The sequence below is a fragment of the Siphateles boraxobius genome, unplaced genomic scaffold (genome assembly GCF_051911475.1).
Source record: "Siphateles boraxobius isolate OS27281-9 unplaced genomic scaffold, OSU_SipBor_1 30, whole genome shotgun sequence".
NCBI lineage: Eukaryota > Metazoa > Chordata > Actinopteri > Cypriniformes > Leuciscidae > Siphateles > Siphateles boraxobius.
In genome coordinates this window covers 11956289-12199342 of record NW_027508920.1, presented here as the reverse complement: position 1 = coordinate 12199342, position 243054 = coordinate 11956289, and the positions used below count along the sequence as shown (strand labels likewise).

At 39.5% G+C, this 243054-nt stretch overlaps 5 protein-coding genes across 8 annotated transcripts; 2 read left to right on the top strand and 3 right to left on the bottom strand.

The window, feature by feature from the left end:
* Window positions 1–6976: 6976 nt before the first annotated feature.
* acadl (acyl-CoA dehydrogenase long chain) lies at window positions 6977–65019 on the bottom strand. 2 transcript variants are annotated; one of them, XM_077248232.1, is made up of 11 exons: window positions 64862–65019; window positions 24671–24847; window positions 24425–24562; window positions 19597–19761; window positions 19369–19435; window positions 18147–18311; window positions 16955–17056; window positions 16418–16531; window positions 12417–12544; window positions 9736–9822; window positions 6977–7457 (listed from the first exon to the last, which is right to left on the bottom strand). In XM_077248232.1, exons 1-11 carry the CDS (start codon window positions 64951–64953, stop codon window positions 7364–7366), a joined length of 1329 nt encoding a protein of 442 aa, XP_077104347.1. In that variant the 5' UTR covers window positions 64954–65019; the 3' UTR covers window positions 6977–7363. The 2 variants fall into 2 exon arrangements, with proteins under 2 accessions (XP_077104347.1, XP_077104345.1); XM_077248230.1 differs by lacking the exon at window positions 64862–65019 and adding an exon at window positions 25619–25833.
* scg3 (secretogranin III) lies at window positions 59619–109969 on the top strand. 2 transcript variants are annotated; one of them, XM_077248228.1, is made up of 13 exons: window positions 59619–59744; window positions 89931–90454; window positions 91810–91862; window positions 92080–92110; window positions 92188–92412; window positions 94475–94617; window positions 94833–94979; window positions 95465–95720; window positions 96874–96990; window positions 101891–101974; window positions 102112–102222; window positions 103057–103146; window positions 109154–109969. In XM_077248228.1, exons 2-13 carry the CDS (start codon window positions 90370–90372, stop codon window positions 109270–109272), a joined length of 1461 nt encoding a protein of 486 aa, XP_077104343.1. In that variant the 5' UTR covers window positions 59619–59744; window positions 89931–90369; the 3' UTR covers window positions 109273–109969. The 2 variants fall into 2 exon arrangements, with proteins under 2 accessions (XP_077104343.1, XP_077104344.1); XM_077248229.1 differs by having other exon boundaries at window positions 59634–59744; window positions 89965–90454.
* Window positions 109970–121175: 11206 nt separating this feature from the next.
* lysmd2 (LysM, putative peptidoglycan-binding, domain containing 2) lies at window positions 121176–130309 on the bottom strand. Its single transcript, XM_077248169.1, has 3 exons — window positions 129803–130309; window positions 127717–128051; window positions 121176–121774 (listed from the first exon to the last, which is right to left on the bottom strand). The coding sequence occupies exons 1-3, from the start codon at window positions 130055–130057 to the stop codon at window positions 121726–121728; spliced, it is 639 nt and encodes a 212-aa protein (XP_077104284.1). The 5' UTR covers window positions 130058–130309; the 3' UTR covers window positions 121176–121725.
* Window positions 130310–147502: 17193 nt separating this feature from the next.
* Window positions 147503–192663, bottom strand: tmod2 (tropomodulin 2). 2 transcript variants are annotated; one of them, XM_077248241.1, is made up of 11 exons: window positions 192510–192646; window positions 177670–177845; window positions 173753–173909; window positions 157235–157357; window positions 156586–156657; window positions 155220–155350; window positions 153735–153842; window positions 153091–153234; window positions 151752–151896; window positions 151079–151186; window positions 147503–150013 (listed from the first exon to the last, which is right to left on the bottom strand). In XM_077248241.1, the coding sequence occupies exons 2-10, from the start codon at window positions 177793–177795 to the stop codon at window positions 151113–151115; spliced, it is 1080 nt and encodes a 359-aa protein (XP_077104356.1). In that variant the 5' UTR covers window positions 177796–177845; window positions 192510–192646; the 3' UTR covers window positions 147503–150013; window positions 151079–151112. The 2 variants fall into 2 exon arrangements, with proteins under 2 accessions (XP_077104356.1, XP_077104357.1); XM_077248242.1 differs by lacking the exon at window positions 151079–151186 and having other exon boundaries at window positions 192510–192663.
* A 7444-nt stretch (window positions 192664–200107) lies between these two features.
* leo1 (LEO1 homolog, Paf1/RNA polymerase II complex component) lies at window positions 200108–216893 on the top strand. Its single transcript, XM_077248224.1, has 11 exons — window positions 200108–200225; window positions 201055–201660; window positions 202590–202691; window positions 202775–202869; window positions 206386–206534; window positions 206638–206817; window positions 206946–207080; window positions 208398–208533; window positions 213272–213461; window positions 215479–215576; window positions 216607–216893. Exons 1-11 carry the CDS (start codon window positions 200168–200170, stop codon window positions 216754–216756), a joined length of 1899 nt encoding a protein of 632 aa, XP_077104339.1. The 5' UTR covers window positions 200108–200167; the 3' UTR covers window positions 216757–216893.
* The last annotated feature ends 26161 nt before the right edge of the window (window positions 216894–243054 follow it).

Sequence of the window (243054 nt, the reverse complement as noted above, 5' to 3'; positions counted from 1 at the left end):
TTTGAAAATACCTGCGTGTAATTACACTATTGACCCTTCCCTTACACCTTAACCCACCCTTAAACCTACTCATACCACCACACCAGCACAAGTATTTTGCAATACAACATCAACACAATAAGTACTTTGTACTTATTTTTTGATGTAAGTTCATAGTACTTAAAGCCACTTAACATAAAGTGGGACCTAAATCAGTCCTACCACAACTAAAGACACATTTCATACAATACAAAGAAGTTCTTGAAAATATGGAGCAGATCCTTTAAAATTAGAGAAGAGCATCCTTTACTAACCATGTATGTCCGAGCTTTAAAACTTCCTTTTTTGTTAACACAAAGTTGTAATTCCTCTTTTCTGAACACATGAAGAGAACAGACAGGCATTTCTACATGCTTGCAAGACCAGGTTTGAAAAGCATTAAGACAGAAATTAATGCAAGACAAAGAAGCTTTAAAGACAAACGTTATTCCCTTTTAAAAAGTGACTAAATCCATTTCATTCCCGTTTGGTAACTACACAATTATGTGGGGCAGAAAGGTTATTTCTTCATTAACAGCCATTTAAAAGGAGAGAGATATATTAAAGGGATAGTTCACCCAAAAATAAAAATTCTGTAATTAATTACTCACCCAAATGTCATTCAAAACAAACCCATATAAGTTTCGTTCATGTTCGAACACAAATGAAGATCTTTTTGGTTAAATCTGAGGGATTTCTGTCCCTTTATTGACAGCTAAGCAACTGACACTTTGACGATTCAAAAAGTCCATAAAGAGATTGTAAAACTAATCCATATGAATTGAGCGGCTTAGTCCACAATTTTCTGAAGAGACAAGATTGCTTTATATGATGAACAGATTGAATTTAGGCATTTATTCACATATTCATTAATGGACACGTCAGTTATTATAAACGGAAGCTCAAGCATGTTCGCTTGACCAGCAAGAACCAATAAGGTTCATTCTTGTGTGTAACGCAGCATTTTGAGCTTCTGCAAGAACCAATGAGCTGTGTTCTTGCACGTCAAGCAGGTCCGGTTGAGTTTCTGTCTGATCAACTTTTATATGCGAATAAAAGCCTAAATTAAATCTGTTCATCATATAAAGCGATCGAGTTTCTTCAGAAAATTTGGACTAAAACTAAAAGTTTTGCGATCTCTTTATGAACTTTTTGAAGCGTCAAAGTTTCAGTTGCGAAGAGATGACAACGGAGGGACAGAAAGCTCCCAGATTAAAGATGAAAGTCTTACAGGTTTAGAACGACATGAGGGAGTAATTAATGACAGAATTTTCATTTTTGGGTGAACTGAGTATTGAGTATTTTGACAGCATAATAAAACTTATTTGATTACGCCATTTGTGGTGCTTCATGCAAAAGGGTGTTTCCTGCACGCTCTTTTTGGCAAGATTATCTCTCTGCAACTATCTGATTGGTGGCAATTTCTGTACAGCATCATGGGTAATAGTAACTGTAGTTCCCTTTCGTAGTCACTACGAGTTCCATCGTGATGACGAATGAGGTTTCGCTTAAAAAGCCTATCAACTTCGAGTATTACAAAACGAGCCAATGGCAAAGAAATGCCATGGGTCTGCGGAATTTGCATTGCCTAACTCCGCCCCACCTCGTGGGTATAAAAGGAGGGCGCCAACAACATGCAGATATGTTTTCGCTTCAGAGCCAAGAGTATTCTTCACTCCACAAGCCATTCTGAGATCATCTCTCTTCACTCTTCGAGACGAGCTTCTCTCCAGGTGTTGGTGTGACGGCAATTCCCAGCGAGTTTCACATTGCCTGCTGATCTGTGCAGTGGTTTGCCAGTCGTGTGTTTCTCCCTGGTCGCTTCAGCATCTGCAGAGTTTTTCCTTTCACAAAAAGAGCTTGCACGTGGCACGTCTTTTTAAAGATGCATTGAAAATGCGCGTGCACTTCTGGGTGTGGTGGTCTGGTTGATTCTGCTGTTGGGCGTGACCATGACCATCGCAATGTCTCGGTCGAGGCTCAATGACCTCATTAGAGTGAGAGTCTCCTCATCCACACCCCTCCACACCCCGATCTATTTTCACTACACGATGAAATACTTTGGCTAGTGGCCAGGGTGACCAGAGGCAGTTGATGTGGAAAAAAAACAACGATTTCTCCTTGGTCCACACACACCTCTCTCACATTGCTACCCGTGCCGTTTCCGGATGAGATCGCTGTGCAGTCGCGTTCAGAGGACTTCGGCTGGCCCAGCATCTCATTCGGCACCCCGGCACATGGAATCATGTCTATTGCCGCATCACAAGGCGGGCTGGAGTCCTCTGGAGATGAGGATTCAGCTCTGCTGCCGCCTTCGGGTGTGCCAGCATTGCTGAGTCTGATCCAATGTTGGCAGCCATGCTTTCCGGCACGATTGGTTTTGGAGGCGGCGCGTGCTGACACCAGCACCCGCCCTCAATTCCTTTCTTCCCGGACGTGCATGAAGAGGTCATGAGATCGTGGGAGTCTCCTTTGACTTTTCGCGCCTGCTCAGCGGCCTCTTCCGTCTTCTCTACCCTCGCAGAGGCCGCGGCCAAGGGTTCACTGGGGTTCCCCCCGTGGAGTGTTCTGTGGGTACACATCTGTGTCCCCACAGCGCCTCCACCTGGTGTAGCGACCCTAAGCATCCCTCCAATGCCTGTAGGTTTTTTGTCTACTCCGGTGGCAAAGACCTATAGAGCTGACGGGCAGGCTGCCGCCTCACTGCATGCTATTGCCATCCTTTAGGGTGCTCAATGATATGCACAAGGGTAGAGCTGATTCAGGACTCATCCAAGAGCTGCATGCCGCTACCGACCTTGCTCTATGAGCGACAAAGGTGACCGCACGCTCCCTGGGTCAGGTGATGTCCACATGTCTGGTCGGACATGTCTGGCTTAACCTTGTTGATATGCGCGAGGCTGAGTGAACCCGCTTCCTTAACTTCTCCATATCCCAGACTGGCCTCTTCGGCGGTGCGGTCGAGGACTCTGCCCAACGGTTCTCGGCCGCCCAGAAGCAGCCTGAGGCTATAAAACATATTCTGCCCCAAGGGCCTACTGCTGTCTCCACAGCCGTTGGCTCAGAATCCTCAGCCTGCTCGCCGCCGAGGGCACCCTTCTGCGACCTCGTCTCTCCCGCCCGGCCCCAGCAGCAGAGGTGGAAGGTGTCCCAGCCTGCTCCGGCCCCGCGCCCCGCTAATGCCAGGCTAGCGGCGCCGCTGAGCAGGCTGCTCAGAAATGGTGTTCAGTTTTTCCAGAAGTGGTAATAGGTCCACTCCTTCCCCCGGTGGAGGGCCGGGGGAGAACCTCTTCTTCTAAGAACTGACTTCCATCTTTGAGCACACAGAGTTCTCGGATGACAGTACCACTCTCGTCCCCCTCTTTTGCCGGACACCTGGCAAAGCAGGCCCCCGTGTAACGCTGGTCCTTCCCTGGCCTCCTCTGTCAGCTTGCGGCTAATGATCGTGCCCCCACACCGGGCCGCTATGCCACCCACGTCCGGGCTGGTCATTCCGATTCGCTGCACCACTGAGGGGACGTCTATGGTTTGCTTGACCCCGCTGGCACAGTTCTTGGGAGCCTGGCTACAGCTCTGAGCCATGTGTAAACAAACAGGAGAAAACATACAATGCTTGCATATTGTTTTCTTTCAATATATTTGATAATTTATACTCATTAAGTAGACCTAAAATGACATGCATTAGAAGATTATTAGTTAAATGTTAAAACATTTCAAAATGCACCTGCAGACAATTTTTCCAGTCATGAATTTTGTCTTTGAGGATTTCTGAAAAAAATCTTGTCTCGTCTCGTTCTCGTGAACCCAATCTCGTGTCTCGTCTCGTGAGATAAGTATTTCGTCACACCCCTAGTAAGTAGGAGTCCTTCCCAGCAAACACAGAATGTTCCCCTAACGTTCCCGAATGGTCCCATGAGGTTATTTTTTTGGGAACCAAACAAGAACGTTATAGGAACGTTCCATGTAGGTTATTTTTAGGTTCCATTTTTATAACGTAAGGAAAAAGTTCCGGGAACGTTCCCCTAACGTTAAGGGAAAGTTCTAGGAACGTTCTGGGAACCAAAAACTAACGTTCCCAGAACGTTCCCAGAACCTAAATTTGTTTGCTGGGTTCGTCCGTGCCAGTCTCACGACAGGGACCTCAGACTTACGCAGGGCACTGGAAGACAGCCCAGAAGATGGCGTGATTAGACTGGAACCACATTCGTCGTCACGATGGAACTCGTAGTGACTACGAAAGGGAACATCTCGGTTATGTATGTAACCCTCGTTCCCTGAGTAGGGAATGGAGACGTTCCGTCTTCCTGCCACTTCCGCTGTACCGCTAGTAACGTCTGAGTTCAGTCTCGGCTCCTCAGCAAAGAAACATATCTGCATATTGCTGGTGTCCTCCTTTTCACCTCCTTTGGTGTCCTCCGCAGACCCAAGGCATTTCTTTGCCATTGGCTCGTTTTGTAATTCTCGAAGTTGATAGGCTTCCTAAGCGAAACCCCATTCGTCAACCCCACAACGGAATGTCTCCATTCCCATTTTTTTCCCATTAGCAACCTGTCTTTATAGGTTTATAAGTTATCGGGGGGAAAATTCCTTATAGAAAAATGAAAGTTTTAACTTCCGAAACTCTGCACTCTGCACTAAAGCAGATGTTTTGCCAGTAACTAGTTTCTTGAGGATTCTTAAACTAATTGCTTAAAGGGATAGTTCACCCAAAAATGAAAATCCTGTCCATCATTTCACTCACATATCCTTCCATACCTGTCTGACTTTCTTTCTTCTGTGAAACACACACAAACAAAAAATGCTGTTTTATGTTCCTATAATGAAAGTCAGTGGGGTCCAGTGTTGTTTTGAACCCCATTGACTTTTAGGGAAGGAGAAAAAAAAATTTTCAGGGGCATATTTCGCCCCAAAACATCACAGAAAAAGTGAGATAGATACATAAGCAGATTCTGACACTAATGAAGAATGACACTAATTTTGTGAACAGCTCATGATCTTCCAGTGGCTTCACAGATCGAGAATGTGTGACTGAGAGTCCAAATTTAGCTGCAGCAGCAGACAGCATGAGTTGGGTTGCTCAGAGATGAAATAATTGGGTTATTAAAGAAAAGAAAGACATGACAGGCTGTTAGGCGTCAACAGGCTGCAAATCAACACACGCACTCAAAAAAAACCCACACAGTGTGCACTAACTGGGGAACCTTAGTAAGATGAATGACTGATAAAAGCAGTGGTTTTGCTGCCTTCAGGGGAGGCGAAGTGTTTTTTTAAACAGCACTCGAACAGTTCAAATCGATTAAAATGATGGTTTGATTCGTCACTCAAATACTTTCTCGCTGCAAGATTAAGTGTCTTAAACCTGTACATTTGAGAAATAAATTATTGCTTAATGATATCATCACAATATTTTCTAAATTGTGGTCATAAAAAATTAGGGTGTTTTTGTTGTAGGGACTGTTTATATTTTCTTGCACAAATGTGTTAGTTTGTGTTATTCTGTCACTTTATATTTTCTAAGAAGATTTTACAGCATGCTTGAACAAAAGATTGTCTTAAATTTCGCTTTGGTTGTAGTTTGAGTACCAACCTTTTAATTTTTATTTTTTGAATCTTTCTTTTAATAAGAAAGATCTCCCTTATCCAACTCGTCATGAAACGGAAGTTGCAATGGTTTTTTTCTTCCCTACATTGTGATGTAGGCCTATGGCTATAGAAGCTTGTTTCTGCCACTGAATAAAAAATTGAGGTGTGACTTTTTAAGTAGTTGGTAATTACTAATTAGTCATTTTTAAGTAACTGGTAGGTAATTGTGATATATAAACGTGCAATTACGAGTTATAAAGTTTCAAATTGCGAAATGTAAACTTGCAATTCTGATAAAGTCAATTTTCGCAAATATGACTGTTTTTTTTTTCTTCTCAGAATTGCAAGATATAAACTCGCAATTGCACGTTATACAGTTAGAACTGCGAGATTCAAACTCACAATTGTGAGAAAATGTCAAAATTGTGAGGTGACTTCTTTCTCTAATAAAACATGCAATTGCGAGTGTATATCTTGCAATTGTGTTTATTTTTTTACTTCCAATTCTCAGAATTGCGGCATGTAAACTGGTAATTGTGAAAAAATCTGAATTGTGAGATTAAAAGACACAATTACCTTTTGTATTTTTTATTCCGTGGCGGAAAAAAAGCTTACCCATATAGCTGAGATTTCTCGAACAAGAAAAAATATAGCCTAATGCGGGACTTGATTTTGTCAATGCTGCTTGATATTGCAAACTGGTAGGCCTATTTGATATCATATTATTTTAATTTATTATCATAAAATCATAATCACACTAGTTTGTAGAGCAAATAGTTTCACTGTTTACTGCACTTTTTTATTCTTCAAGTCATTTACTGATATCAGCTAATGAATCGGAAGTCTTGCACATTCACAGAAAATAGGGTAGATAGATAATCCAGAGATTTACAAATGCTATGCCAAGGAGTTCAATCGAATCACTAAATATGATCGCTTCAATGGAACGATTTGTTAGAGAATCATGACTTTGAAAGTCGATTTTCTCTCCTCTGTCTAATCTATAGTTGCTCTGAACTTCCATAGCATGTATCTATATTTGAATATCTTTGAATAAAAGGAAAACTGCTCTATAATTATACCCATGACAGAAAGAGGGTGGGATGGAGAAAGAGTTGAACACTCTGGTTTTAATCTCTTTATAACACCCACCAACTTACTCTCGCAGACCACCCACCTCTGCTCCATGACTCACTATGAACATGCCAGCCAGCCAGAGACTCATAAAACACACACACACTTACACAGACTCTCTTTGTTTACACGAATCATAACAGTGCATGATTAAAAGTAATTGTTTTTAGTTTCCTGAAGGTGTCTTTTAAAAAAAAAAAAAAAGAATCACATTGTGGGATAAAGAAACAGAAGATCCATCTTTAGAAATGTCTTTATTAAGATTAAGTAGTACAAAAGAGATGGTATTCACATAACGACAATCAAATCTCTTCAAAATATCGGAACTTTACAACTAAAAAACAACTTTATTGTTCTTAAGTGGTGCAAATTGTTCACCTGGAAGGCAAATGTGTCTCAAATTATCTATACATAAAGCATAGAGTCACAAACAGAAGAGACATTCTCTCCGGGGACATCATATGATATCAACAGTCTGTTATATAACATTAACATAACACTATGTGTTGAATCACTCATCTGAGTGATAATCTTTTTTATAATCAACAATCCATGAAGCTCCTGCTACAGACATAGGAGACATTAGAGGCATCAAATCAAACTCTCACCTTGTTCATTTTTCATATATTTATTTTTTGCTAACAATGTTGCGTGAGATGAGTTCTTTCATGATCTCGTTGGTTCCTCCATAGATGGGTTGAACTCTGGAGTCCGCAAAAGCCCTGAAAGAGAGAACATGAGACAGTCATTAAAACTTTTGTGCTGCCTTTTATGTATGGGTCAAGAGAAAAAGTCTGGCTGGGTGAATCTCAAGAATTTCCAGGCATATTTCACCTCAAGAACAAAGGAAAAAATAAATACATTATTTTAATTGAAGCTTATTTTTAAGACCATTAAGATATTTCACATTGTGACATTTTCCTGGCAAGCACACCTCAAACTTTCATTATTATAATTGGGGAATTCTCATTACCGTAATTTATCAAGACATTTTTTTTATTTTGCAATTATTAATAATGATTCTTATGTATGGTGAATACAGGTTGATTGGGACCCCTGAATACACATGTATTACAATAAAAAGCTATAATACAATGCTTTCTAAAATGTAAATCAACATAAGGAAAACTGCAAATTTCAACAAATACTTCACAATATAAATAATATACATTTACTCTAAACATTTACATTAAACTAACAAACACCAGAAACTTACTCTAACAAAAAATAAGAAAATGTGCCTAATTGTCAAAAACTCTTAATGATCCAATGATTTTTTTTTTTCCATTTCATCTTAGGGAGAGATATGTAATTTAAATATCTAAAAACTATTTATATTAAATATTCAAAATTGTATTCAAAATTGAGCCTTTATTAAACGCTAGCAGCAGGTTTTTAAATATATATGAATATCCCGGGAGGTTCTGAAAGAAGCATTTCACACCTACACAGGGTACAACTGCTGCCAGCAAAATATACAAATATCCACTAATCTGATTTCTGATTAGTCACTCTTGATAACTACATAGTCAAACTGTAGTTTCCATGGAAAGGCTATTTAAAAGTGTGTTCACAAAGCACAAAAGCATTTTTATATTAATGACAGTTCAAATGAACCCATTTAAAGAGTGTGAGATGGTGTGACAGAGCAGAGCTGAGAGAAACACGCCCTCTGCTGGACATTAGAAAAACAACTGAACATGCTATTTCAAGCTATCAGAGAATTGTCTCGGCCCACATCCAAGTGTGACGTCAGAAGCCACGCCCGTATCCAAATCCTCGTATCCCTCACCTAGTTCTTTCTCATTTACTTCTTATATTTCTCTTTTTTATGAAAGACCGCAGACCTACCCTTACACCTAAAAACCCCTTCAATCAGAAACTTACATACAGGGGGGTTTCCCAAAGTGGCGTATTTGGATATGGGCGTGGCTTCTGACATCACACCTGTTTGTGGGCGGGGTTGGATGTACACCGCAGGATGCAGCGAGCCCTACTTTGGCTGTCAAGCTACGGAGCCCCTGAAAAGACATGGTGATGGGTCAAATATAGGATTGGAGGAAAAATAAGAAGTCAATACTTTTGTGTTCTCTCGCACAATGTTTTTCGTTCCCCAAGAAACTTTGCGTTTGTTCGCACAATGTTTGCATTCCCCCCAGAAACACGGTGGTAACACAAACTTTTGCTAGAGAACGCAAAACCATCTCATATTTTGTTTCCTCCCATCACCATGTCCCTTTACGGGTTCTGTAATCAAGCTGTTAAAAAAATTTTGTCCACTGAATAACTACTTAAATTTGAAACTTTTTTTTATACAAAGCTATCATATGACCGCTGAAAAGTTAGAATACAGTGCACATGTTATATATAAGAATAAACCACTTTTATTATTCTTTTTTTGTCACTGACAGCACCGGTCCCTATTCATTTTCATTGAATGGACGAGCAGTTTTAGGCATATGATCAGCTAATGACAAAAAATGAAAGAAAGGAAAACCTATTTTTCCCCATTTAATATGACTACAACAATTATTTTTATTAGTAGTAGTAGTGCTAGGAGTTGTAGTCCTCAAAATAATTTTATTTTTTAAATTATAAAATTAAACAAATCAATAAATAAATATATTACAATTACAATAGTATTACTGTACTGTAAAATAAATAAAAATATTTTATTTTGTCGAACAGTTAAATTACAATAACTTCTCTTGTTTTTATCATGAGCTGCTCACATGTAATGTATTGGAAAATGCAGCATTTACATTATTCATCCTTCAGGTTGGAAAATACGAAAATCTGTAAAAAATAAGTAAGACTCACGTCCCTACAGCTTGGACATTCAAATTTTATTCCTTTGTGTTTAATAGAAGGAATTCATTTTGGGTATGGTAAACTATCCCTTCAACCACTGTTTGCAATCACTGTCATTGAACAAACATTGCATTCTGGTTACAAGGGCAAAGTAGAAGCTGCTGATGTTACTCAGTGACTGTTACTCACTTGGCTATTGGATACTCCCACATGTAGCCCCATCCTCCGTGAAGCTGCAGGCATTGAGTGGCAACTTTATTCTGCAAATCTGAAGCCCTGAGGAGGGAAAAGACACATTCACAATTAGTATTTAACATGAAACAAATCTTAACATGCAACAAATCCAAATTAGGGCTGCACAATATATATCGTTTCAGCCTTGGCATCGCGATTGCACATCCTGCAATGTGACTATCGTGGATGTGCAATGTCAAGTAAGTCGGGATTGTGGTTGATCAGTTATCAATACGGACCAGGTCCCACGGTTCAGAATACATGTGATTTGCATATTAATTGCAATGTAATAGGGGTCCTATTATGCCCTTTTTACGAAGTCCTGATTTAGTTTTTGTGCTGTACTAGAATTTCTTTTCATGCTTTATTATTCAAAAAACACATTATTTTTCACATATTTTACATTATTACAGCTCCTCTCTCCCCAGTCTGTCTCGAACACGTCATTTTCGATGAAACCCCTTCTTCCGAAATACGAAATGTGCAGTGATTGGTTAGCTGGCCCAGTGTGTTGTGATTGGCACTGTTTGGGAAATATCCGACCTTTTCATAATTGCAAGTTCTTCTCTAATGTAAATATAAAGGATGGTTTCTATTTTTAAAACAATTCCAGCCTGATTCAGACCCTGAAAATGTTAGCAAACAAGTTTGGTGTGTTTTTTGTAATTTTCGTATAGATGCATTGTTATCCACCATTTAATCATATTTGTCGGAAAACTATGTCAATACAAACCGTAATTGATTACAAAATCATGGATAATTTTCCAACGAGGCGGTGAACAGTCTTACAAAAGCAAGAGCTTACAAAAGCTATAGTAAACACTACATCAATACTGTCATTTTAGTTATTAGGCTAGCGGAGGCAAAGCTTTGCCCTTCATTTAGATCATAGCTATCAAAGCAGTTACATAAAGCTTATAATTGGAACTGTTAATAGAAAACACAACTACAAATAATAAGACATACTTACAAGTTGTGATCCATAAACAACAATTGTCCTGACAAAATGGGAACTTTCTGAATAAGTTTTTGAGGGTAGCCTGCACTCTACTCTGTCTGTCTGCTGTTCTCCGAAAAATGTGCAGCGCACAGACAAACAATGGGGTTATAATGTTCAGGAACAGTTTTAAAAATAAATTAACCTCTATAAGTTCATCAGCCATTTTCCAGGGTTTGAAAAACAGCCACAACACTCTTTATCTTCCCTAGCGCAGCTCAAACAGGCCTCGTCTGGGTATTCCTTGGGCGGGGATTATTTAAATAAGTAACATTGTGACTTCATAAAACCTGGAAAGAACGCATTGTAGTCCAAACGAGCCGTTTTGTTGTAGTTCTTAAAAAGTGGATTCTGTTAAATAAAATATCTCCCTTTGGCGTGGACTTTGAGCTTTGTAACCTTGCAGATCTGTTTTATGCTCAAACAGCAACATTACAGACTAACTAAAGTTGAAAAGGTGAAAAAGCATAATAGGAACCCTTTAAGAAAAAGCGAGAGTTGAAGTTTATAATTTTCACATTTCAAAATCCAGTTAGTTTAAACATTCAAGCGAGTCCAGTGTAAGAACACACGAAAGAGAAATCACACACCGTTTACTGTAGGCACACACCAAATTCAGTTCTTTTTCCTGTCTTTTTGTGTTTGAAAGGACACACACAGGAAAAATTGTCAAAATGGCCATCTCAGTGAGTATGCTCGTTATCACATTCTAGAATGATTAATTCTTTCCAAATAGAGCTATTCAAGGCATCTGTTGAAATTGTTTTCATAATCGCAATATATTACAGATAAACAAAATATTGCAATGTCATTTTTCCCCAATATCGTGCAGCCCATCATAAGACATCAGCTTTTGATAGTACTATAGTGTTCAGTAGTCATGGGAGAACTGAACATTTTTACTGTTCGGTTCAAAACTGGCACGGTTCAAAAAACTATTGCAAATGTTGTCATGAAAGTATCATCTATTTAAAGGCCCTGTTATACATCAAGCGAAATCGAAGAAAGAACTGGTGTGAAGTCATTTCAAACAAAATCAGGTTTGATTGGAGTTAATTTCTGGAGATCCAAAACAAACTTTCTGAAATAGTTCGCTCTATTCATATGTGGCAATTCCGTGATAAATGGGTGTGGTTAAGAGGCTCCGCCTTCTTAGCTTACTTCTGATCAGACCGTCGTGGTCAGATGCAAATAAAAATATGAAACACACTGGAGAGCTGCTTAACAGTAGAAATTAAAGTTGTAATTCTAATGGAAAGAGACACTGTGTGTTAAATTGCAGAGCTGGTGCAAACATATCAACATTGTCAAGATCAGATGCTTTCTTAACTACTATTTTCTCACTGCTGTGTTTTTGTTGTGTGTTTATTTTGTGACACAGAAGTCACTTTCAAACCAGGCAGCTTTCTAAAGATCAATGCTGCGATTTACCATCAGTAACTTGAAGCCGTTGCGAAGTTTTGCCCTTTCGCCCTCATGCAAAACATTTGAAACATTATGAAACATTATGACGTGACGAAGCCTACTTTGCTGAAATAAGGTAACTTGGGGAGTACAAAAGTTTTCGAAGCTTCGTTAAGCAGTGTTTCAAAAGTGCCAAACACAAGTGTTCAGTAGGTTTACTCAACAAGAGACTCACCAGTATTTGGCCATGGATGCTGTGCTAGAGTCCAGCTTCTTCTCACTGTGGAGCTGAAGGCAGCTGTCAACGAAAGCTCGACCAACACAGATGTCCGTCTTCAACTCAGCCAGTTTGTGCTGCACAACCTGAAAAACAGATAGACAATCACATATAGTTTTGATGATGATGATGAGCTGTTATTAGTGCAAATCTGATTTAGACCTCACTGATTCTACTCATCCATATGCACAAATGAACAACATAATGGAGCTTATTTAATTTCTCTGAGCATCTGTCTCAAACTGCTGGCAGGATGGAGGGATACAGTTACAAGGTGAGAGTGTGGCCGTGACCTTACGTGAGGTTAAAAGCAGAGTAAACAAATGAGGAAACTAATTATGAAGATCTGGCACAGAAACTCAATACAACTGGAAGAGTTTTTTAATGGGGTCATATCATGAAGAATCAAATTTTCTTTTGTTGAGATAAGAAAGCTGATAATACTATGAAAATAGTCCGATCATACTATACAAATAATTCCTAGAGTCTAACAAAAACATTAATTGAAACTAACTAAACTAAAAAGTCTCTCATTCTGAAATGACTGGATTTCTGTCATCAAACCCCATAACCATACACATTTACATGCGAATAAAGTCTATAAAGCGTTTTAGTGTTTTTAATCTTGGCCTGCCCAAAGACGATGTGATGATAAATTGGAAGTAGGGCAGACACTAATCACCAGAAGAATTAATTATAAGAGTAATGTGTATTAAAGTCAGGGGTGATAGTAGAAAAAAATTCTGAGTCTGAACTTTTTTCCCTGGGACAGATGCGTAAGGGCGAGTTTATCCTCCCCTAATTTCTGACACAAAGTGATGAGCGATTGTTCTTCTAGTCTTCTTATATTGTTGTCATATATTTTTGTCATTATTTTTTGAGAATGCAAGACACACACAAACACATGCCTATCTTCATAATTCTTGACTTCTAAAGTTTTTTGAATTCGACCCAAATCCTAGGGGATTCTAGGGGTTTCTTAATTTTAGACTAGTTGACCAGCACACATTATTTTGCAATGCAATATTAATCATGAAAAAAATACATTGCAGTGCAGGTCAACTAGTCTAAAATTAAGAAACTCCTAGAAAACAGTAAAAAAAAAAAAAAACATTTGTACATTTAAGATAGTTCTACTTAATTTTTTATTCCAATATCCAAATATGATAGCCTACTTGATAAAAAGAAAAGAAAAAAGGGCTTTTATTTGTGCCTTGCTGTCTTTGCATTTGAACATTGCACATTTAAACAGGACAAGCATTAGCTGAATAAACGTTAGCCAATACAAACATACTTATAGAAAATAGTTGACAATGAATAGACAGGAGTCCTGTCACAGGACAAATAATAGCAAAACGAATCACTTATTCCAAAAAGAATATCAAGTAGCCTATTAGGGATGGGCATTCGATTAAATTTTCTTAGTCGATCGTCGGGAGAATTAACGATCGACTATCGATTAATCATTAATATTTTTATATTCAAATTCATTATTTATTTTTATATTATATACTTTTTATAAATTAAAAATGCAATGAAAATACAAAAATACAGCGCGTTTTTCCTCGATTAGATCTTTATTACAAGATGATCAACTTGTGGCAGTAAAACTGGACGTTCGGTTAGGCTAAACTTGAAGATATATGCGCTGCGGTGCTCGAAAGCAACGGAACCTGCAGCTGCGAGTTTGCGTTCTTAAACAGAGACCCTCGTTTGTTCCAAAATAATAAATAATAAAAAAATCATGTTAAACAATAACTTAACCAAAAACATAATAATACTTAGATCTGACAGGTTTTGTCAAAATGTAACTCAGAACTATCCAAGAACGGAGTCGAGAAAGAGGGTGAGAGAGATTAGCCTACCTACTGTAACAATCAATTCGGCTAGGCTACTTAACAAAGCCTCATAAAAAATAACTAGTCACTCACATACAACTTCTACACCAGTCTACTGATTTTTGTTGAGAAAGATAAGCATGTTGATGACATGATCTGAGGTCAGACGCGACCGCAACCTGACCGTCAAGCCTCGTTTACACTTTCGCCTGGCTCTGCAGCGCGAGTCTCCACAGACTGCGCGCGCACCTCCCCAAACAGACGTTTATACTCGACGCGCTCGCCTGTGAAACACCGAATACCGCAATGACGTCATTTTTGCCGCGCTCACCTTCGCGCTCGTGCGGACGCGTCGAGTGTAAACAAGGCTTCAGTCCAGCCGCTGAAAACACCCGCTCTGAGGGGACTGACGTTGCCGGGATGCACAGGTACCTCCGCGCTAACTTGACCAATCAGCCCGGGGAACACGTTCACTTTCCACTCACACTACGCAACGCAGCAGCATTAGTTTAATGATAATCGATAAGAAATTAACGTGATCGACGAAATTCTTAATGATCAATAATCGATCGTCGATTAATCATGCCCATCCCTATAGCCTATATGTTAGAAGAATCTGACATAGGGCTGTGTTAATAGTAAAACGTCCGTTATTTAACGAATTTTAAAAACACGGGATGGATAATAAAAAAATGCTTTCTGGCATTTTGACAGGAAATAAAAATCACAACCAAGAACAAAACAGTTCGTCAATTTTCATTTTACAATTATCATCTCTCTCTGTGCGCGCGGTCTGTGTTTGTGAGAGAGAGAGAGAGAGAGAGAGAGATCGAGAGAGAGAGAGCGCAGCACTGATACAACGGTTTCTTATCCACAAGTAACGCGCTAGTTTTCATACAAAATTATTATGTAACATAATTAGGTACTTTAGTTATTATAACACAATAACGTAACACATGCAGGCTACGTTTCTCAACACTGAGAATGAATAAATAAACACCTGTTTGCAGACTCGCGCTTATCAGTAAATTAATCCACAAATCACAGCACTTTCATAATCAGTAAGCCATAGCGATTTTCATTTTATTTAGATTTATTGTTCATCAATACTTAAGCTTTTTATAATTTGCATGGCTGTATGATGTCTTCATCTTATCTGAGTGACATGAATGACGGAGTATTTTAAGATAACCCATGCGATTGCGATCACTCCGTGTGATAATAGAATCCAGATTAAGTTAACTCAATACAATACTTCAACTTTCCACATCCACCCCAGCCCGTTTACCGAGAAGTACCCGTTTACCGAGAAGTACCCGTTTCAGGAGTCAGAAGTACCATGACTACTGTAGCCTAATGTCCTCGCTCATGAACTCAGTCAGAGGCGGCCGCGGGAGTGAAGCGGGATCGAGCGGACTTCTTTATTGCTGTCGATTTTCAGTCTCTTTTTAATGATAGGCCTTATGCATCTTTTAATCATACCCGCTTGCTATTTGGGGAATGAACCCGGCGCTATGATTGGTCGAACTCCGCTTTTTTTGCTGTTGCTTTTTTTTTCTTTTTTTTTTCTCGCAGACACGTCTGTACGCCGGAAATCCGTTTTGATTGATCAGATTACAAGTAGACGAGGGAGACACATTCCCGTTAACATCTGGTGTTTTAATCTGTCTCTTTTGTCCACTTTCACCACTTCTGTCCTGATTTCTTCAAAGGGAAGGGTCTATGGGCGGTTAAATTGATGGGGTTTTTTTAACGAAACGACGTAAAAACATACAGAGAGCATCAGATTTGGTTTCTGCTCTGACATAATATAACCATGTGAATTAATAAGAAAAATCTGGATAAACCATTTGATTAAATCTATTATTTTTATCACTTATTTATAGTTGCCAGAAAGATTTTCAGCATGTGATGAAAGGCTGACACAAAATTGGTTGATAAATTAGATAAAGATAAAATGGATAAAACAGTATTATAATGATTATTTAAATACAAATAGCATGGACATTTCCTGTCTGTTCCCCTTCCCTCAAATACAGTAATTGAAAAAAATAAAATAAAAAAATAAAAAACAACTGTATGACCGCTTAAAAAAAAAAAGAAGACCCCTTTAATATTTACCTGCAGATCAGCGATGGTCCTGCCAAATGCCTTCCGCTGCATTACATAGTTCCTTGTCTCTTCAAACATGAATTCACAGCTGGCAAGGCCCATGGCTGCTATAAGAAGGCGTTCCTGCAAAATGACAGAGAAGGAAAAAATTACTGAAATCTCTCCCTATTCCTATTACATATTGGGCGTGTCAGCCTAGTTTGTAGAAGTTTTCAAATTTTTAGTATCTTATTCTTTTCATATTTTGATATATTCTACTGACAATGCAATCCATTTACAAAAGATCATCACAGATGGATGCAATATGTGAGGGGGAATTGGTTGGGTACTGAAGTTAAAAGAAGGGGGAGATCAACTCTAATAATACAAATAATACTCAATACTATTTATATTCTTCTACAAAAGCACACAGAGCTTATAAACACTACTTACAGTACAAGGCATTATACAGAGGTCAGAAGAAACAAAAATATAATTTAAACTTCTGAAGGCAGTCAGTTTCCTTCAGAGCTAGAAAGTAGAAGATTTGTGCTCTCACTGTTATACCTGTGGCAGCTCATTCATCAGATAATAAAATCCTTTATTGACCTGACCCAGCAAAGCTTCAGCGGGCAAACGCACATCCTCAAAAAACAGCTCGGCTGTATCCTGCATAAAAACAAAGACCCAATAAATGTATAACCAGACCTCTATAATGTTACAATAAATTATATTCACACTTAAACAAGATAGCAAATCACATGCATTTAAAACAGTTGTTATTTACCTACCTCACCTAAAGGATTATTAGGAACACCATACTAATACTGTGTTTGACCCCCTTTCGCCTTAATTCTACAAGGCATTGATTCAGCAAGGTGAAAGCATTCTTTAGAAATGTTGGCCCATATTGATAGGATAGCATCTTGCAGTTGATGGAGATTTGTGGGATGCACATCCAGGGCACGAAGCTCCCGTTACACCACATCCCAAATATGCTCTATTGGGTTGAGATCTGGTGACTGTGGGGGCCATTTTAGTACAGTGAACTCATTGTCATGTTCAAGAAACCAATTTGAAATTATTCGAGCTTTGTGACATGGTGCATTATCCTGCTGGAAGTAGCCATCAGAGGGTGGGTACATGGTGGCCATAAAGGGATGGACATGTTCAGAAACAATGTTCAGGTAGGGCGTGGCATTTAAACGATGCCAAATTGGCACTAAGGGGCCTAAAATGTGCCAAGAAAACATCCCCCACACCATTACACCAACACCACCAGCCTGCACAGTGGTAACAAGGCATGATGGATCCATGTTCTCATTCTGTTTACGCCAAATTCTGACTCTACCATCTGAATGTCTCAACAGAAATCAAGACTCATCAGACCAGGCAACATTTTTCCAGTCTTCAACTGTCCAGAGCTCTTGCAAATTGTAGCCTCTTTTTCCTATTTGTAGTGGAGATGAGTGGTACCCGGTGGGGTCTTCTGCTGTTGTAGCCCATCCGCCTCAAGGTTGTGCGTGTTGTGGCTTCACAAATGCTTTGCTGCATACCTCAGTTGTTGCTTGGTTGCTTTTCTATCAGCTCGAATCAGTCAGCCCATTCTCCTCTGACCTCTAGCATCAACAAGGCATTTTCGCTCACAGGACTGCCGCATACTGGATGTTTTTCCCTTTTCACACCTTTCTTTGTAAATTGAACAGGTGTTCCTAATAATCCTTTAGGTGAGTGTATATAAAAAAGATTCAGGAGGCACCTGAGCTTTGAGCCCAAGCTTCTCTAGCTTGCGTCCCTTTTGGAAGCCCTTAGTGCCACCATCAACCAGGAACAGACTGATTCCATGAGCTGCTGTCTTCGCTTCACGGTTAGTCACGGCAACTACAATCACTACATCACTCATCCAGCCATTTGTGATGAACACCTGAAACAAAGTGACAGAAAAAGAAAACAAAACCTGATGGAAAATTCAAGAATATTCATAACAGCCTACCAACTCTCTGCAATAGAGATCAATGCCTATTTCATTATCACCCCTTTTGGCCACCCACTGGCGCATGTTTGTGTAGGAAGAGATACCACTTCGTATAAAAATAGATTGAGATGCCATCTAATTTCCAAATGTTTTGATTAATGTTCAAACTGCACGTATTAGAGTGGCCTTTTATTGTGGCCAGCCTAAGGCACACCTGTGCAATAATCATGCTGTCTAATCAGCATCTTGATATGCCACACCTGTGAGGATTATCTCAGCAAAGGAGAACTACAGTTTTAGACAGATTTGTGAACAATATTTGAGAGAAATAGGCCTTTTGTGTACATAGAGTTCAGCTTATGAAAAAAGGGGGCAAAAACAAGTGTTGCATTTATAATTTTGTTCAGTGTATGTTCAACTTTCTATTGTTCAAAGAATCCTGAAAAAAGTATCACCATTTCAACAAAAAATGTTAAGCAGCACAACAGTTTCAACATTGATAATTATAATAAGTGTTACCTGAGCTCCAACTCAGCATATTAGAATGATTTCTGAAGGATCATGTGACACTGTAGACTGTAGTAATGATGCTGAAAATTTAGCTTTGCATCACATTTAAAAATATATTCAAATAGAAACAGTTCTTTTAATTTGTAATCATATTTGCAATATTACTGTTTTTACTGTATTTTTGATCAAATAAGATACTTCTTTTTTAAAACATAAAAAAAAAATGTTTTCAAACATTTGACAGGTACTGTATTTCTATTCTAGTTTGCTTTTAAAACATTGAATTGCTGATAATTCTTTTTTAATTCAATGCTAACATTTAAATGTTTTATTATAAACTATTTTTGTATTATTTTAATTGTATTTTGTGTCAATCCTTTGATTACACTTGTCAATCACTTGCATTGGATTAGTTTTAAATATGCTATATAAATTATGATTTATTGATTGATTTATTGATTGATACAATCTTTGCATCACTTGCCATTGTTCATACCTTGCTTCCATTAAGAATCCAGTCGGTTCCATCTTTTTTTGCATACGTCTTCACTCCTTGAAGGTCACTTCATAGAGAAAATAGAAGACGTGAACTCGGACGACTCAGTGAACAAAAGAGTACATCACAATATGTCTTTGTATCTTTAAAAGTCAAGTTCATTTGTTCACCATCCTAGAAACTAAAGTGCCATTTATTCTTTAATGTCATGCCTGCACTGAATCCCACCTGCCGGCTCCAGGTTCTGTCATAGCGATGGCCCCGATGCATTTCCCAGCAGTCATCTGTGGAATATAGCACTCGATCTGAGCTTTAGAGCCATAGTGACTGATATAAGGCATTACAATCTCAGAGTGGAGAGAGAACCCAGGACCACTGCAGTTACAGTACATTCTACAACACAAACAGAGCCAGAGCACCTGCTACATTACAACACACACAGACACACAAAGCCAAGGGGAAAACTGAACTCAATACAATCAGGGTGGTGCACCATTCAGATGAGAATTGCATTTTCAAATTCCAGTCCTGAATTTGAATTGAGCCAGCATAAAGGACACAGAATTGCAATTCAATTTTTACTTTAAAGGAAGAATTACAATGGAATCATTAAAAACATAGCATATGACTGCTGTAAGTATAAATCATATAATTTCTTTAAGTGTATTTTTAAATAATTACCCAAAAACATATCCTGCAAATTACATGATATTCATATCAATAATCAATGCTTGGAAATGTCACCTGTACAAATATAGTTTAATATATATTTAAAGGAATGACATTTATTAATTAACTTTCATTTATGTCAGCATCTATTATTCAAAATTCCTATTCCTATTCCTATATGTCCACATTCCTATCTATTACATTTTCTTTAATTATTATTTTAAGTTTCCGGAACATATGACATTTTGTGGCGTTTATTTTGTTTTGTGGTGGCAAAATTAAAACTTGTATTGATGACTGTGGTAATTATTTTTACTTTTCTTTGTTTAAAAAAAGAACGTCTCGGTTAAATATGGTAAACCTCGTTCCCTGAAAGAGGAAACGGAAACGTACGTTGTGACCGACTAATAGGAATCTCACTAGAGAGGTCAATCTACTTGCACATTGGTGTGCAATCATTTGCATCAGCTGCGCAGCATCGCAGCGTGGGAATATAATGAGCAGCAGGTTCAATTGCACTTCAGTTTTTTGCTGAGGAGCCAAGCCTGATAAGCTGGCCGCCCCGCCAGGCGGCACCAGATGTGGCGACAGGACGTACGTCTCCATTCCCTACTTCAAGGAATGAGGGTTACCATTTGTAACCGAGATTTTCCCTATCAGTCGGTCTCTCGGCGTACGCCGTGACCGACTAATAGGAATCCCTACCAAAGCGCCACAACTGCTGCACCCCATCCAGCGCCCTGTGCAAGCCTCTACCCCTTCATGCCTGGAAGGACAATAGGAGGAACCTTACACAGAGTGAACTGTCACTGTTATTCCGTGAAAACCCATACAGTGAGATATTGGATAATACTGGGAAAGCGTGCCCCTTCTGTTAGGAAGCACAACTCTGCGGAAGTCACTTTCTTCAAGGTGTTATGTGGAAAATACATATGGACTAGCCCAAAGGTTGTACTGCATACAAATACTTGGTGACTAAGCCCAAGGGAAAGGCATGAGCTTCCGTTAGGAGCAGCCATGGAGAAAATATACACATATGGGATCCCCGTAGGGTCACACATATGGGACCCAGCCAAGACACGGTTCTGAGGGTTTCAGCGGATAAAGGCCTGGTTTCGGACGCTCCGCCATGTCCGGGCCGAGGGTGTTGGAGGACTCAACAGGTTTTTCACTCTGGAGTAATAAAGGTGCACAGTAGGGTGCAGCAAGCCGACAGAGCCGGACCTCTCGGTGCTTCTACCGATTTAGGGTGAGAACACGGGAGGAAACTGGCTCTACACATAGGTTATAATATCTAGCAAACGTGTTAGGTGTCGCCCAGCCCGCAGCTCTACAGATATCTGTTAGCGAGGAGCCACGTGCCAGCTCCCAGGAGGATGCAACGACTCTTGTGGAGTGAGAATGCAACTTGAGCTGGCAGGGCACGCCTTGTGCTTGGTAAGCCAAGGCAATGGCATCCACTATCCAGTGGGCTATCCTCTGCTTGGAGACAGCCTTTCCCTTCTGCTGGCCTCCGTAACAGACAAAGAGCTGATCTGAGGTCCTGAGACTTTGAGTTCTGTCCACATATAAACGCAGAGCGCGAACGGGAGAGTGCAAAGTCAGGGCTAGGTCTTCCTCCTCCAAGAGCAGCGCTTGCAGGTTCAACGGTCGCAGTGTTGTCCGTACGGACCAGCACGTCCCTGCCTTGTAGCGGCCTTTTCAAGCGGCTCAGAGCGAGACGTACTGCTAGAAACTCAAGGGAGTTGATGTGCCAATGCAGTTGGGGAATACCACAGCATGCGTGGACACCTATTCCAAGGGAACTCCTGCCTGCAGGAATGAGGGGTCTGACCACGGGCTGAAGGTCAAACATGGCATTGCCACCCAGTGAGTGCCATGATGCCACGCCCATCTCGGGACTCGGCCGTGAAGCCAGTGCTGAAGCGGTGCTAGATCCTCTGCACGGGGGAGAGTTTGCTCTTTTCCCAGTTGACCTGAAGACCCAACTAGCTGAGGTGCCTGAGCACGAGGTCCCTGTGTTCGCATAACTGATCTAGAGAGTGTGCTAGTATGAGCCAGTCGTCGAGATAGTTGAGGATGCTTAACACCCTGTTCTCTCATGGGAACAAGGGCCCCCTCCGTGACTTTCTAGAAGACACGGGGAGACAGGGACAGCCCGAAGGGCAGGACTTTGTACTGATATACCTGACCCTCGAACGCAAAGCGTAGAAACGGCCTGTGTCGAGGAAGAATCGAGACATGAAAGTACGCGTCTTTCAGGTCGATCGTTGTAAACCAATCTCTGGGACGGATGCATTCTAAAAAGAGTTCCTGCATGAGCATTTTGAACGCTAGTTTGTGAAGACTCCGGTTCAAAACTCGCAGGTCCAAGATCGGTAGTAACCCACCGCCTTTCTTGGGTACAATGAAGTAGGGACTGGAGTGCCCGCTGTCCGCTGGTGATAGAAGAGCCAGATGAGAGTGATGAGGATTCTCTCTTCCCACTGCTCTCCGGGCCTTCTTCAGACCCAGAGATGAAAGAAACTGCTCTTTTATTGAAAATGTGGGTATCGGTGGTTGAGGCCAGCGGCGGAACACAAACAAAAGGAAACAGAAGATTTTCCACCCGGCCCTCTTCCGGGGGATGGAGCGTGCGGTCACAGTCTCCTGGAGAGCAGTCCCATCCATCTGTGGGTCGCCCGTCCTAGGGCCGCTTACCCCTGGCTTTGCCACCCTTCTTGGCGGGGGCTTGGACGGGCGGGGCGGCCTGCCTGAGACTGGCTCCACGGCGCCATTTAGGTGGAGGCTGCTAGGGCGCGGGATGTGGGGTGGAGGCAGCAGCTGACCACCGCGACAGGATGTGTTTGATGGCCTCTGTCTGCTTTTGTACAGTTTTGTACAGGCGAAATTCTCGACCGCGTTGCTGAAGAGGCCGTTCTGGGACACGAGGGAGTTAAGGAACTTGAGCTTTTCGGTCTCCCTCATGTCGGCCAGACACAGCCAGAGATGGCGTTCCTGGACCACCAAGGTGGCCGTCGCACGACCCACTGACCGCACGGTGACCTTCGTCGCACAAAGCGCGAGGAATGAGAGGAATGAGGGTTCCTAGGGGGTTGTAAGAAAGGAAGGAAGCGCGCTCACCGTAATCCTCAGGTCTCCCTCTGGGGAGGGTTGGATGGAGGCAGAGGCACGAGGACTCCGCCCCTTTGCAGGAACGAGAGTCTCGACTGCAGCTCCGAGATGGTCATCTTCCACAATGGGTACATGACTCATCCACGAACTCTGCCTCAGTGTGTCCGAGGCCCAGACACACAAGGCAGCGATCGTGACCATCCCGTGACCCCAGGTAACGACCACATCCAGAAACGCACAGATAGAAAGTCATCTTCAAAAGACGCAATCTATCTGTGTAAGCTCTTTTAGGGATTGCTCTCACTGGTGCTGAAGCACTCATGGAAACATGGACTGTGCGCAGTCTCTCTCTCACTGGCGCACCTTATCAGCTGTTAAAACAGCCTTTTTGTTTGCTAAAAAAAAAAAAAAAGGAAACAGAAAGAAGAGAGAGAAAAGACCGCTCGCGCAGCGGTGCTGTCACGCCCGCACCGGGACTGAGTGCAATCACACCTGCTGCTCGTTATATACCCACGCTGCGAGGCTGAGCAGCTGATGCAAATGATTGCATGCCAATGTGCATTGGCTGGTAAGTTCCACTCGAAGTAGATTGGCCTCTCTAGCGAGATTCCAATTAGTCGGTCACGACGTACATCAAGAGACTGACTGATAGGGAAACAGACCTAATATTGATTTATTTTGTGTGCTAATTTGAACACAAAGAGACATGAATCTTATATGTATTATCAAGCAGTAAAAATGCCCCTTTTCGCACACAAAACAAGGCATCTGTGGATGAGAGAACGTTGACCTGCACCACTTCAAAGATGATAATTGGAAGGAAGGAGAATTTTAGAAAGACATTTATGACACTATATTCAAAAGTTTATAGAACTTTAGCCAAGTCTATTTTAAGGTATTCCTTCGATTCCCAGAATGCAGCATGCGGAGCTCCAGCATATGTCCTTGCACATGTGCAGAACTTTCCAGTTTAGGTTTTAAATCCAATCAAGTGTTTACATATTCTATTGAAAAGGTTTAAACACACCCCTTACAACCCAAATGAAATTCAAATCGTTTTTGGACAGTTCATTTCGATTGACGTAGTTATATGTGACTTGTTTTATTTTATGTGACTTGACTGGGCTACTAGTCTGATTTACAAATCAATTATTAGGGGCCTTATAACGACTGTTTACACATTTTAAAATTAAGAATTTTTCCCAATCTACTGTAGGGTAGACAGGTAGGGGAGGAGTTACTGTGACAGACAGGTGAGGGCAGGGTGACTCACTGCTCCTCCCACACGATATTAGCCGACAGGAGGTCTCCTCCGATTCCTCCATGCTCCTCAGGTGTATATATTCCCAGCAATCCGTGTTCTCCAGCCTTTTCCCAAACCTCTCTGCTGACCTCACCAGCCTTCTCCCACCTATAAGCAAGCACATGCGCATACATTTAGGACGGTACCACATTTTCATCCTGTATCTATTACATCTCACAATCAGGATTGTGAGAAAAAGACAAACTGGTGACTTACTGAGTGTGATATGGAACAACTTCCTCTTGAAAAAAGCGCCGCACATTCTGACGGAACAAGTCGTGTTCCTCAGAGAAGATACGTCTAGTGCCGATGTCCATCAGGGTCTTGGCCATGGATGTTTCAGGTCGAAAAGGTGCTGCCGTTTCCCCATGCTGGAGCTCCGCATGCTGCATTCTGGGAATCAAATTAACACCTTAAAATAGGCTTGGCTACCGGTATAATAGTTGTTTAAATATTAGAAATATATTACATATTATAAATATATTTTTACCTGATTTAATACTATATTCAACCACATTCACATACCATTGCATTTATGTGGCACTCCAAGGTACTTTAACAAAAACAACGGTACATATTCAGAAAAGCATGATAATATTACTTTTGGTACTTTTTTGTAAGTGTAATATTTCTAAACGTTCTATTAATTTGTATTCTAATTTTACTGTGAAAAAGGCATAGGAAACACCAGCGCCATATGAAAGTGCACTCTATTTAAAGCTATCCACTTTATATTTCATTTTGATAACATAAATTCAACATGTCTGATGAAAGTGGTGCCCCAAGTAATACTGAAAAGTATCTGCTACTGCAAATACATAATTTAGAGGAAAATGGGTCAGTAAAGATTATTTTCTGAACTGTAGAAGATTAGTAATTTGAACAGGGGAGAAAAAAAATTGCTAGAGTTAAAACCTGTTATTTGGTCAAATATGTTGACTAACCATATAAAATAAAGATAGCCTAACGTTATAGTACATTTTACAAGACAATATATGTATTGTTTTAGAGGTACTTTACTGATTTATCCTTAATATTTTTTTTTAAAGTAAAGTTATAGTAACAACACCTACCTATCTTAATAATAGAATTTAAGATAACACATTAACGTTAAAGAAAATGAAATTTATTTTGTTGATGAAAACAACAAAGAAAATGACTCACCTAGACAAAGTCACGGCAAAAGCCTGTTTACTCTGCAAATAAACATTTTTGGTCACAGGAGAAAAACTCCTTAGTGTCTTAAGTGCAAACATCCTGAAGTGGATGTGATCGACTCAAAGGCTGCAGCTAAATTTTTGACAGGTCAAATACTGTCCGTGAACTTTACTCTAGTTACTGAAAACACTTCCGTCTAAAAGAATAAACAAAGACAACATGTCAAAATAAGAGTCTCATTACATTAATGGTGTTGGTAACATTAAATTTAAAGCTGCACTAATGTCATGACTGTAATTCACTATATGGGTAATGGAAAAACACGTGTATTAAATTTTCTAAAAAGTTATATTAAATTAAATTCACATTTATTTGTATAGCACTTTTCACAATGCATCGTTTTAAAACAGCCTTAGAGAAAATGCATCTGTCTACATTACATTTTAGAGTAATTTGTTATCAGAGGTGACTGTGTCCAAGTAGGCTAATGTCAATATGTCAGAAATGTACAGTTCTAAGATTATAAAAAAAAGTCTGTTAACTAACTTAATGTATTCATTTAGCAGAAACAATGATCTCATTAAGGCAGTTATTACAAGTTGTTTGGTATAAGTACAGTATTTTTACAGATGCATTTAGAATGTTTTGTCATTGGAATAACTGACACCAAATTATTTGGCAATACAAATCTGACATTTGACGTAAATGTCCCCCTTTTTCCATCAACTTGAAGCACTAACACTTGCAGGTTTGATAGATTTAAAAATGACTTGTAAATGAAAGCATTTCTTTTTAATTCAGTATGATGTGTTCTGTAGAACGAACATCAATTTTTCACAAATCTCTGTCCACCCTTCTAGAGAAAAGACATCAGTGACCTCTACAGGACACTAAAAATAAACACAACCAAAAATCTCTTTATAGTTCTTTCATTTGAATAGCTTTTTTCTAATGTGTGTGTGTGTGTGTGTGTGTGTGTGTGTGTGTGTGTGTGTGTGTGTGTGTGTGTGTGTGTGTGTGTGTGTGTGTGTGTGTGTGTGTGTGTGTGTGTGTGTGTGTGCAATATTTTCTTACAATTATTTATATAATATATTTATTTCTAAAAATAATTGTGTACACAGTCCTCTTTGTGAATCTTTGTGTCATATTTTGTCCTAAAATACTGAATGAAGAAAGAAAATACTTTGTTTTGTTTTATCAACGCTGCATCATTGAGCTCTCAGCTTGAATGTAATGATAATAATTATAACCTGCATTACTTCGACAAGAAAAGCCTTATCTTCCTAATGAAGCTGAAGCATGAGTGTCACAGGCTGAGAGACTGATGCAGTGCAGAACATGTGGAGCAGCGCTAATGAAGAATCAGAACAAAGAGCCTGTTGTTTTCCGACTCTCAGAGAAGAGTCGACTGAACTCTGTCCCACTTTCACAAATAGGCACAGTGCCATATCAAGACATACAAAGTGAAATCAATCTGAGGTCATGCCTTGATCAGTAAATAAATGTGCCAAGGACAAATGAAAGCATCTTAAAGACACATAAACACAACATTACTCCTCTGAGAACTGTGAAAATCTGCTTTACTGTGTGAAAATAAGATATTGACATGATTATGGTGGGTGAAAACAGAACCACACTTGTGAATTAGACACAGTACCCACAAAGGTGGTGTAATACACACACTGTTTCACAGAGGTGAAATAAAAAAATATCCTATATGGTAGAAAGACATTAAGAATACACTGACAAACATAAAACTACTGTACCATTCATTTAAAGTGCATTTTTATATTGATCTAATAAAAAAAACTGGTTTTTAAACTGTTCATTTTTCTTACAGTAAATGACCCTCCCCAGAAAAAAAACAAAAAAAAACATTTTGGTAAAATAGTAGTATTTTCGCTTGACACCAGTGTTGATGTGCGGCAGCAGGACATATTGCCAAGCTTTACTGACTGCAGATTATTATTGTGGGTTTTATCCATTTTTCCTGCTGTCTTAGTTCATAATAGAAAATACAATGCATATATGTAGTATGCATATAGTATTTGAAAAAGACATAACCAGTGTTGAGGGTAACGTATTAACATGAGTTATTGTAGTTCTAGACTATTAGAATATTACGCAAGCCTACAATAATTAAATGGGTAACACTTTATTTTGATGGTCCTATTTGAACATTCTGTTGACTATGTGATGTTGCACCTATGTGTCAACTCACTCTCATTAGATTATTAGTAGAGTGTCTGCTTAATATCCGCTAATTCTTTATTTTTAAAATATTATAGTCAATTGGCAATCACCATCGCACACCTACAGGTGATATGTGCGTAGGAAAAAAGACCAAATGGGTAGGTCAAAAAACAAAAAAAAACATGGAACTCCCGCACACTATCAATACTTGATACTCATTTGCAAGTATAGTGTGTGGGAGTTCCTTGTTTTTTTTAGAAAATATTATAGTCAACGTGTAAAAGCGACAATCAAAAAAAGTGTAACCATTAAATAATGTTAAATAATATAAATGTAGGCTACTTAATGTATTTAATCTCACTTTATTAAATATTATATTTGCTGATAAGCTTTGACGATCCAATTCAACCAGCTAAAATGACTTTAGACAAACATCACATTTGTGTCTCTTTCTTTGCTAAATTAAGTGGGTTTTTTTTTTCCTGTGTCTTATTCTTCTGTAATCCAGAATGTCAGCTAAAAGATTTGTTTGAGCTGAGCCCTCTACTGAACAGAATTTACATTTCCTTCAGCATGAGGCTTATTCATTTTACTTTTGCCCTTTACATTTTCCAAAAATAGAACTTGTTTTGTTATTTAAAAACAAGCAGGAAAGCTCAGGTGAGAAAAAAGTAGCTCAAACGCATTACTTTCGATAAAAGTAACTATGTAACGCATTTAGTTACTTTCTTAGGGAATTGCGCAATATTGTAACGCAACTTTTAAAAGTAACACTGGACATAGGACCATTAAGCTATTTTGTAGTTGTCTTTATATGTAAACCAAATGAAACATTGACAACCAAAAATGTTTTCGTTTTTTAAGTGAAAATTCTACTTTCAGATTATAGCTAATGTAATTTTTGTTTATGTTGGAATTAAGTTGTAAAAAGCCATATTATATTAACCTACAAATGAGAGGATGTGAAATACACAAGACAAAACTGGTTAAAGTGTAAATTGCAGGTTAAATTTTTCACAAAGATAATGCAATGTGCTTATTAAACATAAAGATAAGAACCGCCCACAATTGTTTTGTATGTTTTTTATACCAAAATGCTGAATATAATATGCAAAGTTGGTACTTTTTACAATATTATGAAGCTAGAGTTACAGTCCCCCACCCAGAGTCCCGCATTGTCAGACCCTTCGTTTTTCGAGACAGCGCCTCCTGATGTTCGGAAGATTGTATAACACCCTTATCCAAATGCCGTTGAAAACAATAGGATGCAATATTACGGTCTCGTTATTAAGTCTTAAGTTAACCAAATAAATATTTGCGTTCCCTGCTTAATGCATTTGCCAAAAAAAAAAAAAAACTCATTGTGTTCTCTGACTAACAAATTACCCAGTAGTTATTTTTTGAGCGTGGGTGTAATTGAAAGAAAATTGGTGGAAGGGATACAATTACAATTATTATGTGATATTATATTGCTACAATGTTTTTTAAAATTCAAATTCCATTTTTTATTTCAGTTCAACCTATAATGGTCTAATCAACATTATACCATGCTAACATTACAGAACCTGTTTTTTGATATTTTGAATGCGAAGCAAAACTCAAATAAGAATAGACAACACAAATAATAAACAATTCTGTACTTTATTTAACGATCACCTAAACATCATCTTGCTGTAAACAGGACAAAGCAAAGAAAAAAGGAAGAAAGAATTGTGTTAGTATCTTTACTTTTCGTCTTCAATTGCATTAAAAAAATCCTCATTTATAAGTCGCTTTGGATAAGTCGCTTTGGATAAAAGCGTCTGCTAAATTAATATATGTAAAATGTAATGTAAATGCATATGGTAAAATAATTACTTTCTGGTAGGCGAATGTTCCTTCTTTTTTCATTCTTTTTGCAATCGCTCTGTCAAATTCCTCGACTTCACTGAATGCCATTGTCAAAAATATTGTGTAATAATAAATAATATTTATGCAAATTACAAGCATACCTATGACACATTCTCTCACATGTTAATGTCACCGGGGTGACAAAGGCAGGCGGAACCTTTTAATCACGGCCGGGTTTCCGAGGGGAGGGATTTCCGGTGTGGGACCCGGAAGACTCCAGTTCCGGAAAACTCCGAGCAGAGACGGAGGATGATTAGTTGATACAAAACAGGTGCGGGAGAGGATGATTGCGATCGCGATTGGGACGCGTTGTCAGTTGGGAAGGATAAAAGGACATTTCATCTTCAATGAAGAAGGAAGGAGAGAGGGATAGCGGCGGGAGATATTCGGGTGAATCTGGAGATGTGGAGAGGAGAACTGTGGCGGATAAGAGATAAGTGCTGTTGATGTTTGGAGTGAGAAATGAGAAATCTGGTGGAGGACGTGATGAGAAGATAAGTGCTGTTGATGTTAGGACTGTGATATGAGAAATCTGTTTGGAGGATGTGATGAGGCTGCATGAAGTGTAATTTTGTCTTTTTGGAGGAAGTTGAATGCCCCACGCTCCATTGGAAAAAGTCCAAGAGATTGTGAGAGGTGCAGTGGACCAGACCCCCTGTCTCCGCCCTAGTTTGTGAGTGACGAGACTTTGCAGTGTTGTTCATTAATGTAAACACGTGTGCAGATTTGTGCGAGTTGCAGTTGAGCACGAGTGGAGGTGTAATGCAGTGACATTGGGGAAACGGTCCTGGCTGTGGAGACATCGTCCGCGACTCGTTGGATGGAGACCGTTGGAAGAAGTCATCTAGTGGTGAAATTCTCCTTTTCTCCTCTTTAATCGTTACGGGGCATTGTGAAGTGTTAGCTTTGCTGTGGAAACCTCATCTTCTCTCTGTCTGAGCCCTGTGAATGGAACTAGCTTTGCTGTGGAGTCCTCATCTTCTCTCTGTCTGAGCCCTGTGAATGGAACTAGCTTTGCTGTGGAATCCTCATCTTCTCTCTGTCTGAGCCCTGTGAATGGAGCTAGCTTTGCTGTGGAATCCTCATCTTCTCTCTCTGTCTGCCGGAGCCTTGTGAGTAGAACCAGCTTCACTGTGAAATCCTCATCTTCTCTCTGTCTGAGCCCTGTGAATGAAGATAGCTTTGCTGTGGAATCCTCATCTTCTCTATCTCTGTCTGCCGGAGCCTTGTGAGTAGAACCAGCTTCACTGGGGAATCCTCATCTTCTCTCTGTCTGAGCCCTGTGAATGGAACTAGCTTTGCTGTGGAAACCTCATCTTCTCTCTGTCTGAGCCCTGTGAATGGAACTAGCTTTGCTGTGGAGTCCTCATCTTCTCTCTGTCTGAGCCCTGTGAATGGAACCAGCTTCACTGTGGAATCCTCATCATCTTTCTGTCTGAGCCCTGTGAATGGAACTAGCTTTGCTGTGGAATCCTCATCTTCTCTGTCTGAGCCCTGTGAATGGAACTAGCTTTGCTGTGGAATCCTCATCTTCTCTCTGTCTGAGCCCTGTGAATGGAGCTAGCTTTGCTGTGGAATCCTCATCTTCTCTCTGTCTGAGCCCTGTGAATGGAACTAGCTTTGCTGTGGAATCCTCATCTTCTCTCTGTCTGAGCCCTGTGAATGGAGCTAGCTTTGCTGTGGAATCCTCATCTTCTCTCTCTCTGTCTGCCGGAGCCTTGTGAGTAGAACCAGCTTCACTGTGGAATCCTCATCTTCCCTCTGTCTGAGCCCTGTGAATGGAACTAGCTTTGCTGTGGAATCCTCATCTTCTCTGTCTGAGCCCTGTGAATGGAACTAGCTTTGCTGTGGAATCCTCATCTTCTCTCTGTCTGAGCCCTGTGAATGGAGCTAGCTTTGCTGTGGAATCCTCATCTTCTCTCTCTGTCTGCCGGAGCCTTGTGAGTAGAACCAGCTTCACTGTGGAATCCTCATCATCTTTCTGTCTGAGCCCTGTGAATGGAACTAGCTTTGCTGTGGAATCCTCATCTTCTCTCTGTCTGAGCCCTGTGAATGGAGCTAGCTTTGCTGTGGAATCCTCATCTTCTCTCTCTGTCTGCCGGAGCCTTGTGAGTAGAACCAGCTTCACTGTGGAGTCCTCATCTTCTCTCTGTCTGAGCCCTGTGAATGGAACTAGCTTTGCTGTGGAATCCTCATCTTCTCTCTGTCTGAGCCCTGTGAAGAGAAAGACAGTTCTGCTGTGAATCCGAGAGAAACAGTTCTGCGGGTAATTCTTACCTGTCCTCTACCTGTCTGAGCCCTGAGAGGAGAGCCAGTCCTGTGGCTGATTCCGTATTCCTCTCCGTCCACCCGAATCCTGTGAAGAGAGACAGTTCTGCTGTGAATCCGAGAGAAACAGTTTCGCTGATAACTCTTACCGGTTCTCTGCCTGCCTGTGCCCCGAGAAAAGAGCCAACTCTGTGCTGATTCCGTACTCCTCTCCGTCCACCCGAATCCTGTGAAGAGAAAGACAGTTCTGCTGTGAATCCGAGAGAAGCAGTTCCGCTGATAATTCTTACCTGTTCCTTGCCTGCCAGAGTCCTGAGAAGGACCAGTTATACGGCTGAAACCTCACCTTCCTCCAGTTGGCTTGAGGTTGTTTTTACTTAATTTATTCAATAAAGATTCTGTGTTTTTCTACATTACTTTGCCTCTGTGTCCTCTGGTGTTGGCTCCTCGCGGTGGTACGTGAGTCGGGGGCTGGGACGGCCGGTCATCTGGCGTCCACTCCTCCCCCGACCCGGTGACATTAATACCATAGACTGGTTAATACATAGTGAAGGCATAGTAAATTTGATTATTAGGTAATTGTATGAGTTGTAAATGGCTGGCAACAACTTCATATCACAGTTAAATTAATATTGATTTATTTTAATACTTATGTTTTATAAGTACTAATTTAAGTAGTCTACATAAATTATATGAAGTAAAATAATTACTCCAGCATTAATTCAATTTATAGTTTTAGGAGAAAAGGTCCGGTAATTAAAAGAAGCTCAAACGGTCAAAATGTCGAATAATGATGACATTCTTTGATATTAACACACTAAAGGTGCAATGTGTAAATATTTTGAGTATCTATTAACAGAAATGCAATATGACATCCATAACTATGTGTCAGTGGTGTATAAAGAACTTACTTAATAAACCGTAGGGATGGGCATTCGATTAAATTTTCTTAGTCGATCGTCGGGAGAATTAACGATCGACTATCGATTAATCATTAATATTTTTATATTCAAATTCATTATTTATTTTTATAAATTAAAAATGCAATGAAAATACAAAAATACAGCGCGTTTTTCCTCGATTAGGTCTTTATTACAAGATGATCAACTTGTGGCAGTAAAACTGGACGTTCGGTTAGGCTAAACTTGAAGATATATGCGTTGCGGTGCTCGGAAGCAACGGAACCTGCAGCTGCGAGTTGGCGTTCTTAAACAGAGACCCTCGTTTGTTCCAAAATAATAAATAATAAAAAAAATCATGTTAAACAATAACTTAACCAAAAACATAATAATACTTAGATCTGACAGGTTTTGTCAAAATGTAACTCGAAACTATCCAAGAACGGAGTCGAGAAAGAGGGTGAGAGAGATTAGCCTACATACTGTAACCATCAATTCGGCTAGGCTACTTAACAAAGCCTCATAAAAAATAACTAGTAACTCACATACAACTTCTATACCAGTCTACTGATTTTTGTTGAGAAAGATAAGCATGTTGATGACATGATCTGAGGTCAGACGCGACCGCAACCTGACCGTCAAGCCTCGTTTACACTTTCGCCTGGCTCTGCAGCGCGAGTCTCCACAGACTGCGCGCGCACCTCCCCAAACAGACGAGGCGTTTATACTCGACGCGCTCGCCTGTGAAACACCGAATACCGCAATGACGTCATTTTTGCCGCGCTCACCTTCGCGCTCGTGCGGACGCGTCGAGTGTTAACAAGGCTTCAGTCCAGCCGCTGAAAACACCCGCTCTGAGGGGACTGACGTTGCCGGGATGCACAGGTACCTCCGCGCTAACTTGACCAGCCCGGGGAACACGTTCACTTTCCACTCACACTACGCAACGCAGCAGCATACGTTTAATGATAATCGATAACAAATTAACGTGATCGACGAAATTCTTAATGATCAATAATCGATCGTCGATTAATCATGCCCATCCCTACCTTAGAATGAGACATTTATATCTACATAACCGCGGGCACCCCCTTCTATGAAGGTCGACATATTGTGACGTCATGTTTCTAACGTAGCCGACAGCGAACAAACAGCGCTACAGAGTGCGTTTCGTCACTACCTTAAAAGAGAAGCAGCAGAAAGCTAGCCATAAACACAGTGAGTAGTGACTTTTCCCTTGTCAGTGGTGTAAAATATGTAGTTGGATTGTTTCATGTAACTTAGTTCTTCTCCCTCGCTGTGTTATGGCTTTGCTATGTGGGGATAAATGTGCTGGTTACGTTCGTGAGAGCTGATTAGTACTCTTGTCATTGACCGCAAAACAGTAACGTTACAGGAATCACCAACCCGTCGATCGCGGTCGACGATCTTGGAAGCATTTTAAGGTGAAGAGTTTTCAAAATCAGAGAAAAAAAGCCTATTGTGTGTAGTAAATGGTGACTAGGGGATGCGGAGGAGCGCGCGCTGTTACAATCATGCCATTTTTGCCGCACGCAGCTTTGGGCTCATGCGGACAAGTCGAGTTTAAACAAGGCTTTACGATTTAACCAGCTCAGCCACAGTAACAGCTCATATTTAGCCAGCTAAACTTTTACTACCCTGTTAGAAAATATATATAGTTGCATAGTTTCATGTCGTTCTTCTCCCTCGCTGTATTATGGGTTTCCTATGTGGAGAGAAATGTGCTGCTGGTTACGTTTGTAAGACAATCAGCTGATTACTATTATTATATTATATATTAAGAAGACCCTTGATCCTCACCTGACCATGGCTTTGTAGAATTTATCCATGATGTGCTTTATAATGGACTGTGGTACAGAAACAGTGACAATGTTACACACTCTTGGCTTACTCTGGCTATTCTCTGCTGTCTCAGACGACGATATGTTTGTTTGTCCGCTTTTAGCCACCGTAGCTTCTTCGAAAGGGAGGGGTGAGCAGTGGGTTGAGCCCTTAGTAAAACTCACAGCCGAACCGCTAGATTTGCTAAAAAATACACACTGCACCTTTAATGTATTTAATTGGTCTACTTTAATGTCAACTTATTTTAATCAATTTTTTACAATGGCTTGTGTAAACCTGTTGAAATATATTCATTCGGTAATATATACAGTTTTGAATAAATAATTTCATAGTTTAATAAATAGAATTTAAGGTTTAAAAGTTAATGTGATGAGGTGAAGGCTGTAACCACTATAGTATTTACGGTAGTCCTTTGTGGTAGGGTGAATACGGTAATTTCCGATCCGATGTCCCCTTTATGAATGGAGTAGTTAGTTCAGTAGTAATGGCGGCGTGCACGCTTAATGCCAGATGTTATGAACAGTGTGACAACTTACCCATGTGACAACTTACCCCGCTCTCCCCTACTTATTTTGAATTTGAGTAATTGCTTCAGGGCTGCTAAAAAAGTATTTTCTATATAGAATCATATGCACACCATAACTCGCTGGTAATAATAGGTCATCCAGGTACTTTTTTGCCTACTCTTTTATCAGTACTGTGATTTTGGAAGTATGGCTTTTGTCACATACTGTTTTTCGTCTACTATATAGTAGGGAAGTATGCGATTTCGGACACAGCTAACATGTTCTTGTGGACTTGTGAAACGTCATCAGTCGCTGCCCAAGTACTGTTCCAATTCAAAGTTCACATCTAGCCAAGTCCAGTTCAAGACCACTGATGTGTTCCTGATCCGCCCCTTTTACCCAGGATGCATCGAGAGGTGACTTTAACTTTGTAGCCTATTAGTTCAGTTTAGTTTAGTTTAGTTCCTTTATTGTCCACAAATGGAAATTTGTCTTTGGCTTCACTATACACCACACACAAGGACATCATAAACACAAAAAATATACATAAAATAAAAACAGTAACATTCCCATGCAGCTATACATAGCTTACATATCCACCCCTACTCATATTCATATCTTCTCAGCATTTAAAATTCGAATAGCAGTTGGCACAAATGACATCTGGTACACATTTTTACTCGCCCTAGGTTGTCTAAACCTTCTCCTCGATGGAAGCAACTGAAAGCTAGAGTGTAAGGGATGAGAGGAATCCTTTATAATAACCCATGCTTTTTCTTTAACTTTCAATAAATATATCTCATTCAATTGTCTTTGTGTCTTACCTACGATTGCGCTAGCTACGTTAACCACCCTAGACTAGAGAGCTGACTTATGTTTGACTGAACTGTTTGCTTTAATTCTAATTGTACAGCTTCTTATACCTTTTAGGCTATACTTATACTTTTATACTGGATATTATTAGAACATTAAAACTGACATTTAACAAAAAGAGACAGGGTTGTGTAATTTTATTTTATATATTTTTAAATATATAGAATATTTTTTATATTTATTTTACTATACATTCTCTTCACTGTATGTACATGTATAATAAAATAAAATGACAAGTCTGTCTCTGTTAAATGTCAGTTTTAATGATCAATAATGTTTCATATTTTCATACAATGAAAACAAAAAGAAGCAGGGTTGTGTTTTATATATCGTGTTGTTAAAAATATATGCAGTGAAGATAATCAATGTGCGCACATTTGTGAGGCCATTAGCCTAATATGTTTACGATTTTTTTTAAATGAAAAGCAGAGTTGTTTTTTATAACATATTTTGTTTTATTGTTGACGAAAAGAGGCAGAGTTGTACTTTATACCATATTTCGTTTAATTTTTGCCTGAAATATAGCTACATAAAGAGATAACCGGAGTAGCCAGAGCGTGCTGAGTGACGCGATCAAGAACGCCGCGGTTCCGTTTGCAGAATAACCGGACTCGCGTCCCCTCGTCCTCGGGAGTTCGTTACCCTGAGTCGAACTTGGCAAGTCTGAACTACCAAGGACGCAAGTCCGAAGTTTGCGTAGGCTACTATTGAGAAACGGCCAGACTGTGCTCCAAACCGTGTAGCGCTTCGTGTGTGTGTGTGTGTGTGTGTGTGCATCATGAAGCGCGTTCTATGGTAATTCATTAAAGCGCATGCTGACGCAGCCGGCCAAACGTGATTAGAAAGGCATTTTACTAAATATTTTTTTCTTAACAATACATTTGTAACGCAAGTAGCTTAATTTTATTGACATCAGTAACTGTAATCAAATTACATACATTTAAAATGTAATGAGTTACATTACTGTGTTACCACGAAAAGTAGGCTAATTAGAATACAGTAGCGCGTTACTTTGTAACGCGTTATACCCAACTCTGGTAGTCACAAATGTTTAAAATGCCATTCACAAAGATACACGGACAGACACAAACTTGTAATACAAATGTGCACTTCTTCTAACATTCAAATTCGCAGTACAGCCTCAAATTGGCACTTGCAAATTCTCAAATCTGACACTGCAAGTTCAAATTTCGCGCCTTGACTTTTGCTACTCGTTGTGCACTTGCAACTCAGTGGCGGCGAAAGAGGGGGGAGGGGGGGGGGTAGCGGGGGTGTTCAAATGCTCATCTGGCCACTGAAGCAGAACAGCGAGGATGGAGAGTCCAGGTTTATCCAGTGGAAGTGGGTTGTCGAGGTTTTGTGGCACACTCTACAACCCGGTTCCTCAGAGACGTCGGATTCAGTGGTCAAGAGTTGCGTCGCACAGTATCTGAAGCAGCAGAAAGGAGCAGTAACTGGGTGTGGTTGAGACGGAAAGATTCTAGCTGGCTGTGTACAGGCCGCCATGCTACGGTTTCGTAGAATTCACGTACATTCAAGTACACAGTTCAAGTACACTGAAGTCGTTAACGCCGGACAGAAGGGGAGTCACACCCCCATATGGAAAGAAGCGTAAATGGGTGAAGCATAGTTTACTGTAAAGCTACGTCTTAGTGTTGCTTATCTTGGCGAAAGCCGAGTACAAATCAGCATGAAGTAATAACATCTACTCTCGTGTAATGGAAATCGGAAATCATATAAAGCTAATGTGAAAATATTTAACACAAAATAGATTCTTGTCAGCCACTATATGAAAAAAAGGTAACACTTTATTTTGAATGGTCCACTTTAGACATTCTACTGACTATAGGTAACTATATACTCTAGGTATTAATACTCTGAGTTAGTTGACATGTAGTTACTTACAGTTAGTAGAATGTCTATAGTGGACCATCGAAATAAAGTGTTACCTTTTTTCATATAGTGGCTGACAAAAATCTATTTAGTGTTAAATATTTTTTAATATATTAATAAAATATAATTTAATACCCCCCCCCCCCCAGACAACAGTGTCACCAAATGTAATTTTACATTTATTTTTTCTTCCTGAATACACCCTCTGTCATCGGTGAAACTTTACTTAAGTTATTGTGAAAGTCATTGTCTTTGTGGTCCACTGAAACATAATCTATAATGGTTTACTTGTAGTTGTCTTAGCATTTTAAGCTGTTATAAGAAATTTTTACAACCGTACACAAATCAACTTTATATTTATGGACAGACTTTTAATGAGACCGACAAGATAAAAATACTTTTTTAATGTTTGTTTTACAGTGTGACAATGGAGAAATCCTGCAGCACATAATGAAAATTGCCATCTGAAAGAAGGATTATCAGGAGGATTTTCAACATCATCTTGGAGGGGATGCAAGTCATGGCATGGCTTGGAAAATCTGGCAAGAGCCTGTTCTGTTCTTCTTGGACTCACGTATGCACTAAACCTCACCTACCCGAAAGAACTGAGGCACGCTTTTGAGGGCTTTCAGAAGCTCTTCTTGGAACAGGATGTTTGCAAGTTTTCCCCGAAATTATAACACTTAAAAACAAACTCATGACTTAGATTGAGACAATGCATTAAGACCAAGGTCTGCTGAAAAAAAACTGCATTGATTGATGAACGTTTAACATTGTTCTACGTACAAGCTTTCACCAAGTACAAATTATTTTATGTTTTGCTACAAGTTATTCACAAGTTTTAGTCAAGAATGTGACTTTTCCAACAGAAATTTGTATGAACATGTTTTTGTGTAACAAAATGATCTTTCTCAATGACATGGAACATTTTAGCATTTTTTTGCTTTTATTTTTCATATCTTAAAACTGCTGTCTTACATTTTATATAGATTTGTTTTATTTGTGCAAAAAATACAGAATAAAAGCATGTTTGATAACAAAAAGTGCATTATGTATTCATTATTATCTTAACCTGGAAAAGGCAGTAAATGTAATAAGTAAATTTCATTAATACAAATGAGCAAATTCTGCTTGATTTATTTGTGAGACAACTTAAATTAAAAAAAAAAAACATTCCACTAATAATATTAAATTGATCATGTGCCATAGATTAAATAATTTAGGAAATTTTACTTAATTTATTCTGGTAGATTTCGCTAAAAAAACAAACCTTAAAATCTACTTAAATATAATACCTGTAATATTGTTACCATATATTTTTTAAGCCTGTAGTAGCATGTAATATTTTTTACAGTGTACATGTAGTTCAGTTACTGCTCGTTTATGCAAATTGACAATTCGCAATTAAATGTCTTATTTTGAAAAGTGTTATATGTTTTCTTGATAATCTTATAATGTTTACTGTGCCTAGATAGCAACTTCAGGTATATCATACATTTCAAACTGGTTTATTTTGTACTTCAAGTGGTAATTCGGCATTTTTGGGTTTATATGATAAACAGGTTTGAAAGTGAAAACTGCAAGGTTGTGTGCAGAGAACTTTTTCCTAAGGAATCTATATATTTCTGATGTTAAATATAAAAAAAAAATTGGTAGTGCCCCACTTGGTCGAACGAAACCCTATTTCTAGGCCTCTTTTAGGCTACCGACAGCGGCCTATTTGTGATGGACTGATATTAAAAGTAATAAATGATATTATCAAACTCAGTTAACAACACCATACTAATTAACCATAGCCTTGTAGGCTACAGAAAAGCCAATGAGCAGGGAACTACACTGCGACCTTTTGAAATGCCATTGCGACCCTAATTTTTAATGGGTCGCAAATGTATCACCGTTTGATTATTTTTGTACCTACCTAATGTTTTAGGCAATATGCTATGATTTACTATGAGCATTTATTAAAACAGAAATGTGTATTTTAAGAATACGTTTTATAACGCGCTCTGAGCATTCAACACATCAAGTTGGCTTCGCGGATTCGCGCTTGTTTAACTGAGAGAACGAGCAGAGAGAGTGAAAGCCCCAGTCGCGCGCGCGCTCTCTCTCCCTCCCTCGCTCATAATAATGAATTGAGTTGACTGAATATCTTTGAGAATACACAATGGTAAAAGGTCGGAAGACCGAAGTTTTTTTTTTTCTGAACTACCACTGGTTGTGAATTGTGCTAAAATAACGTTGCCTCATCTTCTCTGAAAAGCTTTCCACACATTCAGATGGCATAAACCACTCTTTCAATAAACAAAACAAAACATCTATCTGGTGATGAAATGTTTTCTGTGTTGAGACAAATCTTGTGCGATGTCCTAAACTGCCTGGATAATCACACAACGTGTGCCGTGGTCCGTTAATGACACGTCCGATTCGCGAACTGACTCCTTTGAACCGATTCACTTTAATGAATGGTTAAAATAACAACTGATCTGTCCAACACTGAACTCAAGAGTCATTCTAGAATGATTCATTCTTTCCAAGTAGAGCTATTCAAGTCATCTGGTGAAATTGTTTTTATATCGCAATATATATCGCAGAAAAATCAAATATCGCAATGTCATTTTTTTACCAATATCGAGCAGCCCTACTGTAAATTCTGTGGGCCTTCAATTGCAGGACTGTCCAAATTTGTAACTGCGTCAAAACAATTCAAACACGAATCATTGAAGCTTCACAATGACATATTATATTTATTTTACTTTTCCTTAAGAGTTCAGAAGTCTGCCCTTCTGTGCCAACCATAGCATGGTGAAATCCAAAAGAAATTAATTTAGCACTTTATTGTGTAGGCTACTGTATTTTCTATTGCAGTAAATCTATCCCAACCATTTTTAAAGAAAACAAGAAGGCATGTGTTTTAAAAGATGGAGAGTAAAATAAAAAGCACATCTGTATGCAATACAGTTTCACTATTGGTCATTATTATCCATAGCGGCTTACTATATAAATAATTTGTGCGACCAAATCATGTTTTGCGCTAGTAACTGAAAAAGTTAGTAGCGCAAGTGCCACCAGTGGAAAATGTTAGTGTAGTTCCCTGATGAGCCCAGAATATGACGAAAGAAAGCAAACATGTGTTTAGTGCAAATAAACCTGCTGCCTGCAGTTTTATGAATAATAACAAATTGTATGTTTTTTTATTTTTATAACTGTTGGTCCATTAAGCCTCATTAAGCATTTTCCTGGTTTTCTATGGGAGGGAAATGCTTAACGTACAATAAACGTCTTGCGTTCATATTATGTGCAAATTACTTTTCTATGCTTTATTAGTAGGCATGGTGTTTCCTGAGTTTGGCCTTTTCATACAACTGTCTTAAATGCGCATATTCTGTGTTGATCTGCTTTTCTGTACATAGTAGCCTGTGCATTATTAGTATGGTGTTGTTTACTGAGTTTGATAATATCATTTATTTCTTTTAATATCAATCTAATGCATAGCCATGTTAGCATTTCAGATATTTTTTTTTTTAATGCAACAATAAATATACAAAGATTTGTACATGCACCTCACAACAACACCTTTAGCATTTCAGATCATATTCAGATCGTCCTCGGGAAGCGGGTTTCGTGACATAATCACACAGGGCCGGCGCTAGCCATTTGGGTGCCCTAAGCACAAATGCTTGGTGGTAACAGTATAAGTATGAATTTTAAAGTGCACATTATAAACTGTAAATAACCATACATAACTGCACAATAGAATTTACTCAACAGAGGGACAGTGTATTTCTCTATAAAGAGATCATTCTGCTATTCTATAGGGCTGGGAAAAGATTAATCGCGATTAATCGCATCCAAAATAAAAGTTTGTGTCTACATGAATGATATATGTGTGTGTACTGTGTATAATTATTTTGTATATATATAAATACACATTTGCATGTATGTATTTAAGAAATATTTGTTATTTATATATAAAATATTTAAATTTATATATATAATATAAATTATACTGTATTATACTGTATTAATTATACAGTACATACATGCAAATATTTCTTAAATATATACGTGCATATGTGTGTGTATTTATATATAAAAAATAATTATACACAGTACACACACATACATCATGTAGACACAAACTTTTATTTTGGATGCGATTAATCTTTTCCCAGCCCTAATAATTTGACGACTCTGTGAATATGAAAATATACAAACACTGAGATTGTGGGGGGTTTTTTTCTAATTGCAGTTTCACCAACAGATGTCGCCCTTGGGCCTTAGACTATGAACCTCTTGAAAATGACCGGATTAACCGCATAGAACAACAACGAAGAAACGTATCTAAGCAGTCTTCCTTTTCTTCTGAAACAAACTAACTGCATCTTAAACAGCCCAAGTTTCAAAATTTCCCGGAGGAGAAACCCCCGGACCACCGTTAAAATAAAAGATTCAACATGCAGGGCTAGAAAAGCCTGCCCCGGATCATTTTCACCAGTAGCGACGCCCCCCTGGACATGCATACACGACGCAAGGGCGCCCGCGCTACAAAACTAACATTTTTATTTAAAACATTGTCTTACCTGCAAGCGATGCACAAGTATCATCCCGCTGTCTCTTCTTTTTCCTTTTTTCCGCCCCCGACTCTTGGTGCCTTTTCGAGGACATGTCTGAGGTTGGTGTCTGCCAAATGTGACATTGATTGAGGCATAATCGGACAGACCCCTGGGAGGTGGGGAAGGGGGGGCACCAGAGGGAGACTGGCACAGGAGATTCACCTTTTTCTCTCCCCCCCCCCCCCCTACGTGCAGTGCGTGATATGCGTTTGCGGAGCGCCGGCCCTGTCATCACATATAAGAGAAGTCCCATTTCATTGGCTAGGCGCCAACCAATAAAACGGCTCCTTTGAACACCCACGCTCCCGCCCCCCTTCCTCTCTCGCCACCACTGAGTTGCAAGTGCACAAGTTAGTTTTGCATCTAATAAATAGCGCAAAGAGTAGCAAAAGTCAAGGCGTGAAATTTGAAATTGCAGTGACAGATTTGAGAAGTTGCAAGTGCCTACTTGAGGTTGTACTGCGAGTGTGAATGTAAGAATACCTGCAAATGTTACAAGTTAGTGTCTGTCATTGTATTTTTGTGAATGGCATTTTACAAATTTTTGACTGCTTGTCTGCAGCTTCAAATTTAGAATACAGGTTTGTGACTATTGTCTGCGAGTGCAAATCTTAGCATTCAAGTTCAGATTTTTATTTTACAAGTTTTCACATTGAAGCTGTGAGTGTACATTTTAGCGTACAAGTAGGAATATTTATTGTACAAGTTCTCAAATTCACATCTACGTGTTCTCGAGTTTTGCTACCAATTTACCTTCATAGTGACCAGCGACCTCGATTAGTTAAGCCTGTGTGGAGCTGAGATCGACGATGATCGACGATGATCAAAGACCCTGACGGAGCCGGATAGCGTTACCGAGTGGTGGACTTTGCCCAGTATGGCGTTTGGAATGTTCCATTCGGCGACGAGACTGACAAGCACGACAGATAACACACGTGTATACGTGCGTGTACGTCTCCATTTGTTTTATATGGAGACGTACACGCAAATATCACGTCACGTAGACACGTCAATAACATGTAGCTGTTGATCTATGCAGACGTCACGTTGGCATCACGTTAGAATTTTATGAAACGCAATCGGTATGGTGCTCGCTTTGTGTCATTTCTTTCCTAACGAAGCTTAAAGACGTGTTAACGTGCGTGTGACATTCGTGTGGAGTATGGAACGCGATCGGGGCCAATAGTCTTTAAACGAAACGCGTGAAATTTGACCGCGTCAACACGCACTGTTTGTCCGCGTTAACGCGGCAATTTTTTACGTGTTTCTTTTGAACGCGTAGACACGCTCATTTTGGTTGTGTTAAGGCGTCAGTTGTCGTCGCATTACTTTAGTATGGAACGCAATCGGGGTCAATAGTCTTTAAACGAAACACGTGAAATTTGATCGCATCAACACGCACTGTTTGTCCGAGTTAACGCGTACATTTTTTATGCGTTTCCTTTGAACGCGTAGACACGCTCATTTTGTTCGTGTTAAGGTTGTCGTCGGGTTACTTTAGTGCGTGTAAAGACGCACAGTTTTACCATGTTAAGACGTCCAATTTGAACATATTTCTTAACGCGCACATTCTGTACGTATTGAAGTGTAATATTTTTAAAAAGCAGACTTATCCTTTATATGTAACTTACCTAATATTAGGTACGTATGAAGGCAGCACAGCGGGAGGTGAAACAATGTGTGAGGGAAGCTAAGGACAACTACAGGAGGAAAGTGGAGGAGAAGCTGAGGGAGAACAACATGAGGGAGGTCTGGGATGGCGTGAGGACCATCACTGGTCATAACACAAAGACAAGAGCTACAGGGGGGACAATGGAGATGGCCAATGAGCTGAATGATTTTTCAATAGGTTTAATCAGCCCTTGTCACCCCCATCCTCACCCTCACCCACAACCCCACCGCAGCAATGTCTCCTTTCCCCCACACACCTCCCCTCTGACACCACCATACCCCAGTCTACCCACCAACCCTCCGACTTTGCAATGCCCCCCTCTATACACTTTTCCCCTAATAACACTTTACCCCCCTCCTCCTCAATACAGACCAGGTCAGAGAACAGCTGAGAAGGCTCCGGCCGGGGAAGGCAGCGGGCCCGGATAAAGTGTGTCTGAGAGTGCTGAAGACCTGCGCTGTAGAGCTGGGGGAGCCGCTCCAACGGATCTTCAACCTTAGCTTGCAGCTAGGGAGAGTGCCCACCCTCTGGAAGACATCCTGCATCGTTCCAGTTCCCAAGAAGAACAGGCGCAGCGAGCTGAATGACTTTCGACCAGTGGCACTCACTTCACACCTGATGAAGACGTTGGAGCGGCTCCTCCTCAGCCTCCTCAGACCCCAGGTGCAGCACGCCGAGGACCGCCTGCAGTTTGCGTACCAGCCAGATGTTGGTGTGGAGGATGCTATCCTCTTCATGCAGCACCGGGTCCACTCCAATCTGGATAAGGGGAACGGCACAGTGAGGATACTCTTTTTGGACTTCTCCAGCGCCTTCAATACCATCCGCCCCCCCATACTCCAGGACAAACTGATCAGGATGGGAGTGGACCCCTCTCTGGTAGACTGGATCCGAGATTACCTCACGGACAGGCCACAGCATGTCAGGATGAAGGACATCATGTCTGACACTATGGTCAGCAGCACTGGAGCCCCTCAGGGCACAGTGCTGGCCCCTCTTCTCTTCAACCTGTACACCTCGGACTTCTGTTATAACTCGGAGCTGTGTCATGTACAGAAGTACGCGGATGACACAGCCATCGTTGGGTATATTGGGGGTGATAGGGAGGAGGAGTATCGGAGTCTGGTGGGGGACTTTGCCATCTGGTGTCGCACTAACGGCCTACAGCTCAACACCTCTAAGACAAAGGAGCAGGTCGTTAACTTTGGGAGGACCAGATCAAGTCCGCGACCGGTCCTGTTGGAGGGAATTGAGGTGGAGGCAGTCAAATCATACAAATACCTCGGACTATGGCTGGATAACAAACTGGACTGGACAACACACACAAGCCATCTGTACAAGAAGACACAGAGCAGGCTGTACTTCCTGAGGAGACTGCTTTCTTTTAACATCTGCAGCAAATTGCTGTGGATGTTTTACCAGTCTGTGGTCACCAGTGTCCTCTTCTACACTGGGGTGTGCTGGGGGGGCAGCATATCCAAGAAGGACATCAACAGGCTGGATAAACTGATCAGGCGGGCCGGCTCTGTGATCGGTATAAAGCTGGACTCACTGGTGATGGTGGCAGAGAGGAGGACACTGGACAAACTACTGGACATTATTGATAATGCCAGCCACCCTCTGCACACCATCATCAGCACTCAGAGGAGCCGGTTCAGTGGAAGGCTGTTCCTTCCCAGGTGCCGGACTAATAGACTCAAGGACTCCTTTGTCCCTCATGCCATAAGACTCTACAACTCCTCACTTGGGGGGAGGAGAAAATAGGGCAGAGAGGACAATACATATACAAACATACATACATATACATACACACATACATACACACCTGGACTTACATTATACCTGGTCACTATATCACTATAACAGTGGACTTAACATTGACAATTTTTAAAATAATTTATGGTTGTTGATATTCTGATTAATGTTATTATTATTATTGCACTGTTGTATTATATTCTCTCCTTTCTCTGCTACTCTCTTTTTCCTTTGCTAAAACTGCTGCTGGAATTTTCAATTTACTTGCAGGAGTCTTCCTAAAAGGATTAATAAAGATAAGTCTAAGATGATGAGTGCTATAATAAAATTACTGCATTATATTTAACTTAATCTGTGTTCGAAAAGGATAATGTTTAGGCTGTTTGGGGTCTAATAGACCCCAAACTTTTAAAGAGTGATTGCATAAGGAAATATAATTTTTATATATGGAAAATTATAAATCATTTTCTTTAATTACTTCTCAACTATACATTTATGCTGTGTTTTTGTGGAAATTTGGAAGTTGTTTACCTATTTACTGCACAATTACTTAACTAGGCCATAAATTGGCTCATAAAATGTTTTTTTATAAAGAAAAAAATCACTTAAATTACAGTCTTAATTAAATCTAAATTGTTTTTGGACATTGCTCAATGTGTTAGGGATAGAATACTGACATCTGCTGGTTTGTGGAAAACCTTTAGAAATTATAATTAAAGTGAGAAAGTGCAATGACCACATATTTCCAATAGAGGTCGTTGTCTGATATATTTTGATTTATCTGCTTTAGCAAATTATTATACATACATTTGCAGAAACATTACAAGTCACATTTTCCCTCTCTTTCTCTCTCTCTCTCTCTCTCTGTGTGTGTGTGTGTGTGTGTGTGTGTGTGTGTGTGTGTGTGTGTGTGTGTGTGTGTGTGTGTGTGTGTGTGTGTGTGTGTGATGGAAAGTTCGTTCCACTTTTTATTTATGCTCTAGGACCAGTCCTTGGTTTATATGTAGAAATTGTCAGATTTATAATGAATTTACTTTTATTTTTTTGACAAACAAAATGAAAAAAAGCATTTTTTTTATTTTCCCATTCATTTTCAATGTGGGGTCATTTTGACATTTACACACCCTTAGAACAACCAAATCAAGCCCAGTTTTTTTGTGTGTGTGCATGTTTAGATAGATTGTTTAGGAAAAGTCACAGAGTTTCATGCCCCTGAGATGAAGGTAACACTATTAAAAAATGAAGGAAAAGTCCTGTGGGGTCCCCTGGTACCCCAAACACCGATTAAGGTTAACATGTGTTTTGATATTCATTATACTTTTATTATTAATATGTTATTCACCCATAAACTTGTCTTTAGGAATCCAGAAGTTATAGTGGCATGAACCTTTAAGGGCGGTTTATATTAAGACAGGAGTAGGCCTTAATCTACTTAATCATGTTTTAAAAACACAGATTAAGTACAGATTACTAAAAAAACAGATTTTTCTTTTATTCCAAAGCTGATGTGTGCAGTTTTTTTTGCTAGCATTAAAATAATTGTCTCTTTTTTTGTTTTTTTATTGCAGTCTTTTTTGTTGCTTCCATTCATGCTTCTCAGTTCCATGCAATTTTAAGATTTTCTTGGTTCATTCCATATGTGACCTCTGTCAGTTTGTTTTACAGTTTTTTCAAATTGCTAAGACACTAAAAGTGGAATTTGAGGTTCACTCGGTGAAACCATTCACTCATGTACCCAATCTTTAGACCAAGTCTGCAAAAATACAAGGACATATGCTTTGCACTCAGTTTGCATTTGAAAAACAAACTTTTTGCAAAACTCTAAACAAATTTCTCTACATTTCACACATCATTCAAAACTAACAGCTCTTGTGTTTCATTTGGGAAACACTGCCATTTAAATGCCACATTAATTTACTGATGACCTATAGCCAATAATCATGTGGGAAAAAACTTGTACATAAATTGATCACTTAGAAATCAAAACTCAGTTTTGAGAAAGAAATTATTTTTACTATTATTATTTATTATTAAATTATTTTTTATTATTTTCAAGAAATTTTGGACAATTTCATGCTCCCAACTTTGTGGGAACAGTTTGTAGATGGCCGTTTCTGTTGTAACATGACTGCGCACCTGTCCTGACTCAACCTGATATAACAGCTGTGGGATGAATTAGAGCAGAGACTGCGAGCCATCAGTAAGCTGGTGTGTGGTGGGTGTTTTGGCACAATATGGCTGCCATTGCATCATCCAGGTAGATGCTGCACATTGGAGTCACTTTGGTGACTTCCCTTCTTGTAACACATTATTTCCCATTGTGAGGTATTGTGTCCAATACATCCTTGAAAAGTACCCCTTATCGCACAACGTTTCCCTGGGGCAACAAAAAGAAAAACTAATTTTGTGAACATGTAAAATAAATAAAAATTTCATAAAACCTACCAAAGGCTTCTCTACACCTTCATACACAAACAAATATTTTTTATATACAGTTCGTGTCAATTTAAATAAGATTACTACAGCATCTTGCTTTCTTCTCACACTATATGCTCCTGTGACCATGTGTCAGAAAAGGATGTCCCACCTTCAAATGGTGCTTGATAGTGACTCCCAACCCTTATTGTACTTTTTCAAACATTCTAATTGGTTGCAATCATTTAAAGAAAAATGTAGTGAACATACTGTAGGGCTAAAGAAAACTTTCGGTTGCCTGAGGGCGATGCTGTGCTGTAGAGGGTTAATATTTAACCTTTGTTTTCCCCCCAGAACTCTTATATCAATGAATTATGTTTAAAAATATAGATGTCATTATATTAATACAGTTTATTTACCTAATTTGCAGGATTTAATCAATCATTTTAATAGTACATAAACACATTTTTCACATTATTTCAATTAAATACAAAAAACCTTCCAGTAGCTATGTAGCATGCAATGAACAATTAAAACATATAATACCGGTATATCATGCATTAAGTGTCTCTGCTGTCCTTTTGTGGGAAAAATGACATAAAATGGCATTTAATGATTATTAGCGCTAGATGACCTTAACTTTTGTACGTGATCGCGTTTCATACTGAGAAAGAACGTAGGACAACTTAAAAGGGCATGACAAATCATGACATAAGGCTGACATCACACAACGTACCAATGCATATCCTTCATGAACAATTATAACGTCTGATGTTTGCATATGAGTACCATTACGACATCCTTCATGAATAAACATGACTTCTGATGTTTGTATACGTATATACCAATCAGAGACATACGTACCATCGCGTCACATATGCAAATATAGTCTCCAATACAGCAATTTCATTGGCTACTGTGCTTTTTGACATGTTAACGCGAACAAACAGTGCATGTTGACGCGGTCAAATTTCACGCGTTTCGTTTAAAGACTATTGGCCCCGATCGTGTTCCATAGTTTATCCACTCGTACGTTATCCAAGCGTTTATCCACGCGTACGTTATCACACGTCATTGGACACGGCAAGGTACGTGACGATCGACACGGTGATTGCTTAGTTTGCAAAGTAAATGCATAAATCACACCTGATATTAACACGTCTTTAAGCTTCGTTACGAAAGATCGTCAACCATGTGACTCTTCATCGCGAATCCTCTCGTCCTGTCTTCTGCTGCTGACGCCTTGTTTCTGTGCGTGTGAGGTTACATTCACATTGAGTAAAGGTACCATTTTTTTTGTGTGGCCTGTGTGGTGAAGCAGCCAGCCATTTGATTTAAGGCTACAACGTACCCGAGCTACATTCAGGCCTGCGTCAGTTGAACATTTGAAGGGTATTACTTTTATTTTCTTGGGCCCTTGTTTTGAATGTGAATTTGAATGCATTAGTGATATGAGGTGATTTTGACAAGAGATATTCAATTACTCGTTCTAACTCTTTCTACTTTAAAACCTGTTATACTTTTTTCTATATAACAGTTGTGGTCACTGACTCTTTTGATATTTTAAGTTAATTAAGGAAAAGAGTATTTGTTGGTTTAAATGTGTAAGTGTTTACAGGATAATAATTCCAATACATTTATCTTTTGCTTTAAACAGAAAATCATTTGTTAATCAAACGTTTAGCTGTCGCCCTTTATTATAGAACTATTGTGCATTGTTTTTCACGGTTCTAACGGTGTATGGGTTGACTACATTTATCTACTTTTTTTTTGTAGCAGTGGAAAAAAAAAACTACCAACATTAGCTAGAAACAGAATTAAAGTAGTAGTAAAGAGTAGAGAAGAGAGCCGTGGAACTGCTCAGTTAGCTTCAGAGTCAGTAACGTTACTGGTAAATGCATTTACCTAACACACTGTAGCCCAATGTCAAAAAGTGTTTATGTAATTATATTATTAGTATAATAATATATTAAAAATATATATAACCCACGTCAATGGATCTATTATTAGGGGTGGCCCACCCCTAATAATATATCCATTGCCACTGAGTAGCTGACGGATGTATTCCGTCAAAATGGCTGACACGCGGCAAGGGGTCACGTGACTGGGAGATCCCTATACGGTAATGTCTCTATTGTGCGACAAAGTCGCGGGGTTATGACACAATAGTTAGCCTATTTTTAACAAAAACGGCTTCTACGGGGCCATAACGTAAGGTACAAAGTAATGAAGCCTTTTATACATTGTCGTGTTTCTTTAGAAATAAATAATGGACAAATTAAGTCTTTGGACGTCACAGATGTAAAGTTATTCGCTGTCAAAGTGACGCCAAAATGAATGGGAGTCAATGGAATGCTAACAGCAGGTGAAGTTCTGCTGCAATGGCAGCTCCCGCGAGGCTTCAGTTTCCGCCTGATGGATTACCCCCTTGACTTATCCCATGACTTATGCTGCGTTCCAGGCAGGTTTTTGAGCACGTAAATCACGACTTCAAACCACGACTCACGACTTTGTAGCATTCCAGGCCAGTCACGCCAAACTACCTGAGCGCAATATATACTTATTGTTTCAGAGACACATAAAATTGTAATACATAATTGTGTGTGTATTATTATCATTGTTATATTATTATTAATTTGACTGAAACGTTATATTGTCCTAAAGTGTATTCTCACTGTGTAGGGGGGAGGGCTGCCATTGTTGTTTTGTATGGGAGTACATCGATCTAGTACGAGTTCACGGGTGGGAAGTCACGGGTTTGACTGCCGTTCCAGTGTACTTTCACGGGTATAAGGTTGGAAAAACACAGGTTACAGGTTACCTGGAACGCGGCATTATCATAGACAGTAAAAGAAATGGACACAGCGACCCCATTGATTTCAACGGAGAAGCCTGCAGCCCGATTATTGCACTTCCTGTCTGATGGCTGAGCGACTGCGCAGGCTCAAACTGAGCGTGACGACAGTCTGAACGTTGTAAATCTTCTAGTAGCTGTGCCAAGACAAATCTGAATCACTTAATTCCTCAAAAACGTTGTTGAAATATTTTGTCCCGTTGTTTTTATGGACTCTCTATCTATGGGCTTCTCCCTTGACTTTATGCCTCTATGTCTCCCCGATTGCCTCATAGACAGTAAAAGATTGCCTGCGAGCTTCTCCTCCTGTCTATACAGTAATGTCTCTATTGTGCGACATAAAGTTGCGTGGTTATGACGCAGTCGTTAGCCTGTTTTTAACAAAAACGGCTTCTACGGGGCCATAACGTAAGATACAAAGTAATGGAGCCTTTTATACATTGTCGTGTTTCTTTAGAAATAAATAATGGACAAATTAAGTCTTTGGACGCCACAGATGTAAAGTTATTCGCTGTCAAAGTGACGCCAAAATGAATGGGAGTCAATGGAATGCTAACTGCAGGTGAAGTTCTGCTACAATGGCGGCTCCCGCGAGGCTTCAGTTTCCGGCTGATGGATTACCCCCTTGACTTATCCCATGACTTATGCTGCGTTCCAGGCAGGTTTTTGAGCACGTAAATCACGACTTCAAACCACGACTCACGACTTTGTAGCATTCTCGCTGCTTCCTGCTCCCTCGGAGACGAGGCAATTAAGCTGTGTTACCGGCTGGGGGCTAAGGAGGTCAACCCGAGGGAGCTTCCCAATATCTCCGGTCTGGACTGGAGAGAGGCACTCTCCCGATGTCTGGAGAGCTTCCTCCCACGGTACACCAGGCCTTCAACACTGGTCCCAGTTCCGGTGGTCCCGAGTCCGGTGGTCCCAAGTCCGGTGATCCCGAGTCCGGTGGCCCGGAGGAGGAGGAGAAAGGCCTCCTCAAAGACTTGTCCGCTGGCGCCACTCCAGCGACCCATCACTTCTGCCGCGCCAGAGACCGCCCCGCCAGAGACCGCCCCGCCAGAGACCGCCCCGCCAGAGACCGCCCCGCCAGAGACCGCCCCGCCAGAGACCGCCCCGCCAGAGACCGCCCCGCCAGAGACCGCCCCGCCAGAGACCGCCCCGCCAGAGACCGCCCGCCAGAGACCGTCCCGCCAGAGACCGTCCCGCCAGAGACCGTCCCGCCAGAGACCGTCCCGCCAGAGACCGTCCCGCCAGAGACCGTCCAGCCAGAGCTTCACGTCAGCCACGTCCAGCCAGAGCTTCACGTCAGCCACGTCCAGCCAGAGCTTCACGTCAGCCACGTCCAGCCAGAGCTTCACGTCAGCCACGTCGAGCCAGAGCTTCTCAAGCCACGTCTGCCGATCCAGAGACTGTTCAAGCCACGTCTGCCGATCCAGAGACTGTTCAAGCCACGTCTGCCGATCCAGAGACTGTTCAAGCCACGTCTGCCGATCCAGAGACTGTTCAAGTCACGTCTGCCGATCCAGAGACTGTTCAAGTCACGTCTGCCGATCCAGAGACTGTTCAAGTCACGTCTGCCGATCCAGAGACTGTTCAAGTCACGTCTGCCGATCCAGAGACTGTTCAAGTCACGTCTGCCGATCCAGAGACTGTTCAAGTCACGTCTGCCGATCCAGAGACTGTTCAAGTCACGTCTGCCGATCCAGAGACTGTTCAAGTCACGTCTGCCGATCCAGAGACTGTTCAAGTCACGTCTGCCGATCCAGAGACTGTTCAAGTCACGTCTGCCGATCCAGAGACTGTTCAAGTCACGTCTGCCGATCCAGACACTGTTCAAGTCACGTCTGCCGATCCAGACACTGTTCAAGTCACGTCTGCCGATCCAGAGACTGTTCAAGTCACGTCTGCCGATCCAGAGACTGTTCAAGTCACGTCTGCCGATCCAGAGACTGTTCAAGTCACGTCTGCCGATCCAGAGACTGTTCAAGTCACGTCTGCCGATCCAGAGACTGTTCAAGTCACGTCTGCCGATCCAGAGACTGTTCAAGTCACGTCTGCCGATGCAGAGACTGATCAAGTCACGTCTACCGATCCAGAGACTGATCAAGTCACGTCTACCGATCCAGAGACTGATCAAGTCACGTCTACCGATCCAGAGACTGATCAAGTCACGTCTACCGATCCAGAGACTGATCAAGTCACGTCTACCGATCCAGAGACTGATCAAGTCACGTCTACCGATCCAGAGACTGTTCATGTCACTTCCTCCGAGCCAGTGTCTACGGACAAGATGGCCGCCTCCGAGCCAGTGTCTACGGACAAGATGGCCGCCTCCGAGTCAGAGTCAGTTCCTGTTCCCGAGCCAGAGTCTGTGTTGTCTGTTCCCGAGCCAGTGAGTGTGTTGTCTGTTCCCGAGCCAGTGAGTGTGTTGTCTGTTCCCGAGCCAGTGTGTGTGTTGTCTGTTCCCCAACCAGTGTGTTTGTTGTCTGTTCCCGAGCCAGTGTGTGTGTTGTCTGTTCCCGAGCCAGTGTGTGTGTTGTCTGTTCCCGAGCCAGTGTGTGTGTTGTCTGTTCCCGAGCCAGTGTGTGTGTTGTCTGTTCCCGAGCCAGAGCCAGTGTGTGTGTTGTCCGTTCCCGAGCCAGTGTGTGTGTTGTCCGTTCCCGAGCCAGTGTGTGTGTTGTCCGTTCCCGAGCCAGTGTGTGTGTTGTCCGTTCCCGAGCCAGTGTGTGTGTTGTCCGTTCCCGAGCCAGTGTGTGTGTTGTCCGTTCCCGAGCCAGTGTGTGTGTTGTCCGTTCCCTAGCCAGTGTGTGTGTTGTCCGTTCCCGAGCCAGTGTGTGTGTTGTCCGTTCCCGAGCCAGTGTATGTGTTGTCTATTCCTGAGCCCGAGCCAGTTTGTGTGTTGTCTGTTCCCGAGCCAGTGAGTGTGTTATCTGTTCCCGAGCCAGTGTGTGTGTTGTCTGTTCCCGAGCCAGTGTGTGTGTTGTCTGTTCCCGAACCAGTGAGTGTGTTGTCTGTTCCCGAGCCAGTGTATGGGTTGTCTGTTCCCGAGCCAGAGTCTGTGTTGTCTGTTCCTGAGCCAGAGTCAGTGTGTGTGTTGTCTGCTGTTCCTGAGCCGGTGTCTGCTGTTCCTGAGCCGGTGTCTGCGCCGCCCTGGCGGCCCGAGGGGTCTTCGCCGCCCTGGCGGCCCGAGGGGTCTTCGCCGCCCTGGCCGCCCGAAGGGTCTTCGCCGCCCTGGCCGCCCGAAGGGTCTTCGCCGCCCTGGCCGCCCGAAGGGTCTTCTCCGCCCTGGCCGCCCGATGGACTGTCTTCTCTGCCCTGGCCGCCCGATGGACTGTCTTCTCCACCCTGGCTGCCCGATGGACTGTCTTCTTCGCCCTGGCCGCCGATGGACTGTCTTCTTCGCCCTGGCCGCCCGATGGACTGTCTTCTCCGCCCTGGCCGCCCGATGGACTGTCTTCTTCGCCCTGGCCGCCGATGGACTGTCTTCTCCGCCCTGGCCGCCCGATGGACTGTCTTCTTCGCCCTGGCCGCCGATGGACTGTCTTCTTCGCCCTGGCCGCCCGATGGACTGTCCTCTTCGCCCTGGCCGCCGATGGACTGTCTTCTTCGCCCTGGCCGCCGATGGACTGTCTTCTTCGCCCTGGCCGCCCGATGGACTGTCTTCTCCGCCGTGGCCATCCGAGGGCTCATCTCTGCCCTGGTCCCCTGCGCAACCTTCTCTGCCCTGGTCCCGTTCCCCTGCTAGGACTTGGCCCTCCTACCCTCCCCCAAGACCACCTCCGCTTCACCACCCTCCTGAACTTTAGTGTTTTTGTTTCAAGGGGCGTCGGGAGCCGCCCATAGGGGGGGGGGGGGGGGGGGGGGGCTATGTTACGTGTGGGTTTTGCTGTGTCTTGTATATCACGTGATTCCTTGTTTGTCATGTGACCCTGCCATGTGTCTTGTCTTTTGTTGTTGTTGCTCAGTGTCCACAGGTGTTCCTCGTCCATGTTTATTAGTCTCCCCAGGTGTTTCTTATTAACCACGCCCCCTTGTTATCTTGTTTAGCTTGTTTGTCTGTGTATTTAAACCCCTGTGTTTCAGTTGTTGGCTGTCGGTTGTTGTTTAATGTTACTTCTGTCCTGTTTTGAGTTCCCTGGATTACCTGTGTGTATTTGTTCATTAAATGTGCTTGCAATTGGATTCGCTCTCCGTCTCGTTCCTGACTGGCTGTAACAGGAACAATCATTCATATAAAACAAAAACCTTTTTCCAAATTTTAATAGTAACCGTTTGATTTCATCAGAAACGATCTTAAAACAGGGCTTTACTTGTAAAACGCCGATCTTACCCTTTAAGTCAAACTGACGGATCAGCTTTATTTGTAGGGCAACCTTATGATTTGAAATGATTCGTTTCAGTCTTTTTGAATGGAAGTTCCCCAAACCGGAAGTGCCGCCCATAATTTGAAACGCAGTAAGCTTGTCAGAAATAAGGTGGAAACTACGACCTAAAAGTATGTACTCTTTTTGTGAAGAAAAAGTACATACTTTTGAGTGTGTAGCAAAAGAGTAGGCAAGCTTTGGGACATACTATCACGTCAACGGACAGCTCCGTCGCGTGTTCCTATCACCGTAAACTGCCCTGTCAATCATATTGTCGCAGTTAAAATCCTCCATTCAATCTAATTTTATTTCCTACCGTTTCAGAGAGCACGTTCATCTGCCAGTCGTGGGTCTTTCATGCGGAGACTCTCCTCATGTGTTTGCTTTTTGAATATAATGACGCATTTAAAAGGTAATGGCTAAAGGTATCTTTACAAAAGTTCACAATGCTTCTGCAGATGCAACATAATATAGACAACGTTGAATAAATACCTTTTCGTCAGGTTAGATACTGATAATTAATCACTCAAACCCCTTTATCCAAATCTCTCTACATAACCGGTTGGACTCCCGCGTCTCCCATGTCTGTAGTTTTTTAACACTTTTCAGTCGTGTTTGTAGTTCTAACCGAATCCTCGTCCAACGCGCGATGGGTTGTGGGCAATATTAGCCGTTAGAGTGTGCATCGATCTGCACTTCGGATTCTGACCGGAAATAGTAGACCATCCGGGTATCTTTGGAACACTCATTTCAACATACTACGATTTGGGACGTACTAATTCTATTTTCGAATACTATTTAGGACGTATAGTAGGCTATGCGAATTGGGACTGGGTGGGGGACTGTTACTGCAGGCTCCGAGTCTGCAGCTTCAGTTCATACTACTCACTTTTTACAGTGGTTTTAAGCACTCCCTCTCCCTTCCACTAGGTTGGGCGTGACGTCATAAAAGGGACTCCAATCCTAGAGTTACCGTTAGACTGTCTGGACTTTATTTTGAACTGTAACTACAAGGTGGACAAACTCACTGTAAAACTGTCCACTATTCACAAGCAGGTCTTTTTAGCTTGGTCTCTCATTTATATAAGAACAAGTCACTCTTTTTTGAAAAATTGGGTGGTCAATCAGATTCTGCTGGTGGACCAGCTATTTAATGGAGAGGGGCAACTTTTCTCCTATAGTGAGGTTTTATCAACATATAACATCCCAGTTACACCAAAAGAATTTGCAATTGTATTTGACGCCATTCCATTAGGCACAATCATGCTTTTTAGGTGTACTAGCAGACTTCCTCTTACTTCTGTCTCCCTTCCTGATGTGGCTGAATCACCTGTTGGAAAAGTCTGTTTTTCCCAACTTCCTCGAAATAATAAAATTGTTCGAGCACTATTTCAGAAAGAAATTGTTTCTATTCCAAATGTTACCTTTTATTGGAACCGATTTGTAAATGGCATTGACTGGAAAAAGGTTTGGATGATTCCTCACATATACTTGATAGTAAACAAGGTGAAAGAAGTGTCTTTCAGAATAATTCACAATTATTACCCTGCTAATCATTACATGGTTAAATTTAAAAGAGACATCAATACAAAATGTTCTTTTTGTGAAGACCACCCAGAAACTGTTTTGTATCTCTTTTGGTATTGCTCACACACCAGAACATTTAGGCAAAATTTCAGCAGATTCATAATTGACCATATTTATAAAGACTTTTCCTTATTATGGAAGAATGTTGTGTTTTGTTTTTATGAAAGTCAAACTAAAGATAAGATGTACTTAATTATAAATGTATAAATACTTTTGCCAAAATTTCACATTCATAAGTCCAAATTTAGCGCTAAAACCCCTAATTTTGTACTGTTTCTCCAAGAAGTTGTACATTATATTAATCTGATTTCTGGTTCCAACAACAAAAAGGCAATTAAAACTGTCAACATGGTCTTCTTTCTCTTTGTAATGGTCTATAAGCTTCCCCTGCCGAAATTGTATTGCATTCTTTTTACATGTTATATTTTTGTATATTGTTATATTTTGATTAGTCATTTGTGATTTGTACCCTTTTCTGTAATAAAAAATAAAAATAAAAGTTAGTAGCTAGCAAAAATGGTTAATTATTGTGTTTGCGCGGTATGTACGTATAATAGATGGGTTTCCGTTTCTCTAATTACCCATTATCCTCTGCGGCGCGCCGCCATGTTGTGTGTCAAAGCTGTCATGCTCATGTTTACCGCCTTTTCATTTACCCAAGTATTTTTGACTCTTTTGTGTTGAGATAACGATGACAAATTCCTCCAAACCTGGCGACAAGGTGAAGATTATTTACAGGGACACATTAGACGATGTTTGCAAGGCAAGATATGATGAGAAATTGAGTTATATCGATGGAAAGGATCCTTACACAATGTCGAAAGACGACTGGTCATGTAATCCTGCGGCCTACCCCGATATTCAGGAAATGGACATTGCCAAAGTCTTATTTGATCGGTGAGTAATGTAGATGAACTGCTGCGCTTGTGACAGGACGCATGTTTAACTGAAAGAACGAGCAGAAAGAGAGAGAGAGAGCCGGTCCCTCTCTCTTCGGAGCCAGGCGAAAGTGTAAACAATACTGTAATAAAATATAGAACTATAAAGTCGTTTTAAATCGACAACATGTACGTACGGCTCGCATGCATTTAATGTATTTGTGTGTACTCTTCTCTGGGCGTACTGTAGTCGCTAGTGTGTTTTTGCACTGACAAGGAGCCATGTGATCAATGGCTAGGCTCACACAATCATCGCAATGTGCATGATAATCATGAAAATAAAACAAAGTAAAATTAAAGGAACTCAGCTGTTTATCAATTTACCTGAGATAAAATGATTGGAGCAGACTTATAGTGTCTTTTGTTTGGGTCAGGATCGAAGCCCTCTCTGTTGATTCTCGCCAGCCATACGTTACGTCTCTTGTACGAAAGCCTTTCCGTCTCTGTTCCTTGGAGATAACTCACTTTTGGAATATCGAAATATTGTCTCTTCGTCGTGTCGGGATCAGCACGATTCATAAAGCCCCATACAACACAGGTGTGACCCATTGCTTCAGGATATTATCATGCTCCGTAACACAAACGCTTGACACACAAGATGGCGCCGTAAGGAGTTGCGGGAGAAATGTGACGTCATCGTAAATCTATCTATAGGCTACATCAAAAACGGGGGAGAGGATCCACAAGTTCCCCACGGACAAACGGCTGATTCGTGCCTGGGTGAGGTTTGTGGCTACGAAGCGGGCAGATTTTACTGCTGCCTCTGTGACAAAGTCAGCCGTCATATGCGGCGAACACTTCATTGAAGACGACTATGACCCTGGAGATATGCGTCGATTCAAAATCGGTTTTAAACGCCGGGTACGACTAGGCCCGTGACACACCGGCTGCGTGGCATAAGCGTGTCAGCTGCGTGGCGTGTTCGTTTTTATTTCGGCTCCCATGAGCAGGCGCGGCTTGAACGGCGCGGAAAACGCGTGCATGCTAGAAATAGAACCGACGCCTATTTTTCACGCCACACGCAGGCGTGTTGGAAGCATTTCCAGGCAAAATAGAATAGGAAAAGATGTTTATATGTTATTTTGTACACGAATACATATAAATAAATTACATTTTGATGGTTGAAAGTCTAGGTTTTGACAAATTCAGATATAAATATAGGCCTAATATAAAAATAAATAAATAAATAGGCCTTATCAATTTTCAAATATTGCACCTGTCAATACAGAACGTCTATTTTGCTGTCAATACTGCTGACAGTGTCTTTATAGGCTTTATATTTATGCTTAACACGAAGTCTTCCACAACTCTCTCCCATATGTCGAACAAGGGTGATCCGTGTCAGTAGCGCCGCGTCACACACGTTTCTGGTGTGCAAAGACACAGAAAACGCGACGCAGCCGCCACGCAGCTGACACGCAACAGAAACGTCACGCTCACGCCACGCAGCCAGTGTGTCATGGGCCTCGATGCAATTCCTTCACGTCATTCCAAGCCAGTCAAGTTTGGGGGTGCTTGCCGAAAGCGAGAGCTGGCTGAGCTGGCTACGGTAAGTCTCAACAATTTTACTATGTAGATAACGTTAGTGGCTAGCAACGTTAGCTCAGTCAGTGAACATTTCTAAAACTAAGGCTAAAACTAATTATTATTATAATTTTTTTTTCTGTCTACATGAGGCTCTTTTAGTGACCACTGTGTTAGACAATTATTAATGTGCTACATGTTTTCTTAGTTTCTTAACTGTTACTCACTATGCTTGTGATTCTGCCCTGTTTTCACTGGTTTTCATACAAGATTTTAAGACAGAAATGTGTAAATATATACATAGTGAGCCCTTAATTTACACATTAATTGATTGTGGTGGTTAACCTGCAATTTATACTTTAAGATATGGATTTTCTTACAGGTGATTTTCATTTCGTGAAATCTGTAAATGGATAAATAAATCTGTTCCTGACCAGAACTAGAAAGCTTACCTTCTTTCATCAGGTTGAGCTTGAGAAACTCCAAATCCAATTTTGCCTTTTCTAATTCTATTTTACCTTGTTCAGAACGCAGTTATAACCTCTCATGGTCCATCTTTAAAAGTAGCAGAGCTTTGCTGCTCAAAAGACAAATTACTTTTTTTAATTCAGATGCAACTTTTACACATTCCTCCATCTCTGTGTCTAAGAAACCCTTTTCAGTCAACTAAATTTTCAAAGCTACTTTAACATTTTCTTTGAGCCTTTTATCTTTAATCACAATTTCATAACGTTCAGCAATACTTAATAATTGCTTCATAATCATCTTTAGAAATGTCTTTATTAAGATTAAGTAGTACAAAAGAGATGGTATTCACATAACGACAATCAAATCTCTTCAAAATATCGGAACTTTACAACTAAAAAACAACTTTATTGTTCTTAAGTGGTGCAAATTTTTCACCTGGAAGGCAAATGGGTCTTAAATTATCTATCAGCATAGAGTCACAAACAGAAGAGACATTCTCTCTGGGGACATCATATGAAATCAACAGTCTGTTACATGACATTAACATTAACATAAGACTATGTGTTTAATCACTCATCTGAGATCTTTTTTTTTAAACTCAACAATCCATGAAGCTCCTGCTACAGACATAGGAGACATTAGAGGCATCAAATCAAACTCTCACCTTCTTAATTTTTTGCTAACAATGTTGCGTGAGATGAGTTCTTTCATGATCTCGTTGGTTCCTCCATAGATGGGTTGAACTCTGGAGTCCGCAAAAGCCCTGAAAGAGAGAACATGAGACAGTCATTAAAACTTTTGTGCTGCCTTTTATGTATGGGTCAAGAGACAAAGTCTGGCTGGGTGAATCTCAAGAATTTCCAGGTCATATTTCACCTCAAGAACAAAGGAAAAAATAAATACATTATTTTAATTGAAGCTTATTTTTAAGACCATTAAGATATTTCACATTGTGACATTTTCATGGCAAGCACACCTCAAACTTTCATGATTATAATTGGGGAATTCTCATTACCGTAATTCATCAAGACATTTTTTAATTTTGCAATTATTAATAATGATTCTCATGTATGGTGAATACAGGTTGATTTGGACACTTTTTCCAAGTCATCTCAATAGCAAAAAGTGTCCCAATATAACCCTGAATACACATGTATTACAATAAAAGGCTAATACAATGCTTTCTAAAATGTAAATTAACATAAGGAATACTGCAAATTTCTACAAATACAAATTAAATGATACATTTACTCTTACATTAAACTAACATACTGTAACAAAAATAAGAAAATGTGCCTAATTGTCAAAAACTCTTAATGATCCAATGAAATAGTTTTTTTTAATTTCATCTTAGGGAGAGATAATAAGATAGATAATGATATTTAAATATCTAAAAACTATTTATATTAAATATTCAAAACTGAGCCTTTTTTAAACACTAGCAGTAGGTTTTTAATATATATGAATATCCCGGGAGGTTCTGAAAGAGGCATTTCACAGGCTATTTAAAGTGTTTTCACAATGCATAAAATAATTTTTGTATTAAAGGTGCAATGTGTAATAATTTTGAGGATCTATTAACAGAAATGCAATATGACATCCATAACTATGTTTTCAGTGGTGTATAAAGAACTTACTTAATAAACCGTAATGTTTTTATTACCTTAGAATGAGACATTTATATCTACATAACCGCGGGCACCCCCTTCTATGAAGGTCGACATATTGTGACGTCATGTTTCTAACGTAGCCGACAGCGAACAAACAGCGCTACAGAGCGCGTTTCGTCACTACCTTGAAAGAGAAGCAGCAGAAAGCTAGAAGCTAGCCATAAACACCGTGAGTGACTTTTCCCTTGTCAGTGGTGTAAAATATGTAGTTGGATTGTTTCATGTAACTTAGTTCTTCTCCCTCTCTGTGTTATGGCTTTGCTATGTGGGGATAAATGTGCTGGTTACGTTCGTGAGACAGCTGATTAGTACTCTTGTCATTGACCGTAAAACAGTAACGTTACAGGAATCACCAACCCATCGATCGCGGTCGACAAGTCGATCTTGGAAGCATTTTAAGTCGATCGCGAAGAGTTTTCAAAATCAGAGAAAAAAAGCCTATTGTGTGTAGTAAATGGTGACTAGGGGATGCGGAGGCACGCACGCTCTTACAATCATGCCATTTTTGCCGCGCGCACCTTTGGGCTCATGCGGACACGTCGAGTTTAAACAAGGCTTTACGCTTTAACTAGCTCAGCCACAGTAACAGCTCATATTTAGCCAACTAAACTTTTACTACCATGTTAGAAAAAATATATAGTTGCATAGTTTCATGTGGTTTGGACCAGGGGCTGCCAAGGGCGTGGTGAGCTCGCACCAAGGGCGTGACAGAGTGATGTCAGAGAGTATTCTACGTCAGAGAGTACCCCTACTGCAGGAGCTTTCCGTTTAACCTGAAGAGGGCAGCACTCAGACGTGTTTACACCATATATTTGAAAATTAAAACACTTTATTCCCAAATGTCAAAAAATGTACTCGAATCAATGAACAGCATTTATGAAGCTCCATTCTTACAGATAGGCTTATTAACTAATAAAAGTTGTTTTAGTGTTTAGTTACCCTTTAAAGAGTGTGAGATGGTGTGACAGAGCAGAGCTGAGAGAAACACGCCCTCTGCTGGACATTAGAAAAACAACTGAACATGCTATTTCAAGCTGTCAGAGAATTGTCTCAGCCCACTTCAGAGTGTGACGTCAGAAGCCACGCCCGTATCCAAATAAGTCACCTTCTCATTAGCGTGATTTCTCCCCCTCCTAAAATCACATTACTGATTGCCTTCACCAAACACTGATCCCTAAACCTACCCGTCACTGTAACCTTAAACACTGAAATCAGCAGCAGGGCAGGATTTATGATTTGGGGGAGAAAAAAAATGTACTCATTAACTTTGAAACAGGAAGAATCATCGAGAAGACGTAACCCTCCCACCTAGTTCATTTTCATTTACTTCTTATATTCATCTTTTTTATGACAAACCACAGACCTACCCGTACACCTAAAAACCCTTTCAATCAGAAACCTGATTGACGTGCTCGCACGCACACCGCGGTCAAAGTTCAAAATAGTTCAACTTTTGCCGCTCCGCTCTGTTACGATTACCAGCGCAGCCAATAGAAAAGGGAACATCCAAACAAACACGGAAATCAAAATGGATGAACGGCTAGTACTGTGTGTGTCGGAATTTCCTGAGCTGTACGTTACAAGTTTGAGGTCGTATAGGGACATCGTCAGAAAAGCTGTGTCGACATAGAGACATATCTCCATTCAAGTTGGCATGTCAGGTGTTTTTTAATATATATATATAATTTGTTCCTTTGTGTCAGCTTTAATGTTATAATAAATGTTTTATTCTAAAAAAGAACTGAGCTCATTTCGTGATTCGTGTGTTGATTTCGATGTTATATATATATATATATATATATATATATATATATATATATATATAAAATGAATATATCATATGGCATAGCACAGCCCAAATCACGTTGTATTTGAAGGGCAACGCTGCGGCCAGCGCAGTGCATTCTGCGTCCTGTGTGAAAGCCCCTTAAAGCTACGGAGCCCCTGAAAAGACATGGTGATGGGACACATATAGGATGGGAGGAAAAATAAGAAGTCAATGCTTTTGTGTTCTCTCGCACAACGTTCCCCAAGAAACTTTGCGTTCATTCACACAATGTTTGTGTTCCCCCCAGAAACTCGGTGGCAGGGGCGTCACTAGGATTTTCATTTTAGGGGGGCTAACCCCCCAATGAGGGTATGTTTTTTTTATTATTATTATAAAGAAAGGTAACACTTTAGTTTAGGATCTAATGCTTTAGGTAGGGTTTTATAATCACTGTGGTCCCAAATGTGAGGTAGGGCAGATAAGGGGGTTCTGTGTTTCCCCGAGAAAATTTTGATTACTCTGATCTACATATTTTAAGATGTTTTGAAGACCAAAAAAATTGGATAACAGACAGCTGATTATTTTTATTTATCGTTGCATTATTATTACGTTAGTTACCGTTATATTAACGTTATCTTACTAGCTATTTATAACTTATAGAAAGAGTGCAACGTTATAAAGTTGTATGTATTGCAAAATACATAATGATTTGAGGACCAAGTTTGTAGTCAAAGTATGGGCAGGCCATAGTCAATGTAAACCATATTGTTGATGTTTCGTCCCTATTAGTGAATGTGCCATAACTGTTTATAATCCGCCGTCATCGGTGGCCCTGCTTACTAGCCTGCGCGTTCACGGCAGGCTCCGCTGTGGGGAAGGAGCTGTGAAGGGAGGGCTGTAGCGCAGCAGAGAGCAAGGGGGTGGGACATGTAATTTGTGCTTGTTCAAATTGTCAGGCTAAGTCAACGTTTTCTCAAAACTCCCTACTGCAGCTTTAAAACCTGTTATTTGGTCAACTATGTTGACTTACCATATGAAATACTGATTATACTATATTTTACAAGACAATAATTATGTATTGTTTTAGAGGTACTGATTTAACCTTAATATTTTTACAGTAAAGTTATAGTAACAACACCTACTTATTTTAATAATAGAATTTAAGATAAAACATTAAAGAAAATTAAATTTATATGGGAGAAAGTGTTGATGAAAACAATAAAGAAAATGACTCACCTAGACATAATCACGGCAAAAGCCTGTTTACTCTGCAAATAAACATTTTTAGTCGTAGGAGAAAAACTCCTTAGTGTCTTAATTGCAAACATGCTGAAGTGGATGTGATCGACTCAAACACTGCAGCTAAATGTTTGACAGGTCGATTACTGTCTGTGAACTTTACTCTAGTTACTGAAAAACACTTCTTCTTATTTTTTCCCTTTTTGGCAGATTACTATTTTTGTATTATACAGCCACCAATTGTAAAGGAGTGTGTAATAACATAAACTTCTAGAGTCTAGGCTTGAATTAGTTTATTTAAAAAAAAATTATGATAATAATTATATATGTATGTATATATATATATATATATATATATATATATATATATATATATATATATATATATATATATTGTAGCAACTGAGACCAATCAGACACAATTATTTGTTATGGTTAACAGATAATCTTTAAAACTCACTCTGGGCCCTGTGGCCCCATCCCCCTAGTGGGTGCAAGAGGGGCCTTTGGGTTACCATGGATACGATCAGATAAGTTGCTTTTATTGCTGTCAAAGAATGTGGCCACATGCGCAAGAGAGAGACAATGGGAAGACAGAAACAATCTTTAATACAGACTTTGCTGCATTAATCATAGACTTACTGATCTATAAATGAACATGCATACCAGCAACTGTGTGAATGATTCACTGTCTTATGTACTATTCTGTATATACTATGGTGTGTATTTTATTATACAACCAACCAACGGTCAATGTAACCTCACCTGTATCATGTCTCCTACCTAATTAATCTTCATTTAATGACTCACACTTTGATGTACATCACCGTCTCTTAGAATACAGTGTGGATTTGTCATATCTATCTGAGCATTAATGAACAGAAAAAGGGTAAGGCAGAGGTCAGAGGTAGATGGCATGTAAGTGTACATATAGAAATAAATACTTCATTTTAATATATCACACGAAAATAGATTTAATTAGTTATCTCTAATTAGTTTTCTTGCTCCATGCTGAGGCCTAGGTGAAGGCTGCTGCTGAGGCTTAGCAGGAGCGGAGGATGCTGCAGGAGGTCGGCCTCGGTGTCGAGCGGACGGAGGGCCCACATACCCCTTAGCCGCTCCGCCATCGATGGTGGAGCCACTAGGACGGCATCTGGCCCTATATGGTGCCGTCCACGTCCTAGTGAGCTCCTCAGGCACTTCCGGAAAGAATGGTACCGGGTAGGCGTGGTGAGAACCAGCACGTCCCGCCCCGAGAAACCAACCGTCCAACCGTCCAATCGGGACGTGGTGGAGGGTTCCACGCAAGCCCGACCTTCTCGGCCATTCTTAATCGGATTCGTGCAATGTACAACTCCCCGAAGGGGATAACGCAGCCGAATCCTCGTCTCAAGAGCATGAGGCTCCCAATGCTGCAAACGACATCAGGTAGTCAGGAGGCGCTCCAAAAGACACGACTGGTCGTCCATGTAAAGGACCAGCAAGCTCTTTTGGAGGCTCCCTCGGCAGCAGTGTTAGTGAGGCGTGAGGGGCACACGGAGACTGCCTCTGCAGGGAAGCCCTCACGGTAACCCTCAGATCACCCTGGCTAAGCACCAAAGTAGGCCTGAGGTCCAGAATAAGCACTAGATCAGGGCATAGGCGAGGGGACTGCACCTCCCTTGAGGTAAGTGAGTCTCGATCTCAACGCTGCCATAGTCATATTCCCACAATGGGAACATGAGCAGGCTTGGGAGGGTTACTTTAAAAATGTATTCTGTTACAGTTACAAATTAATTCTTGTGTTACGTAGCAAGTTTAAGCTTTAGCAAGAACCAATGAGGTTCATTCTCATGTTAGGCAGCATTTTTGAGCTTCCGCAAGAACCAATGAGGTTACATTGAACACTTAAAAAGAGTTCCAAATAGTAGGTTAGATTATATTACAATTTTTATTTAATTTACATGTTTAATTTAACTAGTGATATTTGACTAAATTGGCCCCTAACAGAAAGGCTTGTAATAGCAGTCAATAGGTGTAACCGGTTACACCATTTGACATTTCAGTTTAAAATCAAATTTGACAGGCATTGTCATGGACACCCATGTAATCATGTAGCCTTGGTGGTAATATTTAAAATGTAATTTTTAAAGTTAATAATCATTTTTATAATAATGATCAATTATCAATGTATTCCTGGGGTCATACCATTTGACATATACTTAAGAATACCTGACCATACCCTAAAATTGTCAAATTATCTCACATTTTGAAGAAAGTATAATAACATTTGAATGCAGCAGTTAGTTTCTACGGGGGTCCGTCCCTGTGATATAAATTCATGTCACATGGTCTTCTTACATAATATTTACAAAATTACTCCTTGAATGGTGGTTACACCACCTTGACACTTTAGGAATTTGACTTGACTCACATGATTCCCCGAATTAATTATAATATTCAGAACAATGGTGTTCCATTTACTTTTATTTACTGTTAAATAGATCTAATGTAAGATTATGCCAAACTAGCTGATATGGTGTTTTATTGAGAATTTCACCTTTTTTAAACAAGATCAATTGTTTGGTACAAAGTTTTGATGGTTAAACCACATAGGCATTTTTGCAATCACCCCCCAAAATATTCTCTCAAAATTATTTAAAACCAGAAATTTTAGACTTGGTACTCAAAAAAGAGAATTTTGCAAGTAATTTGCCATTTTATTTTGAAAATTTAACCCTATTAAATTTAATTAAACCATATGGGCACAAAAAAATTAGTGTCACGTCATTGACCCACAAATCACAGCTCTCAATGGTTTAACCTCTTCAATCCACCTAAGAGCTGTTATTATCCCAGTCATCTCAATAGAGTATATAGATAGAACATTATTTAACCTATAGCCATCTCTTTTATTAAATTCTGGGATATATATCCCAAGCCCGCAATGCCCATTTTGTGGATCTTTTGCTCCATCTGTATATATTTTAACATATCCATAGAATGATGTTTTAATATATCCCTGGCAATACGCTGCAAAACTTTGTTCATTGGGATGCTCTTTCTTTACTTCCAATAATTCACTGTTAACCTCTGGTGATGGAAAATCCCATGGGGGAATAACACTTAAAGCGGCACTATGCAGGATTTCTGTTTTTGTTGCGTTAAATCTTACCCAGATACAATAGTGCTATTTTCTGATTGGCTATTGTGTAGCTCGACGGACAACACCAGAGTAGATGCGCTTAAATCCTGCCGGTTCCACAGTGAGAGCGGCGCAACCAGAGTTTTGGCATATTAAATATATTACAAATAGTTTTTCAGCGTGAGAAATACAATGTGTGGCGGGAGAGCGTGACAAAAGACCGAAATGAGTGACTTTCACATTCAATGCGTGACACTTGAGAGCCCTGATTTCGTAACATTTCCGTTATGATGTTGTTAGACATGATTATTGCAATTTATCATAATAGTTTGCAAATTGCGCTCATTTACACTATTTACAACATGTAGGCTTATTTATGTCCTGATAATTATGTGAGATATTGACAACTGTTCTGCTTTCTTAGTTTTTTTTTCGCCATTCTGAAAACGCAGGTCCGATGTTTACTCGTGTCTGACTCCTCGCTCGGTCAGTCTGCCATTTCCTCTTTCTCTGTTCCTCCGATAATGCTTTTCTAGCTTTCTGCTTCTTATATGCCAGCTTTGCCATGGGACGATTGTTGTTCTTATAGCTAGCCGTATCCTGGACGAGGCTATCAGTCATCATTAAGCGATGTGACATCGACCTATCCGCTGCCAGTAATGTTTCCGCTGGCATATAAAACGATGCTGGAAAAGAGTGAATGTAGTTGCTTTTGTTTTCCGGTTTTGCGATCATTGTTACTTGTTCCTTTAAGTTTTTTTTTTGACTCGCTTGATTTGTTATTTGCTAGTGATGGCGAGATGAAGCTTCATAAAGCATTGAAGCGTTCAATCCAATTGATTTACTCATGTGCCGAAGCTTCATGGTGTTTCATTTGCTCTATTGTGCCATCAAGTGGACAATAAATGTAAAACGTGCAGTGTGATTATAATGACATCGCATGGTTTCATCGTAAAAAAAAAGAAGCTTGAATAGATCGCTAACAAACTCGCAAAGTCCCAAGTCCACAAAATGTGAGTGGGAATCCATTGCTTTTTGCTGGCCCTTATATTTCAAATAGACCTCCAAACCGCGAACCACTTCCTGAAGCAGTCACGTGGTACAGGCGACTCGCGAGGCTTCAAACGTCACCACATACGTCACCGATACAAGCCTCGATACTCGCTTCACAGAAATCATCCCGGATTACTCGACACACGCTTCGAAGCCTCGATACGGGAGGACACATCACTATTATTTCCTTATGCCAGCCTCTGGTGTTTTATTATAACTTTTGATTTACTAGTTTGTTTGACTATCTTCTTTTACTTGGATGGCGTTGTCCTTTGGTCTTTGCTGAGCTGACGCTCTCTGATGTTTACTCTTTACTAACAGGAAGGGGGATAGGGAAGATGTCGTGCGACTTCCATTGTGCAACATTTAGGTAACTCTGTGTATAGAAACCCCAGGTAAGAGGTGAACGCCACCCATTGTATGTTTTGTTTCTGTTAGTTGAGAGTAGGGAAGAGTAGCCTATGCCGTTCGGCGCTGAAGATTTAATTATTTCTTATCCCTTACGCGATACCTGATGCGTAGTAGATACTTCCAGCCTGACATTTGACAAGCAGATTTTCTCTCACTTTTCTCTGTTTCACTTTATACATAACCAACTTTGTTTATGTAAACCTTGTTTGTATTTGACAGTATTAGCGCAATAAGACTAGAGAGATAACTTGGTTCAGTAACCAGGCGCATGTTGTTAGACAGGCTTAGTGCATGTGAGCTTCGGGTGTATGCGCTCAGAAAAGCACACGTTAGAGCCGGGCATCAACACGTGAATGACTTGTTTAACTGGCAAGGCTGTAGAGCACATGCAAATAATGAACTTTTGTGAACTGCAGTGTCCCTTCCTCTGCGTTAACATTTGATGTGAATATACGTCACGTTGTTGCCTATGCTGAGACGGAGGCACCAGAAATGCAACTGATATAATGCACGATACTAACGTTACAACATTTCTTCAAAAGCAGATGGTGGAGATATTTTAATCATCCACGATCATAAATCGTGATATCGCACACTCCCAAGCTAGCGTTAGCTCATTAACAACAATATATTTACATCCACTCACCACAGACAAAATGAACACTGCACAGAGAGTTTGCACACACAAACCACTGTTATAACATAAAAGCAAGCAGGCTACTGCGTGCATGGTCTGGCATGCTATGACTGAATGCGCGCAAAGTGCGCTCCCTTAATTCCTAAAAAGCTGACATCAGTTCATTGCGATCTCACACATCTCTGTTATTATCAATGAAGCTGACTCCACAATAAATCTTTCATAATACACTTGTTTGTTATAATTAGAGGATTTGCCAGCATACAGAATTCAGCTCTGAACAAAAAGTCCGTTTTGAGCGATGAGTGGAGTCTATCTTAAATGCTTGTGATTGGCCTTTGCGTTCAAGAAATCAACACACGTCTGTGATTGGCTAAATCGCTCAACGCTGCAAACATGTTATAAAAAGAAACTCTGGCCTGTAAATCGTTTCTATTTTGTAAATCGTTTCTATTTTGTATTTTGTTATTCATAGATAACGTTATTTCTAGTTTGCGGGAGTCCCGCGAATCGTTTTATTCTCCCGGAACCCGCACACACAGAGTGAGTGCAATACCGCCTGCGCCCGCGCTCGCACTCGGCTATCAAATCTAGTCCCGCGCCGCACTCTTTTGCGTTGGGAGTGCACCTCTCTAGATCAAGGAACCGGCCCGAGGATAGTGACGGGAAATATCGGGTCGGGCCGGGTCAAGTTCGGGCTCGGGCAGATAATGTAAGCTCTAGTTCCTTTGCGACTGACCTATCGATCTTGCCGAATCAGGTACTCAAAATGGCGGAAGACAAGTTTTAGAAGTGAGTGATGTCAGTGAGGAGACGTTGGTGACATCATCTGATATTCATGTATAGACCGCTTTTCAGTTGGTAAACATGGTGACGTTTTTTGTGGGCGGAGCTTAGGTGGAGGCAGAACGATCCCTCTGGCCGCTTCACTAACTTTAGTTTGAAAGTTTTGTTAGCTCGTTTTTTAACAATCACTGGAGAAAGTCCGATTTTATCTTAATGTGCAAGGTCACTCACTGTCCAGGGCCGCGATTGTTATTTGCAAAAGTTAATTTTAACGGACGGAACCAGATTGGCTGACCCATAGACGCTCAGTCAATGGATGGACGATCTGACAGGATTAACGTTAAAGGGTTAGTTCACCCAAAAATGAAAATTATGTCATTAATGACTCACCCTCATTTCGTTCCAAGCCCGTAAGACCTCCGTTCATCTTCGGAACACAGTTTAAGATATTTTAGATTCAGTCCGAGAGCTTTTTGTCCCTCCATGGAAAATCTATGTACTGTATACTGTCCTTGTCCAGAAAGGCAATAAAGACATCATCAAAGTAGTCCATGTAACCTCAGTGGGTTAGTTAGAATTTTTTGAAGCATCGAAAATACATTTTGTTCCAAAATTAACAAAAACGATGACTTTATTCAGCATTGTGTTCTCTTCCGGTTCTGTTGTCAATCCGCGTTCATGAGTCCGCTGACGTAAGACGAGGTGACGTGTGTCTGGTGCGCCTGAGCTTCGTTTACAGTCTGAGGAAGATGGACGCTGTAAACAAAACAATCTTTGCAAACATGTCTAAGGATTTGGACACAGGGGAAGACTTGCATTTTTTTTTAACCAGACATATTTATTTGAATCCGAATACACGGACGCACCAGATAACACGTCAGCAGCATCACTGGCCTCGTGAACGCGGATTGACAACAGAACCGGAAGAGAATACAATGCTGAATAAAGTCATCGTTTTGTTATTTTTGGAACAAAATGTATTTTCGATGCTTCAAAAAATTCTAACTAACCCCCTGAGGTCACGTGGACTTCTTTGATGATGTGTTTAATGCCTTTCTGGACAAGGACAGTATACCGTACATAGATTTTCAACAGAAAACTCTCGGACTAAATCTAAAATATCTTAAACTGTGTTTCGAAGATGAACGGAGGTCTTACGGGCTTGGAACGACATGAGGGTGAGTCATTAATGACATAATTTTCATTTTTGGGTGAACTAACACTTTAACGCTAGGCTACCTCTGGTTGAGTGGCCTTACTACACCGATCCGATAGAGAAAAGAGAGTAAAGAGAAACTGAGGGCATATAAATCTTTAGATGCCTATAACTATGTGCTGAATGGTCATGTACGACTAGTGTGGTACGATCCGCAGTTCTGCCAGCGCCAAGAAGACAACAATGTAAAGAGTGACATCATGGTGCAATTAAAATTGAAATGTACAGTTCTAAGATAAAAAAAAATGCAATTAGCTTACTTCATGTAGAAACAATGATCTCATTAAGGCAGTTATTACAAGTTGTGTGGTATAAGTGCAGTATTTTTACAGATGTATTTTGAATGTTTTGGCATTGGAATAACTGACACCAAGATATTTGATACAAATACACCATTTGACGTAAATTTCCCCCTTTTTCCATCAACTTGAAGCTTGCTCACTAACACTTGCAGGTTTGATAGTTTTAAAAATGACTTGTAAATGAAAGCATTTCTTTTTAATTCAGTATGATGTGTTTTGTAGAAAGAACATCCATTTTTCTCAAATCTCTGTCCACCCTTCTAGAGAAAAGACATCAGTGACCTCTACAGGACACTAAAAATAAACACAACCAAAAATATTTATTTAAACACAGCCAAAATTCTCTTTATAGTTCTTTCATTTGAATTGTTTATTTCTAATATATAATATAATATAATATAAATATATATATATATATATATATATATATATATATATATATATATATATATATTTATTTATATAGTGTGTGTGTGTGCAATCTTACAATTATTTATTTAATATATTTATCTCTAAAAATAATTGTGTACACAGTCCACTTTGTGCATCTTTGTGTCATCTTTTATCCTAAAATACTGAATGAAGAAAGAAAATACTTTGTTTTGTTTTATCAACGCTGCATCATTGAGCTCTCAGCTTGAATGTAATGATAATGATTATAACCTGCATTACTTCAACAAGAAAAGCCTTATCTTCCTAATGAAGCTGAAGCATGAGTGTCACAGGCTGAGAGACTGATGCAGTGCAGAACATGTGGAGCAGCGCTAATGAAGAATCAGAACAAAGAGCCTGTTGTTTTCCGACTCTCAGAGAAGAGTCGACTGAACTCTGTCCCACTTTCACAAATAGGCACAGTGCCATATCAAGACATACAAAGTGAAATCAACCTGAGCTCATGCCTTGATCAGTAAATAAATGTGCCAATGACAACTGAAAGCATCTCTAAAGACACATAAACACAGCATTACTCCTCTGAGAACTGTGAAAATCTGCTTTACTGTGTGAAAATAAGATATTGACATGATTATGGTGGGTGAAAACAGAACCACACTTGTGAATTAGACACAGTACCCACAAAGGTGGTGTAATACACACACTGTTTCACAGAGGTGAAATAAAAAAATATCCTATATGTTAGAAAGAAATTAAGAATACACTGACAAACATGAAACAACTGTACCATTAATTTAAAGTGCATTTTTATATTGATCTAATAAAAAAGCATGTTTTTTTTAAACTGTTCAACTGGCATATTTGTAATGTTAAGGTCCATATGATAAAGATGAAGTTTCAGAAGTTACAAAACAAAGCTATTTAAAGAGATAGTTTACCCAAAAATAAAAATTCTGTCATCATTTACTCAAAAATAAAAATTCTGTCATCATTTACTCACCATCAAGTTGTTCCAAACCTGTATGAATTTCTTTCTTTTGCTGAACACAAAAAAAAAATATTTTGAAAAATAGGGGTAACCAAACAGTTGATGGGCCCCATTGACTTCCATAGAAGGAATAATGAGGTAATGAGGCAGAGTGTAAGACACAACAATTCCGGACACTGAAGTGAGCACAACAAGGAACTTGAATACATGATGAGACAATGACAAACAGCTGTGATGAGTAAATGAGAGTTCATGGAAACATTGAGTTATGCATATAACTATTGTCCCCAGAAGGAGGGAAACAAGGTACAACACATGACTATGGGATATTGTGCTCTTGCGCCATCAGCTGAAGGCACCTTTTTTCACGTCTGAAAGGCCATTGACGCCAGTGATGTGTCGTTCAGGAACGATCCGTTCATTGCGTGTGTTACATGACAAATGAACCAAAGACTCGGAAGGTAAATTAAATATTTATGTTCCCTGTAAATTATCTTTGGCTGCATAATAATGATTTCTTAATTCAAAATAGGATCGAGATTGCGTAGGTGGATATTTTTGGGGAGTTTGGCTGTTAAAAGTATAACATTTAAAGCCACTTAAATTAACAAAATGACTCGAATAACGATTTGTTTATTTTGATGAACGAGATCGAACGAGAGAGTCAGTAAAATGATCCGAACTTCCCAACACTAATTGACGCATGACGACATGGGCGGGGTCACCTGCCCACAGCATATAGCTGCAGTCGTATGCTTCATTCCCTTTGTTCAGTACAGGTCTTCACCGAGCCTCCGACTGCATGGGGCCCAGATGTGTTGTACCATGTTTCCCTCCTTCTGGGCGCAGTAGTTATATGCATAACACAACTTTCCCATTCAGTCGGTCAACTCGGTACAGCACGTGACTATGGGACATATATTCACAGCCTGGAAGTCGCTTAACTAGACGTAAGGGACCAGCAACACCACATAACCCTTTTTTCTTTTCAAGGGAGCAACGGCCCCTGGCTTAAAGCCCCTGCAGTAAGCACAGACAGAGCCACTGTCAAAACAGTGACATCTAGTCTGTAAAACCGAACGAATGTCCTCCACAGACACCCCGTTGCCATGCCTCTTGTGGAATGCGCCCCTACCCCTGCCGGCAGAGCTAACCCTTTATTTTTGTATGCAATTGAAATCGCCTCCACAATCCAATGCGAAAGACGCTGTTTAGACAGCGGTTTCCCACGAACCGGGTTAGGGTAACCACACAAAAAGTTGCCTGCATCTGCTCAATGTATCTGCGTAAAATTCCCACAGGGCACAGTGCATGGAGTCTCCTGTCTTCCTCTGAGTCAATCGTGAGGTTTGACAGAGCAGGCAGTTTGAACGAGAGAGAACTTTATGCCCCTGACATGATTTTTGTTATACACACCACGTTCAGACGCAACAGCACTCTTGACCCATCCAGCGCAAACTGGATGCATGATGGATGCATTGACAGCACATGGAGATAACCAACGCGCTACAGGGCTGTTTTGTTAGGGCTCACCGACTTTAGATCCAAGGATTCCAAGGGCCCAAATGGAGGGTCCCATGATGCACCATCAATTTTGTAATATGTCGCGCCCCTTTAAGGAACCGAATGGTCAGCGGGTCCGGGCTTGGCGCAGCATCATTAATGGCCTTTTTTAACTTTTAGTGTGGAATAGGAGCAAACTGCAAAAAATCTGAAAAATCTGTATTCCAGCAGTTGGGCATTGATATGGCGACAGTGATCTTCGCCCGCACCACTGTTCAAATATGCGCCACTTCATAAACCCCCTTCGTCGACAGCGCCCTAGTGCTCTGTATTGTGGCCATGACATTGATTTGGAGTCCTGCAGCCCTTAGATTCTCCCCCTCAGCAGGTAGGCCAAAAGAGACCATAGGTCCGGACAAGGGTGTAGAATCTGTTCTCCTGCCTGGGACAGCAGGTCGCTGCATTGGGGAAAACACCACGGTACCCTGACAGCAACGGCATGATACTTGTGTACTATGTTTTTGCTGGCCAGCGAGGGGCCACTAAAATCAGAAACAGACCCTCCTGACGCACTCTGTCTAGAGTGGGCTGTATCAGTTTTACCGTGTGCAATAGAGTTTTGGGCCAGACAGTGCATCCACCCCAAGCAGAGCGCTGCTGTCTGTTATCGAAAAAAACAGTGGGCAGTGCAGCAGATAGATCTACCTTGGCCCTGCCGAACCGGTCCCAGATCTGTGACACTATTCTCGGGTGCAAGCGTCACTCCCTGGCCTGTCGTCCTCCTCTGGACAGCAGGTCTGCTCCGCCATTCAAGCGGCCCAGGAAATGCACCGCCCTGAGCTACGCTAAATGTTCGCTGGCCCATATCAGGAGCGTCTGTATCTGTTGCAGCAGCGGAAGAGAGCGGGTACCCCCTTGTCTGTTTATGTACAACATTACTGTTGTGTTGTCCGTTCTTATATGATGCTCTTTCAGTGCTGGCCACCATTGACTCCTTACAGAGCTCCCCTGGAACAGAGTCTCTGTAGTGACACATCTGTCGTCACCACTATACATGACGTAACTCTGCTCAGGGGAATTCCCTCTGTCAACAGACCCGAGATCCCCAGGGAACCAGAGCTTGAACACACACTGGCATTATCATCACTTGTCTGTATAAATGCCGTGTGGCATTCAGACCAGTGCTCAGCGCCCATCTCTGGAATGCACGCATAAAGAGGAGACCCAGCCGAAAGACTGCTATTATTGAGGCCATAAACTCCAGCAGTCTCAACACTATACGAAAACACACTCGCCTTCCCAGCCAATAAAGACTCAGGCAGCTGCGAAAATTCTCAGCACTTTGAAGTGAGAGCATAGCTGTGTTCTGTACCCAATCTATCTCTAAACCATGGAGTACTTTTTGAGATTTATTAAAAATACCAGAGCTCGTAGATCAGAGATAAGTGCTTGTGTTTGCAACTGTTTGTTCCCTGCTATCTGCGGCCAGGAGTAGATCGTCCAAATAGGCGAATACTCTCATGCCTTGATGATGCTGTGGAGTCAGTGCCCCCTCTGCACACTTCATGAATATGCGCAACGCTAGGCACAGTCCGAACGGCAGGACTTAAAAATTCGTATGCAGTCTCCTCGAAATAAAGCCTTTGACTTTTTCTGTGATCCAGGTGAATTGTGACATGAAAGTGCGCATTGGTCGAATCTACCGATGTGTACCATTCCCGGGGATGCTGTAAAGCCCTTCCTCCATTTTCCCTTGTGGAACCACCTGCCCCTTTGCTGAGAAGAAAATGAATTTCAGGTAATCGAATTTAACGGAGGCGAAATGAACTATAGCCGATAGCAGCAATGAATTGTGCGAAGAACCCACAGTGTTGGTATGCATGCGCTCCACCGCTCGAGGCTGACAGTGAGGATTCCCGGCATCACCGAAGAAAGCGGCTGCATCTGGACAGATGTTCCTCCCTAGTCTGCAAGCTAGGAATTTGACCGCCCCTTCTTTCATGTGGAGAAAATTTTTCCCTTTGCCGGGGGCGGGCCCATCTTTCCCGACCCTGCCTACTGAATAGGCTGTGTGTGCGCTCGCCCAGCCTCCCAAGCGCTGGGTTTTGGCGCTGTTGCTGCAGCCAGCTTTTAGCTGGTGGCGGTCAAGAAGACAACCTAAACCCTGGTTGTGCAGCCGACTGTGCTGGACTGCAAAATCTTCTACGCATTGAAACCCTCAAAAATTCGGGGAGATCGGTGCGGCGAGGATCGCCTTCAACCATAGAGTCAACCATAGATGGCTCTGAGCCAATACTGCACTGGCCATAGCATGACCTAAAGATACCAGCGCACAACGTGTTGCACACATTATGTAGTCAGCCATAGATCGTACTTCCCCATGAGCTCGTCACACGATCTTTCCCCTGACACGGCCTCGCTCAGCTTGCCCAAACAAATGGCCTGATAAGTTTGCAGCCAGGACATATTGCTCAAAGCTCTAGCTGTGCAGGCCAAATAGAGGAGAGAAATAGAACCCGCCGAGGCACAAGCTTTTCTGAATCGGGGAAGCGCAGGCCACTCCTCCGACAGCTTTGCTGCCACTCTTCGATATAGCTCAATGAAGGGATCCTCCATCATCTCGCTTCCACCCGTCGCCTCGGAGGGTGAGGGGGAAGCCGTGATGTGCTCCGCCTGAAAATTGTCATCGGAGAATTCCTCGCCCTCCTCTAGCGAGTCTTTCTCCCAACACTCAAAATCCTGATTCACCCACAACCTCCTCAGCTTCCATACGATTGCCCATAATCCCTAGAGCTAGAGCTGCATCTGGAACAGCACCCGAAGACAGAAGCGTACCGTGGGAAACACCTCTGCATGGGCCCCATGCAGTCGGAGGCTCAGTAAAGAGTTGGACTGAACAAAGGGAATGACGCATACGAATGCAGCTATATGCTGTGGGCAGGTGACCCCTCCCTCGTCATTATGCGCCATTGGCATTTCAGGCCTGAATAAAGGTGTCTTCAGTTGATGGCGCAATAGCAGGATATCCCATAGTCATGTGTTGTACCGAGTTGACCGACTGAATGAGAACTGATGACTGGCGGGAAACAGGAAACTAACTATAACAAAGTAAAAGTCCAGGAGAGTAGGCTAAAACTAAACGCATAGTTTGTCGAAAATACTACTAAAAAGCGATGAAATAAACATATATTTAAATGTATGTTCAAGGATGTTTTACATAATTTGGGAACAATAATGAATCTCACATTAATCTGACAAAATGACAATGATTTATTAATTATAGGATGTTCATTGCTCTCAGCATGACACTTAAAGGGTTAAGTGTGCATTTGATGAAGCTGTTTGAGGTCATATGTCACCTGACAGTCTGTGTTGACACATGCAGCTCACACATGTGTCCTGCAGAGGGAATCATGAGCTATTTAACACACTCCTGCTGCCTCAAGCATCTCACAACCTCTCAAATCTACAGCAACTGATGTCAAATAATAACACTTTATGTAACAAAGATTATCATATAGAATGCTTAACAGAGCATTATGTTTGATATATGATTATATAGACCCAATGTTTGTAAGCATAAGTATCATCTGTTTAATAAAATACATATTAGTTGAAATGAAATGGAAAATTAAATTACTTGTTTAATCTTTTTTCTTTGCATTATTTTAATCCTACAACAATATCATTGTAATGGAAATTGTCACAACGTCTATATTTCAATAAGGTTTTCAATCAAAGATCTAATCAAACAAATGTTTGATTTGTTTAGCATTGGTATAATGTTTAACATCTTAATTTAGAATAATTTAAGTGAATTATGTCCTTTAAACTAAAATCTCTAAACTCCCATTTTTATAATACCGTAGCTTATGGGTGAACAACTGGGGAACAACACTGTTCATCCAACTCCCATTTATATAATAACGTAGCTTAAGGGTGAACAACTGAGTTTAATGACCTGTGTTCTCAGGACAAGGTTGCTTTTTCCTCCATAAATGTGAGGTTAGGGGATACTGTCACGTTTTTTGTTTTTTGTTTTTTATCAAATACTATAATGTATTTAAATACTGTTATGTTATCAAATAAAAAAAATCATTACAAATTCTTTCTAAAACTCCAAACTTATTAAATTTATTAAGTTTAATATTTTTGTACACTATATTTCATGAATGATTTTGTGTTTCTTAATTGTTTAATGTTTGCTGAAAAGCCAAACATAGGCTATTTTTAGCCGGTTCCCATGGTGACATCTTAGAACATTTGGCATTTAGTGTCATGAAAGGTCAGTGTGTGCAATGAAATGTATCTTTTTTTTCAGAACTGTAACTCTAAAGCTTGTATCTATACAGAAATCAACTTTCAAAATATACGAGATATTCAGTGAAGTAGATCAAAGTGAACATCCATTTACTGTAAAACACATACAATAACACTTAATCCCTAAATTTACTCTCCTAATGCAGTCCCTTGCAAAGCATGCTGGGAACTACAGATCCACTGCCCAGGACTGGTTTTACCAAAAGCACCAGGAGCTTAGTTGTTTAGAGAGACCATTGGTGGTAAAGGCTCTACAAACGTCAACTTAGCTCTCAATGATTTTGGGAAACGCAGCCCTGGGAAGTGGATCTGTAGTTCCCAGCATGCTTTTCAAGGGTAAATGCAAGTAAATTTAGCGAAAGATGTTGGTAGTTTATGTTAATGTTTATTGTTAAGTTATGTTGGACATACAGAGGAGTTTCTGGATTCTGGATTGTGCTGAAGAGTAGAGCTTGTGCTCAGGCTGCTGGTACTCCATGTTCAATGCTCAGTACTGACACCTGTCTTAACTTAATGGTTCATTATATACATTGTGCATAATGGGGAACAACACTGTTCATCCAACTCCCATTTTTATAATACTGTAGCTTATGGGTGAACAACTGAGTTTAATGATCTGTGTTCTCAGGACAAGCTTGCTTTTTCCTCCATAAATGTGAAGTTAGGGGATACTGTCACGTTTTTGGTTTTTTATCAAATACTATAATGTATTTAAATACTGTTATTTTATCAAATAAAAAAAATCATTACAAATTCTTTCTAAAACTCCAAACTTATTAAATTTATTAAGTTTAATATTTTTGTACACTATATTTCATGAATGATTTTGTGTTTCTTAATTGTTTAATGTTTGCTGAAAAGCCAAACATAGGCTATTTTTAGCCGGTTCCCATGGTGACATCTTAGAACATTTGGCATTTAGTGTCATGAAAGGTCAGTGTGTGCAATCAAGTGTATCTTTTTTTTCAGAACTGTAACTCTAAAGCTTGTATCTATACAGAAATCAACTTTCAAAATATACGAGATATTCCGTGAAGTAGATCAAAGTGAACATCCATTTACTGTAAAACACATAAAATAACACTTAATCCCTAAATTTACTCTCCTAATGCAGTCCCTTGCAAAGCATGCTGGGAACTACAGATCCACTGCCCAGGACTGGTTTTACCAAAAGCACCAGGAGCTTAGTTGTTTAGAGAGACCATTGGCGGCAAAGGCTCTACAAACGTCAACTTAGCTCTCAATGATTTTGGGAAACGCAGCCCTGGGCCGTGGATCTGTAGTTCCCAGCATGCTTTTCAAGGGTAAATGCAAGTAAATTTAGCGAAATATGTTGGTAGTTTATGTTAATGTTTATTGTTAAGTTATGTTGGACATACAGAGGAGTTTCTGTTTTTTAATTTTGTGGTTACCATTGTGCTGAAGCCCCCCAAGTCCTATTCGTCCGCCTCACCGTGGCGGGGGGGTGAAACAGGTGTCTGTCGCCGATGTACAGCGGGAAGCAATTCCTGGTAGGTTTAACCATGCTGAGAAGATGACAGACACCTGGCTAAGGACGAGGGCACAGACCTAGTGGCCTTGCAAGCCGAGGTCTGGACCTAACTGCAACGACAACGACAAACAAGGGCCTCAGTACCCTGCACGCCCCTGCGCCCGCTCTACGGCGGCAGAACGATCCGGCCAGGGACGAGAGGCTGCTAAGAATCATCTTGGAGCGCTAGGGAAGAGACGCGCCCTGTCGGCGGTGTTGGCTTCATTGTATCCAAACGATGGTCACCAATGATTGACCTGGTCGACGTGACCAACCCCCGAGTCGGCGTACTCACCCTGCGCCTACACAACAAAGCCACCATCCGGATCGTGCAGATATATGCACCAACAGCAGCAGCTGCGGCCGAGCAAGATGACAATGTGCTTGAGCAGTTCTACGAGGCCGTCGAGGCAGCCACTACCCCCCGTGCCACCTACCTTGTCCTGATGGGCGACTTCAACGCCAAGGTGGGCAAGGGGTTGGATGGCGAGCGCTTTGTCGGCCCGTTCGGCAGCGGCAACAGGAACGGACCAGGTGAGCGATTGGTTACAATGGCCGAGACCAACCGGCTGTTTATTGGCAACAGTCTGTTCAAGAAACGCCCCGGCCGCCGATGGACATGGATGTCCCCCAATGGAGAGACAACCAACGAGATCGACTACGTCCTTTGCAGCCACCGCCGCATCCTGCAGGACGTCACTGTCATCGGCAGCAAGTTCTTTGACACGGGCAGCGACCATCGGCCGGTAAGGGCCAAGCTGGTCATCGATGGCAGGATCGAAAAGCGTGCACTGGCAGCTAGCAACCGGGCAAAGCAACCAGTCACCACTGACCTGGCCGCCTTCTACACTCTGATCGACCACACCAACTGGACACAGCTTGAAACCGACATCGACCAGGACTACGACCACTTTATTGGCCTGCTCAAGTCAAGCCGCGTTGCAGCTGCAGTGCCGACCAACAGCCGGGCCAGCCGAATTTCGGACGCCAGCAAGGCCCTGATGCAGAGGCGGAGGCAGATACGCGCTGACGGACCCACACATGTCGAGTACGGCCTGCTGTGCAAGCAGATCCGGCAGCAGCTCAAGACCGACCTCGATCAATACAGACAGAGGCACCTGCTGGCGACAGCCGAGGACCGCAAGAGCCTGAAAAAGTGCAGGCGAGCGATCCAACAGTAGCGTGGCCAAATACCAGCACTGAAGACGGCAGACGGGCGGACGACCAGGACTCGGTCCGGCATTGAGGCCGAGTGCAGGCGTTTCTATAGTGATCTATTCGCCAGCAAGGTGCCCGTCCCCCCACCTAACCTTCAGCTCGACCAGCTGCCGCCCATCCTACCAATGCTGGTAAGCGAGGTCCGACATGCAGTCGAGCAGGCACAGGCAGACCGGGCGCCTGTCTTGGACGGCATGGAGATCGATCTGCTCAAAGCAGGCGGCCACTCCCTTTGGACGGCCATGGCGACCCGATTCAGCCGCTACATGGCACAATGTCAAATCCCCAAACAGTGGAAGACGGCCAAGACGGTACTGCTGTTCAAGAAGGGTGAGCGTGAGCCAAGGGCGTAGGTTTGGTTTTGAGATTGGTGGGGACATTCCCAGAAGCTGGGGAATCAGGAAATTAATAGGATAATATTAAGGTGTTTAGTCTATATTGACCTTAACAATACGTTAATGAATTCTGTAATGTTAGGACAAATATTAAAGACAAGAAGGGAGTTTAACAGAGACTGAACTTTCCTCCGTTCATAGTGCAGTGCAATAGTGCAATGCGGTCTTGTTCCTTGCTTTTTGAAGAAGCCAAACATGTCTGCATCTGTCATTAAAGGGATAGTTAAGGGGAATAGTTCACCCACATGAAAATTCGGTCTCTCCCACAAGTTGTTTTAAACCCTTATAAATGTCCTTCTTCTACTGAACAATAAGGAAGATATTTTGAAGAATGTTGGTAACTAGACAGTTGATGGACCCCATTGACAACCATAGTAAGAAAAAAAAATACTATGGAAGTCAATGGGGTTCATGAACTGTCTAGTTACCAACATTGTTCAAAATAATTTATTTTGTGGTCAGCAGAAGAAAGAAACTGGTCTGAAACAACTTAATGATGACAGAATTTTCACTTTTTAAGGAAACTATCCCGTTAACAGAAACTAACTTTTAGCATATTTGTTTTCACATCCTTACTGTCCAGTTTGTCCTGTTGGACATAACACACAACAACTTGTACCATTGTTCTGAACCATGTTTTCAGTCTTCTAAGAGCAATGAAACTTATTTCAGCCTCAGCTGAGACTGGGATGACAAGGGTTTCAACTTGATCAAACAGACTTCTCATTTCAACAGACCAAACAATTTTGTGTTTTTATGTTTAATGTGGACTTTCCATAGTCGTAATGATTTGTACTGTACATAGTGTATTCTATCCCCCTACACTAACCCTAGCACAGATAACTTTCTGCATTTTCAACAAAAAAAAAACTTAGTATGATTTATAAGCTGTTTTCAAAAAAAAAAAAAAAATCCCCACAAGGATTTCGGAAATTGCCATCTTTGTGTGGACATTATGTCTTTGTCCCTACAAAAATGGCAATATACGAAAATCCTGTCCTTCTGGGTATTTTCTTTCTTTTCTTCCTTTTTTGGAAAACTGATCATTATTTTGATATTTAAGTGATGTTTACTCCGTGATGTTTTCAGTGCTCTTTGCGCGCGCGCGCGCACACAAACACACACACGCGCACACACACACTAACACTAACGACATGTTTGCCACTTATCCTGCGATTGTCACACATTATATTGTAAAAACGGAGCTGTCCCCGAATCATTTGACGCGATTTGCCCCGTATGTTTGTGCACAGAACTGTAGATTACTCCCTAGTTTACCGGATCGAGGAGGTTTCCTTCGAGGTGCATTGCCGCTTCGCACAATCAAATGTAGCTACAGCCTCTCACAAGTTAGAAAGAAAACACAAAGCCAATCAGTTTAGCGATGTGTGTTCAGGAGGCGGGATTCAGATCTATTAACCGTTTGTGTTCCAGGATTTGCTCATTTTTCTCAGAACGCTCTTATAAGAGATTTTTATCTAAATTAGATGTTTCCTGGTTAAATAAAATAAGAACTACGCAAAACACACTGGCAACAGTGGTTATATATAAAAATATTTGCATTTTTGATCGAAATTATTGCTAGGGACAAATCAGTGTCACTGGATATTGGTAGGGACACGTCCCTAGCATCCCTACTAAATTCTACGCCCCTGGCGTGAGCTGCTCAGCAACTGCCGGCCGATCAAACTGCTTTCGGCCGTATATAAGATCTTCACCAAGGTGCTGCTCAACCGGTTGGCCAAGCAGCTAGACGAACAGCAGCCTTTCGAGCAGGCCGGATTTAGATCTGGCTTTAGCACCATGGATCATGTGCAGGTACTGAACCAGCTGCTCGAGTGGGCCAGGGAGTATAAGATGCCGCTAGTCCTGGCCTTCGTCGACTACGAGAAGGCCTTTGACACGGTCGAGATCAACGCTGTGCTGCTCGCCCTCCAACAACAAGGCATCGGTGACGAGCATGTGGCCCTGCTTCAGGAGCTGAACAGCAACTGCGCCACCACCATCACCCTGTTTGACCGGCCGCTTAACATCGAGGTCGGCCGCGGGGTCAAGCAGGGCGACACCATCTCGTCTTAGCTTTTCACCGCCTGCCTCCAGCAAATTTTCCGGCAGCTCAACTGGAACGAGGTCGGCATCAAGATCAACGGCCGCTGGCTCAATCATCTGCGCTTTGCCGATGACATCGTGCTAATAGGCTGTTCGGTGGTCGATGTACAGTAGCGGTTCGACCAGCTCAACCAGGCTGGCGCTCGGATCGGCCTCAAAATCAATCTGGCCAAAACCAAGTGGATGCGCAACGACCAGGTGGCAGACACCACCCTTCATGTCGGCCAGCACCAGCTCCAGCAAGTCGATAGCTATATCTACATGGGCCAGGAGCTAACCACCGACCACAGGATTGGTCGAGAACTGGCGCGATGACGCCGAGCCGACTGGGTCATTTTTGGCTCAATTGCAGAGACGGCCACCAACAGAGCCATTGACCCGGACATCAGGGCCGCCCTATTCAACAGTACCGTCCTGCCAGCCATGCTTTACGGGTCTGTGACCTGGACAACAACGGCGGCCGACCGGCAAAAGCTGGCCGCGACTGAACGCGCAATCGAGCGCCGCATGATCGGGGTTAAACAGATCGACCACGTCCGCAACGAGCAGCTGCGGGCCATGACCAGGGTGTCCGACGCGGTGGACTTGGCCAACAAGGCCAAGAAGCGCTGGGCCGGGCACCTGATGCGGCGGACGGACGAAAGATGGACGCACGTAGTCACCGTCTGGTTGCCGATCGACATCAAGCGGCCACGCGGACGCCCTGCAACACGATGGCGCGACTCGCTACGACAAGATCTGGGACACAATTGGATGGGGCTCGCCCAGGACCGACAGACCTGAGCAGATTGTTGTGGTCTGCGCTGACCATCTTTGGCCGGCGAAGACAGACCGATTCTGGATTCTGGATTCTGGATTGTGCTGAAGAGTAGAGCTTGTGCTCAGGCTGCTGGTACTCCATGTTCAATGCTCAGTACTGACACCTGTCTTAACTTAATGGTTCATTATATACATTGTGCATAATGGGGAACAACACTGTTCATCCAACTAAACCAAATTAATTTGAATAAACTAAATTAAGATGTGTGTAAAAATGTCTTCATTTAGTTTAAGGGTAATGAATTAGTTTTGAGTATATTTATATCTGTCATGTTTCAATGTGTTTAAGTTCTGTTTTGAGATCTTGTTTCCCCCCGTCTTTGTGATTTTGGTTCAGTCCTGTTAGTTTTCCCGCTCCTCGTTTGTGTTCAGTTTCTTCACCTGTGTTCTGTTAATTATCCCATTAGTCCCTGTTCATTTAAGACCTGTGTTTTCCCTCAGTGTTTGATGGTCGTCGTCCGTGTATGGTTGTGTCTCTGAATTCCTGGAGTTTGTTATTTTGTTCCTGTGTGTTCCTGAAGTTTATTTTGTAAATAAATCAACTACTTTGAAGTTCCTGCATCCTCGTCGTCAGCTACCTGCACACAACCTGACAGAACGACCAACCATTAAAAAGGCAAAAAATGAGCAGAAGGAAAAGGAACAACAAGGTGAGCCCCATGGAAACACCTATCCTCTGCCAGAATGAGCTCTCTCTGGAGGAATATGCAGGGCTGTGCATAGGCCTCTATGATGATGTGACTCAGAATGAAGAGGCACTTACAAGGAGTTTCTGGGGTGGACTGAAGGACCCACTAGCCCAAATAAACTGCTAAAGTACCTAAAAATGTCCTTCTTGGAGTCTGTGAATCACACGCTGTGGGCGTGTGGATCCAACTACCTCGTAGAAGATCTCCCTCTTCAATCAGTTCCAAGCCCGCCAGCGCCTGAGCCCATCGCCTGCCCGTCAGCGCCTGAGCACATCGCCTGCCCGCAAGCGCCAGAGCCAGTCTTCGAGCAAGAGACAGAGCCAGTCTTCGAGCAAGAGCCAGAGCCAGTCTTCGAGCAAGAGCCAGAGCCAGTCTTCGAGCAAGAGCCAGAGCCAGTCTTCGAGCAAGAGCCAGAGCCAGCTGTTCCTGAGCCGGAGCCAGTGTCTGCTGTTCCTGAGCCGGAGCCAGTGACTGATGTTCCTGAGCCAATGTTTGTTACTGTTTTTGTGTCTGTCCTTGTGGCCGCTACTGTTCTAGTGGCTACTGAGCCTGAGCCGGTGTCTGTTCCCGTTTCTGGCCCGGTGTCTGTTCCCGTTCCTGAGCCGGTGTCTGTTCCCGTTTCTGGGCCGGTGTCTGTTCCCGTTTCTGGGCCGGTGTCTGTTCCCGTTTCTGGGCCGGTGTCTGTTCCCGTTCCTGAGCCAGTGTCTGTTCCCGTTCCTGAGCCGGTGTCTGTTCCCTTTCCTGAGCCGGTGTCTGTTCCCGTTCCTGAGCCGGTGTCTGTTCCCGTTCCTGAGCCGGTGTCTGTTCCCGTTCCAATGTTTGTTTCTGTTTTTGTGTCCGTCTTTGTGGCTGCTACTGTTCTAGTAGCCGCTGATCCTGCGCCAGAGCCCGTTGATCCTGCGCCAGAGCCCGTTGATCCTGCGCCAGAGCCCGTTGATCCTGCGCCAGAGCCCGTAGATCCTGCGCCAGAGCCCGTAGATCCTGCGCCAGAGCCCACTGATCCTGCCCCAGAGCCCACTGATCCCTGCGCAACTGCGCCCTCGCCAGCCTCCAGGGCGCCCACCCTACCAACCCTTTGGATGTTATACGGCGCAAGGACGCGCCTTTGGGGAGGGGGGAGGTACTGTCATGTTTCAATGTGTTTAAGTTCTGTTTTGAGATCTTGTTTCCCCCCGTCTTTGTGATTTTGGTTCAGTCCTGTTAGTTTTCCCGCTCCTCGTTTGTGTTCAGTTTCTTCAACTGTGTTCTTTTAATTATCCCATTAGTCCCTGTTCATTTAAGACCTTTTTTCCCTCAGTGTTTGTTGATCGTCGTCCGTGTATGGTTGTGTCTCTGAATTCCTGGAGTTTGTTATTTTGTTCCTGTATGTTCCTGAAGATTATTTTGTAAATAAATCAACTTTGAAGTTCCTGCATCCTCGTCTTCTCCTACCTGCACACAACTTGACAATATCAAGGTGGAAAAGGACTTGATATTGAAAAGGACTTTATAAAACAGAAAAGATTATATGGTAACACTTTACAATAAGATTCATCAGTTAACAAGATTAGTTAATGAACTGGATTTACAGCATTTGTTAATCTGTGTTCATGTTAATTTAAACATACTAATATTAAAATCTTGTTAACAGTAGTTAATGCACTGAACAGCTGTATTTTTATTAAATAACATTAACAAAGATGAACAAATACAGACACAAATGTATGTCTCATTGTTAGTTCATGTTATTTAATACATCAAATAATGTTAACTAATTAACCTTACTGTAAAGTGTTACAGATTATACCAAACCTATTAAAGGTGCAATGTGTAATAATTTTGAGTATCTATTAACCCTCTGGGGACGGATTGGGCGGTACCGGCCAAAATGACATACTTTTACAAATATGTAATTATCTTAAAATCTATTTATGATAGAGAGGTGCGGTCTTTTTTGCCATCTTCCTCAGATTCCGCTGAAAACAGTGATAACAAACTTACCCGGCTTGTATACACACTTCCTTGTTGCGCAATACCACTTCGTCAAAGGCCAATGAAATCGATGTTGTTTGGCAGATTCACAAGCAACAACCAATGGAAAAATTGCCGATGGAGGAATATTTTTCTTACCCAATCAGAGGTAGGTTACCATGACGTATTCTAGCAAATCGGAGGACTCTGTAGCCTTGCAAGGGGTGGTACTATATACTATTACGCAAACAGCGTTGAGTGGCAGAGACGACAGAAAGCGAACGGACGCGTTGAGTATAAAGAAGGCTTTACGGAGCGAGAGCGCACAGAGATATGAGAGAGAGACAGAACAATTATAATATATATATATACACACATACAATTATAGCATTATTTATTGTTTTAGCACTTTTATGATGGCAAGCAGTAAACGATTTATGGTGGAACAAGCTCTGGAACAATTACTGGAGAGTGACGAGGAGAAAGCATTGCTTAGAATATTCTAAGCATTCCTAAGAAAAACGCCTGGGACTATTTGTAAATAAAGTTAAATTTTTCATTGTTCTTTACACATTTTATTGAACAATTACACATGACTGTCAAGCAAAGGCCTTGACAAATATATTTTTTGTTCAAAAACTGTTCACTATTGTTGTTTGATGTGTGATTTACAGAAAAATAAATGCCAAAAATCATGATAATGAGTTGAGATAAATAAGTTTTCAAAATCAGAGTAAAAAAGCCTATTGTGTGTAGTAAATGGTGACTAGGGGATGCGGAGGCGCGCGCTGTTACAATCATTCCATTTTTGCAGAGTGCACCTTTGGGCTCATGCGGACGTAAACAAGGCTTTACTCTTTAACCAGCTCAGCCACAGTAACAGCTCATATGCCAGCTAAACTTTTACTACCCTGTTAGAAAAAATATATAGTTGCATAGTTTCATGTGGTTCTTCTCCCTCGCTGTATTATGGGTTTGCTATGTGGGAGAAAATGTGCTGGTTACGTTTGTGAGACAATCAGCTGTTTATTATTATTATATTATATATTAAGACCCTTGATCCTCACCTGACTATGGCTTTGTAAACTTTATCCATGGTGTGCTTTATAATGGACTGTGGTACAGAAACAGTGACAATGTTACACACTCTTGGCTTACTCTGGCAATTCTCTGCTGTCTCCAGACGACGATATGTTTGTCCCGGTTTAGCCACCGTAGCTTCTTCGAAAGGGAGGGTTGAGCAGTGGGCTGAGCCATTAGTGCAACTCGCAGCCGAACCGCTAGATGTCGCTAAAAAATACACACTGCACCTTTAAGTAATTTTAGCTGGAGAAATCAGGTTATATCTACAGACAGTTGTGCTTCAGCAAAACCTTGTTTTTTAGGTTGGTTGAATTCAGTTATACTCGGTGATCTTAAATCATTTATTTAATTTCAACAAAACCAGTTATCCTAGATGTTACCACATGAGGTACATGTTCTAAGATAAACTGACTAAACATTTTTTTCAGTGTAGGCTACATCTCAAGCAGAGATATAATGGTGGATTAAACCAAGCAGGTCAAATCTCTAATTTGCATTTGAATCTGCATCGTCGTAAATCTCTCTTTTTTTTCCATCAGACTGCTGTGTTATCTCTTATCTGCTCTTGTATAGTGCTCATCGGTCGTTTACTGCCCCGCAGCATGAATGGCTGTGAGATGCGCGTGTGACGCAGGTGCTTCAGACTGACGCACATGGGCGGATGTGACCGTGCCGTTCTCCTCCTCCTCCTCCATCCATGAGCTGCTGGAATCAGGGCCCGTTATACACGAGGAGCTCCCATCAGCTTATCCGCTGTTAATTATAGCCAGCGACCTGATTTCAGCACTGCAGGGACTCAACAGCTCCCGCAGAACTCAAGTCTTTGCGCTTATAGAGGAGAGGCGCTGAGAGCGCGCGGCATCCAGCCAACACCAGCGCGCGCCACAAAACCAAACCAACGGTGCGTTCATCTTCACAGAGGACAACACAGAAGAAAACATATCAAAACTATACGACAATTCGGAAACCAGCTAAAGTATGGCGTCAACACGCGTAGGGTTTGTGGTTGTCCTTGTTGTGATATCGCAGATCAGCGCGTTTCCCACACCTGCCGGACCCGACGGTGAGTTATTGAATTTCCAAAAACACATAGTCCAAAACATCAGTCCAATATATTATACAATATGGAATATTTGATTTAGACGATTATTCAGATTAAATGCAACATAACATAATGGCGTGCAGCCTAATAAAATGATATCATGGTAATATTTTGCCAATTGATAGTATTAAGGACAGTTATCTGGACTAGCAGATGCTCTGTTTTCAAATGGAATTGAGTAAATATTGAGTAAAAGAAATTAATTCAAGTTCAACAGTCACATTTCGTATTAAATTGTATTTTAAATACAGGTAGCCAACAATTATAGGATTTATACTCTAGATATTAGACAGTGAAAAACTCATATTAGTTGGCTAGCCTAACTTCATATAACTGTGGAAAGAAGGTGAATTAATTAGATTGTTTATTTTGTTGTTGATGTTTTCACCATTTATTGTATATAAGGCTCTGGTGTTTTCAAAGGCGTTTAATCTTTTGTCCTGTAATCCGATTATTTGGTGGCAGCTTCTCTCCAACCGTTTGGACTTTAAATGAGTGCATCATAGATCTCAACAACCACAGAAAGTAAAAAACAAAACAAAAAATCATATTAATAATATGTTTATTTTAGGGTAAAAACAATCTTCTCTAATGTAGAGTGTCTTGATTCCACCAAAATCAACCTCAATTCACGTGAGAGGTCCACAGATTCTTTAAAATTACGTTGTTACAATTTTTTTACATTGTAGTTACAATATAATAACCAATCAACAGTAATCTGAGATTGATAATGTAGTAGTGATACTGCAGATCTTCTCTTCTCATCGTTCATCCTGGTCAGTGTAGAAAGGATAGTTCACCAAAAAGAAAAAAAAAATCAGGCTAACACTTTATTCATAATGCATTATAAAGGTATTCAAAATGTATATTATGATGCATTACATTTTTTCATAAATAATTGTAACCATAGTTAAAATGGATTATAGCATTCACAGACTGTTACATTTGAAATTGGATGTTTGGCGTGTTTTAATGCAATATATTTTCTAAAGGTGTAACCCTTTACAGATAAGTATAACATATTATAACTGTGGTTACAATTATTTATGAGATCATATAATGCATTATAAGGTGCATTACAAGGCATAATTAATGGATTAAAATACTTTTATAATGCATTTTATGGCTATAAGTAAGGTGCTACCAAAATTTGTAATACTCACTCTCATATCATTCCAAACCTGTATGACTTACTTTCTTCTGCGGAACACAAAAATACATTTTCAGGTATTAATTTTATCTTTAAGGTGAGAAAAGACTGATCTGCGATCGTTGATCTTTGCCTTTTTTTAATGCGTGTTTCTTTCCGGATCCAGATAAGAGCATGTACAACCGAGAGCTGACTGAGGAGAAGCCATTAGAACAGCAGGTCTGATTTCAGAAATACCTTAAATAAATAACTTATTGTTAATTACCATGTTATGTGAAAGATATACTTTGCACCTACATTAAGCATCAGGCTAAACTACTGTTTGCTAGAAAACATGACAATAGAAGACATACTATGCATGTTCAAAATAAAAAAAATACATTCAAAAAATAAAAATGAGCACGAGTCGAGATTTTATTTTTATTTTTTTCAACAGATTGCAGAAGCTGACAGCATGAGGAAGACAGGTGAGTTATAATCTTATGAGGCCAAAGTGCTTCATAGTGATCAATAGTTCACAATTGCTTGCTGTTCATCCATGCAGAACCCAAGCCAACACCACCAGCTGAGGCAGAATCAAACTCAGAGGACGATGACATCACTTTCCTCAAGTCTCTGGCCGAGAAGTCCAAAGAGTCAGACAACGAGACTCCCATCTCAGATTCTGAGGATGAGCGATACGGTTCTGATGAGGCCGACTCTACTAAGAACAGACGACTAGCTGATGACTATGACTCTACTAAAAATGTAATGGACTACAAATACCAAGGTAAGAACTACAATTACCATACTAACAAAGTTTATTCAGCATAGCATACTATGCGATATGTGTACAGTGCACAATATGTTGATTGCACACACATGCATGGGTTAGACGCATTGCTTTTGTCTTCTAGTCGTAGATTTTATGTGAGAGGAAATTTTTAATTCTAAATTGCCAACCTCAAGAAAAAGTAAAATATATATGAACATTTTTGTTGCTGTTGTTGTTGTTGTTTTGACCTGTCAAAAGCCAAAGTATCTCCCAATTTGAAAATGCTAATCAACCTTAATAAACCCTGTGACTGTATGTGATCCTAAATACAGGTGCAGGTGGCAGACACTATAGGTCAATCAGTTGGTATATTAGAGAGAGAGAGAGAGAGAGAGAGAGAGAGAGAGAGAGAGAGAGAGAGAGAGAGAGAGAGAGAGAGAGGCAGAGGATTATCCGTTCACAGTCTGCTGTACTGGATGTTTTATTGCATTAAACCTCACAGTCTCCTACAACAGGGCAGTCAGACTAAACCTACACACACATTAAAAGCCGTCTAACCTAGTAATAGCATAATAGCTCAAAGAGGTCATGTCATACATTTTAACATTTTCCCCTACCCTACAACGTTACTCAAAGTTTCTTGTACCAAAATCGATTTTTACTTTATGATTTTCACTTTACACTCATCCTTCAATAGCAATCTCTTTGCAAAGCCGCATTTATATTGCGACTCACTGTGATTGTTACATTGTGATTTGTGATTAATAAAAAAATCCAAACTAAATTGTACTGTTCAAACTGTTAAGATCACACTGAAATGATGAGGATATTGTTAAAAATAAACTTCAACTGCTCGTTTCCATTATTCCTATCCTTCGGAAGCGTCTGCAGAGTTGTAGGTGCTACACACAGCAGAAGATTTGACAAACTGTGCTATGCTTTACTTGTTACTTATTCTGGTGTTTAGGAATAACAGTATATGTTCTATGTGGTTCTTATTACCTCACCGATCATTTTTCTGAACTCTGAATATGTGTTGTACATGTGAACAGTCATCTGTTCATATATTACATTTTTACCGTATGACAGTCGTTTAATATACAGTAAGTACTCAGACCACCTTGGACCTCTGACTCTCTTTTAGAATTAGCATCAGACTTTTGATCAGTTTCACGTTTCAGGCAGATGGTGAGTTTACTGGAAGCGAATATGGCAGTGTAAGTCGATCTCTGTGGTCGATAATGGCAGTTAACAGAGTGGGAGGTATTTTTGTGTGATTTCAATGGGTTACAGGAATTACAACAGACTTTACAATAGGAATTGCTGGCAGATTGCTGGACTCCAACATTAAGATCTCTGTTTCACACATTCTCCTTCTACTTAGTCTTGCTTTTTAAGTGCTTTGAGCTTCTAGGCTTTTGATAAAATCATTTTAGTTTCATTAATCTCTATTAATAGATATTAGCTATTTATCATCTAAAAGACACACACTCTCACTTCTTGACATACAGGTTGAATGTGAAAGTGTTATATAATATTATATAGCATATGGATGCACTCCTTTTAGCTCATTCAAACTTTCAAAAATATCTGCTTATGAAAGGTTATTAGTTAGCAAGGTATAGTCCGGTGTTATTATTGTGAAAAAACTTACACTTTTATGCTATTTCAAAACTGAAATATTTTATCATGTGAGAAAATGAGACTACACTACAGTAATGTACTTGTTCAGACCAAGAATGATAGTAACATTCTGTTTATTATAAGCATGAGCTGCCGTTATGTTGTCTCATTCTTCAAATGCTTGAGTTATTTAAAGTCGGGTGGATTCTGATAGGCATAAACTTCATAAACTGGGGGAAAAAATCGTTGGGAAATTCCAACAATATCGTTCCTCTGTGTTGACATAATTATTGTCTCTAATTTCATACAATTAGAACTGTTATTAAAACTTTATTAAACGTTATTGTTATAGTAATCCTTAGTTTTCATCTTTAGTGTGAACAGATTTTAATATTCAGTTTTGATAATTTTGTTTAAATGTAGAGATATGAAATATTCATGTATTTGGTTTCAGATGATCCTGAAAGCTTTCGGCAGCTGGACGGGACTCCGCTAACAGCTCAGGACATCGTCCAGAAAATCGCCAACAAAATCTACGAAGAGGATGACAGAGGAGTGTTTGACAGAATTGTGTCTAAACTTCTCAAGCTGGGCCTGGTAAGAAATTCAAAGCGTGGCATGAGCAGTGATTCTGATAACTACCATGTTGATGAACCATGCAATAAACATTATATATTATGTATTAATTGCTCAAGGGGAACAAATTCCAGTTTAACCAGCTTGAATTGCATGGAAAAATAGATTGTCATACAATAATCCCTCTGTGAATTGATTGTTCTAGCAGATGTTGTGATCTTTTGTTTGTCCTTCAGATCACAGACAGTCAGGCAGAGACGCTGGAGTATGAAGTTGCTGAAGCCCTGCAGGATCTGATCACTAAAAACGCCAAAGAGAACATGATTGGAGACCTCAGTATGGACTACCCCGTAAACGCAGCTAAAGACACACAGAACAATATGGTACGATTGTGTGACTGTAGTGTTTCTACCAACCATGTGTTAATCGAGGATTACATATAAATACAAAAAAAATGCTGTTTGCTTTGATTCTTCTGTTAAAGTCCCCCCTGTAGTCAATAATTGTATCCCTTAAAATGAATCTTTGATTACCGAAATGACATATTTAAGCGAAATATTGAATGTGACTCTACACCCTTTGCCTCATTTAGTATATGCGGTCTATGAATATGCAAATTAGCCCCGCCTTCACTCACTCACACCAGCTCAGAGATCTACTCGTTGATGATCACACGTTGACGTGATTGGTTGCAAGGTAGTTTGTGACGACAGAAACACGTTGTAGCCTGTCTTTAGTTCACGAGCAGTTTTAATACTCAGCAATGGTGTTCTGTTGACTTATGAATTTGCTCATGGTGTGTCTTAAGCCATATTAAAAACAGCACATAGGCATATAAACAACATTATAAACTTGATTTTCACCACAGGGGGACTTTAAGGACGAGGAAGACAGGCCCAGCCGACGATACGAGGAAGAGGATGAAGGTGATAATGATGGTGGCGATGATGATAATGGTGATGAAGAACCGGAGGAGGAGAGTAGAGATGATACAGTGAGGGCAGATGATTCATGGGACGCCGAGAGCGACGGGAATGACAGAAATGAACTGAACCCTGAAGACGGACTGCAGGACCTTCAGTTCTTCCCCAACTTCTACAGACTCCTAAAGAGCCTTGACTCAGGTAGACAACACAACAAACAATACAATACAAATATAACACAGGTATACCACAACAAAATACAACATACAATATAAAATGATAAAAGAGAGTTCAACACACCACAGTAGAGGGTCACTGGGATTTTGCCAAGTAAGACATGTTCCTGAATCAACATATTTTCTTGATCCTGGAACAAAATTCCTGTCCGAAAACCCCTAAACCTAACTATACCCATAATGTATCCCTACAACTTATCCCTACAAAGGGAATGATAGGTGAATAACACTGATGTAGAAGCACCTAATCCTGTTTTTAAGCCTAAACTTGATATAAACTGTAAACCTGTCCCTCAAATCTGATTGGATGATTAGAATGTTGATCCAGGAACATGTTGCACTTGGTGTAATCAGGGTCACCCGCAGGAGAGCTGGGCAGTATGAACATATATTGTGAACAACTTAATATGAACAAATAAAATACATAACAAATAATACAACACAATACACAAAAAAAACAAAACAAACCAAAACACTCAACATTATAGAATATAGCATGACACAACACACACAGAAAGCTACTTTACAAAACAAACCACCCCTTGTGAAAAATAAGTGTGCTTAATTGTATAAAAAGTATATTTTCACAAAAAATTGTAGTTGCAGATCATATAATATGATTGAATCGACTATATTCTAAACACACACTAAATGTAATTTAAAGTAATAAATGTCAAATTTAAAGTTACATTTTAAATCATTTAATAGTTTTAATCTATTAATTGAATAAGTTTTATAAATGTTTACTAACATATTTACTTATTACATATTAACTGTTTACTACTAACATATAAAACACATGTAAAGTACTTGATTATCATTTCAATGGTAGTGTTATTGGATTTTAAATGTACTAAATTTCAACTTCACCAATACAACACACCAGCGTATAGCACAACACAGCACACACAAAAGACACACGCAACACAACACAACACAACACAATACAGGTCATTGAGTAAATCAACAGCTATAAGGTCTATAGAAACATCACCATCTGGCCAAACACATTCTCTGTGGTCTTAGCTGTCCCCTTCTTCAGCAAACACCACATTAATCCAGATTAAAGTCTAATGTCATCGCTTAATCTATCATATCCTTCTCCTCTCACTTTACAGAGCAAGATAAAGAGGAGAGAGAAACACTGATCACCATCATGAAGACCTTGATCGACTTTGTGAAGATGATGGTCAAATATGGAACCATCACACCCGAAGAAGGAGTGTCTTATCTGGGTAAGACCAAAATGCTCTCTCCACCTTCTTATGACGTATTTTTGATGCAGCAAACTGGTATTTGCTATCATATTATTTTAATTTATTATCGCAATCATAAACACACTGGTTTGTAGCGCAGATAGTTTTACCATTTATTGCACTTTGTTATTATTCTAGTCATTTACCTATAGCAGCTAATGAATCCGAAGTCTAGCAAATTCACAGGAAATAGCTTTCTTTCACGTTGAAAAATAAGGAAAATAAAGTAGTCCAATTGGCAGCCATTTTGGTAGTCCCTCTGAAAAAAGCTTCATGTTATTACATGTTTCAATAACATGTTTAGTCACCGTTTTGACCTTTGATAGGTCAAATCAGGCTAAAACATTTCATGTTGATCTAATGTCTGTGCGCTAGAATAAGGCTTTTTAAAGCCTCCTTACTGAGAGTTGCGATTTCTCTTGTTCATTGTTTGTAAGTGAGATACCCTCATGTCCTAAAGTCAGATAAGCTGTCTCTTCAATAGGAACCATAGAATATTTTATCTGCTTCACTTTAGCTGTGTTAAACAACAAATATGTTCTGACAGTGTTTTCACTTTCAGTGAGGATAGCGGTAAATACTTCTTTGTCATGCCTAGTTAGGGCATATTGTATGTGTGTGTGGGCTGTGAGGAATCCCTGAGATGAGCTTAATGTGACTGCATTTGCATCTTAAAACAAAGCTTTGTCCAGCCTGAAAGAGAGACAGAGAGAGAGAACAGCTGTATTTTGACTTGATTCTAATGTGGAAGGTTTATCCTCAATCAAATCAAGTATAAAATAGATAGTTGAAACAGATTTTTACAGATGCAGTATCAGTGTATCCTGTGTGTACAATCATAGAACAGCACAGATATCACTTTCTTTTAAAAAATGGTGGGGACAGTTTTGGCGGAAGTGTGTTTGGCGAAGGGGGCCATTTATGGCTTCATGAAAAGATGAAAGCTTAGCTCATGAATATTGCTACTTTTGCTTCCTCCATGATGACAACCACAATAACCACTCAACAAACATTGACTATACAAGTACAATTTAGCACCAGATCGCTTCATTGTAATACTTACCGGTACTAACCAAACATCTTAACCATTGGTAAAAGTGATTCCTATTCGAAAATGATGTCAACCCTTGTGAAAAATAAATACACTTAAGCATACTTGTAAAAAGTGTGTTGATGACGTACTGTAAATAATACATTTTAAAAGAATATACTGAATGAATTGAATGTAATGTTTTGGACACTTAACTGCTTGTTGATAGGAATTAAATAAAAATGTATTATAGTTTAAATTTATAGTTCTAAATGCAGTTAGTTGAAAGTAAAAGCTCTTTTTGAGCTGCTTAAGTAATTTGTTATTTCATACTTCTATTGTCTTTGAAATATTGTTAAAGTATACTACCGAATGTACTAACAAGCATTTATGGTAAACCAAAACATTATTTATATTTCTATTGAAATTTTTAATCACACTTTTGTAATGATGAAGTTGCAATTTAGCACATTTAAATATATTACCATAAAATGTAATATTGAATAACACATTTTTATAATATAATCAAGTACTTTACATGCTTTAGTATGTAAGTCAGCACATCAAAATAAGTGCTACTTTAAAATAGGACAAAAGATTATTAAAACATAATGCGCTTAAAATTTAAAATGCACCTTAAAATAAAACTTGAAAAGTTGATATTATGGCAACGTATACTTTCTAAAAGTATACCTAAGTGTGTTGACAAACATAAGGGCTTTTCATAGTTAACCCAGGGTCATTCTAAACCCCAGGTAATATGAATCCTGGGTTAACTTGCTTCACTCTTCACATTGTTCATAATTTACCCGGGGTTAACAATTAATCCTGGGTATTTATAAACTGATGTTTCACACTGTGCATTCCTAAACCCCGGGTTAACGTTGTTATTTTCATATTTGCGGTGTCGGTGTCACAGATTTGTAAAAACTAATTGTATGGGAAAAATAAAATGTTCCCTGTCATTAATATGACTCATATGGGTTTGTTTGACTAGCACTGGATTCTTTGCTAATGTACACGTCCCTTTTGCTAAGGATGCAGACCCGTCGCTATGTGCGGGCCATAGGGGGCCGGGCCCGCCCCAAAAAATGCTTGTGCCCCCCACACTTGAGGCACAGATAATTTAATTTTAATTTAATTTTAATGTTATCATAGTTGCTAATTTTGTGTTGCATTAATGTTGCATTCTTTATCATTAAAATATTAAAAATATTAAAAATATAAGGAAACAATGGTGTGATTTAGTTTGATTGATGGGAATCTACACTGCAACAGCCTATCACGGCCTTACAAAAGAACGTTAGACTACGTACGTGACGTACAACTAAGCCGCTCAACAGTTACCGCGCATTTTTTAATGCTGTTTCAAAACGAGTTTTCGCTGGCTTACTCGCTTCAGTTGCTTCCGAGTGGAAGGATACTTTGATGATGAGGTTCTGCTCGGAGTAACGCTTCCTCTCGCTGTACTGGGACTGGAGAGAGGACAGCGCTGCCTCCACTCAAAGTATCTGTGCGAGTGTATTTGCGTGTGTGTGTGTGTGTGTGTGTGTGTGTGTGTGTGTGTGTGTGTGTGTGTGTGTGTGTGTGTCATGGCAATGCATATCCCTCTGTTGACTGCTTTAAAATGCAATGTTTGAGAGATGCTTCTAGTGTTACATCTACTATGTTGTGTAGTCAAGTGTTTTATGGATATTCATAACATTGCTTCTGTGTAATGTGGTGTAGGCTACCTGGTCATATTGCTGTTGGTTATATGTTTAACGTGATGATTACGTGCTGCGCGACTAGAGTTATATATTAGCCTATATAATAATATATATTATTATAAATATACATACTGTAGGCTAATAATAATTGTGCCCCCGCCCCCATACATTTCATAGGCCCCCCTTAAGACTGAGGTCTGGCGACGGGTCTGTAAGCATGGATTGATTCGGTTGTGTTGCCTGTGGGTCATGTGAAACGCATATCAATAATGACTGCAGATGAATTACATTTCACACGCTGATGTTAATAGTTTGACGTCAGTATGTGTCTGTATGCATATCTGTGACTAAAGACAGAAGGTCACAGAATATACTGCTAACTTCAACATTATTTTCTGAGATTTGTAAATAAGTCCTATTCGAACAGAAAAAAAATATATAGCAAGCTTTATTCTATAAAGATAAATGAGACCACATCATTTTTTTAAATAATTATTTTTGCATTTTATATTAACAGCGTACGGTTCTGTTGTTATACGTCACACGCATCACCCACATGACCAGTGTCGGCCAATAGTGAGAAAAAAACAGCAGAACAGAAAAAAAGCAAAAGTAAAAAAATAAAAAAAATTCATTCAGATTAGTTTCTGGTTGAACTGGATTCAGGATTACAGAATGTAATTTTAATGAATTTGTATTTGCCTTTCATTATCTTTGCAATGATTCCAAAATGTTTTAACTTTGGCACTAATCATCACTGATCAGTGTTTTGAGGAGACATAAGCAATGTGCAAAACATCTCATGCCCTTATATGTTCAAGCAAACAGCTTCCTGTTTCTCTCTTTTGTTCTCTCTCTCTTTCATTCCGTGTAATTAATTCGGTGTGTTTTTCTAACGAGATGGTCACGGTCGTTCTGATAGAACACAGATAACCATTTGGAATTCTCCATTGCGTAATAATGGGGTTACTTTGGCAACCTGCGCCACAGGATGACAGTGCTGTTAAGATCAAATGGAATGGCAGGGCGAGTTGCCAGGATACGGCTGGTTATTGATCTGCTGTGGTTTAAACATGAGATGATCATTGTGCCCTAATGTGTGTGTGTTTGTCTACGGCAAACAGCTCCAAGACACAAAAGTGTGTACTCAACACATAATGAGCAGGGTACATCTGCATATGGGCTGTTGGAAGCAGCTCTCTGTTGTTAAATATAATTCTGATTAAAAAACATACGCTCTTTTACCTCTGAGAAAGAACAAATAGACATTAACTGAAGCTGTTTTCCCCATTCACACAGATCAACAAAAACAATTAAAAATGCTGTATTTGTATTTATATATGTATTTGTATTTACAAATTCACGTTTTTGTAGTTTACAAAAACTTGAACTTTGAATCCCGTTTTCAAAGGTTTGCGTTTTCAGGCCCCCAAAACGCAGTTGCCGTGTAAATGAACGGCCAAAATGCATAATTTTTTAGTTAACTGTGTAGTGTAAATGGCCCCTACATGTCAACTTATTCTACTAACCCTAAACTAATAGTCTCCTAAAACTCTAATGAAAAAAGTTGCAAAGTTACTTATAGTTAATAGAATGTCTAAAGTGGAACATCATAATAAAGTGATACCATTAATATTATACAGTTTTAAAAATCGGAAACTCTTTACAAAAAGGTTTAATTTGTTAACATTACTTAACTACATTACTTAAAGGGATAGTTCACCCAAAAATGAAAATTCTGTCAGTATTTACTCACCCTTATGTTGTTCCAACCCCGTAAAACCTTCGTTCATCTTCGGAACACAAAATAAACACTTTAAATAACAAAAAAAATATTGCGCCATTGACTTTAGACCAGGTTTCAGTTGGCGCAGTGTATTTCAGTTGCCTCAAAATAGCAACAGCGCCAACAATGCGCCTGAACACACCGTTTTCAGACCAGCAGTCCATGGGCGAACAGATTGGCGCAAAAATGCATTTGCTATTTAAACAACGTGGCGCATGACGTGAAAATGATAACTGTGTCAGGCTGAAACTAGCAAAAAACACTTGTAATGCGCCTGGCGCTGCATGATATGGCCCACAGTCTCCAAATTGCTTAAATAATGCTGTATTTATTAATATTATGTTTTTCCCACAGAAAATCTGGATGCAATGATTGCCCTGCAGACCAAGAACAAGCTGGGCAAATCTCTGGTTCCTCTCAGCATTACACCACCTACAGGTAAATCATGGCCCAAATCCGACCCACTACCACACCTCAAACCAGCCCAGGTCACACTACAAACTGCAAGTCATTCACTGCAGATTCTGCTCGGGAACTCTTTGGCATCACTATACTGTTTCCCCACCTCGTTCCAGGAAAAGCAGTGGATGATGATGACAACACCAAAACCGAAGCTGCCAAGATGCAGAAGGAGTATGAGTCCTTGAAAGACTCAACCAAAGACATCCAGGCTGCTGCAGAGATCAGTGAGTATGAGTATACAAGGATCCTGTATCATTTTCACCAGCATTTTTATGGTTTTGGGTCATATTAAAAGCCTCTCAGGTTCTGCTGAGGCAGATACAATGATATGCCTGCATTAAATACGAAACTAGCCTGCAATTCCACTGCAAACATACAGCCAGAATTCGGAATGAGTGTTATTGAGATACAGAGAGAGAGTCAGTCGCATAGGGAGACTCTGCAGCAGCCCAACAGATTGAGGGCATCGCTGTAACTCTCGGAGTGAACTGACAGTAATGAATGAAATTATGAGACCCTTTTAAGGGAGACTTTTATTGATTCTTTGAAATGTACTGTACATTATTGTTAAAAGCTGTGATAATCACTATGGTTTATTACCTAAGAACCCTTTAGAGCACACTCATTATACATTAATGCTGCTTATATGTAAAAATTACCACAATTATGAGATGACGGGTTTGATCAGAATTTATCCACTTACGGAAATGATTTGTTGCTATGGAAACACTCATAACGCCAAAGAGATCTGTGTAAAATTGTGTATTTGATGATTGTAAAAAATACATCTATTCTAAAAGCACCATTTATTCATCTCTGTATTATCTTGCAAAATATTGAATGAGTTATATTAATTTAAACAAACAAGAATATTTTCTTCTGTCACTGGCCAAAATTCCAACCTGGAAAACAGGATTAGTCATAAAATAATGTCATACATGTGATCCTCTGATAATTGAACAAATAGCTCTAAACTGGCTCAGAGGAAGATAGTAATCTGCTCTTTGTGGTAGTTTTTCTGATGATTCAGGGGTATAATAATAATTTATGTCTGTCAGGTCATCCTGGGAAGTCTGAGAGTTATCTGGATGCAATCAGGAAGAACATTGAATGGCTGAAAAAGCACAACAAGGAAGGCAACAAAGAAGGTAAATGTTCATCAAATACGACATATTTTACAACTGCTGAAATGGAACAGAGAATGTGCTGTATTTGCTGTATTAATCATGATTCAAGCCAGCAGGATATGTGCACTGCATTTTGTTTGCAAGTTTGTTTCCTTTTTATTAGTAATATTATTCAGATTAAACTGAATTAGGGGATAAATCAATGTCTACATTCTAATTAGACAGTGGTCAGATTAGTGTAATATAGGACAGCAGCCTATGCACAATGCATTTTAAAGATGTCAGGTTGTTGCTAGATTTTGGCAGAGGCGGAGCCAGAAGGGTGTTCAGGGTGGTATCTGATTGGCTACCCCAAAATTTAATTGGCTACTTCTGTTTCACCTCCACTTGAAAGTAGCATTTATTTTGAAGAGCGGTAGCGCTGCACATTGTTAATGTATTAACGTTGAATATTAAGAGAATATTAATGTTATTTTTCTAAAACACTGACGATTAAGAATAAAGGGTGACCCCCTTTAATTCTTAAAGTTTTGTGTTTTGCTACTAACAAGCACAGAGCTGTTCAAAATCCTGCCGTGTCACAGAGCGCCAATCACATAGTTTTCCTTTAAATGACAGGCATAATTTGTCTGAAAGCATTGTTAATGTATCTACATAATGACTTCACCCTAGGCTGGAAGAGTGTGTATAAACATTTTTCAATATATTCTTTCTGTGTACCTATTTAATGAAGTCTGTGCTTATGAAGAGATATAGGCTACTATGGATTGTCCTTTCTGTTTCCGTACAGTGCACAGTTTTTACAGCAAAGCACATCGAAAACAATTTTTTTCATTCTTGAAGTGAACTTTTTGTCTGTATGGTGATTAGATTCACTGTTTTGCGCCGCCGCCTTGAACTTGAAACGCGACGCGTCTGGTGTGAAGCACATGGCGATCATCCACAGCGCGCACAGAGGGCATGTCTTGCACTTGAACAGACGAATACACATAAAACTAAGGCAAAATAGCCATCTTGGCAAGTATCATAGTAAACACAGTCGGTTATGTCTTAACTGAATGTAAAAAATGAAGAAAGAAAGCCATTGTGTGTTAATATAGCCTGTTGGATGCAATACGCCTATATTGCATTCGGTCTTAAAGGGTAACTAAAGACTAAAACAACTTTTTTTAGTTAATGATCTGTAAGAATGGAGCTTCATAAATGCTGTTCATTGATTTGAGTACATTGTCTGACATTTGGGTTTAAAGTGTTTTAATTCTACAATATATGGTGTAAAAGTGCTGCCCTCTTCAGTTTGAGCGGTGGCTACTGCAGTTGAATTTTCCTATTGGAAGTTGTGGTACCCTCTGTTGTCAGAGGATACCAGCTAACAGCACCCTTAACTACAGAGAGATGGTGCATATATATATATATATATATATATATATATATATATATATATATATATATATATATATATATATGCAATGCAATGATATGCAATGTTATTTTATGTTTGATTATTAAATTTTCTTAGAGCTGTATGACCCCTAACCCAAGGATACATAGAAACATGGAGAAGAACAGTTAAATTAAAGACTCTTTTTTCCCCTTAATTTGCAATTAAAATAAGCGTGGGTGAGAGCACTCATGAATATGCGTCGGTTTGATGAGCTTGGCTCTATTACGGCACTGTAAGTCTGCTGTGTTTTAGACAAAAGATCTGTGTATTCCTCTCTTTGTACCAGCCAGCATGACTATCCGTGTTCTTCAGGCATCATCTGCTCAGCTCAGAAAATGAGAGTGTGTTTTGAGATGAGAACTGTTGTTCTATTGTTCATATTCCAAACAGATTCATTAGAAGCAGCCTGTTACCGTCTAGACTGGTGAATCATGTCCAGGTCATATTCATCACACACAAAAAGAAGAATATTATTTTGCATAAAGTAAACAAAGCCAAATTGTATCTCTTATTCTCATTGCTGAATTTCTTCTATGTTTTTATTTAGTTCAGAATAAATTAAAGAATGTAAAACCAATAATTCCATGATGTATAAACAATTTACCTTTATTTAAATGCATTAATGACAACCTATTCTAGTAGACTACAAAAACAAAACCAAGACTTTGTAAAAGAGCCTATTTAATTGTTATGAAATTAATGTTACAATGCAAAAACATTTAATAATCCTAAAATTGACTTCTTATTTCAATTTCCTAAGCACAATATTTCATTTTTATTTCTTTCATTTGATTTTGGGAGTGAAATATGGATATCATAACAGAAATGAATGACCAAAAACAGGAAAAACAGTTTCAAAATAATTTGAATGGATTTTTACTCAATTTTTGTTTTTTGTTAATAAATACAGCATCGCAAAATATTTTGACACTTAAGTCACACATGTATGACAGTAAACATCAATTTTCTAAATAACAAAATACTAAACCAAGTGTGATTTGCTTAGACACAGAAATAGAATAGAAAAAGCAAAACATGTTTTCATAAAGAAAGGCTTGAAAAAGTGAAGCTAGTTCTATGAAAAGCTTTTGCATCAGTTTTTTTCCCTCTGTTGGAGATGAGACTTAGTTTGGTCACTGAAATATAGCAACCTAAATGATAACATCTAAATTACCTAGAATCAATTCAAAAAAATTTTTAAATGGAACATCACCGAATCAACTTAAGTAATTAAATTTATACAAACACATTTATTCTTATGGGTTAAATAAGGTTAGGTTACTGATTTCTCAGGTGCACACCTTCACTCCCCTCTCTCTCTTAAACAGACAGTCTGAAAGCCTTTGCTAATGTGTGTGCAAGTCTTTGTCCATTGATTCTAAGGGAAATTAAATTAACAGTGACATGCATTGCATGGGAATCTGGAGCATGATTGTAAGAGGCATGTGTGACAAAGACAGAGGGGGAAAAAATAGAGAGGAAGATTGTTATGCATGAGTTATTTGAGTTGTAAATTTGTTTAATGGATCCCTTTTAAATCCAGAACACAAACAGATCTTACATTAAACATTACAACTTAAATAAAAAAACGTCTCATCCTTATTTAGGGTATGTTTACATAACAATAATGTACTAAAAACCCAAAAAGTTTTTCCTTTGTTTCCTTTGCTTTTTTCGTGTACAGATGACAACGTTGTCAAAGCGATCCCCGTTCACACGGATCCGCGGAAACTACTAAAAACTCTCTATTGTGCTGGCAGGCCAGTAGTCAGCGATGTCACTTTGCCAAGAAACATTAAGTGCCAATAGACTGAACATGTAATATGTCTGCGCATTACGTCACCGTTTTCACAAATTCACGTTTTTTTGTTGTTTACATGGAGACGATAACGGGCTTTGAAACCCAATTTCAAAAGCTTGCATTTTCAGGCCTAACACTAACCCAAAGCACTGTTGAAGTTTAAATGAACGACCAAAGCGCATAAAAAGTTTTCTTTTTTTTAGTTTAGAGAACAGTGTCATGTAAATGGACCGTTAAACATATACATTTTTGGAGCTTGTTCTGATTGTTTTGCTCTACTGTTCAATTGTTTGGGGTTTGTAAGGAGTCTCTTATGCTCACCAAGTAATGGTTGCTGAAAATATAAAAACTCACAATTGCCAGAAATTATGTTTTATATATACAAAAAATCCTTGCAATTCTAAAAAAAATTCTTGCAATTGTGAGAAAAAAATTCAGAATTGTTAGATAAAAAGTCACAATTATCTTTTAATTTTTTTAATTACGGGATAGAAACAAGCTTCCATTCTTCTTTATTCCATACATAATTGCAAGATATAAACTCGAGATATGTGAGATAAAAAAGTCAGAATTTCTAGGGAAAAAATTTCAGAATTTCTAGGAAATAACGTCAGATTTGCGAGATATAAACTTGCAATTGCGATTTGTAAAGTCCAATTTTGAGGGAAAAAGACTTGAAAAAATGGGTCGAGAAAAAAGTCAGAATTGCAAAATTTTAAATTCTGAGATGTAAATTCTCACAATTGCGAGGAAAAAAATCAGAATTGTGAGATAAAAAGTCACAATTACCTTTTTAATTTTTATTTTTATTCATTGGCAGAAACAAGCTTCCATATAAACCTTTGGCTACTACAGCTATTCAACTAAAAGCTACTGAGCAAGTAGAGATAGCAGAGCACTGAATAATATTACATAAAACAAAAAGGAAAATTGCCTTGGCTAACATATTCAAAAATTCAACTCATCGATATCCATGAAATAAACATGTTTTAGACCACCAGATATAAATACCTCTTAGATACACAATTTCAGCATTTTTACTATGAATACAGAGAAGTACCACCACCATAAAAGTAATTCATTGTGTCATTCATTGTATAAAACACAATGGCTTGGCCATTATGGTCACCGATACTGACATACATGTCAAGCATGTGAGATCTGGAGGAAACTCCCCTGCTCTGTACGGTGTCTGTGAGGACTGTCCAGTCTTACTCAGTTGTAATGGTCAGTGTAGGAAGAATCCACTGGTCTATAAATTTTGCCAGAGCCCACGCACACAAACGTGCAAAAACATGCTCTGCTGATAGCCAGCATTTTCAGCCCACACAATGTCCTCAAACACACTCGCACACACATGCTTTGCCAAAAACTGTGAATTTAGAATATGATTATGCATGGTTACTCTCAGGCATTACTGTGACCTTTGACATCCAGAGTTAATAACAACATTTCTACAGAAAACATACAATCACACATTTTAAGTATTTGTCTTTTTCAAGACTTAGCCTTCCAAAGTACCTATCGCATGGAACACTGCGTTATTTCAACCTACTCAGAGATTTATGTAACCCATAATAATTCTCTTCTGAAACATGTTGCCACCCTCAATAGTTCAAAAATGTTAACAAAACACTGAAAAGTTCATTGTAAAAATGTGGCCTTAACTAAAACATTACAACAAAAACAAATAAAAACAATTGTAAGCGATTTTCAAATTTCAATTTTATAGAAAAATTCCATCAAATTGAATTGAATAATCATTACATATTATTCTCAAGAACAATATAACTTAAGAATTTTAAATGAGTAAAAAAAACTAGAGCTTAATAAAACATTTTGTATTAATCTTAATGGAACAATGAAATGGACCATTTAGTTTGTGCTTTATATTTATGAATTTAAACATATTTTCATTTTTTTTTTCAATCAAGTTCATAATATGAATATTTTTGTAGTGTACATAACTAAAGCACACCACATTATTCACAGTAAAAAAAAAATTGATCACCATGATTTTTTAAGTCCAACGGATTAGAATGTTTGAGCTCAACGAGGCACAATACATTTAAATGTAATGAAATACCAATACAAACTGTAAAAATAAATAAATAAATAAAAAAGAAGATATTTTTTATAATGCCTCTCTGGTTAGCATGATGTCTAAAAGATCAAACCTTTATTTTTAAGGGAAAAAATATCACATTTATTTATTTGTTTAGTATTAAATAATCATTAAAAAGATTTAATATATATATATATATATATATATAATTTAAAGTTACTTTGCAGTAAAGTTGTTGCATTTTTAAATATGTAACATTAATGAAAATGTACTCAGATATTGCTAGTAAATTTCACTATAGAAATGGCATGTAACACATTGACTTTACTTATACATCAAATTTTGAAGAAGAAAAACTAAAATAGTATTTTCTTATAAAAAGTACTCCAATAATCATTGTCTTATTTACACGAAAATCATTTGAACAGTGATGTGTTGTGAAATGAAGATGATTGAAGACTTATATTGAATTGCTTATATTTTGATGATAAACGGAAATGTACAAATGCATTACACATTAAACCTATTTCTATGTATTGGTTAATGTGACCGAAGTATGCTAAACTTTTTTTTATGAGTTTTAAGTTGAATATGAGTATTAATATTAATATTAAGTTATTGGGGCACACAAACTGCACCATTTCCAGAGTCCCTATTGTGAAGTGCTTTAGTCCGTCTGATGAGTTTCTGTGTTCTTCTCTCCGTTTACGTTTCTAAGATTACGACCTCTCTAAGCTGAGGGACTTCATGGACCAGCAGGTGGACGCGTACATCGATAAAGGCATCCTCGAGAAGGAGGAAGGTGATGTCATCAAGAGAATCTACGGAAGCCTGTAGGAGCCAGTCCAGCTTCACATGTTATAGTGTAACAGCGAGTCTACTAAATACTTCGACCGGGCATACTAACACAGATCCTATAACTCCTAATAAATAAGATTTAGTCTGCAACTCAGACAGTATTTCCTCCTCAAGGCAATATCCTCTCTCAGTGCAGACAGCAATAGGAAGAAATCTAGTTCTAGACAAGACACAAATCACATTTGAGTTGTAAGTGTTTTACACATTAGGACAGAATAACAGCATTGGCTACCTAGAAGAATGAAATTTAGTGGACTTTTTTGTATGACTTGCATAGAAGCTTTTGCACCTCTTTTGCAATATACTTTTACAGTATCATAAACATATAACATTCATAAATGTATGGTGTATAGCATTCTTTCCTCTTTTGATCTGATTTAATGAAGGAAATCAACCTGTATTGTTGTTTCTAAATCAACCAAAAAATCAGCTTTGACTGTCAGTGAATTGCTTTTCCTCTTTTGTTGTTTTCCCCTCCCAGTCAATAGGGGGCAGTCTTTATATCTTTATATCTCCCTTCTTTATCTTAAGTTTGGTTTTCTTGGTTTTGTTTCCCCACTATTCGACTCTGTATATTCCACATGCTATAGATTCACAAAAATTGAGTATTTTTAAATGTACATATTGTGATTTTTTCCAAAACTCTATTAAACATTGCCTTTCTTTAAATACGTAACTTATGTGGTTGTCATTTTTTTAGGTTTCGATCCTTTTGGACTATAAATCTAATGACTGTAAAAATGAGATCATTTAAACAGTTCTGATGGGTGTAATCAGGGCCGTAACTAAGATATCTGGCGTAACAAAACCGGCCCAATTGCTTTTGAAAACTTCCCCAAAACTAGCCCAATCGCGTTCTTGGTGTTTCCCTTGTAAAAAATAAATAAAATGTTTTTTAAAAAACCCCGCTGCAACAGTGTAAAAGTACCCCAATTCCATGGGAAAACCACAGACTTAGCAACACTAGTTTTGGGGGGGGTTGGAATCACTGTGGCCCCCCAAAATCCAATGGCCCCTAGAATCGTAACCACCTTTCACAACTCCAACGACTGCCCTGGATGTAATTTCCACAGATATTAAAAATTCTGCTTTTAGCTGATCAGAATACATCGAGAGCACCACCACAGCATCCTGGAGAGGGCAACATGTTAGTTTTATGGTTAATGTAATATTCCATGTGCAGTTAACAGAGGTTATATAGTCTACTGTGCAGGACCGTCTTTAGGTCGGTGCGACTGCACCAGGCCCCGTACTTGAGGCTACTCCGTTTCCGCTACCTCGACTGGGCTCCACCCTGTACTTGATACAGGATGTCCCTGTGGTTGTGATTACGATGAAAGTGACCAATCATAAGAGGGTCAGTGCCCTCCTTGGTTCCGCCCCCAAATTGTCAAAAGTCATGTAGACGCGAGGGAGCAGAAATCCACTGCGCGAGCAAAACAGCACTCCGCGAGCAGTTTTCCACTGTACAAGCAGAGTTAACCTGTGAGAGTATGCCAGGCGCTCGCTCACAGCTACCCGTACACCTCTCGGTTGTTGAATTTGTGCGCGAGTACTTTTATCATGCCAGCTGAAGGTTCATTTTTGCGCGTGTGAAATAACATAATGTTCTCGTGAGCATGTCCTACACGCTCATAACTTTTGACTTAAAAATAACGCCATACCCTTTCGACGGCATGGCTACTGCTCTCCACTATAACTCTTCCTCTTCGACAAAGCAGCAGAAATATGGCCACGCCCCCTTTTTTAATATTCCAGAGGGAGGGTTCGTTATGGGTTAGTTACGTATAAAACCCGGGAGTATCTCCTTGTAGTCCCATTCGAGTCGTTTTTGTAGGCATTAAACTTCCTGATTTTTAAAAGACGATATCTCTGCTTACATTGAGCTTTCAGTGAAGCAACTTTGCAGATACTGTTCATGCACCAACAGCAACTTAACACACTATTTAAAATGAAAAAAGTGAAATCGCAATCAACCACCACTTTAAGAGAGCAGCCAGAAAAATGGAGTGCAACTGGAAGAAAACAAAACTAGAGTTTTTTTTGCATTTCATGGAAAGAGAGCACGAGTGTGTACAGAGAGGCCGTAAAAACAGCTAGATCTGCTTATTTTTCAACCCTATTAGAAGAAAATAAACAAAACCCTAGGTATTTATTTTTAAACAGTGGTTAAATTAAAGAAAAATAAACCTTCAACCCCAGACGTTTCCACGCAGCACAGCAGTAATGACTTTATGCACTTCTTTACAATATTGATAATATCAGGGAGAAAATTATAACTATGCAACCATCTACTACAGTATTGCATCAAATAGTGCAGTGTAGTCTCCTTGAAAAATTAGATTCATTCATTGCTATAGTAGAGGAAGAATTTTCTAAACTCGTTAAATCATCTAAATCGACAACATGTATGTTAGACCCTATACCGACAAAACTACTGAAAGAGATGTTTCCAGATATCATCATAGATCTTCTTAATATCATTAATTCATCTTTGTCATTACCTAAAACTTTAATATGGAAGTAAAATAATGACAAATGTTTTTGAAACAAAAAGCATGTTGAATTGCACTACTTGAAAAAAAATATGCAGTGCATTAACCCTTTTTGTATTTTAATGCATTGTATTTTTAGGGCTTGCATTTTTATGGGCTGAAATTTAGCATGGTTGTATGTTTAAGCTGTGAATATTTAAATTCAAAGCATTTCAAACACATTTTCATTAGTAAAATTTCAATAATCCATATTCACCTTTCATATTTCCCTTCCAAAATATTCAAACTGATTAAAAATACAACCTATAATATTCAACAGGCGGTTTTCGGTCCATTTTATTTCGCTTTGCAAATTCGCTTTCACAAATTCAGTGGTTCAAATTCGACAGTAAATTCAACGTTGACATCCAGGAACTGAAGGAAAAGCAGTAGATTACCGAGCATAATCTCCATCTGCTGTTAGTCGACCTCACCAGCAGGGGGTGCAAGCGCGAGTTGTTGACGAATACCAGAGCAACAGTTAGAGCAAGCCATTCATTCATAAAAACTCATTTATAACAATGTAAGTGTATCTGCGATTATTATGACGTCTGTTTTATGTGAAATTCCGTGTCTTCACGATTACTTTTCCTGTGTAGCCTACATGCATCTTTCTCTACCGTGAACGAGATTGTGCATGCAGTACTAGGGTTTCCCTCAACACTTCAGGATTCCCCTGCTGGACATATAAAATGCTTAACGTAGCTTAAAGGTGCAATGTGTAAATATTTTGAGTATCTATTAACAGAAATGCAATATGACATCCATAACTATGTGTCAGTGGTGTATAAAGAACTTACTTAATAAACCGTAATGTTTTTATTACCTTAGAATGAGGCATTTATATCTACATAGGCGCGGGAATCCCCTTCTATGAAGGTCGACATATTGTGTTGTCATGTTTCTACCGTAGCGGACAGGAAACAAACAGCGTTACAGAGCACGTTTCGTCAATACTTTGAAAGACAAGCCGCAGAAAGCTAGAAGCTAGCCATAAACACCGTGAGTAGTGACTTTTCCCTTGTCAGTGGTGTAAAATATGTAGTGGGATTGTTTCATGTAACTTAATTCTTCTCCCTAGCTGTGTTATAAATGTGCTGGTTACGTTCGTGAGACAGCTGATTAGTACTCTTGTCATTGACCGTAAAACAGTTACAGGAACCACCAACCCGTCGATCTTAGAAGCATTTTAAGTCGATCAAGTTTTGAAAATCAGAGAAAAAAGCCTATTGTGTATAGTAAATGGTGTCTAGGGGATGCGGAGGCGCGCGCGATGTTACAATCATTCCATTTTTGCAGCGTGCACCTTTGGGCTCATGCGGACACGTCCAGCATAAACAAGGCTTAACGCTTTAACCAGCTCAGCCACAGAAACAGCTCATATTAGCCAGCTAAACTTTTACTACCCTGTTAGAAAAAATATATAGTTGCATAGTTTCATGTGGTTCTTCTCCCTCGCTGTATTATGGGTTTGCTATGTGGAGAGAAATGTGCTGGTTACGTTCGTGAGACAATCAGCTGATTACTATTATTATATTATATATTAAGACCCTTGATCCTCACCTGACCATGGCTTTGTAAACTTTATCCATGATGTGGTTTATAATGGACTGTGGTACAGAAACTTGCTTTACTCTGGCTATTCTCTGCCGTCTCAGACGACGATGTTTGTCCCGTTTTAGCCACCGTAGCTTCTTCGAAAGGGAGGGGTGAGCGGTGGGCTGAGCCCTTAGTGTAAACTCGCAACCGAACCGCTAGATGTTGCTAAAAGTCACACACTGCACCTTTAATGGACTAATACAGTGATATAAAAGACCAAACTCGCAGGCAAGCAGAAGGGCTCAGAATATGAATTTAACGTCTAAAGTTTAATGCTCAGCGTTTCTCTGTGATACTGGCATAAAGTTGGCTATTTAGGGACCGTCTCTAAAGTTACATACGACATTGGTATACACGTTTCTAACTTCAATAGCATTTGAAGAGAACGACTTACAGTCGTTCTCTTAAAACCAGCTGTAAAGTGTTCATGTAGGTAAAAACCAACTGTAAAGTGTTCATGTAGGTGTCAGGCATAATGCGCAATTTATTCAAATAAATTGAAGTTTGCTATTTAAGTTAGAAACGTTTAGGCCTATAGGGCTACCAATGTTACTTTAGAGACGGTCCCTAAATGTGCGAATGTCAGCCAATTTTACATTTAGTCATTTAGCAGACGCCTTTATCCAAAGCGACTTACAGTTAAACTAACAATATAGGACAACAATATGAAAGTGCTATGACCCTTCCCAGTTTAATCTAATGCAGTACATGTATGTAGGCATACTTCCCCAATAAGGTGCGAGTTAAGCGTTTTGTCCTGATGGAAGGGGAATCCTTCAGTATCATGAGGTCTTGAGGGAAACCGATTATAATCCCGTTCATGGTAGAAAAAGCTGATAATATGTAAGGCTATACAGGGAAAGTAACAATGAAGTTAATGAATGAAACATAAACAGCTTTTGTGCCTTTATCATCTTTTTCGCATATTAAGGCTACTGACCCAGATAATCATCACAAAAAACAATGCATGCTCAATTGTTGTAAATGAGTTTTTATGAATGAATGGCTTGCTCTAACTGTTGCTCTGGTCTTCGTCAACAACACGCGCTTGCACCCCCTGCTGATGAGGTCGACTAACAGCAGATGGAGATTATGCTCGGTAATGTACTGCTTTTCCTTCAGTTCCTGGATGTCAACGTTGAATTTACTGTCGAATTTGAACCACTGAATTTGTGGAAGCGAATTTGCAAAGTGAAATAAAATGGACCGAAAACCATCTGTTGAATATTATAGGTTGTATTTTTAATCAGTTTGAATATTTTGGAAGGGAAATATGAAAGGTGAATATGGATTATTGAAATTTTACTAATGAAAATGTGTTTGAAATATTTTGAATGTAAATATTCACAGCTTAAATATTCAACCATGCTAAATTTCAGCCCATAAAAATGCAAGCCCTAAAAATACAATGCATTAAAATACAAGCAGAGTTAATGCAATGTATTTTTTTTCAAGTAGTACAATTCAACATGCTTTTTGTTTTAAAAAACATTTGGCATTATTTTACTTGCATACTTTTAAGCTGGCTATGATTAAACCGCTTGTTAAAAAAACACAACATGATCCTACAGAATTAGTCAATTGCAGGCCAATCTCGAATTTACCTTTTCTGTCAAAGATACTAGAAAAGGCAGTATCCTCACAACTATGTTCCTTTTTAGAAAGAAATGGTATCTGCGAGGATTTCCAGTCGGGATTTAGATCGTACCATAGAACTGAGTGTCACAGTCCTCGTCTGCACCAGTCTGTCTTCGTCTTCACTACACTTCCCAGTATCCTCCTTGTCTCCACTCCTGAACTACCTCCCTCATTATCCACCTGTTCCTCGTCATCATCATCTGTGTCACCTGTCCTCACCTCGTTAGTGTTCATTTGTACTTGGATTTAGTTGCTTTCTGTTCAGTTAGTCCTTGTCGGTTGTTAGTCTTGTTTGGTGGTCTTCCTGCCTGTCTTCCTGCCTGTCTATACCTGTGAGTGTTTCTTGGAGTAAACTGTTCAAAGTGGAGCTTTTGCCTTTGAGTCCTTCAACCCGCACTGCACCGTGACACTGAGACAGCTCTCATTAGAGTCACAAATAATTTGCTCTTATCATCCGATTATGGTTGTATCTCTCTATTAGTGTTACTGCATTTGATACCATTGACCACAACATTCTTTTAAATACTCGAAAATTATGTTGGCATTAGTGGAATTGCATTAGCATGGTTTAAATCATACTTATCTGACCGTTATCAGTTTGTAGCAGTAAATTAAGAGATGTCTTATTGATCACAAGTTCAGTATGGTGTATAACAAGGGTCAGTACTAGGACCGTTGCTGGTCACTCTGTACATGCTACCCTTAGGAGATATCATTAGGAAGCATGGCATTAGTTTTCATTGTTATGCTGATGATACTCAGCTCTATTTCTTCATGCCCTGATGAAACATACCAATTCACAAAATTAATGGAATGCATAGCTGATATAAAAAACTAGATGACTAGTAATTTCCTACTAACTTCCCTAAAACTTCCTCATGTAATAACCAAGAATACTGTCTAACTCTCTATGGCTGCTCTGTCAAGTCTTCGTCGTCAGTTAGGACCTAGGTGTGCTCTTTGATACCAATCTTTCATCTGAAAGTCATGTGTCTAGTATCTGTAAAACCAAATTTTTCCATCTTAAAAATACAACTAAATTATATCATATTGTAATGCTATTATGGTTGGTTGTCCTGCAAACTACAGCTGGTTCAAAACGCAGCAGCTTCTTACCAAAACCAGGAAGCATGATCATATCAGCCCGGTTCTGTCAACCCTTTGGCTTTGGCTCCCTAGTTAACAAATTTTTAAATATTGCTGATTACTTACAAAGTACTAAATGGTTTAGCTCCCCAGTACTTGAGTGAGCTCTTAATGCATTATAGTCCTTCATGTAATCACATAATACCTAGAATATAAAAATCGACTGCTGGTGGTAGATCCTTTTCCTATTCAGGACCAAAACTTTGGAACAGTCTTCCTAGCATTGTCCGAGAAGCAGACACACTCTGTCAGTTCAAATCTAGACTAAAAACACATCTCTTTGACCTAGCATACACATAACACATTATAGACTTCTATAATTCAATGTTAGGCTACATAGATTAGGTCAGCCAGAAGCGGAACACTTCCGATAAATCTTGAAGTACTTGTTTCATCATAATAAGGATGGTGTCTATGCTAATATTAGTCTCTCTGTTTATCCTGAGGTTTACCGCAGCCTGACGGATCCAGGCCTTATCAAGATCTGATGAAGGACCTACGCCTGGACCTGATGACAACGCTATCCTGAAGTGTCGACTAGTATCTCCCCTGTGAAGGCCTCCTTCCCTTCCCTTTACCTCTGTACAGATAAAATGTTGTCAGGATAATTCCAGTTCACGTGGCTACGCGGAAGTGATAAATAATTCTTTATTATAAATTTTAAAGGCCAGACAAGTAGTTTGTTGAGGGTTGGTTTGTAAAGAAGGACTACACGTCTGTGCACATATATATTCAAACGCGGATACCTATAGACTAAAAACATGATGCGCATGTGCACGCCTTCTGCGTTTTCACGGGTTTGCGTTTTTGAGGTTTGCGCCTCAATCAATCAATCAAAACTAACTTTAGCTGGACAATAACTTTATTCTAGAGCTGCTGTAAAGCCAAAACAATCTCTGTTACTGTAATTTCCTATCATCAATGTAAAGCTGCTTTGAAACAATCTATATTGTTAACAGCGCTATATAAATTAAGGTGACTTGACTTGACTAGACTTGAGGTCATGAACGCATGAACTAACTTTTCTGCATTTGTCATTGAGAGCATAAGTCATAATTTAGATATATTTTTAAAATGGAAAGGCAGCTTTACAGATGCTAGATATGTGGCTTTCACATGAAAGATTGGTATCAAAAAGCACACCCAGGTTCCTAACTGACAGATCTTCAGCAAAGACCACAACAACTAGACAGGTCCTCCCCATGACCACATGGCCAGCTTCGTCTCCATACTGGCGTGATGAATCCGATCTTCAAGCAAAAGGAACTCGATAAATATTTGAATGCTACCGATCCCGATCTGAATTCTGACTTGTGATGCAGCCTGAATCATAATCACAACCGTGTTTTTTCGTTGGCCAGAGGAGAACTGCCCCCAGACTGAACCTGGTTTCTCCCAAGGTTTTTTTCTTCATTCTGTCCCCTGATGAATTCTGTGTTCATTGCCACTGTCGCCTCTGGCTTGCTTAGTTGGGGACACTTTTTTTTACAGTCGCTAGAACACATTTCTCAATACTTAGGTCACTTTTTCAAAATTCTTCACACAGTGAGCACAACAACAGAAGTATATGTGGGCTAAACTGTGGAACATTTATCATTGCTTTGGCACAAAATGCATTCAATGACATCTTTCAAATTACATTAATTCTTTTCTCACTTCGACACAACAACCGCCAAAACTGTGTACTTACAGGCCAATTTGCACATGCTTACATACTGTTTTCCAAACTGTTAAACTTATTTTCAAAACAATAACATAATATAAAACTGAATAAGACAGCAATTTGCTACAATTCTACAGTAATATTTTAAAAGTTTAAATATATTATAGTTTAAATATATTTTGAATCTTAAAATGAATTGCTATAAATACAATTGGACAGTTGGACCAACCACAGCTGATTCTCATTGTAGATGAACATCTACACAGGTGTTACTCTTTCAATTTCATTACAAAAGGAGACAACTGCTGAATAGTTTTGCATTGTGATGTAAACATGAACCCAGCCAGAAATAGAGAAGTGGCTGAAAGAGGAAGAAGAGTGGCTGGGAGGGGGCGAGGAATATGTATCCGTGGTGGAAGAAGAATAAGAGGAAGATCAAGAGCTGTAGTCTCAGATTAGATCAGAGCTACTGTAATTGATCAAGTAGTAAATCATGGACTCTCAATGAGAGAGGCTGTTCAGAGAGTGCAGCCAAATCTCCAACGCTCAACAGTGGCATCTATTGTTAGAGTTTTCCGGCAAACCAACAGGTAACTTGTATTCTGCAAAGGCATTTGACTGAGTTGCACATTACAGAAGTAAATAGACTTGTGTGTAATTGCTTTTGCATTTCTGCTAAGGACTCAATGGTTACCTCACACAGGTGGGAGAGGAAGGATGCTCACTGATGTGCAGGACACTGCCATTGTTGATATGGTCATCAGAAACAATGGCATAAAACTCACTGAGATTCGAGACCGAGTCTTGGCAAATATTCACAGTGTAAGCATAACTATTTCTAGTCCTGAAACAACATCAGGTTAGGAAACCGTTGTACACAGTGCCTTTTGAGAGGAACTCTGAACATGTCAAGCAACTCAGGAACTAATATGTCCAGGTAAGATCACAATAAAATACAGAACTGTTTTTGAACAAAACCAAACACACACAAAGACCACTTTTTACTACTGTAACAGCTTATGTTGCCTTGTGGATTTATTTTAGAGGGTCATGGAGATTGAAGGCAGGCAAACACCCCACATTTTCATCTTCGTGGATGAGGCGGGTTTCAACTTGGCCAAAACACGGGCGACGAGGAAGGAATGTGATTGGGAAGAGAGCCTCCCACCTTACTCTCCATTCCTCAACCCCATAGAGGAATTATTTTCCTCATGGAGGTGGAAAGTTTATGACCACCATCCACATGATCAGAATGTTCAAATGTCCCTCCTGGATGCAATGAATGCTGGATGCCTAGACATATCAGCAGAAGATTGTCAGGGATGGATCAGGCATGCCAGAAGATTCTTTCCTAGGTAGTATTGCCCTAAATCAGTGGTTCTCAACTCCAGTCCTCTGGACCCACTGCTCTGCACATTTTATGTCTCCTTATTTAAAACCCCTGATTCAGGTCACTAGCTCGTTAGGAGAGACTCCTTGATCTGAACTGAGTGTGTCAGATAAGAGAGACATACAAAATGTGCAGAGCAGTGGGTCCCGAGGACTGGAGTTGAGAACCAATGCCCTAGAGGACATAAGATGTGATGTGGATAACCTGTGGCCAAATGGAGAAGACCGAGTAGATTAACATTACTTTTGTATCTGTATCAGTGGATGGTGTGTATACAAATTCTTATATTTTGGAATTTCTCAGTGCAAAAAAAAAATTAATAAAAGATATATTGAAGCATTCTGCATCATGTCTGATTAATTCCAGTAACATGTATTGCAGTGATTTATAAACCGAGATGTGTCCTTGTTTTACACATGAAAACATTGTATAATGCTACATGTTAGAGTTTTTTAGGTTTTGTGGGTGACAAAGTGTGTTTATTGGCTGTCAACCTTTGCTAGTGTTCTGGAAGAATTGATTTGAGACATGAATGAAGTGTTTTGGGAGTTTTGGTGCATTTTGAATGCGAAATGAACTACTGTGGCGAGCTGAATGTTGGTTAGGAGAACTGTGTGAAGAGTTTTGAAAAATTGACCTAAGTATTGAGAAATGTGTCCTACGACTGAAAAAAACTGTATTCAACAATCTTATTGATCACCTGATTTTTCCATTTTGTTTTTGGTTTAGTTTGATAGTCATATAATCATCAAAAACCTGTTGCCAAGTCAAATTAGCTCTAAATGTAGTGCATTCAGACAAATAACGCTAATTTTGTTTTTTTAAGTTCATGGAGTAAGACATCAAGAACATCAGCAAACAATTCCTATCATGGCCACAGTGTAAGCTTTGCATCTGGCAGGCTGACATGAGTGATCTCTCAAACTTCAAAGTAAACACAATTAATGAACACATCCAAGATATTTAAAAACTATACATTAGACAGTTAATGTATTCACCTTAAGATCAGCAACCTGATCTTAAACTTAAACCTAAAAATTAACTTAAGTGCCCTTGCTGCGTGCAATCATAAGTTCAGTCAAATATGTTATAGGCTTGTGTATAGACAAAATTTTACTAAATTTTACTTTTCGTTCAGTAGAAAAAATGCCACAAATTTATTTATAAGGGGACTGTTAAAATCTCGACTGCCTGTGTGTTTGTTAGAGGCAGGGCTCCTACACATTTTCCATTTCAAAATTACATATTTTTTCAGACTCAAGTCTCCAAACCTCTCTGTAGATTTTTCAGACCATATTTAACATAAATGGTTCATACAGCATAATTTTCAGCATTGCATTTCATAGAACAGTCAACTGTAAATATTGTTTTAGTGATTTTCTCGAAGTGATAACATGCACTTACATGATGAGAAGAAACCTAAAACTCTTTATAATCTGCATATATCATATATAACTGTAATCGTGGTTTGATATTGAATGTTTAACAAACAGCAATGTACAGCATGATTTAGTTGATCGTTTGCTTCTTGTTTAAGTGGCACACACACATTCGATTAGTGATGTTCAAGAGACTTGCATATGGTAAAAGACAGAGCTTTACGTAATAAAAATGTGCACCTTAAATTTATTCAATTGTGTTTGACAATCACTAAAGGATGAGGATGATTAAACTTTTGCCATGAAAACACTCTGCTTGAATACATTTATTATTTATTTATTTTTTAGAAAACGGAATAGGGCAAATATTTTTTTATACTTATCCAGACCTGGAAATGACTCAAATAAAACATACTTTTCCAAACTACATAGGAAACTCATAGAATCTTATATGGCAATGGTGAAGGGTGAGAATCCATCCTATAATAACCCAACACTTTGTTGAAGATCTATGAAACAAGAAGCTCTTATGATCCGCTTACAGAAGCATTTATTCGGCATAACCAAAATCAAACAGCACAGTAAAACATTTTTCTTAAACCCCAAACACACATAAACAACATTCATACTAAAACAGCATTACATATCCCTTTCAACCCCACACATAAAGCTTTTATAGGCAAACAAAATAAAACAATAAATTAAAATCAGCAGGCAGCCACACAGAGTCCGGATACTTTTATCTGTTATACGTTATAAGGAATAGACTGCAGATACAGTTTCATATGAGCAGAGACTCTGGTTATAAGTTTGTGATCTGCATGTGGATGGCTATTGCTCTTCCTAAAGAAGACAAACTCGGCTGTAGAATCTTTACTGTTATGCGAGATGGAACAGTAATGATAAAAATCAGAAATAAAATAACTATAATACTGCTGAAGAAGGCAATGATGGACCTGTGGTCATGTGTTGCAGTTTGGGTAAAGAGAGAGTTAAAAAAAAGTAAGCGAAAGAGGGATGGAAAGATGAAGATGATGATGGGTCATTGTCAGCGCTGCAGGTAAACAGATGAAGAAGAATCCATCAGATCTCCTGATATGATGATGTTGAGTTGGTTGGGTCATCTTCCTCTCTGAAATTAAACAGACAAACGATATTTAAAAAATCAGCTGTAACACTAATAGAATAAAAAAATATATATATTATATATATATACACACATATATGTGTGTGTGTGTTGGGTGTAAATACCAAGTAGTTAATTACTGTAGTTTAATTAAGGGATTACTCTAATTTTCTACAATTTAATTACAGTTACTTCTGATGTAATTGCATTAAATATGTACTATAGAACAATTCTATATAAAATCAAAATTGAATGTCTAATGTTAAAATGTATATTTTTGTAATTCTCCCTCCCTTTAAATACTTTGGTCAGTTCAAGAATAATTTATACAATTTTACATTATTTATCTGAAATCATTAAAAGAGCAGTTTCAGGTCTATCCTTAACTGTTCAAATGGTCGAGGTTGATATGGGTAATTTGTAATAAGTAATGCAATATTTTTTATAAAGTAAATATTACTTATAAAGTAATCTAATTACACTGCTGAAGATGTAATTAGCAGCTAGTAATTAATTACTTTTTTAGAGTAACTTAAAACTGATTGTTTAGACTTCCTTCAATTGTATGAGCAACTGTCATTCTCTTTTTTCCTCATACAATTGAAATCAACAGGAACCAAAATTGTTTAGTTACCAACATGCTTCAAAATATCGTCTTTTGGCGCTTTTCCACTGCCAGGTACGGCTCAGTACGGTACGGCTCAGCGGCACGGTTCGGCTCGCTTCGCTTTTCCACTGTGTGGTACGACTCGGCGCGGCGCGGCTCGTTTCGCTTTAGCTCAGTTGCTTTTCCACTGCATTAGTACCGCTTCAAAGTGGGTGGGATTATGACTGATCGTTATAGTTTATCCGCTCCTCGGCAACCAACAAGAGGAACGTCTGCACTTCTCGTCCACTGACCACGATTCAGCCAATTCTTTTTTTGCAAGTATTTTTTTTCTTCAAGCAAGTAGTTTTAAAACAGGTGCTATTAAAATCCAGCGGGTTTGATGTCTCGCAAATACAATGACCATGGTGGTGACGATTCTGTCTGTCTGACCAATCAGTGATCTGCAGTGTTTTCACGTCACATTTTAGTATCGGTACGGTACGCTTGGAACCTCAACAGAGGTGGTACCATTTAAAGCGAGCCGAAGCGAGCCGTACCGTACCATGCATTGGAAAAGCGTCACAAGTGAGCCGCACCGAGCCAAGCCGTACCGTACCATGCAGTGGAAAAGCACCAAAGCGTGCCGTACCGTACCATGCAGTGGAAAGCGCCATTTGTTCCACTAAAGAAAGTAGGTCATACAGGTTTGCAACTACATGAGGGCGAGGAAATAATGGCAGAATTTTCATTTTGGGTGGACTATTCCTTTAAGGCCCCCTCACAGAGTCAGTCATTTCCTCCTCCAGATGTTCAATGAGATATCTTTGGAAACGACCGTCTCAGGCTCTGATCTGGCCCTGTTTGACTTCCTATATTCCCCACACAGACTGTTTAAACACCGGAAATTTGGTTGAATTGAAACGAGGATGTTTGCCAGTCAATAAATAAGACCAGATAAGAGGTTTTGGATTGGCAGTTCCTCTATGTGGAGAAAACGTCTGATGATCAGCGCTGGCCATTGATCATTTCCATGACTCAGTCACAACATTGATCAGATCAAAATGTCACTTCTGTTTGATTGTTGCATGTAGAGGACATGGTTTAGCGCATGTGTACTGAGGGTTTGTTACTTCCTTTCCAGAGCTTCATGATTAATTGAGCAGTTTTCTGCCACTGTACTCATATCTCTTACACAGGCAGAGAGAACATGTTCATGAATCGCATTTCAATTGAGTATTTTTTTTACACACCAGTTATCAAATGATTGAGCGAGAATGTATTACACACAGGAAAGTAATTACAGGAATAGTTCACCCAATAAACAAAATTCTGTCATAATTTGCCACCCCTAGTGGATTCTGACATCAATGCCGACAAACACAATTGCTGCCTGTGTGTCTCATGGCAGATTGAGAAGCACTGAACACTAACTCAACTGCCCAGAATGTTCAAGCTGCCCAAGGAAACTCAGAGGAATCAAATGTTCACTGATACTGAAATTTCAGACAGTCCTCTTGAAAAGCTATTGTATGGTTTCAGAAGACTTGGAATACAGCTCATGACTCATAAGGACAACTTGCATGGTGCTTTTGTATCATTTTTGGACCTTGACAGACTATAGTCACCAAGCTGTAAGGTCACATTAAAACATCTTTTCTTTTCTACAGAAGTATATAGTAATACAGATTTGCAATGACATGAAGGTGAGTAAATTATGAGAATTATTATGGCATGAAGTTCACCATTTTCAGCCTTCCTGTTAAAGCGCTGATATCAGAGTTTAACACTCGAACAGGTTACAACCTGCAATTTAAAAAAAAAAAAGAACGTGCCAAATTGCAGCCCTTCTTGAGTGAATAAACATGCTCAAGCTCACACCAGTAGACATGTCAGTGATATGTCTTTTCAGGACTGACTTGACTGGTTCCACTCTGAGAAATATGTCAGGTGTATGTTTGTGTAAGAATATGAGACAAACAACTTCCATTGCCTTAAAATGGAGGGAAGACAACAACTGCTGCCTCATCCACTAAAAGATGCAGACACAAGTCTGGCGGACTGATTCAGCTCAAATAAACCAGCACCGTTGAAGGAACTGATGGACAGATTTCAATTTCTTACAAGAGCTCAGCAAATGTTCTGAGTCATCCTCTGCTCCAGTGAGCAGACAACTGCTGCTGCTGACAAAAAAAGTGCTCTGATCAGCAACATAAATAAAAAATAAAAAAAGGTGTGCCTCTTTCAAAATGTACACACTATGCTTCCTTATTTTGGCCAATTTCTGATTGTAACCTTTACAAAAAAAGGTAATGACACAATGAATTGCAACAAGGTAGGTATAAAAAATAAGATGCGGGGCAAAGTTGAAAGTAACGTTGACTACAAATATAATTCATTTAATACTTTATATCATCAATTATGCAAAATTAGCATAGTCATGTTGCATGCATCATATCAAGATTATGGCATATTTTGCTTAGCCATACGCCAACGTCAAACTTTTGAAATCTTCTCAGTTACATTGAAAGTTTGGGGTGGGTAAGTCTCATGCTCATCAATGCTGCATTTATTTGATCAAAAATACAGTAAAATAAGTAATATTGTAAATTATTATTACTTAAATAGCTTTTCTATTTTAAAATGGTACTCAAGAATTGTCTCAGGACCCCTGCTTTCTGTTACATTCAGTTGTGGTCTATCTAGGCCTAGCTTTTACAAGAAGAACATGTCCTGTGTGTCCATGGCTGTCTAGTGCATATTTACAAAGAACAACAAGTAATAAATTAATTGATGGACATAATGGCACAAAGGTCCTGTTTAAACCTGGTATTAAGACATGTTTTGTTTGATCAGATCACAAGTAGACGACGCTAAATACAGGTGTAAATGGGGTCTAAAACGTTCTGAGCTTGTCCACTTACAACCACTTCCAGAGGTAGTCGAAAACGCATTCGAAAGGATTGCTTTCGTAATGTAGGTGCTCATGTGATCAAATGCATTGACCACAAAAGACCGACAATTCTCCGCCTACTGACCTAAAACAAAAACATTTACCCGCCCATAGTCTCACCTCAAAGAAATCAGGACAGAAGTGCTTGAAAGTAGATAAAAGAGACAAATTAAAACACCAGGGGCCAGTTGCACCAACAGGGCTTACGCCTGGTCTTAAGGTAAGTAGGTCTTAACTCAGCATTCTAAGTCCGACCTAATAGTTACGACTGTTGCACCATCCAGGCTTAAGTCCTCTTCTCGCTAAGACCGGGCGTAAATCTTACGCCTAGTCAGTAGCAGGCGTAAAGTCAAAATCTAGGCATATACTAGCGTTAATAGGCCTATCCGTTTTCCGACAGATAATGTTTCTATAGTAACCACTAAAAGCAAGTGATTGTTCATTGAATCGTTAAAATGATTTGTTAAAAACGGTAAAAAAATCTTCCTGTCAGTTGCATGGAGACTCTGCTACAGTTTCATTTTGAAATTCTCGTCAGTAAAATAAAGGGGAAAAAAACAATATTCACAATTGTGTCTAAAAAGTAAAAAAAAGTTTAAAATAAATATCACATTTGCAATTGTGCACATGAAAACAGCCCTTTTAATAACATATGATATAAATATAAGACAAAAAAAATTATTTTGGGGCATACCTATAACTGCAGTGACACATCACGCAGTGAAAACAAGCACGAGAGACAAATGTGATGTCAGCTCGCAGTGCCTCGTCCATAGTTAAAACAATGATTACAATATCATCATAGACGATACATTACGCACACTCCTAAGCACATAAAGAATGAACTTACAATTGAACTGACATTTATTACCAACGTTTTTCTACCTCTCCTCTCGCGTGCAGGAGACAGACGTAATGCTGCCGCGAATGAAGCGAATTGTCACGTGCTGAATGTACAGCTCTATTAACTGAATACTATTTTAACCCCTTAACGGTCACCCTCCCTTTTGATAATTGATATTAAAATGCACTATACAAACAAACTTAAATGGTTGTAATTCAAGAATGCTTTGGAATACAGACCTAAGTTTGGTCTTGTTTTAAAGAAAACAATCAGCAGATTATTAAAGTGAAAGCACTTCAATAAATTAAAGTATGAAAAAGTTATAGAAGTTATAATTTACAGTAAATCAAATATACTTTATTAATATATATTTTTTAATATAAAATAAATATTTTACAAAATATTTTTTACTATAAAATTACTATAAAATGAAAGCTATATATCTAACCAAGTTGTGTTCCAAATTTCAAGTTGATATCACAAAAATTGAAGTTCCCATGAGATTTTGTTTAGGCATAGTACCAAAAATAGCCACCGGGTGCCATTGCATTCCATTGAATTTAATTGTATGCATTCTGCTGTAACAAATTCATAAATTTCTATCCAAATATCACTTCTGTCACTAAATATGGAACCTTGAGACTCAGACCTTTCTGACAATATGTGTTTAGTCAATATTAGAAAAGGTTTTGATAATACATTATGAAAGATGATGCCCAAAAGGGGAGGGGCCTAATAAAAAAATACCGTTTCTATGGTAACGCAACATCCAATTTCAAAACGGTTTTCACAGGATGAATTCTGAGTTCGTAAGCTTTCAAATGATACCTAATTTATGATAACTACTAAAATATGTGATATAATAATAATAAAAAAGTATTTATATATATATATATATATATATATATTATACTTTTTAGAGGACTTCTTAATTTACTTTTTAAAATATAATTTTATCTTTTTTAATTGACAAATACTAGATTATGTTTTATTATAAACTTTTAGCATTAAAAATTAAAGTTTCAATTATTAACTGAAAGTCCTTTCCTTTTTCTTGATCCTCCATTGATATGGCTACAAGTTAACCAAACAGCGGAAGATAGTTTACAACGTAACCCCAGCAACGCATGCTGCTAGGCAACCGTGGCCATTCACAGGAACGCGCATTGCTAAAACCAGGCGTAGTTAAGCCTAGGCTTAAGTTTGGTTGGTGCAACCGACGTTAGGTCAACTCTAAAGACTGGTCTTAACTAAGACCTACTTAGCAGTTAGGACCAGGCTTAGTAAAGCCCTGTTGGTGCAACTGGCTCCAGGTCTCAATGGGTATGCGTCTCCCTCGCCTACTTGTGATCCGATCGACAAGAACGCATCTTAATTCCAGTTGTAAACAGGGCCATAGAGAGTGTTAAGTTAGGATTCTGCCTTATAAGGCCACTGCCTATATAGGTAACAGACAGCAAAACAACTTCCTAGGGTTTGGAACAGAGCTTCTGTTCATCATTAATTAAGAGGTCAGAAGGTTTATTAAGGCAGAGAGACGCTCATGCAGGTCCAAGGTTCTTTACCTCTCACCATCCTCTTTCAGTTTGCGGGCGGCTTGTTTGGACTGTTTGATCTGCAAGTCCAGTCGGTGCAGGAAGTCTTTAGCAGACAGCTCTTCCGCCTGCACGGGTCGGGTGTTGGGCTCCGGGACGGCTGGTTCTGGTGGGGGGGACGGGATGTCCATGTCCTGACTCGAGCACAGCGACTCCTGCAGTGTGCTTCCCTCGCTGTCAGGTGACTCCAGAGACAGTCCATTAAAGAGGGAGCGTTTTTTGGACTTCACAGGAATATTGAGAGTGTTTCGCAGGAATATACAGTCATTGCTGAATAGCTTATTGACTCGTTTAATTTGCTCCATCTGTGGAAATCAAGAACAAACATGAAAATATCACATATTGACTTCTATTTTCAAGCAACAGTCCTAAACATAAACTTATCCGTTTAGTGTTTGCTTCTTCCACATTACCAGCATGTGTCTTATGCATTTAATCAATCTACATGAGTAAATATTTGCTTAGAGATTTGCTTGATTTCTTTAGACGACTCCTGACAATTCCCGCTATCACTCAATCATTATGTCTGCATGGCCATCGTACGCAATCATAACTTAAACTTATATTTGTATAGTTAACCTGGGCATCATAGGCATTTGTAGGAGTTTTGCACATCACAAAGTTATATGTACTTAGACAACTTAATAGGTTTTGAGCCAATCCAGACTGTCTGGAGAACATGACAATTATATTCTAAAATGACTAAAAATGCCCTAAAATTCTGCTTAGACTGCTCACTTGGTTTTGAACACAGCCAACATCACAACGGTTTTTGATAATACGAGTTACTCAATGATACTCAAACTTCACAATTATGATGCCCTAAATGCTGTAAGTAGATGACCTTTATGAATTTCTTTCTTCTGCTGAACAATTCAAAATAATGTATTTTGAAGAATATCTGTAACCAAACAGCTTTTTTCCCCCAATACTATGGAAGTCAATGGGGCCCATCACCTGTTTTGTTACCCCTATTATTCTAAATGTCTTCTTTTTGTGTTCAGCAGACGAAAGAAATTCATACAGGTTTGGAACAACAGTTTTTTCATTTTTGGGTGAACTATCCCTTTAAGGGAGTTTAACGTTACTAGGTTTTGAGGGACGCCTGAATCCAAAATCGCCCCCTATACCCTCAAATAGGGCATTATTTGGGGGGACAGGCATTTGTAGTGGTGTCCGAAACCATGGTGAATGCACTCATTCTATCCCACATTCACCGCAATAATAAGTGTACAGCCGATGTACACTCAACGGCTGACCGAACTTAATCACTCGTTTTCATACACTCCTTCAAGTGAACTGTATTAGTGGACTAACATAGGGACTAGTGATTGAGGGTTTAGGGGGCGATTTTGGATTCAGCCCCAGTCTATGTAACAGCATGCCAGCTAACAGGAAACGTTTTGGCAAGGTTCTCTCAAAGTTGTGAATAAATGCTCTTCAAGGATACTGTAGAAGATTTGCTTTAAAGGTATCTGGTCTTGAATTTTTTTATGAAAACGCCAGCACAAAAACATTTATACATCGTTCATGGAAAGTTTAGTTGGACGTGTATCTAATGTTGTTTAATTGTTACTACCTGTTGGTTCAGAGAACATTCAAAAGTAACGTTACGTTCCCATAATGGAATGGTCCCGCAACAATGTTATATCCCAAACCTAGAAACAAACATTTTCATTAAAAAAAAAAAAACAGGACGTTTTGAACGTGGATGCTCACATTCATTTTCTTAGACTTTGTTAGCTGGGTAAGCTCAAACTTTCAGGTGCACCATCGCGTCTATAATGGTCAAAAAAACAAAAACGCTATTATGATAAACAACAACGGATGACCAAGTAAGGAGCTCAGCTCACTAAGTTAGATTATGTATGTGACGGCATGGGCCCAAAAATTGCTTTCCCATAAATGTTGTCTAAAGCACACTAGTTTTTGGGACACACTCCATGTTGTACCACCTTGTGCTCCAAAAGGATGCAAAACAACGTTGTATATGTATGGAGATGACTAGGAAATGGTTTCTTGCAAATGCGTGTGACTTTATTGATGTGAGACTCACCGTAACACCATATTTGAGTGCTATACCCTGCAGTGTGTCCCCGTCCGTTACCCGGTGCTCTATGTATGTTTCCCCTAACGGCGCCGTAACGCTCGCGGTGCTGCCGTACGAGCGCGTCTTTGTGCGGGCCAAACTCTGCGATAATTCACTGTCCGACTCCGAACCGGACAGGGATCTGGGGAACAGCGGCTGTCCGTACCGTCCGCCTCCTCCATCATCCCGCAACGGAGGCAGCACCGGAGAAAACTCCGCCATCTTCAATCCGTTATTATTAAAGCTGCTGTGACGCGCAAAGACTAATATTAGCCAACTCACAAGATATTATTACTCATGTTTCCACCGTCACACCTCGGGCAGCGCATTTTTAGCGGTGAGATTCAGAGGAAGCAGTAGATGTGTGTGTGATTTTTCCAGTCGCCATTGTCGTTACTGCAGGCCTGCGCGAGAGACTTTGTCCATTGAAACCTGATCTGCGCGTGTGTGATGATGACACCCCTATCTAGCTGCAAACTAGCGCGTCGCGTTTTTCAAGGTTTCGAATGGAATGTGACGTCGGCAGCCAGTCGACCAATCAACGAATTTGTTCACGCGTCGCGTCGAATTCAGTGTACAGTTCAGACGCGCTCTGAGGTCACCTTGTTCTACATCTTTTAGAAAGAAAAAAAGGAAAAAAATACATTATTTTGATTTAAGTGTGTGTGTGTGTGTGTGTGTGTAATTGTAAACATCCATTTAGAAAGGAAATGGGATATATTTTATAGGGTTATATTATATTAGCCTATTTTTCTACGCATTTCACAATAATCACAAGCCCATGTCTTCAAAACAGGGTTACAGATTCAAAGCATGTTATTATGGATTGTCCCCGTTTTAAAGCTTTGTTTTCTAGAAAGTAATTGAGAGTTATTAGCTTAAAAAACGCAGCTGTTCATTTGCACAGACAGACAGAAGAAATGTAACACTCTAATGTCACCAAACAAACGACACAACACTGAAATGCTTAGAGGTTTATGTAGATGTAGCCTACTTGCAGCCAGCCGGTCGGCCTATTGCCTGAAATGTGAAATGTTTCTGCCTTCTATCTGATTTTACAGGACAAACAACATGGACAGTGAGGTCACAAAATATAATACGACCCGATTAAGATTTTGTCAGTGGCTGTGCAGATTTTCACTTAACATAATAAAACCCACAAAATATCATACTTATATGATATGTATGAAATGATATCATACTCATATTTAATATAACAATATCTTGGTGTGCTTTTAAATACAGAGGATGTGATTATTGCGAGAAAAAACATTATCTCTTGATTACAGAAACTTCTTAAGCACCCTGAATCTGTTATATTTTTCACCCCTGAGATGTTTCTTGATTTTTTTTAAACCACAGATGACCTGGTTTTAAGAGAGAAAGAGGAAGCAGGTGTCTACATGTTGCTGGATTGTGGTTGCACAGGTTCACTTAAGCAAACAATTAGAGAGGAAACAGATTCGAGACAGAGTAAGACCATAGCCTACATCATTTTACTTTTGACACACTGAATGATTTCTGTTGTTTTCACTGTAATATTACTGTATTCTCAACAATTCCCTACTGTAGAATCTTAGTACAGTAGGTGGTTACTGTAGATTTGGTTGTTTTCACAGCATTTTTACTGTATTTTTAACAGTTTCATACTGTATAAGCTGTGTACATTACTGTAGATTGTCAATGCATTCTGGGAAAATATTAGCCTACTGTAAATCTAATTACAGTAGTAAATGACCGCAGCAGCTCTTGCAGACCGGCTGGACCATTGTGAGACGGGCGGGAAAAGTGGTCTTCTTTAGAGCATGTGGTTTTAAACGTTTTAAGTTATTATTTTATACTGCTACTAATGAAGTAGTACTTTAACTCTTCAAACTTTTATTTTTGTATTTCCAACATTTATTTTCCACTGGCACAGTGTGTTACTGTGATTTTACTGGTATGCTATAATTGTATTTTGTTCATTGATGAAATATGGTTAATATGCTGGTAAATCTTTAGCCTATATTCTTCTGAAGTTCAGCCATGAAATGTAAAAGATGAAACCTGAATAAAGCTGTTGATGTGACGCAATAAATTGTGTTATTGAATACATAACAGTAAAATAAAAAAGTAAAAATAAAAATAACAGTATGATGCTATACTTTATTTTAAAGTATGCTTAATACTACTGTAGTTATTTTTACTGTAATTTTACTATGAAATCAAGCAACTACTGGATTGTAAGCCAGTAAGATAATTTGACAATAAACATTTTACAGTTCAGTGCTCTCTTACACAGTTCTGTGTTTTTATGATTCCCAGCCATTTTCTATTGTTCCTGTGAACTGAAACTCAGACAGGGGAACCCGGGCTGTTGTAACAATTTTTATTTTTCACAATGTAACTTGTCACAAGTGTATGTTTGTGTGTATTAGTCAGTTCTCACAAATTTGACAATAGGCCTAATACACTGGCCAGTTTTGTGCAATCTTTGTTTTTCCAGAAGTACAAGTGGTATAACCCTTCCGGTCATGATATTTCTAAAAAAATAAAATAAAATAAAAAACATGAAAATGAAAAGTTTGATTGACAGTATAAAACCTGAGTACCTCATGTTAAACTGATAATGTTACATCTATAATACCATATAAGTGATGTTTTAAGTGATGAAAAGTTCCTGTAGTTCAACTACCAGAACATGACACAAGCATTAAAATTGTGTTTATTTATTTTTCTATTTTTTTATGTTTTATTTATCAGAGACAATGCACAAAGTACATTAATCTTGCGAAAAGATGTTTTGTGCCAGAGTTAGCCGAAGCTAATTTTCATCCGCAGTCCCCGGGCAGGTGCACACAATTTTTAAAACATTACATTACAAAACCACTATCAATAGTAATACAGTAATAATGTCAAATAGGCTACACATAATATTAGTCAACGAAGGTCATATAAAAACAATCAGATGTTCAAAATGAGAGAACATATTCAAAAGACCAGCTCTACCCATAATATATACATTAAATGTGCTGATGCTGACACAGCAGGTTCTCAAAGATATATTTCTTTAAGTTTTGAGAAAAATGGTTCAGATCTATAGACAGCTTTAAACTGTTGGGGAGTTGATTCCATTGTTTAATGATTTTACAGTAAATGAATAAGCTGTCTGTTCAAAGACGGAGAATTTTTTCGGGATAGCAAGATTTCTGTGAACAGTGGATCGGGATGTTCGGTTCGTTTGTTCCGAATAAAGTTTTATCAATTTTTTCATTGAGGGTGGAGCAAGGTTATTACGTAAGTAGCACAACCATTTTCAATATTGATAGTTAATGTTTCTTGAACACCACATTAGCATTTTAGATTTCTGAGGGGTCATGTGACACTGAATACTGCTCAGCTTTGCTGTGACATAAAAAAAATACATTTAAAAATATATTAAAATGTAAGGCAGTTTTAAATTGTAATACTGGTTAACGATAGATAGATAGATAGATAGATAGATAGATAGATAGATAGATAGATAGATAGATAGATAGATAGATAGATAGATAGATAGATAGATAGATAGATAGATAGATAGATAGATAGATAGATAGCTGGATGGATGGATGGATGGATGGATGGATGGATGGATGGATGGATGGATGGATGGATAGATAGATAGATAGATAGATAGATAGATAGATAGATAGATAGATAGATAGATAGATAGATAGATAGATAGATAGATAGATAGATAGATAGATAGATAGATAGATAGATAGATAGATGGATGGATGGATGGATGGATGGATAGATGGATAGATAGATAGATGATAGATAGATAATTGATAGATTGATAGATAGATAGATAGATAGATAGATAGATAGATAATAGATAGATGATTGATAGACAGACAGATAGATAGATAGATAGATAGATAGATAGATAGATAGATAGATAGATAGATAGATAGATAGATAGATAGATTGATAGATAGATTGATAGACAGACAGATAGATAGATAGATAGATAGATAGATAGATAGATAGATAGATAGATAGATAGATAGATAGATAGATAGATAGATAGACAGACAGACAGATAGATAGATAGATAGATAGATAGATAGATAGATAGATAGATAGATAGATAGATAGATAGATAGATAGATAGATAGATAGATCGATAGATAGATAGATAGATAGATAGATAGATAGATAGATAGATAGATAGATAGATAGATAGATAGATAGATAGATAGATAGATAGATAGATAGATAGATAAATAGATGATCCATTTACTGCTGTAATATATTTTGCTTTTGTTTCTGGTAGTGCAGCCTGATTTAATAATTATATGATAATAATTTATATGACTTGCATCAATGCGAGAATCCAGGTTCCGGACCTTATTAGGAACAGCAGGTGCTGTAAATGTTACACCCTCAGCAGACAATAGACCTGCAGCTCTAAAAGTCCTTCGGTCTTCCTAAGTAAAGCTCATTACTGAAAGGAACGAATTAATGCGTCATATTTTGTTTATTTAGAACCACTTGAATTATGTTTGCATAATGTCATTTGTGTATACCACTTCATACACAAATGCACTTAAATTCTCTAATAGAACAGAGATGAATGGTGGTAGAGGGGTTATGGGGTCATGCATATTTTAACAGAGGACTTGAGGGTGTCACATGATATTCAATGCACCTGGTGCAGGTGAAAAGACAGATGTTCTACAGGAGCACGTCTTCTAATCATGCTGGAAGACTTCTTAATGACTTCTGCATTGAATGGCAAATGAATATTGCAATGCTATTGCTATGCATATGCTACAGAAGCATTTCTATTACCCTTCAGATTGTCACGCTGTATGTGGGTTGAAGAAGGACTCAAAAGTCATAAGCTCCAATTCAAACAGTTTACTCCAATAACTCACACAGGTATAGGTACAGATACAGATACAGATAAGCAGGAAGACGGGCAGGAAGACGGGCAGGAACACTCACAAAAAACACCAAAACATTTACAAGAACCGACAAAGACAGACTGAACACAAGCAAACTAAATACAAGTACAACTCAAGCATAACAAGGTGAAGACAAGTGACACTGATGATGATAACGATGAACGGGCTGCTAAGTGAGGGAGTGAGTTCAGGTGTGGAGACAAGGAGGATTCTGGGGAGTGTAGTGCAGACGAAGACAGACAGGTGCAGGCGAAGAGTGTGACACAGATTGCGCAAATTGAAATTGCGAAATGAAAATACACCGAATGGAAACACGTCAATTTTTTAAAAACTCCCATTTATCGCAAAAAAAGTTTTTACGCTCGCATGAGGTGGTTTTTCGGGCAATTCGAAAAAGGAATATTCAGCAAAACTGCAATGTAAACTGTTTTTGCGCATTTACAGGTCACCTGACGTAGATGGCGCAGTATATTTTGGACAGAAGACAGGACAGAGTTTTTCAATAAATTCATAAAAGACAAAAGAATTACAGGAATACTGGATTCTAAACCTCAAAGAAATGCCACAATCAAGAGCTTGAAGCAGATATGAGGGAGAAACACCTCATGTGCCACTCACAAGTATAAGGGGCTTTCTCCACCATTAGCCTAAAGCTTGGACAACACGCCTACGTCTCCTTTGATTAAAAATAATGGCTAGTGCGGTGGCTGGGATATATATAAACCATACAAACCTACCAAAATCTGTTGCCATGATTTTCTGTAGCACCTCATTTCAGTACACGAGATCCAGGGGGCAGAGTTGGATCCAGATCTAAGGGGTGGAGATGGGTAGGATTAGGGGTGGGTTTAGGGATCAGGGGGTGGAGATAGGTAGGTTTAGGTATATGTAAGGTGGGAGGAGTTGGATCTCCCACTGGATTTCGTGTTCTGCAGTGAGGACCATCTCATGATTTTTGGAATGACTGATCGTGAGAGGAAAAATTAAATTTTAGTCGCATAACATTGGTTAATGGAAACGCCGTAATTTTCTCAATAGTTTTTTATAGACATTTAGACAAAATTGCAAAAGTTTTGCGCAAATCTGCAATGGAAAGGCGCCTAGTGTTCTGGGTTTTGTTTTGCGTTGAGGTTGAAAGGGTGCTCTGGGTGGATGCTAGGTTGTTTTGGATGGATCAGTTCTGGGTGGGTTTTTTTTTTTTTTTTTTTTTTTTTTGCTATGAGGTCTGGATGGTTGCTGGGTTGATATATGGTGTTCTGATTGCAGGGTTTGTTTTTAGTGTGTTGCCAAAAGGTTGCAAGGGTGCTCCGGAAGATTTTAGTGTGAGGTTGTTGCATCTAGCCGTTGAGCATACATCGGTTCGGTTGTACACTCGTTATTGCGGGGCATTGTGGGATTGAATGACTGCACTCGATAATGTCTATGGTTTTGGACACCACTACAAATGGCTATCTGCTCAAATAGTGCACTAATTAAGGGTATAGGGGGCGATTTCAGACACAGCCTTTGAGTCATTCATTCATTCGATTCGTTCGTTAAAACAGCTGATTCATTCTGGAATGAAGTATCTTCAATAGCTCTCTTTATGAATTGGTCATTGAATCATTGGTTTACGGTCACCCAATTAATTCGCTCAAGACACGGTTTCATTCAGTAATGAAACACTGATGGTGTGTGTTGCTCGTGTTGCTGTGAATGGCACATCAGTTCTGCTCTGGCTTTAGGTCATATTTTCGTTGGCAAAAATGAGCAGAAACAAACAATATTGTGTCTAAAATATAACACAATATTAAACTGCTTTATAAAATCAATATCACATTTGCACTCGTGCTATTCAGCTACAAAAAATAGCACTCATGCGATATTCCGCTCGTGTGATGTGAAATTGCTTAACTATAGGCCTATCATATGATATAAATATGAGACAAAATACAGGGGCATTTTTGTCCTGATATCTTGAATTTTAACTGCTTCATCACTAGTGTTGGGGAGTAATTGGCTTACATGTAACAGTGCTAAGTAATTTAATTACAAAATAAATGTAACTAATCTGTTACAGTTACTGAGAAAAAAAATTGTAATTAAATCACAGTTAGCCTATGAAAATGTTAACGATTACAAAGGTTTCATCTGAATATTTTCTGTAAAAAGTTGGATATGTTGAATAATATTTGTTGCTTTGTCTGTTTTTGATGTGCACGATGCCTGCCATTTAAAGGCCGCTTTGTGAAGTGATGCTTTTCTGATACTTTTGAATGATTCTCTTGTTTAAATTTGCAGCACCACCTATGTCTGAAAGTTTTAGGCTACAACTTGACTGAGAGTTGACGGTAACACTTTATTTTACAGTGTCCTTATTACATATGTTACATGTACTTAACATAGTAATTACTCAGTACTTAAACACATTATTACACTGTAACAATGACACCTTAAAATAATGTCTAACCGAGTTGCCTCACCATGGCGAGTGATAATGCGTTCCAGAGCTGGAAATTTAAAAACCAATTCATCCTGAAATCTGTATTTAGCTTCAGAATGAGACCTCAAAAAGAGTCTGATTATTTTGTGGCTGCATGTGCTTTAAAATTAAATTATTATAATCTTAGAGCGGCAGTATGTAGCCTACTTTTGGCAATCTAGCGGTTAATAAACAGAACTGCATGTTGCGGAAGAACATTGTAGCCGGAGCTACTTCTCTCTGTTTATGTCTATGACGAGTCACGCATGTACTCCGCAGTGATGATGACCCAACCGGCCTAAAATCAGAGGTGTCAATTCCAGGGGTCAGAAAGTAAAAGTCCTGCCATATGTTTATTCCACCCATTAACTCAGCCAGCCGATTTCACTAATTAGTTCTATCTCTTGGCTGAAAAACTGTGCTAATTAGGAAATCCAGGTGATTGGAACAAGATACTGAGGAGGAATTTTACTTTCTAAACCTGGACTTGACACCTCTGCCTAAAATAGTCAGAATATAAACACTTTGTCACGGGTGGTTGCTGGTAGACAGATGAGGAAGATGTATACGATTCAATTCAAAAGGTTTATTCTCTAAAGATCTAACAGGAAGGCAAACGGATAGCAACACACACTCAACGTAGACAATACTGGACAATGAACTGAAACAGAACTGAATATATAAACAGGTTTTAATGATGGTGACTGATGAGTGCACAGCTGAACGTGATTGGTGTCCGTGACAACAAATGAGAGACATAGGCAGGTGATGACAAAACATAACGAGTCCAAATTAACGTGAATGTGACAGAACGCCCCCTCTCGGTAGGTACAACCTCGCGCCATGAAGAGAAGATGAAGAGGATGAGGGGATAGCTAAGGGGCTTGGCAAATGGATGGCAAAGACAGGCCTTGAGCAGGGGATAATGGCTGTCCATCCAGGCCACAGCCAGAGTGGTGCCCCACGACGGGGTTGACGAAGGGAGGAGCCATGAAGGAATACTGTGATGAGGCTGACCTAATTGGGGCTGACTGGAGATGACGGCAAGGATGGAGCCCACCGTGCAGCCGATGAGCCGAGGTAGTTGAGAGATGTGGAGAGTACTGGTAGTGAAGATCTTGGAGGGCGCGACGGTGCCGCAGTGACGACCTCCCGAGAGCGAGGTGGGGATCCAGAGGTCTGAGGGTGAGTTGGAGCGACTGAGGAAGGAGGTGGAGCCTGAGGTAGGGCAGAGCAAGACGTAGCAGAAGGGGTGGAGGCTCAGAGAGCAGCGGACGGTCCTCAAGTCTGCAGTGGAGGTGAAGTGATGTCTGACCTCGGTGGAGCCGACGTGCCGAGGTAGTTCGGTGAGACCGAATGGCCCGATGGTCCACACCGAGGTCGAGGGTAGAAGGAGCGCAGGTTTGGGAGCCAGGGCGACAGGTCGAGACAGAGCGTAGCGCACAGAGGCTGCAGGCGGAGCCTCGGGCTCCTCATGCCCAGGAGAAGATGCATGGCTCCCAACAGGTCCGAGGTGGTACCACGCTACTGAGAGGCAGAGGTGGTGCCGAGGGACTGAAGGGTGACAGAGATGACTGGGTGGCACAGATAGCTGGAGACTGGGGGAGAGACTGAAGTCCAATGCAAAAAAAAAAAAAAAAAGTGTTGGGGATAATTTGGAGAGGTGGTGGGAGAGGGAGGCTGGGCGGGGCTAACGAGACAGGTAGAGTCACTTCCGAACCCGCAACGTCCACCAGCACTCCCTCGGCAATGGATGGCTCGGCCGGCTCACACACCTGGTCAGGCGCACGCTGCTCCGGCTCCGTGGCTCCGTGGTCCTCGGTCACTCTTGTGGGCACAGGCTCATTCATCACAGCAGACGCTGTAGCGCTACCTGCGGTGGGCTCAAGTCGACGATCTTCACCGTCTGGTGGGTTCTGGCTGGGCACTGGATTGGGAGTGAGGCTGGCCGCATCCTCGACGGTGAATGCAGATCTGCAGGACACCAGCACCCATCCACCTGTGTTGCGAAACTACCTTGAGGAACCTCATCGGATAACTGTACATTAGGTAGTGATGCTTATAGCAAAGACTATTAATAAGGATTAGTTTTGTGAGAAACAGATGATGAATACAAATGTCAAGGTTTGTGTGAACATAAGCAATCAGTGTTGGAGGGGTCACAGTGGTTTGTTTTGGGTTCTGGATGTTCTTACAGCAGGTGTTCAAGGACCCCGGAGGATTATTAATCTGAACGAGCTCACAGCATCTGTTCATTCTCATGTGTTAGTTCTTGCTAATGCCACTTACACAAGCACCATTTCATTTAATGAAGTGTGAAAACATCATCTGTATGCTAAACAAAGGGAACCTCAAGGACTCAAAATATACTTTTCATCTCATGGCCTTTTATCATTAGATGGTAGTTTTATTGTAAATGCTGCAATATGGGATGAGTCATGTCATTTTTGTTTACTATTTTGTAGTCTCATATGTTGTCTCCTTTATTCCACATAATCATCTCTCCTCTTTTTCTTGTCCCTCATATCAGTTTTTATACAGTCATCTTCCTCTTTAAACATCAAAGCTCCTGATCAAACACAGTAACATGTGGAATCGCTTATATTTACAATACTTTTTTTAATCCAACAAAAGAGCAATAAAGAGTTTGGTCAATACAGTGTTTCACTCATGGAAAAAAATTTATATTGTATCAGGTTATAATGTACCAACTCAACTATACAACTCAGGGAACATCAGGGACTATAGGCCTACCTTCTGAATATGCTTAAACAATGTTAATTTTTTTGTTTGTTGTTGCAATATTATGAACATTTGAATTAATTATTTATTTTTTATTAACACTACCCATAATACTGAAGAAAAATGCATTCTGAGAATTCAATAATTGTAACCATGTTAATGAAAGTCGCACCAAAAGAGCTCAGCTGCGACCACTGAGTCCCATGATGCACTGCGAATTAAGCTAGTCTCCCACTCTCAAAGTATTTATGTTTATTGGAATACTTTGCAGTGAAAAACAAAACCAAAAAACAAACAAAACTTTACACTTTACCATGCAATGCACCAGTTTTTTGTCCAATTATGTAATTTGCTGTCCTTCATTGGAATAACGTAGCCTATTAAGTCACTCATAAATTAATCTAAATTAGAACTACCGGTATAATGTGATATATCTTTGAGCTAGTTGTGTTTGGTTCATGGCTCAGACCCAGGGTCGCTGGAAAAGGCACTGTTGTGTAATCTTTAGCTCCCTTGTTGTTTGAATCGCTTTTTGTAAATGAAAAACAACCCCTTTAATAATATCAGGTTAACACTGACCTCTAATGGTCGCTGTAGTTATCGCATGTAATTCGTTTTTCTATTTATAGATGGCGCACATTAACCGATAATGTCTGTTCATCATCACTCCTCATGTGGTTTTTGACAACTAGCAGAGTGTGTCAGACTCAGCACAAAACCTTTTATTTTCCGCTGTAAAAGAGCACATTGCAAGTATGTAAGTCGTTTCTAAACAACTGTTTGTATGTTTTAATTAGCTCTAAGTCCAACTGAAAGAAATACTAGTCTACCTATCTATCTATCTATCTATCTATCTATCTATCTATCTATCTATCTATCTATCTATCTATCTATCTATCTATCTATCTACCTATCTATCTATCTATCTATCTATCTATCTATCTATCTATCTATCTATCTATCTATCTATCTATCTATCTATCTATCTATGGACATTCGGTCTGAAAACAGGCTTTCCTGTTTCACAAGATTCAGATGCTGCTAATCACAAACAAGTTTACAGGTCAATGTTTAACTTCTGTCACACCTGGTTTGTCCTCTGTCTCACAAGGACATTTAACACAAAGCAGTCAGTGTTTACTCACATACTACAGATATGAGATCATATCACACACACACACACACACACACACACACACACACACACACACACACACACACACACACACACACACACACACACACACACACACACACACACACACACACACACAAACAAACACACACACACACACACACACACACACACACACACACACACACACACACACACAGAATAATGAATATTTTTATTTTGGTGTCACTAATGTCCTGTGCATTGGGTTACCAGCACCAAGTTCAAGCCTATTCATTTCCACCCCCAATGTATACCAAATTTAGCAATTTAATCAACAGTAATTTTTTTCTTAACCTTTTATCATATAACTTGGAGTGTCGTAATAATATCGTATCGGAAGTTCAGTATCGTGATATGTATCGAATCGTGACATGAGTGTATTGTTACACCCCTAAATATAATATAATATAATATAATATAATATAATATAATATAATATAATATAATATAATATAATATAATATAATATAATATAATAATTTTATGCCTTGCATTTCCATGCTGGGAAAAGGGAAACAAATAGGCAATACAACATTTTTGAGCGTTTTTTTTTTTTCAATCTATAAATCATCCATGATGCAGAAAAAACACATAGAAATGAAGGGGTAGGAAAATAAAACATAGACAGTGCAAAATACACTCTCACACACACACACACACACACACACACACACACACACACACACACACACACACACACACACACACACACACACACACACACACACACACACACACGTAAGATGAGTTCCTTCATCTGGATCACCTTGGCAATCAGATTAATGAAAAAAATTATTTCTGTTCCTCTTACTGGACACCACAGATCCAGTAGTACACTATAGAAGTTCAGAAATTTGATTCCAAACCCAGTCTATAGATCACTCACTGGAGCTGAGGAATGTGGTTTCTCCTCGAATACAAAAACACAACATGAGGAGTTCACAGGAAACCCATAGGTCATTTGGGAAAAGTCTGATCACAGAAGAAAATGAATACATCTGGTGAAAATACATAAGATCAATGATGTCAGCCTCAGAGCGGAACATTTTTCATCACTTTCTGACACACACAGAGAGAGAGAGAGAGAGAGAGAGAGAGAGAGAGAGAGAGAGAGAGAGAGAGAGAGAGAGAGAGAGAGAGAGAGAGAGAGAGAGAGAGAGAGAGAGAGAGAGAGAGAGAGAGAGAGAGAGAGAGAGAGAGAGAGAGAGAGAGAGAGAGAGAGAGAGAGAGAGAGAGAGAGAGAGAGAGAGAGAGAGAGAGAGAGAGAGAGAGAGAGAGAGAGAGAGAGAGAGAGAGAGAGAGAGAGAGAGAGAGAGAGAGAGAGAGAGAGAGAGAGAGAGAGAGAGAGAGAGAACTTTATGACTCATTTCCTATGTAGCAGTGAGGTTTTGCTGGGCTGGTGTTAGTTAGGGTGAGATAAGCCCTGCTGGAGTATAAGACACGGCAGAAGTGATGTAGTCTCAATGACATCATGTGTCTGGCATCTCCAAATAATCACAGAAACTGGGTCTGATTAAAGTAAAACCTCACCTGCATTTCTCTTTACCTCAGCACACAGCACACTGCTCATGTTTCTGAAAACATCTAGTTTTCCGAGAATAGAAGTTTCTGCATGGCTTTAAATATAGCTGACTGATCATAGATGACAGGCTGAGCTTTATTCTAGAAGAACATTTATGAACAGTGTTGAGGATTACAAGGAATGTGTGTCATGTAATCAGATTACTTTTCCCAAGTAACTAGCAAAGCATTACTTTTACAATTACAGCAAAATATCAGTATTTTTTCTAAATAAGTAATGCAAGTTACTCTGTTTTCCCATTTATTGACTGACACCTCTTGTCCCGATGTTGAAAGGAATCGTAAGTGCAGAGGTGTTTTGTGCCCTGTGTAAACAATACAATTATTGTAGTTAGACTAAAAGTAAGCGTGCATTTACTGATCTCACTTGCACAAAAACAGATTTAGTATTCCTCAAAATTAATAAAATCAGTGAAATCCAAACTCAGAATATTATGCAAACCTCCAGTTATTAAATATGTTAAATAACACAAAAATACTTAATATCACTTTATTAATGTCTTTGCTGCTGATCTTCGATGATCCAATTTAACCATACTAGTAAGCAAAAAATGGCTTTAGATAAACATGATTTGTTTCCTTTCTTGTTTATTGCTGAAGACTGAGAGTTGAGCTTTCTTCTCCTGTCCTGTGTCTTATTCTTCTGTAATCAGAATGGCAGCACAGCTGAAAGGTTTGTTTGAGCTGCGCCCTCTACTGTACAGGTGTGAATTTGCATTTTTCTTAAGACTGAGGTTTATTCAACTCCAATAATAACAAACCGCAGAACCATATGCCACAGCAGTCTGAGGACAGCAGCACCAGGCTAGTTGTAGTGAAGGGTAGAGTTAGTGGTTGGGGCGGGTTACGCGATCGTCAGCACCATCCTAACTTCAGGATTGACGCTGTTGGCCTGGGGCCTGGACCATGATGGTAGTTGAACAAACTCAGGTTTCGAGTTGACAAAACCAAACCAATCCAACCAGGCTTTGTTGGTACCATGATGCTGATCATCAACCTTCTGTGTCAACTCAGGCTTTGATCCTGAGTTTAGGAGTTTAGGTGTGACATCAGTAGCGAACAGCCAATCACATGCTGAGAAAGAGTGAAACTGCGATTCATTTCTCGCGAGAGAAGCAACGCAATTCACTTATTAAATAAATGTATTCAAATATTAAGAATTTAAACATATTTACACATGCAGCAAGAAGAAAACAGCTGTCTATGAAAGAGAACAACTAAAAGAAAAAGTCTCGCTACCGTCTATCAGTGCAAGTAAAATTTGTGAAGTTATTTTATACAGTTGATAAAGGTATAGAGAGAATTGAACATCTAAGCTCACGTGTAGTCATTTTATAGCTTCATCTTGATTCTAAAGCGTATTTATATTAGCCTTATATATTTATTCATTTAAACTCTGCATAATAACAATAATTGATGAACTAAAATTGTACGTGTGATCGATTAAGGGTATAAAAATTACATAAATATTATTTAAATCATACAAATTCATTAGTCTAAATAAGCATTACTAAAAGCCAGACGATTTTGTCTTTAAAAATCATTTGCTATGTAGTGACCTTTAATTTGGAGTAGAAACAGGTGGAGTGACTTTATCGCATCAGACATGTGTCACTTTGCTCACAGCTGATTGGTCCAAGTTCGGTTTGCAACCTCTTACCTGGAACATAACCTGCCCCGGACCAGGTTAGCCGTGGAGCGCAAGTTACTAGGCGATGAACACTGCTAAAAGCCAAACAACTTTCATGGTCCCTAAAACCCAGGGTTGGCGCAAAGTCGCGTAGCCAGAAAAGCGTCTCTGCGTGTGCATAAGAAAAGCTGGGTGTGCCACATTTATTGTCAAGTACACTGTAAAAAAAGATTTTTTGGTGAAGTCAATACTACTGAAAAAAAACAACGTAATTTATATGAAAAAGTTAGTTCAGGCAAGAATTAAAAAAACTAAGTAAATTCTATATCAGTACTTAATTCAAGCGAGTAGAAATGAAAGTGTAAATATCAACTCAATAAATTTAAGTAAAAATTACTCAACTTTTCTGATACTGGGGTTCCCATCATGCACTGGACCTTGAGTAATTAATGAGGTTCATTTTTCAATGGTTTCCAGCTGTATTTACACTGTTTTATCATTGATTTTTGTTGTCAGTATTAGTAACTTGCCATTTTGTGACATTTCAATTAAATTTTTTGCTCAAAATCACACATTCAAACACAAAAACGACCCATCAAATGTTACCGCCATTGTGTATTGTCTACCAAGTATTGAGGTCTTTGCATTCACATTATGTAATATAAATTACTTAGATGATCTAAGGAAAGCATATACTATAAATGACTAAAAAATTCAATATTATTGTTGTAGTGAAATGTAATGCAAAGGTAAAGGAAATTTCAACTAAATCAATATTAATCAACGTTTTACTAGCCAAGTTAAAATTACTTATTTTCTTTGTTACTTTCACTTAACTAGGTTAAGTAAAGTTGACTTAATTCCATATTCCAAGTAAATTGAACTTAAAGATTTCTAATTAAAGCTACTGATAAATATGTTTAAGTTTTTACTTGGCAAATCAAAGTGAAAAAAGTTGCCTAGCTTTTTTCAAGTAAATCCTACTCCAATTTTTTTTCAGTGTAATATAAAAATCGGTCATTCACTCGTCCAAGTAAAAAATTGGTTGTCCAGAAAAAAATGTGTTTTTTTTGTGTTGTAAATACAATTTATTCTGACACAATATTCTCATCAGTGTTCAGTCAGCTTTTACATATTTAAATCAGCATATTTATGATATTTTAACCTTTATAACGAGCATTTTTCCCTAATCGGTTTAAATATGTGCTTATCAATAAATTCAATTGAAATAATAAGAAACGATATGGCTGTTACCAACCAAATTAATTAATTTACACTGAAATATTACAACTGCATTAAAAAATGTTATGAGGTTGTTTTAAATATTTTTTGAATATACAAATAGAATTATAGCCTACTTTTAAACACGAAACTAAACCACCAGTAGGGAGCGGCAGGTGACCGTCTTAATGAGTGAGTTATTGAGTCATTTATTCAAATGATTCGTTCAAACGGCTGAATCGTTCAGCAATGAGGCAATTTTTTAATGGGTCATTGAATCTTTGACTCAACCGATTCATTCGAAGCGCTGAATCATTCAGTAATGCGGTTATGTTTTCCGGTGAGATGCGCTGTGGTTCTGCTGTGATCTTTGTTTTGAACTATTTTCGCTGCTCAAATAGAACAAAAACAGCCAATATTGTGTCTAAAATGTAAGTGAATTGATATTAATTACTGGTTTATTGAACTGTCATATGAAATCAGTGTCACATTTTCAATTGTGATGGTATTCAGCACTCGTGGTCGTATTATGTTGCTTAACTGTATCGTATCATATGTTATAAATATAAAAACTCGGCATGAATTTTTTAACCGCTGTATGTTAGTTTCTTTGTGTGAACTGTGCTCATTGTTTCCATTTCTCCTCATGAGGCGCGAGCATAGGTCGCGAGCCTCAACAGCACAACCTTGTTACCGTGACACCGTCAGTCAGCGGCTGTTTGCGGATTGGTTGGCAGTCCTAATGTGGGCAGATATTTTTTTAACGATAATAATTACAATATTTGTACATTTAAAATGTATTTTAATTTTTAAGCAAACAACAATAGTCCAAGTTTAGAAAAACATTTTTATTAAGACTTTAAAAAATAATTCTGCATCTATTTTTAGGCACACCCTGGCACACCCGTGGCTACGCCTATGGCGCAAACTAAACTAAAAAATACCTGGCTAGCCACCTAAACCGGCTTCATGGTATAGGCCAGGTGTCCTCGGAGTGTGGTTCACTTTTGATAATTTTTTTTTTACTTTCCATAAAAAAGTAACTAACACAATTAGTTACTTTTTTTTAGGGAGCAACATGATATTGTAATGCATTACATTTAAAGCAACTTTTCCCACAACTGAATATTTCTTTATCTTTCTATACTGGAAGGTGTTAAACTTACAAGTAACTAGTTTTGTGTTAGGCCTGCTTATTTTGTTAAATTATAAGCAAATATCCCAGCTTTTTTTTTTTACATTAAAAATGTTCAATAAATAAGTCACTAGTAAACCTTAAATAGATACATTACTAGTTCTAATTGTAATGTTATTCCTCTTTTAAATAAGTGGTTTATTTTTATAGTTTTTATTTTCAAATAATATATTTTAATTTTACATGTTTTATGATTTAATAATTAGCTTTTCATAAATTCACAAAACCCAGTTTGGGAAAAACTACATACTGAAGTCCCTATTATCTATCAATTAGCCAGTTGTCTCATTTCAAATTTTGAATATTGATAAAATCAGTACTATTTATTCCAGCTTGCCTCCACTGCAATAGTAATGCGTATCTTATAATAAATACTAGTATTATAGCTACCAGTGAAACTCGGATAAGTACTGTAGGCCATTTATTTGTATTGCTATTAAATATTCCCAATCTATTCCAGTGTCACTAGTCCTTACTGAACAGACAGTAACATCTCTCAGGTAGTCATTGCAGATATTCATTAAGTTGTAAAACTGGGATATATGTCAATCACACTTTAAATAGACTCCATACTAATTGGCAATTAATACATACATTTTCCAAGTTGATATACACACACATATATACTAGTCATTAAACTGGTGAGATGAACGCATTTCACGATCAATTGTCAACTCTTTGGAACTCTCAGCAGGATTAGAGAAAGAAAATGAACAGACAAATATGTAAAAACATACATTTTATTGAGGACATCTGATACTTTACAGAGATGTGTTATTAACATTACATAAGATTTCCTCTTCTGGAATCCAGACATGTAGTATCAACATACAAAATTGCGGCAATATAAGAGGCATTTACGATACATGATATTTATATGCATATCTTTAAATTTGTGGAGTCTTCTGAAGAGGATTTGAGATGGATATTTCAAATAAACTCATGGTAAGACTGCAGAGCTCCTTCTTACAAGCATAAGCTTTTAGCAAAATAATGAACCTTTAACCCATAATCAAACAATGATGGAATAAAACATGAAATCTAACCTGAAAAAAACCCTACAATTTCATAAACACAATTCAGCATTTGTTCAAAAAGAAAAATAACGGACAAACAAACTCAAAAGTCAATTGATACACAAGGCTCTTAAAAAACAGAACAGTACAAAACAATAACACAATGTCAATGTTGAGAAAAGGAAAACTTCAAACTTGGTCCTAGCTTTTGCATTAAAAAAAAAAAAAAAAAAAAAGCATGTTCCCCTGTGTAATCCAGCTATATAATCCATACCAGCCCTGCTCAGACTGCTCAGTCCGAGATGCCGTACTTTTGCACTAAAGGTCCATTCACCACCTTCCACAAAATCCTCCCAAAGCATCTGTGCTTTACAACATATACCACAATCAATGAACCTCGTAAGAAGTACAAGCTCACAAAACATGGCAAGCAGTATAAAGGTTAATGGAGTATTTTTACACTGTTATTTCGATTAGTGAAAAGATAAAGCTTTGCTTTACATTGCAAACATGCATGCGATCACAAACGTGCATGTGTGTATGTTTCGGGGCTCTGGCTGCACCGGGACAACTACATGCTCCCAGAATTGGTTGCTATTTAAGATGAAACCTTTTCTCATCCCTCTCGCTCTCATTTAACTAGTTCCCTAATTTCCTCCTCAGCACAGACCATGTGCTTATACATAAACTACATGCATAATCCACCCCAAACTGAACATTTTGTCATTTACTCACGCTCATGTTGTTCCAAACCCATATCTGGTTGTTGCTTTCCCCCCGATGGAACGCAAAAAGAGATTTCCCATACAAAGTTTGTAGTGACTATAGTGCGCTACTTTCCAAGCTATACGGTGAAGCAATGATTTTTGATGTATTTGACATGCAACCTTGATATGACATCTACATTGAAGGGGAAATGTATTCATTACTAAACTACATTTATGGCAGGGCAGCCGCGATTACCATGAACTGCATAAACAATATCAACAGCATACGGGTTTGAAACAAATCAGTGCAAGAAAACAATGACAGATTTCTCTTTTTAGAGTGAACCATTGCTTTAATAAACTCAAAAACGAAATCCAAACTCCTATTTCCTGTCTGACCTCAGCTAGAGTCCTGAAAATGAGAGTATTTAGGTGTTAGTCTTTGGCATGGAATTAGAAAAGCCATTTCAGTTTTATCTACAAGAAAGATACTCTCATCTAAATCTATAATAGACAAATACATAACATAAATGCTTACTTGTGCAGGAAAAAAAGAAGAAAATATCCCTTAGTGCATTGTTTGGTGGAAAGAATCCCCTTACAAATCTAGTTAAGTCATATGTTTGACCTTCATTTTACACACCCAAAGTTGTCATTAGTGCTGATCTAGAACAAGTTTTTGTGATGACAGTGGATGAAAATGGGGCGCTGATCTTAAATTAGCACTGTAATTCTTCAGACACGGTATCAGCTGGTGTGTCTTGGGAATGGAGGTGAATTTCACCATCCGAAATGTCTTCATCGGCAGCAAAACCGATTGGAGAACGCATCAGAACGTGTGAGGGTGCACTGTGGAAGCAGAGTGTTTTTAAGACGACTAAGCTGCCCAATGACATCCACGCTATACCGCTCACGGTGAAGCTAACAGCAAGAGTATAGAGAACTTATTAAGGAGTGTCCATTACGATCAGCGGTCTCATTGGCTAACGCGGCCCTGTTCAAACCTGTGCTCCAAACCCAGACTCGACAAATCTAGATTTAGCTCACATTTAGCGGGGAACACAGCAGATCCAGTCCAGTTGAGTCTAGATTTGTTCAGAGTGATTGTGGGTGACAGGTTCTGATCCAGCCAATCCGTGAAGAGATCACTGTAGAACTTGTGTGCATGTAACCGTCGTAACCTGTTCTGTTTATATAAGAACTTTTATAAAGAAAAGAGCAGAAAGGTTTTACATGAGCAAAAAATAAACGAAACAACAATAAAAAAGCTGCAAAACAGTTACAGCTATAAAAAACAAACAACAATTAACAATAATAATACATAAAAAGATCATTGAGTATTAACATTAGGGAGGGAAAGTATCCAGTTGTGTCCCTTCTTCAGGTGAAGCGGCTCCCTCAGAGGGTTTGGCACGAGAGAGAGAGAGAGAGAGAGAGAGAGAGAGAGAGAGAGAGAGAGAGAGAGAGAGAGGAGAATATGCTCTACACATCCCTCTCGACTCGTCTCTGCCGCACTGAAAGAGAAAACGGAGACGTGTTGGTAATCGGATACATTCACAGTCCTCTGTCAACATGCCGTGAGAACATGCTGTGAGATACGTGAAACTTTAATGAGATCTGCTCATTTAAGAGGATTAATAAATCAAATGTGTGTTAGTCAATCCTTTATCCTGTTTCAGAGATACACAAGATACCAAATTCAGCCAAAAAAATTGGTGTCATGAACAATCAGGTCCCCCTTTACAAATGGGTCAGCACTAGGATCCATGGTATAGTCGATTTAAATTGTGGCAGGTTTGCTATCCGAATCCTTTTTTTATTGTTTCGCATTTTGGTATTGGCATGTACTTTCCAGATGTTTAATGGAAATAAAGATTTAATAAGCTAGCTGGCTAACAGGATGCTAAGCAGTCAAAGAAATATTTAATTTCAATGTATATCTTTATTTACAATTATATGCAATATACAATTTAAAAGGCATTTATAGTTGTATTAACGGTCTTTACATCGTTTACTCACCCTCGTGTCATGTTTTGAAGAATGTTTGCAACCAAACAGTTTTGATGCATATTAAACCCTATTGTATGGACAAAAAAACACTTAGAAATTTCTCAAAATATCTTCTTTTGTGTTACAGTCATACAGGTTTGGAATGACATTATGGTGAGTAAAAGATTATTATTATTTTGTTTTTATTTGGGTGAACTATTCCTTTTTAGGAATAGATGGCGCACCTACAGTCCGTTTATCTAATGCATGTTGCAGTCAAAATTATCAAATTAGATTTCTGACTGCTTCGCAATGTCTAGGAGTTAGGATACACGTTTTTAGTCAGACCGATGGGCGATTTATAAGGTACTTTTCATGAAAGTGTGTTTGGTTAATCAGTGTTGCCTATTTCACATCTATATACGGTCTGAATTCACAACAGTGAGGATCTGATACCTTATCACACTGTACAATGTACAGGTGAGTCTAACAAACACAATTGAACAAAACTCACATAACTTCTAACAATATGTGCTGTTAGCATTCATGCCAAAGGGTAAATGTCAAACCCATGCGCTCACACATAATACCTAATTGGAATAGAGCTCGGTGCATGACATCATCTCACGCACGTGTAAAGCACACTGTGTGTGCGCGTGGTATCATTATAAGACTGGCGAACAGGAGACAGATCCAGACTTCATCCAGGAAACAGAGAAAGGAAGAGAAAGTCCCATGAATAAAATACCATATCAAAAGGACCTTATTCTACAGGTTTGTAGTAGTTTTTTTTCCCCCCTTCTAAAGTCCTTTTATAATTTGAGTAGTGGTCCACCAATATATTGGCAAGACAGATATTTAGCATTGGAGGATAACTTTCTGGACCTGTCTACAACTGGTATTAAGATGTGTTTTGGTCCATCGGATCACAAGTAGATAAAGGAGACACATTCCCGTTTACACCTCGTGTTTTAATCCGTCTTGTCTGCTTTCAACCACTTCTGTCCTGATTTCTTCAAAGATGAATAAGTAAATTACAGTTGTGCATCAGTAATGAACTGGAGTACTTGTTCTTAACCAACAAGTTTCTTCTCCATCTTAGAACCGCTTCAAGGCTTTACCATGGTAATAGCAGATGTTGTGAGCAGAGTTCTGAGAAAGCAGTATTGCTTTGCAGAATGGCAAACGACCAATGACTCATAGCAAGCCCCTCCTCCCAGTGTATCTGTCCATCAGTGTATGCGTGTTGGGTCGTGTTCTCACCCAGGTCGTTGTTTTTTGTGATTGCAGCAGCGGCGCGGGATCTGGGACCCTGCTGGGTAAACTGGTACCCAAACTTCACGACGCTCGTATTCTGCTCCAGCATCTTGGCGATCTCCATCTCTGCCGACGTACCGAGCTGCTGCCGCTGAAAGCCAACATCACACACATTCTATTAGATGTGCTTATGTAAGCCCACACTCACAGACATTTCACTATGACTAACGTTTGCATTCATTTTGCATAGTGGCTGAAAATAGCAAGGTTTTAACACATTTGGTACCCACACCAGTGCTGAATTATATACAGATGTAACCTATATTCATCACTAATTAACTGAAATCAGACCCATTTATGCAGTGGCCTACTAAACACTAAATCCTGTTTTATTTTCGTGACTACAGAAACATTTCTTCGTAAAATAATTTAGATTGTTTTCAAAACTGAATTCACATCCATTTGCTTGCATATATATATATGTGTGTATGTATGTATGTATGTATGCATGTAATTATGAACCAAAAATTATAAGAATTTACTGCTTTATCATTACTAACATTTTATGTACTTTCATTTCATTGGGTTTAGAGAGTATGATCAGTTTGAGTAATTAAGCGTTAAGGTATTCAGTAGCTATGCTATTATGATGTGGCCATTTTTGCTGGAAATTCAACCCCAAACCATTTAAAACTAAAATTAACAATGAGCAATACGCTCAGGTCCATTAAATAATATCTAAAATAAAAAAAACTTTTCATTAAAACAATGAATTAGTTAATGTTGAAATTAACATTATTATTATTATTATTTTATGTTAGTTTATATTATTTATTATTATTTTATGTTAGTTCATATTAACTAAATGTAGTTAACTAATGTTAACAAATTAAACCTTTTTGTATTATCACTAATGTTATCATTAATGCAATTTAAAATCAGTTTTAAATTTTAATATATTATGAAATGCAATTTATGAAAAGTTCTAAATGTTCTTATTTAAATTCAAGATTCTTTAGAACAGAAAGTTCAAAAGAACCGCATTTATTTGAAATAGAAATATTTTGTAAAAATGTATATGTCTTTCCTGTCACTTTTGATCAAGTTAATGCATCCTAGCTGAATAGAAGTATTAATCTTATCCTGTATGCCATAAAGTTGACTAGATGAGCCACGATGAAGATGCAGTAAACTATCCAAAAGATGCAAACCTGTGATCAGTTGATTTCTACAGTATATGAATGTGGCAGGTTGCTCTGCACTGGTAACACCTGTCTGACTCTGCAGAGTAGAAAATAGCTTGCTGGTTTTAGAAAAGGATGTGGTTGTGTCCGTGTGGCAGTACCTGGTTGTCGATCTTGATCTCTGAGAGCGTGTCATTGTCCCGCAGAGCTTCTACCAGATTCTGAACACCTGCACCAGTGATGAAATTAGACTCCAGATTCAAACTCCTTAGCGTCTTATTCTCTCGTAGCATGTCTGAGAAGGCCTGCAGTGAACAGAGAAACACACATAGCTTTATAAGAGAACCACATCTCCTCTATGATCATCTTAGTTTGCAAATTGTCTTCGATCACTTGGTTTATATTCTAGTTGCTCATGTTGGATAGTCTTTATATATTACACATACAATGTGTTTTGATTGAATGCGATCACTTAAATTGTAACTCATCTTGAAGTGACGAAGAATTACTTGAAACACCAGTAACCACAGTTACAAGGAATAACCTTGTAATGTATTATTTAGTGTTCAATATATTTAAAACTGGTTATACACAATTTGCAGAGGTTTCACAAATGCTGCCTATTTAATATCAATTGTTTGGTGATGGAAACCACCAGCAATGATGGAAAAACAACATCAGACATGCAGTTCTGGACTGTACATGAAAGAGTCAATGCACTGTTTCAAGGTCCATGACTAAAGGCAGCATTTGTCCAATCTCAACCCAGAACACATGAACATCTCAAGGGAATGATGTCCCTAACCACGGCAACAGGGTCATTGCTCCTGGTGGCAGCCAGACTGAACTTCTTCACATGAGTGTTCCTCTCCATGGCTTTAGCGAACTCCTTTAGAGTTGGGATTGGAATGTTCTGGAACGAAAGAGAAAGGAAACATTAAAACACGTTTGTTGTTGACAATCAAATGGTCATGGTCTTCAGATTATACAACATACTCTCCATTTTGGGTGTTTGGAGTCAATGTGTGCCATTTTAGGATGTAATGTATATTTATATAACCTAATAACATTCCTCCCAGTGAAAGAGATAGCCAAATTGATAAGCCATAATTAATCATTAAAAGGAAAAATGGTGGGCTGGGAGCTGTTAAGAATATTTAATCTAGTTCTGGTTTGGTGACTTGTTTATTGCATAGTTATTTAATAGCAAATATTTAAAAGCAAATATAAAACAAATGGGTTTTATATTGAATGAAGTACAACAGAGTCCAAAATTCTGAGACCACTATAAATGATTGGATAAATTAGATTATCAATTTATTTAAGTGAAGAAGTGTTTAAGTATATTTTGAGCATGTCCAGTCCTATAGTGGAAGCAAGACATTCAGGTTGTCTGTACAAATGAGTCACATGACCAATGTTATTATATTAATTAGTGACCTGGAAATAATGCACATGGCACAATATTACTATTGCCTTTTTTATTTCCAATCTTAAATTACTTTTCTTAATCCCAGATTGTCAATGTGGCATCAGATGTTTGGACTAAAGTATTTTGCAGGTAATATAAATGCAATTTTTATTTAGCCATTAAATTTCATATGGTTTGTGTGTAAGGGGGCCTCGTTTTAACATATAGAGTGGTGCAGGTATGACATCCTTTAGCATTTTAGCACTTCCGGTTTCATCGTCCCAAAATATATGGGTTTTTTAATGGGTTTTTGGTTAAATGGCTGAAATAAGGTATGTGGTGAACACAAGCTCAGGACACATTCACATTTAATTCTACGACATAAAATACACCAGTACTGCCCCACTCGTGTTTTTTTCAAGCTGTTAAGTGTCTTGAAAAAGGCGGTTGCTAACAAGTGGCTAAATAGGACTACAGAGGCAGTCGGGGAGAGTTAAGGTCATCAGGACGAACAAGTAAACTCAGTCCGCTTTTACAGCCTCTTTATGCTTATAATTGTACTCTTATAAACTATTCTAACTCAAACTTTGTGGGAAAATGTTTAAAGATAAAAACTGAAAGAGTTGTCGGAAACTTAGTGATGGTGACGTTGAATTTGTGGGACCGTGGTGTGGTTCGGTTATAGCCTACCTTTAGCTTTTTACTTCTGGCAGCTGCATTTAGGATTCAAAATTCATAAAAGTTGTGTTCACGTGTGAATATTATCTTGGACAAAACGTGCAAGTATCAAACTTTTGTTGATCGCAGTGCTTGTTTTTTGCGATAATCCAAAAGCCTCCTGCACCACTCTATTCTGTGCACTAAACTGATTCTTATTACCTTTATGTTGTTGAGATTAACTTCGGTCAGTGAGGAATCATTAGACTTTATTCGCTGTAGAGTTTCCTCCACGTTTGTAGGGTTTGGTGGTTCATCGAAAACTGGCTTTACCTTCTCTCCTTTAATAACATCTATGACAGAAACACAAAAACAACAAATGAGCTATCACTAGCTATATTTGCATGCACTAATAGTCATCAATTCAAATTAATCCAATCTGATTTCAGATTCTGAAAGTTCTGTTTATATGAACATAATTGCATAGGTATTTTTGAATCCGATTTAAATAAATTACACATTTTAAAATAGCAGATTAAAGCATTTACATGTCATTACACTACCCTTTCAACTGGATGAAAATAACATTTGGATGGTTTGAGGCGTTTACGTGAAGGCCTTTTAGTCCAACTGAGTGATCAATTCTATAGAGAGCCTAAGTCCCTCCCCTTCCGGTGGACCACCATGTGACCTTATTTCTGAAAAATATTGTATGGTAGTCAATGGTGAGAGACAACAAATATTTGGATCCCGTTTGAATTGTGCCCTGAATTACACATACAGTATGATGTTTGTCAATTTAAAAGATACATTTTAAAGTCAAGAAAGTCTCAGTTTGATGTAAAACTGTTGAGGTACAAGACTGTGAAAATACGTAATTACAAAGACTACAAAACCCAAAAGGTGCGCATGTGACGTCTTACCTTTTCTGTCAATGAATGAAGCTAACTTTACTGAAGCTAACGTCTGTCATTTTTTCTATAGTCTAACGTTATAATCGTAACATTACGCCGTCATGCCTGTGTGTTTTGTACCAGACTGCACACACACACACGAGCCTGGTGACGTACGTCTGGTGACGATAGTGTGAGAAGAGAGATGTAGTTCATTGAGCGATTTTCACATAAAACTAAATGTTACTCTTCTGTTTTATGACAAACTGTGACTTTCATAATTATCTTTTGAATTGACAAACATCATATGTGTAATTCAGGGCACAGTTCAGACGGAATAAAAAGATAAATTGTCTCTCGCCATTGACTATCATACATATTTTTTCCGAAATAAGGTCCCATGAGCCGGAAGCGGAGGGGAGGGACTTAGGCTCTCTATTATAAACAGATTTTTACACAGCCCTTTCACAAACTAGTTTTTATCTAGTTATCGTCTCGTTTTGGTCAGTGAAAAAATGACTAAAATTAATCATCAACGTAATTAACACTGCATGTAAATGCAGCTAATGTCACATATGTTAAAGGTATTAAAACTCATTTCATAATTAATATTCTGAAAGAAATAAGGCATTGAAAAGAACATGAATATGTATAAAGATGACATCAACAATATATCAACAATAGAATAAACTCACTGTTATAACCGTCTTTACAGGTGCCGTCATAACTCTGCGTGCTCGTCACCAGTGAGTTCACTCCAAGAATAGCTAGACAACACAACACAAAACTGTTATTATGCAATATACACAAACAAGTGCTTGAAAGAGAAATTTCAATATTATAACATTGTATGAAGTATTGTAATTTGCAACGCATTGAAAAATAGTAGTGAAATTAGAGCATTTATTTTTAATGTTTGTATGCAGGTTACTGCATGAAACCACTTTCACGTTCCTGTTTTTCAACACAGCTGACCAAAACATGTTCATCAGGGCATGAAGAGAATAAAGCCTATCAGGTTTATAATGAAGCATGCAGTAAGGGAAACCAGCAGTGTGCTAAAAGAGGCTGGAGTGAGTGAGTGCGAGAGAGAGAGCGAGAGAGTGAGAGACCGAGAGAGAGGGAAAGTTTGCTGTTGTATTCTGGAGCTGTGATGGATGCATTGTGGGCGTTCATACCCACAGAGGAAATTTATTGCAGAGATAGTGATAGAAAACCACTAGAACAATAGACACCACAGAGCTATTCATTCTGGTTGTTCATTAGACCAATAAAACGAATCCTAGTGATATTAGCATTCGCATGTTGATCTCCCATTATTCCTCCGTTTGTGAGTCTGTTTACCTGCCAGGTCATGCAGTTCTGTGTCAGTAGCGCTAGACAGTGCCTCTTCCAATTCCGGGTCAAGGGTCGTGACTTCCTCTTTAAGCAACTCGATTGGTTTCTGTTTGGGAATCCACACTTTTCCTGTAGAATGAAAAGACAAAAAGTGATCAGTAACAAATTGAATAGCTTGTTTCTTGAATTAAATTGAAAAATTGGGACCAAGTTTTTCATGACTTCTAAGCAAAATATTCCATGTAGTCTCTCAATTAATACAATTTTAAAAATGCTATTTAAAGGAGTTGTAAGATGTATTCACGCCATGCCGTAATTACAACTTGTAAAAAGTGTTCAAGTCCTCGTAGAACTCGTAATTACAAAAACATGTGTTTGATTTTTTGAGACCTCCCAATTGTACCACCTGACCACTGCAAATTCCGAAACTTAGTTTCGGTTCGGTGAGATTTTTTTTTAAATGTTTGTGAAATAAGTCTCATATGTTCAACAATGCTGCAAAAATACAGTTAAATAAGTATTACTGTGTAAAATATTATTAATTTTAGAAAACAGTTTTCTATTTTAATATACTTTGAAATATAATTTATTCCAGTGATGGCAAAGTAAAAATTTCCACTTCCACAAGTATGATCAATACTAAAACTCAGCCTCTTCCTACCATAATAGAAAATGATCTCTTTGCAACTCAGCCAAATGATAAAAACATGAGAAAAAAGTGAACAACCCTTTACTTCACTGAATATTGGCAAAAGACTACATCGCTACCAAAGAAGTCCACAGCAGAGAGAGAGGGTTAGTGGTCAGACATGATGTCCAGCTGTATAAATGGCTGTCATTTATGAACTAGACAGATATTGACGGCGTACATCAGGCCTATAATGATAACTCACCGCTTGACCTCAACCCAACTCCAGTCCACTTATCGGACTCTCTTTGTCACTGATAATGAGTTTAGGTAATATGATGCTGGTCTTGTGACAAGCTCATTCTTTCTGGACAGTGAAAAACACTCTCTACGGCTTTAATCAGGACTTGTGACTGCTGAGAGGGAGAGAGGATGTTCTGCTGAGCTGAAAGCATTCAGCTCGTGTTTCAATAAAACCCCACATATGAATTAAGCTTTTCACATAGAATATAAAGACTACCATAAATTCATTCTTCAATGTCCATCAGAATTTGTTCCACTCTTCAGCCCATTAGAAGCAAATGTGGAATATTCCAACTCATGCTTGAATCTGAGACACATTTAAAGGAACAGTTTCCCTCCCAAAAATGAGCAACCTGTCATCATTAGTCGCTTGAACCAATTTCAAGGTGCTTATATGGTACTTTTTAGTGGCCCTGGTCACTATCCGCTTTCATTGTATGTAAAAGAGCAGCGTTAACATTTCTAAAAACATCTCATTTCATGCCCCATGAAAAAGATGATGAAAAATAGATGGGACCTACAGAGAGCTACAAGGTCTGTCCTGTACCTTTGTCTTTTTGTCCAATTTTCATATACGTTTTTGCCTCAAATCAAAGTTTGTAATGTTGTGATTTACAACAACTGAATTAAGACCCCTATGGGGAAAACAAATGAGAAAAACACTTTCTGAACCAAGGCCACTGAAAACGTGAAAAGGCATTGTTGCACTTTAAAATAATGAGAGGTTTAAAACATGGCACATTTCATTTACTGGTGAACTATTCCTTTAAGGACCCATGAAATGATGATTCTACAACTTCATGTATGACAGAATCTTTCCAACTCTCATAAAAGCAGCTGGCAGCTCAGAAACCTCTCATTACACATAAGATGTAAATAAACCTCAGCTCTGGTCTGGGCATACACTAGAACTATCTACTCTGCCCTCATACGTAGTTGCTTTCCCCTCCATAAAGGATGGCAACAGTACATCACTCAGGCATGTGAGGTTTGGAAACACACACCATGCAGTTCAAAGATACTTTTGTTTCTTATTCTCCTGCTTTATTACGCATAGCCAGGCTGAGAGTTACAGCGATTTTACCACTTTTGAGGGGGTGCTGTTAGGCACAGCATGGGTTATTGTTCAGTTTCTGGTGCTCTAGAGTTCCTAACAGGAACAGGCTGAGGGTCCTAAGACCTTTCTCACTGCTCTGGACACAAGAACAGGCTTTGTGTTTGAGGTGGGGCTGAATTCCAAACACATGTTATCAGTGCAAAAAATTAATGTATACCAGGAAATAAAACAAAAGATTAGTGAAAACGATTTGCAGACTCACTGGTGGGGAAATTATAGACTGCCGTCTTCTAAAAGAGTATTAAAGAGTATATTATATTTGCCATGAACAAATGATTTAATGTGTGTTTAGAGGATATCTACCATACACACAGTCAACTACAATAACACATTTGATAATATTCAGTTATTTCCAATGACAGATATATAATGCTTTTTAAAGTTTTCTATGTCACACACACACACAAAGTTTATGCCTTCAAGGTTAAAACAGTAAGGGGAAAACGGAAAAAAAACAGAACTGAAGTGAAAACAGCAGGACAAAATGATGCAGGACAGGTTAGATCACTCCTCAACTATTTTAACAAGAACAAATTAAAACATGCTCAATGCTTGAAATTAGGGATGCACCGATACCGATACCAGTATCGGTATCGGGCCCGATACCAAGCTCATGTACTTGTACTCGTACTCGTAAAAATACCCCGATACCAAAGACCGATACCTCACGGATATCCTTAGCTTATATTTCTTAATTCTTATGAACACTCTTCCTGCAGTTATAGTGTTGCTAGATTTAATAGTACACTCTAATATTTCACTTTACACTTTCGGCTGTGATTACATTGTTACTCAGTGTTATGTTAAACATTTGTTCTGTGATTTCTTTGGCACTTTATGACAAATTTGATTGTCTTGTTGTCCGTGATTTCTTTAGCACTTTGACAACTTTGTGACAGGAAGGTAAAAATTACATTCATTATGTCCTTGGTTTTGCCTTTTGGAGGTTATTGGACACTGTGAAATCTGGGCTTTGAAAATTTGTGATAAGCACAATAAGAATGATTTATTTTTTTAAGTTTATTTAAGTTATTGAAAATAAAGATGCTGATATGTTCATTAGTCTCATTGTGTTGTTCTTAGAAAATTGCCACATAAAACGAGAACCCCCCCCCCCGTACAACAGGCATCGGTATCGGTATCGGCGAGTACCAGGAAAAAAATATCGGTACTCGTACTCGACCCTTAAAAAGTGGTATCGGCGCATCCCTACTTGAAATTAGCAAATTCTCTTGTTCTCCTGTAGTGTTATGATCTCTTCATGTCAACGCAGTAAAGCAGGATTTGGTTATTCAATGTGACAGACACAGTAGAACATTAGCAGCACAGCTTCTCTTCTCTAGTAACCTACTTACTCATTCCTAGGTCACCTTTATCTGGGCTCCTGCCTTTTTTTTCTTTTGTTTTAAGAAGCCCTGATCATCAACCAATAGGCATTTGACTAACCTACAGTACACTACCATTGAAAAGTTTGCTGTCAGTAAGATTTTTGTTTTTCTGAAAGAAACTAATATTTTATTTTGGCATGGATGCAGTCTATTTTGAATATAAATTTTAAAAAGTTAGAGTAAAGACGTATAATGTTAGAAAAGATTTGTACTTTAAATAAAAGCTGTTCTTTTGAACGTTCCATTCATGAAAACCTTTTTTTTTTTAAGTATTAATTTTCAAGAACTGTTTGAGAATTCAGCTTTGCAAGAACAAGAATAAATTGCGTTTTAAAATATAATAAAACAGAAGTCTCTTTCTTTGATCAATGACAGAGAAGATCTGATGCAAGAGCCAAAGTGAAAGTACTAAAGAACAATCTTAAAGGAATAGTTCACCAAAAAAAAAAAAAAAAAATCCCATAATTATATTATTCTTATTGATATTTTTCTTACACTAACCCATCGTTTAACTAGAGAGTCATACACCTAGGATGGCTTGAGGGTGAGTAAATTATGGGATCATTTTCATTTTGGGGGGATTGGAACCATTCCTATAACTGAACTGTTTCTCAGAAGAAATCACTTATGTTAGAGGCTATGGAGTGCAATAATGTCCTCAGCATAAAGGCATCCAAAACAACAGCAACATGGGGGTATTTACACTAGGGCATTGGGACACTTGCGTTATCTGTAAATGCGTCTGGTCGTTCATCTGCTCATACGTAAACTGTATTCCTTCCAAACAGATGTGTCAGCATACAGTTGGTTTGGTCAGTACATGGTTTGGGAGCCTAAAGACAACCAATAAATGAAAACTTTACATCCTTGTTTAAATCCATACCGCTACGTATACAACAGAGTTGTGGTTTATTCTAAACTGGACAAAAAAAACAAACAAAAAAATGAACAGAAATCTGAAGGCCAGATATGAACAGAGCAGTTCTGTACTGGATCTGAAGGAGCATCTTTGTTAAGCAGACCTCACACAGAGAAAAGAGGGAAAGCTTTATTTAGCGGTTGTTTTTTTGTTCTGTTCATGTAAAACGCTGTGGTTCAGAGAAAAGGCTGCAGCACAAAACCAGTCAGAACCAGAAGAGAGGAGCTCAGTGGGTCTCTTGGGCTCAGCTGTGCCGCTGGGCTGATCTTGGCTGACCTCTACCTCCCAAACTACTTCCTGTCCTATCCCGACCCAATCACAGTGTCCTCCCCTGTGGACCAGTACAGACGAGTCTTTCTGCTTAGGCCATGTCACAGCCAGCTGTACTCTGAAGGCTCCAGCAGGACAGGACAGCAAACAGAGGAAATCAGAGAGAAGACAAATCCATGCAGTCAAGTTTTCCATTCTAACTCACTATCAAGTCAAGTTACAGATTTGGCCACAGAGATGGATCCCATGATGCCTCAACAAACAAACTATGTGTCTCATGTGTACCCTTCCCTGACGACATTACCATGGAAACATACAATATAAAGAAAGAGATAGACAGCACTTGGGAGAGATGCCTATCTCTCAAATTCTCTCTCTGTCGCTAAGGGCCATTTAGATTTCATCCCAGAGGAATTCCAGCACTTCCTGTTTCCTCATTTGTTCTCAGACATTGCGATTGAACAAACTCTCTCAAATTCCAGTCTCACAAATCCTGAACTAGAAGTTGTGAAATCTCTTGTCTTATATTTGTCAATTATCAAGTTTATGGAATTTTATGCAGCTATAAGGTGAAAAAGATCGCGAATATATTGCAACAACCATCTAATCAGCAGTTTTAAGTGTAGATCTCAATTTGTAGAGGTTAAAAAGGACAATAAAAACAAAGTATTAGCAAATTCAATAAACACTACCACTATCAAAAGTTTGAGGGGAAATAACTCACCTTAAGCTCACCAAAGCTGCATTTACTTGATTAAAAATACAATAAAACAATATTATTGTGAAATATTAATACATTTTTAAATGTTTTCTTTCTTAATATATTTTTGAAAATATGGGTTAGTCTTCAGTGTTCTAGTCTTCAGTGTCACATGATCCTTCAGAAATCATTCCAATTTGAGGATTTGGTGTTCAAAAAACATTTCTTTTAAATATTGAAAAATGTTGTGCTGCTTAATATTTGTGTGGTAATCGAGATACTTCTTTCAGCATTTATTTGATATTTTCCACAAAAAAAATGAAAATCCACATCATAAATCTTACTGACCCCAAACTTTTGAACGGTATTCATTTTCTGCGAATGAGTATTTTTGTCCTGCACAAATTTAGACCAAGACCAAGACTGATTTGTCAAAGGTGGCAGACAATGAACAGGTGACTTAAATGTGTACAAAAGCATCTTCTAAACTATCGTTGAGTTTCTATTGTATCGGGCCTTAGGATGAGATGTTACTGGTCCTGACTCTCTGTGGTCATTAAAAAAATCCCAGGATGTCCTTTGAACAAGAGCACGGTGTACTTTGAGAGCAGAGAAAAGCGCTCTATAAATTAAAAAAATATTACTGTAGACACTTAATTTAATGAACATTCAGTGACCTAAAGAACATTACACATTGCAAATGAACTATGACTAACACGACAAGGGTGTGTGGGAGAGACTTGTGTGTGTGTCTGTGATTCTCAAAGGTCTGAGCTGTAAATAACTGAATCTGAATCAGTATTACTCATCATCGTCAACAATAATATACACACTACTGTTCACACTAACGCTAAAACCGGAGTGTTTTAAACCATTACAGGCTAATCTGGTGTGTGTGTGTGTGTGACGTGTATGTGTAATATGATATTAAAGCAATCTGAGATGATTGATTTATCAGACAAAAAGCTCATGCCAGGGAGGGAACCATTACATGAACTCTAAAGATCTTTAGATTTCTTCCTGTAGAGTTTCACTTTCCCGATAGTCCAGAAAATGGCTGGAAACATCCCCGGCAGTCATAAAGCTAAATATACTCAAATCAATCAAATGAGAATGACCACAGGTGACCAATCCATTAATTAACATCCTCATGGATTCTTGTATTTGAAAACGGCTATAAAGTGTTCAGGAAAAACATTTCTCATACGAGTCATAAGCAAATAATACCAGTCTGCTCATTAGTAACCAGTTTACAGAGTTTAGTGGGGTTTTCTGCTGAAATACTGATTTTCTGCAGAACCGGTTTGTCATCTGGATAGAGTAAGAAGGAATCCCAGTTCACAAACAAAACACATGCTGGCATTTATACACGAGGTGTTCTACATTATTTTAAATAGGCCTACTAACAATAAAAAGGCTTACAATGTAAATTGAAGCAGTCAGTCAAGTTAACATTTAGTAAATGGATTTCACCTCCAATGAGAAATTACATAAAAAAAGATAAATGTAATTTAAAAGAATTTTTTTTTTTTTTTTGGTATAGCCTTTGTAGCTTTGTAGCTTATCTTTCAGTACTACTACTTTTGTAGATATCTTGCGGTTCTAGAACATGTGATATCACGGGTTTGGATTTCAGAATTATTTTGTCAATTTTAGTTCCTTTAAACAACCTTTCCAAATTCTCCACACCTCTCATGTGTATCTTATATAACTGCTGAATCAGGCTAGTGATCTTACAACCTTTGGCTAATATTTCCCCATGCTGTAAATATTTTAGACACACATTTTTATTATTTTGACCCACACGCGCGATGACATGTAAGCCTACTTTAAGAAATTCATCATCGGTTACATCATGTCGAAATGTGATCAATTTATGTGATCTGCCCAGTTAAGAGATTAACAGTCGAGTCACAGGAAATTATCATCAAACCATTCAGTGACTGATTGAATCAAACACACCCTGCAAGAAAAAACAACTTCAGTTGTGCTGGGCACAACAGGAGAGGTGAGTAAAGTCACATGCATCTACATTTAGGACGTACCATAGAAACTGGAGTTATATTAAATAAAGCCAAGTAATAGCTAAAGACTAACCTTCAAGTGCCCTTATTATGTTATTTTAAAGGCTCCCAATTTTGTTTTGGAGGTCTCCTACAACGAATTGCATGCATCAAAGGTCTCATTTGCACTTTCATTTGCTCATCATATAGACTGCACATTACCACATTTTTCAATGACTCTCAAATAACGAATCAGTCTGTCTAAATCCCTCCTTTCTGCAAGCTACTCTGCTCGGCCAGATGGTCCAGTCTGTTGTGATTGGTCTACTGCTTATGCATGTCAGAAGCCAAACGCCCATTATCCAAACTATACTTCAGATCTGTGTGAATGAAAATGCAGTTTGGCGCTCTGACAGTAGGTGGCGTTTATAGAAAAGTAGAAACATCCTGCTTACTCCAGGACACAAAACGGAGAAGAAAGGAAATCAAACACTGTTTTTAAACAGCCATTCATTTTTTATATATTCACTATGGTGTTTCTCAATCAACACCCAATAAAAGAGTTTTTCTTCTTTTGCGATTCACTGTCATTTAACAAAACTCATGAGCACCACCGAGTCTTAGTTTGATGTAACCGCAGCGGGCTCTGTGGGCATGTGACCAAAAGCGCAAATGCTATTGGCTGGCCAGTTTTCTTTACAGTGCGATGGAAAAGAGATTAGAACCTCTCTTTTAAAAAAATCTGTCGCATCTTGTCTGTCTGAACAGACGGAGTAACAGCCGTTTATTCAAATTAAAATGTTTATCACAGAATCGACGCGCTAAATATTCATCATGGTGTGAACAGGCCTTAAATCGACATGCACATACACAAAATCTAAACTTTCAGCATTACCGTTAGACACTATCATTTATTATTGAACATCCTGTCCCTCTTATCTGCATCATGGAGCAGTGAATGAGCGTGTGTATCTCAGCAAGTTCAGTAGAAAACTTCAAAAAAGCAGTGTGCATTTACTAGATGGGGCATTCACGTGCCAAGCCAAAATGTTAATAGACAGACAATCCCACAAACGCAGACAGAAATGGGGCATCAGAGCTTCAGTGTGTGTGGTTATGTAAGAACAGACAGTATTAACTAATCATACCTGCAGAGACAGCAGAATTTAAATTACTACAGGAGCTGATACAGCACTCTAACTAACACACACACACAGCAGGAGGATATAAGAGCCAAGGCCCCGATATACTTCAAGCGAAATAAAAGAAAGAACTCGTGTGTTGTAAATTCAAACAGAATCAGGGTAAAACTTTCGTTTGGAGTTCATTTGCTTTCTTACCTGTTGTTTTCTTACTGCTGTCACTTTTATTGTGATCCTGAGAGGAAAGCGTGCAGCACATATTTACATATTCATCTAAACCACCAGCGTAGGCGGCATGGAGTTACATTGTATTCCTGAAGGGATTTCAAACTTATTTTTACCCCCAAGCAAATAACTTTGTCCTGAGTATATCAGGGCTTTCACACGTGAAGTGAGTCACAAGTATAACAACTAGGCTCTAAAAAACTTCAGCAAAACATCAGCGACCAACACTGAGCAAAAACATGGAATAACCCCTTCTGGTCCCCTAACCAATCATCTCAATGGCTGGATCTAAATATGCCTAATTCCCTTACAATATAGCACTATAGTAGACAAAAAAAACACTATGTGAGATTAGTAGTATGTCCAAATTCACAAAAAGTTCCTGGAAGACATACTACTTCGGGTGATATTCTGAAGTGCGTATTCAGCGGACAGTTTACTATCCCAAGAGACCATGGGAGAGGAGTTGTGAATGGCAGTGAAGCGGGAGGTCACATGACAATAACATGACGAATGTAGTACATCCAGATTACATAATACTATATAGAACATGAGGTGTGACTGAAGTACTTTTTCTAAATAAGAACCCAATCAGAGTGCATGTGATTTTGGATGCAGCATTACTAGAACGGTTTACTCAAAGAAATGAAAATGTTGTCATTTATTTAACACTAAACCTGTATAACTTTTCCTTTTCATTTAACGAAAAAGGACAGATGTATATAGTCAAAAATAATGGGGAAGACACAAGAGGTCATTTTTCAAAGGAGAAGAGGCTTCAGTGTGTGGAATAAACTGCTTTAGTGAGGAAACAGCTTATCACTTAATAGATGGCATATTGGCTAATTTTTAACCTGTTTGTCTTTAAACATTATTTTGGTTTGATCTTTTTTTAATTTATACCAAAAAATTGCTGTTTTATGAGAGAAATCAGACTATTAGGATTCAGTGTACAGCACTTCTCAGTCATTTCTATGATATCTGCAAACTGTTGCAACATTCTGACAGAAATTCAATGATGTTAAGGATGTAATGTGATTGGTTATCATGACAAATATGATCCAGGATGCCCGTTGTGCTTCCTCCAATGGTAGAGCCATGGAGATTGATCCATAATAATACGATTTTAAGAACAATTCTGTAAAACACAAATATATGGAACCATTTTGGAGTTTGGCAGATCATTATTTGGGAAAATACCCAACAACTTCTATAACTACTATAACTACTCTACAAAACATCTTTTGTGTTCCTGGAAGAAAACGTACTCGGTTACTAACGTAACCTCGGTTCTCTCTAGAGAGGGAACGAGTACTGCGTAATATCTTACGCTATGGGGAAAACCTCTTTTCCACGAGATATTGAAGCCAAAAATTATCCTTTAATTTTGATTAATGTAAAACGCTGTGCGGCAGCGTGCAGACATAGGCAAGACGGCTTGCGCGCCTATTGGCTGCCCTGCGGCAACAGCAGCAAGCCTATCGAGAGAGGCCCTGCGTGACGTGACATCCAATGGGGGTGCTTCGCGGCCATTTCGTCGCGTCCCGCCAGAATAGGCGTGGCCTTGGCCTATAAATACGCTCGACAGGCTGATACAAACTGGTTTTCATCGCTGAAGCGAACCAGCGCTGTTGTATGCACGGCAAGATACGCAGTACTCGTTCCCTCTCTAGAGAGAACCGAGGTTACGTTAGTAACCGAGTACGTTCTCTTACGAGAGTATCTCTCGTACTGCGTAATATCTTACGCTATGGGGAATACAATGTAAGACGCCGTGCGTACTGGGATCCGACACCAAAGTCCCAAGGGCAGTAGCCCGGGGCTCATATAGTGCATAATCACCGTAGACTCACAGAGAGTCGGAGAAGAGAGGCTACCAGCATCATTCCCCATGAAATAGCATCCCATAGGAGCTAGTTATGTCAATAGTATATCCCGCAGTCAGGGTGAACGCGTTCAGCCTGAACTGGGCAAAAGTACGGGCTATTCAACACCCATGGAGCTGTTCCATCGATCAGTGAGCGATACTCAATCAAAACTCAGCATTCTGCGCCTGCGCAGCGGGACAGATAGTACTGAATTCTAGACCGACAGCAGCTTGGCCTGTAAGGCGGGAACCTCTAGGTTATAGAACCTTATAAATGTAGACTGCGAGGCCCAGCCCGCCGCCATACAGATATCATGCAAGGAAATCCCACTAGACCACGCCCACGAAGAGGCCACGCCTCTCGTGGAGTGCGCTCTGACACCCAAAGGACACTGCAGGCCCTTAGAAGTGTAAGCCAGCGCTATGGCATCGACTATCCATCTGGATAGGCTCTGTTTTGATGCGGCCAGTCCCTTGGAGTGTCCGCCAAACAAAACAAAGAGCTGCTCGGTCTGCCTGAAGACAGACGAGCGGGACACATAAGCTCTCAGCGCCCTGACGGGGCAAAGGAAATTAGCATCCGCCTCCTCATTGTTCACCGGGAGGGCGCACAGGGGAAATAACCTGGGCCCTGAACATTTTGGGGGGATGAGGGATTTTGGCACGTACCCGTGCCTTGGTTTGAGTATGACTTTTGAGTCATTAGGCCCAAACTCCATACAGGACGCGCTTACTGAAAGCGCTTGTAAGTCCCCCACGCGCTTTATTGAAGCAAGAGCCACAAGAAATACCGTTTTGAAAGACAGGTGCTTCATGTCTGACAAATGGATTGGCTCGAATGGGGCACCTTTCAGGGCTTCCAGAACCGTAGAAAGGTCCCACATAGGGACTGATGGAGGTCTGGAAGGACTCAGCCTCCGAGCTCCCCTGAGGAATCGCACGACGAGGTTGTTTTTCCCCAGTGACTGGCCAGACGTCGGTTTTGCAAACGCCGTTATGGCCGCCACGTATACTTTGAGCGTGGACGGGGTTCTACCCTTATCCAGCAGCTCCTGAAGGAAGGAGAGCACTTCCGTAACCCCGCAGTCTACGGGTGAAAAGCCCTGAGCTTGACACCAGGTAGAGAACACTGACCATTTCGAGGAGTAGAGCCGTCTAGTAGACGGGGCCCTAGCCTGCGTGATCGTGTTTAACACTCCCTCCGGGAGGTTAGCGGGTACCCGTTGATGGCCCACATATGTAGGGACCATAACTCCGGGCGAGGATGCCAAATCGAGCCCTTTGCCTGAGAGAGGAGGTCTCTCCTCACCGGTATCGGCCACGGGGCAGTGCTGGTCAGCTGCATCAGGACTGGGAACCAGGTTTGGTTCGTCCATAGCGGAGCCACGAGCAGCACTGGGCATCCATTTTCCCTGATTCCTTCCAGCACTTGAGGCAGGAGCGAGACGGGGGGAAAAGCATAGAGTGGGCGTCGGGGCCATACGTGGGCCAGCGCATCCCTGCTCTTGGAGAAAAAGCTCGGACAGTGAGCGTTTTCCTGGGACGCGAACAGGTCCACCTGCGCTCTGCCGAATGTCTCCCACAGCAGTTGGATCGCCTGCGGGTGCAGCGACCATTCCCCTGCTGGGACATTGTTTCTGGACAGTCTGTCTGGTCCCAGATTCAGGTGACCAGGCACATGCGCTGCTTTCAGTGAAAGCAGGTTGTGCTGAGCCCAGTCCAGGAGGCGTTTCGTCAGCCTGTAAAGGCTTCGGGACCTGACGCCGCCCTGGTGATTTATGTACGCCACCACTGACATGTTGTCCGACCGGACTAAGACGTGGCGGCCTTTTATCTGGGGACAAAAGCGCCTTAGCGCGTTGTCTACTGCCAGCATTTCTAGACAGTTTATGTGTAGGAGCTTCTCCCGTTCTGACCACTGGCCAAAGAACGGTCTGCCCTCGAGCAGCGCTCCCCATCCCGAGGTGGAGGCGTCCGTGGACACCACCATCACACTCGAGGGAGTCCCCAGACTCACGCCTGACTGGTACCAGTCGGCTTTGTTCCAAGGTTTCAGAGCCGAGACGCATTTCCTGTCGACCCTGAGGCGAAACAGACCAGCGGCCCAAGCCCCGGGCGGAACTCGTGCTTTCAGCCATAACTGCAGTGGGCGCATGCGAAGCAGGCCCAGCTAAAGTACTGAGGATGCTGAGGCCATGAGGCCCAGCATTTTCTGAAACCGTTTGAGCGGGACTATAGAGCCGCGGCGGAAGGATTTCACGGCGCGCTGAATGTTCAGTCCTCGCTCCGGCGACAGACGTGCTGTCATAGACAGCAAGTCCATCAAAAGAGATTTTCTGGCTGGGAGACAGCGAACCCTTCGCCCAATTGACAGTGAGACCCAAATTCTCGAGATGCTCGAGTAAAACGGTCTTGTGTTCTATGAGCTCTGATCGTGATCGAGCTAGAATCAACCAGTCGTCCAAGTAGTTCAAAATTCGCATGCCCTGAAGTCTCAGGGGTGCGAGAGCCGCGTCCATGCACTTCGTGAATATACGGGGTGCTGGGGACAGGCCGAACGGTAGGACTGTGTATTGATATGCCTGGCCCTCGAAGGCGAATCTCAAGAATCGCCTGTGACGTGACGCAATCTGTATTTGGAAATAGGCGTCTTTCAGATCTATTGACATGAACCAGTCTCCTTGGCGCATGTGCGCGAGGATTTTGCTGGTTGTCAGCATTTTGAACATGCGTTTCAGAAGCGCTTTGTTCAATTGTCGCAGATCTAGAATGGGTCTGAGACCCCCGTCTTTTTTCGGTACCAGAAAATATCTGCTGTATACACCCCCTTCGCTCTGAGCCTGAGACAAAGGTTCTATGGCCCCTTTGCTCAGTAGTTTCGCTATTTCGGTACGAAGTAGATGAGATACTTCGCTGTCCACCGTGGTTTCGACACGTGCCGTGCAACTGCGGGGACGTCGAGCGAACTGTAGCGAATAGCCTCTCTTTATAGTGTTCAACACCCATTCTGATACCCCGGGAAGCATTGCCCATGCATTCGCGTGGATCGCTAGAGGCAGAATGATATCCGGGCTCTGGCCGCGGCACAGCGGCGGCTGCAGAGCTTCGGTGTGCTGAGACATGAACACTGTGTTTAAAGTGTGCGAGGCGGGGGGCGCGCCGATCACGGCGGGCAGCCTTTTCGCACTCGCTTTCTCTAGACAAATTTTGGAGAGAGAACGAGCGGGACAAACCCCGTAGGGTTCAGCGTGTCTGTGAGTGAATGTGGGCGCGGGACAGCGGGCACATTTACTGCACTGAAAACACCGTCGGCTTGCGCTGACTGAATATGTGTTGGTTTCGTTTTTACAGAAACCGTGGGACACGCACTGTGTAGTGTTTGTGGGCACTGTGTCGTAGGCACATTCACTACGTTTGCACAATCGACATGAGTCGATTTTATTTGTGCTAGCCCTGAACTGTGGCGGGCTGTGTCTGCGTGTGGGAATGGGCACTGGGACGTGGGCATTCTTACAACACTCATAACACCATCGGCTATGGCCGGGACACCAGAAAATACACTCTTTATTGGATTTATCTGGGTCGCCGTAAAAATGGCGTTAATGTGCAGGCAAGTGGGCTGTGGTACCGGCTTGTTTACTGCGAAATACACTGGAACAGTCACATTGTTTGGAACTGAACGAGCGAGAGGTTTCGGTGGAGTCTGGCCGCGGCGAGACTTAAACACCGTGGGTCTTAGCTGACTGTATGTGTGTTGGTTTCGTTTTACAGAAAACGTGGCACATGCAGTGTGTAGTGTTTGTGGGCACTGGGTTGTGGGCACATTCACTACATTTAATGCACAATTGAGTCGATTTCATATGTGCGAGCCCTGCACTGTGGCAGGCTGTGTTTGTGTGTAGAAATGAACACTGGGCTGTGGGCCTTTTTATTACACTCATAACACCATCGGCTGTGGCCGGAATACCAGAAAATACATTGCTTATATGATTTTTCTGGGTCGCCGTGGAAACGGCATTTGTGTGCAGGCAAGCGGGCCATGGTACCGGCTTGTTTACTGCAAAATACACTGGAACAGTCACATTTTCTTGGAACTGAACGAGCGTAAAAGTATCAGTGCAAGTCTGGCCACGGCGAGACTAAATTTTATCTGCTGCGAGAGCTGGGATCGAACACGGGTCTCCCGTGCGATGGCTGTAGGTTTCGCCACTGAGCCACAGGGGGAAACGACAACAGCTTAAAATAGCTCGAGCAGATAATGGAGCGTCATCACAGTTTTGTGTGTGTTGGCGTTTGTTTGCAGGCGTGCGTGTTATACAACAGGCTCAGTGCTGCAATATTGACATTTTCAGCCGCTCAAACTAAGAGGAGCTGAGAAATGTTTGAGAAATGGAGATTGGTCCGGCCTCGGCGGGACTAAAAATACACTCTTTCCTCATTTCGCCGGTGACGCATGCCCACGGGGGGCGGGGGCGGGGTAGCTTTCCTATAACGTAAAGAAAGCTAGCCGCGGTTTTGATGCTGGCCCGTTTCCCTGACGACTCGCGGCCAGAAGGGGGAGATCCACAGAGCTCGCCCAATCCTCACTGTCCAACGCGGGGATATAGCAGCTGGCCTCCTCTACAGATGCAGCTATCTCGTCGTCATTAATGGCGGAAGCGGCGGCGCGCGGCGGCCGTTGTCCGTCAGTGAGCGACTCGATTGAAGCTGGTGAAGCTGGCGGGCGAACCGGCGAGCTTTCACGGCTGGAGAATGATCGGGGACCCGCTGAGTACGGCGCTTTGCGGCGCGGCACTACAGCGGGCGGGAGTCTCACTCACCATGGCAATAGCTGGCCTCCTACCGATGCAGCTATCTTGTCGTCACTAATGGCGGAAGCGGCGGCGCGCGGCGGCCGCTGTCCGTCAGTGAGCGACTCGATTGAAGCTGGTGAAGCTGGCGGGCGAACCGGCGAGCTTTCACGGGCTGGAGAAGGCTCGAGGACCCGCTGAATACGGCGCTTTGCGGCGCGGCACTACAGCGGGCGGGAGTGCAGACTCGGAGAAAAAATGCCAGGCAAGTCCTCAGAGTCACCATGGCAATAGTTCCACAGGAACAAAGCGTCTTCAAAAAGACGCTGCTCTTTTAGATAAAGAGAGAGAGAGAGAGAGAGAGTGTGAGTCGCGACGGCGAACACACACTCTAGCAGTGAAAAAGGATATTAACGCCGGAAAGCGTAGCAGGTACGGCGGCTGAAGGCGGCGAGGTGAAGGCCAGCGGCTTCAGGCTCGAAGGCTCGTCCCGCAGAAGGCTTACTATCAGACGGCGCGGCTTCTCACTCCGGATCCAGCGATGCAGTAGTGCTTCGCTGAAGAGATGAAAATCAGTTTGTATCAGCCTGTCGAGCGTATTTATAGGCCAAGGCCACGCCTATTCTGGCGGGACGCGACGAAATGGGCGCGAAGCACCCCCATTGGATGTCACGTCACGCAGGGCCTCTCTCGATAGGCTTGCTGCTGTTGCCGCAGGGCAGCCAATAGGCGCGCAAGCCGTCTTGCCTAAGTCTGCACGCTGCCGCACAGCGTTTTACATTAATCAAAATTAAAGGATAATTTTTGGCTTCAATATCTCGTGGAAAAGAGGTTTTCCCCATAGCGTAAGATATTACGCAGTACGAGAGATACTCTCGTAAGAGAACCAAGTCATATGAATCTGGAATGACATGAGGATAAGTAAATGTCAGACTTTTACATATTTGACTGAACAATTCAGATCTTCAATCAAACAGATTCTTTTAAACCCTCAACTGTGCAGTGTCATACAAACTCTGATTCTAAGAAACTCCACTAAAAACTTAATGCAGCAAATCTTCAAGACCTGGACCCTTACGGAAATTTCATGTGTGGCATTTCTGATAAAGTAATGTTTATTGCTGTATCAAAAAGCAGACTGATATCAAACACGTCTCGTCTCATTCTTGTACCTTTCCTTTCTCCGGTGAAGGGGACGCAATCTTCTCTGTCTTTATGGTCCATAGCTTCCTTCTCCAGATACTGCAGCAGTTTGTCACGGTTAAAAGCACCGGTGGCCCCTTTTGTGGTCTGGTCCTTCTGCCTGAGTCCGGCTGGCAGCAGAGCATTCTGGGTAATGATTCAGAACAGATGTACCAGTTATAGTATGAAACAGAAACTACACAATTTCCACACCAAGTTACATCTAATTAAGCATTCACTTCTTAAATAAGAACTATCATTTGCATTTGTTTCCTAATGATCATAGATCGATCTGAACACTGAATGTCAGAATTGTGTTTACTGACTCATTTTTGCTTAATAGGAAAAAAAAAACTGCTGACATATTTAAGAGTGTTTGGCTCTTGTGTTTGGGAGCAAACTTGATCTCTGTTTATTCGTAAACAAACAGAAAGAGAGTTGTTTATCAGAGGTCTTAACAGAAACTGCAGAAAGGCAGATTTACACAGTTTGGAAAATGGCTATTTTCACCAGTTTGATAAACATCGATTTCTCAACACTATCACAGCAGTTCAAACACATGACCACACCCATAATCACATTAACATTATTGTGAATTACATCATCACCATGTCATTGACAATTTACCAGAAATGACAGGCTGATTGTTTGCGTCTTGTTTTTCTAAGGTTTTTTGCTCTGCATACAACATCAAATGACAAATTCCCATCTTTAGGACACATTTATTACAAGTGCTTCGAGAAGGGATAGTATATTTTCATAAATGATGATTCTGTCATTATTTACTCAACCTCAACTTGTAGCTTTCTTCTGTGGAACATAAGATATTTTGAGAAATGTCAGTGTTTTTTATAATCCACAATCAGTGTTTCTCCTAGAAATTTCTCCAGCAAGGGTGCTGTTACGTGCCCGAGGTCGTTACCAAGCCGCGCGTGGTGGGGTCCGGGTGCATGCACCCTGGAAGATTTTTTTTTCAAATAACCCCTTAAACCATGACTTCTGGCAGGTTTTGTGGATAGAAATGGACATTATGAGACAAACAAATATGACATACCATCAACTGATTCAAGGCCTGATTATTGCAGCACGTACCTTGAACTGCAGTCACAAACAGAAACCTTCATTTTATAATTTTAGACAGGATTATTTATGTTTTCTTTTGTGTTCATTTTCAGTTTGGTAGAAATTGTTTAGGGGAAAAATGAAACGGCACAACCCAGAAAAATATTATTTATAATTTATTGAAAATTTTATCTTAATGGGAAAGGCCACACCCAATCTGTGAGCACTTGATTTTTCTGGGCTTTTTATAGAAGATCTCTAAGGCCGTGTGTCCACCAAAGCGTTTTTTCACACTCCTGGCATAAAATTCTAATTGTTTTCAATGGGAGCGCCGCGTTTTTTAAACGCCATGAGCATAACGAGGTGCTAAGCGTGTATTTAAAGCTCAAGCGCTGAGCGTTCGGCGTTTTTTACTGGTCGCCGAGAGTTGAAAATGTTTGGGTAAAACCCAGGGCTCATCACTGTCACTTTTTACCCAGCCGTCCAATCAGAGTGGAGGAGGGGCGGGACAAAAACCACACCAACCAACTGTCACAACATTCTTTATGTACAACGACGTCAACCAGCAGAGCTAACCGAACAAAATGGATGAAAAGTATGAATTGATTTTTAGTATGAAAGAAAATTATCTGCGAAATCAGTTAAAAGTAAACTGTGCTGCGGTTATTCTGTATCATAGCAACGAAGCGTCTCAACTGAAAAAACGCTGCGCTGCCAAAACGCTCAAGCGCCCACAGCTAGGCGTTTTCAGCAGAGCGTCTAGCGTTTTCAGCTGGCTAAAAATGCTTTGGTGGACACACGGCCTAAGGCTCTTTGGTAATTGAATGATATTGTGGGGGTATTTTTTGTTTTTGCAAGAAGTCTTATGCTCATCTAGCCTGCATTTATTTAATCAAAAATACAGAAAAAAACAGTAGCCTAATATTGTGAAATATTAGGCAAGGCAAGGCAAGTTTATTTATATAGCACATTTCATACACAATGGTAATTCAAAGTGCTTTACATAGAAGAAATTAAAACAATCAAAAGAAATCAGAATAATTAAAACAGTTTAGAATAAAAGATAAAATACAGAAATAATCAAATGAAATCAGAATAATTAAAACATAAAATAAAATACAGTGCAAACAGTCGGACGAACAGTGGCACAGTGCTCATTCAGTAAATGCACAGCTAAACAGATGTGTTTTGAGTCTGGATTTGAATGTGACTACTGTAGGAGCACATCTGATCTCTTCTGGAAGCTGGTTCCAGCTGCGGCTGGCATAGTAGCTAAAAGCAGACTCGCCATGCTTAGAGTGAACCCTAGGTATTTCTAGCCGATGTGATCCTAATGATCTGAGTGATCTGTTGGGTTTATATTCACTGAGCATATCTGCAATGTATTGAGGTCCTAGGCCATTGAATGATTTATATACCAGTAATAATACATTTAGGATTGATTTTAAAGTAACTGGCAGCCAGTGTAAAGACCTGAGGACTGGTGTGATGTGTTCATATTTTCTGGTTCTGCTCAGAATCCTAGCAGCAGCGTTCTGTATGAGCTGCAACTGTCTTATGGTCTTTTTGGGAAGGCCAGTGAGAAGTCCATCACAATAATCCACCCTACTGGTGATGAAAGCATGCACAAGTTTTTCTAAGTCTTGACTGGAAACAAAGCATCTAATTCTTGCAATATTTTTCAGGTGATAGTATGCTGATTTAGTTATTGCTTTGACATGACTACTGAAACTAAGGTCTGACTCTAGAGACACACCCAGATTCCTGACTTGATTTTTAGTTGTTTGACCCCTAGACTGAAGGTATGCGTTCACCTTGAGAACTTCATCTTTGTCTCCAAACGCAATGACTTCAGTTTTGTCTTTGTTTAACTGAAGAAAGTTTTGGCACATCCAATTGTTTTTATTACATGTTTTTATTACTATTATTACATGATGTTCTTTTTAACTTTCTATTAATCAAAGAGTCTTAAAAAAAAGAGAGAGCATCACATATCATCATATTAGAATGATTTCTGAAGGACACTAACAAGTTTAGTAGACTCCTCTGAAAAATTAAATATGATTTAACGTTAACTATCAGGACTATGAGCAGTAGGTGATACTTCTTCATGGAGAGCGCAGTTCGTACCGCTTTCTCCTTTCCACAATCGCTTGCTCTCCCGTGGCGTCTGTCGTAGCTATGCAACCATGAACAGAAGCGCGCTTGGAAAAACGAGCGCGCCGGGCCGCATTTTAAATAATGAATTTGCATGCGCAAAAAACGTGCTGTGAACGGCCCCTTATGGCAACGTGACATTAGCTTAATCGAAAATATTTCCATATGTGGCTCTTTCGTCCTTGTTAACAAGCGGCGCTGCGCTGCTGCTGAATACATTGTAGGGGAAACACTGACAATGGAAGTCAATGGTCACCAAAACTGATACCAACATTCTTCAAAATATCTTCTTTTATGTTCCACAGAAGTAGTCATTCAGATTTTGGGGTGATAAACATGAATAACTGATCCCTTTGTTTTGAGCAGTGTAATCAAATTCTGCTATAACAATGATGTAAACATCAACACAAATGCAGGGAGAAATACTTCTTCAACAACTCTGAGTTCATAATTTTGCCTTTGCTAATGCCTGTGGTGCTGAGACCATTAAACAAATGTCCAAAATCAAATTAAAGTGCCATGAACTCAATCTTTATAATTTGCTATATGCTAAATGTGGCCATTAAAACAAACACTTATTCCTGTCCGGATATGAACTATGACCCACGTTGCAAGTTTTCTGCACAGGAATCAATGATTTAGATTTTGTCAAACTGTCTGAAAGAATGTGCGAATAAAAGTGTTTCACCTCTGGGTCGATCTCATCTAGAGCACTCTCCAGCTGCTTGAGCTCCTCCTCTGACAGCTTGTCCAAAATCTCATCCTCATCGATCTCCTTATACTTCTCCAGTTCTTTCTTAAAAGGAATAGCCATGATTCACTCTGTCCGTCAGAGAGAGACTATGGTCCAGTTTGATTGAGTGTCTGCAAACAGAAAAACATGTTATTCAGGTAACTAACTATAGAAACGTCAAGAGTTCAACTAACTTGCACAGCAAGATATTCTTCAAACTGTTACCATGACAGAAGACCTGAGAAAGAAAACAGATTGTAAAAGACAGTAAACTAACGTCTGGTGTAGTGCCCTGTTGTGGCAACTCAGACTCCAAAAACAGATTTTGGAGCGCAACCATGCAAAACAATTCATATAATTGACTAGGCCTAACTGATGAAATATTAATTTAATAAACATGCAAATTTACATTTATTCATTTAGCTGACGCTTTATCCAAAGCGACTTACAATTGCTATGTAAGTCAGAGGTCGCACGCCTCTGGAGCAACTTGGGGTTAAGTGTCTTGCTCAGGGACACATTGGTGTCTCACAGTGTATTCGAACCCCGGTCTCTCACACCAAAGGCATGTGTCTTATCCACTGCGCAACCCCCAACCCATAGCGGCTTTTATGTCCTCCCGTCAGAATAAAGGCCTCTTCACATGCAATGAACTATGTACGCTATATTTATTGCTGTTAAAATCTTAGTGCGTGCCATGTGAGCTTCCAGTATATGATTCTCCCATAGCAAACTGTGGTATTAGCAAACAAAAGCCGCACACTCTAATATTCCGTTGGACAACCTTTAGCTTTGATTACAGAATCACTTATGCAACATCACAACATTTATTTCCATCAAGTGTTGAATTAATTTTTGTCCGAGATTTTGTATTCACTATGGAAGAGTGAAAGCACTCATTCTACTTCAGTACATCCTAAAGACTTTCAATGGGGTTAAGGTCAGAACTCTGTGGTGGCCAACTCATGATACATCTTCTGTAATAAAAAGCTACACACTGCATCAGTTAGGGGTTTAAAGAATTGTTGCCAAACATAGGCCTATAACATGCCAAAAAACATCAATCACTGCCATAACAATCCAATTATAGACTATTAAGTATGTGCTTGTTTAAATACAAACAGCAACCTTTTTTTTTTTTTGGCCAGGCAATGTATTATTAACTATAGTAAACATAACATTTAGTATATTATATTAAACCATAACATTTTAGTAATGAGTTCCAGAAGTTTTAAATTCCTTTAGTGTGAAGGTGGATTAGATCATTATTGCTTTGTTCTGTCACGTAACACCTCAAGATTTAATTTTGTACATCATTTTCTACAATTTACACACACTGTGCTGCACCGGAAGTTGAAACGGCCACTAAAGCGGGCTGTCACACACAGATCGCTCCATTGACTTCCATTCATATCCAATGCAAATGCAGGAGACAAGAACTACTTACAGAACACTTACAGACTAACATTACATAACTCACTTTACAAACGCAAGCAGATTTTTCCACTAATCAATGAGAGAGAGAGAGTTTACTGAACTGATAATTCGTGTCCTCTGTGTGATATCCGACAAATGTTCCCCATGTAAGCCTCCCTCTCATGACCTTTAACCTCAGGCTAGAACTTAATTTTCTTAATCTCATTCCCATATGGAAACACCTTGACCTTTGAATTTCACTCCCCTGCAGAACTGCACCATCTCCAAATTCCTCAGCTACTTCATCAGGCCGTTTCAGTAAAGATATTAATCATCATCATTGCTGTACTCTGTTGTAAAAGTCAAAAAAAGTCTTGATTTTTGGGTTCCGAGTTGTGATTAAGGTTGTGTTTTTAGACCGGGAAACCTAAATAAAGCCTTGCCAGCTCAAGTCAGCCATTAGACCCATAAAACGTGAGGATATCCCAGCAGCCTAAAATACGGCAGGAATAACTGATGTCATTTATTCACCAATTCATGAATAAATAGTAATTTTTGCCAATGACTCAGAGACTAAAAAAAGGGCATCCTAAAGAAAAATTAGATGTATCCAAAGTATATAATGACAATCCCTGGGAAATACCACAGTACAAGATTATAGTTTATTCACGGATCCTGCAATTACAGAATTTACAGCAATTACAGAATTTACTGCAATTACAGAACCACGGATCCTGAATAACAACTCATTTACTTGAGCTCTTGACTGAGTAATGAAACTAAACCTAGCAGTCAACGTTGTTGAAGAGTTTAGAGTAAATGTGAAAGTTGACAAAAGCATTAAATCAGACTGTGGCATGGGAATAAAATGCTGTGTTAATGTTGGATGGAGCTGTATTTAACAGGCGCTTGTGCCAAAGCTGAGAGAGAATTCAAGCTGCGCATCAATTCATCAAAGAACTAGCATATTTTTTGATGAAGAGTTTTAAATTCAGTTTGCATTGAGCCAAACGCAATAACACATCACAGCAAGACTTTATGTTCAACTCAATCTAACTTATGAGTGCTTAATGGAGAAGTAAAGTAGACTTTCACTAATACTAAGACCAGTGTTAAATCCGGTAAAATGCTATTGGGCTTCTCAGCAGGATTGGTGTCAGCTTATTCACCTTATCTTAAGACTGAGTGTTAAGACCCTCACAAGGTCAACATCCATAATGTTCACATTAACTGTTTAATCAACTAAACAAGCAAAAGCTGCATTAAGGACATTACATGCTAGCAGCAGCTGACTGAAGAGCTAATGCATTGATTTGAAGGATTCCCTTATCACAATTTTTCTTGTTACTGTAGGAGACAAAGGAACAGTTGAAGCAGGGGTTAACTTGGCTTAATGGCTATATGGTGCTAAAACTGGAACGAATTCAGTATCCCTTTTGATCCTGGGCTGCCCCATAGATCAAACCATCCAAGATCCTGAACCACAAGCTTCTTTCCATTTCCTGAACGCCTCCAAATCCAAAATGACTTAAAGTGAGGATACTTATACTCAGTGGTCGACCGATATTGTTTTTTTTGATGGCTGATGCCGATATCTTAGAGAGCAGGGTGGCCGATATAAAGCCTATAATATATAGGCTTTATATCGGCCACCCTGCTCTCTAAGATATATATTAGTGCTGTCAAACGATTAAAATATTTAATCGCGATTAATCGCATTAATGCCATAGTTAACTCGCAATTAATCACACATTTTTTTCTATTCTAAATGTCCCTTGAATTCCATTTGTCCCATTATTTTTTCTAATTTTAATGCTCTTATCAACATGGAAAAGTGGATCGGCAGTAAGTTTGTTCTTAGCTGTGGTATCCATGTGCTTCTGTCTGAAGTCATCCATTGTAGAGCTTAGATCGGGTCCAAAAAATCAAGCCCGAACCTACCCGAGCCCGTGGACATTGTGTCCGAGCCCGGCCCGACACATTAACTGTAATTATGATCCAGAGCCCGATTTAAACCCGACCATTTTTTAATACGTGGGTTGTTATAACTGACGTTCTCAACTACTTTCTGTTACTTTCTCCCGCCCGCAACATTTTTGTCCCGCTCCCGCCCGCAAATAGACTTTTTTTTGCAGGCTACCTCCAAATACTTTCGCCTACGTGTCGCCACCATACACATCAGCATAAATGCTTCTGATATATTATTTGTTATTAAAGCATTAACACACAAACCACTTCTCCTTTGGTGATTCTGCTGGAGTTTTCACTGTGTAGAGATAGCATTGTGTCAATGAATGTTCTAACATACAATCAATCAAGCAGGCTACAAAGTGCGCTCCCTTAATAATTCCTAAAAAGCTGACATCAGTTAATCGCAATCTCACACACATCTCTGTTATTCTCAATGAAGCTGAATGCACAATGAATCTTCATAATATACACTGTGTTTGTTATAATTAGAGGATTTGCCAGGATACAGAATTCAGCACTGAACAAAAAGTCAGTTGAGCGGTGAGGGGAGTCTATTTAAAAATGCATCTGATTGGCTATTGCGTTCAAGAAATCAAAACATATGTCTGTGATTGGCTACATCGCTCAACGCTGCAAACATGTTATAAAAATAAACTCTGGCCTGTAAATCGTTTCTATTTTGTTTTAGTTGTACTTGTTGCTTTTCTGCAACATATGAATAAAAATGTATTAGTTTTATGTTTTATTCATAGATTTTTCTAGTTTGCCCGCGAATCGTTTTATTCTCCCGTACCCACACACAGAGAGTGAGTGCATTACCGCCCGCGCGCGCACTCGGCCATCAAATCTAGTCCCGCGCCGCACTCGATTGCATTGAGAGTGCACTGCACGTCTCTAGATCGGCGCCTCGCGCCATCCACTCAAAACTTAACGTTAGCCTACTACTCTGTGGCCGGCGCGCAAGCCAAAACAAGTGTGTGCGGCGTGCCTGTTGTTTTGTTTCCGGTCTAGCTATCCGGTGTGGTGTAGTAGTATTTCTAACGTTACTAGTTGTTGCAACAGCATGTGAAAAAAACTACAAAGTTTGCTAGGCCAAAAAGAGCGTTAATCTCGCGATAAAAAAATTGACGCCGTTAAAATGGGTTTGCGTTAACGCCGTTAATAACGCGTTTAACTGACAGCACTAGGGCTGAATGATTAATCGAAAAATAATCGAAACCGAAATTCAGAGCCTATAACCGACGTAATTTTACCATGTCGGTTATTTCGTTTTTTTTAATCCTATTAATATTTCCGCCCACTGTGTGTTAATGTACTTTCCCCTTAAAACATATTACCGCGTGTGTAGTCACGTAACTCCGCCCCGTCCAGTCTCGAACATTGAAGCAACATGAGCCCCTTTCACACAGCGCGTTGATCCCGGGAAATTGCCAGAACAAACACCTGTGTGAACGCAAACACGATCCGGGATTGATGCCAGGTTGGGGACATAGTAACATTGCCGTGTTCAGTCCCGGAACGCGCGCTGTGTGAACAAAAGCCGTAATGAATGCAGTGTCTTAATGATGGCACTAAGCCGGAATCGTTCGCCAGCGTGAAACGGTTCGTAATGCGCTAGTTTATGATCGAATCAGAGAAAAAAAATGCAGAAGCGTGGTTTCTCGAGAGAATTCGCAGCTCATAAGCAAACTATAGACGCCGCTGGGACGTCACGTGTCTTTGCGGGTTGTGTGTGTCTGTGTTAACGCACTCTCTTGATTCCGGAAAATCACTGGCAGTGTGAATGAACCAAAGTCAAACGAACCCGGGTCAAATCCCGGGCCACTTTATCCGTGTATTTTCCGGAATCTCTGTGTGAAAGGGAACTCAAACACTGAGTCAACTCAGCAACAGGAGCCGCTTGTACCAAAGAAACACGCGAAAAAAGAGAGAGACTGACAAACGCCCAGCAACAAGTGCCTCCACTCCACAAAGCAGGTTTCGATAACACAAGCATTTACAAATGCTACACAATATGAAAAGGATTAGTTTTTTTAGTTTTATACAAGTTATATTTTACTTTTAAGATGGCAATATTTACAATAATTTATTTTGTTTACAAAAAGAACTATTTTCTAGATTTTTAGGAAACTTTCTTCTTGCGTTAAAACTTAATCACTTTTTTATAAGACGTTTTTATTTCAAGCATTGTATGCTTTGTTTGATTCAATTGTTTGAAATATTTAATAAGTAAGCATTAAAAGCTATCTGTGCGTTTCCTTATTTTAGAATCACAAAGATAGGATTATACATTCTTTCATTAAAAAAAATAACCGTGAACATATTTACAGTATAAGGCTTGCCAGTGACACATGAGAAAGAATTTTCTTTTGAATAATCGTTCAATAATCGTAATCGAGGTAACTTGTTCGATTAATCGCGATTAGGATTTTAGCCAAAATCGTCCAGCCCTAGACAGCACTAATATATATATATATATATATATATACACACACACACACACACTTTATATTTATTTTAATCAATATTTAATAAATTAGAAAAAAATCTTTAAAATAAACATGCTTCTACTTTAGATGGCAACTTCTTGAATCTGCAATCCTATTACAGTATTTTTCACAAATAGCCTAAAGTAAGCCTAATTGTTCAAAAATATATGAATAGGCTATGTGAATAAAAAGGAAGTAAACACTGTAACAGGGCACTCATTAACCTGGTAATTTCATGCGCACTGGTAATCATATTTTTTTCAATTAAAGACTTTTTTTTTACTTTGACTTTTGACAAGGTAACGCTAATTTTACATACAGCACACAGTGAAAACTATATGACACAGTGGGCAACATCTCCTGTGAAGCGATCTTCTGTTTGCATTCGCTGACAGAGATTGTAAACTAATGAAGACGGAGAATGTGAGTGACCACAGTGTGATCAGGCGCTGTTCTCAGCGCTGCCCGTCAAAATAAAAGTCTGGAGTGCCGTCAAAATAAAAGTCCCACTTCCAACACATCGGACAATCAGAAAAACGTATCGGCCAATGCCGATATTTTAAAAATGCCAAATATTGGCCGATATATCGGCCTTGGCAATATATCGGTCGACCGCTACTCATAATTATCCAGTTAACAGTTAACCGACAGTAAGAATTTTGATAGATTAATACTATCGGTAAAACGGTTTAAAAATTAATTTTTCAAGAAACATTTGCTGCATGGTTAAAAAAATGTACTATACATATAAAATTCAGGTTGAGAGAAAAAACAAACAGATTGAGAGAAAAAATAAACAGATAAGTCTCGTACATGTCACATATTACATTCATGTAAAATACCAGTAAATAAGAGAAATCATCAACGTAAACATTCTTTCACATGAGCAAAAATATGCTTGGAAAAAAAAAAGTGTACATTTTTGTTTGGTTGAATTTTATTTTGATAATGAACAGGCTGAGATGTCAAGTTAGCAATGCTTGAACTAATCTGTTGTGTGCGGGATCACTTGAATTGTTTCCTTATAACAGCGGAAACTACTTATACTCTTTTTGGTCAAATACGGTCAAATACAAATTTATGGTCATACAGATAAGGTTTACTTTTATAAAATAAAAAAACAAAAAAAAACACTTTCTGCCATCTCAGTTTCCTTTCCGTGAACTTGTTCTTGGAGTGCATCACAAAAATGATCCGAACTCAGCATATAGGCTGCTACTCGTTGCCGTACAGTTTTTTTCCCTTCAGTTTTGTTAATCTGTTAATAAGGTGAAATATATTTTGCGTATTTATTCCTGTGACGATGAATCCTCACTTATCCATTCTATTTTATTTGAATCTTGTTGTTTAACGCTTTATGGTTGGTTAAGGAGCATCGGTTGTCGGTTAGGGAAAAAACTGAAAGGAACATCCCTAGTTACTCATGTTTCAAAAGACTAGAATTTCTTTTCTTTTTTTTAGAGATTTACAGCTTTGAGTGAGTGGAGCTTGTTGTTTTACACAGGGATGCTATAAAGTCTAAGTGGTACTTGCTAATGTACTCATTTAGTGGTGCTGAGTATTTGAACAAAGCCTCAATACTAGATATTAAACTTTGGTACTTCTTGCGATCTGATTTTTGTCTGGAGGACAATGATAAAGCCAGAATAGAGAACTCTGGGGGTGGAAAGCCAGAATAGAGAACTCTGGGGGTGGGATCTGCTGACTAGTACCACATAGCAACCAGTCCAGTCTAGCAATCAGCCACTAGAAGCATCATCGCTGAGACTTTTGCACCACTCCTTCTCTTTAAAATTTAAAATCTAGTTATGTTAGTTATTCTCTGTCCATCAGACAAACCTCATTACCGCCTCTTAATCCAGCAGACAGACAAAATACAGAGGAAGCCAGTCCTGCTCTGTAAGTGCTTTACGGGACAAATCCATATTAAGGATGAAAAAGCACAGGGTAAAAGGTCAGAACCATGACAGAGACGAACATCAGCGAATGTTTTAGAGCTCAGAATGACAAGATGACGTGCTTTCTCCAGATTTCTTTTTATTTTTTTTATCAGCGATTAAAAGTTAAGCTCAAATCTTGAAAATTTACACAACCTTTACTACTGTGTCATTGTCTTTATTCATACACTGTTGTAATATATATATATATATATATTTTTTTTATTACATTCTGTTTGTATATATTATTATATTATTGTTGTTTGTCTCTATTTAAATGAGAGAACATCACTTGTTTAGTCTGTTTTGTCTTTTGTCCTGATGTATGTGGTTTCTTGTTTTTTGTGTGGTGCAAGGGGAGCACCCTAAATTTTGTTGTACCTCCACAGTGCAATGACAATAAAGGCTATTCTTATTCTTAAGTTGTAGGTAACACTACACGAAACCTTGCATAAGATTTATTCAAATTTAGTTATGCGAATGAAGCATGCGTATTATTCAAAAATCCTGATTGGGATAAAATAATTTGATGCGAATAAATTACTGAAGCACGTTAAATTGCGTCATTCAAGTCATTTACTTGCGATGATCTTAGAAGTTGGGAGCTTATCAAACTGAGCATCTACAATGGCATAAGCACTTGTAACCCTGAAAAGTGGAAATTTCTATTCTAACCCTTTAACCCGATTTTGCGATCAGATCCTTTTAAGCCACTAAACTCCAGGAAAGTTCTCAGTCCAATTATCCAGTAAGCGAATACATTCAAACAATCTGTCCAAAACAGCGCTAATGTAAAGAAAGCCAGGCTTTAACATCAGAGATGGCAGAGAGAACAGTAACTGTAAAATAAAGTGTTACTCTGTTCTCTTCAGTGTCCTTGTTACACATGTAATGTACTTACCATAGTAATAACAGTAAATAATGCATAATTACATGCAACTAACCCTCAACCAAATCCTACCCTAACCCTACAGCAAGTACATGTAGTTGATTAAAGGGGTCATATGATGGTTCTAAAAATAACAATATTTGTTTATTTGGTTTAATGCAATGCGTTTACGCTGTTTTAGGTTTAAAAATGTCATTATTTTATTACATTATTGTTGCTGCTCTATGCTCCACCTTTCTGAAACGTTTCGACTTTTACAAAGCTCATCGTTCTGAAAAGCGCGGTGTGCTCTGATTGGCCAGCGATCCAGTGCATTGTGATTGGCCCAAAAACCTTAAGCGTGTGAAGGAAATGTCACATCCCTAACCATTTTTGAAACATCAGCTCCCAAAGCAAAACATATGATAATTTACAACCTTGTCAATTCGAGCCCGAATCTGATCCGGAAAATGCAGATGACCAAGCTGATCGATCAACTTTGCCAGCGCGACTGGACAAAATCATATCAGATTGGAAAGGCTTTATTTCATTGGGGACATAATTACTGATTATATTGACTTACACTGTCTTTTTACGCGTCGCGCCGGCTGCGGGTGTGAAAACACAACAGTAGCAAACCCACAAGAGTGGCCAGGTCTTATTTTAAGTCTTACTGTACTAAGTGGTATACTCAATGTGGTATACTAAATAAACCAGCAAATCTGCTTTTGGTGTTAAACAAAATATTGCGTGCAAATGTGCAGATCAATTAACTAAACTTTAGATAAACAGCATCTTCTTATATATAAAACAAATAATTTAATTACAAAACGAACAATATTAAACTAAATACTTAAGACATAAAATGATCAGAATCAGATGGACCTGTAACAAGATAACAATAATAACATTAATGGGTTAGTTCACCCTTGAAAATTATGTCATTTACTTATTCTCCATGTATCAATTTCTTTCTTCTGCTGAACACAAAAGATGATATTTTGACGAATGTGTGTAACCAAACAGTTGATAGACCCCATTGATTTCTATAGTTTTTTTTTTTTTCTATATGGAAATCAATGGGTACCTGCAACAGTTTGGTTACCCACATTTCCAAAATATCCTTTTTTGTGTTCAGCAGAAGAAAGAAATTGATACATGGAGAGTGAGTAAATAATATCATGCTTGGGTGAACGATCCCATTAACTATCCATGTATTCTATAGGCTGCTGTCCCGCTTCTAACAAAGTGACAGACACAACTGATTACTTTCATTTTAGACATAACCAACTGTGTTTATGTAAACCCTGTGTGTATTTGCGTCTGATTGTGCAAATACTGTCAATTTAGATAAAGTCCAGTAATCGGGCGCTGTTTGCCAGGTTTTTAGTGTGCGCACGCTCAGTGTGTACACGCACAGAAAAATAAACGCATGTCAGAACAGCACGTTAATGAAATGTTTAACCGGCAAGGCTTTGAAGCAAATGCAAATAATAAACTTTTGTGATTGTGAATAAGTGAAGTGTCCCTTAAGTAACTCTACCGCTGCGTTAACATGTGATGCGAATGTACGTAGAGTTACAGGTCACGGTCAGAGTCTATGGTCGGAAAAATATGGACGTAGTGTCCATGACGTCACCCGTAGGTTTCTGAACAGTGTTTTTGAAGCCTAAAGTGGGCGGAGTCGGCCGTCGCCATCTTGGAATCCCGTCACTCCCGGATAAACGAAAATGGGCAAAAAGGCGGGACGTGAGTGGAATTGAGGTGCCTGGATGATGAAACTACGCACACCTAGCTCGACGTGATCAAGTTCGCTAAGGAGCTAATGTGCTACTGGCCTTGCGCTAAAGTAACAGCTGACTTGAAGTAACGTTAGGCATAAAGCCAATAGTTAAAGTTCATGCTTTTGCCCTTTGAAATACTATAATAGTTAAAAAACATTACTAACCGTGAGACTATTGTGATGCATTATTATTCTCCTGCAGTAACTTACAATATTTGCTCTGAGCGTGTGTGTGACAGTGATGCGCATACATGTCAGTCAGCGCGGCACCGCACGTTAAGTTCGTAGAGAGCTTTATTCAGTCCATTTTAAATTCTGATAGATATTATCTAAGAAGTTCAAGTAATGCACTAGAAATCCGCGCTCATTTAAGCGATGAAGAGAAAACACTGACACCTGCAGGATTTCATCTGACGGTACTTTTTATTGAACACTGAGTTAAATAAGCATATTATAGTCTATCTGTTCCGTAAGATCAACGGTCCCGCAGAACTAGTGTGGCCTCTAGATCTTAGACGTTTTTAAATCTGAACTCCAAAAAGCAACGAAATTGTCAGACATCCATGAGTGCCTGTTCACAGAGGAAAACAACTGAAAAACAGCGCTGGTTGTTCTCTCGATACTCGACAACGATGGAATCCAACGGCGTGGGCGAAGGTATCAGGCGTGAATTAAATTGTATGAAATAATCCCGAAAAAAGTACGAACACGGCAGAGATGGCAAGTTCAGCCGCTGGTTTGGGGGCCCCCTAGTGGCGGCGGGACCCTAAGCTCCGCTTAGTTTGCGTATAGGGAAGGCCGGCTCAGGCTGTATCTGTGAGTCAGAAGCGCCAGAATGTACTTGCAAAGATGGAATTGGCCACTTTTTAGAATAAGCCTTTGTGCACAGCCAGCCTTGTACTCTCACAGGTTCTGGAAACAGTCCTCCGAAAAATGCGCAGCACACACTCAAAAATTTCTGTTTTCTAATTGTGTCATTCGCATCATATGACCCCTTTAATATTACTCAGTACTAATATATATATACACATATATATATATATATATATATATTAGGGATGTGACGGTGAGGATATTTTCCCACCGGTTAATCGACGTGTGACAACACCGGTAATACCGGTATCACCGGCGGAGGCTTTTAAATCACAAATTTAAAGGCAAACGTAAAATGCGCGCGTTTGCACAGGCATGCATAATTGGTGGTAGTGCGGAGCAACACTGTTTTGTTATTGTGCGCTGAATTGGCGCTAATTTGAATACGAAACTACGTTTTTTTTTACATTGCTTATAAAAAGCTGGTGCAGCAGTGTGCACTTCACTTTTAAATTAGCGTCAATTCATCCTTCGCAAGGAGTTTGATGCGATCTGACAAATCAAAATCCACCATATTTTGTCCGACAAAGCAGTCAGGAGAGTTAGATTAACCTCGGTGGATTTGAACTTGTCTTTAACTGAGGCAATCTCTCACGTCACGACACATTAGAGCCACAAAACGGTAGGCCTATTTATTGTTTTATTTTCTTTGACTGACCAAATTTGAAAGTTGAGACTTTGTTTCATATTAAATATTACCTGCTCGGTCCTGTCTGTCAGCGCGTTGTCAGTGTCCTTATAGCCTACGTGAGTTGCACGTATAAAATGAAGTTAACAAACAAACATGATCCATCAGGAAACGCCGTAGATCGCTAAATTTCACTGCACTTCATGAAGAGTTTTTCTTTTGCGTTTAGAAGCCGCTCGCCGGAGATGTGTTAAAAGATAGCGGAGTGCATTCATGATTATTAGGCTACCGGTAGGCTATAATAATCATCCTGGCTCCGTGTCGGAGTGAGTAATTTACTCTCTTACCTTTGTTCTTTGATTAACATTAGTGACACTTTAAGACCAGCCGCTGCTGACAGAGACGTGATCTGACACGCGTCCCATTTTCTCACAAATCTCTACGTTAATTTAAGACTTTATTTAAATCATTTAATACTCTGTGTGCGTGCGTGTAATAGGCAGGACTTAAAGCGCGGTCTCTTTAGTCTTGTCGCGCTTAAAAGCATTCACATTAATAAGAGCGTGATCATACAACGCTAGTCAACAGGTGACAGAAAAAAACGGATACTGCGTAATTGCGTTATATATTTTAACGCTTTAAAAAAAGTTTTTGTTTTTCCACCGCGGTGTAGCGGTGTTGAAAGCAAGTGATGAAACCGGTGTTGCGACTGAACACAGTGTAACACCGGTAACACCAACTACCGTAGCAAGCCTAATATATATATATATATATATATATTAGGCTTGCTACGGTAGTTGGTGTTACCGGTGTTACACTGTGTTCAGTCGCAACACCGGTATATATATAATTAATTAAATTCATTATATATAAAAATATAAATAAATCTATAATTTTAATAACCTGTGATCGTGATGCTTTTTTCAGGATCTTTTGATGAATAAAAAGTTGGGGAAAAAAGAACAGCATTTATTTTAAATATAAATCTTTTGTAACAATATACACTACCGTTCAAAATTTTGAGGTCAGTCATTTTTTTCTTTCTTTTTTTGAAAGATATTAGGCCTAATACTTATTCAGCAAGGATGTGTTAAATTGATAATAAAAAAAAATTATTCTGATTTCTGAAGGATCATGTGACGCTAAAGACTGGAGTAATGGCCGATGATAAATCAGCTTTGATCACAGAAATACATTTTATTTTAAAGTATATTACAATAGAAAAACATTATTTTAAATAGTAATATACTTTTTTCTGTATTTTTGATCAAATAAATGCAGGCTTGATGATCAAAAGAGACTTCTTTCAAAAACATAAAAAATGTGTTTCCAAACCTTTGACCGGTACCGACCACAAACTTATAGGGTATATTATTGACTTACTGGTGTCAATATTGGTTCCGTATTCACTCAAATTACACCCAAAAGAGGAAATATGAGGAGATCTGCTTGATTACTCTAGAAAGGGAAAAAAGCTCATAAGTAGCTGTGCTTCTGACAGTGACAATGACAACATTGATAATCTTTTCTTTGGTTCTTGCTCATCAAGCACTTCCTCTGAGAGACAGAGACTGAGGCTTATGGAACCCAGATGGAGGGTGGGTTTTGAAATGCTTATTGTGTAAGAGGTACATCTAACAATCATTACTTTAGACAAGTGCTCTTTAAAGAGCCATTTCAGGAAGAGAAAATGTCATTACAAACAAAAGTCCAGCCTTCAAGGAGAATAGATAGATAGATAGATAGATAGATAGATAGATAGATAGATAGATAGATAGATAGATAGATAGATAGATAGATAGATAGATAGATAGACTAGGGCCCTGGCAGTGATCGTTTTCACTAATAAAGAAATTATGACATAAAAAGACTCAGGAGCTCTTTAATTCATCCATCATCATCTCTGAAAGAAGCACATGTTTGTTTGGGAACAGTTTTCATTCTCACTCCTTCAGAATGCCTTTGCGGAAAGTGAACTATATTGTGTTATAGGCTACTATGCATTAAATCCCATGAGTCAGTTATGTAAAACCACGCAGAGTCACGCCCCGGGTGAAGACCACACCCGTTATAACGAGACACAAGAGCTCACATACTGTACAGCTGCGCTCGCGCTGTGCGAGACAGCTAAATAATAATAATAATAATACTAACGTTACACTATAAACATACAATTAAGCAACAGCCATGACCTGCGCAAGACCGCATTATCATCAGCATCAGCGCGTGCACGCTATAGAGTCTGCAATGATTATAAAAGGATCTAAATGAAGCATTCACATTATCATTATACTAAATCATTTACAGTATACACATATGGAAAATAAAACAAAACTTAATTTACACAGCCCCTTTTTAATAACGATCAAAACGCCCGGATGTAGTAATCATATTTCAAATATACATTATGAAATTAAATCTAGCTACATCGTAATACAACTATTAGAAATCAGACTGAATCAAATTTGTGTGTAGTTTGTAGCCTACAGTACATGTATTATTTACTATGATGGGTGCCAATATCACATATGGTCTCAAGTGTTACCTTGATAAAATCAGTGAAGCGTGTGTTAATTAGTTTTGATCATGTATCCGTTTCAACATATTAAGAAGTATATATAATAGGCTCAGTGTGCTATGCTTATAAGATCATTTGATAGTTTTGGATCATTGTAATATCATAAACTGTTGGCCCATCTGCTTACGCTCATACGGATATCAGCGCTCGAGCGCTTAGCCAGCTAACTCCTGAACCACACAAACCTCAACATTTATGAACTCTACCTAAATATAACCCTCACGCTGAGGGAGGATGAAACATATTTCTTACCTTAGAAAAATTCCTGCAAGTGTTGTACCCTTTATTGACCTACTCTTGGTCGGAAAGCAAAGAAATTCCCGCACCCGTCTTCACTGTCTCAGCCCAAGGGCGGTAACACAGGAAACCAGACACTAGAATTGCCCTGATGATTGACATTCACAACAACTAATCGGAATATAAGAGCACGCCCATAAAGCATTGTTCCCGCCTACCAGAGGCACGCAACCAATCAGAGATTGTAGCGTTTTAGAGGTACAAAGGAGCTTGGAAAGTGAAGTCCACTGATGGCGTCATTGTTTTTGCGCGATTGTGTCGCTTTTGAATTGAATAATTTATTTATTATTGAATATTTCATTATTTATTTAAATTAGTTTTCCTTATATTGTACTGATTTTTTTTTATTAATTAGTAACCATTAGAAGGTAGGCTATTATTGTTATTAAATGTGAATTTCTTAGGTGGGTTCAAGTTCAGATAAATCAATATTTTTTCTTTTCTTCTTTGAGTATGCAATCCCTTTTTAACAATCGAAACATCCAAATCATTCATTTACAAAGAACAAGATACTTGTGAAGACCTGCAGTCAAACTGGTAAGTTCAGTGCACACACTGCTGAATGACGTGTCACATGACATGATCCATCTGAAATAAAATGTCCTCTCTCTCTCTGTTGCCAATAGTAGCCTAGATAAAGATGCATGAAGAACAGAGCTCACACAGAAGTCAGTATTAAACCAAGCAGTTTTATGTTGGTCAATGCGGTGAATGCGTGACCAACTGGAACCTGTTGTGAAATCTATGCGGGGAAATCTTTTGCCCTCATGCAAAACATCCTTTTGCGTGGCTTCTAATTGAAATGACTGGAATATGCCTGCGAAAATTTGTACAATGTACATTTGTACATTGATAAATGTGACCGCAAGTCGGCATGAAACAGAAATGTGCCATTTAACAACGCTCGTTCCGACCTTGGTGGACTTCGAAGGATGCAGCTTCTGAATTGGGACACAGCTTACGAGTGTTTAGGGCATAGGTTTAGGGTGCCATTTGGGACAGTGCCTTTGGCGTGAAACAGCCTCTAGAATATAAAAAAAAATGTTGGCTTGATTTTGTCCATTGGGAATTGATTGGATTGTTGGAACGTTGTGGTTTTTAATTGCTGCGATCTCATGTGAGTGACAGGTTGTCCTGCCCTCGCACAGAAAAACACCAGAGAAGAGATGAAACTCGTCTTGACTGCTGTACAGTCTGACATTAATGACACCTGAGATCCCACAGTGTGACATGTCTTACAGCGGGGCTCATGTCCGTACAGTCTTACAAGCAACATTCATAAAGGACTATTATAAATAAAAGTCTGAACAGTCTTTGGGAGTAAGACAGGAGAGTCAAGAGTGACTGCAATACTGAGTATAATTAATGTCCCTGATTTGTAGTTAACAATGTTCAGGTGTGTTTGCGTGCGTGTGTGTGTGTGTGTGTGTGTGTGTGTGTGTGTGTGTGTGTGTGTGTGTGTGTGTGTGTGTGTGTGTGTGTGTGTGTGTGTGTGTGTGTGTGTGTGTGTGTGTGTGTGTGTAAGACAAAGGAGAGGGAGAGCTTGGTGTAGCAGTCACAGTTTATCAGTAATCAGAGAATATCAGAGCCTGTCCCAAAACACACAAGCCTTACGTAAGTGCACAAGACTATCCCTGATCAAAAAATGTCAAAGCGTACTACACTAAATCCAAATGTTTTGAGACTTTTCTTTACTCAATTGGAGACATTTGACATTGTCTACACTTAGCGGAAACCTTTAATGTTTTTTTATTAGAGATGTTCCACCAGTCCCCCGGAACCAGGGAACATCCGTGCCCATAGGTGTATTAACCATGTCCAGGGGGTACTGTGCAAATTTTTTTTTGGGGGGGCAGGGTTCTCCAGTAAGACAAGCAATGAAAAATCACTCTAAAAATAATGTGTTGTCTCAACAAAACAAAAAAATTAACGCAACAGTGTAGCAATGTTCATAGTTCAGGTAGAAGGAGGCGGGAACGTTTAACGTAAAACTTGAATCCAAAAATAAACAAACACCAAAACAAAAGCACACGTAAAGTTCATGTAAAGTCCAGGTCTGCTTCTCTCTCGTCTTGCACTGTTGTCACTCCTTTTATCCTTCTGGAGCTGGAGCTGAAAATTGTGTTCAACTTACAAACTATAATGAGTTAGAGGAACGGGATTTGTAACATAAACCAAACATTTTTAAGCTGATTACTCAAAAAAAGTCGCTTCAACTTGAGCCCTGGAACAAATTAATCTTAGGCCTACAATTTCAGTTAAAATCCAGAGTTATCATAGCACATGCCATATGTAATTTATTTAGCATGTAAATAAACAAGTGGGTCACTAGTCCTTAATGGCTTGTTTATAGTTGAGGACATTTAATTAAATATTCAACAATATTATTGATCTGCCTGCATTGACACTATTAAATGAGAACTGAACTGAGCTAGAAGAAGCACAGGTTTCTCCAGAGCGGTTATATAAATGAACTAAATTAATAACTTTTTTTACAATAAAAATGAAACATCACTGAACTTACTTAAGATGGACTGTGACGCTATTTTCTTCTGGAGACAAACTTTGTTGCATTTAATTTCCTGTTATAAAGCTGCTTTGAAACAATCTGTATTGTAAAAAGCGCTATATAAACAAATGTGACCTTCAGACTGACTCCATCGCTGCTTTCATTGGCCCAGGACCGCTGCCATGTAAAGCAACCAAGTTAGTTTTTTTCAGCATCATGTTTAGGGGCATGAAAATATAACATCGATGTCCCATACAATAACAGACCGCATATAAAACTCTTGGACGTGTTTAAAAAAGTCATCTTTTTTTTTGAAGAAAGAACTTCACATACTTTTGAAAATCCAGCATTTAGTTGATCCTGATAAGCACTAATTGTCACAGTTGTAAACATGATGGCTTTGTTCTTCCATGAGGGGGTTTGGCGTCACAACGGCTTTGTTTTACCGGAAAGACGTTAAAGAACGCAACACACACGTCTCCCGGAAATCCTGTAGATTCAAACAAACAGATGACGATTTAAAAACTCCTGAAGTGTTTCCGTGTGCCATATTCATCAGACGTTCGACCAACGATCCGTGGGCATGACATCTGAGCCTGCGGTTAATAGGTCTCTGGCTTAAGTGCAGTCATTGCTTACAGAGTCAATGTAGTGTTTACCTTCATTTATCTAATCTTCAGCACAATGTTAACCACAAAAACTTTACAACATTATACAGAAACTGTTTTGAATGTCAAACATAACAGCATTAAAGGATAACAGGTCTTTTATTTCACTAAAAAAACAAATAAAAACAAACAAACAAACAAACAAAATAACACTTAATGGGATAGGCAAGTTTCAATCCCTTAGAAGCCTATGGAGGAGTGATCCAGCTCTCAGATTTAATCAAAAATATCTTAATTTGTGTTCCGAAGATGAACAAAGGTCTTAACAGGGTTGGAACAACATGAGGGTGAGTAATTACTGACAGAATTTTTATTTTTGAGTGAACTATCCCTTTAATTTAAACATTTATTCAGTCCTATCCAAAGCATGCTGGGAACTATAAATCCACTACCCAATTTCCAAAGTTATCAAGACTATTTCATTAAGTTACTACAACTTAATTTTGAATTAAATTTGAGTTTAACTTACACACACAATATTAAGTTGAGGCAATCAATAAATCAATAAATTTGAATTTTTAACTTGCAACCATGCATTTATTTAAGCTGTTGGTAACTGCTCCCCTGAATTATATTCTAGAGTGCAAGAAGTACCCATGTCTGACGATTCCCCTCAGGAAGCACCATACTGTCCATTTCCAACAACAAACACTTGTGTCCTCGCACCGTCCTCCCACGGACCTCGACCTCGTCCTGCTCGCCACAGTTGTATATATTCCTGTTTGTATTCATATATATTTATAGACTTTTAAACAATTGCTTTTACACTAAACCAAAAATATACTAATTTATACACCATAAATGATGTGTTTCCATGTCATTAGTAATTGTAATGGTTTTTCTTTTTAACATTAAACCAATAGTGAAATTATAAAACACAGTGCTGCCCCCTTTCCTCAGTAAGCAATTGTATATGATGTCAGGTCTTCATTGTGGGGACATTTGTTTCCTATGTATAAGTTAGGCAAACATGTTTTTCTTTTGTTTTCAAATAATCATATTAAATCATCTTTAATTATTAAGTCTAACTGACGATTGCTTAATGTTTACATATAGTAAATTGCAAATCACACAAATCAAGATTTGAAACTTTGTCAGGACCGAGATATGAATTAGGCTGTGTGGGCCGAACAAAGGAAATGGTGCAGAAACGAGTGCACAGTCAGCGAGAACTAAAATGTCTAAATATCGTTACTAAGTCCAAAAAGTAAATCCAAGACAATCCATAGTAATTTCGAACTGTAACTCCAGATTGTTCATACAACACATGAAACACAGAGGAAATGAGCAAATTGAATACCCTGAAAGAAGACACAAGAGAAAACAACGACCCAGGATACAATGGTGGAGAAACTGTAAGTGAAAAACAATGAGGACCTCTAGTGGTCAAAACATGTCCAAAGTCCTGACAAACTGTGTTTACACGTCCCAATTTTTGTAAAAGGATAGCAAAAATTGCAAATATCAGAAACAAAACTTAAAGCTTTATGATCGTCTTTCTCCTTTCCACCAGATGGGACAAGTAAATCAATTTGAGTGGTTAACGAAGTATTGTTCGGCACTCATCTTCAGCATTGTGGAATCTTCAAACATCAAGCTTACATACACTACCGTTCAAAAGTTTGGGGTTGGTAAGATTTTTTTGATGTTTCTGAAAGAGGTCTCCACCAAGGCTGCAATTATATGATTAAAAAACACAGTAAAAACAGCAATATTGTGAAATATTATAACAATTTGAATTAATATGTTCTATTTTAATATATTTTAATATGTAATTTTTTCTTGTAATGGCAAAGCAGAATTTGCAGCAGCTATTTCAGCAGTCACTTTTGATCAATTTAATGCTTCCTTGTTGAATAAAAGTAATAATTTCTTTAAACAAAAAAACTTACAAAAACAAACTTTTGAACAGTATATTTACAATATTTAAGAATTTCTCACAAAATGTTTATAAAACAATAAAAATCCATCAAATAATGGAATTCCATGCAGAAAAAAACAACAACAACATTAATAAAAGTAATACTAATAAAGAAATTGTTTACTGTACATGGTTGACATCTACTACTTCACTATTCAATTAAATTCAGTGTTGAATGTTATTTTTTCCCTTGATCTTGCCTTGATGACCCTGTAATCAGTGTTAAGGAAAGATACTTTTAAAAGTTATTAGAATATTGCATTACTCTCTAAAATAACTAATTGTTTTACTTAGTTACTTTTTATGGAAAGTAATGTTACATTACTTTTCCATTACTTTTTCTTACCTGGCCTGGGCTTTTTTTTAACAATAAATAAATAAAAAACAAAGTTCTATTTTTGGCAAACATAAAGGCCCTTTTACACCAAAAGTGAAATGAATCTGAGGAAATGCAAACTGCAGAGGCTGAAGGAAATACAAATTTACATCTGTGCAGCTTTTCAGCTGTGCTGCCATTCTCAATTGCAGAAGAATAGGATGCAGGAGAAAGTTCAACACTCTTAATTCAGCAATAAAAAAACACTAATGTGATGTTTAACTATAAGGCATTATTGCTTATTTGTATGGTTGAATTGGATCATCAAATGGTCAGCAGCAAAGACATTAATAAAGTGAGATTCAACACATAAAGTAGCGATTTGTTTTATTTAACTTTTAGTTATGGCAGGTTTGCTCTGAGTTTGCATTTCACTGATTTGTTTATTTTGAGGAATACTGAATCTGTTTTTGTGCAAGTGAGATGAATAAATGCATGTTCACATTTAGTCTAGAACTACAATAACCATCATGTTCACAGTGCACACCCCAGACCGCAACATAGTGTCGTACCATATCCGGGCCACATCTGTGGATTTAACGCGTACCAGATGTGGGCCGGATCTGGGCCGACATGTTACTGTCTGGCACAACACCTCTGTCACATGTAGTGGAGGTAACAATTCGCACGACAAAGAAGGGTATCAGAAAAAACACAGTCTTTAAATCACAATACTCATAAAATAAAACAACCATGCAAACTATACGAGAACTGACAAGGGACTAAACGGAGTGTAAATACAAGGCGAACATAATGACAGACAGGTGCAAATAATATGTAATCATAGGAACAAATGAGAAAGAGGTGAAGGAAACATGAACTAAACAGAGCTTAGATACAGGAACTAAAGGAAAAAAAACAAAACAGAATATCAAAATAAGAGTCCTAATCGTGACAGCATGTACTCCCAACTTACGTTACTTATTTAAAAAGTAACTCAGATATTTTGTTGCAAATTTAAAAGTAATGTGTTACTTTTTTAATTTACCGTGTTACTAGTTGATTAGGCTAACTATCACACACAAAGAAAGGTGAACACACACAAGTATAGAACAGAAACAGAAACAAACCAAAACAGGAATAAACATACACTTACATTATTTGTAATGCGTTACCCCCAAGACTATCCTTTTTCCCCACTGTAATGTAAAGTTACCTTTACTTATAAAGCACTTTATCCAATACAGATTGTTTCAAAGCAGCTTTACAGTGATAACAGGAAAATTATTAAATAATAATATTAATAATAGTCAGTAATATTGTTGAATATTAAGTAAAGCCTAATAAGTTAGCAGAACTCCCAAAATTGAGGTAGTTTTGAGGTAACTGAGTTTTTTTTTACATCGATGAATTAAGTTAGTAGAACAATAGATTTTAATTTTATTGTACGTACGCATATTAATTTGAACCCTGGTTAAATACTTTGAGTTCTGGTTTACAGAGTAGCCTACACAAGTAATGAGGACAATGTAACGTCATGGGTAAAATTTGCTCTGTTTTTGCAAAAATTGTGTTACTTATCTTTGCAATGATAATTAAATTGCTTTATGTAATTTGTTTAATGTTGGAATGCCAGAAAAGGTTAAAATATGCAGACGATTATGAAAACCAAAGAATGTGCAGGACCTGTTGGATTTTTCTGATGAACAGAACTTCAGGACAAACAAAGGACTCATGAACAAGAACAACTATCATGAAACGTTAAAATTGTTTGATCATCTTTCATTATCCAGGTAACAAAACACAGTAGGCCTATATTAAGGGTGTATAAACTTTTGAACTTTTGATAATTTGTGTAATTTTAGTTATATTTTGTCTTGTGGGCTATATAAACATTTTATGTGTATCAGCTTATTCATGTTAGTTGTACAGTAGGCTACACATTAGCTATAATAAATCACATACAATTCTTATGAACTAATTTCACTACACTTTAATGCAGTGTGTGTTGTAATTAATTACTGGGCCAGATGAGGAAATCACTGAAATGAATCACTGCATGTAAAAGGCTTTTGTCTATGTAAAATATCTCCAGGGCTTTTACTTTATTAAAAGGGCTTTTATTTTATGAAGGGTTACAGGAGCTTTGGGTTTACAAACCTTCAACCGGATGTTGATCGCTATTTACAGCCGGTGAAAATGGCGGACATGGACGAGCTTTTCGGTAGTGATGGCGATAGTGACAATGAGCAACGAGGTAGTTTTTACACTTGCATTATTGTATTACTCGTTGAAAATGTGTTTCATTTATGTGTTAAGTATATTTATCTCAGCAGAGCTCTTGTTTAGCGATATGTGCAGACAGCTGTAAGACGGTCATTGCTTCAGCACTGCAGACAGTTTCCCCATCACATTTTATCGTTATGGTCAGATCATGTGTTATCTTCACAAAATGACAAAGTAAAAATATCGCCCACAATTAGAAGAATTTTAAAATTTTATGACCTATTAAAAAAAAATAGTAGCCTTTCCAAATACGTCTATTTTCTAAAATATTTATTGTAAAATGCATGAACAAGTGCAAATATTTGACTTGAATAAATAAACCTCTTTCACGATGTGTATGTTGCTTTTTTTGCCATTAGAAATGAAATGTCATGGTCATGAACGTTATACAACCCTCCCGATAATTTATATATATATATATATATATATATATATATATATATATATATACACAAGTCCCAAAATCTCAAAGATATTTATTAATTCATGATATTTGTAAAAAAAAAAAAAAAAAAAAAAAATTCTTTAATTGTAGACACTCTTATGGCATTGACAAATTATTTAAAATGAATAAACAGTTACTAGTTGTACAATTGTATAGCTGTTAAAGCTATAACAGCAGCTATATGCAGTTATAGCTGTAATTCGTCATTATGTAGCTCTTTTTGGCATGTAAAATGTTTCTGTAGGACTTGTTTATGGTCTGTGTTCCATATTGAAACTGTAAGTCAGTTTGGATAAAAGCGTATCCTAAATATCAAGTTCATAAATCAGTGTATGCTTTGATGTGTTTCTTCCAGCGTCCGGCTCTGGTTCTGGCTCTGGCTCTGAATCGGAGCATGAGAGACCCAGATCTGCCAGCAATGCTTCTGGCAGCGAGAGCGACAGGGATCATGACGAAGATGAGGATGAAGATGGGGGAAAGCCAAGCAATAAAGAGCTGTTTGGAGACGACAGTGAAGACGAGATTGGGAGCCAGCACAGCGGCAGCCAGCACAGCGGCAGCCCGTCAGAGCGATCAGGCAACCAATCAGAAGCGAGCATGCGTTCGGACAACGAGCACAGTGGGTCAGAGGGCCATCACGAGGAGGACGACGATGATGACGACAGGGGCCACAGGTCAGATGTGGGAAGTCCAGTCTCAGGAGCAGGAAGCCACAGGTCTGACAGAGGAAGTGCAAGTCCAGTGTCAGAGGCGGGCAGCCCACGCTCAGAAGCTGGAAGTGGTCATTCAGACCCTGGCACACCTCATTCAGATGGAGAGGGGTCAGGGAAAGATGTCCATTCCGGAGATGAGAAGTGGGGCGGGGATGGAAAAAGTGACCAATCAGAGGACGAGGACAAACCGCAGAACTCGGATGATGAAAGGGACCATTCTGATGATGAAAGGGAAATACAAAAATCAGGTGTGGTATATTTTTTTTTAGTTTTATTTAGTTTTTTCCCCCCAAACGAGCACAAACTCCACCCCGAAGCTGGATTAATTTATTTAAATCACAGTGCCTAATGTTATAACTTATTCTAATGCTGCCTTCACGTGCTATCGGAAATTTCCTACTTCCCACTTCTGAAGTCATGATTACGAGCTTGTCGCATTCAAGTCCTTTGTTGTCAGAAAGAACAGGAACCATGGAGGACACCAGATTTATTATTGCCAATTTATTGGGAAAATTTGATAAAAGCCAAAATGATATTTAGCATCCCATATTCATTGTCAACCATATAAACATTCAGCAGGCTATCTACAGTAATAGTCAGCTTTTTGACAAATCTGTCAAATACAGGCTATTTTTGCTGTGTATAATACATACAATACGCTTCAAATGATTATAAATGTTTGTAAATATGCACTACTACGACAAGGTGATGTAGCTGTTGTGAAAAAACTAATGAAGAATAGCAAGTCACAGCAGCAATCGTTCTCCCCTCCGCCATGTTTACTTCCTAGTGGTAAATATGACTCAATGTCACCGTAATAATGTCACAAAACATTTTTTTGCCTTGATGACATGGTGGGATTAAAGTGTTTACATGCATATATTTTCCTTTTGATCAGATTACTTCAGGTCTACACCACCCATTTCAATTTGATTGAAATTTAATTTGGATCAAACTCAATTGAACGGAGGTGTTTATGTGAAACCTTTTCAATCCGACTGAGCAATCAAATATGGTTAATAACAGCTCATTGGGATGCATGTAAACGTAGCTATTGTATTTGTCAAGAACGAAAGGACTACATTCTTGGACAACAGATGTCATGGATCTGTTTTCATCTGAAATCATTAACATGTTTATTGTAACAAATCTTTCTGTTTGTGATCATTCATTTCAGAGTCTATCAAGGGCAGTGACAGCGAAGAGGATTTCACACGCAAGAAAAAGAAAAAAATCGCTTCAGACTCTGACTCGGATTCTGATCGTGATTCACAGAGGGGTGAGTGACAGACGCTTGCTGTGATGAAACGCAGTGTCATACACACAGCAGCTCTGTTAAAATCTGTGTTTGTGTGTGTGTAGGTAAGAAGCCCGCAGCAAATGATCTGTTTGGGGAAGCAGATGATATTTCATCAGACAGCGACGCAGAGAAACCTCTCACACCTGGGCAACCAATGGTGAGACATTTAGTCAAGAGGCATTTAATTATCATTTGCATAGTTAACACTAAGGAGAACTGTGCATTGAAATGCTTGTGACGAGGCTCAGACATATAATGACAATGACAGGAACACACATGGACAGAACATTAAGTGACAGTGCAAGTGGCAGTGCAATCAAAATAGAAATAAGAGCAGCATGTATTCCAGTTTTAAATAAAGGATATTTGACTGTTAAGCAGTCTGATGGCTTGAAGATAGAAGCTGTTCTTCAATCTGGTTGTCCGTGATCGGATGGACCGTAAGCGTCTGCCAGATGGCAGTGTAGCAAACAGGTGATGAGCAGGGTGAGTGCAGTCCTTGATGATGCTGCGAGCCTTCCTCAAGCAGCGGGTTTGATAAATGTCCTGTAAGGATGAGAGTTTATGTCCAATGATGAGCTCTGCTGTTCTCGCCACTCGCTGAAGAGCTTTGCGGTTCAAAGAAGAGCAGTTGCCGTACCATACGGTGATGCAGCTGGTCAGAATACTCTCTATAGAGCAGCGGTTGAAATTTGACATGATGTTCGAGGAGATAGTCTCCCCAGGAAGTAGAGACGATGACGGGCTGTTCTCACTATGGTCTCTTATACCCCTTTTCCACCAACAAGAACCAGGTGCTGGTTCAGAGCTAGAGCTAGTGCCAGTTCGGAGTTGGTTCAACTGACAAGCTTTTAAAGAACCGGTTTGCCTTTCCACAGGCTAGAGAGCCATCACAGAGACAGATCTTACGTCACTGTATACATCTCATGTTGCCCAGCAACGCTAGCGCGGCACACACAAACACACCAGGCTTCTTCGAGATGGTTCGGCACAGTGAATCTCGAACTGCGAGAGCGATCCAAAAGCAGAAGGAGTCGGATGCTCTCCAAACACTCCCGCAGGTCCGATCAGTCAATGCCGCTCTGATGCATCTCGAACAAGCCTTCCATCAGCAATGGCGGTCGTTGCATTACTATTTATGCTCATGGCTTTGCAAACCTACATCGGTATCCAAACACGGCTAATCCAGCACGTTCGTGCAGCTTGCCGTAACTTGCATTAACGGAGATTACAATTGAGCTGCTATTAGCACGATTAGCTGCTATTTATAAAATGGCGGTCACAAGTTTCTGGTTGTCTTGTTGGTCACGGTAACCCCGCCCCCAGCCGCTGACGTAAGCGGTTCTTACTTCTAGACCAGCAATGATTTGGTGCTACTTAAGAACCACTTTTACTGGTTCGGAGCTGGTGCTTTGGTGGTCGAAAAACAAAGAACCGATTTGAAACTAGGCTCTGGCTCCGAACCAGCACCAGCTCCGCCTTGGTGGAAAAGGGGTATGAGTGTAGGCTCCAGGAAAGATTCTCTGAGATATAAATACCAAGGAACTTGTAGCTCTTAACTGTCTCTACCATCTCTCCATTGATGTGAGTACGAACGTGACCCTCTCTCTGTGACTTCCTGTAGTCCACGATCATCTCCTTGGTCTTGCTGACATTTAGAGAGAGATTGTTATCAGCACACCATACTATGAGTGCATTAACCTCATCTCTGTAGGATGTCTCATCGCCATTAGTGATGAGTCCTAGAATAGTAGTGTCGTCAGCAAATTTGAGGATGATGTTGGAGCTATGCTTAGCAGAGCAGTCATAAGTGAACAGGGAGTACTAGAGAGGACTGAGTACACATCCCTGTGGGGTACCAGTGTTGAGTGTGAGTGAGGAAGATGTATGATTGCCAATTCTAACCACCTGAGGTCTGCCGGTCAGGACATCTAAGACCCAGTTACATAAGTGACTGTTAAGACCCAGATCTTTCAGTTTGGCTATAAGTTTGGTAGGGATGATGGTGTTAAATGCAGAGCTGTAATCAACGAACAGCATACCTATGAGTATACCTATGAGATACATAGGTATCTCTTCCTTCCAAGTGTTCCAGGGCAGAGTGTATGGCCATTGCAATGGCGTCATCAGTGGATCTGTTAGACCGATAAGCAAATTGGAATGGGTCCAGAGTGTCTGACAGAGAAGAGCAGATGTAAGATTTGACTAACCGTTCGAAGCACTAGTACATAGTACATTTACACGCACAACATCAGAATAAATGAATCTGCTGGATAACTAACTATATTTTTGATGATTTTCTCAAGCCAAGCTACCTTTCTTATAGCCTGGTTAAAACCAGACTCTTCTCAGTCGTAGCTGAGTTAGGCTCTGGGGAAGGTTAATTGATTGACAGCTCATTTCCAAAGGGGCGTCACCAATGGACGTCGCTCAAATGCCTCTGTGCGTATTTGGATAGACCTAAAACCCATCAAATCGATCATCATCTTGTAAAGCCCGCCTCAACGTTTGTGATTGGTGCCTCGATTTGGAAAGATTGGAAATGAGCTTGAATGGGCTCTTCACCAGACTAACTTGCAGAGCAAATCTAAATTTACCGGAATTTAGTCTTGTTTTCCCAGGCTACCTTTTATAGGGGTGTTTGAAGTATAATTAAAAGGAAGTTTTGATAGGCTTTTCTTCACTGTTGTGATGTACATGTCCGAGTGGAACGGCTTCACAAACAAGAAACAATGCAGGGCAGCACTTAGGGCTGCTCGATTATGGCAAAAATCATAATCACGATTATTTTGCTCTATATTGAAATCACGATTATTTGACACTATTATTGGTGGGGGATATGATGAAAGTCTTATTTCATGATATGAGTAATTGTAAATGTCAGTGAAATTTCACAATTATCGATACTTCAGCAAAAACTAGTACTAGGTTAATTAATGTAAGTAAAAAGTCCTCAAAACAGTTACAGAGGACAAGTAAACAGTCAGCAATACAATAAGAACAAAGAAACTAATTGCAAACAAAACTGACAAAAAATACAACAGAACAAAAATACAAATGAAATAAACAGTGCTTTATGTTTTTCAGGAAGATGTACTAACAAATTAAGACGGCCATAAATATTACTATTATAATTGTACTGTTGTTCTCTAAAATAAATACATGTATGTATGTATTTATTTATGTATTTATTTAGTTTAATACATAGTAGTATTATTACTATTGTAATATATTTCTTTATTGATTTTTATAATTTAATGAATAATTTCTATTAAAAAAAATTACATTTTGGACATCTTGTCATCTTTCTCACCCTTGAAAAGGTTTCATTACTATTTCTTGTCATAATTTAGATTTACACCATATCACCCTCTCTAACACTTAGAATTAAATGTGTTGTTATATTTTACTGTATTTTCAGTAGGTAATACTTTATTTTATGGTGACGTAATTGCACGTTAGTATGCACTTGCTATACTAAAAACAGTAAATTATGCATAATTCATAAATAATTTTATGAAAGTAAATAATCCTAACCCTATAGTATAGTAAAATATTGCTCTATTCTCTATTTATTTGTTTAATTACACTGTAACAGTATCACCTTAAAATAAACTAACCCTTCAATATGCAAATTACTAATCAATTGAATTAATCTGAACTGAATAAATAGGATGGTGAGGACGGTCTGGAGGGAGATCATCCCGAGGAGGAGCCGGCTCCGGAAACGAGGATCGAAGTGGAGATTCCCAAAGTCAGCACAGATCTGGGCAGTGAGCTCTACTTTGTGAAGTTGCCCAACTTTCTCAGTGTGGAGCCCAGGTGTGTGAATGTCTCCTGGAGAACTGATGGAGTTTCTAAATGCTCCATCCTGACAATCTCAGTCAGTCAGCAGTTTGTCTCCACTCTCACTGTCTCTTTACAGGCCTTTTGACCCTCAATACTATGAGGATGAGTTTGAGGATGAGGAGATGTTGGACGAGGAAGGACGGACCCGTCTCAAGCTGAAGGTGGAGAACACCATCAGGTGGCGCTCTAGGCGCGACGAGGAGGGCATCGAAGTCAAGGAGAGCAACGCAAGGATTGTTAAATGGTCAGACGGCAGGTGAGGAGATGCATGCAGAATTCAGTGTTGGAAAACCACACAGAATCATTTCAGCAAGTGCTGATTATTGCTCAGATTTCAAATTCAGCAGAAATCTGTAAATCAGCATCACTCTTCTCGTTCTGCAGCATGTCTCTGCACCTGGGGAATGAGGTGTTTGATGTGTATAAAGCTCCACTGCAGGGTGACCACAACCACCTGTTCATCCGCCAGGGCACAGGACTGCAGGGTCAGGCTGTGTTCAAGACCAAACTCACCTTCAGGTGCGTCTCACACACACTCACACACACGTGCGGTTATAGCTGCTTCTGAAAGCTTAGACGGCTGACTTGTTGCCTCGCTGCCATATCAGGCAATGACTTCGCAGGCGCATGAAGGACGGTACCTCACTAAACTAATTTCGGACAGACTTCTGAGGCAGCATAGCGGTTTAATGATCTACTACAACAAAATAAAGAGAGCTTTGGTGATAAATAAACAAATGTATAATTCTTACAATACTAATTTCTTGTTAGAAATGACATCAAAAGTGGAAAAAAAATGGTCAAAAATGGACATTTACAACTTTCCAACACCATATTTCTGTTATGTAATGAAACGCACAGGATTATGGGATATCAAAGGCAGCGAAGGATACATCTATGCTGCCTTCAAAAATCGGTCAAATAATGATATTTCAGTACGTGTCTTGTTGCCTTCCTGCTTGCAGTGGCAGCATTTTTCAGTTTTCGGACACAGCCATAGTATTGGTAGTGATGATGCATCACTGTTTGGACGCTAGGTGGTGCTATTGGGTAATTGTTGCTAACCAGTGCCACAGGATCACCTTTTCGCAGGCCACAACCTGGACACGAGTTAGCATTTTACCACTTCCGTTTCCATCATCTTTAAGTCCTCATCATCCTTTAGTGACCGTTTCACTCACTGTCATAAACAGGTATTGTTTGTTACCACAACAACCGCTTGCACATCTGCATTGATTTTACATGTTGTGTATGACGTGGCATAATCACACACAAAAAAACTATACATTATTTAGGGCTATTCTATTTATTTGGATATTAATATTGGAACTGTTGTTGTTTTCAAGTAAGTTTCAATCATGATGTTCCTCCCTTTAAGTCGATATAAAAATATATACCGGAATCACCCCTCACATGATATAACTACTATTGCAAGCATATATACATTTAATAAATGTATTTAAATTAATTTTACTTAATTTTTTTATTTCAAGTTTGATCATGAAAATAATTGTATTATTGAAAACAAAGCTGTCGTGATGCCGAACCTCCTCATCGAAAAGAAAGCCTTTGTGTTTACATATAATATATAATTTTCTTAGGATAAAACCTGTTTCATTAAAATATCTTTTAGTTTAGTTTGTGAAGAGTTTTAGCAGAACTTTTGGCTGTGAGACATTTCTTTAAGTACAATTGTCCTATGCTCAAGTAATATGCATTTGTATTAATTCTAAAAATAAAATTGTTGATGAAATATGTTTAGATTAGAGCATATCACACTTCAGGATGCTTGTATGTGTATTTCTACACATAGCTGACATGTATGTGTGTTTGTAGACCTCACTCCACAGACAGCGCCACACACAGGAAAATGACCCTCTCTCTTGCTGACCGCTGTTCAAAGACACAGAAGATCCGAATTCTGCCCATGGCTGGCAGAGACCCAGAATCCCAGAGAAATGAGATGATCAAGGTAAAACAAACAAACACACACACACAAACTTGAACTCAGCAAAGAGATTTGAGTTTAGACCCAAGACTGATGAAAAAATTCATAACAGAGAAATGCTGTGTTTTCAGAGGGAGGTTATGTCATAGCGTGTATCCTCCTTAATGATAAGCTCTTCTTTCTGAAACGCTGCAGTTTTAGGAGGAAACGAGGTCATAGAACTGTCCTCCTAGGGAGTTTAAGAATTATGTTTTGAATCTTAAGGACCCGATATACTTAAAGCGAAATCGAAGAACGAACTGTTGTCCTTTTTTTTTTTTTTTAAGAGTTCGAAACAGCTTGTCTGACTTTCCGGAAAAGTTAGCTGCGGCTAGTAAACTGCAACAAAATACTGTTGGTCAGTGGCGATGATTTAATAGGTCGGTGTGGCTCTGAGACACTGACTTTTTTGATCTGGAAATATTCTCCGGACCATTTCTTCTCTTCAATCCCTCGGGGTCGGACATCCGCGAGTAAAAACGTGAACACACCAGAGAGTGGCTTTTTATAGTAGAAATTGAAGTTGTAATTCTAATTGGAAAAGGACACTGACATGTTTTTTTTTTCATGTTTAATACTGTAAAGCAGAGTCCTGCACAGGTCCTGTTTGGTAAACCTGCACCCGCATTACTTAAAGTCCCCCTGTATTCAGTAATTTTATCCCTTAAAACTAATTTTTGATGTAACACTACACCCTTGCCTCATTTGGTTTACGTGGTTCTATGAATATGCAAATTAGCCCCGCCTCCACTCACTCACACCAGCTCAGAGATCCACTCGTTGTCGTGATTGGTTACAAGTAGTTTGTGATGTCAGAAACATCAGCGATTTCAAACCACGTTTTTAAAACTGTCTTTTGTTCACTGCGGTTTTAAAGAGAAAATACTCAGCAATGGGTTTGACTTATTAATTTGTACATGGTTTGTCTTAAAGCACCTTAAAAACAACACATAGGCACATAACAAACATTAAAAGCTTGATTTTCACCACAGGGGGACTTTAGCAGAACACCCGAGTTGTTATCCGACAGTAGTCAATTATTTCAAACCAACATTAGGTATTCAGAGTTAATGCATTTTAGGAAAATAGAATGGTAATAATTAACAGGAAAAAAAGATGAGAACGTGCATCTGTAACACTACAAAACTTTTGTGAACAATCTGGCCATACAGGCTTATTTTGAACAAATGTGCATACATCACACATTGGCTATACAGATGCTGAGATGTCTCCATAAATGAAAAGAACATACAGCAAAAAATGAGCCTTTCCTATCATATAATATTGGGGATATTTTATCAGATCCTCTCTGCATTTAAATGCGGTTGTCTCTCCTGAAACTCTGCAGTGTATACATGGTTGTTGGTCCTCTTACAAACATGAAATCTTTTTTGAATTTATTATATACAGAAAGTGAGCAAAGAGCGTTCCCTTTATAATGACTGAAATCTGTCAATCACTTCAGGTGCAGCGACAATGTTGCGAATCGCATTGTAATGTGAAACCTTTGACTGTCTTCAGACTACAGAACGTGAACACAAATAAGCACGGGATCGCTTGAAAGCCGCTGCCGATCAGTGGCTACCGAATTGAGTCGAAATAGTCTTGCCTATTGATTCCCAACCCGCACGCAGAGTAAATAATAGGTAAATATTATTCCACCTGTTACATCAAATATTAGCGATTCACTCATCGAGTACCCGCAGGAACCCAAGCGCATGCAGGACTATCCTGTAAAGCTGCTTGCTTTAAAGCGATCTTTGTATAACATGCTATAGAAATAAATGTGACGTGACTTTACTGGAGTGCTGAAGTGCAGAACTTTTGCGAACATAAGCACATCGCTATGATCAGATGCTTTCTCAATGGCTGTTTTCTCACTGCTGTCATTTTTGCGGTGTTTGTTGTTGTTGAAAGGAAATTCACATATTTCACATATCACATATTCATCTAAACGTCCGGATGTTCGCTAACACTATACCACTGGTCATGTTTTTCGATTTTCTTTTTACTTCTAAGCGAGGAACGAAAAAGAACTTCGCCCTGAGTATATATGGGGCTTTAAAGGACAACATTACACACAATGACTCCGCTCTCGTCATTTCATTTCAGAAAATCTCATTGTAAAAATCTGATAAGCTATTGCATAAGACAGCAGTAACATAACAGACTTGTCAGAGTCTGTGAAGATCAGGCCATCTCGGTTCACAGCACGTTTTCTCTCATACTCTTAACACAGACACACACACGCACAGATGATCTTGGCAGCAGCAGGTTATGCACGTATGATTTGATCTGTGTTATCTAAACAGATTGTCTGACAACTAAAGTGGAGTATTGTAAATGTTTTATCTATTTCCTCTCTCAAATTTTTCTTCCTCTGACCAGAAATCTAATGTCATAAAAGCCAGATTTCATATCATACCATAAGTCAATCAAAGACATAGACACCATTAGACATTAGTCTTACAGTCATAAATGTTGATGTGTCATAAATGAAGAGCTATAAAAGGATTTCATAGGTTTTATTGAAAGTGATTTTGAGAGATAATAATCATGCATAAATGCCTGGACCTGTTTGTTTTATATATATATATATATATATATATATATATATATATATATATATATATATATATATATATATTCTCTTCTTCAAGGCTTGCACCTTGGAAGCTAGTTCAAGGTTTGCATTCTCGAGCCACCAGGCACTGTTGTTGTGTAACTGAGCGGGCCGGAGTGGGGTTGTGTCGTGTTAGCGGCCCCTAAGTTAATATCTAATGATCTTTGCAACGGAACTGAATCAAGCAAAACTAACTTTAGCTGGACAATAACTTTATTCTAGAGCTGCTGTAAAGCCAAAACAATCTCTGTTACTTTCATTTCCTATTATCACTGTAAAGCTGCTTTGAAATAATCTATATTGTTAAAAGCGCTATATAAATGAAGGTGAAGGTAACTTGACTAACTTTCAAACCTTTGGGGTCAGTAAGAGATATATATATATATATATATTTTTTTTTTGTTAAATAAATTAACTTCTATTCAGCGAGGGTGCATTAAAGCTGCAGTAGGGAGTTTTGAGAAAATGTTGACTTAGCCTGAAAATTTGAAGAAGCACAACATACAGGTCCAACCCCCTTGCTCTCTGCTGCGCTACAGCCCTCCCTCCACAGCTCCTCCCCCACAGCGGGGCCTGCCGTGAACGCGCAGGCTAGTAAGCAGGACCACCGATGACGGCGGATTATAAACAGTTATGGAACCTTCACTAATAGGGACGAAACATCAACAATATGCTTTACATTGACTATGGCCTGCCCATACTTTGTCTACAAACTTGGTCCTCAAATCATTATGTATTTTGCAATACATGTAACTTTATAAGGTTGCACTCTTTCTATAAGTTATAAATAGCTACTAAGATAACGTTAAAGGATTAGTTCACTTAAAAAAAAAAAAACTTTTGCTGATAATTTACTCTTATAATAATAAATCTTCCTTTCTTCAGTCGAAAAGAAATTAAGGTTTTTGATGAAAACATTCCAGGCCTTTTCTCCATATAATGGACTTCAATAGGACACAAACGTTTCAAGGACCAAATGACAGTTTCAGCGCAGCTTCAAAGGGCTTTAAACGATACCAGACGATGAATAAGGGTCTTATCTAGCGAAACGATCGGTCATTTCAAAAATAAATAAAAAACTTTTTTTTTTTTTTTTTTTTTTTAGAAGTAGTAACAATATTGAGTTTAATTTACACAACTAAACTAATATACACTTAAAAATACCCCAAACGTTGGCTTCGTATTATTTACAAAGGTGAAATGGTTCTTGTACAAGCACAACATTTATACAGAAATACCCATGGTTTGTATATAAAATACTTTTTTTTGTTGTTTTTTTTTGTTTTTTTGTTATTTTATTATATATATATATTTTTTTTTTAATACAGGATGAACAAATAAAGCAAAAACAATATAAACAGAAGGGAGGAGAAGGTTTTATTGATGTCATTTATGCATAAATACATCGCAGTTGTATGCTACATGGCTTAGACCAAAAATAAATAAAAAACTTTAAGTTTTATAAGCACAAATGCTCGCCTTGCTCTGTTCTGTGATGCACGTTCGTGATCCTGTTCGAACTCGTTCATCCAAATGAACGAATCTTTTTTCGAGTCATTTTGTTCGTTGAATGAAAGAAATGACTCAGAAAAAGACTCATTCAAAATGAACGAATCTTTTTTCGAGTCATTTCGTTCGTTGAATGAACGAAATGACTCGAAAAAAGATTTGTTCATTTGGATGAACGAGTTCGAACAGGAGAGTCACGAACGACGGTACGCGCTCGCGCTGTGCAAGAGAGGGGTGATCAGCGCGTACACGAGCGTGATTGACACTGCTAAGACATTCGTCCTGACTCTGATTGGTTGTTTCTGACCGGGAGCGGTGTATTTCTGCAAATGGCAATAGAACCACTGGAAGGAGCCAGAGGAGCTTGATTTTTTTCACAGATTATCTGTCTCATATTCTACTTTCAGGACATAATGACAGTTTTAACAAATATTTGTTTACAAAAGCTACCTACTGGAGCTTTAAACTGATAAAAATACAAGTTTAGATTATTTAGATCCTGTTTGACTGAACGAAAACATCCACTTCCTAGTTTATCAGTGTAATCCTGCAGTGACATCAGTTTCTTTTTCTCTCTCTCTATCTGTGCAGAAAGAAGAGGAGAGATTACGTGCATCTATCCGCCGCGAGTCCCAGCAGAGGCGCATGAGAGAGAAACAGCATCAGCGAGGTCTGAACACCGGGTACCTGGAGCCAGACCGCTATGATGAGGATGAGGAGGGTGACGAATCCATCAGCCTGGCTGCCATCAAGAGCAAATATAAGGGTGGAGGTCTGAGGGGTAGGTGGTGGCGTGCAAAATATTACACGTTGGGCGTTGTGTATAAAATGCTCAAACATTTTCAGAACTCTTCAACTCAGAAATTTCTAGTGACTGGTCACATCTAAATTTTTCAATTGGCCTAATTGAATTTTATCAATTGTGGCAACAGTCTTTTAACATGGGCTCCATTCGAAATATGTTGAGCCAATGGAAAAATGTAGTTTACCAAACAGTGTTGTTGGCCTAATTAAATGTTTTAAATTTTTTCAGGTTTGACATTTTATCACATCACTTTATTAACAAATCAAATCCAGCACAGGATATTTGGTGAAAATACCTTATTTTAAACAAGGGAAAACACTAAAAAAATGTAAGAAGTCTTCTGCGTAACAGGATGTTTTGATGGTTAAAAACCTGCAAATGAAAACTAATATTAATGATAAAGCTTCCCTGCATCACATGTGGCAAGTGACAAAACAGAAGTTACTTAATTATTTAATGAGGATGAGGCAGTCAGTCGATTTAGATATTGCTTTATCGTTTATTTTGTGGTATGTAAACATATCCAGATTTTCAGAACTGCTTAAAGTTACTGACACGAGCGATAAAAAATGAATGGATGAATAAGATAATCGCAAGCTTGACATGTTTCATATTAAATGGCAATAAGCCCCAGGCCGACGCCAACTGCAATCTAATGACACGGTGTTCAGCGGTCATGTGGTGCACATATCACACAAATTACATCTCAGAAGTCGATCAAAACTATATTTTACACGTATTGGCTACCATCAGATAATTGTGGTAACTGGGAAAACGCTCTTGAAACCAATGAATGCTTGAACTCAAAATTCTACAAAATGTTTTTTTAAACTTTATACCGGGTCTTAAAACAAAACTTTGGAGAATAATTTCAGTGCTCAATACTCACCATAACCTCTTGAAACTTGTGACGATGAATATCTGCATTCTCTTGGGAATGATGTTTATCAACACCCCTTTTTATTTCTAGTGAGGCACCGAAAATGAATTTAACAAAAAACAAAATTAGTTAATTTAGCTGAAAACAAGGTTTATTTAATAACCTAATTAATCAAATTGTTTAGTAATCAACAAATAATTGTTGAAATATAAACATTTAAACGGTGTCTATAATGACCGATTTATTGAAACATTCTGTAAAGGAGATATAAAGGGTTAAGTTAAGTTTAGACTCTCGTATCAAAAGTCACAAAGCGAATTGTGATTATTGGATGGTGTAGTTTTGTTCACGCATCAACTGAAACCAGCATAGAATAAAAGATCAATCTTTGGATTTAAGAATTGATATCAATTCATCAAAATGAAGATTGATTAAAATTGATTCAATTATATTGTCAACCCAGCCCTAGCATCCACACATGTATCGGGTATGCTGTATCGGGACATAGTTTTTGGTTGACGGAATTTCTGTGCATCACAAATCATTTTCATATGCTTGTAGCTATTCAGACATATGGTACCTGTAAACCTCTTTTTTGAGGAAAAACCCTTTACACCAACTAAACGAACAACTCTGACATCAAACCGAATTGCATCTGCACCAATAGCTTTAGTGTGAAAATGGGAAGTAGGTCAGTTGAAATGGCCTCTGTCTGAACTGTGGTGGGGTGCTGTGTCTGTCCTCTATATTGTATTCCATCGCTTCCCCGTGGGTCAGTGTTTCTGCACAACAGATTCTTTGAGTGAGATTGAGACCTGCTGCGATCAGCTAGAACATTTTGTACAGCAACAACAGCTTGTGTTCCCAAAACAGTACGTCTCACACGCGCACACTTTCTCACTGACAGTAACCGTACAGCCGTTAGCTGATTACCTGCCGACTCCTTAATACTGCATTATGTCGGAGTCCAACTGAGATTTAGATTAGTTTGTTCAGTGTGATTTGTTTTTGCCAGTAAGAGGTATTTACTGAAAGAACATCTCTCTGGAATGCTTGAAAATGTGTTCTGAATTCTGAGCTGTGCTAAAATGTTTGTTTGTTTGTGGGTCATAGAGGAGCGAGCCAGGATCTATTCGTCAGACAGCGATGAAGGTTCTGATGAAGACAAGGCCCAGCGGCTGATGAAGGCCAAGAGACTGGACAGTGATGAGGTGAAACTTTCAGTCCAAACTGACCGTTTATTTTTTTTTTAAACTTGAAAAAGGAATATATGTGGTGATGTCATAACCATTCGGACAACACTGACTGGCCGTCCACTTTTTCAGCATCCTTGGTTACTAAAGAATATTTCCCATTCGTTTTCTTCGGTAAAGAGATCAAAGCCATGAACCAAAACGACTTTAAAGGTTTACTTCACACAAAAGTTAAAATTCTGTCATCATTTGCTTCTGTTGTTCCAAACCCGTAAGGCTTTCTTTCATCTTTTAAACACAAATGAAGATATTTTGAATATTCTCTCATAATTTTGATCTATTATTAATTAGAGGTGTGATGAGATCTTGCGATAGAAACGTGACGACATTTCTCGTCGAGGTGAAAGCTGTTTGGTGATTTCAGCGTAGAATTGAGTTTGTGGCAAAACCTTTTATAGTGCTTGCATTATGTTGTTCTGACTCATAGTAAAACTGAAGTCACATTCGTTACAAGATATGGCTGTCATGATTCCTGTCATTAATTCTGACCACAACTGTATTTTAAAAGGTGTTCAATACATTTATGATAACTTTATTTTGAGGCTTTATTTGAACCAATTATCATTGCCTCATTGTTATTATATATGTATTTTAAATTATTTTAAAAGCTATTGATCACTTAGACCCATTTTTATTACCACAAAAAATATTATCCGATTACTCAATCAAAATAATCGAGCGATAACCACAAAAATTGTAATACCACATAATTATTGTTTTTATGGTAACTGAATCCTGCTTAAGGATTGTTCGTAGTGAATTATTGATAAAAAAAAGTATTTGTTGTAGAGAGAAATGACTGGGGGTTATGCTTTTCAAAGGTTAATAGGCTAGCCAATCATAACAGAAGTCATTTACATATAGAAGTCTTAAAGATACAGTATCAAAAACAATTCTAAATCTCTGAGAGGCTGGAAAATTTCTGACTTGTCTGACACCGTAAGTGCACTTTAGGGAATTAAAAATGAATATTTATCATTTCTTTCAGGAGGGAGAGAACTCTGGAAAGCGAAAGGCAGAGGAAGATGATGAATCTGCAGCCGCCAAGAAACCCAAAAAATATGTCATCAGTGATGAAGAAGAGGAGGAGGAGGTGGGGGAGGTAGGGGAGGTGGATGATGTGGAGGAAGACGAGTGATTTTTCTTAAGCGTTTTGTGGTTTAATCACAAAGTAGGTGGTTAATCCATAAAATCAAATCTGCAGTTATTTGTATATTTTATAAGGATTGAAGATGCTCATCATTACAACAAAACAATAAAGAGCAATAACCTCAATGTGGCCTGCTTGTGGTTTATTAAATGTGTAACTGAAATATTGCGCTGTTATATGTTTAATGTTCATTTTATGATAAAATCACTGTTCTGAAAGTTTGACCCCTGAACTGTAAAACTTATGAAAGACAAAAAAGTGGACACAAAAAGTGGTTGAGGAACGCTGCTCTACTCGACACTGAACAGAAGACAGAAAAAAAAAGAAAGTGAATTTCTGTCAGTGTTTTCTTTTTTTTTCTGAAAATAAAGATGAAACAGAAAGGACACTGTGTGTGATGGGCATTTCAAATATGTGAAATATTTTGTAAACAGAATTGCTGCGGAAATCTTAAATTTCATTTAAACCTTCACATGCCAAAATATATTACAAAGTGTACCTCTGGGGTCAATAAAATACATTTCCAATATTAAAATACATTTTGAGTAAATGCAAAATGTGTTTTTTAAATGTATCTTGGACAATTTGAATATAATGCTCAAGCAATAGATAGGAAAATATTAGAATGTAATAAAAGGTTCTAAATATTTTATAATCTATAATAGAAATTTTGTGGGTGCAGATTAATTTGAGCAGGACTTTATGTCCTAGTAAAATGATTAACCTAATTATAACCTGTAATTTATGAATGCTATCTATCTCCTGCTGTTTTATTAGTGACATGTTGACTCTGTTTGTGTTGGTGTGCATTTTCTTCGCATCACCTGCTGTATCTTCTGGCTATAGAGAGATTTGAATGGCTGTTTATGTACAGATCTCGCCCCATGGCCCCAGAATGACGCACACACACACACACCCTTGTACTTCCTGGAAGGTAATGCAGGCTGCCTTACCCATGATTTGTTCTATTTTATTACTGCAGAGCTTCTGATCTATCAAGTCACCTCTCTACATCTGCAGACATGCGTATAACCAGCTTGCTGTTTTTGGCTCTTTTTCTCTTTCTTTTAGTGTTGAATGCTGTCATAATTGTGTTGCATTTTAGAAAGTAATACGTCACATTATTTTTGTGTTACCTTTCCTCACCTGGGCTAGACTTGCTTGTTTGTTTTTTAATAAAGCATTTTTTTTTTTTTAAATTGGCAAATGTGAAATGAATAAGCCTTAGTCTGAAGGAAATGCAAATTCATACCTTTGCAGTAGAGGGCGCAGCTCAGACAAACCAACACAAATGTGATATTTCAGAAGGTCAGCAGTGGAAGACATTGATGAGTAAAGCGAGATTAAAAATATAAAGTATTTTTGTGTTATTTAACACATTTAATTATTGCAGGTTTGTGGAATAATCTGAGTTTGCATTTCACTGTGTTTACTCTTATTTTGTTGTAAACTTAAAAGTAATTTTTTACTAGTTACTTGAAAAAAGTAATCTGATTACATAACTCGTGTTGCTTGTAATACGTTACTCCCAGCGCTGATTGTAACGCATTTCTTTTAAAAGTTAATATACCCAAAACGACATAAGTGTCAGTATTATTATTTCTCATATTCAGCATTAATAAACTCAAGGTATAAGAATAAGGATAATGCACCCATAAATGCATTATTAGCATAAAAACGAGTCAAGAAAATGTGCTTAATTTTTCATTTATGAAAATTGTAATTGAAAAATTGTAAAGCTTAATATTCAACAAAATTATTGATCTGTCTGCATCTTGACACCATTATATGAGAACTGAACTGAGATGGACGATGACATCACTGTTTTTTCCAGAGCGGCTATATATATATATATATATATATATATATATACACACACACACACAAGTCAAGACTTGACTTGACTGGACTTTGGTGCATTTGTACACCATGGTAGTGTTTGCTATACTGCAATTGAGAAATAATAAAAATAAACTCAGATTCTGTTGCATTGTAGAATCTTATATATATATATATATATATATATATAATGAACGAAATTAATACCTTTTTTAACTTTTTAAAATTATAACTTACTTAAACTGGATGCTATTATGCTATTTTCTTCTCTGCTGTACAGCCGGAACAAACTCTGTTGAATTATTTTCATGTTATCTCTGTAAAGCTGCTTTGAAACAATCTGTATTGTAAAAACCGCCATGTAAATAAATGTGACTTGAAAGCATTTGTACACCATGGTACTGTTTGCTGTACTGCATTTATGCCCATTCAGGAATAATAATAATAAAAAAAACTTATCTCAGATTATGTTTCATTGTAGAATCTGATGTGATTAATCTTTGAACAATGATGGGGGGAAAAAAAATTAATTAGCCGGCAGACAGTAATAAGAAGTTGGTGATAAATTGTGCTTAACCCTATAAATCCTATAGTATATTTGATATGCAGATCTTAAACATACCTTCTACTATCTGACTGATGCTTTTTACTTACTTTTAGCAAGTAAAAAGGCCTTTTAGTAAAAATGTACACCTTCACAAATGTTTGTGGTAGGCTACATGTGTCTATTTGCGGTGAAATCTTTACTGATTTTTATTAAGTAAACATAAGATTAACTATTTTATTGCTATATTCACAATGGACACTTACTGGATTGACTAACAATTATATGATTAATTATATTTCTAGCTAACATTCACAGTGGACACTTAGGCCTACTGTGGATTGACTGCGGGTCCATGCATAATGCTTTAGAAAATTAATGTGAAAATGTAAATATCATGATGCATCAAGGTTTGAGGAATGTTTATGTGTACATCTCTCAATCATCAATGTATTGCATTGCATTATGTTTCATTTTACTTTTTGGCCATATAAATATCAGCTGCACAAGATTGCATATTTTTGCTCAATTGGGACTCAATTGAATATTGTTTTCCCCCTCTTCGAATATGAGCTCCATATTCTTATATGAGCCATACGCCTGATGTATCAAATATCATACTAAAAAAAGAACAACCATTTTTTACATTAAAAACATATAACCTATATCTTTTTTATTATTATCATTATTTATTTTTTTCTATTATTTTTTATCCGGCTTTGCAGGGTTAACTAGCATGAAAATGTACCTGAGGAATAAACCTCGTTTTATTTACACAAAATCAAGTATTATTCAAATGCAACCTAAAAATGCAACGCCTTAGCAACCGCATATAAATGTCCAGTCCAGGAAGGCAACCGCCCACAATCAGCATCATGGCAATGAATTTTGCTCAGGCAAACGCAACGCCACTCGCTGTCCCTCTCTATCCAGGAGAAGTTTACCCATGTGATTTAGCAGATCGTGCTTGCGTAAATTGCTTGATATTCATTACACAACAGGCAACACTCTCCTCCGTTCATCACACAGAGGAATCCCCATTTCATCTTCATTTTGCCTCAGGGTTATTGAACTGTAGTTATGAAATCGTGAACGCACGTAAGCGTACACATTCCGGCTGCACTCGTGCTTCTTAATCGGTAAACACGCACACACACGTTTCTCACAGATGTTGACGGGTGAGTTGTGTGTTGTACAGCTGTGACACATAATACGAATCTTGAACATGCATAGTAAGTCCAAAATATTGTCGTTGCGGTGTGAAATGGGTGTATGTGTAGTAGCTAACTTACTGCAGCTGAAGGTGTGGAGAATCCTGCAGTGTGCCTGTGCGTGATTTCTCTCTCTCTCTCTCTCTCTCTCTCTCTCTCTCTCTCTCTCTCTCTCTCTCTCTCTCTCTCTCTATGCAGTAGTGTTATGCAATGGTGTGGCAGTGCCGGTAGGCCGTGGACACAGAGGGGGGGAGGGGTCAGACTTCTGCGACGTTTCCTCACCGTCTCCCTACACTTCACTTTGGCCAGTGCTGCAGTTGAGAGCTGTATTCAAAATGGAATTTACTTCACTGCATGCTGTGCAGTAGCTATATCGGCTAATGCTTATTATATTTTTAAATATACTGTGTGAAACAGGCAGCAATCATCAAGTGAGGTGAAATGTAGGCTATAGTTTATTGCTAATTTGCTTGGCTGGCATTTTTTACATAATGGGCATGAACTATTAATTTGAGTTTTTAAAATGATTTTTGTATGTGTGAAGAAAGATACTGCTTGCAGGATGATACCTGAAGTGCAGGACAGGATTGAGTGATTATTATAAACATTTGACCACAGAAATGCCACCATTGATTGACCTATTAGAATCAAGTATTCCAGAGGACTCGTAGTCTTGACTTATTGAGCTTCTATGGTATTTTCGTTCTATCATACAAAGAATGCAATTCTTTTGGATTTCATTTATAATACAATCATTGTTCTAAAAGTTTTTCCATGCTCTACATTGGCACACACCAAACACACGCATGCACGCACGCAAGCACACATTCATTACTTTTTTTTTGCCTAAAGAAAAAAAAATGACTTAAACTGAAAATATAAAAGGACTGCTGTATGCAAGGCACCTGAATCAACTCTTTAAATGCTGAAGGTGGCTGCTTAAATTTTGTCTATATATGCCTGGTTATTTGCCTTGATTATGATTTTGATGAATTGCTGCTGCCACAATCACTCGAAAAAGTAAACAAAACATCTGCTTTCTATTTATGGCAGGCAGTAGGTGAATAAGGTACAATCTATAATCAGTATTTTGCAATGGTGTGCATTGAAAATAATGACTTAATATGCCCAATGGCACTAACAGCAGTGTGTGTGGGAATTGCTTAAGATAGACTGTAGGTGGTTTGTGAATAAGACGAAGGTTTTTGTGCTAAAATATGGACTGAAGTGCCACAACTGTGTAATGAATTCACCTCTGAATGTATTCTCAGGCCTATAATTTGGCCCACAGACTAATTATTACTTGAACGTAATGAACTCATATTGAACTATATATTGATTTTATAGTTCCCCATCTGATCCTTTTAGCCAAAAAACTTTGTATCTTTTGATGCATCTTAGTGTACAAAGTCATTTTATGAGAGAAAACAAAAACGTGCTTTTGTTCAGTGTGTCTTCAATATGTTTTTTGCAAAAGTACAAAGATCTATTTTCTCTTTTATAATTTTTTATATGTACCCATCTCAATTGCTATTAGAGGTTCACTCAGCCTCGAGTAGTTCTCTGCTGCCAGGCCTTCTTGGAAAGTCATATGAGCTCTGTATAGATGCACAAATGTTCCTCATCCCTCTTGTTTTCCCCTTTTTTTCCCTCAAGCTTCTGGGGAAAGTATAATCGTAGGAAGCAACATAGCCTAAGAGCCCATTAATGCTGGAAACATCTCACATGGTTTTCTGTAGAATTCCATTCAGAGTCGTATTAAGAATATTCCTGCATATCCCTTTCTGACCCTTTTATGGTTCCATTACCTGACATTTAAAAGAAGATGATGATTTTTTTTTTAAAGTGCACTCCTTCTTTTAGCTTTGTAGCAACCGAACTGTGGAGGATAAACACACTATGCTATGCTAGCCTTTGTTTTGCATGGATACAACTCTGTAATCATTTCCTGAACTGGTTTTATTATCATGTATTTCATTAGCTTAAAGTCCCCCTGTGGTGAAAATCAAGCTTTTAATGTATTTGTGGTGTTTTTAATATGCTTTAAGACAAACCATGTGCAAATTCATAAGTCAACACCACTGCAGAATATTTTCTCTTTAAAACGGCTGTAAACAAAAGACAGGTACAATATGTTAGATTTTTGTAATAGAATATAAAAAAAACTCTTAGTTCATGCAGTTGTGAAGGCCTATACATTATCCCAAAGGTTCCCAAGGATTTGTAAATCCAGAGAAATTCCTGTTTTAAATAATTGCTCGTCTCTTGCCAATTGTTGCATATCAATTACGTAATATCCGCGCTATCCTCGGTTTCCGCTTGTAGAAACCATGTATATATTTATGCTATCTCGCACGCCGCTGTTGTGTGGTTCAGTCATCATGGATCACGATTATTGATTGCGAGTACAGAACATCAACAAAAAAAAAAACAGCATAGTAAACGTAGATCAACTGGGGCAAACTTGTTTGGGACAAACATAGAAATAAAACTATAGGATCAATATCGGCGTGGCGTTTTCGAGATGGAGTGAGCTTGTGACAAACTTGCACTTGATCTGTTCACAGAGACTCTGCTCTCGCATATGTTTTAATAGACAGGTGGGGTCCAGGTGGATACCTCTTGGATTACATCAAAAATACCGTCATTTGTGTTCCGAAGATTAACAAAGGTCTTAGGGGTTTGGAATGACTTAATGGAGGATGAGTAATTTCATTTTTGGGTGAACTAACCCTTTAATTTGTGAAACCGGGCATTCAAGTATATTATTTCTGTACAAAGCACTCTTTTTAAAAGTATGCTAAAGTGTACTTTTTCACAAAGGAAAAGAATGCCTTTTAATGTATTTGAACATCTAAACATCAATAGTGCAACACTTTTTAGATGATTTAAAGTTAATTATCTTGTGGAGAACCAGATTCATATCCCAGATGATCACGCTACAATGCACAATATATTAAGAAGTGTTTTATGATTTTAATGACGAGATTACCTTGACTTGTGTAATTAGGCTATGTATAAATGGGTGTAAAACATTTTATGGAGAGGTTACGCACCTTTAATTATTCCTGGTAGTCCAGACCTGTGGATGATAAGAGACTGTGGTGTTTTTGTTTGATTGCACTTTCTTAACTCTTCAACCACTGTGCAACCTCTAACCTTACTAATATGACTATTATCTTATCAAATTTTTCTCCTTTTTGTGTCTTTCGGGTCTGGCTGTAAAAGGTCAGAGTCTACCCATACCAGCAATAATGCTACTATCATACAGTACCACACAAATTGGCTTAAGCTTGCTGCCTGTAAAGTCGCTGATTGATAGCATGGTGATTTGGTTCAGAGGGTTACTATTCAAGGACAACATCATCTAATGTGCGTCATAAACTGTGCATAGAGCCAAACACTTTATAATACCGACTTATCAGACGATAGCTTTACCTGGAGGGTCACACTTTGTTAATGTTACAGCACTTTCAGAGAAATGGGCATAATCACTGTGGATATGACCTGTGAATGATTCAAACATGATTTCTACTCAATTAGAATGTAATAACCAAACAGTGTCCAAAATGTTTTTGGTTGGTTTGATGATGTGAGGAATATTCCACATACTATATGTTACCATGTAGATGTATGGAGAAAAATACATTAGACTTCCTGATTGAAGACAGCAATGTCTTGACAGATGTGCACATACCTTACATTAGCAAGGATCAGACTATCGTTTTTACAATTACATTTCAACAATTGTATACTTATTTCATTGAAATTACTGTTAGATTTGGTTCTTGGTGTGTGTTAATTTTGATCCCTGAATTAAAGGGATAGTTCATCCAAAAGTAAACATTCTGTTAATACTTATGTCGTTCCAAACCTGCATGACTTTATTTTATCTGGAACACAAAAGTTGTTCTGAAGAACATTGAACAATATTGGAGCCTACTTCCATTGTAAGATCACAAAAAGGAAAAAGAAAACCAAATAAACACAGGCATTTCTCAAAATATCTTCTTTTATGTACCACAGAAGTATGGAAGCTTGTTTCTGACACAGAATAACAATGAAAAAGGTAATTGCGACTTTTTGTCTTACAGCAAACTATCTCTTTAAATAGAGAAGATTCTAGAATTTTGCATTTAAAAGACATCTAATAGATGTCCAAACACAGCCCTGACTTCTAGGCTAAAACAAGGCAAAATTTGGGCTGTCAGTGAAAACCTAATAGTTGTCTAAACCATAGCCCAAGAATAGAGTCATCAATTAGATAAAATGTCAAATAAATGTAATCTTGTAATCACTGTTGACTTTGCTTACATGATGGAATATCATACATCTCGCAAGCTATTTTGGCAAAACTGACATATAACCAAATTCAAGGTTATTTTGGCTAGAAGTGAGTTACTGATAGCTTGACTATATGGGGTTAACCAAGACAGTGAAATGACGGCTATTGCTTGCTGGGATATTTTACTTTGGGAATTGGTCAAATCTTGCTAGACAGCTCAGGAGAATTTGTCTTGGAAGGATTTAGAAAAATGAATATTGGAATCGGTCTTTGCATTAAATCGGATGACAGATTGAGACACTCTAGAGGAAATTACTGTTCTACCCAAGAGAAACATCTGAGAAACCAGAGTCAAGCCAGGAGCAGATCTAGAAAATTATTTATGGGGTGGCAAGGGAATGGCGTGAGGACTATGAGAAGTGGCAACACCAAAGCAAGCATCCATGCACTTGTGTATTTATGGCCTGATTTACACATTCATATTCATATATTTGCAGTACAATTATATTTTGCACAGTGGAACCAGAACAATCATTTCACTGATGATGTTAAAAGTAAATAAGAATAATATCAATCTACAGAGCACACATTGTTTATTAAGCACATTATCATATTCTTCGTGTACCTAAGCTTGGTGTTTAGAAGTTTATCATTTAAATGAGAAACAAGTTATTGAGTTATTATTGAAGTATTTATGTATTTGGATGAAACTAAGTGAGTTTAATGCTATTATACTTGCATTTATAATTTATACATTGGGATATCAAATGCCCATATCACCTAGTAGATCTTCCCATAAGCCAGATGCACACTACAAACTTGGCAGTTTTTGCCGTTTTTTCTACTTATTTTCTGTGCAAATCAGTACAAAAACAGCTGCAAGCGCTTCCTCCATTTTTTTTTTGTTGGAATACTGTAGAGAATCAACTTGCACAATACAATTCATTTGCTTGAGAACAGAACTGCTGAATCATAGCTCAGGGGGAAGAATGAGCTGGCAACTGACACAATGGAGGCCAATAATCTTCTTGACCTCGTTGGACAAATCCAGTTGTCAGGATACAGGCACATAGGCGGAGGTAAGTGAATTCAAACGTGAGTTTATTTACAATGATTCAAGTGACAAGGTGAATAGGCAAGGTTCAGGTGAAGGTGCGGTGACGATCACTACGTGCAGAGCGGATTCCCGGTGAGCAGATCCTCCTTTAGTTAGCTTGGCGTGAGCAGACACTGTTCATTGATACGTCTCCTTTTCTATTTCAGATACAGTAGCGGACACGGAGATCTCGGCGGGAACGTGGGACACTCAGACGAATCTCCAGGACTCGGGGAACATGGGACCAGGCAGGACTTCTGGGAACAGCGGGACAAGGATACAAAGGTGAGTATTTCAAAGGTGAGTATACGTTACGTGGTGGTTTTCAGGTTGACTTGGAGACTTCAGGAGACAGAGGGTTATGGTCTATTCCTGTTGGAGGCTTGACAAAGACTGAAGTGTGCATGGGTGTTTTGTAGAGCTGGGTGATGAGGTAATTGATAGTGCACAGGTGTGAGTGGTTAGTATTCCGGGGAGAGTGATCTTTGAGTGGTGGATGGGAATGAATCTGATTGATTCCTGACACTACCCCCTCCTCCAGCATCCGCGCCAGCGGACCCAGGACCCCGACGTCGCGGGGGTCTACCTCGAGGTCGAGGAGCAGGTTTTTCAGGATGTTGTTCATGGAAGTCAGTGAGTAGCATGGGATCGAGGACGTCCTTACGAAGTACCCAACACCTCTCCTCTGGTCCATAATTCTCCCAGTCAACCTGGTACTCGAGTTGACCACCCCGACGTCGGAAGTCCAGGATCCTTCTTACAGCGAAGATGGATTCTGCTTCAATGGGGAGTACCGGAGGATTCTCATCTTGCGCCAGATCAGTAGAGGGAACTGGAACAGGTGAGTGATGGGGCTTCAGAAGGGAGACATGGAATGAGGGGTGGATGCGATACTGGTTTGGCTGACGGAGCTGTTAGGTAACTGGATTAATTTGCCTTGTTATGGGAAATGGACCAATGTATCTTGGACTTAGTTTGCGACAAGGTAGTCTCAGCCGGATATCCTTGGTCGAAAGCCAAACCAGTTGGCCAGGTTGGTATTCAGGGGCGTTGCGACGATGAGCGTCTGCGAAGTGACTGTGGCGGTTTATGGCTTGTTGGAGGTGATGGTGAGCTTGGTTCCATACCCTCTCACTGTTCCAGAACCAGGCGTTGACTGCAGGGACTTCTGAGGACTCCCCGGACAACGGGAACAGTGGGGGTTGGTAACCCAGAATGCATTGGAACAGGGTTAAGTTGGTGGAGGTTTGTCGAAGGGAATTTTGAGCATACTCTGCCCATACGAGATAGCGGCTCCAGAGATGCTGGTTGGCATGGCAGAAGGTACGGAGGAAACGGCTGACATCCTGGATTTTACGTTCCGCCTGCCCATTCGCCTGTAGGTGATACCCTGAAGTTAGACTTACGGTTACGTTCATTAATGCAAAGAAGGCTCGCCACACCTTTGAGATGAATTGTGGCCCCCTGTCTGACACAATGTCCTCTGGAAGGCCGAAATTCCGGAAGACATGTTCCATTAACAGTTCTGCGGTTACAAATGCTGTGGGTAAGTTCTTCAGGGGAATCAATTTGCACGCTTTAGAAAAGCGATCAATGGCCACCAGGATACAGGTGTTTTCCTCTGAGGGTGGAAGGTCAGTCACAAAATCAACCCCAATGTGTGACCAGGGTCTTTGTGGAACAGGTAGGGGCATGAGCTTTCCAGCGGGTAAGTGACGGGGATTCTTATTCATAGCGCACAGGATGCATCCTTGGATGAAGGTCTTGACATCGCGGAGCATGTTGGGCCACCAGTAGCGGGTCTGGAGGGTGGAGCAGGTCTTGGTTATTCCAACGGATGAGTGTGCTGAGGAGATTAGTGACATGCAAAATTCATCGGGTACGTAAATCTTTCCGGTTGGGCACTCTGGAGGACTGGGCTGGTGTCGGGACAACTCCATCAGTTGCTCGTTTAAATCCCACTGAATGGGATTGACAAACATCCTTTCTGGCAAGATATTCTCGGGTTCTTCGTGGTGAGTTTCGGGGGCATGGAGACGAGACAGAGCATCCGCTCGGACGTTCTTTGAACCAGGGCGATAGGAGATCTGGAAATGGAATCGAGTAAAGAAGAGTGCCCATCTGGCCTGGCGTGGATTGAGTCGCTTTGCTTCCTTTAGGTACTGGAGATTCTTGTGGTCAGTGAGAACCAGGAATGGGTGTTTGGCGCCCTCTAACCAATGTCGCCATTCTTCAAGAGCAAGCTTTACCGCCAGGAGTTCCCGATTGCCGATATCATAGTTTACCTCAGCAGGCGATAACTTGTGAGAGAAGAACGCACATGGCATAGGTTTGGGGGACGAGTTGGAGTACTGGGATAACACAGCTCCTACCCCAGTAGTGGAGGCATCAACTTCAACAATGAACATTTCCTCAGGATTAGGATGTCGGAGTAGAGGAGCTGTGGTGAACGCTGTCTTTCAGACTGGAATGCGTGATCGGCCTCACCGGTCCAGAGCAGTGTCTTGGGCTTTCCTTTGAGGAGAGATGTTAGAGGGGCAGTTAACAGGCTGTACTGGTGAATGAACCTCCGGTAAAAATAGGCAAATCCAAGGAACCTTTGCAATTCTTTAACAGTCTGTGGGGTTGGCCAGGAAGCTATCGCCTTGGTCTTGCGATCGTCCATCTCTACTCCTTTTTCACTGAGTTGATAACCGAGGAACTCGACTGAGGTTTGGTGGAAGGAACATTTCTCTGCCTTAAGGAACAGGGAGAATTCACATAGCCGTTGGAGTACTAGGGAGACATGTCGTTGATGTTCCACTGGATACTTGGAATAGATTAGAATGTCGTCAATGTAGATTATTACGAACCGATTCAGGTAATCTCGGAAGACTTCATCCATGAAGCTTTGAAAGATGGAAGGAGCGTTTACCAGACCATATGGCATAACCAAATATTCGTAATGGCCTGCTGGGGTGATGAACGCGATCTTCCATTCGTCGCCTTCTCGAATTCGGATGAGATTATATGGGCTTCTCAAATCCAGTTTGGTGAATACCTTAGCCTCTCGAAGTTGTTCCAGAGAGGAAGGAACCAGCGGGAGTGGATAGCTGAACTTCACGGTTATCCGATTCAGGGTTCTATAGTCGATACATGGACGTAGTCCGCCATCCTTCTTAGGGACAAAGAAAAAACTGGCAGCAGCAGGTGATGTGGAGGAGCGGATATAACCCTGTTTCAAGGCTTCTTCAATGTACTGTTGCATGGCTCTTTGTTCGGGGATAGACAGGGAGTAGATTCGTCCCTTAGGGATGGGCTCTCCTGGAACGAGATCTATGGCACAATCCCAGGCTCGGTGAGGTGGTAATTTGGCAGCCTCGACAGGATTGAACACATCTGCAAACAGAGAGTAACAGGTAGGGATGGACACTGACAGGCTTTCTGTGGGGCTTTCAACGGAGGTTGAGTTCACTGGAATGTTGCCGGGTATGTTAACGATGGGCGTGATCGCGAGTTCGGCGGTCCTGGACGCACATTTACAACCCCAAGTCAGTATTTTACCAGATTTCCAGTTGATATTCGGTTGATGTCGTGTAAGCCATGGGCGGCCAAGGATTATATCAGTCTGACTGTTCTCTAATATGAAAGGTTCAAATAATTCATGGTGTGTGTCTTCGACACCGAGGATGACAGGTTTGATCTGAGATGTGACATACCCCTGATTTATGGTTTCACACGACACTGCATGGATGGAGTACGGTCTGGTGGTGGCTGACTTCTCGAGCTGGAGTTTTTGACAGAGCTGTCCGGAAATGAAGTTTCCTGCCGACCCGGAGTCCACAATGGCTGTGGCAGAAACATGGAAAGTCGTGGATTTTAGGATCACTGATATCGTTAATGGGACTGACACCGAAACGGTCGTAAAGACAGAACTCACAAGCATTCTGGGGGGTCGAGTTGGACATGACTGACGAAAATGTCCACCCATTCCGCAATACAGACATAATCTTAGCTCTCGACGTCGGGCACGTTCCGCTGGAGACAGTCGGTGAGTATCCACTTGCATCCTTTCTCCACCTGCTTCGGATGGACCTTCCGCGGGGTACTGAGAGGTACTAGTGGGTCGTTGAGTTTCGAGATAGCAGCCCTGAGATCGTTGGTGCACGCGGAGAGCTTGCTGGATAAACTTTTCCACACCCAGGCTGTCATCATATATTGCCATTTGAAGACGTAGAGCAGGATTCAAACCACGTCGGTAGACAGAGATGAGCGCCTTCTCGTTCCACCCACTTGCGGAGGCTAGAGTGCGAAACTCCAATGAATACTCAGAAACCAATTTTCTGCCCTGATGCAGTTGCAGTAGTTTGTCGCTGGTGGAGGAATCATCAACTGGTCGCCCGAAAACTTCTTTAATATGGTCTACGAATTCCTGTACCGACGAGGTAACAGTGGATTCCTGTAACCACAATGTTTCAGCCCATCTTAAAGCAGCCCCGGATAACTGTTGGATTATAAAAGCAATCTTCGATCTTTCTGTGGGGTACAACTGGGTCTGCTGTTCCAAAGCGAGCGAACACTGAAGCAGGAACCTGTTGCAATCCTCCGCCCGACCGGAGAATGGCGCTGGACGTGATGCTGGGTTCGCAAAGCAAACCATAGAAGAAGTGGGGCCTGCGGAAGTACTGAGCGTCGGCTGACTGGAATTCACAACAGCGGTTGTAGGTTGTACAGGATTATCACCATGGCGGGTAGACTCCATCGCGCTGTTTCTTTTCCTTTGTAGGTCAAGCCTTTTGTCAGGATACAGGCACAGAGGCGGAGGTAAGTGAATTCAAACGTGAGTTTATTTGCAATGATTCAAGTGACAAGGTGAATAGGCAAGGTTCAGGTGAAGGTGCGGTGACGATCACTACGTGCAGAGCGGATTCCCGGTGAGCAGATCCTCCTTTAGTTAGCGCCGCGTGAGCAGACACTGTTCATTGATACGTCTCCTTTTCTATTTCAGATACAGTAGCGGACACGGAGATCTCGGCGGGAACGTGGGACACTCAGACGAATCTCCAGGACTCGGGGAACATGGGACCAGGCAGGACTTCTGGGAACAGCGGGACAAGGATAAAAAGGTGAGTATTTCAAAGGTGAGTATACGTTACGTGGTGGTTTTCAGGTTGACTTGGAGACTTCAGGAGACAGAGGGTTATGGTCTATTCCTGTTGGAGGCTTGACAAAGACTGAAGTGTGCATGGGTGTTTTGTAGAGCTGGGTGATGAGGTAATTGATGGTGCACAGGTGTGAGTGGTTAGTATTCCGGGGAGAGTGATCTTTGAGTGGTGGATGGGAATGAATCTGATTGATTCCTGACACCAGTGGGGCATAAATTAATTTAATTCAGAATATATTCAAGATGAATTACTAACAGCTAGCACCAATGAAACCCTCTTTTGGCATTCAAAAAATACTTTCAGGATTTACTTAAAGGACAAGTTCGGTATTTTTCTGATGAAATAGAACGGTTAAGATTGAAATTTGGACACATGCTGCAGGCTCGAGAATTTTCGGTTTCTGTGGTAGCAGCCCCCCACCTCCACAATGGTTTCATAGGTGCACTGGAACAATCCTTCCTAAAACACATTAAACTTTAGTTTACAAAGACGGGAAACTCCGAGTGGTCTGGGGTGTTCACTGATAAGCTCACACAAAAATCGCTGCAAAAGATGCTTTCCAACAGGTTTTATCGTAGTTTTTGTCCAACTCTATTGACTTGTATTGGATGTTCTGTGTGGGACTGTATTACTCCACCGCCGGAAACGGAAATGGGGTTGTTTGTATTCTTTCTGTAGTCTTATGCAGCCACGGTATCGTAGGCTACGCTATTCAAGCTCTCAACGGAAGAATGTACGGGTGTGAGGCGTTTGGAAAAATAGGTCCACAGTTTTACAACGAATGGTAAAACACCTGTTGGAAAGCATCTTTTGCAGCGATTTTTGTGTGAGCATATCAGTGAACACCCCAGACCACTCGGTGAGTTTCACGTCTTTGTAAACTAAAGTTTAATGCGTTTTATGAATGATTGTTCCAGTGCACCTATGAAACCATTGTGAAGGTGGGGGGGAGCTACCACAGAAACCGAAAATTCTCGGGCCAGCAGCATGTGTCCAAATTTCAATCTTAAAGGGATACTCCACTTTTTTTGGAAATAGGCTACCGTTTTTGAATCCATTTAGCCGATCTCCGGTTCTGGCGGTACCACTTTTAGTATAGCTTAGCATACATCATTGAAGTGGACAAGACCATTAGCATTTCTCAACAAAAAAAATGACCAAAGAGTTTCAATATTTCTCCTATTTAAAACTTGACTCTTCTGATTTACATCGTGTACTAAGACCAACGGAAAATGTAAAGTTGTGATTTTCTAGGCTGATATGGCTAGCAACTATACTCTCATTCCTGCGTAATAATCAAGAAACTGAACTGCTGTACAATGAGTGCAGCAGGCGTAATGATATGACGCAGCGTCTGAAAATAGTCCCCAGCTCGGTAACTTCCAACGCTATGCCTTTTCAGCCGCTGCGTCATATCATTACGCCTGCTGCACTCATGGTACGGCAGTACAGTTTCTTGATTATTACGCAGGAATGAGAGTATAGTTCCTAGAAATGCTAATGGTCTTGTCCACTTCAATGATGTATGCTAAGCTATGCTAAAAGTGGTACCGCCAGAACCGGAGATCGGCTGAATGGATTCAAAAACAGTAAAACTCAACAGTTTAACTCTCGGCGAGTTGTAAAATGAGCCTATTTCCATGAAAAGTGGAGTATCCCTTTAACCGTTCTATTTCATCAGAAATCTTAAAACAGGGCTTTAAGTGTAAAATACCGAACTTGTCCTTTAAGACACACTGAAAAATTTGTGCTGAAAAGGCGTGGACAAAGTTATTTTTGCGGCTGACCTTATTACATATGCATTTGTAGGAGTTTCCCTTTCAGATGAAAATTTTTTGGGAGGAGAGTATTTAAATGAATCACGCAAGGTGATTTACTAAGGTTTGCGCTAGTCAATTTACTGGTATTTGTGCCATTATTTACGCCCCCAAAAAACCCAACCAGACGCTAATTTGTGCTGCTCTTGGTAGATTGTGTTTGCCATTATAGAAATGATTCGGCTGCATCTATTTTCTTTAATTTGTGTGTCATCTGTAGTTCACACATAAATTTACACTCCCATCTGTGTTTTTTTGGGGAATTGCGCTCTCATGCTAAGGGTACGTTTACACAACAACGATATGCTTAAAACGGAGAAGTTTTCCTTTTGAGTTTTCCGCGTACAGACGACATCATTGTCAAAACAATCCCCATTCACACGGATCCGCGAAAACGACTAAAAACCCTGTATTCTGCTGCCAGGCCATTAGATAGCGATGAAACATTAAACACGTAATACGCATGTCGTCATCGTTCAGAGATAGGTGTTTTTGTTGTTTACATGGAAACTTGCACTTTGAAACCCGTTTTTAAAAGTTTGCGTTTTCAGGCACCCAAAACGCTGTTGTAATGTAAACGAACGGCCAAAACGCATAAAAAGTTTTACGTTTTTGGTTGAAAACGGTGTCGTGTAAACAGCCTCTAATTTGCCCTGTATAGTAAATGTGGCCCTTCATATCTTCTGCAATTTTCACAAATCCTTTCTACTGAATCACTAAAATGCAAAAATAATTGTTTATAGTTTACTGTTTCTTACACTACTTTATTTTGTTTTTATATTTTTTTTTTCCTTTTATCTTTGTTCTTAAAAGAGATCTCATTTGTGATTAGAATTTGCTGACAAACATTCTCAGGGCGGTTCATAACCTACAGATCTGTGGAATCTGGTACCTAGCTGTAACTTGAGTCAAACAGTGAGAAACACATATCAGGACTCTTTCCCCGCATCCCTCATCTCTCCCAAACTCACGTCCGACTGGGAGATTAAGTAACAGGAGACAGAGCGAAAATTACACAAGAATCAAGTTGTGGATCTTCTCTGTTTGTGTTCAGAGGGGAAAAAAATGGAGGGGGACTGTTTTCCCATGCAACAGTCAGATCAGAGCAGCCATTTGATCAGCCAGTCCAAATAAGAGCATAACAGTGGTACAGATATCTGTGATGAGCCTTAATAATGAGTTTTTACACCCACATCTCAATCATTCAGCATCATAATTATGCATGATAATTGAAATGAAACAGGGTCATTTATGACGCATTTAGTAGCTGTGCGTGTCCTTGGAGCAGCTGCAGTTCCTGATTTTCTCAGATGTGGTAGCAGCTCTTTTGTATAGAGAGCACGAGTCAGTTCTACCTCTGCTACTGGCAGCCAAGGACTCGAGAAATTGATAACTGTGACTGACTGATAAACAAAGCTCTAGCCTTTTCTGTTTCCCTCTCATCTATTATTATACAATTTATGTTCTTATAATTTTAGTTGCTTTCCTCTTATGTCTTCTACAACTCGTGTTAATAGGTGATTTTTGTTAAAAATTATAATCTCAGAGTTGTCACCTGCCTCCGTGCAATATGTCCCAACCAGCTTTCAAACAAAGCATACTCCCTTGTGATAGCATAATTCAGATAATTAAATCTTGGGAGAATATGATGAGAAATTTTTCGATCTAATCATTTGACTGCAGATGTTGGTACCTTAACATTTTGGCATCTAATTTGTGAACAAATCACTATTTTAAGACCCTGTTTACACGAGAACGCTCGCGGATGAAAACGTAAAAATATTTTATCAGATGTGCCTTTCGTTTACACAGCGACAGCGTTTTTGGGGCTTAAAAATGCAAAAAAGTGAAACCACCCTCCAGAGTGGAAATCTTAAAAACGCTCCTCTGTCACGTTCCTGTCTAAAGGGTAAAAACGCAAATCTGCTCACGGTGGCTCTCGTCGCATACGTTTTTACGTCACAGGCATGTGCCAGTACAGGAAAATAACAACCAACATGTCAGATTATTTCCATACGTCGGACCTTCAACTTGCCCTAGCAGCTCTGATAAACGTACAAGAGTTTTTTTGCTGTTCGCTTCACCATGTTTTATTTCGCGAAACTAAGGAGAGAAGTAGAAGGAAGGTTGTACGCAGGCGCGTGGACTTGGTGTTGTTGTGTGGCAGAGCTTCACATTGCCACCTAGCCGTCTGGAGTGCATACTAAATGGAATTTCACAAACTTTTGCGTCACCATATCACACAGACCCCCCCCCCCCCCCTCATAACGCTCATTTAAACACAAAATAAAAAGTGATAACGCAACACCACTTTTGCTTTTTCTCTTCAGATCTTTTCTGTGTAAACATAGCCTTAGTCGGATATTTTCAGTGAATCAGTTGATCTGGCTTCTTGAATAAAGGTCTGTTTTATTCACAAATCAGACTGATAGTTCTAAACTTGATTTAACTGAATGACTTGTTGAATTGTTTACAGTTGTTATCAACTAGCTGGGCTGGAATTCTTTTGGTTAATGATTCAACTAAATATTTAAGATTTTAGGGAAGCAAAAGTAGAAAAACAAACAAACAAAAAAACAATTGGGGGATTTGACTATGGAGTTTCCTTTGTGTCTTTTTTATTCAATCAAACAAACTGTGTTTGAAAGTTAAACTAATTCTTTTTTAATTAAAAAAAGTAAAAGATTGCAAAAAAGTATTCTTAAGGCTCAAAAATAAAGTTGATAACCAAATTATTTGCAGTGCATGTAAATGTAACCCACACAAGGTTACTAAAGTGCAACCTTCTACACCGCCAGGGGGTGGTTCGTACACCCCAGGAAGTTTTCTAAAAAAAACACACCTTTCTTTCGGTGGAGACGTTGCCTGAACACATCAAGGACTGGTTGAAAGCTGTGAGAGAGAGAGTTAAGCCCCACGACTCGGCGAGCTCCTAAAGATACCTCCGATTGTTTTTTTAGAGGATAGATCATCTGAATGCCAACCGCAGAAGTGAGTGACCAAGAGCCTGGTGTGGCCAGCCGTGGCATCTTTAGAACCATCATCATCCTGTGCCTTCATTTAAATGACAGATAAGAACACACATAAACCTACCCGGGTAGTGAAAAGAACATACATACTTCAAGAAACACACACACACACCAAGAACTTTCATGGACTCTTTCTTTTATTCTGGGTTGTTTATTTTGGTTTTATTGTGCGCCTGTGCACTCAGGAAGCCGGCTTAGATAGGCAGGGAATGTAAATAATTGTCTTTAATTTTGTATAATACATTTCACGAGCTTTACCTGGGTTGTGTTGTCTGTTCTCTGCTGACCTTTTACTATTTCAGGCTCTGTAGTCGTACCTAGAGTTTCTGATAGTAGCCCAGCTTTAATTTGTAGTGAATTAAATTAGTTATCAGTGACACGTTAGCATTGGGTTACATGTGGAGAGCCAGCCAGGAGTCTGGTATGTGTTAGCAGTTAACCACATTACAATTGTGTGAAACTATTTCCAAGTGTGTAAGTTCTTTGTTCACCCCTTCAGAGTCCCGCAAAAACTTATAGGCATGAAAAGTACAGGCCAAGTTACCATCCATGGCAAACAGTTCATGTGTCTCCTTGACACAGGTTAGCTAGTAACCACAGACACCAATTCTTTCTATGACGAATACCTACCTGAGCAACAGATCGAACCACTCTATAACCTTCTGGAAGTTGAAGGGTCCAATGGTCAATCTGTTCCCTAACTGGAATATGTTAAAGTCACAAAACAGTTCATTGGAGCTGAATATGAAGTTCCAACATTGGCCTTGATTGTTCCAGACAGCGGCACTTCAGGGTACCAGATACTGGTTGGTACAAACACACTCAATGTAGCGTATGGTATGTGCAGGGAGAAAAGTCCAGCAAGCTACCATCCTGTCTTAAACTGCTACAGGACGGTGCTGAAAGTACTTCAACTGCGACAGGAACAAAGTCATGACAGTAACATCGGACTGGTGAGGATGCAAGGCAGGGACAGAAAGCTCATTCCAGCTGGAGGAACAGTTGTTCTGGAGGGAGTGGCATCAGTTAAAGAGTTCCATACTGAGAGGTCTGCTATCATAGAGCAGATATGCTTCATGCATATGCATACTGCTTCATCCTCTTCTCTGCCTGGAGGGCTGCTAGTAAAGCCCTGTCTCGTTGATCTACCAGGCCGACTACCAGTTATGTTGTTAAACGAGTCGGAACACGACATTATTATCTCAGCTAAGAGTGTAATTGCTGAGCTCAGTGCAATCCAGGCTATTCTATCTCACAAACAGAGCGTGACCAACCCATCTGAACCAGAACGTTCCGAGGCAGCTGACCTAGCCTTTGACTTTGGTGAGTACCCGGTCCCTCCAGAATGGAAAGACAGAATTACTCGAAAATTGAATACCATGCCTGAGGTCTTCGCCCAGAATGACACTGACTTTGGAAGGACAGACAAAGTCAAGCACCACATCAAACTGTCCAATGAAACACCATTCAAAATCAGAGCTCGGCCGATACACCCACACGACGTAGAAGCTGTTGGTCAACATATTCAAGAGCTTCACGATGCTGGGGTGATTCGTGAAAGTAAGTCTCAATTCTCCTCTCCAATCGTTGTAGTCAGAAAGAAGAATGGCCAGGTACGCCTCTGTATTGACTACAGGAAACTGAACCCGCAGACGGTGAAAGACGCCTATGCACTTCCGAGGGTGGATGACACCTTCACAACACTCTCCGGTTCCAAGTGGTTTAGCATCCTCAACCTAAAGTCTGGCTACTATCAGATCGAAGTCGACAAGGTTGACAAGCCAAAGACTGCCTTCATATGCCCACTTGGTTTCTGGGAGTTTAATTGCATGCCCCAGGGCGTGACAAACACCCCAAGTACCTTCCAGAGACTACTGGAAAAGTGCATGGGAGACATGAACTTGAAGGAAGTTGTCGTTTTCCTGGATGACTTGAAAGCCTTCTCGAAAACTTTAGAAGATCATGAAGCCAGACTCACCAAGGTTCTCAACCGCCTGAAGGAGTATGGGCTCAAGCTGTCCCATGAAAAATGTAGGTTCTTTCAGTCCTCAGTCCAGTACTTGGGGCATGTGGTCTCAGAGCAGGGAGTGGAGACCGACCCGGAAAAGATTGCAGCGTTAAAGACCTGGCCAGTCCCTCGGCATCTAAAAGAGTTAAGAGCTTTCCTCGGATTCTGTGGGTATTATAGGAAATGCATCAAAGGCTATTCCAGTATAATGAAACCCCTGAATGACTTAACATCTGGCTACCCAACTCCAGGGAAGCACCCGAAGTCAAAGGAAAGGGGTGGCCAATACTACCACCCCAAAGAACCATTTCTGAACTGTTGGACAGCGGCAAAATCTTTCCATGATCAGTAATATCACGACATTGACTTCATTCACTTACAATGAATACATTGTAGGGGAAACATTGATGTGGTAGTGAGGAAAGCTGGAGACCTCCCCGTCTATACAGTAAAACCAGAGACCGGAGTAGGCCCCAGGCGCACGCAGCATCGAGACCTCTTGGTCCCATGTGGGTTCCTCCATGTAACACCAGAAGAACAACCCAAACCACTTGAGCGCCACAAGACACGCCAGAACCTTCGCAGTGACCCTAGAGAAGTTGATCAGTCCTCATATGAGGATGATATCATTCCTGTTACCTGGTCCCAAAAAGATCCAGTTCGAGAGGTACCAAGTTATATTGTCTAGCGAGATGTTCCAAGACACTATGGTCAAAGTCTTTCTAAAGAGAATCTGACGACAAACCTCAACAAGGTGACTGATGATATTCCAGCTAATGTGAATAGCTTACCTGACATTACTCCAGTCAACCGAGTAACACTGAACCTGAAATTACCTGGAAATGAACCTGTGAAAAGAGAGAAGAACTTACCTGACAGTGACGACCTTGTGAAAGGCTCTGATGAGGACTATCCTGAACAACTTCCAATCCTCTCCGACATACCAGAATGTGATGAGACAAATGTCCCTGAAAATAAAGGAGAATAATAATAATAATACATAAGTCTTAAATAGCGCTTTCCAAGGAACTCAAAGACGCTTTACAAATGAAACAAACAAACAATGATGAGAGTGTTATTATAGGTTGTAGGCGAGCTGAAACAGGTGGGTTTTGAGCAGTTTTTTGTAGGTGGTCAGTGAATCCGAGTTTCTAATGTGGATAGGGAGTGAGTTCCAAAGAGAAGAGGAGATAAAGGAGCCGGAGGAACACGCAGATACTGATTACCTGATCAGGAGATCCGAGAGGAATCGTCAGCCACCTAGGCGGCTGGACTACACTGAATTGAGAACCCCTTAGTCACAGTGGGGAAGTCACTCTTTCAAGGGCTGACTACTGTGTGGAATGATGTCATAAGTGAGAGTGATGCATCAGCTCATCCCCCTGTTTTGTTCCCTGTGGTGATAACCGTTTGAACACTGCCATGCACAGGGATGTGCATAAGTTTGGAGGGGAGAGTGTAACCCACACAAGGTTACTGGCGTGCAACCCTCTACGCCACCAGGGGGTGGTGCGTACACCCCCGGGAGTTTTCTAAAAAAAAACACACCTTTCTTCCGGTGAAGACGTTGCCCGAACCCATCAAGGACTGGTTGAAAGCTTTGAGAGGGAGAGTTAAGCCGCACGACTCGGCGAGCTCCTAAAGATACCTCCGATTGTTTTTTTTAGAGATGGATAGATCATCTGAATCTGACCCTGGCGGTCAGTGGCGAGCCAACTGCAGGCCAGCCGTGGCATCTTTGGAAGCATCATCATCCTGTGCCTTCATTTAAACGACAGATAAGAACACACATAAACCTACACGGGTAGTGAAAAGAACATACATATTCCAAGAAACACACACACCAAGAACTTTCATGGACTCTTTCTTTTGTTGGGGTTGTTTATTTTGGTTTTATTGTGCACCTCTGCACTCAGGAAGCCGGCTTAGTTAGGCAGGGAATGTAAATAACTGTCTTTAATTTTGTATAATACATTTCTCGAGCTTTACCTGGGTAGTGTTGTCTGTTCTCTGCTGACCTTTTACTACTTCAGGCTCCGTATAAAAAAAAAAAAAAGTTTGGTTCTGGTTGGTTGTCAGTTGAGGTCATGGGTCGGTAGCGAAGGGATAGTTAGGAAATTATTATTATTTTTTTTTTTAAATTTTACTTTACAGTAGCGATGGATACTCTATTTTTTCAAAACAAAGCCTACCTGTACTACATGTACTCTACCACCTTGTGTGTCCCAGCATGTTACACACACACACACACACACACACACAGACACACACACTGATTTTAAATGTGTGTACTTTTTTCTACTCCTAAAAACCAGACATCTCAAGCAATGTTTCATCTAATACCTTTAATAGTATTAACCTCAATACAAACCTTCTCAGAAAAACCTTCAAAATAAAATTTAACAGTTCAGAACGTTGAACTTAAGCTGTACCACTGAGGCATGAAAGAAAACTTATGGCAGCCATTGACACTGCTCACTTTTGCTTCCCGTATGGTCTGGCCACAATGTGCTTCTTGCCAGCTCCAATACAAACTTGGCAGCAGTGTAAGACAGTTTTGAATTTTTCCAACAGCGATGGCAAGGTGTTGCTTTGAGGCTCACCACAGTGTGCGCATAGATCCTGCCTCTCAAAAGGTGCATGGTAGTAGGCCAGCTCTATGGGATCACCAAGGCCAGCTCATACATGCGTAGGCGCTATATGCATACAAATTGATTATGATATGATATGATATGAAAAATATTTTACGAGAGCCTGTGGCTAAAGTAGAAAAGTGGAACTCTTTAACAAATCCAATAATTCCATAATTAAAATATTATAATTCACTTACCGTCAGCAAAAATGAGCCTTGGTTTGTGCTGTCTGGAAGAGAAAAGCCCACTCCCCGGGTCTGCAGGCTCCCCAGAATGTCATTGTTCAGCTCGTCTTTTTTGGTCTGTACAACTTTCGGCGGGGGCAAATGAGTAAGTTGCTGTGCACGAAACAGCAATTTGAATGCAGACGGAGTCGGGGTACTTTGAGCCGTGGAGGGCAGAGATACTGGCTCTGGGGCGCACTTCAGTGCTAAATTCCTGAACTGAAAAAATGACATGAAACCACTGACAACCGAACCAAGCTGGTGAGTGGGGGTCAACACCACATCGCTGATACGAATGTACAAGAGCACTGTTTGACATCTTGAAGCACGTTTTCAAATGATTTTAAACCCAATCTCACAATTTTGGTTGACATGCTAGTGTTGCATGGGCAAATAATTGACACATTACACATGTACATTGTAAAAGAAAGAATAATATTGTTATGTTAAGGACTGGGCTAAAGTTAGGCTGTATAATTCACACGGGTGATTCCAAATCTTACTCTCCTAAACATACATTATTTACTGTGCATATTCGTTCTCGCCACCTGCTGGCAACTATTCAGAACACACCAAAAGTTATCAGTGCCCGTAAGTGACGACAACGATGTGTGAACGACCGTGTAGCTGCCTCGTTTGTTAGCATTGCTGGAGGACAACAGGCATCTTGCATCGCAAGAGTGCTATACAAATACGGTGCTGTACAAAAACGTAAATTATAGTTCGCCTCAAAGTTTTTTATTTGTGTATTTATTTAATTTGTATTATTTCTTCCCCAAGCTTATAAAATAAATTTGGGTCGCACATAAATTGACAGGGTCGGTCGGAAACCGGAACCAAACTATTTTTTTTTCATGCCTAGTCGTACCTAGAGTTTCTGATATTAGCCCAGCTTTAATTCATAGCTAATTAAATTAGTTATCAGTGACACTTACGTTAGCAGAGGGTTACATAAATATTTGAAAACCTTTATTTTTCTTTGTGCATTTCGAACACTTTTCATTACAAACGCACACATTTTGCTCACTTTTCTGCTGTCTTTTTTGCGGTTCTAAATCTTTTGCTTGCTAGTTGAAAAATTTTGCTTACTAGTTGAAATGTTTTGCTTGCGAATTGAAATGTTTTGCTTGTGAATGAAGCTGTCTCAGTGGGCGGTCTCTATCAACCAGGATGAAAGGCCCTTTTCTATTGGTCACTCTGGATCGAAGTGACAAGTTGACCACGCCCACCACGTTTACCTGCTGCTGCCGCGCAGTGTGTCTGAGAAAGAGCGAGCGAACTTGAAACATGGCGAGCAACAGGTCCTTTAGTAATGTCGGGCATACACTGTGCGATTTCTGTGTGATTTCAGCAAGGTTACCAACTCACACTGAAGAGTAGATTGCATGCGATGTAAAAACAAAGCTCGGGATTTATGTGCTCACACTATACAGTCCGAATGTCGAGTTGCGACTTGACTGCTCACACTATACGTGTGAAATATGTGCGATAAACCTCCGTGCCGGGTTGCGCCTATAGACGATATCATGTAGAGATATAGTCAAAACAAGCATCAGCTATCAATATCAAGATGATTTTGCATTTCCAATTTATGTATTAAATTATTATTAGTATTATTGCATTATTATTATTGTTAGGAAAGGCCTAGGCTACTTTTATTATTAAATTAATAGGCTATTATAATTAATTAGCCACGCAATAATTTCATAGCGCATCACCTCATAACCAACGTGCTGTGAGGATAATAAAAATATTACATAGTAGCTTAGTCCTGCTCATTGAAAATTGTCTAAAAAATGTAGGTCGATTAAAATGAATTATAGGCAAAAAAAAAATAATTATTAACATTCTATAATATCTCCGAACACTGCAATAATTAGTCGTCAATGAAAATTAAAAACAGCTTTAGCCTATTTCAAAAACTTTGTTTAACAAATTAATAAAAGAGGCACGGTGTAGCCTACTGTAGATACATTGCAGGTGACTTGGAATACATGGTGGGTAATATATGGTTAATCCAATTTACAACACAAACTGGAGGTAAGCAACAGTAATTTGATGCTAGTTTGAACTACAGAACTTAAAAATCGCCCTTTTTTATGTTGCTGCAAATGAAATGGTTAAACTTCTGTTTTCGCGCAGGCGCAGTGAGGGAAAAAACATTGAGTTTAGGGCAATCGGTTGATAGCTTTGCTTCAACTGTGCGATATAGTCACCAGGAGTGACGAAAATTTCTGACATGCCAGAAATTCTGATAGCATTGGTTCTGCTGTTTTTATCACCAAACTGGATCTTCTAAAGGATACTGGCTTAGCAGCGGTTGACTGAAAGAGCTTCTGACATATCAGCATTTGTGACTCCAGATCACTTTCTTCAATATACAGTGATGGCTTTTGGCATGAGAAATGCCCCAGCCACATTCCAACGACTCATGAGCATAGTGTTCGGAGATTTAC

What these genes read in the sequence shown, in the direction of transcription:
- acadl (XM_077248232.1), bottom strand. Translation starts at nt 64,953, where the DNA reads ATGTTTGCAATTAAGACACTAAGGAGTTTTTCTCCTACGACTAAAAAT. An exon ending in TTTGCCGTGATTATGTCTAG is followed by an intron (nt 24,848 to 64,861) that starts GTGAGTCATTTT and finishes TTTGATTCCCAG; the next exon opens with AATGCAGCATGCGGAGCTCC. An exon ending in GTTGTTCCATATCACACTCA is followed by an intron (nt 24,563 to 24,670) that starts GTAAGTCACCAG and finishes GCTTGCTTATAG; the next exon opens with GTGGGAGAAGGCTGGTGAGG.
- scg3 (XM_077248228.1), top strand. Translation starts at nt 90,370, where the DNA reads ATGGCGTCAACACGCGTAGGGTTTGTGGTTGTCCTTGTTGTGATATCG. An exon ending in AGAAGGAGTGTCTTATCTGG is followed by an intron (nt 96,991 to 101,890) that starts GTAAGACCAAAA and finishes TTTTTCCCACAG; the next exon opens with AAAATCTGGATGCAATGATT. An exon ending in CCAGGCTGCTGCAGAGATCA is followed by an intron (nt 102,223 to 103,056) that starts GTGAGTATGAGT and finishes TATGTCTGTCAG; the next exon opens with GTCATCCTGGGAAGTCTGAG.
- lysmd2 (XM_077248169.1), bottom strand. Translation starts at nt 130,057, where the DNA reads ATGGCGGAGTTTTCTCCGGTGCTGCCTCCGTTGCGGGATGATGGAGGA. An exon ending in CACTCAAATATGGTGTTACG is followed by an intron (nt 128,052 to 129,802) that starts GTGAGTCTCACA and finishes TGATTTCCACAG; the next exon opens with ATGGAGCAAATTAAACGAGT. An exon ending in CTGAAAGAGGATGGTGAGAG is followed by an intron (nt 121,775 to 127,716) that starts GTAAAGAACCTT and finishes GTTTAATTTCAG; the next exon opens with AGAGGAAGATGACCCAACCA.
- tmod2 (XM_077248241.1), bottom strand. Translation starts at nt 177,795, where the DNA reads ATGGCTATTCCTTTTAAGAAAGAACTGGAGAAGTATAAGGAGATCGAT. An exon ending in CTTCACCGGAGAAAGGAAAG is followed by an intron (nt 157,358 to 173,752) that starts GTACAAGAATGA and finishes TTCATTCTACAG; the next exon opens with GAAAAGTGTGGATTCCCAAA. An exon ending in CTGTAAAGACGGTTATAACA is followed by an intron (nt 155,351 to 156,585) that starts GTGAGTTTATTC and finishes TTTCTGTCATAG; the next exon opens with ATGTTATTAAAGGAGAGAAG.
- leo1 (XM_077248224.1), top strand. Translation starts at nt 200,168, where the DNA reads ATGGCGGACATGGACGAGCTTTTCGGTAGTGATGGCGATAGTGACAAT. An exon ending in TAGTGACAATGAGCAACGAG is followed by an intron (nt 200,226 to 201,054) that starts GTAGTTTTTACA and finishes TGTTTCTTCCAG; the next exon opens with CGTCCGGCTCTGGTTCTGGC. An exon ending in AAGGGAAATACAAAAATCAG is followed by an intron (nt 201,661 to 202,589) that starts GTGTGGTATATT and finishes CATTCATTTCAG; the next exon opens with AGTCTATCAAGGGCAGTGAC.